At 36.5% G+C, this 288,358-nt stretch overlaps 4 protein-coding genes and 1 non-coding gene across 10 annotated transcripts; 3 read left to right on the top strand and 2 right to left on the bottom strand.

Annotated features, from left to right (window-relative positions):
• Window positions 1–5,550: 5,550 nt before the first annotated feature.
• On the bottom strand, window positions 5,551–23,491 carry Mlana (melan-A). Of its 2 annotated transcripts, XM_046445849.2 has the most exons (6): window positions 23,256–23,491; window positions 21,635–21,736; window positions 16,781–16,877; window positions 8,358–8,471; window positions 7,374–7,483; window positions 5,551–6,916 (listed from the first exon to the last, which is right to left on the bottom strand). In XM_046445849.2, exons 2-5 carry the CDS (start codon window positions 21,709–21,711, stop codon window positions 7,421–7,423), a joined length of 351 nt encoding a protein of 116 aa, XP_046301805.1. In that variant the 5' UTR covers window positions 21,712–21,736; window positions 23,256–23,491; the 3' UTR covers window positions 5,551–6,916; window positions 7,374–7,420. The 2 variants fall into 2 exon arrangements, with proteins under 2 accessions (XP_046301805.1, XP_046301804.1); XM_046445848.2 differs by lacking the exon at window positions 7,374–7,483 and having other exon boundaries at window positions 23,256–23,474.
• On the top strand, window positions 11,980–12,828 carry LOC124093430 (transcription initiation factor TFIID subunit 13-like). The gene has a single exon (XM_058579697.1). It carries the CDS (start codon window positions 12,301–12,303, stop codon window positions 12,709–12,711), a length of 411 nt encoding a protein of 136 aa, XP_058435680.1. The 5' UTR covers window positions 11,980–12,300; the 3' UTR covers window positions 12,712–12,828.
• A 56,724-nt stretch (window positions 23,492–80,215) lies between the features above and the next one.
• Window positions 80,216–136,365, top strand: Ermp1 (endoplasmic reticulum metallopeptidase 1). 2 transcript variants are annotated; one of them, XR_006851960.2, is made up of 16 exons: window positions 80,216–80,632; window positions 82,082–82,383; window positions 87,182–87,309; window positions 87,950–88,055; window positions 97,843–97,989; window positions 98,683–98,775; window positions 100,552–100,764; window positions 102,014–102,234; window positions 105,062–105,236; window positions 105,583–105,773; window positions 108,667–108,819; window positions 110,938–111,140; window positions 111,692–111,807; window positions 120,318–120,481; window positions 120,565–120,798; window positions 135,397–136,365. XR_006851960.2 is itself a non-coding variant. In XM_046445812.2 (15 exons), exons 1-15 carry the CDS (start codon window positions 80,298–80,300, stop codon window positions 120,727–120,729), a joined length of 2,712 nt encoding a protein of 903 aa, XP_046301768.1. In that variant the 5' UTR covers window positions 80,216–80,297; the 3' UTR covers window positions 120,730–123,175. The 2 variants fall into 2 exon arrangements, 1 of the variants encoding a protein (XP_046301768.1); XM_046445812.2 differs by lacking the exon at window positions 135,397–136,365 and having other exon boundaries at window positions 120,565–123,175.
• Window positions 126,254–252,214, bottom strand: Ric1 (RIC1 homolog, RAB6A GEF complex partner 1). Of its 4 annotated transcripts, none has more exons than XM_046445809.2 (26): window positions 251,852–252,214; window positions 217,179–217,286; window positions 206,608–206,687; window positions 180,591–180,698; window positions 177,553–177,695; window positions 177,198–177,334; window positions 173,552–173,640; window positions 169,341–169,429; window positions 163,589–163,733; window positions 162,811–162,859; window positions 160,777–160,929; window positions 158,681–158,881; window positions 153,328–153,366; window positions 152,906–153,016; window positions 151,785–151,874; window positions 150,336–150,496; window positions 149,219–149,357; window positions 139,048–139,164; window positions 137,852–138,580; window positions 135,608–135,766; window positions 135,387–135,523; window positions 133,313–133,599; window positions 132,319–132,510; window positions 130,311–130,488; window positions 129,972–130,160; window positions 126,254–128,854 (listed from the first exon to the last, which is right to left on the bottom strand). In XM_046445809.2, exons 1-26 carry the CDS (start codon window positions 251,993–251,995, stop codon window positions 128,566–128,568), a joined length of 4,263 nt encoding a protein of 1,420 aa, XP_046301765.1. In that variant the 5' UTR covers window positions 251,996–252,214; the 3' UTR covers window positions 126,254–128,565. The 4 variants fall into 4 exon arrangements, with proteins under 4 accessions (XP_046301765.1, XP_046301766.1, XP_046301764.1 ...); XM_046445810.2 differs by having other exon boundaries at window positions 173,552–173,643; window positions 177,198–177,331; XM_046445808.2 differs by having other exon boundaries at window positions 173,552–173,643; window positions 251,852–252,213.
• Window positions 237,920–238,026, top strand: LOC124093445 (U6 spliceosomal RNA). Its single transcript, XR_006851966.1, has one exon. It is a non-coding gene; the product is annotated as a U6 spliceosomal RNA (small nuclear RNA).
• Window positions 252,215–288,358: the final 36,144 nt, after the last annotated feature.

The raw sequence follows: 288,358 nt of genomic DNA, 5'->3' as shown, positions 1-288,358 counted from the left end.
CTGTGCCACTGAGCCATGACCTCAGCCCCAGAGAAAGGGACTTTTTAAAGGAAAACTTTTGACTGTATAAAATTTAGAAACATTTAGACAACAACAACAAAAAAAAGTCATGAGCAAAGTGTTACCTCCCCTAAATGTATAAATATCACTAAACTTATAAAAATATGAATAGATTTAGTTGATATTTGTTTGTTTTGGATGAGGTTACTGTTATTTAAACAAATTTACTGAGATAAATGGTAAGTTGACTTTACAGTGCTATAACAGTTATTTAACAGTTTATAGCTCATATAAATAAATGGTCTTTATTTTTTATTTACCTGTCTCTCCCTGATCATAAAAACAGTTGTAGTGTAAATAATAGGCAATTTAATTTTAAATATAATATTTATATGCATCTAATTCTGAGGGTCTAATGAAATGATCTAATAGCCATAAAAAGTATTATTAAAAGCATACAGAAGCTGGATGTAGTGGCACATGTCTGTAATACCAGCACCTCAGGAGGCTGAAATGAGGATAACAATTTCAAAGCCAGCCGCAGCAAATTAACTAGACCCTCTCCTAAAAATAAAAAGGGCTGAGAATGTAGCTTAATGGCAGAGCACCCTTAGTTCCAATCCCCAGTACTAAAGGTGAAGAGCCATTTTAGGAATTATAATTTTATCAGACTTTAAGTAAGTTTAGTAGCAATTAAGAAAAATAAACAGTTAAACCAAAAAGAGATTACATTATATTTAAAGAAGTGTCCTCCAGTGGATATTGGAAGTTGGTTGTAAATATCAAACCTGCAGTGACTCAGGCACCTGAGCCCTCACAGCTTAACTCTACACCTTCCTTGGAGAACTGATGATCTAAGGAATTCTCTAATGCTTCATATGGAACAGCAGGAACCACTTCATGAAACCTGAATTTAAAGTTTGTTTTGGTCGATTTTCTCTTGTGATCATTTGCTTTTCTTATGATTTGTCTCAATCAGTTAAGCTGCCAACCAACCAACTTTCTTGAGTTTTTTTTCCTCATTGCAAGATGACATTTGTATACATTTATGAGGTACAATGTGATGTTGTGATTCATGAATATACTGAGTAGTGATCAACATATCATCACATTAAAGTTTTATTATTGCCTTATAATGAGTACATTCAAAAATTCTTCTATCTTGAGATAGATAGTACATTATTGTTAATTCACCTTACTGTGTGTGCTATAGAATACCAGAGTTTAATATCCATACTATATAAGGAATTGAATAACAAATAAGCCAGTTTTTAAAAATGGGTTAAAAATCTGAATAGACATTTCAAAAAAGGCAAAATACAAATGGCAAACAGATAAAATGAAAATTGCTCAATATCATTAGTCAATAGAGAAATGCAAATCAAAATCACAGTGAGGTAGTGCCTCATCCCAGTCAGAATGCCTATTCTAAGAAAGCTGGTAAGGCTGTGGAGAAAGGGGAACACTTATACACTGTTGAGGGGAATGTAAAATAGTAAGTACAGGCATTATGGAAAAATAGTATGATGTTTTCTAAAAAAAATTTAAAAAATAACTAAAAGTGGAACTACCATAATGATCCAACAATCCCACTCTAGGAATATGCTCAAAGGAAATGAAATCAACATGTTGAAAAGAACTACTACCCTCCCATGTTTCTTGCAGGACTATGCACAATATCCAGGCTCTGGAATCAACCTAAATATCCATCCGCAGCAGATTAGATCAAGAAAATGTCGTACAGCCAGACACAGCAGCTCAGGAGACTGAGGCAAGAGGATTGAAGTTCAAAGCCAGCCTCAACAACTTAGTGATTCTGGCTCCCCAAAAAAGATCTAGAGATGTGGCTTAGTGGTTAAGTGCCCCTGGGTCCAATCCTTGGTACCAAAAATAATAAAGAAAATATGGTACATATACACAAAGGAATACTATTCAGCCATTAAAAAACCATGAAATCCTGTCATTGCAACAAAATTGATGGAACTGGAAGATGTTAAAGGAAGGTATATGTTTAATATGTTTTTCTCCCCCCAAAATTGTGAGGAATTCTTTTACATTTTTGCAAATCTCTTTAATGTTTGGTTTAATAGAAAAGAGTTAGATTCCCATATTCTTCATTCAATCTGTTATATGTTGTTTTGATTGAAGTACCATCATTCCTTGCTATCAAATTCCATGGATGCTCAAATACCTTATATAAAATGGTATAGTGTTTGCAGATAAAATATATACATCTTACATATACTTTAATTCATCTCTAGGTTATTTATGATACTTCATACAATGTGAATAATTGTTATACTGTATTACATAGGGAATAAATTTTTTAAATTTTTATTCTCTTTAGATAGTACAATCTATTTTGATATATTTATACAAACATAAATATAGCTTATTCTCATTAGGATCCCAGTCTTGTGGATGTACATGATGTGGAGATTCACTGTGGTGTATTCATATATGTACATAGGAAAGTTGTGTCAGATTCATTCCATTGTTTTCCTATTCCTAACCCCACTCCCTTCTCTTCTTTTTCTTTTGTCTAATCCAGTGAACTTCTATTCTTCCCCTCCTGCTGCCCTTTGTTATGGATTAGCATTTCAGAGAGAACATTTGTCTTTGCTTTTTTGGATTTGGCTAATTTCACTTAGCATGATAGTCTGCAGACTCATCCATTTACAGGCAAATGTCATGAAGTCGTTATTCTTTATGGCTGAGTAATATTCCATTGTGTGTGTGTGTGTGTGTGTGTGTGTGTATCACATTTTCTTTGTCCATTCATCTGTTGAAGGCCACCTAGGTTGGCTCCATAGCTTAACTATTAATGAATTGAGCTTTTATAAACATTGATGTGGTTGTGTCCCTGTAGTATGCTGATTTTAAGTCCTTTGAGTATATACCAAGGAGTGGGTTAACTGGGTTCAAATGATGGTTCCATTCCTAGTTTTTGTTTGTTTTTTGAGGAATCTCCATATAGTTTTCCAGAGTGGTCGTACCAATTTGCAGTCCTACCAGCAATGTATGAGTGTACCCTTTTCCCACATTCTCACCAACATTTATTGTTACTTGTATTCTTGATAATTACCATTCTGACTGAAGTGAAGAGAAATTCCAGTGTAGTTTTAATTTGCATTCTCTAATTGCTAGAGATATTGAAAATTTTTTCCATATGTATTTTTTACCATATTTCTTCTTTTGAGAAGTGTCTATTTAGTTCCTTTGCCCATTGATTAATTGGGTTATTTGTAATTCTTGGTGTTAAGCTTTTTGAGTTTTTTGTATATCCTGGAAATTAATGCCCTCTCTGAGGTGCAGGTAGCAAAGATTTTCTCCCATTCTGTAGGCTCCTTCTTCATGCTCTTGATTGTTTCCTTTGCTCGAGGAAGATTTTTAGTTTGATACCATCCATTTATTGAATCTCACTTTCAACCAAACTCTTCCGAGAAGCTAGGCTAATCTGAGTAATTTAGTGAGACCCTGTCTCAAAAAATAAACAAGAACTAGGGATACAATTTGGTGGTAAAATGCCTTGTTCAATTCCCCTTTACCAAATTAAAAAAAAAAAAAGACAAACTCCACTTTGCAGTCTACGATGATACTTATTTAGTTTGGAGATCATTCCTTTGAACTGTGATTCATTTGATTTTCTTAACTTTTTAAATAGTCCTTATTTTTCTCCCTCAATCCTTTTCAAGGAAATGTTTAACAGCATCAATGTATTTCTTCAAATTGACCTTTGTTTGGCAATCTAGAGGCTCTCAAATTTCTGGTTTTCTCTTGGTCTAATTGCAAGTTGCCACCAGCAGTGTAATCTTTTCTAGCGAGGGCAGGCAGGGATCATCTTTGGTATTTTTTCCCCAGTGGCTGTAAAGGGCACTATCATTTATAACCTCTTTAATTCATATTTTCAAGTTGTTGGACTTTTAAAAAAAATGTTCCCCAATTTTCCACATTCTTTCTTTATTCTCACAGCTTCTTGGGAGAGCAGTTTTAGATTTTTTAAAAAAAAAAAAATGAGTATTTTCATTTAAACCATCAATGGGGGAAATCCCTCTGAAGTTCTAAATTTTAAAATGCTTTTGTCATCACTTGAGATTGAGGAATTTTTGATGCCTCTTTGAGTGGCTGGGCCCTTGAAGTGAAGCCATGAAATGAAAGGGGACTATTTTCTGTTCTTTTTAGACAAAGTCTACAGTACTCTAAAGTGTCAAGTGGACCTGTCCAGATATTTACTAAATGCTGCCAAACTCAATGTTTGTAACTTCAGAAGAGGTAACTAATTAACTAGTCTAATCTCACTAACTTAATTTGGGCAGAAAGTCTTTTGGCTAGTTTTTCCCCTCCTTAAATTATGCCTGCTGTTTTCTATAATAACTACATCAGTATCTCCAAAAAAAAAAAAATCCAGAAAAGTTTGAACCTTGATTCTAGCATCAGACAACACCATTGAGGATGGTGGAGGAGGAGGCAGATGAGGTTCTATAAAACAATGCTAACTCTGTTCCACTCACTTCACAAATAGAAAGTGGGATTTATACAATGCATTTGGGTAAGTGGAAAACACCAATCATAGGTAGAGAAAGACCAGTCATGAGTTCTGACCAGGCTGGTCCCCACCTGGCCCTGCAGGAGGCCTTGAGTATTAAAGTATTGCCATGTTGTCCCTCATTCTCCGCCCCAAAGCATGTCAGGGCAGAAAGGTGGGGCATGCTGCAGTTGAGGATTCCTGTACCCATGTGCATAGGGAGGCTCATTCTGAGTTCAAGTTTCCTTCAACAGCAGGGAAACTTGATCCTAACCTACACAAAGGTCACAAGGATCCCCCTTCCATAGGACTCCCCTCCTTGTTTCTCTTTTCTGAGTTCAGTAGCAGGTGTAGGACACTGAAAGGCCTCAACAGATGTAGGAATAGCCATGGTTTTCCTTATTAGAATGTCAGTGGACATTTCATGAATTTTCTATGAGGCCAGTTAGTTTCTCCCTTCAATCTAAGCATTCCCAGTTTAGGAAGACTCTCCTTCAGTGGTCACTACCCAGGCTCCTTGCGTCATTTGACCTTTCCATCTTTAGCATGTGCCTCCCAGGATTGCCCTGAACCTGGTTCCCAGTCCAGGAAGTTATCTGCAGACGTGAGGCTGCCCCTGTGAGGAGAGCTGGTCTTTCTGAATCTTGCACTTCTTTTTCCTTCCAATAAAATCTCACTCTCACAGTTTTTCTCTGGCGGACTCAGCCCAGTCCCCCATGTCCATCACCTGGAACACTGTTTGAGGGACTCTGTGAGAACAGACCTTCAGCGTGCAAAGGAGTGGACCATCAGTGGGTGTCAGTCTGGGAGTCCTGGAGAGGTCTAGGACTCAAGCCACAGGTCCCTCTGTAGATGTGGAGGATTGAAGCTCAGGTGAGACCTTCCAATGAGGGAAGGAGATGGCCAGATGCCTAATGAAGTTTTCTCTATTTGGATTTTTTTTTTTTAAAGAGGGCAGGGAAGGGGAGTATTATCAAGTGGTAAGTCCTGAAAGAATCAGGAAAAGGCAGAAAAACATTTTCATATTTTGTTGAATGTCATTTTTTTATTATTTTCCTTCAGCCTAATTTCTTTGGTTAATGTTATGCTTATGTTTCCAGTGACACAAAATGATTTTAGGTGGTTTAGCAACTCAGCATTAAATAACAGTAGATCACACAGTGATAAAGCCATTGTTTTAAAACTTGCAAACCTTCTGATTATGTCAACAGCAGCCTGTAAGTTTTCTCTGACTCTTGGTAATCTCCCTCTTTAGCCAAGAAAGCAGGTCTCAGGTTCACAGCTTTCTACAACCATCAATGTCTTCCTAGGTTTTAATAAAAATAATCTGCTTTTATTATCTTCATTTTTATAGTTATCCTCTGTTTATGGAAAATGATGCTAGTTTTCCATTTAAGGTAGTGGGTATAAATTTTGACCAAATGTTTTATTTATTTTTTATTTTATTTTGGCCAAATGTTTTATTTAATGTGCTAACTAAAAAAACTAGATAATAAATAGTGTGATATGTGAACATGCAGAAAAGCAAATTGCACTGTTGCTATACAAATAATGATACAGCTCAATAATCTCTTATTCTTTATGGTTTCTTTTGTATGTTCTTGTTTGAGAGATTCTGGAACCTGAAAATAGCTAAACTGCCATGGGGACACTTAAGACTGTACACAGACAGAGTCAAACTTTAGTGACTTTTGCTTATTTAAATCCTTAAACCACTTTTTGGTTTAAGAGAAGATTCTTATCCTTAATTATGATAACATTGACCCTTAAAGTAAAATGTAATTATAACTTCATTATATATATTACTGAAGGTGGGGATCTTTTATTATATATGAAGCGGTGTGGCTGACATGGTCCAGATCAGATAAGTAGGTCCTTCAGTTCTTAGTTTTAAGCTTGTAAATGTCCTTTGTGAGCAGGCTATAACACCTGCCACAATTCTCTGTACATTTCATGTTGGTCAAGAGGTTGCTACTTTAAAAATCTGAATAAAAGTTTATAAGTTAGCCGAATTTCAATTTAAAAAAAATTTAGATAGTCCCAGAACATCCACTTGAGTTCTATTATTCATAAAATAATGGATTTAATAGCATTACTACTAGTACAGACAGTAGATATTGATGAAGCCTTTCCATTTTAATATTTTTCATCATTTCCTCACTTGATTAGTACTGCTAGTTGTCCTGTTAAGAATTTAACACTGGCCTATTAGATATGTACATTGTTGTTCATTTTAAAGTAGAACATTAGATGTCAAAAGTAAGTTAAAGCAAAAGTGTGAGGGAAAGCATTTCAGCACTTCTCAGATGGCTTTGCTGGCTCTCAGGGTGAGTAAGGTGGAGGTGACGGTCCTGTAGAAAGTTTCTCATAAGCAGGAGGAGCCTCAGAGACCTGTGAGAATGAGAAAGGGAGAACGTGGGCTTTGGCAACCATGTCTATTTCTGGGGAGGCATTAAGTCAAAAGAGCATCATGTTTATATTTCTGCTGCAGACTGAAACTTCTGAGTGTTCACATCTAATTTCCACCCAGTTACGTAAATATATACATTGAAACATTGTCAGAGAGAAGGATAAAAAAAAATAGGACTAAGGGGTTTCTCAAAACCTGAAAGTATACTTATACCTGGATAATTAATGTCAATAGAAGTCCCAAGTCCTAACTAATGAATACTTGAACTCTGTTTACAGATAATATACACTGAATCTTTACCACATAGATCTTTGTAGTTGTGTCCAAAGGTACATTTATACTACCAACTGAGCAAAAATGTGTCAGTCCTTCATTTCATGCTCAACATTCTAGGAAATGTTGCAGAGTGGAAAATTGAGGCACAGAGAAGTTACTCACCCAAGATCATACAACCAGTAAGACATGAAGCTAATTCTCAAATACAGTCATTTGGCTCCAGAGTCAGTGCTTTCAAGCATTATGTTCCATTGCTTCTCTACCAGTACCATCTAATAGAAATATAGTACCAGCCACATATGCCATTTAAAGATTTCTAGTAACTACATTTTTAAAGGCAGATAAAAATTAATCTTGATAAAATAGTTTATTTAACCTGCCATATTAAAACATAGTCATCTCAACATGTAATCAATAGTAAAATCATTAATGATTTTCATATACTCTGTCTTTGAAATAGGATGTGTATTATAGTATGTCTTAATTCAAATTACTTTTCCAAGTATCCATAAAAATGCATGACTAGTGGCTACTGCATCATTAAAGCACAGCTCTATGCAATTAATATTAGATACTTTTTTCCTCCTCTCTGTGTATCTACATTGATGAAAAGGGCAAATGTAACTAAAAACACAACCTACAACATAAGGATATTTTATCTAAAACCAATTTCTTCTTTGGGTCTTATGTGTAGGGCTCTCATTATTGACCCTGGAAAATCTGAGTATGAAAAAATACAATTTAGCTGGGCATGATGGAGCATGCCTGTAATCACAGTGGCTCAGGAGGCTGAGACAGAAGGATCGTGAGTTCAAATCCAGCCTCAGCAACCAAGTGAGACCCTAAACAACTTAGTGAGACTCTGTCTCTGGGAATGTGGCTCAGTGGTTAAGCACACCTGGGTTTAATCCCCAGTATCAAAATAAAACTTAAAAGATATAATTTGGTTTTTGATTTATGATAACTCATTTTTATTGTACTAAAATATGCATAACAAAATTTACCATTTTGATCATTTTTAGATCTACATTTTAATACCACTAAATATGTTCACTCTGTCCTTGCTTTTTCAATAGAAATAATTTTGTTCAATAGAGCTAAAAGCAATCATATGGAAAAATATCCAGATGCATGATCTCAGCCTACCTGAAGATCACAGTTTTGGTTTTGAAAAGACAGTTTGCTGTCCTGATGACCAAGCCCTTCATATGGGCATCTTTCTCTCAAGTTAGTTTGAATTCCAGCATGAAGACTTTTGTCCTGCAATAGAAATTCATAAAAGTGAATGCGCAAGAAATAACTGAGTCTGTTAAATAAAAGATGAGGCTAAGTCTTAAGAATAGGTTTTAATCGAGGTTCTGCAATTTATTTGCTCTGTATCCTCAAGCTAGTCACTTTACTTCTCTGAATTACAGTTTTTGCATCAGAAATAGGAAGATAATACCACCTATCTCTCAGAGTTGTGGGAATTAACTAAAGGAAAAGCATTGGTGAAATGCTTCACACCAGGTTGGTAACCTAAATATTTCTGAAGGGAAGGAGAAGATTGAATCTATAAAATGAACCTCTTATGAAATTGTCTTTAAAATGAAGGTAAAATAAAGACTCTCTCAGGCAAATAAAAGGTGAGGGAATGCATTGCCAGTATACCTGCCTTGCAAGAAATGTTGAGTTCTTTAGAAAGAAGGAAAATACAGACCAGAAACTCACATCTACATATAGAAAGGAAGAATATTGAAGAATAAATGAAGGTAAAGTGAAAACTTATTTTTTTATTCTTAATTGATCAAACATAGCAACTAGTTAGAATAATAACAATGTATTTAATTATGTATTCTTATATAAGTGAAATGATGCAACAAATGAGAAGGAAATACTAGATGATTTTGTTAGGATGAGGTATTCACATTACCTGTAAAGGGGACATGAATTAAAAATGTATATTTCAAACTATAGGGCGACCACTTAAAAATTTAATTTTAAAAGGTATATACTTAGAAAAAAAAGAATCATATATGAAATTCCATATATGCTATCATATAAAATGTTCATTTAAAACCACATAAGGCAGAAAAAGAATGGAAGACAAAAATAGGAACAAAGAACAAGGACAAAAAATATACAAAACAATAACATATATAGTAGATACTGATCCCAACTATTACCAATAATCACTTTGAATGTCAATGGTTTAAATGCATTAGTTAACAGATTAGATTGTCAATGTGAGTCAAAAACAAGATCCACTGTAAAAGTCACATGTATGTGGAAAGTAAATGGATGAAGAGAGATGATATATCATGCTAACACTAATCAAAAGGAAACAGGAAACTGAGAATAATGACAAATGCCTATAAGTCCAGCAAATTAGTAGGCCAAGGCAGGAAGATCAACAAGTTCAAGGCCAGCCTTAGCAACTAAGTGAGGCCCTAAGCAATTTAGTGAGACCCTGTCTCAAAAAATAAAAAAGGCTGGGGATGGGGCTCAGTGTTAAAGTGCCCCTGGGTTAAATCCCTAATATTGGAGTAGGGGGAATAATGGGCACACATATAATCCCAGCAACTCCGAAAGCTAAGGCAGGAAGATAGCAAGTTTGAAGCCAGCCTCAGCAACTTAACAAGACCCTGTTCAAAATTAAAAGTTCTGTGGATATAGTTCAGTGATAGAGCACTCTCACCTACATGCACGAGGTCCCGAGTTCAATCCCCAGTACCACAAAACAAGAAAAGAAAGTGGAAATTCCTATGTTAATTTCATAAAGAGCAGACTACACATAAAGTCATGGATAAAAAAGGCATTTCACAATGATAAATGGATTCATTCTCCAAGAAGACCTAAAACTTAACATGCAGACTTAATGACAGAGCAGCAAATATACAGACAAAAACTGATAGAACTTCAAGGAGATACCACTGAATCCACTATGTTTGTGGAGTTATATTTGGAGACTTTAACATCCCTCTTTCAGAAGTGAACAGGTCCAACAGGCAAAAAGTCACTAAGGACACAGTTAAACCCGTTAAAACTGTCAATCCACGTAGATATGATAGACCTAGAGTCTAGATGCTACTGGATGCTCTTGTCATCCAACACAGCAGAATATACATAGTCTCAAGGTCACATAGAATTCACCAACATCAACTACATTCTGGACCATAAAACATATCTTAACATATTTAAAATAATACAAATGAGGAACCATGCATAGCGGTACACACCTGCAATCCCAGTGATTCAGAATGCTGAAGTGTAGGATCTCAAATTCAAGGCTAGCCTGGGAAAGATTCTGTTAAAAGAGATGCTGTCTCAAAAAAAAAAAAAAAAAAAAAAACTAAAAGGGGCTTAGGATGCAGCTCAGTGGTAGAGCATCTCTAGGCTCAAACCTTAGTACCACACACAAAAAAAGATAGAAATCATGCAGTTCTCTGTTACATTTCAACAGGATTTATCTAGAAATCAGCAAGATAGATAATCTAGAAAAACAGAAAGATAACCAATATGATTCTGCAACCTGTACACTCAGAAAAATGAGAAATTATATCCCATCTGATTCAAATGTATGATATGTCAAGGTCATTGTACTGTCATGTGTAACTAATTAAAACAAAAAACTAATACAAAAAAAAAAAAAACATAAAGAGAGCTGAAAAATCCCCCACCCCTGCAAATACTTGAAGAATAACAACACACTTCTACAAGAGAAATTTTTAAGTACTTTGAACTAAATGAAATTGAAAACACAATTTATCAGTTTGTGGGATGCAGTGAAAGTACTTACCTGAAAATTTATAATATTAAATGCATACATTAGAAAAGAAAAAAAAGATCTAAAATCAATTGCCTAAATTTCTACCTTAGGAAACTAGAAGGAAACCAAATTAAATCCAAAACAAGCAGAAGAAAAAAAAAAGAAAAAGACCAGAAATCTATGAAATTGAAAACATGAAAAATATAGAAAAATTTTCTCCACCAAAAGCTGTTTCTTGGAAAAGGTCAATAAAGAAAGCCCTTGAGGCAGGGTAAGTAAGAGAGAAAAAGAAAACACAAAGAGGACATTACTAAATATCTCGTGGGCAGAAAAATGATAATCAAGAAATACTGTGAACGTCTTTATGCTCACAAATTTGAAAACCTAGACAAAATTCACTAATTCCTTGAAAGACACAATCTTTCAAAACTCACACAAGAAGAAATAAACCATGTTAGACCTATATTCATCATAAAAATTGAAAAAATAATTAGTAGCCTTCGATAACCGAAAGCACCTGGCCCAGGTGGGTTCACTGGTGAATTCTACCACACATTTAAGAAAGAAATTATTCCAATTCCCTATAATCTGTTTCATAAGAAAGAAGCAAAGGGGTACTTTCTAACTCATTCTCTGAGTGTGAGTCAAAAACAAGATCCACTGTATTAATATTATTGCCTTAATACCAAATAGTATTGCCTTAATACCAAAGCAGGACAAGAAAAGAAACTAGTTCTCATGAACATGGATTCAAAAGTCCTCAAGAAAATACTGGCAAATCACACTCAACAATGTGTTAAAAAAAAAAGTTAGACACCATAAACAAGTAGATTTACTCAGGTATACAAGCAACTTGGTTCATGTTAAATCAATTCATGTAATCCAGCACATTAAGAGGCTAAAGGAGAAAAATCACATGGTCATATCAATAGATGTTAGAAAGAGCATTTGACAAAATCCAATACCTATTCATGATTTAAATTCTAAGTAAACTAGGAACAGAGGGAAATTTTCTCAACTTTGCTAAGAACATGTACCAAAAAACATAGCTAACATTATACTTAATGATGAGAAACTTAAAATTTTCCCACTGATATCAGGAACAAAGTAAATATGTCCTTTCTCACCACTCCTTTTCCACATCGTACTGGAAGTTCTAGCTAATGCAACAAGAAAGGGAAATAAAAAGCATACCGAGAAGAAAAGAAGAAAACTGCCTTCATCAATTATTGATGTCTTTTCTTCTAAGTCTCTGAACTACCATAGAATAGGAGTGTGATTCACTTTCCCAGTTTACTACCCATTCTCTGCATTTCATTCAAACTCAATGTGCATGCTAAAATGCAGATTCTGGCTGTGGGCTGGCGGGCTAGTGGGATGGCAGATGAGGAAGAAGACCCGACCTTTGAGGAGGAAAATGAAGAAATTGGAGGAGGTGCAGAAGGTGGACAGGGTAAAAGAAAGAGACTTTTTTCTAAAGAATTACGATGTATGATGTATGGGTTTGGGGATGACCAGAATCCTTACACTGAGTCAGTGGATATTCTTGAAGATCTTGTCATAGAGTTCATCACTGAAATGACTCACAAGGCAATGTCAATTGGAAGACAAGGTCGAGTACAAGTTGAAGATATCGTCTTCTTGATTCGAAAGGACCCAAGGAAGTTTGCTAGGGTTAAAGACTTGCTTACCATGAATGAAGAATTGAAACGAGCTAGAAAAGCATTTGATGAAGCAAACTACGGATCTTGATAATTTTTGTACTTCATGAAATTTCATTATATTCTGTGGAAATCATATATAATAATTGTATACTTTGTTCAGTAATGTCCTAATATCTAGGCATGTAAATGAAAGATGGAGAAACAAAGTTTTCAGCTTTTATTTTCATGTCTTTGATTTTAGAGTGATCCTTGAGCCTTTAATTGCTTGCCTTTACATGACTATACTTGAATTACTTACTGAGTTTAATGACTACATGTAAGTTAAAGTACCTTACAAATTATGCAGTTCCTTCTGACTTTTGACTATCTAAAGGATGAAGTAGTATTTATGTGTTAGGTATATTTGTGCCATTATAAGCTATACTATAGCTGTTTAATATGTGAAATCTAAGTGTCATTTTGACTATGACAGCTGAGACATATGCCTTACATATTCTGAAGTTTTTAGACAACAGTAGTCTGAGATGTTATTAAAGAGTGAACTGGTTTTCTTTTAAGGAGATGATATTTGAAACTACAAGTTTTTGTAAGAATGTTTATGTGTCTTAAATGATAATTTGTTTTAATATTTTCTAAAGAGTGATTTTTTTATTTTTATTTTTTTAGAAACTTAAAAGTTTCATGTTGATGCTTCCATGTTGAAAGACTTTTTTGATTTAAAACCTTTTGGACTTAAGTTACTTTTTAAGTTTTAGAACTCATTTTCCCAATCATCTACTTTCAGGAGCAGGAATGGCGATGTTTAATGAGCTAATGGTAGGATAAGCATTTGGGGTAGTGTTTTTTTTAACATATTTGTAAGTACTTGTGGAAATGTGTAGTTGACTAAAACTGTATGTAGCTACAAAAACCACTTTTGTAGTTCACAGTATACAGGTTTTGTGTGAATTTAGCTTACTGCATTAAATTATTGCCCTTAGCTTAAAATAAGGATTAAAATTGCATTTAAAGAGATCACTGAATGTTACTGTTTGTAAAACTGAGCTTTTTGATTCTACTTATAAATAGTATCTATAAATCAGTACCTGGGAAAATTTTACTTTCTTAATCTATTGATACAAGGAATAAAGTATAAAAAATTAAACAGAAAAAAAAAATAAAATGCAGATTCCTGGATCCCACCACCACAGATGTTCCCCGATTTTGCATTTTAGTGAGAATTCCAGATGATTTCAGTGCAGGTGGCTCCTGACCATGCATTGAGAAACCTAATACCTTGAGACAGGAATGTAAATTGAGCTGTCAGCAAGGGCATTGAAATTCTAATCCACAATCCAAAAGTATTATGTACTAAATTTCCAAGTGAAGATGTAAAACAAGTATGTATAAAAACCAGGTCCAGGGGCTGGGGATGTGGCTCAAGTGGTAGCGCGCTTGCCTGGTGTGCGTGCGGCCCAGGTTAGATCCTCAGCACCACATACAAACAAAGATGTTGTGTCCGCCGATAACTAAAAAATAAATATAAAAAAAATAAAAATAAAAATAAAAAAAATAAAAACCAGGTCCAGTTCCTCAAAAATTATTTCCCACTCCCTGATGTGGAAACATGTTGCTGCCAGAAGCAGTCTTTCCTTTCGAAAGGTGATCTGCGGGGCTCAAGGGAATTGTTAACCAAAGGAGAAATTTTTGGTGATCTAAATTTTAACCAACCTTGCTACCATACTGTGGTCAATGGAAGTTGTAAATTACACATTTCAAAGCCAAGTAAAGATCACTGAAATCTCAGGTACCCAAAGCTTGTGTTTACTGTCATTTATGTTCTTCTGCTTTAAAATAGAAATAGAATCACTGAAGAGAAAAAGGGAGGTAATTATGTACTTAAATTGCAGTACTTACAGCACTATCTTTCATAATTTTGCCTAAATATCTTAGACTGCTGATTCCCAACCTCGCTCTCCTAGAGACATGAAAGTCTCAAAACAAGATTTTAATGTTAATTTTAAAAACAAGTATGACAGCAATTTTTTTAGGCACTGGAGAAATCATGGAATTCAAACACAACATTTTTTATCTCATGAAAATTCCAAGCCAGGCATGGTGGTGCCCACATGCAATCCCAGCTACTCAGGAAACTGAGGCAGGAAGTTGGCAAGTTTGAGGCCAGCCTAGGAAATGTAGCAAAACCTGTCTCAAAATAGATGTTTTTTAAAAAGGTCTGGAGCTCAGTGGTACAGCCCTTGCTAGCATGTGTGAGGCCCTGGATTCAATCCTTAGTACCACTCCCCCAACACCCCCCCACATACCAATTTTTTTTTTTTTCAGAAATTCTTTGAATCACTGATTTAATCCTAGAGGAATGGAAATTGGACTTGGACCTTACCAACCAAAAATGTTCACAGTGTCTGAGCACATGGCAATAAGATTCTCTGTTACTCTTCAAATTGAATGAATTTAAAATGAGTGTTGAAGCGGAAAGGAGAAAAATCATTCTTTGTGTTCAGTTACATCAAGCTAATAATTGCAGATGGTTAGGAAGTACGTACCAACATATTAAGTTTGTGTAGCTATACTCCTTGAAAGATTAAACCATTGTGGATTTTTAAATACAAATATATGATGAAGCAAAAACAGAAGAAATAAATATTAAATAAAAACTGATAAACTTTGTATTATATCACATATTTCTACCATGTCTAAGTGTAGAATAGAGCTAATGAAGCTTGGAGAAATTAAAATCTAAGGTTGCAAAGTAAGTCAAGGGTAGGCAATGAGACCAAATACTGATGCCACACAACTGTGTGACTGCTATGTGCCAAGCACTGGAGGTACAGTGTCCTGGTTCATAAATTGGGGGGAGAAGGTAGCTGTGAATGGGTGGAAGAGGCAAAAAGTAAATAACCAATTATAGGGTTATTGTCATTCACTCATGCTAGAGGTACAAATGAAGTTCTATGACAGAAAGCAAAGTCCCTCTATTAAACTGTAGTGCAGAGGCACTTGTCACACGAGCCCCAGTCCTGTCACTAACCTCCTGATCCAGTGTTGATTTGCAGTCCTCTTATTCAGACTCAGCACCTTCTCCTCTTTCCCACTGAATATGAACACAACTAGAGGGCTCTGCTTGTGATGTGTCAGACCCCAAATTTGCCCAGTTTTTCATGGTTTGTATTTGGAAAAACACTGGTAAGAAGGGCATTAGGGAAAAGAAGATACAAAACTGCCCAGTGGCTTGCCAAGGAAGGAAAGTGTTGGAAGGTGCATCTCTTGCTTTCTCCTCCTTTTCTTCATACTGCCAAGCTGTAGACCCACACGCACCAATCCTGCACTCGTTCACACAACCTTTGCTGAATAAAGAATGGGACTTTTCATCATCTTCTGTAAAGACAATACTTTCCCAAAGTTTCCAGGTGTATTAATAAGAGAGGCAGAATTACAATTATAGACTCAGTTGATGTTTCCCACTTGTGGGGAAGAAGCACCCAGTGCCAGAAGAGCAGATAGGGTTGTTGTATTAGCATCCTGTTTGTTGGGGTAACGAAGAAAAGGATAACTATTAAACCAAATTGATCACCTAAAAATGGAGCTTATTAAAAATAAATAAAAATAGGGATGCTTTGAACTGCTGAGAGGAGGATGGTCTTCTCATTGCACTGATGCCCAGAGGGGTTTTGGATACCCAGGCTATGTAGTAAGAAAGTTAAGAGAACCTGGAATTTCCTACGTTACCCAGGATGAAAGATGTAAAAGAGACAAGATAGGAGAAGCAGTCCACTACAGGGAGTAACAACCAGGGAGAATATCCCAAAGCACTGGTAAATCTGAGGAGTCTAATGTCCTGCTGTTCAGATGATCACAAGCCCCTTTCTATGTGCCCCCATTGAACACTATACTCAGCTATTCATGGCAGTCAAGTTCTCAAGTTTGCTTCAAGTACAACCAAAGAAATTGTGCAAGTTCCTGGTTGGAGTTCATGCCTGGGCAGAAGGAAAGGAAGAATTCCCAGAAGTATAAAGTATGGAAAGATTAATCAGATGCAGGAATCAAAGCTAGAGATGATCATGAGAATGTTTTATCCCTTTCCCCAAAAATTCAGAGAAAGGAGCAGAAAAGGAGTCCTTGATCTGAAAGGATCCCCCAGCAGTGGGAACTCTACCAACCGTCAAGTTTCTGTATCCACTTCGTCTTCTACAATACCAGCAGCCGATGAGCAGTGAAATTCCCAGGATCACTATCAGGAAGCCAATCCCTGCAGCCCTGGCCCAAGAGATAGACAAGTCCAACTTGGCACGGAAACATTATTTCAGATTGTAATAAAATATAAATCACTCTTCTCTCTTCATATGGGCTTTAATAGCCCAGAGAAGCACCTCTCAGTCCCCAGGCAGTTTGCCATCCCCAACACAGGGCACCCCCACCAGGCCTTCAGCTCCTGAATCAGAGACAGGTCCCAGTCTAGGAGCCTCTCAGGTGTGTACTCACAGGACCACTGCTAACTGCATGGCCCAAGCCCCCAAGTTCTAGGCACAGGAAGTGCCCTAGCAGTTGATCCTCATGTGGGTAATATGTCTATTGGAGCATAGTTATCTTTTCTTCTCATCAGGACTGGTTTAAAGCATTTTCCCCAACTCAGTCCAGAAAAAGGAAATATAAATTAGCACTAACTGAACATCTACAATAAGTCAGGTGCTGCACTGAACATTCTACATGCATTAGCTTTTTTAATTCTCATAATAACCCTGTAAAGGTGGATGCCACTTCTCATCCATGGTTATCCAGAGATAGCAAATGACAAAGCTACCCGAGGCCCCATACTCTCCCCGCATCCCCTGTGACCCTGGGGGAGAGGATTCTAAGCTAAACCTAGAACAGAGCTTAGTTTCTTAGGGAAGGATCTGATCCTAAGCATAGAATGCCAATCTGGGATTAAACCAGCCTAGGGGCCCTGAGTCCTGTGACCCCCAGGAAGCCTTACAGTTACCATGAAGGCACTGGAATCAGGGCCTGGGGCTGTCACTGCCTGCATAAGATTGTCAGTTAACTAGCATCTCCCTGATTTTCCACACAACAGCCCAATCAAAATTGAGAGTACTGTGTGTTATTTGTGGCTATAAACTTGCTAAAAAAGGCTCTTTGGATCTGGGTGATCTACAAGAGACTGAGCAGCTACAGGAGAAGCAAGATTAAACAGAGACTTCTGGAGAGAGTTCTGCCTAGTTCCTCCTGCCCCACCACCTTCAGCTCCAAGCTACTGAGGTATCAAACAAGTCCTGTCCATCTCCAAAAGGGATGCAGAGAACCAAACAATTGCAGAGCTTATGGAAGCTCTGACCCAATTATGGAGATCAATCTACCCATTTTCTAGATCATGAAGCTGAGACCTATCAAGATCTCTCAGCATCAGCATCACTACCACCCTAGTGACTCCTGTACCATCCATCCATTGAGTACTAATTTGTGTCTGGCTCCATGCTAAGCACCCTGCAAATGTGCTTTCATTTTATCCTCACAACAACCCTCTGAGGTAAATATGATGTTTGTTTTATGGCTGACATCAGGCTGGTACAATGCTCAAGGTTGCACAACCAGTAAGTGGCAGACTCAGCAATCATAGTAACTGGCACTAGTCACCCAAAGAAGGAACTTTAGAATTTAGGCCAGACCCAGGTTTGCAGTCTCCCAGGCCAGTGTTCTTCCTGCAGAAATCACTCTCTCCTAAAATGAAGCTGTCACAAGAGTGTACAAAGTGCTCTCATGACTGGAGGCAGCTGATCAAATTCCCAGCATGTCTGTGCTCTAACTTTACCCTGTGAGTTCCCCTAGAATGTTCCCTAGAACAGAGAGAACTCTGTTCTAGCTTTTTATGCACAGTCACACTGTATTCACAACATTCCCAGGTGACTGAGTGCATAAAACACAAAGGAACACCAGAAGAACCCACTGCCCATCTTAGCAGGGTTCCCAAGTGTCATCCAGATACCACCACCTGCAGCAGAATTAGCTGAGATTAATTTAAAAGCAAGCTCTGTAGACAATTTATGCCCACTCAGTGTGGGATCCCTTATCTACTGAGGTTTCAAAGCCATTTTGGGGGTTGCCTACTTCACATTGTTCTTCCTCAATCTATCTGGTGGTGGTAAGATTGTGAGAAGGATAAATATTCTCGGAGAATCTCAGAGACTTGTTGCTACAGTACAGCTGTCCGTGTTTCCCTATCTCCATCCACCTGTTTACAGGAGGTCAGCTGAGGGTAAGTCCTGACATTGGTGGCCTTATGCAGAAGTGATTAGTCTATAATGTCATTCTATGTACTCAATGGTTCCTGCCCACACAGACTGAGGTTAAGAAAGTCACTTTGTGGGAGCTTTGGTCATTTGACCTTCATACAGACAGCAAAATGTCAAAGGAAATGGCATTCTGCTTGTGCAAAGACCACTCCCACACGTACAGGTCAAATGGGGTTTTGTGGGTTTTGTTTGTTTGTTCACTTGTTTTTAGGGCTAGAGCCTGAGGCTCCCCTGTGTTCTCAGGGAAGCTACCAGAGAATCCACCTGACTCTGCATCAGTCCTTTGTTCAGGATGCAAGACAGAAAGCTTAGGCCTTCAGTTAGAGACTCCTTTATATGATGATGGTAATAAACTCCATATGACTTTTATTAAGCTGTTGTTCCCCAACTTCAAACCCACCTTTCTATGCTCTGCCTAAGGTGCTGGAGTCGAATTCTACAAACCCCACTTCTCTTTTGCTCACTGGCTCCCATTAGCACCTAGAGGGAGTCCACTAGACTGGAAGAGGAAGAAGGGGGTGTTCCCTCCAGTTAGCATAGCCCCAGAGGCAGTTCTTCTCACCATTAGTTCCACTCACCAGCTCTACTTCTGCCACTCCAGGACCAGGCCTTTTATGCTTCTCACTAGCTGATCAGTGCCCACCACAGAGGTCTGAGCATTTAATCCATAGGCCCTTCCTCTAAGTTCCTGAAGCCCCAGGACCAACTAAGCAGAAATCCTTCCTCAGAACTGTGGGTCCCATTTCTGTGGGGTCCCTTCTCTCTGTTCCAAGTTCCGACGGCCCCACACTTCTCGTTCTTTACCCAGCCCCAGGGGTGGAAGCAGCCTCTGCAGTTCCTGCCTTTGGGTCCTCTCTGGGTCTCCTTTGCTTCCTCAGGCCCAGCACCTGTTTAACCAGTTCCTTATACCAAGGTTGAAATGCCTGATTGGTTTCTGTCTTCCTGATTAGACCCTGAGAGCAATTCTGTTTGGGCTGTGGATGCCACCTGGCCACTAGCTTCCCCAGCTGGGAGAGACGACACTGTGAAGCAAAAAACGGCTCTTTTCCAGCCTACTGAGCTGACCATTTCCAGCCTCCAGCCTTTGGCTTCACGGTAGACATTCTGATCTCTGCCCTAGCCTCTTGTTGGATGGGACTGTGCAAATATTTGCCTCTGTTGGCCTGCAGCATAGTGCTTCATAGGCAAACAAACCTGGATTTAAATCCCAACATCATGGCCAGATACACATTTCCAGTTTTCTCTAAGACTCTCCTCACATACAGCACAACATAGGGTGAGCATCACCACATGGTGGGTGAGCAGAGGATGCCTGTCACTTGAAAGGAATGGCCCTAGCCTTCCCTTTATCTCCCCCTTTCTATTAATGAGACACAGAGATGATGACACACCGTTTCTTAGAAAAAGCAATGTCCAAGGGGAGTAATCAGAGAGAAGGAGGCTGGCCAGCTTGAATTTCATACACTTGGATTACTACATGGGAGATTAACAAAATTACATTTTATTTGTTTATTTTTATGTGGTGCTGAGGATTGAACCCAGTGCCTCACGCATGCTAGGCAAGCGCTCTGCCGCTGAGCTATAGCCCCAGTCAGAATTACATTTTAAAGAAGAGGTTGTCAAGTCATCTTACAGTAGCTGAAATAATATCCTAAATAATTCCATGTGCAATTTACCTTCTCCACCCTCCACTTCACTCTAAAATGAGCATATTTTTATTCTTGGGACAACTTGTTGAAAGATATTACCACCACCCCCTTCTTTAATTGACCATATAGGGAGTGAGAGACTCTCACTGGGGTCTTCAGAGGAAATGCTCCCAGCCTGAATTATTCCTTGGTATCTGATAGATTCTTCATCTTGCTTGTTCCTGATAATTGGGTCTGTTGAAGATTTTTCAACAGCTGTTTCTAAAAGTAGAGATTTCTAGGGAATTTTTAATAGACCACATAAAAAAATGGTCCAAATAAAAGTCTGGCTCCTTGTCCTGTTGGAGTCCCTGCTCAGAGGGTGGAGCCCGCCCTTCCACCTGGACACCCATTCCTTCAGGGGGTATGTCCTGCAGCCTCTGTGTTCCCCTAACAGCACTTACACTTGCTGAGATTAACTCTCAGTGGATTGTGAAAACTTTCAAAGGTAAGAACAGTGTTTTGGGCTGGTATACAATGCCTAGCACTTGGAAATGCTAATCATATAAATACTTATTTTTAATTAACTCATAATACCAAACACCCTTCTGTAGGATAAGGCTATGATGCAAAGGTCATGGACACAATCTTCATCCTGAAATCAGTCCACACACCTGCACCTCATCCTCATGGGCTCTTTGGCAAGTCAACTTTATTCTGTCTGCAAAGCACCTTCAGGAGCCTGAGTGGAGTTGAGAGAACAAGGTTTGGGGGAAAAAGCATCTTGATCCTGGGCAGGTGTTTTCCAGCTTGGGAACCTACAGCTAAGACCCCAGAATGTAGACAAGAATAGCAAGATGCCTGGGGGGTGGGGGGGGAGAACAGCAAGATCCAACTTTTAGTTATTCTTATCTCCCTTCCTGTTTGGCCCAAGAGAAGCTTGAGAGAGCCCCTTATAGGACCCTAAGGTCTCCTTTTATTGTCAGGGTTTTTACTGTCTGGGGAGATAAACACAGGGAAATGTGTACACAAACTTGTGTAGGTGGAAGTAAGCAGTCTGGCAAATTGAAAATCCTAGTGGGTCTTGTTTTGAACTTACTCTTCAGTTGTAATGTAAGAATAACTGTGCCCCTTCCTGAGGTTACCATAGATGAAGTGAGCCTCTTCTTGTGGCATCTTGTGGGGTCACGGCACAGGACACCTAACAGAGAGGCACATGGGCATCATTTAGTGTATCTAAAGTGTTTTTATGCAACATCTCATAAAGATCCACAAAGACATTGTTGCCAGGTGATGGGAATTGACAGGGGGACCTTCTGGTTTTTCTCTCTCTGAGAGGATTTGTATCTACTTCTTTCACTAACATTCAGGACTTTAGAAAGTCCCTTCCACTAATGGAAAATTAAGCTTGAAGAAGAAACTACACATGAAAGCCAAAAATATTTCAAACTAAGTTATTATGGGGGTGGTGCTCTTCATTTGTCTTCAATTTGACTCCATACATAAACTTACAGCAAAAAGAAACAAAACACATTTCTATTCATTCTCGACCTTCCCTGACCTAGGACACTAGTTAATAAAACAAGACTTTAGTAACTCTTAGTAACCCCTACATTACCCACCTGAGGTGATTAATGAGTTCAACCATAATTTTTTAACTATAATTTCTAGTAACTCTCCAGAGTTACTATTTTATATCATTTCCTGGACTGGACAGTGGCTAGGATGAGATAATGTGTATTTCTCAAAGCATCCCCTGCTCAAGCTGGGCCATGGGTGTGTAAAGCAGAGCAACCAAGCATAGTGTCTTCCAACTCCACCCCACACATGTCTTAGCTTGCCCTGTGCATATCACTCAAAATAAGCCAAGGAAGCTCAGGACTTGACTTTGTCTGACAATTTTTTTCCCTTTCACCTAAACTAATTTCTGCTTCCCTTTAGTTCACAACTCATGGATAGGGGTTAAAACAATTTTTTAAAAAATATTTTAATATATACAAAGAAAAATAAGAAGTTCATGAACTCATTAAAAACCAAGAATGGAAACTTCTCTCCTTACTATTGTGTATTTTTCTTCCCTTTCGCTGTTCTGTGAATTTCAAAGTCCTGATCCCTACAGAGTTATATTAATGGGCTCCAGTTTGAACATCAGAGAGAATGAAGAGCAGAGTGGGGGTTTTACCATATGACTCCTTTCCATTGGGGGCGTTTTATGTGTAATTTGCCTTTCCCAGTAGTAAAAAAGAAATTATAGTTGAACTCATTGATTACCTCAGGTGGATAATGTAGGGGTGAATGCTCTTCAAAATTATAGACAAGAAACCCAATTAATTCTGCTTAAATTTTTTTGTACATCTATACCTCAAGCTCAGAGCCTCAACAAACAGTACAGGGACAGCAAATGCACCTCATCCTACTCAAACATGAGATGTGGTCCTGCAAATGGCAGGAGAGTACATCCAGGCAGGGAGCTGCTAGTCACCAACAGACTGTCCTGCACTCCAGGAATAATCACTATTCTCAAAAGTTGCAGAGGACAGAGAGAGAATCTAGGAAGAGACTGTGAATACCCAGAAGTTGGAGAAGTACACATGTTGAGGAGAAATCCTGTTAATAATTAACCAGGTAGGCAATGAGGACAGCAGAGAGGTCCACCAGCATTTCCCAGGCCCTGTTCTGGAAGAATAGGACACAATGGCAGTGAAAAGGAATGTCCTTACCGTCCCTGATGAGCTAGTCCTTCGCTTGCTCGCTGGCTGTGTGTGTGAAGATTGCTTCTCTGGCTCTTAATCTTTTTAACATTTTTTTTTCTTTTGCCTTGGTCTTGAGTCCCATGATAGTCACGGGTTTGAATTCCTGACGGGTCGTCTGTAATTGCTTATTTGGCATGAAAGAAACAGACTTCATTACACCTTCAAAAAAACCACAGCTCACTGTGGCCTCTGTTTTTCCCAGTTTCAATGCTTCATCAAATGACTGGGGAAGTCATTTATTTTATTTTATTTTATTTTTTTTTGCGAGTGCTCTACCACTGAGCTGCATCCTAGCCCTTGTATAATCTAAAATATGTAAATGACTTTGTGTGTTGTAATCACTAAACATTAAGTTATGCATTGTCAGGTCCTGAAATATCTTAGAAGATTTATTGACTTAAATTTAAAAGTTACTTAATTACTTTCATATATAAGTTGGTTGGAAAAACTGCAAAGTAGAACATGACAGTGTGCCTGGGAGCTGGCTTCAAGGGGATGGAATAGCTATTATCTCAGACCCTTGGGTAATGATCTCATCTGGGAGGCAGAGTAATTAGAAAGGTATACTAAATACAATATCTCTATACAAGAGAAAATTATAGACAAAGGCCTATGGAATCAAGAATCTTATTCAAAAATATGAAGTCTTCTGTAATCAACTGCATTAATTCATACTGAGTGGATGTTGAATGGTTAAAGGCAGTAGTTCTTACAAAATTTTTTAAAATGATATCAATAATAAAATGATTAATAAAATCCTCATGGTTGAGGAAAATTTTTAAATATGACTTGTGCCATTAATCTTTTTTTATTTTTTATTTTTTATTTTTTTTTTAATTTTTTATTGTGGGTTGTTCAAAACATTACAAATTTCTTGACATATCATATTCCACACTTTGATTCAAGTGGGTTATGAACTCCCACCTTCACCCCATACACAGATTGCAGAATCACATCAGTTACACATCCATTGATTTACAAATTGCCATACTAGTGTCTGTTGTGCTCCGCTGCCTTTCCCATCCTCCACCCTCCCCCCTCCCCACCTCTCCCCTCCCCTCCCCTCCTCTCTCTCTACCCCCTCCACTGTATAACCCTGAGGGTCTCCTTCCATTACCGTGCAATTTCCCTTCTCTCTCCCTTTCCCTCCCACCTCTCATGCCTGTTAAATGTTAATCTTCTTCCCCTGCTCTTCGTCCCTACTCTGTTCTTAGTTACTTTCCTTATATCAAAGAAGACATTTGGCATTTGTTTTTTAGGGATTGCCTAGCTTCACTTAGCATAATCTGCTCTAATGCCATCCATTTCCCTGTAAATTCTATGATTTTGTCATTTTTTAATGCAGAGTAATACTCCATTGTGTATAAATGCCACATTTTTCTTATCCATTCATCCATTGAAGGGCATCTAGGTTGGTTCCACAGTCTAGCTATTGTGAATTGTGCTGCTATGAACATCGATGTAGCAGTGTCCCTGTAGCATGCTCTTTTTAGGTCTTTAGGGAATAGACCGAGAAGGGGAATAGCTGGGTCAAATGGAGGCTCCATTCCCAGCTTTCCAAGAAATCTCCATACTGCTTTCCAAATTGGCTGCACCAATTTGCAGTCCCACCAGCAATGTACAAGTGTACCCTTTTCCCCACATCCTCGCCAGCACTTGTTGTTGTTTGACTTCATAATGGCTGCCAATCTAACTGGAGTGAGATGGTATCTTAGGGTGGTTTTGATTTGCAATTCTCTGACTGCTAGAGATGTTGAGCATTTTTTCATGTACTTGTTGATTGACTGTATGTCCTCCTCTGAGAAGTGTCTGTTCAGGTCCTTGGCCCATTTGTTGATTGGGTTGTTTGTTCTCTTATTGTCTAATTTTTTGAGTTCTTTGTATACTCTGGATATTAGGGCTCTATCTGAAGTGTGAGGAGTAAAGATTTGTTCCCTGGATGTAGGCTCTCTAATTACCTCTCTTATTGTATCTTTTGCTGAGAAAAAACTTTTTAGTTTGAGTAAGTCCCATTTGTTGATTCTAGTTATTAACTTTTGTGCTATGGGTGTCCTATTGAGGAATTTGGAGCCCGAACCCACAGTATGTAGATCGTAGCCAACTTTTTCTTCTATCAGACGGCGTGTCTCTGGTTTGATATCAAGCTCCTTGATCCATTTTGAATTAACTTTTGTGCATGGCGAGAGAAAGGGATTCAGTTTCATTTTGTTGCATATGGATTTCCAGTTTTCCCAGCACCATTTGTTGAAGATGCTATCCTTCCTCCATTGCATGCTTTTAGCCCCTTTATCAAATATAAGGTAGTTGTAGTTTTGTGGATTGGTTTCTGTGTCCTCTATTCTGTACCATTGGTCCACCCGCCTGTTTTGGTACCAGTACCATGCTGTTTTTGTTACTATTGCTCTGTAGTATAGTTTGAAGTCTGGTATCGCTATACCGCCTGATTCACACTTCCTGCTTAGAGTTGTTTTTGCTATTCTGGGTCTTTTATTTTTCCATATGAATTTCATGATTGCTTTCTCTATTTCTACAAGAAATGCCCTTGGGATTTTGATTGGCATTGCATTAAACCTATAGAGAACTTTTGGTAATATCGCCATTTTGATGATGTTAGTTCTGCCTATCCATGAACAGGGTATATTTTTCCATCTTCTAAGATCTTCTTCTATTTCTCTCTTTAGGGTTCTGTAGTTTTCATTGTATACGTCTTTCACCTCTTTTGTTAGGTTGATTCCCAAGTATTTTATTTTTTTTGAAGATATTGTGAATGGAGTGGTTGTCCTCATTTCCATTTCAGAGGATTTGTCGCTGATATACAGGAATGCCTTTGATTTATGCGTGTTGATTTTATATCCTGCCACTTTGCTGAATTCATTTATTAGCTCTAATAGTTTCTTTGTAGAGCCTTTTGGGTCTGCTAGGTATAGAATCATGTCATCTGCAAATAGTAATAATTTAAGTTCTTCTTTTCCTATTTTGATGCCTTTAATTTCTTTCCTCTGTCTAATTTCTCTGGCCAGTGTTTCGAGAACTATGTTGAACAGAAGTGGTGAGAGAGGGCATCCCTGTCTTGTTCCATATTTCAGAGGGAATGCCTTCAATTTTTCTCCATTCAGAATGATGCTAGCCTGAGGCTTAGCATAGATTGCTTTTACAATATTGAGGTATGTTCCTGTTATCCCTAGTTTTTCTAGAGTTTTGAACATAAAGGGATGCTGTACTTTCTCGAATGCTTTTTCCGCATCTATCGAGATGATCATATGGTTCTTATTTTTAAGTCTATCGATGTGGTGAATAACATTTATTGATTTCCGTATATTGAACCAGCCTTGCATCCCAGGGATGAATCCTACTTGATCATGGTGTACAATTTTTTTGATATGTTTTTGTATCCGATTCGCCAGAATTTTATTGAGGATTTTTGCATCTAGGTTCATTAGAGATATTGGTCTGTAGTTTTCTTTCTTTGAAGTGTCTTTGTCTGGTTTAGGTATCAGGGTGATGTTGGCCTCATAGAATGAATTTGGAAGTTCTCCCTCTTTTTCTATTTCCTGAAGTAGCTTGAAAAGTATTGGTATTAGTTCCTCTTTAAAGGTTTTGTAAAACTCTGCTGTATACCCATCCGGTCCTGGGCTTTTCTTAGTTGGTAGTCTTTTGATGGTTTCTTCTATTTCCTCAATTGATATTGGTTTGTTTAGGTTGTCTATATTTCCTGACTCAATCTGGGCAGATCATATGACTTAAGAAATTTATCTATGCCTTCACTATCTTCTAATTTATTGGAGTATAAGGATTCAAAATAATTTTTGATTATCTTCTGTATTTCTGAAGTGTCTGTTGTGATATTGCCTTTTTCATCCCGTATGCTAGTAATTTGAGTTCTCTCTCTTCTTCTCTTTGCTAGCATGGCTAAGGGTCTGTCGATTTTGTTTATTTTTTCAAAGAACCAACTTTTAGTTTTGTCAATTTTTTCAATTGTTTCTTTTGTTTCGGTTTCATTAATTTCAGCTCTGATTTTAATGATTTCTTGCCTTCTACTTCTTTTGCTGTTGTTTTGCTCTTCTTTTTCTAGGATTTTGAGATGAAGTATGAGATCATTTATTTGTTGGTTTTTTCTTTTTTTAAGGAATGAACTCCATGCAATGAATTTTCCTCTTAGAACTGCTTTCAATGTGTCCCATAGATTCCGATATGTTGTGTCTGTGTTTTCATTCATCTCTAAGAATTTTTTAATTTCCTCCTTGATGTCTTCTATAACCCATTGATCATTCAGTAACCTATTGTTCATTCTCCAAGTGATGCATGATTTTTCCTTCCTTCTTTTATCGTTGATTTTCAGTTCCATTCCATTATGATCAGATAGGATGCATGGTATTATCTCTACTCCTTTATATTGTCTAAGAGTTTCCCTGTGACATAATATATGATCTATTTTTGAGAAGGATCCATGTGCTGCTGAGAAAAAAGTGTAACTTCTTGATGTTGGGTGGTATATTCTATATATGTCAATTAAGTCTAGGTTATTAATTGTGTTATTGAGTTCTATAGTTTCCTTATTCAACTTTTGTTTGGAAGATCTGTCCAGTGGTGAGAGAGGTGTGTTGAAGTCTCCCATGATTATTGTATGGTGGTCTATTAGACTCTTGAACTTGAGAAGAGTTTGTTTGATGAACATAGCTGCACCATTGTTTGGGGCATATATATTTATGATTGTTATGTCTTGTTGGTGTATGGTTCCCTTCAGCAGTATGTAGTGTCCCTCTTTATCCCTTTTGATTAACTTTGGCTTGAAATCTATTTTATTTGATATGAGTATGGATACTCCTGCTTGTTTCCGAAGTCCATATGAGTGATATGATTTTTCCCAACCTTTTACCTTCAGCCTATGTATGTCTTTTCCTATCAAATGCGTCTCCTGTAGGCAGCATATTGTTGGGTCTTGTTTTGTGATCCATTCTACTAGCCTGTGTCTCTTGATTGGTGAGTTTAAGCCATTAACATTTAGGGTTATTATTGAGATATGGGTTGTTCTTCCAGCCATATTTGTTTATTTATGTTACTAAACATGGTTTGTTTTCCTCTTTGGTTATTTTCCCCCCTTTAGTGTCCTACCTCCCACTGTTGGTTTTCATTGTTATTTTCCATTTCCTCGTCCTGCAATGTTTTGCCAAGGATGTTTTGAAGAGATGGTTTTCTAGCTGCAAATTCTTTTAACTTTTGTTTATTGTGGAAGGTTTTAATTTCATCTTCCATCCTGAAGCTTAATTTCGCTGGAAACACAATTCTTGGTTGGAACCCATTTTCTTTCAGTGTTTGAAATATGTTATTCCAGGATCTTCTAGCTTTCAGAGTCTGTGTTGAAAGATCAGCTGTTATCCTGATTGGCTTACCCCTAAATGTGATCTGCTTCCTTTCTCTTGTAGCTTTTAAAATTCTCTCCTTATTCTGTATGTTGGGCATCTTCATTATAATGTGTCTAGGTGTGGGTCTCTTATGATTTTGCACATTCGGCGTCCTGTAGGCTTCTAGGATTTGGGGTTCTGTCTCATTCTTCAAGTCTGGGAAGTTTTCTCGTATTATTTCATTGAATAGATTGCTCATTCCTTTGGTTTGAAACTCTGTCCCTTCCTGTATCCCAATGACTCTTAAATTTGGTCTCTTGATGTTATCCCATATTTCTTGGATGTTCTGCTCATGGTTTCTTAACAGTCTTGCTGAGCTGTCTATGTTCTTTTCAAGTTGAAATACTTTATCTTCATTGTCTGATGTTCTGTCTTCTAAGTGTTCTACTCTGCTGGTAGTATTCTCAATTGAGTTTTTAAGTTGGCTTATTGCTTCCTGCATTTCTAGGATTTCTGTTTGTTTGTTTTTTATAACCTCTATTTCCCTGTATAGTTGATCTTTTGCTTCTTGGATTTGTTTATGTAATTCATTGTTGAAGTGATCTTTCATTGTCTGATTTTGCTGTCTGATGTCTTCCTTGAGACTCCAGATCATCTGAAGCATGTATATCCTGAATTCTTTATCTGACATTCCATGTGCTGCAGCTATTACCTCTTCTAACGTTGAGTTGACCTGCAATGCTTGTGGTCCTTTCTTTCCTTGTCTCTTCATACTGTTCGCGTTCCTTTCTACTTGGTGAAACTGTTGTGCTATTGACTTTTCCCCCTATATATTTATATTGGTCTTGTATAGTTGCAAAGTCTCCCTCGCAGGCGCGGGCGGCGGCTCTGCCCCTCCTCCAATTGGGGCAATGTGCCTACCACGCTGGCAGGCCGCTGGGCCTGCTCTGCCGGTTGGTAGCAGGTCCGCCGACCTTGCAGGCGCGGGCGGCGGCTCTGTCCCTCTGCGGGCCGCTAGGCTTGTTCTGTCGGTGGTCGCAGTTCTGTCTACTTTGCAGGTGCAGGCAGCGGCACTGCCCCTCTGCAGGCCTCTGGGGCTGTACTGCCAGTGGGTCGCAGGTCCGCCTACCTTGCAGGCGCGGGGGGGGGGGGCGGCTCTACCCTTCCTCAGGCCACTGGGCCTGTTCTGTCTCTCGGTGCAGGTCTGGCCTGTTCTGATGGTGGTCACAGTTCCGTCCACCTTGCAGGCGCGGGGGGGAGGGGGTGGCTCTGCCTCTCAGCAGGCCACTGCTCCTCTTCTGCCGGTGGGTCGCAGGCCCGCCTACCTTGCAGGAGTGATTGGAAGGTCTGTCCCGCCGCGGGCCACTGGGCCTTTTCTGTCGGTGGTCACAGTTCCCCTACCTGGCAGGCGCAGGGGGTGTGGGGCGGCTCTGCCCCTCAGCAGGCCGCTGGGCCTGCTCTGTGCGTGGTCACAGTTCCCTCTACCTTGCCGGTGCAGGGGGAGGGGGCGGCTCTGCCTTTCAGCAGGCCGCTGCTCCTCTTCTGCCGGTGGGTCGCAGGCCCGCCTACCTTGCAGGAGTGATTGGAAGCTCTGTCCCACCGCGGGCCACTGGGCCTTTTCTGTAGGTGGTCACCGTTTGTAATTCTTTTAATATCTTTAATATGTTAATGTTCCTTATGAATCTTCAAGAGAAGACAATGGCCAGCAGAGTTTCTCAGACCATTTTATCAGGAATGAAGATTTTTCTGACCTCAGCTCTCCAAAGAAAACCCTTTATCCTATGTCACTATGAAGAGTCATCGTGGGTCCTACCACTTATGTGGTTGGCCTGTTCATTCAAGTATTCAACAAGGAGTCTAAAATACAGTCTCTTTCCATGAGAAATTCAGCCAATATACACACTAAATGTATCATTACCACATGCCAGAAACTAAGCAAAATGGTAATTAACATGGACTATTTAATTTCTTCCTTGAATCCCCATGGCAGCATTGTCAAGTGGGTATTATTGTTACCTCCACCTTTCAGAGGAGGAAACTGAGGCTCATGAAGTTTAGCTAAGCTAACTTAAGGTCACATGGACAGTAACTGGCAAACAGCGCAACTCCCATCCTTAAATACAGTGCCTCCTCTAGCGAGACACTTCTCAGGCATCTTAGGACTAGTTTCTCTTCCTCAGGGTCATTTATTATTTAGCAACATGTCCATTAGTCTTTGACCTTCTCAAGGGCAGGGACTGCCTTATTTGCCTTTGCATTATCGGTTGCTGGCACATAGGGCCCAACAGATATTTCTTGAATGAATTAATGAATAAAATAATAAATGATCTGGGCATGCTGGCACATGCCTGTAATCCCAGTGACTCTGGAGGCAGAGACAGGAGGATCTCAAGTTTAAGGCAACTTAGCAAGATCCTGTCTCAAAATAAAAAAAATAAAAAGGGCTCAGTGGTAGAGTGTCCCTGGGTCAATACTCAATATTGCAAAAGAAGAAGTAATAAAAATAATTATTATAATAAATTATTGAAGAAAGGGGTTTACAACTGTTCATCATGATAAGTAATCCTAACTGGGACATGGCCCAAATTCTTTCTCCTAGTCAATAAACATCTGGTTGAGCACCTACAGTATGCAAAAGACTTAATTCAGTCATCACCAAAACATTTTGAGTTACTTTTGCCCTTCCTATACCTCTAATGCTCCATGTTATGTGATAATATTTTGTCTCCTCGGATTATACATGAATAACTTTAGGCATATCTCCCTTTCCTTTGTGAAGTCCTCTATAGGAAATGTCATATCTGTTGCTTAGGGACAGGGATACTGCAGTAGTGGTTAAGGATTGGAAGGATAACTCTTCAAATTAATGAATTACATGAACCTAAGCTGGGGATGTGGCTCAATGTTAGAGCACTTGCCTGGCATGAGTGAGGTCCTGAGTTCAATCCCCAAATCAAAACAAAACAAAAAGTCATGAACCCACTAATCCACAAAGGCTATAAAACATGGAAGGTATTTAGTAAATATTAATGGGATAAATGCATGTAGAAATGCAAGAATGAAGTCAGTTCTGGGCCCCAAATTAAGAGAGGGAGCAATCACTTTTTTAGTGGCTTATCAAGATCACTACCTAATATATACCCTACTTGGGCCCGTGTGTGGCTATTTTGTACTCTTTAGGGGGCATGAACTGAAATATGGGATACTAATAACGAACCCCACCTCATCCCAAGAGTCTCTGCTTGGAAAAACCCAGATTAAACTCATAGGGATGATAGTTAATCTGAATATGGTGGTAAAATAGAAGCCACCAAGACCTATCTCTGCAGTTTATTAGCCACGTTACCCTGGGTAAATTACCTAACCTTTTGGAGCTTCAGTTTGTTCAACTGTGAAATGGAAATAGTAATTTTAAATTTTTTTAAATTTAGGATTATTCTTGTTTGTTCGGGTCCTTTCAGAGTGCAAAGGAAACAAGTGAGCAGTCTCAGGTGAGGTGGAGAGATGAGCTGTTAGGAGAAACAGCGTATTTCCAAAGCCCATCCTTGTTAAGCAAAGGACTGTGACTGAAGTGGCTTGTCAGGAAAGGGTGCCCTCCTCCTTCTGATACTTTCTGCTGCCTCCTCTTCACTTTCACACATGTAAAGAGCTGACTGGGCTGGTTTGTCACTATCCAGAATGGAGTGCCCCCGTTGGACAATATTTTTGCTCCCCGCCACCTCATGTCCATATTTGGCTCAGTTGGTGTCATGGCACTCCAGGGATAGCAAAGTCATCCATAGAGAGAACAGCCCAAGGTCAGTTTGACTTGGAGGGTATATTCCTTTTGTAGAGTTGCTATAAAAATGCCACAAACTGGGGTGGATGCAGGGGCTTAAAACAACAGAAATTTATTGTCTCACAGTTTCAGAGGCCGTAAGTCCAGAATCAATGCCTCAGTTGGGCCATGGTCCCTCTGAAACCTGAAGGGGAGAATCTTTTCATGCCTCTTCTAGCTTCTGGTGGTGGCTAGAGACCTTTGGCATTCTTTGGGTTATAGATCCATCACTCCCATGATGACCTCCAAAGGATGCCTCCTTCACCCCCTGGCTGTCTTCTTGCTGTGTACTTCTGTCTTTCTGGGTACCTCTGTCTTCACTAAACATTTCCTCTCTGCGTCTTCTCATAGAGACACCAGTCATATCAAATTAAAGGCTAATCCCAAACTAACAGCTCATCTTAATTACATCTACAGCTACCCTATTTCAAAATACGGTCCCATTCTGAGGTACTGGGGATTAGAACATCAATATATTTTGGGGTAAGGGAGGGGACATAATTCATCCCATAACAGAGCTTCACAAACTATCCAGCATCTACCCAGCCAGAGCTGTGGTGAGCATTACATGAGATGATACATATACAGTGCTACCATGGTGTCACATTAAATTGTCTTTCATAATTCAGTGGTTTGGAAAGTGTAGTCCTCAAAATAAGTAGTAGCAACAGCTTCTGCAGACTTTTTAGAAAAACACATTCCTAGCCCCATGCACAACCTACTAAGTCAGAAATGCTGGAGATGGGGACACGGACATCTGTTTTAACCAAGCTCTACCGGTAGTTACAACATGAGCCGAAGATCAAGAACCACTGGCTTTATTCATGCTCTGGCCTAGACAGAAGTGCAAGCTGAAGGAGAAAAGCCCCGGCTGATAAAAGCCCACCAGCATCTTCCCAGTTGAGCTGCCTTCAAGATCTCATGCCTAGACCTCTGTTTCTCAGTCCCCACCAGGTATCTAGATAGCCACTGGCTCGCTGACTCCCTCAGTGTTGGTGCGTCCTGTGGCTGCACTGCCTCCCTCAGGCCTCTGGCAGGGTGAGATGTCCTTTCTTGGGCTTTTTCTCATCACAGACCTGGCAAGCAGGTCCCACCTTCCTCTATTTTCTCCCCACCCAGAAGAGTGCCAGGCCCCACCCAAATAGAGGCAGCCACTCTTTATCCAGGGTTGGCCAAGTCATGTGCCCTTCTCTTAGCCCCAGGAGACTCCCAACATCCCTTGGGAGAGCAGTGTCCTTGCCCCAGAGAGTCCATCCAGCTCATCTTTCCTCTTCCAGCCACATGTGCTCAGTCTAAGAGCAAAAGATTTGGGGGTTTTACTTATTTATTTTTCTTGCTTTACTGAAGGAATGTGAAGTTTTTCCTTCACTTGTGCTTTCTCTACTGCTCTTTCTTTCTTTATGTAGATCTGCCTATCTTGTCTCTTTTCCCTTCTTTCTAAAGAATGTTTTAAAACATTTTTTTTGTGCTGGGCATGCTAGTGCACACCTGTAATCCCAGAAACTCAGGAGGCTGAGGCCAAAAGATCACAAGTTCAAAACCAACCTCAGCAACTTAACAATACCGTAGGCAACTTAGTGAGACCCTGTCTCAAATAATAATAATAATAATTATTATTATTATTATTATTATTACATAAACCTTTATGTAATAAAGGTTGGATATGAACCTGGGTTCAGTCCCTGTACAAATAAAATATTTCTTGTAAGATAGTTCTACTGATAAAAAATTTCTTCAATTTTTGTTTGAGAAAGTCTTTATTTCTCTTTTTCTTCTTCTTTTATTTTTTTGGCACTGGGGATTAAACCCAGGTGTGCTTTACCACAGAGCTATATCTCCAACCCCCTTTAAAATTTTTAATTTATTTTTATTGGTTCTTTTTATTATGTATAACATTGGGATTCACTGTGACATAATTATAAAAGCATAGAATATAATTTATTCTAATTCAGTCCTTAGTACTTCCCCTTTCCCTCCCCTCTGTCTGCCCCCATCCCCTTCCCTCTATTCTATTAAGCTTTATATATATATATATATATATATATATATATATATATATATATATATTTCTTAAGTTAATGTCTTAGGGATGTATGTGATGAGATTCACTGTGGCATATTCATGTATGTACCTAGGCAGGTTCCTTCCATTGTTATTCCCTAATCTTGCCTCTCCTCTTTCCCTTAAACCCCATCCTCAACTCCACTGATCTTTCTTCTATTTTGATAAAATCTCCCCCTTCCCTTGCTTCTCTTTTTCCTGATTTTGGACTAGCTTCTGCATATCAGAAAAAAATATTCAACCTTTGATTTTCTGGATCTGACTAATTTCATTTAGCAGGATGGTCTTCAGTTGCATCCATTTACTGGAAAATGCCATAATTCAATTCTTCCTTATGGCTGAATAAAACTCCATTGTGAATATATACCACATTTTCTTTATCCATTCATCTGTTGAAGGGCACCTAGGTTAGTTTCATAGTTTGGCTATTGTGAATTGTGCTGCTATAAACATTGATGTAGCTGTGTCACTATAGTATGCTGATTTTGAATCTTTTGATACATACCAAGGAGTGGGATACCTAGGTCATATGGTAGTTCCATTCCTAGTTGTTTTTGTTTTGTTTTGTTTTTTGTACAAGGGCTTGAATGCAAGGTAAGCTTTTGGAGCCACATCCACAGTCCTTTTTATTTTTTATTTTGAGACAGGGTCTGGCTGAATTGCTTAGGGCCTTGCTAAGTTCCTGAGCCTGGCTTTGAACTCACAATCCTCCTGCCTCAGCCTCCCAAACTGCTGGGATTACAGGCATGCAGCACATTGCCCAACCCATTCCTAGTTTTTTGAGGAATCTCCATATTGCTTTCAGAATGGCTGCACTAATTTGTGGTCCCATCACCAATGTATAAGTGTACCTTTCCCCCAACATCCTCTCCAACATGTATTGTTATTTGTATTCTTGATCATTGTCATTCTGATAGGAGTGAGATGAAATTTCAATGTAGTTCTAATTTGTATTTCCCTAATTTCTAGAGATGTTTAACTTTTTTCATGTATTTTGTTGGTCATTTTTTTCTTTTTTACTAAAAATTGTTAAATTCTAATTTGTTATTTATGACAGCAGAATACATTACAATTCATATTACACATATAGAGCACACTTTTTCATATCTCTGGTTGTATACAGAGTATATTCACACCATTCGTGTCTTTATACATGTACTTAGGGTAATGATGTCCATCTCATTCCACCATCTTTTTTACCCCCATGTCCCCTCCCTTCCCTTTGCCCTATCTAGAGTTCATCTAATCTTCCCATCTTCCCTCTCTCAATCCCATTATGAATCATCCTCTTTATATCAGAGAAACATTTGGCATTTAGTTTTTTAGGATTTGCTAACTCCACTTAGCATTATATTCTCCAACTTCATCCATTTACCTGCAAATGCATTTTTATTTCTTCTTTTGAGAAGAGTCTGTTTAGTTCTTTTGCCCATTTATTAATTGTGTTATTTGGCTTTTTGATTTAAGCTTTTTAAGTTTTTTATATATTCTGGATATTTATGATCTATCTGAGGAGCAGATGGCAAGGATCTTCTTCCATTCTGTGGGTTCTGTCTTCATGCTCTTGTTTTCTTTGTTGTTCAAAAGCCTTTTAATCTGATGCCATTCCACTTAATGATTTTTGGTTTTATTTCTTGTGCTTTAGGAGTCTTGTTAAGGAAGCCGGGTCTTGTGCCAACCTGTTGGCATGTTGGGCCTACATTTTCTTCCAGCAGTTGCAAAGTTTATAATTCACGGGTCATTGACCCACGTTGGGTTAATTTTGTGCAGAGTGAGAGATAGGGAACAAGTTTCACTTTTCTATATGTGGATTTCCAGTTTCCCCAGTTCCCAGTTACAAAGCTTATTTTTTCTCCAACATATGTTTTAGGCACTTTTGTCTACTATCAGATAACTGTATTTATGTGGGTTTGTCCTTGTGTCTTCTATTCTGTTCTCTTGGTCTTCATGTCTGTTTTGGTGCCAATGCCATGCTGTAACAACAGCTCTGTAGTATAATTTGTGATCAGGTATTGTGATGTCTCCAACATGGCTCTTCTTGCTCATTGGCTATTTGGTCTTTTTTTCTTCCAAATTAATTTAAATATTTTTTTTCTAGTTCTGTGAAGAATGTCATCAGTATTTTGATAAGGATTGTACTGAATCTGTGTAACATTTTTGGTAATATGGCCATTTTGACAATTTTAATTCTGGCTATCCAAGAACATGGGAGGTTTCTCCATCTTTGAAGGTCTTCTTCAATTTCTTTCTTCAATTTCTATAGTTTTATTATAAATGTCCTTTTATCTCCTTCGTTGGATTAATTAAAAGTATTTTTTTATTTTTTTAAAGTTATTTTGAATGGGATCATTTTCCTAATTTCTTTTTCAGAAGATTCATTATTGGAGTATAGGAAAGTGATTTATTTGTGTGTATTGATCTTGAATCCTGGTACTTTACAAAATTTGTTAATCAGCTTTAGAAGTCTGGTGGCATTTTGGGGGTCTTCTAAATATAGGATAATGTCATCAGTAAATAGAAAATTTGATCTCTTCTTTTCCTATTTGTTTTCCTTGAATTTCCTTCTCTTGCCTGATCACTCTGGCTAGAGTTTCAAGGACTATGTTGGCTAGGAGTAGTGAGGGTAGATATCCTTGACTTGTTCCTATTTTTAGAGAAAATGTTTTCAGTTTTTCTCCTTTCACTATAATGTTGGCCTTGGGTTTGTCACATATAGTCTTTACAATATTCTATCCCTACTTTCTCTAGAGTTTTAAATATGAATGAAGTACTGCCAAATGTTTTTTTCTGCATCTATTGAGACAGTCATGTGACTATTTTAAGGAAAATATTCATATGGTGAATTATATTTATTGATTTCTGTATGTATTTCTGTATTGCATCCCTGGGATGAAACCCACTTGATTGATCATGGTGCACTCTCTTTTAAATATGTTTTTGTATGTGGTTTGCCAATATTTTATTAAGAATTTTTGCATCTATATTCATCAAGGATATTGGCTTGAAGTTTTCTTTCCTTGATGTATCTTTCTCTAGTTTTGGTATTAAGGTGATACTGATTTCATAGAATGAATTTGACAGCATTGACTCCTTTCCTATTCCCTGGAATAATTTTGAGGAGGAATGGTATTAGTTCTTCTTTAAAGGTTGTAGAATTCTGATGAGAATCTTCTATGTTTGAAGGCTTTTGACAGCAGTATCAATTTCATTATTTTAAGTTTTCTGAATTCTCATGGTTCCATTTGGGTAGGTCATATTTCTGTAGGATTTTGCTAGCATCTTCAAGACTTTCTAGATTATTAGACTACAAATTTACAAAATAGTTTCTAATGAAATTCTGGATTTCTATAGTGTCTCTGGTGATATTTCCTTTTTTAACCTTTGAGGCTTCCATCTCTTTCTTTTGGTTAGTTTGGCTAAGGGTTTATCAGTTTATTTTCAAAAAAACAACTCTTAATTTCATTAATCCTTTGTATTTTTTTTATTCTCAATTTCACTGAATTTTGGCTTTGATTTTAATTTTTTCTTCTACTGATTTTGGTGTTGATTTATTCTCGTTTTGCTAGTTATTGAGATATACTGTTAGATTACTTGTTATCTTTTTATTTATTTTTTTAATGTATGAACTCAGTGCTACAAATTTTCCTCTTAGAACTGCCTTCATACTGTCCCAGAGATTTTTGTTATATCAATATTAACATTTGTTTTTAAGATTTCTTTTTATTTCTTCTGCTACTCATTCATCTTTCAAAAATGTATTATTTAATCTCTGAGTGTTAGAATGGTTTCTTTTTTATCTTGTCATTGATTTCCAATTTAATTCAATTATATTTATAGGAGGCAAAGAATTATCTCTATTTTTTTGTATTTGATAAGATTTGCTTTATGACCTAAAATATGGTCTATTTTAGAAAATATTTGATATGTTGCTGAAAAGAAAGTAAATTCAGTCATCAATGGAAGAAATATGCTACAGATGTCTGTTAGGTCCATATTATTAATTATATTTTTTAGATTTGTAGAATCTTTACTTAGTTTATATCTGGATAATCTATCTCGTGGTGAAAGAACTGTGTTGAAGTCACCCAGTGTTATGGTTTAGAAATGAGATATCTCCAAAAACTCATGTGAGACAATGCAAGAAGGTTTGGAGGTGAGATGATTAGGTAATGAGAGCCTTAACTCAGTCAGTGAATTAATTTCCTGATAGGGATTAACTGTGAGGTAACTGTAAGCTGGTAAGATATGGTTGGAGGAGGCGGGTCATTGGAGGCATGCCTTTGGGGTATATATTTTGTCTGTGGTGATGGAGTTTCTCTCTTTTGCTGCTTCCTGGCACAATATCCTGAGCTACTGTCCTCTACTACATTCTTCTGCCATGAAGTCCTCCTTCAGTTCAAGCCCTAAGAAATGGAATCAGCTATCTATGGACTGAGGCCTCTGAAACTGCAAGCCCCCAAATAAATGTTTCCTCCTCTAAAATTGTTCATCAGGTCTTTTGGTCACAGTAGTGAAATGACTAAAACAGAAATTAGTACCAAGAAGTGAGGTTGTTGCTGTGACTAAGCTGACCATGTGGTTCAGAAACTTTTGAAGTTTTTTGGAATTTGTGGGAGGAATTTTGTAAAGTTTAATGATGCAAGCTGCAAAAGCTTTAGAATGTTGTAAGTGGAGCTTAATGGGTAATTCTGGTGGGAGCTAAGAAACCATGGTGTTGATAGGACTATGGAGGTTTCAAAGCTACAGGAGGACTCTATTGGAAGTTGACTAGAGGCCATTCATGTTATGTTCTGGAAGAGACGCTGTCTGAGTTTTGATCATGTACTGAAACTTTCTGTGAGGCTAAATTTAAAGGTGATGGACTAAATAATCTGGCAGAATTTTTTAGAGAGAATAGCCTTCAGGCAATGGCATGAAAGTTTGTTGTTGTTGTTCTTGTTTGTTTGGTACTGGGTATTGAACCCAGGGGCAGTTAACCACTGAACCACATCCCCAGCCCTTTTTTATATTTTATTTAGAGACAGGATCTTGCAGAGTTGCTCAGGGTCTCACTAAGTTGCTGAGGCTGGCTTTGAACTCATGATCCTTCTGCCTCAGCTTCCTGAGGGATTTTACAGGTGTGCACCACCACGCCTGGCTGGTGGCATGGTTTTGATGACAGCTTTTAGCCAACTTTATTATCATAATCAGAAACAGAAAGCAGAGCTGAAAGATTTTTTAAATCTTTCCGTTTGGCCAGAAAATTGGGTGTAAAATTAGTAATAAGAAAGTTGTGATAATTAAAGAGATTATAGACACTAAAGGGAGGCTGCCCAGAAGCAATAGGAAAGACAGCTTGAGGGTACCTTAGCAGTTGGCAAGACTACACTCACCTGGGGCTCAAGGGTATAAAAAGTGAAAATTATTTTGAGAAGAGACCAGTGAGGCACCCTGCTTGCACAGGGGTCCTGGAAAATGGTTTTACTGTGCTTAGCCACCCAGGCACTCAGAGATTGCTGCAGTCATCATCCCTGAAGGCATGGCTACTGCTTCAGATGGCAGCAGACCTCATTCCTGCTGCTGGTTCTGCAGGAATGCAGGATGTTAGAGGGTGATAAAGGCTTCCACTAAGATTTCAAAGGAAAGCCTGGGGAGTCAGGCAAAGTGCAGCAGGGTTGGAATCCCTGAGGGCAGCCCCTGAGAGAGTGATGCATGGAGATGTGAGAAGAAAGCTGAAACTGCAGTGGAGGGCCCTGAGATTATGAAATGTCAGAACCATGGAATGTCTGCTGAGGAATGCTGAAGGAATAAAGCAAAGAGCAGCCAAGAGATGTCATATGGGCTGCAACCAGAAAAGCCATAGGGGCAGAACTACACAGCCCTTTGGTGGGAACATCACGATGTCAGGTGCCCCAGATGCTGGATGTGAAGATACAGGACTTGTTTTCGCATCTGGACTTCAGTCTTTCTTTGGTCCCATACCTTCTATGTCCCTATTCCTCCTTTGTAGAATGGAAATGTTTACTCTGTGCTGTTTATATATTGGATATATGTAACTTGCTTTTGAGTTTTACAAGGGCTCGTGCTGAGAGTTTGCCTTGAGTTTCTGAGGAGATTTTGAAATTGTATTTTTGGAAAAACCTGAAACTGTTGAGAATACGGGGACTCTTGAAAATGGACTAAATGTATTTTGCACTGTGAGATAAGCATGAGCTTTTTGGGACCGAAGGCAAAATCTTATCATTTAGATATGAAGTGTCCCCTGAAAGATCATGTAAGACAATGCAAGAAAGTTTAGAGGTGAGATGATTGGGTTATGAGAGCATTAACCCAATCAGTGAATTAATTTCCTGACAGGGATTAAAGCAACTAACTGTAGGCTGGTAGGGTGTAGCTGGAGAATGGTTTCGGGGGGGAGGAGGTGAGTGCCTCTCAATACTTTAAATATTTCACCTTTTCTTCTTGATTGCATGGTTTCTGAAGAGAAGTTAGATGTAATTCTCATTTTTTTTTCTCCTCTCTGTGGTTTTCCCCCTCTGACTTCTTTTAGGATTTTTTCTTTATCTTGGATTTTCTGCAGTTTAAATATTAAATGCCTAGATGTGAATGAGTTTGTTTTGTTTTGTTTTGTTTTGTTTGTTTTGGCATTTATACTGCTTGGCATTCCTTAAGCTTCCTGTATTTGTGGTTTGTTGTCTGATATTAGTTTGGGTAAATTCTTGGTTATTATTGTTTTAAATATCTCTTATGTTCCTTTATCTTTTTCCTTCTGATACTCCATAGTTCAGTGGTTCACAAACTGTAGTTCCCCAATAAACAGCAGCAACAGCTCCTGGGGACTGGTTAAGAAAACACTAGTCTGTTTGGTTTCTTCAGTCCTTTTTTCTTTGCTGTTTAGCTTTGGAAATTTCTATTGACACATCTTCAAGCTCAGAGATTTCTTCCCTTAGCCGTGTCCATTCCATTAAAGACATTATTCATTTCTATATTATGTTTTGATCTCTAGCATTTATCTTTTATTCTTCCTTAGAATTTCCACCTCTTTGTTTACAGTACCCATCTGATCTTGCATGATGTATACTGAGAGTCCTTAGAATATTGGTCATAGGGGTTAGGGGCATACCTCAGTGGAAGGCCTAATGTGAGCAAGGTCCTGGGTTCAATCTCCAAAAATAAATAAATAAATAAATAAATAGTCATCGTTGTTTTCTGACCTGGCATTGTAGTCTGACCTGGCACAATGGTGCACACCTATAATCCCAGTTACTTGGGAGACTGAGGCAGGAAGATCACAAGTTTGAGGTCAACCCAGACAACTTAGTGAGGCCTTGTTTCAAAATAAAAAATAAAAAATGTTGAGATGTAAATCAGTGGTAGAACACCCTGGGTCCAAGTAACTTGTACTGCAAAAAAATAAAATAAATTCTGGTCTGATATTGAACATTCTTGCTAAATCTGAATTTGGTTCTGATGTTTGTTCTGTCTCTTCAAATGATGATTTTTCTCTTTCTTTTCTTTGTCTTTTTTTCTTTTTCTGCCTTTTAATTTGCCCTGTAATTTTTTGTTGTAAGACAGATATAATGTACTGAGTGAGATGAACTACAGTAAGTAGGCTCCTTTGGTGAGGTCTCAGTGTTTTAGTGAGCCTGTGCCTTGGGGCTGTGACATCACAAGGGCTTTCAGTTTCCTGCCCTGCTATTGTGAGACAAGATGTTAAAAGGAGCCAGTTGAATATTTTCTTTCTCCCAAGGTAGTTAGGCTCTGATAAAATAGTTTGTCTTGAGGTCAGCCCTTGTTATAAGGAACAGAATACTTTGGCATATTTTAAAACAGTTTCCTTCCCTTCTACCTCCAGAAGCTTAAGGGAATGCCCTTCTCCCCCAGTTTTCATTATAAGAATTTGTTAAAGCTCTTGTTAAGTAAAACTCACAAATTGTGTGGCCTCTTGGTGTTTTTAACTCAAACTGTCAACATTGAGCCTCCAGCAGTTTGTCATTATAGTTCAGGCTTTTCCTATGCCAACACTGATTCCTGCAGACATTTTTGCTTCTGGAATTCTGTTCCAGTAAATTGTGAGTCTTTGCATCTGCCTGTCTGATAATTTTGGGGAAAGCAGTTTACACTATACCTTACTGCTCTGATGGATCTAGGAAGAACAGTTGAATTTTCTGTTTAGCTTTTTACTTCTCATTAGGATAGAGTGATGATTTTTAAACTCTTTACAAGGTGGACTGAAAATGGAAGTCTCTTCTTCACTTTTGAAGGATAATTTTATTAGGTACATGATTCTAGGTTGATGGTTCTTACTTTTTAACAGTAAATAGTTCACCTTATCCTCGTCTCTGCTTAATTCTCTATGTGTAACTATGGACAACTGATTTCCTCTCTCTGGTCTCAGTTTCTTCATCTATAAAGTGAGTAGATTCTGGTGGAGAGGGTTGGAATAGATGAGCTGTGAGGGTCCTTCTAGCTCTAATATTCCTTGATTCAGTCATGCAGCTACACAGCATCAGGGCTAGATGTGCCAGCTGTACTAGTTTGTGGTTAGTGGTGTTAGCCCTTCACATGGGCTCACTTCCAATCACACCATGTTTTGCTTAAAGAAGTCATGGTAGGCAGCACTTGAGATATGCGCATCCACATTTGGCCATGCTTCAAAAAATAGATCCCAAGCCCTAAAAATCCAAACAACAACAGAAGTCAGAATGCCTACAATCCAAATGCTTTGCCTATATTCAGGAAGGAAATATAAAAAGAAAAGAAACTTAAGCTGGGCTCATTGGTATATGCCTGTAATCCCAGTGATTTGAGAGGCTGAGACAAGAGGATCAATAAGTTCAAGGCCAGTCTGAACAACTTAGTAAAATTCTGTCTCTAAAAACAGGGGAGGGGGATGTAGCTCAGTAGTAAAGTGCCCCTTGGTTCAATCCCAAGTACCAAAAAAGAATGAAAAAAAAGAAAAAAAAAAAAAGAAGAAGGACATACCACCCTATACTATAAGCAGAAACAAATTAGAAAAGACAACCCAAAAGAAAAATATTTTTTCCCTAAGGCCTCAAGCAAAACTGAGACTAAGTGCCTGACTCCCAGACTCTTCCAGTGCATGGGTAAATAGCATCACAAGTGGGAGGCAGCCCCAGGTTCCTTTTGCAACCTTAACCCTTTAGAAAAAAAGAGGCTAAGTTAGGCACAGTGGTGCACAATTATAATCCCCCTCAGGAGGCTGAGGCAAGAGGATGGCAAGTTTGAGGCCAGCCTAGGCAATTTAGGGGACCCAATCTCAGAATAAAAAAATAAAAGGACCGGGGATGTTGCTTAGTGGAAATGCACTTGCCCAGCATATGCAAGGCCCATCCCCAGCACTGCAAAGGGAAAAACCAAGAGTCCATTACCATTTCATTTCTCCAGGGGATAGTACCTCCTTCTTCTGAAAACCCCTCCTCACTCCTCGGGGGAGATATGGGGGTTTATATTTGTGTAGAACCTGCCATCCATCTGTGTTGGTTAGTTGGGTGTACCTGATGGGAAGTTCTGACATCACTTTCCCCCTACTTCCTATTTCCCTTGAAGCCCACCTACATCTCTGCCCTATTGTGGTTTGGTTACAAGCCCTTCTTTTGTCTACAGAATATATTTCAGAATCCTCCTAAATGACTCCTCCTTTTGCTTAAGGATGGTTGAGATAAGTTTCTAAATGGCAGGCCAGGAGCCCAGAGAAGAGAATCTCCAAAAGTGGCAATACACAGAAAGGCCCCAGTTGAGCAGCTGAGATTTCAACCTATCTTCACTGAAAGCCTCAACTTTCAGCATTGTGTCCTGACAATGATTTGCCTGGATCTGTTCAACTATTCCCATCTTTCTCCTCCTAAATTCCAGGTCCCTGGGAGGGGAGCTTTGAGTTCTTGATAATGGAGGAGAATGTAGAATCTCAGTAACTAGTGCATTAAAGGCTTTTGACCTTAATATGTAATCAGAAGTGTGCACATTAGGTCTGGGGTTGTTCCATTACAGCTGTAAAATGCCAAACTTTGTAGTTGTTTGTATAACTTAAATATCTAATGATAGTTCAGATATTTATGGCCCAGCCATCAATAGGATGCATTATGGCTATTAAATGTGATATACTAAGGATTATTTAATGACATGAAAGAGTGCCATGATATGTGAAAGCCAAGATATATAATCGAATACACTTTAGAACCTTAATTGTGTCAAGTTCAAAAATATTATGTATACATTATCAGATGACCAAAAAGAACCACAGAAAATTTTATTTTCTTCACTCTATTTTCTTGTAGCCTAAATTGTTTATAATGAACTTTTTTTTTTCTTTTTTTCTTGTGCCAGGGATCAAATCCAGGGCCTCTCACGTGCCAGGCAAGTACTTTGCCACCGTACTACATCCCAGTCTCTATGACAAGCACATTTGGTTTCTTAAATTTTGGTACATTTGGGCATAATCTTTTATATTAAATGATATGTAAAAGATCAGTACTTTATTCATAGAGTATATTTTGCTATTTAAAAAAATCAGATTTCTTTCTCTGCTGTTAGTTCTCAGACTTTATCAGTTACATGACTAGGAGGAATGGTGAGGCCCCATTTCCTGTCATGTTCCTCCATCTAGAACATGTGTTCTCAGGCTGCCTGCATCTCTGGAATGCTCCGCCTGGCTGGCTCAGGAGGCTGCTGTTTCAAACCCCAAGGCAGAGTTGTTTTTTTAGTTGACTGTTGACTTTTAGCATCAAACTAGTATCCATCCTTTCACATGAACTAATTTACAGTCTCCAAACCACCTGAGGTAACTGCAGGTCCTGTTTCTTGTTTTTTTCCAGGAGAGGTAGGGAGCTAGAGATAGATCGTGGGGTCCCCCAGCTGTGAGATAGCAATTAGGGAGCTGATGTCTGACAACCAGGATAGACCTTTGCCTGAATTCATGAATGTAGCTACACAGGGGTGCCAAGCACCCGGGGGAGGCGCCAAGGTCCCCAAGCTCACAATGTACAATCTCAAACACCTTTTCTGACCCAAACAGTAGGTTCTTTCCATAAAAGAGCAAACCTGTGCCTGGTGCCACAGTTCTTAATGCTTCCTCTCTATTAACTCATTTAATCTTCAGAACAACCCTGGAAATAGGTACTATTATCATCATCATCCCTCTTTCGAAGATGAGGAAACTGAAGTACAAGGAGGCTAAGTAACTTACCCAAGTGCAGACAACTGGGATGTGAAGGGACAGAGACATAAACCCTGCTTAACTGGCTGTTGAATCTAGGCCATCAACCACCCCATTCCCTTGCTTCTCAGTGCAGTGGGTTTCAGCTCTCTTCATTCCAAACCTAGTCAGAGGTGGTCAGTTGACTGTAGTGACTCATTGGCAAAATGCCCTGTCCTCTAGGTGCCCAAAGTCAGCCCCTGGGACCCCTGCTCTATACTTCTTCTTCTCCCTTCTCAACTACCAAGAGTGATTCAGGCCCTCCTGCCAGCCAGACTCTCTAAGATGTCAGTGGGCTATGGGGCTCCCCAACCCCCCACTGCTGTTGGCTCTATATTCTGAAGTAAGAAAATGTGGTTTTCTTGGTTTTTAAGAAAATAAGAAATAAGGCTGGGTGTGGTAATGCACAAGTTTGTAATACCAATGACTTAGAAAGCTGAGACAAGAGGATAGCAAGTTCAAGGTTAGCCTGGGCAATTTAGCAAGACTGTCTCAGAATAAAAAAGAAAAAAGGGCTATGAATATAGTTCAGTAGTAGAGTTCCCCAGGGCTCAATCCCAGTGTCATAAAAAAGAAAAAAGGAAAGAAGGCAAAGAAAGATGACAACCATCACTTTAATAGGACACTCTGCACATGTATACATATGTTATCTCTTCAAACAACCCACTTTTATTACTAGGCCCATTTTACAAAGGAGGCCAATGAGGCCGAGTGAGCTTATAAAACTAAAGTTCCTGCAGCTAGAAAAGGCATAGAAAGCACAGCAGGAACATATTCACCTTGCCCTCCTATCTCCACCCTCTATTCACACATCTAGATGGTCATCTCATTCCTAGACCCCTCATCGACTAGGCACATTTGTGGAAAACATTTTAATAATGTTATCAACTCAAATCAAGTATTTTTGGGTTTGAATAGTTTTTCAAATTTGATTTCTTTGATCTTGTGGTGGAGTTTGAAGCGCCAGGAGGTGGACATTGAAGTGAAGTACTCGCGGTAAACTCTTCCGGACCTGAGGAACCTCATTGTGTAAGGGTAAAAGAAAATGAAGTTAAAGCGTAAAAGTTAAAGGGTAAAAGACCGGTGTTGTAAAGTTTCTAAGCTTCAAGGTCTGAGTTAAAATGTAAAGGATTAGGTATTGTTAGGTTTCTATGCTACCTGCAAAACCTGAAATTTCTGTAGCTGTTGAGACAATGCTTGGAACTGCCCAGTAAATATTTCCCCTGACTATTTGGTTGTTTAATAAGGGCTCTGTGTGGTCGCACGTAGGCATTGCAGGGCCTGGACCAATCAGTTTAAATGTAACCCTCTCCTTAGGAATGACCTATCACTCCAGCCTGATCTGTTCCCGCCAATGAATGAACCAATCATGTTTAGGAGTTGTTATTCAATTTTCCCGCGCCTGATGATGATTTGTTCTGATGTATACAAAGCCCTCCGCCCTCCCCAAAAAGTGTACTTAAGCAGTGCTCAGCCCCTGCTCGGGGCTCTGGGCTGCTTTCCCTTCTTGAGTGGGCACAGAGCCCCAGCATACTGGTTCAATAAAGCCCCTTTTGCCAATTGCATGAGTGGTCACTTGGTGGTCTCTTTCTCTGACGTTTCGCGGGACCCTTACAACTGAACTGCTGAGGAGACTGGCCTTGAACTTGTGATTCTCCTGTTTCTCCCAAACTGCTAGGATTACAGGTCATTTGTGAACCTCTACTGATCCCAGTCAAGGTGGAAATCTGGCTCTGGGCTGTGGACTGGATCTTGGGTGGCCTCCATGTATCTCTCATTCCTCCTTGGACCAGCCAGTGTACATTCTGCTTATGAACATAACAAAAATATAAGAGGGGAGTGGAAACATGGTAGCTTCTGATGTCCTAGTCTCAAAAGCAGCATCCCATCATTTCTATCTCATTAACTAAATCAAGTGGCAGAATCTTATCTTCAATATAAAGAAATACAAGCTTCCAGACAATCATTTTGAGGATATTAGTAAATATGAGAGAATGAACAATGAGAAGAGACAGCCTGAGGAAGACAGACAAGAGAGTCTGAGAGGAATCTGGTGTGGGGCAATCTCATTGATGATCACCACTCTTTTTTTCTTGAAGTTCCTTCAATTATTCAGATGGGTGATTCTGTAATTCAGCTACAGAATTTGTGGCACTCTGTCAATATAGCTGTGTGGAAACTTCCCTTGAATTTTTCTCCTACACAGCTCAGGGTTATGAATGACTTCAAGTGAGCTCTGCAGAGGAAATGAAGAGGAAGCCATGTTCAGCTAGGGAGAACAAGAAGCTTCCCTGTCCCAGGCCTGAAGCCTCTCTAGCACCTGCCAGATATCTGTCTTATGTGACCCAGGCATAGGGCAGGGGCTGGATTTTGGAAGTCCCATGTTTCACTAAAGGTGGAGACCTAGAGGTGGATTTCCAGTACCTTTTCTTGTGTTCTGGTTTGTCTTTGCTTTCTCCTCCTTCTTGCCTGTTTCCTCCTTCACTTCATGATTGGCAGACTTCAGTCCAACACTGAAGTAACAGCCTCATACGGACTATTTAGCCAACTCCCATATGAGTGTGCTCAAATTCTATAAATAATCACTTATTCTCTATCATTCTTAGTATTTTTGTTTCTGAAGGAAAACTCTTCAGTGATGCAGGATTAGTTCCAAATTTTCTTTTCTTTCTAAGGACAAATATATGAAGAGCACATGACTTGGCATAGAAAACTATACCTTATCTCTAAGAACCAAAAAATCACGTAGTTATTTATTTGAAAAGGCAAATTGGTGAAGGGAAGAAAAAGCAGACTATCTACAACAGGACTTGACAAAGGAAAGTCTACAAGTCTGACCCACTGTCTTTTAAATAAAGTTTTATTGGGACACAGACATACCCTTTGTTCACCTATTTTCTATGACTGATTTCATGCTCTAATGGCAGAGTTGTATAGTGCAAGAGAAACTGGATAACCCACAAAGTCTAAAATATATTATCTGGCTCTTTACAGAGATATTTTTTTTTCCTATTCCTATTATAGACCTTAAAGAGAGAATTTTTACCAGGTTTTATATTAAAATATTATTAGTTTCTATTTTAAGAAGTCTCATATTTTTAGAATTTCTCATGAAAAGTGTTTCAATAAAATGTTATGAAAAATTTGAGCCTTTATAAAATCTACTGATCTAGTTATAATGTAAGTTACCATATATTAATCATCTACTTTGTGCTAAACATGGTAAAATATAAATTATTTAAACTGCTCTATACTATAATTTTTTATAGATTAATAATCAAACACTTAAAAATCTATTAAACTTCCTAGTATAACACAAATAAAGTGACAGAAACAATCTCAAAATCCAAACTCTATTCTAAACTTTAACCTGACAGTCATCCCTATCAATACTTCCCTAATAACTAAAGTTCACCAGGCTAATACTTCAAACAAAAAAAAAATAATTAGTATTTGATATAATGATATGCCCAAATTAAAAATGTGTCTTTTCATAGATATGAAATTACAAATGTCTTTGAAATGTTTTTACAGAGAAAATAAAAATATAATCAACAACCAGCTTTTGCAAAATGCAAGTTTAATAACAGCATCTTGAGTAAGACTCTTATTTAGCTGAATTCAACCTTTCCTGTTCATATATAATTTGAACAAGCTATAATTCTTTCAAGCTATTCAGACTTGTTACATGATTGTCCATTTTAGATATATTTGACACCTCATTTTTTAAAATGTTCTTGTAGCTATATAGCTGTATTTTAGTTTTTTAAATCTCATAACAACCCCTTTAAATCCATTTTCAAACATTCTAATTAAAGGTACAATAAAAGAGTCAATCTGAATCTATGCTGCCAGATGACATAATAGCTTAAGCAATGATATGATGTATTTTGTACAATCCATCTCTGCCCTTCCCCAAGGTTAGAAAACGCTCAGTGTTGTGATGCGAAAGATTGACCTATTCTGCTGTAATCATTATTTGAGTTTCTAAAATGTACTCTGTAAAATAAAATGTATTTCTCTTTTGTCCTTTTAAAAAAAAAAATTTGATTTCTTATACTTCCAGTTCTATGAAATCACAAGTTCAACCATCCCTGACTCGAATTAGCCTTTTAGAGTGGTTGAGAGAGAGAGAGGTGAGATCATCTATGGGCAAAATATTTTGAAAGCATCAAGCAATCTGCCATTCTGTGCTATCATTTTGTCATCATCTCTATTGAGAGTGTTCTCTCATACCCTCTGGGCTGTGTGAGGAACTATTCTGTGAAGCCCTGGAACAGAACCATATCATACAACATGTTTGGTGCAGTTTAAAAGTCAAAAAAGGTACCTGGGAAAAGTTCAACAAACAACATAGTCCCAACACTAATGAAAACCCATGTGAAAGAAAGACTCACCCAATATGAAGGACTCTCATTTCTATGAGCTCCCTCTGAGTCTTTTCCACCGCAACTTAGTGAGACCCTGTTTCTAAATAAACTACAAAATAGGGCTGGGGATGTGGCTCAGTGGTTGAGAACCCCTGAGTTCAATCCCTGGTACCAAAAAAACAAAAACAAAAACAAACAAACAAAAAACTTCAAAACACAAAAAAGAATAAGGAAGAGTATTTGAATCCCTGTTAATATCAGGACCTCTCAAAACAAACCTCATCATAACACACATAGGACATCAATAGTTACAGTGAAATTTGTAGGATACCTTCCAACTAAAATTCAGAACAGAGGTAAAGAGGGTTCTGGAACACAGGCCTCCTGTCCAGTGATCACCTCCTTCAGGCTGGCCAGCCACCTCCTGGTAAGGAGGGTGCATAGAATTCTCAAAGGTTGGGCCTAGTAATAAAAGTGGGTTGTTCAGAGATAACATATGTATACATGTGCAGAGTGTGCTATTTAAGTGATGTTGTCATCTTTCTTTGCCTTCTTTCCTTTTTTCTTTTTTATGGCACTGGAGATTTAGCCCTGGGGTACTCTACTACTATGTATATGTGTGTAGCATCCTTACATTTCTGAAATCTGCTCTTATTCACTCATAACGTCTTTGATTAAAAATTATCCTAAAAGTAATGCACGCTTATTGTTCAAAGCTTAAAAAATGCAGCCGGGCGCAGTGTTGCACGCTTGTAATCCCAGCGGCTTGGGAAGTTGAGACAGAAGAATTGCGAGTTCAAAGCCAGCTTCAGCAAATGTGAGACCCAGTCTCTAAATAAACTACAAAATAGGGCTGGGGATGTGGCTCAGTGGTTGAGTACCCCTAGATTCAACCCTTAGTACCAAAAAAAAAAAAAAAAGGGCATACATACAGAAAGGTATTTTACAAGGATGGCCATTACAGTGTCCTTCATAGAAGAAAAAAATCAGGAGGCTGAAGATGTAGCTCAGTAGGAAAGCACTTTACCTAGCCTGGATTCTGCAGAAACTGAAGGGAAAAAAGTTGGAAAACAATCTAAATACCTGATAAAGATTTCAAATGAAGTACAACAGATCTAAACTACTGGACCAAGTAACTACTCAGTCCACCAAAAATAGGTAAAAGACAGTAGAATGATTCTGACATAACTTTCCTATGAATACACCACAGTGAATCTCTGCATCATGTACAACCACAAGACTGGGATCCTAATTAGAATAAGATGTATTCCATGTTTGTATAAGTGTGTTCAAAAGATACTCTACTGTCATGTGTATTAAAAAGAACAAATTAAATAAATATTTAAAAAATGATATAGGTAAATATTTGTTAAGAGCAATAAAAAATCCATACTATATTAAGTAAAAGAACCAAGTTATAAAATAGAATGATCACATTTTTATAAAAACAATAAAAAGAAAATATGTTTGGAAAGATATAATTATTATAAGTTTCAATGATGAAAAAGTATGGCTTCTATGATTAAAAAAATATTTTAGTTTCTGAAGGCTCCAAGAAGCTTCCCACTGCCAGGCATGCCCTTGACCTTCCCTCCAGTTTGAACAGTGAAGCTAGTGGGTTTATAGCTGCACTTAGCCAAATCAGAGCACAGCACCAGCCCTGAGGCAGGTCACGTGGGTGCTCTACTTTCTCCTCAGCTAGACCCTCCCTCATTGTTATCATTGCTGGGTGGGGCAGGTTTTTGCTCCTTGCTTTTTATCACTTTCATTTTCTGACCTTATCAGAACCGTGGTCTTCTTGAGGCAAGAAGTGAAAATGGGAAACTGATGTTTCTAGGGCTTATCATAAAAATGTGGTGGTTATGGAAAGGCAATTCTTAGAATCTGCCAGATCCCAGTTTATGCTACAGTGTGTTTTAAAGTCATTGGCATTTGCAGAGACTCGTATTGCTTTTAAATTCCCCTGCGACAGCCTGCAGTGAAGTGCAAAGTCACTGAGCTGCCTGGTGCCAGAAAGGTGACATTTCTACCATTCCATTTCTACTAAGACCTTTAAACTGGTATTAGTCTAAGACAATGGGGTGGTGGCTCTCTCACTGAGGACTGAGTTTCTCACTACCATAAGGATACTTCCACTGTCCCAGGATCTGGGATTTTTTAACTCAGAGCAAAAATTGGCTCAAAAGAAGTTTTCTCAGAATCGCTGTGCTACCAGAAACAGATGTTTGAGTCTCTTTCTCTTCTAGACAAAACTCTTCTTTACTGACTCATATTTAAGAAAGCTAATCAGATTTTGGCTTTCCCCTACTGCATTTCATTGAATTGTCACACAATATCTTGGGGAAGGGAGGGATGAGGCCCTGGAATGTCACACTTTAGAGGGCTTGAGCCCCTCCCATGGCCCCAAATAAGGAAACACCCTTAATAATGAGAACTTGCTTTGGTCAGTCTGTGCCCTGAAAAAGTTAAAGATGTGGGCCCTAATGATTAATCACTCCTTGATTATAATACAAGAAGTTGGCTTTAGGTGTCAAAGTATGAAATAAAAAGTCTGTTTTTTGTTTGTTTGTTTGTTTTTTTGTTTTTTAACTAACTCTACATTTTTAAAGGATTGGTGATTGGCCTGTGTCTCTGTGGGCAATCCCTGAACATTTGGTCACTTCTGATAAGGGGAAGAATGACATCCAACCCATAAAAAAGAGAGGTACCAGGGTCTTTCTCCCCAGAATGGCCACAGAGTAGAAGATGCAGTGTTCCTCCCCTGCCACTGCTATTGCTCCTACTGAGATCCTTTGACCTGGGCTGCTTTTCTGCTAGGCAGACCAGGAAGGACCTTCATCCTTTCTCCAAGGTCAGCATGAGCTCTGTGGCTTTGGGGAGAGGAGAATGGTTGGCTGCTCACTGGCTCAGCACCTCCCCCCACCTTCTCTCATAAGGTCTCAGAGCCTGTTCTATGTGCTTGAGGCTCCCAACTGTCCACTTCCGTGGGGAAAGAACTTGTTTTTAGTGCCCTCTCAGGAACTAGACAAATAGACTTTTAATCAAACTGACATAAGTGGCTCCCGCTTCCTCCTCATTAAAAGTTATTCTGAAAATAAGGAGTGAAAATGGAAAACGGATTTTACCGAAAGTAAAAATCAGCAAGTATGATTTTGAAAACTCCACCATATACCTTGAGTAGAAAAATGCTAGAATCTGTTTCCCCAAAGCAGAACCCAAGCACCTGAGCAGCAATTGGCAAAGACATGGGGCAGGGCCTGAGCCCCTGTTTAATAAGGTTTATTCCCAGTACCCCTGGGAACTGGGCATTTGAAATAGAAATTGAATTGAGAAACTAAAAAATTACATTTCTTGCTTCTTAAGTTGGTGCCTGACACAGCCTTCATATATTCCACCATATATTTTGAGTAGAAAAATGCTAGAATCTGTTTCCCCAAATCCAGCACAGCCTAAGGACAACGATGACATCCTGGGAAAACGCTATTAAGTTATTAACCCATTTTTTCCTTCCCCAATGCTTTGCTTTTTGGATTTTACACACACACACACACACACACACAGCCATTGTGTATTTGTTGCCTCGCAGGAAATGCAAAATCATATTGACAGAAAGCACAGCTTTTTACTAAGCCAGGGTTTTGGTTTGGTTTGTGCTGCTATCATAGGATACCACAGACTATAATTATGGTGGCCATAAATTTATTGGCTCACAGTTCTGAGCTTAAGTCCATTACTGAGGTGCTGCCATCTGGTGAGGGCCTTCTTGCTCTGTCATCAGGGTGGCAGAATACTAGGGGTAAGAGAGGGTGTGAAAACAAGTGGGGGGAGAGAGAAGGCACCAAATTCTCCCTCTGACAAAGAACTCACTCCTGTGGTAAAGGCATTAATTCATTCATGAGAGTGAAGCCTTAAATGATTAAATACCGCTTAACAGTTCTACCTCTTAATACTATTATAATAACAATTAAATTCCAGCTGAAGTTTTGTTGTTGTTTCTTTGAGATAGGATCTCATTTTGTTGCCCAGGCTAGTCTCCAACTCCTGGGCTCAAGAGATCCTCCTGCTTCAGTCTTCAAAGTAACTGGGACTACAGAAGTGTACCACCTCAACTGGCTTTAATGTAAGTTTAGAAAGGGACAAACATTCAACCATAGCAGGAGCCAACTAGAAAAAGATTCCCTGACCCAAAACAGGTGTGAGTGCGAGGAGGGGAGTGTGAATGACAGAAGGGAAGTGGGTTGATTCTAGACAGGGACCTGGGCAAAACCTCTAAGAGGGGACCACCATGGAGGTAGTTCAGGTGCATTCAATAATTCCCCAGAGGCACAAGAAAGCAGGACTCCTGGGTCCCACTGCATGGCAGACAAGGAGTAGAAATACTGAAGGTGTCAGGAAGGCAAGAACCCAAGCACCTGAGCAGCAATTGGCAAAGACATGGTGGCAGGGCCTGAGCCCCTGTTTAATAAGGTTTATTCCCAGTACCTCTGGGAACTGGGCATTTGAGATAGAAATTGAATTGAGAAACTAAAAAATGATATTTCTTGCTTCTTAAGTTGGTGCCTGACATGGCCTTCATCACACTGTCTGTCTTCTCTGCATGATTCCATCCTAGGATTGCTCACAGCCCTGCATAAGGAGGGAATGCAATACCGTTCAGTGTTATGTGGGATTCCCATGTCCTGATATTAGGATGTTCCCTTCCTGTTGCATGTGCCAAGCAAAACTCATGTTTTGAAATCAGTGCCTCAGGTAAACTGGTTTTCTATTCCTCTTACCTAACATCTCAAGTTTAGAGCCCCTCATTCTCCTTCCCCTAGGGCAGAGGCTAGTGCCACACATATAACAGCCTTGAATCGGAACATGAAGAAGACCTTCACTTTGGGGACATTGCTCATGGCTCTTTGCTCATGGACATTTGCCTGCATCCATGCACACAGAAAGCTACCACCATTAATATTATCCCAGAAGTCGAAAGTGTCTATATTAACATCTTTTTTTTAATTGTGGACCAGCTGGGTGCAGTGGCTCATGCCTATAATCCCAGTGACTCAGAAGGCTGAGGCAGGAGGATCATAGCTTTGAGGCCGTCCTGGGCAACTTAGTGAGATCCTGTCTCAAAACAAAAAAATTAAAAAAGGCCAGGGCTATGGTAGAGTACCTCTGAGTTTAAACCCAGGTATAACCAAGAAAAGAAAGAAAGAAAGAGAGAGAGAGAGAGAGAGAGAGAGAGAGAGAGAAATGAACGAACAGATGAATGGACAAACTATCTTTGCCAAGGAGAGAATTCTATTTAGTCCTCTTCAGGACAGAAAATAATCCTATTTCAAAGGCACTTCCATTTGACTAGTAAGGAAAAGGAAAGGAAGAAGCAAAATGGAAAAAGCACAGAGAGAAGATATGGCTGAGAGTCAGAGGTAGTAGATTTAAGTTTCAGTTGTGCTTTTTTGCCAGATTCTATATTTTCCAGGAGCTCTAGAATATCCTATCTGGATCCTCTCTCTCTCTCTGCATGGCCAAATCTTGCTCATCTATATATGGTTGGTTCAATATAATCTAACCATCCTGTGAGCTCCTAAAGTGCTCTATCTGTCCTTCTCTTTGGTACTTTTCAGCATTGGGACTTTTAATATAATCACATTTGTGCCTAGATGGGACCTCATCTCTCACCATTCTTCCCCTAATCTGAGCTGCAGGCACTGGCTTTGAATACACACTTTCTTGCCTCCAGGATATACTCATTGAACAACCCAAAGTCACCTTCTATGCTAAAATTATTCTGACAAGTAGATGCTCCAATGAGAGCACTTATCCTGCAGTGAACTCTTTACACATCACTTCTCCTCTGGGCTGTACCTGCTGCCACAGCAAAGCTTTATGTTGGGTCCTGCTGTATCCTGGGCACCCAAAACAGTCCAGGATGTAGGAGGTGCTAAACATCTGTCTGTTGACTATTAGCTGTCCTTTCTGGACCCTGAGTTCCTAGAAAATAGGGACTGTGTCTTCTAGCCTTTTTAGACCTTTCTTACCACATACATCATGGTACATGCTCTAGGCCTAGGTGCTCAGTAAATGCTGGTAAATGAATGAATGTCTTTTAAAATGGGCAGATCCCTTAGGCATCTCAGTCTATTCTACAAATAACAGGGGAGGATATGCCAAATGCCAAATATTTTCTAGATCTCCACTCTACTCTTGACCATCTGCTCAGTGCTCAGGAAGTTGACCTTTATCAGTCTGCACCAACAGGCTCTTATGCTCTCTGGTTGGATTCAGTCAATAGGAGGCACCAGTAGATTACCAGGGAGGGAGAAGAGTGAAGTCTAGGAATAGTTGATCTTCATCATTTGTGGATTCTGTATTTGTGAATTTGCCCCCTTATTAAAATTTTAGTAATCCTAAAATCAGTGCTACTCAGGGTGCTTTGCGGATGGACATGCACATAGCCCTGAAAAATTGGAGTCATCTAATGGGCATGTTCCCAGCTGAGACTGAACAGCCAACACTCTGCTTTCTTGTTTAAGCTCTCATTTTGCAAAGAATTACTCTAAGATCTACTTACTGCCACATTTTGTGCTTTTCATTGGTGATTTTAACGTTTAAAATGGCCCCCAAGGGTAGTACTGGTTTCTGAAGTGCTGTCCAGAGTTTCTAAATCCAAGAGGGCCATGGTGTGCCCACATAGAAGATATGTGTGTTAGATAAACTACATTTAGGCATGCATTATAGTGTGGGGGACAGGAACTCAAAGTTAGTTACTTGATAATATATATCAAAGAATCTTAAAGCATAAAAACATATGAAACAAAAGTTATATATTGATAGGTTATATATCAATGAGGCCAGAAAATCACAGGAACCTAATCATGTGTTTCCCATAAGAACAATGTTTCAGTATTCAATAATTCAGTGTTTACAATGACTTGATAAAACACAACTACTGTAAAGAATGAGAATTAACTGTACTTATTGCCCAGGAATATTCTATATAATAAGTCGACATGAGCTTACCTCCATCCAGCCACCAAAAGCCATCAACTCCTATTGTGCTGCTTCTCTGGAACTACAGCTATCATCTTGGTATTCTTGTAATCTGCCCCATCTTGAGTCCCTGTAGGCCCAGAGGTGATAATAGGCTCCTACTGTTGCTAGCCCCAAATGATTCATCATCTCTTGCTGGTTTCCCTGCATTCTGCCCACACCTTTGTAAACAGTCCCTTTATTGAGACTCCTTTCTTACCCCCTCTAAAAAGGCACCATCTGTTTCCAGCCAGAATCCTAACTAACATAGTTTATGGAAAACTTCAGCTGTGTTCTTTCTAGCACCTACACAACAGACATAAGCATGGTCTCCTCTCTTCCCACCCATTCCCAGTGAAACTTCATCACTACAGCTCCTTGCTCCCATCACTACACTCCTGCTCCCCTGGAGGATGAACAGTGGTAACCCTAGGATTGAGCTTCTTGATTAGGGCCCCTGATCAGCAGTAGGGTCACCTCTTAAGAGCCTATTAAAATGCAAATTGCTGGTCATCCTAGATTTACTAAATCTGAATCTCTGAATTGTCTCTTTCATAAGCTTTTCTAGTGATTCCTATGCACCCTCAGGTTTGAGGCCACTTTTTGAAGTACTGGTGGGTATGGGATTGGGAAGGTGGGCATGGGGCAGTGTTCAGGACCCTTTCCAAGGCCTCTAACTCCCACCTGCTGAATTCCCATTTTAATTCTCCTGGCCTTTGTTCCTCTAGGCTGAGCCACACCTGGGAACACATACAATGTGGAGCACAGAATCCTTTGCACCCAATCTAGGTGAAGCGTTTCTTAACCAGTGGAGCATGGTACCTTCTAGAATACACATAGCTATTCTGGAAGCTCAACACTAAAATGCCAGGCTTCTGTAAGCTCAGCCACAGGGCAAGAGGAAATCTAACAGCCCCCAAATCTAACTGCTTCCTTGGGTTTTCACTTCTCTGTGGAACTGCCATGTATGTAATGATATTAACATCCATATGGATGCCTTTTCCCCTGTTAATTTGTCTTCTATCAGTTTAATTGTTAGGTCCCAGTCCAGTGAACCTGAGAGAGTAGAGAAAAAGGATATTTTCTCCCTACCGCAGTGGGAAGAACTGTTATAGACCTGGGGTCTTCCCAGAAACCAAAGCAGCATGAAAACCATTCATTCTTCAAATCCTAATTCTTGTGATCAAGTCAGAAAGACTTTAGACATGTTGCTTAGAGTAACAGGCATGAGTTTACTGAAGGGATAGGACAGGGAAAGGGGATACTCTCAAGGGAGAGAGTGAGTCCTTTCAGAGAGAAGAGGGATGGCATGCCCTTCCTGCATTCCAGTTTTATCGGGGATACCAGAGAAGTTTCCCACCCAAGTTTACCTCTTGACTTTTAATTGACAGAAGGATGACATCAGACTTTCAAGTCCCTACTGCGTTCTAGTTAGATTATTAACTATAAATTCTTACAAATTTTGTGGTTAGGAGGAATTATCCTTTTCTCCATAAATAAATGGGTCTGGTCTGTGAAAAAGGGATTTGGGATTTGGTTTGTGAAAAAGTTCACAAAAGTCTCCCCCTTCAGGATAAATTGGTTTCCTCTTATTGACATTATTTTGGACCTATATTTCTCCTGCAGATAACAGGTGGTTTGCTGAGGAATGTGACATATCCTGTCTACTTAAGCCAGGCAGGGCTGCAGGTAAATTGCTTCTTGAACATTAGCACAGTGGGTCCATTAGATAGAATTATTCCCTTAAGCTTGGGTTCCCACCATTTGCATCTATCTGTCCCCTATCAGAACCAACAGTTGAGATGGCCCTGTAGATTTGAAAAAGAAAGAATTTTCATCCACTTACAAAAACCTGTCTTAGGGTTCTGAATGGAATCGCTTATTACTTTATTAATGTTTCTTTCTATATCTTCCCTGATTTCAAAAAGCAAATTTGAGGGCTGGGGCTGTAGCTCAGTGGCAGAGTGCTTGCCTAGCATGTGTGAAGCACTGGGTTCATCCTTAGCACCGCATAAAAATAAACAAATAAAAGAATTCTGCCATACACAACTACCAAAAAAAGTTTTAAAAAGCAAATTTCTTATTAATATACATATAAACAAAGCTAAAAAATTAATAGCTGCCCCTGGGATTTGCAAGTTCTTTGTTTAAAACATTTTTAAAATGATTAGCTTCTTGCTGATATGGTAGCAAGTGAACATTCCAGTGTTTGAGCACATGAAAGACCTTGCAGTTTTATCGGGGATACCAGAGAAGTTTCCCACCCAAGTTTACCACTTGACTTTTAATTGACAGAAGGATGTACCAGGAATAACAACATCTAAAGTGAAGACTTAAGAAAAACTTAATAATGACTAGATTATCCTTAGGATTCTGCATTTTCTATGCATTTTTGTATTTTTTAAAAAATAGCATATCAATCACAGAAATTTAGTTAGCATCTTGAAATTGAACACGGCTGTGAGTGTGAGAGAGAGCGAGAGGAGAAAAGGATTTTTTCTCCCAGTGCTGGGGATGGAACCCAGGGCTTCAGACATTGGAGGCAAGTGCTCTACCACTGAGCTCTGTTCCCAGCTTTTTTTTTTCTGTTTTTGATGAGTCATAGTCACCATACCTAGTATTGCAGCTGCCAGGCTTTGATATTGTAACTCCTACTGCCACAAACTTAACAGCCTGTCTGGTTTAATGAAAACATTAAAGGGCTTGACTATAAAAGGAGGTTCCGTAAAATCCTTGGGAAATAGCTAGAAGCAGATGGATTCCCCTTCAGAGACCATAATTCCACAGGCTGTGTAAAGGTCACATGATCTCCAACGCATTCGTCCCTGCCTATTTCTGAAGATTGTGCCTATGGGCTTCCTCTCTCAATCTTATTTGTGAGCTCTTTTTCATCCTCTGACCCAAGAAGGAAAAAAAAAAAAAGCATATTACTGATGTCTTTTACTTATTCTATTATAGTATGTCAGAATAAATGAAAAGAACATTTGTCTGGCAAAAAAAAAAAGAGGTAAACAGAAAAAAAATGAAAGAAAAACTATGGAAGGAAAATAAGATGTGGCCCAGATATACAGTCATATAAAATGTATACCATGCCATAAGGCACTGTGTAGCTCTAAAAGCAAGCCTCAGATTTGGCTCTGAGCTTTACCCTACACAGCTAAGAACAAATCAATGACAGGATTCACTTGTCCACAATTTAGGCTTTGCTCAGCAGAGAGATGTGAAGACAAGTCCTTAGGGACCTAAAGAGTTGGAACACATTCAGGGAGGCCTTTGGGGTTTGGGTGCTTTTTCCCCAGTTGATTTGAGGAAGAAGTCGCTGATCCAATGCTCTGGGGTTCTAGGGGGACCCAGCCTTGCTCCTCCTCATTTTCCCCTCTCCTGAGCCCTGCACTACCTTCTCATAGACAGAAGGTTGGGTTGATTTACTTAGGGGTTACCCTGTTTGGGGGGTATAGTATTTGTTCCTATTCACATTGGCCATGGATTTCCAATTTTGACTGCACATTAGAATTATTTGGGGGAACTTCTCAACTTATGTAACTATCTGGGTACCACCCAGATTAATGGAATACAGACCAGTGGGAATGGGCCCAGGGATTCTTTATTTTGTCTTAATGCTCCATCGAATTGTATGTACAATGGGAGTAGAGAATGAGCAACAGCTGGGCATACTCTATGATCTACAGAGCTTGACTGTTGATCAGAGTCACTTGAGCAACTTGTTTAATGTTCCCATTCCTCAGCACTCCACCTCCTAGTCTCTCCAGCTACCTGGAGCCAGGAATTCCATATTTTAAACAAGAACTCCAGGAAATTCTGACGCAGCTGACCCACAGACACAAGAGTCCACAAAGTGTAAAGGAGACTGGGCACCAGTCTGATCTGACCACAGTGGGCCATGGTGCCGCGTCCGGCTAACGGAGCCGCGTCCGGCTAACGGAGCCGAGTCCCGCGAGGGACGGCGGGGTTAAAAATACACAGGACACCAAGGTTCTTCATCCAGGAGGGAGCATGTGCGCGCTTTATTGCCAAATTTGTTCCCCTTATATATCTTTTTAACAGCTGCGGGAAATCACTCAAAAGTGAGGAGGGAAGAGTAATAACTGCGTCCTTGGGTTACCTTCACGTCACCGTCCCCTATCAGGAGGCTCGAACAGGTCAAGATGTTCCTGAGAGACACATATGTTCTAGGCAGATAAACAGGGAACCGCAAGCCCGAGTCACCGGCCTTGTGAGCAGGCCACATTGACATGCATAACAAAGAACTGGGGGTTGAGTCCCCAGGGGCCAGGGTGGGCCTGTTACCAGCACCATGGGACCTTTTGGCCTGTTAAGTACTTTGATTTTGTTTCCTTGCTGGTAAAATGGTTGGAGAAATATTCTGCTGTACTCTACATCCTAGATGGTTGTAAAGATTTCTGGTTGATTCCTAACTAGAATGGGGGCAGGGCTGGGGATGTAGCTCAGTGGTAGACCAGTTGCTTAACATGTAGGAGACCCTGGGTTTGATCCCCATGACAAAAAAATACAACTCAAATGGTAGTTCCAAGGGGATGGGGGCCTGTTAATTTTTGTATCCCTGGCATGTAGGTCAGTGCTTTGTACACAATAGGCACCTAACTAGATTAAAAATGAACTCATATTTGGGAAATCAGATTAGAAAGGATTAAATATGTTTGTGGCACCAGATATGCATTCTTACTTGAGGTGTGTGCACATGTGTATGTGTGCTCAGGGAGAAGGACTGAAATCCACAGACCTATTTTGGATATCCTGGATTTCTAGGTTCATTAATTTCAAGTCTATTTGCTGAGAGCAGTGATGTATGTGAGTTTGGGGCCTGGCACAAGAGTGCCCTTTGGCCTAGTTTCTCTCGTGTCAAAATGTGGGTAGATTTATGTGATCCAACCGGAAGATGGTGAAATTTACCACTGCCAGCATAAACACTTCTATAAGAGCCCAACATGCTAAAACAGTGCTGCAAGAGAACAATACTCTTATGGCATGTGTAGCTCTGAAATAAACTTATTATAACAGCATGGGTTTTCTTAACGAAGGAAGGGCAATTTACTGAAGTCTGGATATCACTTTGGTGATATGAGAGATTATCTACAAATAGCACCTTCTGAATAGTAACCAAACCATGACCTTGCTTATGTGAAATGTCCAATTAGAGTACACAAAACAGCACCAAGTACTGAGATAAGGGAAGTGGGCAGAGCAAGGACTGGGCCGGGTTAGGTTGGGTGCATTGTGTGCCTTAGCCAAGTCAGTTCCCCACCCAAGACCAGGTTCCTCAGCCGTAAAATGACAGACTGAATGATTATCTCTAAGGTTCTTTATCTCTCCAATAGGCTGTGAAGCTCTGATTGTAAAACTGTTAAACCAGAATTCTGGCTACGAACAACCTTTAAACAAGAGGCCTTTTGTAGGGTGGAAGTGGAGAGAGGTCATTCAGCTCAGTGGTTGAGTTCAGGTACTGAACACTAAAAAATAATTACACTTCCCTAAATCCACATGGAAAATCAGAAATGTCTAAAAGCAACATAGAAATGAATCACTGAGACAACTACTGATGCTTTTTTCTTCCTGTTACTACTTATATCAGGATGCATATTAGTTTCCCATGACTGTGCAAAGAAATCACCACAAGCTTGGTGGTTTAAAACAACATAGATCTATCATCTTGCAGTTCTGGAGGTCAGAAGTCTAAAATGCCTTGACAGAGCTTATTTCTTTCTGGAGGTCCTAGGAAATCCCTTTGCTTCTCTTTCCAGCTCCAAGAGGCAGTCTGACCTGTGGTCCTACATCACCCAGCCTCTGCTTCCATCATCTCCGGCTCCCTTACCTCCTGCTTTCCCTTAGGAGAATCCTTTGTTCATATTAGACCCCCTTAGATATAATCCAGGATAATATCTCCATCTTACGGACCATAAATTAATCATGTCTGAAAGTTCCTTTGGCTGACATCCTAGCGTCCTTGTGTTAAGTGTAAAGGTTCAGGATGATAACTCAGACGTTGCAAAACCCTAATCTTCAAAAAACAATGTTGCAAAACCCTAATCCTCAAAAGACATTAAGTAATTGTTCACAGAAGTCCTCTAATTAAGGTAGTACATTGAAGAGTGATGTTTTATAGAGATCTTCTAGTTATAAGAATTGGAAAGAGAGTGAAACTCAGTGGTAGAGCACTTTCTTGCCTAGCATGCATCAGGCCTAGGTTTTAATCCCAGCACTACCAACAAAGCCAAACAAATGATCACAAACCCCTTCAAAACAAAAACAAACATTTTTCCAGATGTAATACGAATTAAACAGCAAATTCCACATCTCAGAGTTCCTTCCCTCCATTCCTGGACTTCTTGGTAGCTGAGGGCTGCCAGTGAGATGTCTTTGTGTTCTGTTGAGCAGATGCAGATGAGAATATGCTGAGTCTGCTGGGAGAGAGGCTGTCATGCCCCTTGAAGCAAATAAAAATACAGGAGGCTGTATCTACAGTGCATCTTCGAAGCCTTTCATTTAGAGTTTCCCAAATAATGGGCCTCTCACTCCATGTCAAACAGGAAAACCAACTATTCTGCCCAAGGATATAGGTGAAATGTGAGTTAATCCAAATGGGAGGAATAGTCATCCTATAAAACAAGTGAAATGACTGATGTTGAACCAGAAGATTGGCAAAATCTCAGGAATATGGACCAGTCATAAAGCTTTGAAAGATAAGGAAATAAATATAGGTTCTTCTTCTTACCTGCTCACCCAGTTCCTTGGGAAATGTAGTTACATGTAACTATTACTCATATGCAGGTGAAACTTTGCACTGTTACCCACAAGGAAATATCTGATATACCATTGATTAAATTTGCTAAGTTCTTTGGTGACTTTAAAGAGCATCTCTCTATATATTTTATTTAATTCTCACAATAATCCTTTGAAATGGTTGATAGGCTTTTTAAAACTGTGTTTACAGATAAGGAAACTAGCTCAGAGGGATGCAATGACTTTCTGAAGGTCACACAGAAAATTAATGACACAGGTAGGATTTGAACCCAGATCCTGTTCTGCTTTTGACTGTCTCCCTATAAGACAGTCCATCTGTTGCCTTAATGCCTCCTTCCTCACTTTTGAACTATTCCTAGTTTCTCCCAAACTCTACCATCTTACTTCACAAAGTGTGGCTAGCTAGTATGTAAAGAAGAGCATGAGTGTCCTCAGGGAGTCTGTCAGAAATGCCACATTTTTTTCCACCTCTTCTCCAGCCTCAGATCTCAGGTAGTTCCTGTGTACAACCAAGTTTAACAAGTACAGTTTGGTCAAATTTGATCATCCAGGCCTGACTGATACTCTCAAGTGGCTCCTTCACTTCCCTTCTCCCTGTAAAACATGGTCAGGGCCCAAGCAACAGAGTTCCACTCATTTCCTCTCTCCTTTCAGAACTTCCCCCTACAGGTCACTGGTTTTATAGGTTCAGAACTCCTCAGTCCTCTTCATTTTCCCTTGAAGGTTCTCATGCTGGTATCTGGTCACTTTAGCAAAGACTCTACTTCAGGAAGTTTCCTCACAAAAGTCCGTAGCAGAGCATGTTTTCCTAAGAAGTTGGATCTGACTTCATTGTTTTCTTTAGGAGAGCCTGCAACTTCTCTTTGGGATAATCAAAGAGAAGCAATTTGTTCTTCCTTCCCCTCAATTATGAGAATCTGTGGCAGCAATAGCAAGACATATTGGCAGCAAAGGGAGGGAAGGAAGATAAGGAGTCAAAATAGCCCAGATAATCAATCAATTGGGGTTAGTTTGGGGAGAGAAAAGAGAACAGATAATTAACTTGGAAAAGTTATTCTCTCACTTTCTTGCTTTCTCTACATTCTCATCTCCACCCCTTAAACATTAAGAAACATCATTTTTAAAAGCACAAAAATTGTCAAAATCTTTCAGGCTCCCAGGTCAGAGGCATTAAAAATTCAAAAATAAACAATGATTAAAAAACAATTAAAACCACCACAACAAAAAAGAACCCTGAAATTTGCCTGATGAAAACAGAAACTAGGAAAACACCAAGCCAAAGTTTTAAGACCTAGCAAGTACAAGTTTAAATTTCAAAGAAAGGGGTGGCAGGGGAGGGCATCCCTGGTCTTGTTGGCAGGAAACATACCTATACCCCCAGCAGGGGCCAGAATATGTTTTACACTCCAGAGGAGATTGAAAGGCCAACATACTCAAACCGGCCCTAATTTATGATAGGCCAGTTGGGAAGAATGTGGTATTTGTTGATTGTTATCTCTGTAAAGAATGGTGTCTTTGGAAGAGCTGGGTCGATCCCACCGGAAGTCTTGAGTGTAAACTTGGAATATATTCATGGTTTTCTGCAAGTCTGATAAAGTTGAAAAATCCACCCATTCTGGGGCTGGGGATGTGGCTCAAGCGGTAGCGCGCTCGCCTGGCATGCGTGCGGCCCGGGTTCGATCCTCAGCACCACATACAAACAAAGATGTTGTGTCCGCTGATAACTAAAAAATAAATATTAAAATTCTCTCTCCCTCTCTCCCTCCCTCTCCTCCCTCTCTCTTAAAAAAAAAAAAAAAAAAAAAAATCCACCCATTCTTAGAAGGGGATGGGACTGTAGATTGTATGCCCAGGCTTGTTCTAGGAGAGTCCTTCTAGACTGATCCAGTGGCTCTTTGACAAGTCTCAGAAGGTTGGCCATAGAGATTGCTCTTTAGCTCTCTCAGCTGAGTTTTATTTCCCCTGCTGGGAATCCTGTGACTACTTGGCCACTTATATCTGAGACTGGGCAGAAAGGGCTGGAAGAATTCAGGAAGGAAACCTCAGGATTTAGGATGCCAATGTCTTGTAAGATAGGAAGTCTAATCTTAAGAAGTCTAATCGTCCTTCCTAAGAAGGAAGGTTTTTTCTTAAGACAGGAACTGATGTGTAGGTCTGATTGAGTTTCACTTCACGGCAATGCCTTCAGAGTTTACAGATTACACCTCAAATTGAGAGTCTTTGCTACCAGGATTGTCCCCTGGGTAGAGAAGTGCTCCTTGGTCTCCATAGTTGCTGGCTTTTTTCTAGGCCCCTGCACTCTTCTCCTGTTCCCTTCCTTCCTCCCCACAGGACACACAAGAAGAGTAAATACAGCTGCTTATTTCAGGCTTAGCCCCAAGTCTAGGGGGATGGGATGGAGCTGTAACTCTGTGCTTCAATTTCAGGGACCCAGTGTGTTCTATCCTGTCAGTGTTTAGGGATGGGGATGAGAGGGAATAATCCATTTCAGAACATTCATTGCACATGGAAATCTTTAGCTCTGCATCAGCACAAGTGTCAGAAAGGGCCGTCCTACTCAATCATTGTTCATTTAAAATACACCAAACAGTGCCACAGATGGGGGAGGGGAATGAGGCATTTGGCAAGACTCACCTTCATACCTACCTGGAGAGGAAGAGAAAGAGACCTGGCTAACTGTATCTGATAAATTCTAGCCGGTAAACTTTCCCCCAAATCCAGCGATAAGAATCCCGCCTATAACCTGATTCTCATACAGGGAAATATTTTCTCTTTAGCAAGTGTGTCCTTGAGGGCTTAAAGATGAGGGCTCAGAGGTTTCAAACTGGCTGCTGGTGGGGGGGGATCCAGTTTGCAGATCTGTTTTATTTGGCACTTGCAATGGTTTTCTCTTTTAAAATTAGTTTCCAACACTAACAGAGCAAAAGGTTTCAAATACATATCTATATTACTGTCATTTCTTGGAAAAAAAAAATAGAAGTTCTGGTTCCTTTAAGTCCCAAATTCCACAAAGTTCACACACACACAGTCAACCCACCTGTCCTCACCACCCTAAACTGACCTGCTTTATTCTCTTACCTCTTCTGTCCATTTCAGGAAATGATTGGTAAATGCTTTGTTCGGTTTCCCGACTACTTTGCTGACACAACACCATTTTGGAATAACAGAAAAACTTGGACTTTTGTTTCTGAATCTCTCAATTCAGTCTCCCAACCTTGCAGGATCTCACAGATTCACTTTTCTTCTGGTTAGGATGCTGGAACCGTGGAGGAGTCAGGGGGAAAATGGTTCAAAAACTTCAGGCTATGAAGTAAGCCATTTTCTTTGACTTTTCTAAGACTCAGAATACCTGCCACAGATCTGTTTTTTGATTTTTTTTCTTTAAAAAACTAAGGGTGAAAATTCTAATTTAGTAAGTACTTTGAATTGTTTGACAGTAGGAGGCTACTGAAGCCCAAAGCATTTATTATCATTACAGTTTATGACAATAGCAACAGAGTAGCAAATTGCTTTATTGACACTGAACTTGGGTAAGTATCTATCTCTGAAACTAAGAATTATTTCAAAATTCTACCTACTACAGTCAGCTATGCACACTATATAGTGAATAAAGTTTTTAAGGTGAAATTTACCTAGTATAAAAATTTAAAAGTAAACGATTTAGAAGTATTTAGTACATTTCAGTGCTACGCAGACCACTAACTTTATCTAGTTCCAAAATCTTTTCATTACTCCCAAAGGAGTCCTCATACTATGTTAAGCAATTGATTCTTTTTCTCCTTCCTCCCTGTCCCTGGTAACTACCATCTCTGTGGATTTACTTGGATATTTCATATGAATAGAATCAGACAATATGTAACCTTTCTTGTCTAGTTTCTTTTACTCTTTTTAATGTTTTCAAAGTTCATCCCCCTTATAGCATGTATCAGAACTTCATCCATTCTAATGGCTGAATGATATTGTGAATAAGTTTTAATTAAAAAACAGAGAATCTATTCTTGGTACTTCTGGCTTTTTGCTCATTGATTGCTAATATACCAAAGGGAATTAAGACTTGAAATGACAGAGGAAAGCAGGTTCTCTATTTACAAGGCCTCTTACCAAGAAAGTGGTTTTAAAGAGATATACACAGGTAGGGACATAAAACTATTTCCAGGAGTGGAGAGAATAGAGTAGGAAGAAACACTTAACAATTAAGTGTTTGCCTTACTTAAAGTAAATATGCAAGTTAAATTTCCCTCAAGTTTATGCTGCAAGTTGCCTTTTGGCAACTTTAAATTAGATTGGTGTGCATGGTGTAGTGGTGCACACCTATATTCCCAGCAGCTTGGAGGCTGAGGCAGGAGGATAACAAGTTCAAAGCCAGCCTCAGCAATTTAGAGAGGACCTAAGCACTTAGCAAGACCCTGCCTCAAAATAAAAAATAAAAAAGGGTTAGGGATGTGGCTCAGGATTAAGCGCCTCTGGGTTCAATCCCTGGTGCCAAAAAAAAAAAAAAATAGGTGGGTGTAAGAGGACTATTTCTTTATACCTATACCAAGCCAACTGTGGAGGGGTTGGAGCGTTGGAAGATGGTATATTCCCTAAAGCCATTCAGTTTCCTAACTGCCATGCAGATGAAGATGCCAACCACAGAATAACAGAATAATAGCAATGAACAAACACATCCTGAGCTTTACCCAGGTCTCCTGTATAGGGCCTAGTAGCCCCACTCTCAGATAGGGAAACTGAAGCACAGCACAGTTAAATAATTTACCAGTGGTTACACAGCAGGTTAGTCATAAAGCAAAACATACTAAAGTAGTTTGAGGGCGGAGCCTATCCTGTGAACCACTGTATGATATATCTGTTTTACAACACGTGTGACAAGGTACTACATGGTTCTGGCCATTGGGGATGGGAATGGGGGATGCACAGGAAGGGAGAAGATGGGAAGATGGCAATGCAGACCTGCCATTCATAAAGTTGAAGGAAGGATCTGGCCCAGGTTCCACCATAGTTGCCTCTGTGCCCTCTTAGACATGTGGAACAGATGTGGAAGAAGACCTTTGATGACACCATGGTTTGCCATTTTAGCCTGCATAAGAATCACAAGTTATAGGACCCTACCTGCAGAGAGTCTGCTGCAGTAGGTCGAGCACAGGAAGGTGATTTTCTTCAGGTTCCCAGGTGTTTCTCATGTTATGTGGTCCTCAGACTGCAGTTATTTACTTATTTACATTACATGTTATGTGGTCCTCAGACTGCAGTTATTTACTTATCTACATTAAAAGGACTTATGATAAGTCCTGGGGTAATTGATCCTGATTATGTAGGTGAAATAAAAATTATAGCTAGTTCTCCAAGAGGTATATCAGTAATTTCACCTGGAGATAGAATAGCACAGTTGTTAATAATACCCAGCCTACATAATAAATTTCCTAGTCATAGTGTAGAAAGAGGTTCCAGGGGATTAGGCTCCACAGGTGTAGATTGGGCTATGTTGTCTTTAAATTTAGATTCTCGCCCAATGCTAAAACTAAATATTCAAGGTCATGAGTTTAATGGGCTACTGGACACAGGAGCTGACCTTAGCATCATATCTCGTCAAGAATGGCCAAAACATTGGCCATTACAACAAGCCACTCAAACGCTTCGAGGCCTAGGAGTGGCGACTAATCCCCATAGAAGTGCAATGGTATTAGATTGGAAGGATCCTGAAGGATGTGAAGGAACTATACAGCCATATGTATTGGATCATCTTCCTATAAATTTGTGGGGACGAGATGTCCTAGATCAATTAGGTTTGACGTTAACAAATAACATCAATCCTAATGCGCCCACTACTAGGGCTAGACAAGGCTTTAGGAAAGAAAAAAGATTAGGAAAACAAGGGCAAGGTATAGCAGCACCAGTACAAATAGATCAAGGAACAGACAGACATGGGTTGGATTTTCAGAAAGGGCCACTGAGACAATCAAAATTACTTGGAAATCAGAAAGACCAGTGTGGGTTCCTCAGTGGCCCCTGACTAAAGAAAAGATACAAGTAGCCCATGATCTGGTCAAACAACAATTAACGGAAGGACATATACAACCTTCCATATCTCCCCATAATACTCCCATTTTTGTCATCAAAAAGAAATCTGGTAAATGGAGATTGTTGCAAGATTTAAGAGCCATTAATAATGAGATGGTTATTATGGGACCTGCTCAATCAGGGATTCCTCAATTGTCTGCTTTGCCAAAAACCTGGCATGTTTTAGCTATAGATATTAAAGATTGTTTTTTTTCAATTCCAATTCATCCCGAGGATAGTCCACGTTTTGCATTTACTATCCCTGCATTAAATCATGAAGGTCCTGATCAGAGATATGAATGGAAAGTACTCCCTCAAGGGATGGCTAACAGTCCAACTATGTGTCAAATATATGTTAACAAAGCAATCCAGCCACTTAGAAATCAAAATCCTGAACTACAAATATTTCACTATATGGATGATGTATTATTGGCACATAAAGATAAAAACATATTGCTGGAATGTTATGCCACACTTACAAACTTATTAAAAAATTATAATCTAGAGATAGCAATAGATAAAGTACAATTAAATTTTCCAATTAATTATTTAGGAGTTCTATTATCCTCAACCATGGTCCGTCCACCAAAAATTCAAATACGAGTAGATCAACTCAAATCACTTAACGACTTTCAAAAGTTATTGGGAGACATAAATTGGATAAGGCCTTATCTAGGTATACCAACAGGAGAATTGGGACCTTTATTTGATATTCTAAAAGGTCCATCAGATCCAAATTCACCCCGCATGTTAACTCCTAAAGCAAGAAAGGCATTAAAAATTATTGAAACATATATGGAAAACATACATTTGGATAGAATTGATATAAGTTTGCCTTTATTATTTATTGTACTACCAACAAAAAATATTCCTACAGGAGTATTTTGGCAAGAAGGTCCATTATTGTGGATACATTTATCTTATTCTCCTAACACTATTCTTACTAGGTATCCTGAGGCTGTAGGACAATTAATACTCAAAGGAATAAAAGCAGCGAAGGGAGTGTTTGGAATTTCTCCCAATAAAATTATTACTCCATATACTATGGATCAAATTGATGAGTTAGCTAATGAGTTAAATACTTGGGCAATAATCATGTGTAAATCTAATGTTTCATTTGATAATCATTTACCATCTAATCCTTTGTTGTCTTTTTGGTCTAAGCATCCTGTAGTTTTTCCTAAAATGACAAGAAAAACACCTATCATGAATGCTCCAAATATATTCACTGATGGGTCAAATAATGGTACAGCAGCAGTAGTTACCCCTGATCAAACTTTTACATTTTTAGTACCCAAACAATCAGCTCAAAAGGTAGAGCTTAATGCAGTTTTACAAGCTTTTGTGATGTTTAAAGATTCTGTATTTAATTTATTTTCTGATAGTCAGTATGTAGTTAATGCTATAGTATCTCTTGAAGATGCTGGTAGGATTTCCCCTTCTTCTACTGTTTTCTCTTTGTTTTCCACTATACAAAGTCTAATCTGGGACAGAAAAGATCCATTCTTTATAGGACATATTAGGGCACATACAGGATTGCCTGGAGCCCTTAGTTTAGGCAATGATTTAGCAGATAAAACTACACATGACATACATATTTTCTCTACATTTGAAGAAGCTACAAATTTTCATAAAAGGTTTCATGTTAATGCTAATACTTTACAAAAGCGTTTTAAAATAACTAAGGAACAAGCCAGACATATAATAAAACAATGTCAAAATTGTGTGACATTTTTACCACAAGTTAATCTTGGAGTCAATCCTAGAGGACTGATACCTAACCATATTTGGCAGATGGACGTCACACACTTGCCAGAATTTGGAAAATTAAAATATTTACATGTTACAGTCGATACTTCTTCTGGATTTTTGATGGGCTCCCTTCATGCCGGAGAAAAAACTAAAGATGTTATAGCTCATTGCTTACAAAATTTTGCCACTGTGGGCGTTCCTAAACAGTTAAAAACCGATAATGGTCCTGGCTATACCTCTACCTCTTTTAAACAATTTTGCTCATCATTTGGTATTACTCATATAACAGGAATCCCATACAATCCACAGGGACAAGGCATAGTTGAAAGAGCTCATCAAACTATTAAAACATACTTATTAAAGCAAAAAGAGGGAATTGGAAGGGGGTATATATCCCCCAAAGATAAACTTAAAATAACGCTTTTTACTCTAAACTTTTTAAATTTGGATTCATCAGGACTTAGTGCTGCGGAAAGGCATATGTATCCAAAAAATGTACATAAGCCTAAAGTACTTTGGAAAGATATTCTAACAGGACAATGGAAAGGTCCTGACCCAGTGATTGTCTGGAGTCGGGGGTCTGTTTGTGTTTTTCCACAGGGAGAACAGCAGCCCATTTGGATTCCAGAGAGATTAACTAAAACAGTTTCTACAGATCGAAAAGAAGATGATTTGACTCAAATCCATAACAGTTGATATCCAGAACTCCAGCTTGGCCATTCTTACATCTGCGACAGTGATTAACCAGGATGCTTTTTTCAATAGCTATTTTATTATTGCATTTTTCCACATCATAAGGTTCTATTTTTATTTATTGAGCTCATACAAACCTAGGTTAATGTTTTTCTGATCAGTTTTATTTTTTGACTGTGGAGTTTTTAAACATTGCAATGGAGATTTCACCTAGGTAAAGCTACAAGGCCTTTACTATTTTCTTATGTGTTGTACGTTTGTGTACACTCTTGTGTTTTGTGTTGTATGTCTGTATGTGCGTATGTCCATATTTCTTGTATGAGGAGCGCTCATGAAAAAATGGATCCGAATTATTATTATTTTTTTTATTCACGTGATTTAAATGGTTTAATTTAAATTAGGTAAACAGCTGTTAAGGATTGTTTTTAAAGGTGGTTAACAGATCTGTTTACTAATTTAAATTAGGTAAAAAGCTGTTAAGGATTGTTTTTAAAGTAGGTTAACAGATCTGTTTGTTTACTTTCACCTTTCCTTTTCATTATATTTAATAATTCTTTTCAGGATAATGTCTCTTTAGCATCATTGCCAGAATTCCTATCTCCATCCCAGTGCCGGTGAAGAACTCAACAAGTAATGCTCAAAGAGTCAACTTACTTTGGGAGGAAACGGATTTTGGGAGGAAATGGACATATTGATAGATTCCTCTGCTTTGAACTGCTTGCAGAACTTGCCTGGACTATGTAACTATCGTTTGATGGTGTCACTAGTGATGCAATTTTTATTTCCTTGCCAGCGCACCCCATGTTAATTGTGGTAGTGCTGACATATCTTTGCTGATGGTGTCACCAGTGATGCAATTTTTCCCAAGGAGCCGTCAATTGGCTTGGTGTCGTGGCATTTCTGTATCCTCCTCCCTTCTGCTAGTGATGGTCTAAAATTTGGGGGCCAATGGCTTATGCTGGACCGGTAGTCAGTGACGGGTATGATCCAATTGCAGTGGTATCAACCTAAGACAGGAGGCTGACGCCTAAAGGTCAGTTTTCCGATGACGGGTAAGAACCATATGTTGAATTGGACAACCTACCAGGCACGGTCCATAAGCCACATTAACCTCACTCCCCCACTGGCACCAAGGCCAAATTTGGGGGCCAACAGAGGTGAGGCAAAGAACCTCACCCCCCCACTGGTGCATAGACCTATCCACAACTATGGCTGTATGCTGGACCGGTAGTCAGTGACGGGTATGATTCAATTGCAGTGGTATCAACCTAAGACAGGAGGCTGACGCCTAAAGGTCAGTTTTCCGATGACGGGTAAGAACCATATGTTGAATTGGACAACCTACCAGGCACGGTCCTTAAGCCACATTGCTTGTTGTTTAATTAATCAGAAGGGGGGAGATGCTGGGAGCCATTAGCCAAGTAAGTATGACAATTTCCTTGCCAGCGTACCCCATGTTGCAGTGACATTGAATGTACTTAACCTTGCTCAAGGACCAAGGCAGATTAGGGTGTTCCCGGTTTTAAGATAATCTTGTTTAGGGCGTTCCCAGTTTAGGTTCCAGGTTTAAGGTTTAAGATTATTCCTGCTGGGAATAGGGCGTATCCTGCTGCCTGAGTTCCCCTTGAGTTCTCACGGGATTCAGACAGTATATTTTTTGGAGATAGAAGCCCAGTGGAGGTGGATTTGGGCAGAGAACGTGGATTTGGGCAGAGAACGTGGATTTCCCCAGAACTGATTGTAGATGGCTGGTGTGAGTTCGGGAATAAAGAGTTGCTGTTTGAATCTACAAGCTGTGTGGTGGCTCGTGATTGTGTGCCCAGCCAGACTGTGGCAATTTTCATACTTGGAATTGAATCCGGAGGTACTTTATCAATGAGCTACTTTGCTAATTTTTTAAATTTTTTATTTAGAGAGAGGTTCTTCCTAAATTGATGAGGGTCTCTTCCTAAATTGAGGAGGGTCTCTTCCTAAATTGATGAGGGTCTTGCTAAATTGCTGAGGCTGTCCTTGAGCTTTGGATCCTCCTGCCCCAGCCTCTGGAGTTCCTGGGATTATAGGTGTACATTGCCACATCTGGCCTCAAACCACATTTTGAAAGACATTTGTCAGTTTCATACAAGATCCACTGTTGTTTCTTTCCTCTTTGGAAAAGCAACAGCTGCAGAGGCTATTTTGGGCCAGCAAGGACCCAAAGAAGGTCACAGCTCAAAGGCCAAGTGAAACCAGTCCTGGGTAGAGCCTAGGAATGGGGTTCCTTAGAATGGGGGTGGGGAAGAGATGGGGCTGGATCTGCACTCCTAAATGCTTTGAGCTCTGGCAATGCATACCCTCATGAATGTTTTAATAGACTGAAACAGCCAGTTTCAGCATGGAGCAAATTCGCATGAGTCAGCTTCCCCAGCCCCCAAACAGCTGAGTCATACCCTTTTGTCCTAAGTCACCTGGTCCTGCAGCCCAGTGGAGAAAGCAAACAAAGCCCTCAGTGTGTGGCCTTGAAATAAGTCCCCAGAAACCTTCATGTCCTGGGTTCTATGAAGGAGAAAAAGAAAATTCAGAATCTAAAGCCATTCAAAAGCATGTGCACTGACTCTTCTCCCATGTCACAGGCTGAGTTTAAGAAATGATAATTAAGTGAAAACTCTTTCAAAAATTTGTTGGTTCAGCAATCGATTAATTACTGAATCTTTCCCCCTAAGCTTTTTAGTCGAAATATGCTTGGAGCTGAGATGTAGTTTGGCAGTAGAGTATTTACTTAGCATGTACCAGGGTCTGGGTTTGATTCCCAACCCCAGAAAGAAAAAAAAAAAAAAGAGTTCTTTGAGAAAAACCAAAACCAGAGATTAACTTTTTGACACTTTGTTCCCCTGTCGTATCACATCCATGTAGGGCCTAATTTATAAACTGTCTAAAGATTAAAATGACAGTGCTCAATAGACAAGTGCTTTCCTAGGCACAAAACTGCTGGAGCCTGAATCAAACACAGGTCCCTGGCTTCTAAAGGAAATGCTGAACTCATAGTAGGAAAGGTGGAAAAGAGAGAAATGAATAAAGAGGAGGAAAAATCCTACAGAGATAACCACTGGCATTGTCCAGTGAATTACCTTCTACATATTTACTATTTATATAGTATACCCTTATCTATTCAATTTTGTACCAGACTTTGGTAATACGGCATTTAATTCTACATGATATTCCAAACTCTGAATGTACTATAATTTGACCTTTTCTTTCTCCTTCTATGCTAAAGTCATTTCCATATATTTGACTTTTATAGATGAACATCCTTTTGCATTTTTCCTCTCTAGCTTCCACATGTGAGAGAATATATGGCCTTTGACTTTCTGAGTTTGGCTTATTTCACTTAACAAAATGTTCTCCAGTTCCATCCATTTACGGGCAAATGCCATAATTTCATTCTTCTTTAAGGCTGAGTAATATTCCATTGTGTATATACACCACATTTTTTTTTTAAATCCATTCATTTGTTGAGGGGCATCTAGGTTGGTTCCATAGCTTGGCTATTATGAGTTGAGTTGCCATAAACATTGATGTGGCTGTGTCACTTAGTATGCTGATTTTAAAATCAATATACTAGAGAATATCTTTTCTAATTGACCATGGAAAGAGAAAACTGGCTGTGACAGGTTCAGTGAGACTCAGCTGGACTTGCTTCCTAACTCCTCTTGCCTCCCTAGATACAGGGAACTGGACAGCAGGGGTCCAACTCAGGTTTGCAGGGGAGGTGAGGGTGTGTGTGATGTCTTAGACCCCATGGACAGCTCAGCTCATGGGGGGCAGGTAGCAAACTTCTAAAGAGAAGTCAGATTTGCACATCTGGCTTCTGTGCCGTTTGAAATACCCTTTCCTGATGGTTCCTAGGCAGTCTGACCTATTGGGGTATGCCCTGTAGTTGACCATTTTCACCAGATATTAAAAATTTAGAGATTCATAGTTTAGGAATATTAATTGTCTAGAAGCATTCTGAGGCCTCAGCTTTAGCATTAATGGATCTAAACCAACCAACCAACCAACCAACCAAAAATCTAATGGTGTTCCCTGAACCTCAGCTCCATCCCTGGTCCTTTAAACCAAACTGGCCCACCCTTATTCTACCTAAGTGAGCACATTAAACCCAGCTATGGGCAACAGAACCTCTCTACAATATTTATACAAGATCTTATTTGCATTTGTAATCCTTGCTCTTCTTGTTTTTTTAATCTTTTGACTCACTGTCTTTCAGGTTTTGACATCTGCTTCTGTCTTTTGCATTTAGTTTTGACTCTCTTCTCACCTTTGTCTTGGAACCTCACTTAATTTCAATATCAATGTACATCAGGTAAAAGGCCTCAGTCCCAGGGAACTTCACCCCTGCCCTGATAGGCCCTCTTCCAAGAAAGGAGAAACTGTGGTTTCCTTCTAAGGCACATCTGCTTTGGAATGGCCTGTGTGGGAGCCAGAGGCTGGCAATTCATCTGAATCCTGACAGGTCACATGCCCTTCCACTCATTTTGGCTAATTTACTAGGAAATATCCAAGAAATGGTGAGAGAGAAGGGTCATGGGGCATCTCTATGCCTGTTGGTCACTCTAGCTCTCACTTTGTCATGAAGGGACACACAAGAAAAACATACTTGTCTGACAAACTAATTGAATGGATTTAGCCCCAGTGATCAATAGCTTACCTTATGGGGCATCCATCTTGTCTTTATCAGCAATTTGATACATGGGAACTAGAGCCTGCATTTCAATACACTGTGGTCATCTTTCCGCACATAAATCGAAGTGGCCTCAAAAGCTTCAAAGGCCAGACATTATCAAGGTCTGTTAGCCTTTGTGATCTAGGTGTGATCATTCCTACTCTGCCTGGGGTTGAGACTGAGCGATCTTAGGAAACATCACTCAGAGCACAAACTTTCACTGCTCAAAATCATGCCAAAGTCCTTGCTGTGACCAGGAGCTCTCCTTGCTCTGGTCCCTGTCTGCTTCTCTGACCTCTCTTTTCCACTCGCCCCATGGCTTGGTCTGTTTTTGTTATAGGCCTTTCCCAGTATTGCTTCTGAACATACCCTCTCAGTTTCCTCTGCCTGGAACATTTTCTCTCAGACTTATATGGCCCTATTTCTCACTTCATTCAGGTTACCTCAAATGTCATCTACTCAGAAAGACCTTCCCTGATCACTGAAATACAACAGCAGCTTCTGTCATTCTCAATTTCCTGCTGTATTTTCCTCGTAGCACTTAGCCCTGACATTTTATTCACATACATGTACACTCCTTTTGTTAGAATGTAACCTCTGTGAAGGCAGGAACATTGATTTGTTCTTCTGTTTTCCCACCCTGATTAGTAACTGACAGAGTAGATATCTCACATATGATAGCTCAAAAATATTCAAATATGAATGCCATAGTATATATAAGTCTAAGAGAAAAACTGCCTTTTAAGAACTCAATTATAGCTTCATTTGCACTACCCAGGGCTCTATGATTATCATGATAGGAAAATCACTTCTAATCTATAAAGGACTATTTAAGGAAAATTCTCTAAAATAGCTTTTAATGAGAATTATGTGTGAGATTATTCATATATATGAATTATATATATATATATATATATATATAATTAATATTAATTAATATTAATTAATCCTCCTTGAATCCCATTAAGGCAGATATATCATTAGCACAGATAAGAACAACTGGTCTAGGTAAAATTATAACTTAAATAATTCCATGTGTATTGAAGGTACCAGATCCAGGAACTCAGATTCCTGAGTTCAATAGCCAGTTTTTTTTTCTATTATGACACACTGTCTCCCATAGGGTCTGGTCAGAGACATTTACCATGCAGTATTCATTCAGAAAGAGTAAGCTCATAGCTATTTTGTCCCTAGATTTCTGATACCAATCAGCCCAGCAAATGATGGCACAAAATAAGTAAAACATAAAAGACTTTGAGACATTTGTGACCTTCCCTTAAGCACCAGAAACCTCCACATCTTGTTATACAGTGGACACACTTGATTTTGAGGTCTTTCAAAGATGGTAGAAAGTCTAGGTTTCAGAGGAAGTAAATAGCAAAAACAGTTGGTTCTCATAGAAGGCAATATATACTCATTCTTTTATTTAATAATTACTTATTGAGTGATGACATGGGCTACGCACAGAGCTAAGCACTATGGATGTGGTGATGAATAAATAAGATGAACATTGTCTTTGGCTTCACAGAGCTTACAGACTAGAAAGAATCTCACAGAGCTAAAATTATGTTGTTTCCATAAAATTGTTATGTTTTCATTTATACATTTACTCAAGAATTATTTATTGTTGGGTGCAGTGACATACATCTATAATCCTGACAGCTCAGGAGGCTGAGGTAGGAGGATCATAAGTTAGAGGCCAGCCTCAGCAACTTAGGGAGACCCTAAGCAACTTAGTGAGACCCTATATTTAAAAAAAAAGAATTATTTATTGATTATATACTACATGCCAATTTTGTGTTAAGAGCAGACAACAGTGAGCAAAACCAGATATGATTCCTGCCCTCATGGAACCTACAGTCTAATGAGGGAAACATTAAATAATCCTGTGCATATCTGGTCAAATAAGGGAAACAAGACAGGCTTAATTTTCTTAAGTGATTCTTGTTTGAGGAAGTACCATTTACACATTCTCTCCCAGGCTTATGTGGCCTTGTTTCTCACTTACACTGAAATTTGAAGGACTGAGTTAGAAATTAACTAGGCAATGGGGGAAAGGAAAACATTCTAGGTAATCCAAATAGCATATGAGAAGATCATGTTGTAGAAGAAAAGATGGTAAGCAGGAAGTCTGAAAGAGGCTAGTGTGGCTGGAGAGCTGGGAACAAGAAGCATTCTGATGGCAGAGGAGCCTGAGAAGTAGCTGGAGGAAAACCATAGTGCATTGTATCTGACAAATGTATTAAGTCAAAATTGTGCAGTGTGCTTTTCCAGTTGATTTCCAGATAAGGCTCATGGTACTGTATCAACTGCATGCCCGGGAAACACAAATGAAGCAGAGAGGCTCACTGCACAAGCAAGAGGGAAGAAGACTAATGGCTAGGATTCACACTAAAACCAAGACTATGCTTCTTACCACGGAGGGTGACACTGAAAAACGAATAACTTTTTTGGATCTTCTTCTCCAGAGTGTCGCATGTCGTAGAGGAACAAAATGCTGTTTTGGAAGCCCACGGAGTTAGATTTCAATTCTTCATCTGCTACCTCTAAGTTTCTCGGGTATTAAATAGAAATAGAAATATTTCCTTTTCCGGGTTCTTAGGATTAAATAAGACACTGTTAAAGTACTTGGCACAGTGTTTGATTCTTAGCATGAACTCCTAAAAGACACGAGGTTATAAAGATCTGATTAGATTGTTCATGTGAAAGCAAAATGAGCCCTATTACTCATGTTAAGAGTCAGGAACCTACTTTTTCTGAGCCTGTTCTAATGTTCTTTTCGAAAGTCGGGCCATTGTTTCCCTCATCCACCAGGTGCACCATAAAAGCCACCGTCATTCTTTTTTAAGCTCTCTCTCTCTCTCTCTCTCCTCTCTCTCTCTCTCTCCTCTTTCTCTCTCTCACTTTTCTCTTGTTTGAGGTTGTTCGTTTCTAGACTTATGGGTGTTCTTCCATTTGGAAATCTCTGTTCCCCATCAGGCTGGGAAACCATACAGGAGAAGAAATACCTACCACGCTCAGTCTGGGCCTGCCCTACCGTGGTCAGAGGTCTGCCCAAAGTAGCTGGTCGCGACGCGGCCGGACGGCCAATCAGAAGAAGTTTGGCCCTCTGCAGTTTCCGTCCGCTCACTAGGAGGCGCTGCGGTGGCGGCGGCGGCGGCGGCAGCGGCGGCTGCCGGGGCCGTCGCGGGCTGGGTCTGTTGGGCTGGCGGCTAAGGCTGGTGGCCATGGAGTGGGGCTCTGAGCCGGCTGCTGTGAGGCGGCATCGCGTCGGAGCCGAGCGTCGGGAAGGACTGGAGGCTCCATCGCAATCGGAGAGGGAGGCCTCGGCTCAGGAGCCCTTGGTAGACGCGGCCAGAGGCCCGAGGACGCGGAAGAGGAGCCCGGGGAGTAGCGGCGGCGCTAGCCGGGGCGCGTGGACTGGGCTGTGCGAGGCACGCGCAGTGGTGGCGATCGCTGTCTACCTGCTCTCTCTCCGGTTTCTGGTACAGCTCTCGCTGCAGCAGCTCGTGCTGCGGGGGACCTCTGGGCACCCCGGCGAGTTCGACGCGCGCCATGCCAGGTACCGGCAGCTCTCGCCCGGCACTGCCCGCGCGTCCCTCTGCGTTCCCTTCCCGGGCGCCAGGGCACGGTACCTGCGTGCACCTGCCGGTGCGGGACGCGTAGGTTTAATCCCCGCATCGCAGGTGCACGTGCGGTGGGGTTGCCTTAGGTGCCCTTCTTCTGGGGTCCGAACTGCCGGGATGGGGACTTGTCTGGTCTCCTGTTTATCTCGTGGTACGTAGGGTGGCCGGGTGGATTGAGCCTCCTTTTTCACTTACACGTGGAGCTGCCTTTTTCACTTACTCATGTGCTCTCCCTGTACATGATTGGTTGTTAGTGGTATCCACATCTTCTGGAGCAACTTTCACTTTTTGCCTTGATTAGCTTTCTTACTTTTAAAATGAAATGAATGAGAAAGAAATAATATGTGTCCAGACTGTACTATAAATTCGGTTTTGTGTGTGTGTGTGTGTTGGGGGGGCACTGTTGAAAGGGTCTAGTGTAGTGTTCTTTCTGAGATTTACAGCCCCCAAATCTGAAGGCTATGGAGTCTCAATGGAAAACCCATTCGAAACTTTGCACACAATTTCAGAAGTTCTCAAATTGTCTTTGGGGGTGCCCTAGGTTAGTGACTGTAAGGTTTAAGCTTTTGTTTTTAAAAAGACCTTTAGGTGTGTTAGGAAAGGTGATTAAGTTGGGGGTATTGTAATAAGTGTCTGAAAGTTAATAAAATCATAAGTCAGCAGTTTTCAACATTGTGTTTTAAAAACTTTTTCTTTGATTGCAAAGTGCTGAAAGCTTTTTAAGGACTTTCTGGAACACCCCTAACCCTCTCTTTTTCCTTATTTGTAATGCATTGAAACTTTTTTTTTTTTTGCTTTGGGATAGAGTTGTTGTGGCCTGAATTGAAGTTTTTAGGTCCTGTGTGCACAGAAGGAAGGCTGAGTCCATTCCTCACCAAATGTTTTTCTTTGCTCATTTACCCTCTTGACTTGATTGTTTTTGCTTATTGATTTCTGCCACTTAGAATTGGAAACCCAGAATTAATAACCTTCAGGAGTGGTGGCACCATGAAGTTGTATTCTCTCCTATCCAGCCTTCAGTGTTCACACATTTTGAATATGATCCTGTCTTTCTATTGATTTGTTATGGAGATTGAGAGAAACTGGAAGCCGGATGGGTAGATAAAACTGAAGGCATTAACTCTTGGGAGGCAAAATAAAATGATGGAATTTTACAAATGATTGTTCTATAGGGTTGGGGATGTAGCTCAGTGGTAGAGTGCTTGCAAATAAGTGTTTGATTTAATAACAAGGCAGTATTTTTTTTTTTAATAGGAGAAACCAAAGAACTACGCTTTTGGGGGCGGGGGGGAAGAAGTGGCATGTAATAGAAAAGTTGCTCTGTTCTAAGTGTTAGTTTTAAGCCTACAAGTGTTTGTCATCATCATTCTTTTGGCTGCTTCCAGGGATTATCTTGAACATATAACATCCATTGGCCCCAGGACTACAGGAAGTCCAGAAAATGAAATCCTGACTGTGCACTACCTTTTGGAACAGATTAAATTGATTGAAGTTCAAAGTAATAGACTTCACAAGATTTCAGTGGATGTACAACGGCCTACAGGCTCCTTTAGCATTGACTTCTTGGGAGGCTTTACAAGCTACTATGACAACATCACCAATGTCGTGGTAAAGCTGGAACCCAGAGATGGAGCCCAGCATGCTGTCCTGGCTAACTGTCATTTTGACTCAGTGGCAAATTCACCAGGTATGTACCTGTTTTGCAGACATTTTAAGACTTAACAGCTAAGAAAGTTTATTAACAACCTGAAGATGTTTGGGCAGTTTTAGGGGGCCATTTTCTTGGACAAGTCTTTTTGTTGTTGTTGTGATGAAAGGTATCAGTTTTAAGATCTAACCATTCAGTTTTCTCTTATGTGCTTCATTATTATTACTTTTTAAAATATTAATGCTGGTAGCCCAATCATGAAATGTTTTTGGTAGACTGAAGCAGCCTAATCAGTGTTACCAGTCTGTGTCCTGTGTCCTAGAGTCAGGTCTGTCACTTCAAGTGTTTATTTAGTTAGGTATTGTAAAAGTAGTGGGGATACTTGGTAAAGAACAGTCTTTGCCTTTAAGGGATACATGATTTGGAGGATACCACTTCTGGCAGTTTCTGTTGACTTGTAAAGGGAGAATTTTGTGTGCCATTGCAGTTAGAGTACACAATTAATTTAAAATCTTGCTCTGAAATATCTGGAAAAATAGGATACTTGATATTTAGGACAGTGCCTGATATAATGTATATTTTCCAAATGATTGAAAATCTCCTAAATAGAACTTTCATTTTGTAAAATAAGATTCCTCAGAAAATTGTTTTCAATAGTTAAAGTAGGAAAAGTGGATAGATACAAATAGAAAATAGCATTTTACAATGTTATCATTTAGAATGTACTTGGCTTTTTCAGAAATCAGTATGCACATATTTGTTATGTAAAAGCTGGAGTACTTTCCTCCATGTTGGAAAAACCAGTGTCTTTTATGTCAGAACAAAAGCACTAATAAAACAAGCATCATCCTCTATTATACATCAGTTCTGGGAAGGGGCAAATAAGTATCATAATTGTTTAAAGGATATTATATAAGAAAGATTTGTATATAAGTAAATGTAGAGGAAGAAAAAATAATTTTCCCTCTGTCCTTCATAGTTCTTAGATGGATTGAATTCCTGTAATAACAAAAAGATTGTTTTTTTTGGTTGGGAGGCAGTGCTGGGGATCTAACCCAGGACCTTGTGAATGCTAGGCAAACACTTTACCACCGAACCATATCCCTAGCCTGAGAAGATAGATTGAAAAGTGAAAAATCAAAGTTTATTACCATGTATTGCAAGGAAGGTATCCAGGGAAAATGAGTAAATATCAAAGAGGTGGCTTAGAACTCTGGCTTATATAGCATCTTCAACAAAAAACACAGTGCCTTTTGAATTGACAAGACAAAGGAAAAGGACTCCGAGTCTCCATGGCCAGTACATTGTTTGAATATAAATATATTGTAGATAAAACTAGTTAGTAAAGTTTGTTATTTAGATTTCTCCGCTGCAGTTTCTAGGTTAATAAGGGTCTAAAATTGTCTTTGGTGATCAGCCTTTGACCTTCTTGGTAGAGAGGGAAGGTAGAATACCTCCATAAATTTATATCCTATTGCCTATTTTAGGCAAATAGGAGGAAGGCAAGAGCATTTATCCACTTCTCAGTTGCTTTCAGCTCAAAATAATCCTTATGCCAAAGTGGCATATATTGGAGTAGGAGGAAGGCAAGAGCATTTATCCACTTCTCAGTTGCTTTCAGCTCAAAATAATCCTTATGCCAAAGTGGCATATATTGGAGTGGCATATTCTGTTACTCTTGGGGCCAAGTGTTATAAATTGCATATGTAATGTGCTAATTAAAGAATGGTATTTTTGTGAGCCATTAGAATCCATTTTTACCTAAATTTTTATAAGAATACCTATACCAATAGTCTCAAGGAAATTTCTGTCAAAAAGTTGTTAAAAATAATAAAATAAGGTTTTGCACATTCATCAAATAGACTATTACCTAAATTATTCTTGTGGGATAGAAATTGAAGTATGAGTTGTTTTTTTTTTTTTTGTACTGAGGATTGAGGGGTACCTGACCACATCCCCAGCCCTATTGTTTTTGAAACTCAGGAACTAGTACCAATTAGGAGTAATCTTATTCACACAAAAGCCTTAATTATCTTTTTGAGTCTGCTGTGAGGTTCTCAGTCATTGGTAGAAGAGTTATTGAGTTATTTGGGGGGTGGCTTCAATTTTGGGGTTAATTCTAAACAGAAAGGTATGTTGGTCAACTACTCCCCTTTCTCTCTCTTCTAAGATACCAGAACCATTAAAATAAGGGAAGATAAATGGATGGCATAATTTATTAATCAACCCTATAATGATAAATATGTTTTAATTTCCCTTTTACTTTTAATAAAGAAAAATTTTATTGTTTGCTTTTTATTATAAAATGATTCTCAGCCTCAAAGTAAAAGTAAATGTTTTGGGGCTGGGGTTATAGCTTAGCCATAGAGCGCTTGCCTCACGCATGTTAGGCACTGGGTTCTATCCTCAGCACCATATAAAAATAAGTAAAAATATTATGTCTATCTTTGAAAAAAAAAAAAAAAAGTAAATGTTTAAAAAAATGTTTTTATTTCTGGACGGCACTTTTTTTAAAAAAATTTTTTGTAGTTGTAGATGGACAGAATGCCAGAATGCCTTTATTTTATTTGTTTATTTTTATGTGGTGCTGAGGACTTAACCTAGTTCCTCACGCGTGCTAGGCAAGCGCTCTGCCACTGAGTTATAGCCCCAGCCCTTTTTTGTTGTTGTTGGTAATTAGATTGAACCCCGGGGACACTCTACCACTGAGCTACATTCCCAACCCTTAGTTTTTATTTTTAGACAGGGTCTTGCTGCGTTGCCCAGGCTAGCCTCCAACTTACCATCATCCTCCTGTCTCACCCTCTTGATTCCAGGTTCATGCCACCATACCTAGCCAAAGGTGGCACTTTTTATTTTTTTTATTTTTAGAGAGAGAGAGAGAGAGAGAGGTTTATTTATTTATTTATTTTTTAGTTCTCGGTGGACACAACATCTTTGTTTGTATGCGGTGCTGAGGATCAAACCTGGGCCGCACGCGTGCCAGGAGAGCGCGCTACCGCTTGAGCCACATCCCCAGCCCAAGGTGGCACTTTTTAGTAATGGCAACATATTCTTGCAGAATAGTAATTAGATAACTATTACTTTGTTTCATTTTGATTAATACCACAATTCAGTAATCACTACCAAGACAAGAATTGTTAATAGTGTTTCTTCTTCAGTAGGAATTGGATCTAGAATTTAACAAAGCCCAAACAAGCATTTTTATTTTAGCTGGCGTCCTTAACCCCTTTTGTCTCATTGTGTCAGATGTGGAACAGCCATAAAAACTTAAATTGAGCAATAAATATACTAATTATGTCCACTTTGAAATGATATTTGAACATTATGTTCCCAGAATTGAAAACTTGGAACTTCATGGAATAAGTTTACTGAGAGGAGAAGGAAAAATTAACATGGAATGCCTCCCAGGTTTTAGGTACCAGGTTTGTCTTGTATAATCCTCACAACAACCCTGGGAGGTGGCTGTCATTATTCTGCTTCCTAGACTGGAAAATAGTGGAGTAAAGCAAGGGCTAAAATTTATTTCCTAATCTTTCCTTTTCTAAAATAGCCATTAAACTGGAGCACACTGCCTCCCAGTGCGTAGATCCAGAAATGCTCTTGCTTGGGTTATGATAGTTTATTTACTTGGAATACTCTTTAAACTTATTGTTTTAAATTTTTTGTTTATTTTTGGTACCAGGGATTGAACCCAGGGATGCTTAACCATTGAGCCACGTCTTCAGCCCTTTTTATTTTTTATTTAGAGACAGGGTCTTGCTAAGGCTGACTTTGAACTCAAAATGCTCCTGCCTCAACCTCCCAAGCTGGGATTTCAGGTGTGAGTTACTACCCCTGGCTCTTTAAACTTTTTATTATGGAAAATCTCAAATACATAAAAAGAGAATGTTTAATGAACCCCAATGTACCTATCATTCAACTTCAGTGATCCAGTCTTAATTTTCTGCTTCTACCCCTCTGTTCTTTGATGATTTTGAAGCAGATCTTAGCTATATTGGTTTCTCTGTTTTTCATTCTATATTATTTGACATGATCATAATACTAGTTACTTCACCTATAAAACCTAACAATAATTCCTGAATACCATCAAATATCCAGTCAGTTCCTTTAACTACCTCTTACAGTGCTTTAAAAAAAATAAGGCACCAGAGTCCTTTTTATAATCTCCTTTAATCAACATATAAAATTTCTGAGTTAAGAGGTTAGGAGATTTGACTAAATCCTCTGCTTTGTCAGTGGTGGGACCAGATATATGACTTAGTTAGGCTACTGTATCTACCAGACAAATGTTTTCATTGTGCTTTTCCATCATATGATTGATCTGCTTGGAAGAACCTTAAAAAGTACTGTACCATCCAAACCATCCCCTCTGTTGATGTGGAATGATTTGTAGCTTTTATGATCTTGGTAGGAAAATAAGCAAGAAGGGAGTGGATGGCAATGGGAGATGATGAAGGAAGCAGTAGGTACCAGAAATGAGAATATTAGAGGATGCAGAATAAGGAAAAAAAATGATAAATAGCATTCAGTTGCTGAGAATACCAGTTTCCAGTATAACTTTAGGTCTCATCTGTTTGCTTTATTCAATAGATACAGTCTGCTGTGAGCCTGGATTGGTTCCAGTCTCTGATTGTAAGTCAGTGAGCAAACCAAAGATCCTCATGAGGTTTATCTGTGGTAGGGATAGTGGTCACCTGACAATGACAGAGTTATGCTTCTGATCATGCAGCTTTTGTGATTCTTCTCTGAGGGAAAAAATTCCATTCTAAGGCATTACAATTATAATGTAAAAGTTCTAAAATCTGAGAAGCAAATCTGTTTTTCTGGTTTGAAGGTGCCAGTGATGATGCAGTTAGTTGTTCAGTAATGTTGGAAGTCCTTCGTGTCTTATCAACATCTTCAGAATCCTTACGGCATGCTGTGGTGTTTCTCTTCAATGGTGCTGAAGAAAATGTCTTGCAGGTGAGAACTGTTTTAAATACCAGGCTTGAGTAATAATGAGAATAATAACAATAACTAACACTTATGCATTTTTATTATTCATATGAATAGTATTATAAAATGGTATGCAAAAGACATATTGTACCTGCCAGTACTTTAGAAAATCCACTGATGTTAACATGTTCAGTATATGAAGAACTCAACTCAGAACAGTTCATCTTGGCAGTGTTTGATTCTTTTGAGAGCTCTTTGATGGCATAATAACTCATATTTAGTTTTCTTTGGAGTTACAGAGATGTTTTCAGACAGGCATATAGAATGAATGCCCTGCCATGCGAATTATCTCTTCCTTACTCTTGTTCTTTTTGTCTTTCTTTTGCCCAGCCTCACATTTACCAAGGATGTTGTTTGGCACCACTCATGGCACCACTCAGGCTGCCTCTCTGATAAATGACTTTCTAAAACTCAATAGACTGCACACAGCCATTAGATGTAAAGAGAAACAGAGGATGTCTTCAGCGACTGCCTTTGAGAAATGATTCTTTTGTTCTTATATTCTTTACCTCATGAAGATAGCCAATCTGTCCTTTTAAATAAGTACAGTAAAAAATTTAGGTTCTGATCATTTACCCTGTATTTATTTTCTTTCCTTCTCATTAAGGCCAGTCATGGTTTCATTACTCAGCACCCCTGGGCCAGCCTGATTCGTGCATTTATTAACCTGGAAGCAGCTGGTGTAGGAGGGAAAGAACTTGTGTTCCAAACAGGTATGCAACACCATGCTCTGTGTATTTTAAGGCAATTCTGATTTTTTTTAAAGTGGAAAGTTTTTTAACTTAAGTAATTCCTTAAACAATCTCTTTGTTTTTTGTTTTTGCTCAGCAAGTGCTCTTTTCACTGAGGAACATACCCACTGTCTTTAATGAAGTATGTCTTGAATGAGCATTCTTTGTAGAATATAAAAAAGTATAAATTTACCTAAGTTTTCAGAGTTGGTAAATGGCAGAGCAGGATTTGAATCTAGGCAGTTCAAGTTTAGAATGTCATGTAGGTAGTGAACATTTTATTCATTATGGGTGATCCTGATATAAATAACTTTAAATGAGAATCATTTCATGAATTAAAATGAGAAAATTTATGTGTAGTTTAAGGTATTTAAATTTATCATTGAATTAATTTGAATGTAAAAAGAAATCCAATAATATTTAATCCACCAGAGAAATGTTTAAAAAAAATTTTTTAGTTGATTTTTTGATACTGGGGATTGAACCCAGAGGTACTTTACTACTGAGCCATATCCCCAGCCCTTTTAATTTTTTTTTTTTTTTTTTTTTTTGAGACCCTTCTCACTGAGTCGCCTAGGGCCTTGCCAAGTTGCTGAGGCTAGCCACCTTGAACTTGTGTTCCTCCTGCCTTATACTCCTGAGTTGCTGATATTATAGGTGTGTGTCACCATTCCCAGTGAAATATTTTAAATTTTATGATTAAGCTTTTTAATGATAAAAAGTTACAGTTGATAAATATGTAATTATCATCTTTCTTAATTCAAAACTCATAGATTTATTTAGTCAGGGTCTACTAAAATCTGACAATGGAAGTTCCATGCCTTTTCCCTGCTCTGTTAGAAATTTGGGTTATGTATTTTATCCAGACATAAACATTTGCCAGAAATTTTTAATATTGAGTAGTGTGTTGGGTGAGATTGGTGAGGGAAGTGAATAAGGTGATAATGGGAACTTGTTTTATAGCACCCATGAAAGACATGGTATTGTTTAAGTTATGAAGTTATGCTAAATGCTAAGTGTGTTTTTGTAACATGAGCAGTACCATACTTACTATCCATCCAACTTAAGTTTTCATGCTTCAAAATGGATGTGTGCTTTACTTCAGCTAAGTCTCTGAGAATCTCAAGGTCATAAGATTAAAAGCAGCGAGGTTTTTACTTTCTTTTCAGCTCTCAAACCTCATTGCTTCCTCTTCATCTAACTAATGAGAAGAAGCTGGACTCTAACATAGGAGTAAGTAGCTGCTACATTTTATTCACACCTCTGGGATGTCATTCAGGGTAGGAAGAACACATTCAACAATGACCAAATAAAAAAGTGGTAGCAGAAAATTTGTAAGGAAAGAGGACTTTAAGTCACTCTTTCCTTTTTTAAAAAAGGAAAAAAAAAGGAAAAAATCTCAGGGCTTCACATGAACAGTAGCATGTCTGTATGTTTTCCTTGTCATAAGTATACTGTATGCTAAGTGCTTATATTATATTCATGCTTTTAGTTATTGTCATAGCACCCTATCCCCATGTTCTTCCTATCCAGGTATAATCCAGTGTTATATGCTAGTCTGTAGCTTTCCTGAATTTTTTTCTGTGTGCATATATATTAGCATACTTTACATATGTATAGCCCAAACAGTTGAAAGCACATTTACCTAGGGTTAGTCAGGTTGAGTCCCAAGTCAGTTTCTTTATTTATTTATATTTATTCAGTACTCACTGTTGTTAGGTCTGACTAGCCCAAAGTCCTTATTCTTCACTTAATGTATGTATTTTATTTAAAAATTCTATAGCTACATAAATTTTAGAAATAATTGCATTATCTAGAAGGCTATAAATAAATTTAATAATAGTCACAGTTAAATAGTGGGTATTTATTAGTGGAACTAGGGGGGTTGTGCCTGGAGCTGAGATGGGGCAAAATGTAAAAAAGCAGTTTGAGCTCTACACTACTTCATGAAATAAGGCCAGAATTGTCACTACTATTTTACTTTCTGAATTGTTTAAAATTTTGCAGTGCATATGTTACTTTAATAATAAAGCAAAACAGTGACTTAGGACTCAATAGCAGAATGTTTATATATAATTTAAATGTTTTACTCATTCTAAAACCCTCATATTTCGAAAGTAATGTATTTCTGAAGGATCATCAACAAAAGATTTGGATGAAATTTTATACTGTTCCCCCCCCCCCTCCTAATTTTGGAGCTTATTCTTGTGGCTAAACTGCATACTTGAAAGCTTCCTCTGAGTACTTTCTGAAATTCTTGTACCTTTCCCAGTATTGCTTTCACTTTTGATCCCATTGCCTACAAAGACTAGCTTTTGTGGGTACGTTTTTCTGAAAGTTAGTATTGTTTCCATGTTTAACTAAAAGAGGATAAATCCAGATTGGGGTTGTGGCTCAGCGGTAGAGTGCTTGCCTGTCATGTGTGAGGTACCGGGTTCGATTCTTAGCACCACATAGAAATGCATAAATAAAATAAAAGTCCATCGACAATTAAAAAAAAATAAAAATAAAAACGGACAAATCCTCCCCCCGCCCGCCCCTTGACATTTGGAATTGTGCTTGAAAGCATAAGGCAGATGGCTCTGTCCTTTGCGTTTTAAATAAGCCCTTTTTCTGTGTGGTAATAATTTACTTGTCCTGTCCTAGAAACTTTTCAGTTAAAACAGTCTATACTCTAGTTTTGTTGTCACTTCTGAGAGATGTTGATTTGGGAGGGTTTTTTTAAAATATTTTTTTAGGTGTTAATAGACCTTTATTTTATTTATTTATATGCAGTGCTGAGAAATGAACCCAGTGCCTCACACATGCCAGGCAAGTGTGCTACTGCTGAGCCCCAGCCCCAGCCTCTATTTGAGTTTTTAGTGACTAGAATAATCATTACTATTAATTTTTTAAAGAAGGGCCAGAAAGACTGATTTATCAGCTCAATGATTTAATGAGTTGGGAAGGCTTGATTTAATAATAGTGAAGTTGTTTTAAAATCCATCCTTTTAAAATTTAGATAAATTAGATCAGTAATATAAGTTCCTCGTTAAAAAAAGAATTTCAGATACTACCAACTTTGAGTGCAAAAAAGCCCATAAACAAAAAGGATCACAGAATCTTTTATTTTCTCTTGTGAAAATATTCATGTTTCTGTTCCTACCACCTAGAGCAAACCAGTGCAGTTTAGTCTACATCCTTTTGGAATATGTTTTTTTTCTGTGTGTGTATGCGTGTATATAAATAAAACAGGATTATACTCTGCTTTATATTTTTCTTTAGAATGCATTCTTTTTATTTAAATTATAGCTTTATTGATATATAATTTAGAGAAAAGTGTAAAATTAAGTGGTTTTTAGATATATCCACAAGAGTCGAGTGATCATCATCATAATTATAAAATGTATTTATTACCCTGAAAAAAACCCCTATACTCAATATGCATTCATTCCCATTTTGTCCCAAACGCAGGCAACCACCTGCCAATTTTCTATTTCTACAGATTTGTCTATTCTAGATATTTCATATTAATGGAAACAAATAACATGGCATCTTGTATGTGGCTTCTTTTCCTTAGTATGTTTTTGAGGTTCTACCATGTTCTAGTATGTATCAGTACTTCATTTCTTTTAAATGGATGAATAGCCCATTGTATATGGATCTATCACATTTTGTTTATTAATTTCATTAACTGATGGACATTTGGAGTATTAGAGAAACAGGCATCTTTTATACACTATTTATTGGTAGAAATGTAGAATGATGTATTTTGTCAATATGAATTATATATTTTTTGGTACTGAGTATTGAACCCAGGGATGCTTAACCACTGAGCCATATCCCTAGACCTTTTTATTTTTTATTTAGAGACAGGATCTTGCTAAATTGCTTAGAGCCTTGCTAAGTTTCTGAGGCTGGCATTGAACTTGTGATCTCCTGCCTTAGTCTCTAGAGTTGCTAGAATTATAGTCAGGCCACCATGCCTGACTATGTATTACTTTTTTTTTGTTGTTGTTGTTTTTAGATATACATGACAGTACGGTATATGTATTACTTTTTGAAATGTAGATTCTTCTGTCTAGCTGGTTCAATTCTGGGAATTTATTTTGTAGAAATAGTTGACTTGGACATATAGGGCTAAGTGTTACATAGTCTTCTTGACTTTTTTGAGATGGGGTCTTACTATGTTGCCCAGGCTAGCCTGGAACTATCCTCCTGCCTCAGTCTCCCAAGTTGGGGATTATAAGTGTGCACCGCCACACCTGGCTTGGCTTTTTTATGAGTGAAACATTTAAATTAACTTTAAGGTTCATGAGTAGGAGACTGGTTATATAGATGGTGACTTAAATTCTTTTCTCTTAAGTTCTTTTTTGTTTTTCCATCATTCATTTTTTCTTCTCTACAGAAATGAACTCTTTCTCTCATCTTAAAGAAAACCACTTTTTCTCCCAACCCAACTCTACTGCCTTATTTCTCTGACCATCTACTGCAAAATTCTTTTGAGACTGATCTATGGTTGTTTTCTCCAAGTGACTTGTTTCTGCTTTTGGACCAGTTCTATAAGCTTTAACCTTCTCACCAAAACTACTCTTGTTAATAAAGTTGCTGTGGCAAATTCAGTGTCCAGTTTTCAGGCCTTATCTTTCTTGGCTTCATTAATAATATTTACCATTTTTTCTCCTTTATTGAGTTTCCTTTTTTTGTTTCTCTGGGTGCCAGTGCCACCACCCAAATGTGAAGAGGTAGAGCTATGACAATGACGATGTAGCTCTGTTTTCACTTCGATTCAGGGAGCTTTGACTTTTCATTCTTTCACTGAATTCTAGTTCCCTTCAACAACACGTATGCCTAAACTCTTTGCATGAAAAAAGTGACTCATTCTTTTTTCTGGTACTGGGGATTGAACCCAGGGGTGCTTTACTATTGAGCTACATACCCAGTCCTATTTAAAATTTTTTTGAGACAGGGTCTCCCTAAGTTGCTGAGGGTCTCTATCCTTCTGCCTCAGTCTCCTGAGTTACTGGGATTATAGGTATGGGCTTATTCTTTAAGAAGTAATTTATAGATACACACAACCTGGAAGCATGAAGGATTTTGATGATGGCAAGAGATAGAATGCAAATTGAAAATGTTTCTAAATGTGTCTGATACCTTTCTCTTTTAGGATAACTAAGATAAAAGCTTTTGGGAGAAGGTGAGATACGGGAGTGATGAAGAGTCCAGGGTCTGTAATTAAATGACATAAGCTCAAACCTCACAACCTTAGTGGCAGTATGCTGTAAGCACTGAACATTGGACAAATTTTATAACTGTTTCAAGCTATAGTTTCTCCTCTGTAAAAATGGGATACTATTTGTATCTACCTCTTTTTTTTTATATTTATTTATTTTTATGTGGTGCTGAGGATTGAACCCAGTGCCTCATGTGTGCGAGGCAAGCGCTCTGCTGCTGAGCTATACCTGTACCTACCTCTTATGATTAATAACAATGTAGTATAAAATATTTAGGTATATATCTGGGTGGTAAGAACCACTCAGATCAAGGCAGGGAATTTCTCATTTAAAGGGCTCTCTTTTGTTTATACCATGGGGATTATCTTACTCAGGAGCTGATCTATCTTCCCCTTCCAGTCTCCCTACCCTCCCTTTTTATACCCAAAGTTGACCTGTCCACAACCTGTAGATTGCAGTGGATGATCCATGAGAGGCTGGAGTAGGGCTAGAGCACTTTGATGTTTCAGTGGAATCTATACTGGGTTAGAGACCAGGTAGTAGATCTTTAAAACTGTAAATCCCTTTCCTACTAATGGGCCTTGTGTTTTTCTCAAGTAGTTTTTATGGTACAGAGCATAAAATGGTATCTTTATTTCATCTCTAATTATAATGTAAGAAAAGTTCGCAGCTCTTAATGTTCAGCTTAGTGAATTTAACAAATGCAGTATAATCATGTAAGTACCACCTAGATCAAGGCAGAAAATGATAGGTACCTTATGGCCTTCTCAGTCATTCCTGCCCCCAAAGGTTATCAATATATCAACATATCTTGATTTAATTTTGCTTGTATTTGAACTTTGTATAAATCAAATCATACATTATATTTTCTTTGTGTGTATGAATTTTTCATTCAACCTTCTGGCTGTAAGATTCATCTTTTGTTTAGCAGTAGTTCATTGTTTTCCATTGCTGAATAATATTTCATTGTACAACTATATTTATTATTCTGATGACGTTAGTTTGTTTTCAGTCTTTGCCTCTTATGAATGGGCCTGCTGTAAGTGTGTTTGTAGGTATCTTGTGGTACACATGTATGTGTATGTTCATTTCTGAGTACAATTGCTGAGTTATAAGGTATGCATGTGTTTGACTTTGGAGATTTTTGGTGTATAACATCAATCTTTGATGCACATGTCCTAAATAAAGTATTAATGATTGAATCCAGTAGTTTATACATACAAAACAGGTACTTTTCAGCCAAGTTAAGCAACAAGATGATTTATATTTGAAATATTTGAAAATCTATATAATTCACTGCATTATCAGAATAAAGGAGAAAAATCATGTCAGTTGGTAATCTCAGTATCATATCAGTAAGTAAAGAATATGGATATCCTCTGTGATAATACATTTATCATACTTAAGAAATTTAACATTATAATATAAAAACTATTATCTAGTGAAAATTTATTTTAAGATTTTTTTCAGGCATTCTAATACTGTCTTAACAGTTTTTGTTGTTTTAATCTGGATTCCAATCTAATATCAAGCATAGCATTTAAATTATCATGTGTTAGTAAATATATCACAGCCATTGTATAATTTATACAAAGTATAAAACTTTATTATAAGGTGAACACCCTTCTGTCTTCACCTCATGACCAAGTGTAGACTCTTGCCATTCTTCCTCCCAAATTTTTCCACCTCTGCCTCTTCAAATACAGTTCCTTTCTTCCTTCCTTTCATGCTGAGGATCAAACACAGGGCTTGCCTCATGCTAAGCAGGTATTCTACACTGAACTATTTCCTTCCCATCTAAGAATGTTATTCTGATTTTAGTGATAATCACTTTTTATAGTTGAGCTTTACCTGTTTTTCAGTATGATTTTAATTATCAATATCTAATTATAATACTAATAATGGTTTAATTATAATAATGTAGGGTTAATTATATTAATGTAGGGTCTCATATGTTTCCCCACTACTGCTTTTCTTTTTCCATTTGTATTTTTGTCCTTAGTGCATCACATCAAGAGGCCTGTAGTATCTTTTTGTCTTTATTATTGATAATATTAACTTATTCTCATTTGATTAAGGTATTTTCCAGGGTTTTCAACTGTTTCTCTTTGTACAAATTACTGTTTTTCCCCTTCATAGTAACTACTTTGAGGTTACTTACCAAATTTTGATCCTAGTTTTAGCAATCACATAATTCTTGACCTAAGAAATTTTTACTACTTATACTATTTACTGAGGTTTTTTTCTCTTCATCGTTCTAATTGTATTAAATAGTTGGAATTATACTAGAAGGAAGGCTTTCCTTTCTTTCTCTCTCTTTTGGTGTATGTTTATTTCCGTATTTCATGTATTTTTATTTTGTTTTGTATACTACATGTTTTGTTACTGACATTACTTTTTTATTTTATTTTTTTTAATGTATGGGGGACTGAATCCAGGGGTACTCTACCACTGAACTACATACTTAGTTCTTTTTCTTTATTTTTTGAAATTTTGAGACAGAGTTTCCCTAAGTTGTCCAGACAGGCTTTGAACTTGCAGTCCTCCTGCCTTGGTCTCCCGAGTAGCTGGGATTATATGTGTGTACCACTGCATCTAGCATTGCTTCTGCTCCATTTTGTCTCCTGTTCTCCTAGGACTGCAGTTAATCATGCATTGGATAGACTTTTCAATGATCTCATATGTTTCTTGTACACATTTCTGTATATTCCATTCCTTTTTCTTTTTGTTCTTTTTAGCATATTAAACATAATTATTTAAAAATCTATGTGTGATAACTCCAGTATGAATCTTTTCTAGGTGTTTATAGTGCCTTCCCCCTTTTTGTTCAGTCATCTTTTTATTGTAGGATAATCTGTTTATAAAGTTATGAAAACAATATTCCCAGATGCTCTGAAATAGTTATTTTATCTGTTAAATCAATGTATTGCCAAGTTTTGTTATCAGAAGCCTAAAATTTCAGTGATTTACAATAACAAAGGCTTAGTTTTTGTTCATGTCATGTTTTCAGTTTTGGGTATCTGTAGTCATTCCAAGATTATTATGTTTCATGTGTCTTATTCATTCTGGGATTTAGAGTAAAGGAGAAGCCACCATCAGAGATGTAGTGACCTCATGGCTAAAGTTAAAGAGAGGGATGGAATGGCTTTTAGATTTCCTGCTATGTTGAGGGTTACATCATTCCTACTCACACTCTGTTGGTCAGAGCAAATCATGTGGCCAAGCATGCAGTTGATCATGTGAAGAGGCATTATGTGCTAAGGTTAGAAATATAGAATTCTTTTTCAGAGAGAGAGGAAAGAGTGAATAATTTGGAACAGTAATGTACTTTATCCCATAATTCTAAAGGAAGAACTCCCAATTTAGAAAAAGGTATTTAAGAATGATGATGGGGGCTGGGGATGTGGCTCAAGTGGTAGTGCGCTCGCCTGGCATGCGTGTGGCCTGGGTTCGATCCTCAGCACCACATACAAAATAAAGATGTTGTTTCTGCTGAAAACTAAAAAATAAATTTGAAAAAAAAAAAAAGAATGATGATGGGAATGCAGAATTATTAATTGTGATAAATTATAAGCAGTAGTAAGGTACTTTATGGTATAATCAGTATAATGTTATAGGAATTATTAAAATGAACGTTGTAATATCTAGCAACATAGGAAATTTCATAATATAATGTTAAGTGACACAACAATGTATAAAGTGTACCCTTTGACTTTGTACATTGTTGCTATTTATACACATTCATACATTAGAAAATTGAAGATACATGGACTGGAGTTGTGGCTCAGTGGTAGAGCACTTGCTTATCATGTGTGAGGCACTGTGTTTGATTCCTGGCACCACATAAAAATAAACAAATAAAATAAAGATAGTGTGTCCATCTACAACTAAAAAAAATTTAAAAAAAAAGAAAATTGAAGATATAAAATTGATAGTAGTTATCTTAGGATGATAGACTTATGAATGATTTTTTCCATTTATAGACTTAAACTTTTTCTTTTACTTTTCTTCTCAGTACTGGGGACTGAATCCAGGGATGCTCTACCACTGAACCATATCCCTACCCCAATTATTTTTTGAGACAAAGTCTTGGCTAAGTTGCCTAGGCTGGCCTTGAACTTGCAGTCCTTCTACCTTAGCCTTCTGAGTAGCTGGGATTATAGGTGTGTACCAAAACCCAGATTCAGACTTAAACTTTGTGTACTGTTGTTATTTTATATTTAAATTGTTTATAAAATTGTTTATTTTTTCATTTTAAAACTCATAAACACACACATATTAAACATTTGAAAATATAGAAAAGGGATTAAAAATAATACATTTAAAAAGCCACTACGTTCCTTTTTTGGGTATGTTAAAAATATTATTTCTAGATCAGGGATGTAGCTCAGTGGTTGAGTGCCTACTTAGATTGCCCCTACGCCCTGGGTTTTATCCCTAGCACCACTCCCTGCTCCTGTTCCACCCCCATCCCTCAAGAAAAGAATATTAGTATTCTATGTTTAAAAAAAAATTACTAGGTTAACCTTGTATTATATTGTCATGTTTCATTTCAGGTCCTGAAAATCCTTGGTTGGTTCAAGCTTATGTAACAGCAGCTAAACACCCTTTTGCATCTGTGGTGGGTCAGGAGGTTTTTCAGAGTGGAATCATTCCTTCAGATACTGACTTCCGTATCTTCAGGGATTTTGGGAACATTCCAGGTATTTTGTCAATGGTTATAGGCTATTGTGCAACATTGATTTTTCAAAAGCAAGCTTTACCTCTTGAAAGTTATGAGTAAGCAGCATTTTTTGAGAGTATATTCTGTATGAGAGTTGTGCATTCTGACTCATTAAGTAGAGTTCTTAATGTTTTCCTTTTAAAACTTCATACTAATTTAAATGTTTGCCTCCTTTAGAATATATCATCTTGCCCCACAATGTGACAGAAGAAACAGGGGAGAACTGTTTAGCACTTCATTCCCAAAAGATGGTAATAGATCCTTCAGGGGTCTTTGACTTTCATTGTTGTTGTCTTGCTTTGCCAACTCCCTTGGGGACTTATAGAGCTATTTGAAATTAAAATTTGGCTTTGGCCCAGCAAGGATATAGATGGCAAAGTTTTGATGACTGCCCAAACTTAGCATCCCTACCTCCTGCTGTGTGACTTATAATGCCTTCCTATGAAGTAGTATACTTCCTCAGTCGTTATATATTGAATCATGTACCATATGTACAGAGTTTGTAAGAATGTAGAAGAGAATTTATATCATTCACTAATAAATATGACAGAGCAATCATCCCACCCCTTTGATATTTTGTCTTTTAGGAATTTAATATGTTAAACAAGTCTAAAACAAATTTGATATTTAAAACAAAATGACTTTTTTTTTGTTGTTTTTCTATATGTCTTAGGAATAGACTTAGCTTTTATTGAAAATGGATATATTTATCACACCAAGTATGACACAGCAGACAGAATTCTAACAGACTCCATTCAGAGAGCAGGTTGGTATTCCAAATTCTACTTTTAATGTACAATAAGGTGAAATTTTAGTAATGACCTGCAAAAATCTATAAATATTCTGTGGCTTGAGCTTTAGAGAGGCAGTATGTGGTAGAATGAGGTAGGGATTTGGAATTGGAGAGATAAGGGCTTAAATTTTAGTCTTGCTGTCTGTTTAGCCATTAAGAACATAGAAATATTCATTACAAGGATTTGCAAAGGGAGTTGGGTTACAGTAGGATTGTTGAGCAGTAAATCTGTAGCTAGAGTGGGTAAAAAGCCATACATTGGAGGTGGCATTATGACACAGCTGTGGGCAGCTTACCCAGTGTAGAAAATAGTTAACTTGGATCCCTGATTGGGTGGGTGGTGCATGTAGGTGAGAGGCTTAATAGTCAGGGAATTAAAGTGCTTTCTGTAAAGGTCCAGAATGAGAGGATACAAATTTGAGGCTGAGCCATAGAGTTGGTAGAATTTAGTCTGCAGAGAAAAGAGGATGTTCCAAGTAAGCATAATATGAGTAGAGTATGTTTGTGTGTAGGAGGCTATTGGTGAGTAGGTGGTCAGACTGGAGTAGAAGAAATATTTTCAGAAATAGGGAGATGAGGTAAAAGTATATGAGGGAGAGAAAAATTGTAGGCTTTTTAAAAATCAGTAAGAAGATGCCAAAAGGATGAGGAATCATTGAAGGTCTGAGTTCAGGCATGAACTCATTAAGACAGTTTTAAATGTTGTTGATCTGGTAATGTATTGTGGATGGTGTGGAGACGGGTTGTTCTGACAGTGATTTTCATGTGGAATAAGGGGGACATAGACTATGGTGGTGTTGACAAAAGATAGAAACCAAAGGGGAGGGATGGAGAATTAGATGCATTTAAAATGTAAATTCAGCAAGACTTGACAAGTTGGAAGGGATAAATCAGATGGACAGCAGTAAAGATGACAAAGTATAAAGCTTAGCTGACTAGGGAAATGGAATGCCATTGGCCATGGTGGAAAGTGGGAAGGTGATTCTTATTTATATTGGCAGTGGACAGGGGAAGCAGAACTTGAATTCTGAGAGGTAAGTAAGATATAGGGGTCTCTGAACTAGCCTGATGAAACAGATGTGGTATTAGAGCTCTTTGCAAAAATGAATAGTTCTAGTAGAAGACAAAGTCTGCTTCCAAATTGAGAGGCAGTAAAATAGGGAATATGGGCCTTATTTGAGAAACTTAAGAAAAATGGGAGAGCAGTAGGAGGTAGGAAGCTTTGTCTATTCACATTCAGCCCCTTCCTCCTTCCTTCCTTCCCTCCTTTTCTCAGAGCTTGGGATGGAACCCAGGGCCTCATGCATGCTAGGCAAGCCTCCTACCACTGCACCACATGTACCATTAGTCCTCTTATAGATTTTATTTTGAGACAGGGTCTTGCTAAATTGCTGAGGCTGTCCTCAAACTTGTGGTTCTCCAGCTTCAAACTCTTGAGCTGAGATTACAGGTGTGTGCCTAGCCTTTTTGTTGTTGTTTATGGAGGTACTGGGGATTGAATCCAGGTCTGCTGATGACCTACATCCCAGCCCTTTTTTTATTTTTTGAGACAGGGTTTTTCTAAGTTAGTGAGTATGATCTCAAAGTCTTGTTTGTTCCATCTCAGCCTCCATGTTGCTGGGATTAGGGTGTGTGTCATTGTGCCTGGCTCCCAGTTAATTTCTTATTCAAATAATAATTTATTTCTGTTTTACATATAAATTTCTTTCAAATAGTTGATTCAACCTTGTTATTTCTCTTTACTAATAGGTGATAACATTTTAGCAGTTCTTAAATATCTAGCTACATCTGATATGCTGGCTACTTCTTCAGAGTATCAACATGGAAACATGGTTTTCTTTGATGTACTTGGCCTATTCGTCATTGCCTACCCATCTCGTGTTGGCTCAATAATAAACTACATGGTGGCAATGGCTGTTGTTTTGTACCTGGGCAAAAAATTTTGGCAACCCAAACATAACAGTAAGTATTTTCCTCTAAAATTGCAAACACTGTTGTAGGATTTGCTAAAAAGTTACTGTGCTTATATCTTTCCAGAACATTAAAATATCTTAAGAAAATAATGCTTGATTTTATATTATAAGAGATTTCTAAATAAATGTTAAATTGATATGCTTATTATACATTTAAGTCTTGGTGAAGTACATTTTTACTCCATAAAAGTACTCTATTTAAGTGCCACATAGGAACTATTGAAAAATGATTTCTTGAGATTGATTTTTTTTTTCCTGTATTGGGGATTAAACCCAGGTCCTCATGCATGCTAGGAAAGTGTTCTACCATTGAGCTACACTCCCTCCCCCTTTTTTTAAATTTTGAGACAGTATCTTGGTAATTTGCCCAGGCTGGCTTCCAGTTGCATTCCTCTTGTTTCAGCCTCTGAAACAAGCTGAGATTATAGGTGTATGCCTCCAGGCCCTATTTATAGATTTATTTTTAATGAAAAGTCCCATTATATAAAAAAGTCTTGTTCACACTGTAGACTAATAGCATACTGTTGTGAAGTATGAACAAATTGTCTTTGTTTAAATTGGTCCCTTCTGTTTGAAATGTTTCTGAGACTAAGGTGTTATGTGCTGTTACAAAATAAAATATTTAGCAACAAATTAAAATAATTTTTTATTACTAGCTATTTTCCCATGCTATTTCGCCTTCCTATGTCAGTTTCTTTTAGGAAAATTTTATATGGAACTTTATCTTCTTTCCTGGTTAATATTTTGGTACATACAGCATCCCTAAGGTTTTAAAGATTAAAATAAACCTCCAGGCACAGTGGTGCACATCTTAATCCCAGCAACTTGGGAGGCCGAGGCAGGAGGATCACAAATTCAAAATCTGCCTCAGCAACTTAGTGAGACTCTGAGCAATTTAGTGAGACCCTATTTCAAAATAAAAAATCAAAAGGGCTGGGGATGTGGCTCAGTAGTTAAGTGTCCCAGAGTTTAAAATCCAGTTAAAAAAAAAAAAGATTAAAATGACCAACTTCCCTAGTAACGGTATACCTGAATTTAGAAGACATCTGATTTATTGATAACATTCTTCTATCTTTTTCCAGTTCCAACATTTAATTAATAGTCCTCAACATTAGGACATTTCAGTAATCTTCAGTTATGGTGGTGGATTTTTAAACATTTGTCTTTTTAGCTTGCTAACTGGTTATGTAATTGATTTGAGAAGATAGTGACTTCAACTTTTTGTTTCTCTTTCTTAGCTGTTAACTACACGAAAGATTTCTTGTGTGGACTTGGCATCACTCTCATTAGCTGGTTCACTAGCCTTGTTATGGTTCTCATTATAGCAGTGTTCATCTCTCTTATTGGACAGTCTCTCTCATGGTATAACCACTTCTATGTCTCCGTTTGTCTGTATGGAACTGCAGCAGTAGCCAAAATAATCTTCATACATACCCTTGCAAAAAGATTTTATTATGTGGTAAGTATTAGGCATATTTACTATTTCTTTTTTGCTGCTTTCAGGAAAAGAAAACAAACTCAGGTGGGATTCATTGTGTTTGGTCTTTCAGGCTATTATCAGAAATTGTTCAGCATGGTTATAGAAAATGCTTCCACAACTGTGTTAATTTGCTAGGTTTTTTATTCTAAGTTGTGTTACAGAATTAAAATAAAAGCTATTCCATAAATAGTATTTAGGATGGTAGTGACAACAAGACTTGTTTGCACAGCCCTCTGCCTCTGTTGCATTTGCTGTAGTTTTTGTAACTGTGCTCTCACATCTACCAACCTATCCTGAGTTCACCCAGTTATGTTTGTTGTTTGGATATCCTTGATTTCCCGTGGGATATAAGCTTCATGAGGGTGGAAATTGTTTTATTCATTGCTGTATTCTCTGTGTCTGGCATATAGCATGAACCTCACAGCAAGTACTGTTGCTTAAAAGAATATTGCACCTAAAGTTTTCTCAGTTTTTCCTTCACCTTTTTTTCTTTTACCTGAATGATGTTGATGCAAATTATACATGTGTGTTATCAGAGTTAAGACACATTACTAATGGAAAAAGTGGAAAGGGAAATAGGGTTCCAAATGATAAACTGAGTTTTAGAGAATGTTGTCATATTGTTATGGTTTCAACTGTGTAAATTTGGTAAAATGGGAATTGGGGTTATGAAATAAAATAACTAAAAATGAAGTACAGTGAATTCATGGTTTCTGATTTTCTAAGTGTATTAAAGGGAAAAATCTTCTTAGTTTCTTTATTTTCAAAACAACAAGTAGATATCTGTGTTATTATTATTGTTGTTGCTGCTGCTTGTTTTTTTCTTCAGTTTGTCTTTGTAGGGGATTAGAATGGAGATATGTAAGACTACAATCCAGCGTCCTTCCACTAGGATGTCTATTTGCTGAACCTTGACTGAGTTTTAGTAAATGTTGTGAGATGGTCTGAGGAACTCTTCCATGTTAGCAGGGCCTATTGAAAAAAGGTTCTTTGAGGTTAAACTTATGTTTTTACAGTTGAACTTATGTTTTTATCTTAGTGGCTTTGTTTTCCAAAAGAATCATTCCTGGGGCTTAGTTTCACATGCCTATTCTCAGTGCAGGTGTATATAACCAGAGTATGGTTGAATATTATTGATTGGGGTAGGAGTGAGATAGAAATAAGAGTCTATTTACTTTCACTAATTTCAGTGGTCTGATCATAATATTTGAGGCTGAAAACACATTGGAAGGGGTAATGTGTTTTATTTTCACTTCACAAATATTCTTCAAGCACTCAATGCATGGTGATGTGGAGATTTGTGAGAATGTGATATTTTTCTTTGAGGAGCTCAGTTTTATTTGGGAATAGGTAGGGACTACAATGATTGCAGTACATTGTGGGACAATGTGAAATAGATTGACACATACAAAGTGCAATAGGAATACAGGGGCAGGAGAGATGAGTTTTGCTTGTGGAAGTCAGGAAAAATTGACGAAGGAGGTCATAATATTCAAATGAGGTTTTTGAGGCATGAGTTGAAGTTTACTAGAGAGCGAATAGGTTGATAAGGGTACAAAGTTGGGAATGTACCTGATAATTTGGGTCACAGTAAAAAATACAGTGTGGTGAAGAGAAGGTTGTAGCACAATAACTGAAAAGTTGACCAGTGTGAAGTTGGAGCATGACCCTAAAAATCAATGTGACCACCATTAAAATTTTCTTAGCAGGACAGATTTTTTTTTTTATTGTAATGGATTGGAATAAGGCAGGAGTGGGATCGACAAATAGAGGTGATGATGAAAGTAAATTTAAGGATGTTTGTTTATTTCTGGAACAGTTTAGGCACTTATTATAAAATATTTTCACAGAACCATTTTCTTCTTTTTAAGTACTAAGTCTCTTGATCAATATTGTTGAACACATAAGTATTCAACAGTTGTAGCCTGTCTTTTCTTTTTTTTTTTTTTTTTTGCAAGAGGGAGTTGTCAAATGAACCTTAATTTCTTTGGAAAATATATGACAGGAAATCTTGAGCTCTTGAAATAGGGTCCCTTAAAACAAACATGTTCTAGGATGAGCAGAAATGAGAAACTTAAAGATAGGTATATTCATTTTGTTATTTATGCATTGGAATTATAACTTTGATATTTGTGTTGATAGAATCCCTCTTGCACTCATTTTTAAGTATTAAGTTCATAAGGCTGCCTCTTCTGAAGAGTGCAAGGTGCTGCACAGGAGTCCTGGGGATTTAAGTCTCAAAAAATGTAGTTCAGATTTTATTATATGAATACAAGAGGAATACAACAGGAATACAAGAAGGGGCAAAGGTGACAAGTTGGAGATAGAAAAGACTCCAGAAAATCAAGGCAAACCCAACACAGCTGTTACTTCAAAGGGCATGCAGTTTTCCAGGTGTGCTGTTGGTGGTGCTGCAGCAGTTGATAATGTTCCTTGGTAGGTCATTTCTCTAGTTTGTCTGAAACACTCTAAGCTTAGAAAAATGGATGTTTGTAGGAGGGTACTTGTTTAAATTCTGGAACATTTCCAAAGGTTTTATTTACCTGGTGGAAGAAAAGCACAGATTAGATACAAGGAATAGTGCTTTCACTTCATCTTGTTAAATTGTGCTTTCCTATGCAGCAGTAATTTATTACTTCTGATAGGATTGACCTTTTTCAGTTTTAAAGGGTAGACCTGCTTTAAAACAAAATGTAGTTCTCCTAAGCAGTGGAAGTTGTTTTATAATAAGAGATCTTTATGAATGACCCATGAATGAGACTACTTGTTTATTATTATTATTATTATTATTATTATTTTCTTTCAGAATGCCAGTGACCAGTATCTGGGAGAAATGTTTTTTGACATCTCATTGTTTGTGCATTGTGGTTTTCTCGTAATGCTCACTTATCAAGGACTTTGCTCCGCATTCATTAGTGCAGTCTGGGTAGCATTTCCGTTGCTCACAAAGTTTTTCGTGCACAAGGACTTTCAACAACATGGTAGGGTATTTTTAGTTTTAATACAAGTGGGAAAATACCTTAAAATATATAAAGCTTCCAGAGACTATTTTTCCCTTTTCCTTATACCGAAACCCATTCTTGTGTTTGTGAACACATACTGATATATTACTTGTAAGTAATTAAATTAAGTATTTAAATATTTAAAAGTATTTTATCTTGAGTGAAAGTGTAGATAATATGTAGCTGAAGTAGATAATATGTACCTAAAGGGTAAGATTCATAGCTAATCTAATTTCTGTTAGGTGCCAAGATGTGCAGTACTATAAAATCTGCAACTCACTTTAGAATTCCATAGATAAGTGTTTTGTATCTCTTTTTCTCCTAGGTGCCCAAGGAAAATTTATTGCCTTTTACCTTTTGGGGATGTTTATTCCTTATCTTTATGCACTATACCTCATCTGGGCAGTATTTGAGATGTTTACCCCTATCCTTGGGAGAAGTGGTTCGGAAATCCCACCTGATGTTGTGCTGGCATCCATTTTGGCTGGTTGTACCATGATTCTCTCTTCCTATTTTGTAAGAAAAAAAATTGTTTCTTTTTTTCCTTTATTTTTTTATGTGAGAATATGTAATGAGTTTAGCCATATTAGATAACTAAAACAATGTTATTTAGTATGGCTAAACTCATTACATATTCTTTGAAAAAGTCTTAGGTAAACTAAATGGGGAATGGCTGTGCATTTTATGGAAGGAAAATGTAGAATGGGCTAGGCATGATGGTATGTACCTGTAATCTCAGTGACTCAGGAGGCTGAGGTAAGATGATTGCTAAGTTTGAGGCCAGCTTTGACAATTTAGTGAGACCTTGTCTTTAAAATAAAAAGGGTTGAGGGTATAGCTTAGCAGTGGAGTGCCCCTGGGTTCAATTCCTAATACCACTACCACCACCACCACCCTGCTGATCGTTGATGCCACGGGATATCATTCTCTTCATTTTCTTGTGTATGTGCAGCAATATTACTAATAGTCACTTTTTTTTTTTTCCTTCTGGTAGTGGGGATTGAACCCAGGAGTGCTTTACCACTGAATCATGCCCCCAGTCCTTTTTATATTTTATTTTTATTTTGAGACAGGGCCTTGCTAAGTTGCAGAAGTTGGCCTCAAACTTTCCCTCCCAAGTTGCCTAGGATCATGTTGTTTGATACCATGCCCTACTGTGTTTTTTTTTTTTTTTTTTTTCCATAGTGGCTTATTAATAGAGAAATTATTCTTGAGTAATGGAGAAGTAAACCATAGTGCTTACTTCAGATAACTTTTCCTTCAGTCCTTGGGGATTTATTAAATATATTTTGGAAAGCATTTAATTCCTGTCAAGTGATCAGTTAACAGGTTTCCTTAGGTTACACTTTGCTGTTCCACTATAGTTATATTGATTGGGTGAGAGTTGAAATGGGACTATCTCTAGGAATGGGATCAGAAGGAGTCTTACAAACAGCTCAGTCATTGGCACACACTGGATGTTTCAGAGTCCTTCTAATGCTCCTTTTTAGTTTATTTTGTAAACATTTAAGAACCTAAGTGACATAGGATATGCAATGTTTAAGATAGAACTTTTAAGTTGATTAACCATGAAATCCAAACACATTGTTAATTTATGTATTTCCTCCTGTTCTTTGTTTGGTGATTGCCATTCCATTTATTGTCATGACCAAACCTCTTCTAGAAGTTGGGGAATAGTCACAAGATGAACCTTGTGATTTGGGCAAGAGGGAACTTGAATGTGGAAATGATAGCTTAAGTAAGGTTTTAGGGCAACTTTGGTAGTAGCTGACCTGAGAATGCAGAAAACACAGTATTATATAACAGGGAGGGTTTCCATGGCTAAACTTACCAGCCTTCCAATAGAGGGGAAACTCATTACTTGGCAGTATATTTGAAACTTTCTAAGGAACTGCATTTTACATATTGTGACTCGGTGGTAGAAGAGCAAACAGAGTTACAAATTGTGTTTAGCTAGCTTACTGCTTTAAATCCAGGGTGCTTTGTCTTATTTCTGTACTCACAGTATATAAACATAATTCCCTTCACCTAGGAATGGAGCTGTTTTGTTGGAAATTACCTTGAATGGGATATTGAAATACTTCAGAGATGAAAATTCTTTAACTCTGCCTAGTAGATTATGAATATTTGTTTAATTTTCTTGATTTTTTAAATATATATATTTTTTTTCTTTAAATGATAGGAGATCAAATCCAGATCCTCATGCATGCTGGGCAAGTACTATAATACCACTAGCCCCAAATACTTGAATTATATTAATCACAAAGTTGCCCCTCTCTTCAACCCGTACCCCCAGTACTGGGCATGGGACCCAAGGCGTGTTCTATCAAGCTATATCCTGAGCCCTTTTGTTTTAATTTTGAATTTTGAGACAGGGTCTAAGTTACGAGGCTGGCTTCAAACTTATGCTCCTCCTGCCTCATCCTCTTGAGTCACTGGGATTATAGGCATGCTCCACCTTGCCTGGCCTTACATTTTCATTTTCATCTCAACAAAAATATTTTTGCATTCATGTTTTTCTCTACTTACTGAACCTGGAGGTGGGCAATTAGATGAAAAGGGCAAAAGTGGCAGCTGGGTTTAGGTCATTGTTTCTCCAAGTGACTTTCAGACCACCTCAAACCTTAGGGAACTGGGACCTATCTGAGTTTTTGTTTTCTGTAGTTTTTAATTCAACGACTTGATTATAATGAAAAAAGCTGTTATTTAGTATTTTATGGATGTCAACCTTGAGGCTGAGCCATTCCCTTTTATTGCCCAAGTTTAGATTTGTTTTGTTTGTGTTGAAATACACAAAGGGACAGACTTTGTAATGCATTTTTTTTTTCCCCCTCAAATGCAGGTCCACAGGCAAAGCCCTGAAGGTACATCTAAATACTAGTTTAGTTTACTCTTTGCTACATTGCAAAAGGATTATGGGTGGAATTTGAGTTTTATTGAAACATAACTACTTAAGCTTAAAAAGCTTGTCTTTGGTACTTTAGTGAAAGCCTGTGATACCATAACGTTTGGTGCAGTTCAGTGGTGTTCTGCAGTGCAGTGTGAACTATTAAAGGCCATTAATTAGAATCAGAAGTAATATAAGGTATGGCTTGGTGAGTGTCAGATCTACATTCTCTTTGCTTAATCGAGCATAGGAACACTGCTTAATCTTTTTCCCATTGCTTTCTGGTTACCTGTCAAAAGGTACCATCTTGGCTAGTTGGAAGCATCTGTCATTTTCTAGGTGCTGACTTGTGATGGACTTTTCAATTCCCTAGAATTAGTGCTTTATTTTATTGTGTGTTGGAATATGTTATCACAGGCTGATAAATTTTCTGCATTGTCTTAGATAATACCTGTTACAAAATACAGTTAAAAAACCTTGTCACTGATATGAATTTTTAATTTTTCTATTTTTGTGTTTCAGATTAACTTCATTTACCTTGCCAGAAGCACAAAAAAAACTATGCTAACTTTAACTTTGGTGTGTACAGTTACATTCCTCCTTGTTTGCAGTGGAACTTTTTTTCCGTACAGCTCCAATCCTGCTAATCCAAAGCCAAAAAGAGTTTTTCTTCAGGTAAGAGCAATTTTGCATGGGTGATGTGAGATTCAGGAGAGGAAATTCAGGTTGTATGTTTTGAGCTTCACTAGGGAACAGGAAACTCAACTGAACTTTTTGCTGTTGACCTAATTAGTTGGTCTTGATATTTTTGTGTATATGGCAGTGAGGAAAAGACTGACAATCAAGGGGCATTCTTATTAGCTAGATGTACTTCTCCCAAGAGGTGGAATTGTAAATGCTTGCCTGTTGTTTTTATTACTATTCAAATTGTAAAACTACTCAAAAACAGGCAAATATAGATCAGAATAATGAACTTTTAGAAAAACAGATTGCAAAACTGTCTGCAGGTTGAGTAAAACTAAACTCTAAACTAGCAAAATAAAATAGATATTTATAAATTGCTAGTAAAATTGAGGTTAAATAACATTCAAAGTAATATGTAATGATGAATATATAATAACTTAAGAGATTATGAAATTGAGATTTAGAATGTTCTTTAGATTTCAGGTTTTTTCTCTATACTTTTAGAGCCAGTAGTATAAAGATATAGCTTCATTTATGTGTTCTCTACCTTAGGGGTTGTGGAGTAATCCAACAGAATGCCCAAGCATTCACAACCTGGATAATTATTCAAGGACTAGAAAAATTAAAAATACTAGAAGTTAGAGAGGAGATTTTAAAAAGGGGTCAAATATTCTTTTTTTAAATAGTCCTGAAGGACACACTGATACATTTTATATGAGTTGTACAATTTGCACAACCTTTAGTGAAGAATAAATAATTTTTAGGAGGTTCATTGTGATTTTCAGTGACATGCTTATTTTTATGTCAGTAGTATTTACTTAGAATAAACTAGATTTTTATTTTTAAAAAGTCCAGAGGATTCTCTTTTCCCCTCTGCACCAGAAATTGGCAGACTTTTCCTGTGAGTGGCAAGTAATAAATATCTTAGGCCTTGTCAGCTACACAGTCTCTGTAGCTCATCTGTTTCATAGAACAAAAGTAGCTGTAGACTATACCTAAGCTCGTGAGTTTGACTGTGTTTCAGTAGAACCTTATTTATAATTAGTGGGTAATTTGACCCATCAGCTGCAGTTTTCACCTTTTGCCCTATGCAACCCTTTTTCTTTCCTGTTTCATATTCTTCAGGCTGGTTACTGCTGTTAATAGAGCTATTCCAATTGGAGAATGGTGCCTTTTCATAGAATTCTATTAGGTACAAGCTTGTCATGTAGTGTTGAGCTACGATTCTTGTTTTTCTCTGCGCATGAATTAGCTTCATGTAACACACTGAAGGGGAAATGAGTGTGGATATATACGTGCTTAGGATGTATTTGTTTTAAATCCTTCTCTAAAAGGAGTTCTAGCTAATTCAAGTCTTTTAAATCTGAAATAGGCTAAAAAATTTTTTTTTTTTTTTTTTGGTACCCAGGATTGAACTCAGGGGCACTCCATCACTGAGCCACATCTCCAGATCTATTTTGTATTTTATTTAGAGAAAGGGTCTCACTGAGTTACTTAATTAGCGCCTCATCTTTGCTGAGGCTGGCTTTGAACTTGGGATCCTCCTGCCTCAGCCTCCCGAGCCTCTAGGATTATGGGTATTAGGCTTTTTCTTTCTTTTTTTTTTTTAAGACTGGATCTCTCTATATGGCCCAGACTGGTCTTGAACTCCTGGGCTGAAGTGATCCTCCCACCTCAGTCTCCTTAGTAGCTAGAACTATAGGCACACACACTGTGCCCAGCCAAAACATTTTTATGTAAAATTTAAATAGATAAATGTATTTGTAAGATACAATAAAAATCATGTAACTATCCATTATCCTGTTTTAAAAAAAAATCATAGGGGCTGGGATTGTGGCTCAGCGGAGAGGGCTCACCTAGCATGGGTGGGACCTGGGTTCGATCCTCATCACCACATAAAAATAAAGGCATTGTGTTAAAAAAAAAATTGAGCTAAAAAAAAAAATCATAGCAGTAACTTAGTAACCCTGAGTGCCTTCCCCTTGTATTTTTGCTCTTTATCTACATACATTGCTTGGTATGGTCATACTTAACTATTCTTTATTAATTTGGGGTGGGAATGTGGGTGAACTAGTTGAAAGAATTTTCTCATAAGTCTTGTTCTTTCAGCATATGACTAGAACATTTCATGACTTGGAAGGAAACATAGTTAAAAGAGACTCTGGAATATGGATTAATGGGTTTGATTATACTGGAATGTCTCACATAACACCTCATGTTCCTGAGATCAATGACACCATCCGGGCTCACTGTGAGGAGAATGCCCCCCTTTGTGGGTTTCCGTGGTATCTTCCAGTACACTTTTTGATCAGGTTGGTTCATTACTTTCCTGTTTAAGTAGGGGTTAGTTTGCTCTCAAGTTCTGTCAGTACCCTGTTACTTAAACTTTTATCCTTAACCCACAAGTCAAATGCTGATTATACTGTTTTTCTATTAGTATAAATTTCCTGTTCTTTAGTGGGATTAAGCACTCAGAAAAGTACTTTTGTTTTTTCAAATTTAAAAAGTCTGTAGAATTGTGAGTAGTTAGAAAGGGTGACCCTCCTAGTTATTAAAATAGATAGCAGTTAAGCATCAATCTCAGATTTTATTTCTAGTTTTTATGATTTGGTAGTAAAGGATTAGATGAGAAGAAATAGGATGCATCATGGACTCACGATCAGCTAGGTAACTCCTCTTTTCTTAAATTTGGGAGAGTTTTATTATACAATAACCTGGGTTTCAGAGGAGTTGGTGTTATAATATTATTCAGTTTTTTTTTTTCATATCTAAGGATGTGTTCATGTATTATGAATACTTCATGAATTATAGAAGCTGTCAACTAGTAAGATATGCCAAACATTGAAGCTACCTTTCCAAATAGGAAAAACTGGTATCTTCCTGCCCCCGAAGTTTCTCCAAGAAATCCTGCTTATTTCAGACTTATATCCAAAGAACAGACACCTTGGGATTCTGTAAGGTTAACATTTGAAGCAACGGGTAAGTCAGATAACAGGTTTTTTTCTTCTGTCCTTATTTCTTAAATTTTTAAATAAGTTGCATATATATTTTCCCCTAAAACCCAGTGGTGCTGTACCACTGAGCTACACCCCAGCCCTTGAGATGACTTTTGTTGACCTGTTTATTACCTAGAAATATGTTATTTCCAAATAATTCAAGATTTTCCAGTTGTTTTTCTGATATTGATTTCTAGTTTAATCTCATTGTGATCTGAGAGCATACTTTGCATAATTTCTGTTCTGAATTTGCTGAGGTGTGCTGTACAGTGAGGATATGGTCTTTTATGGAATGCTCCATGTGTGCTTAGAAAGAAATGTATGCTACTGCTATTGGGTGAAGATTCTATGAATGTCACTTAGATCTGTGTGATTGCTGATATTGTTCAGTTCAACTATATCCTTATTAATTTTGAGTTTTTGTCCCACCTATTTTGATGCTTTGTTGTTAGATACATATACATTAAAAATTATGTCATCTTATAGAACTGACCCTTTATTATTATGTAATGCCCATTTATACCTGATAATTTTCCATGCTCTGAAGTCTGCATTGTCTATAATTAATATAGCTCTCCAGTTTTTTTTTTTGATTAATAATAGTATTGCATATTTTTGCTACTCATTTACTTTTAATATATTTGTCTTCATATTTTAAGTATGTTTCTTGTTTGGTCTTGTTTTTCGATCCAGTCAGAAAATCTATTAATTGGTACATTTAGACTATTGATATTCAAATGATTATTGATATTTGGATTAGAATATACCATATTTGTTACTGTTTTATATTTATTGCCCTTGTGTTTTGTTTCTATTTATGCCTTCCATTTCTTTAAAATTTTTTGCTCCATATAGTTTTAATTGAGCATTTTATATGATTTCATTTTCTTTACTTTTTTAGCAGTCAGTAATACTTCTTTTTAAACTTTTTTTTTGGTGGTTGCCTTAGTGTTTGCTATGTATGTTTACAGCTAATCCAAGCCCACTTTCAAATAACACTCTGCATATCATGAGTAGTATGAGTATTTTATAATAATGAAAGAATCCTAATTTTTCTTGTTTTCCCTGTATCATTTTTGTCATTCAAATGTAATCATGTAAGCATACATAATAAAATATATTGTTGCCACTGTTATCTTGAGCAAACTATTATCTGTTAGATCCGTTAAAATAAGAAAAATGAGAAAATTTTTATCTTCACTTGTTTCCTCTCCAGTGCTCTTCCTTTCTTCATTTAACTCCAAGTTACTCCTATATTACACAGTTTTAATTGAGGATTTTGTATTTTCTGTTTTTATTTATTCTCTTAGAATATCAATTATCTTCATTTTAATTAATGGTTGCTTTAGAGCTTGTAATAAGTCCACCTTCAAATAACACTGGACTGTTTGGCTAGTACCGATGCTTTGTAACATAGCATTCTTGATTCCTCTGTCCCTGGAGTTTTATGTACTTGATCTCTGAAGCAACTGGTAGGTCATATGACACTTTTTTCTTTGACCCATCACTTAAACTTTACAATAAGTTGCATGTGGTTTTCCTCATCAAATTTATTACAATAACTAGCAATTTAGGAGCTTATCGTGTCTCTAAAAGAAAATGAGGTTGGTTATGACTTTTAGGGAACTCTGCTGAAGAACTTTGTAGTGTCAGATATTGGTTCATTGTTAGATCCATAATAGCACTTGAACTGGCATAGGTAGATATTATGACTTTGTTTACCTTTCTTAGTACATTTTCTTCCCATCTCCATGTTTAAAACTAGTAGTTAGAATTATATGCAAAAAAAAAAAAATGAGAGCTCATATATAATGGAATAATTTGGCATGAACATACTTTATATACAGAGTTATGAAAAATTGTGCTGTGAATGGATAATTATAAATGTAATGCACTCCACTATTGTCATGTATGTAAGAAATAATAAAAAAAAAAAACTGGTAGTTAGCTCTTCTACCTTCTCTGTTGATGTTTTGGCCTATAAGTTTTCTTGCTAGGATATCCTTTATGGTGCTGCCAGTTTATCCTTTCAAAAATAAATTTGATAATGTTGCTTCTTTATGTAAAAAACTTGAAGTTCCATGCTTGCTGAATAGGTTCAAACTCTCTGACAGTTCATATCTTCAGGAGTCTAGCCACTGTGTATGTTTGAAGTTTTTTTTTTTTTTTTAAGCACCCCACTGAGACTTTCTTGGTAGTACCTTCTATCCCAATTCTACCCTTCTCTGCTTTGTAAAATACGAAGACTTCTCTGGTCTTCCTCTCCATCAAAGTGAGCAAGTGCCATCCTTCCACTTTTTCTTTCCTTTGTACAGCTCTGTGGTAGCACTAATTATTTAGTTCATGCTTTTGTTTCCATTAGAATTCAAGGGAGGCAGATGTGGATGGTTTCTCTATTCTTGGCATCCAGTACTTTTAAAGAGTACTCCAGATACATTGAATTATTTAGTTTGGCAGTTTTATTCTCTTAAGCAAGCAGCCTGCTTGAACATTTTCCTCTTAGTAGGGAGACAGATGCTTGAGAAAGAAGAGAAATATATGACATAGGAAATTTGTCTCATCTTCAGTAGCTGACAGAGTTTGCATGATTACTAGCTATTTTTTTAAGAATAAGAAAACGATAAAAAAAAAAGAATAATCAAATGATGGGCTGGGGTTGTGGCTCAGTGGTAGAGTGCTTGCCTAGCACGTTCGAGGCACTGGGTTCAATCCTCATCAACACATAATACATAAGTAAATAAAATAAAGGTACTGTGTCCAACTAAAACTAAAAAATAAATATTAAAAAACAAGAATAAGCAAATGAGGATTGTTTGTTTCCCTTTCTAGTAACTTGTCTTTGGGAAGTGTGATAGTTAACTTTATGTGTCAGTTTGGGCTAGGCCACAGAACCCTGAGATTTGGACAAAGCTGTTCTAGATATTTCTGTAAAATAAATATTTGTGATAAGATTAACATGTAGATCAGTGGACTTTGAGTCAAGCAGATTGACTGACTTTCAGGACCTCATCCAGTCAGTGAAATCCTTAAGGAAATCACTACCAGGGAATTCACTACCTAGGATTTTTTTCCCAGGTTTTGAGCCTGCTGGCCTACCCTGCAAATTTTGGACTTGCCTGCCTCCACAATCATGTCAGAAAAATTTAAAAAATAAATACTCACCATACATTCAGTTGGTTCTGTTTTTCTAGGATCACTTGTATAGTTGTTTACTCTGTACCTTCTTTTAAGTTTTGCAGTGCTGGTGATTGATCCCAGGGCCTCATTTATGCTACTCAAGCACTCTACCACTCGACTACATCCCTTTTAAAAAAATTTTTCTAATTTGTTATATATGATAGCAGAATGCATTTCAATTAATAGTACACATGTAGAGCACAATTTTCCATGTCTCTGGTTGTACACAAAGTAGAGTCACACCATTCATGTCTTCATACATGTACTTAGGGTAATGATGTCCATCTCATTCCGTCTTTCCTACCCGCCTGCCCTCTCCTCTTTGCCCTATCTAAAGTTTCTCCATTCCTCCCATGCTCCCCACCATCTCCATTATGGATCAGCATCCTTATATCAGAGAAAACATTTGGAATTTGGTTTTTGGGATTGGCTTACTTCACTTAGCATAATATCCTCCAACTCCATCCATTTGCCTGCAAATGCCATGATTAGATTTTTAATGCTGAATAATATTCCATTGTGTATATGTACCAGAGTTTCTTTATCCATTCATCTACTGAAGGGCATCTGGGTTGGTTCCACAATTTCTGCTCTGTACTTTCTTTATTGAGTACCACTCACATGGTAGAAAGTTGCCTAGTTATGTATAACTAAAAAGCACCAATTAAAAAAAAGATGCCTAGAATATTCATGATTGAAAAGTATTTTCAAATATGACTTTCCCCTTCATTTTGTTTGTATTTTTAAGACCTAATTTACATACAGTGAAATATGAAGATCTTATTTCGTTTCATTAGTTTTGGTAAAAGCATATATTTACTCATGAAACCTTCATCCCCATGAAGACACAGAAATTTCCATTGCCCAGAATGTTTCTTTTATGCATGTTTCCAGTCTCTCTGAACTTCACTAATGCATATTTTGATTTTTACATTCACAGGTTATTTGGCTTGTTCTTGAACTTTAAATAAATGGAATCATCCAGTATGTAATTATCTAGGTCATTAAGCAAAGGCTTTTGAGGTTCAGCTATGTTATTTGAGTATCAGTATTTTTTTCCTTTCTGTTGCTGAATAGTAGTCATACAAAGATCTCATAGTTTATTATTCTCCTGTTGATAGATACTTGAATTAATTCGTTTCTAGTTTGGGGTTGATGTAAATAAGGCTATTATGAACATTCTTGTATAAAGCGTTTTTTGGGGGGGTGGGAAATAGGTGTTCCATTTCTTTTGGACAAATATATATTAGAATTGCTGAGTTCATAAGGTAGACATGTTTAGTTTTTTAAGATTGTTCTACATTTCACTCCCAACTTGTAATATATGAAATTTCTAGTCTTCCCATGGTCTTTTTCATTTTATCATTTCTAGTGGGGGGTGTGTCTTGCATTTTTCTGATAATAGTGTAGCACATGTTTTCAAGTACTATTGGCCACTCACATATCTTGCTTTGTTTCTTTATATCTTTTCCCATTTTTGTAAAATTGTGTTGCTATTGACTTGTAAGACTGTATTTTCTAGATAAAGTCCTTCATGAGATACACATTGTGAAGATTTTCTTACTCATTCTCTTAATTTTGTCTTTTGGTGTATAGAAATTTTAAATTTTTATGAAGCCTAATTTATCAGGATTTTCTGTGTTAAAAAAAAAAAAATCTATGCCTACCCAGAAGTCATGAAAATAGACTGTTTCTCCTAGAAGCTATGGCTTTAGCTTTTATAGGCCTCTGACCCACTTTTAATTTTCATGTATGGTGTGAGGTGTAGGTTCAAGGCTTTTTTTCTCTGTAGATATTCAGTTGTCCTAGCACCATTTGTTGAACACACTTTCCCCATTGAGTTCCTTTGGTGCCTTTGCCAACAATTATCTGTGTTTGCATGGATCTATTTGTGTACCATTTATCACACTTTTAATTATAGAAGCTTTATAAAGTTTAAATTTGTGATTTGAAGAGTTAAATTTGTAATCCCCCCATTATTTTTCATGCTATTTATATTTTCCCACATGAGCTTTAGTAATAATTTGTCTAACTCCTTATTGCTTATTGGTATTTCTTGGAGTACCATGATAAATTCATAAATTAACTATAGGATAACTGTTATTGAATCACCCTGTCCATTGACTGGGAGTGACTTGTCTTTTGTTCAGATCTGTTTTTATGTCTTTCAGGAATGTTTTAAAATTTTCCTCATCTAGATTTTATTGGTATTGTAATTGGGGACTGTCTCTATCATTATATCCTCTTACGTTGTTTTTTTGTAGGTACGAAGGCAGTTTATTTCTGTCAGTTTTATATCCTACTACGTATTTTTATGCTAGTTTTATCCTTAATACTCTCAGATTCTTCAGTTGTACCAGGGATTATTCAACTTTGTTCTCTAAAGGGCCACATAGTAAATATTTAAGGCTTTGCCATATATATCTGTCACAGATTTTTTTTTTTTTTTAATTCTTTGGTTAACTGCTTTTTTTTTTTTTAATATCTTTATTTTTGTTTTTATTTTTGTATGTGGTGCCAAGGATTGAACCCAGTACCTCCTGCTTGCTTGCAAGGCAAGCACTCTACTGCTGAGGTAGAACCCCAGCCCTGGTTAACTGCTTTTTAAAAATGTAAAAACCATTCTTAGCCTGAGGCCCATTAAAAAAATAGACCTCAGGTGGGATTTATTGACTACTGCATATCACCTGCAAATATAGTTCTGTTTCTTCTATACCAGTTTTTCTGCCTCTAGCTGATTGATGCATTGGTTTCTACTGTCATGATTTCATGGAATTATGTTATTTTATTTGCCATGTACCTGTTTCTATGATGTCTTCTTTGCTTATTAAAAACTTGGCATTTATAAAATTTTTTTGTTTTAAGCCCCTATTTGACCTTTTACTATCTGTTGGTTTTTAAATGATGTATTATTTTAACTCCTACCAAATTTGCTTATTCCATTTTTCTCTTTGCCTCTTCAGTTTTCTTCTGATTTGTGTTACATGTAATATCTGTCTTGTCCAACTTCACTTGAGTATGTTTTAGCAATGCATTCAGAAATATTAAAACACCCACTCTAAGTTCTTTTGTTGCAGTTTTTGCAGTTCTTTCTTTGTTGGATGAATCTTATCCTCTTGCCTTCTCAACTAGGGGCTCTTAAGTGCTGTGTTTATGTTTATGTGTGTTTGTTTAAAACTGGTGATGTTATATATAGCATGATACTTGAAGGACAAGTGGTGGACATAAAAATTTTGCTCATACTCTAAAATATTGTTTAAAAAATTCTTCTCATTGTTGCTTTGTATATTGTTTTTGCAGTTTGATGACAGTCTAATTCTCTTAGCCCTATAAAGTATTTGATGCTTTTGTTAATGGGTATTTAACCCAGGGGCACTTTACCACTGAGTCACATCCTCAATCCTTTCTTTTTTATTTTGAGACAGAGTCTCATTAAGTTGTTGAGGCTGGTCTTGAACTTGCAATCTTGTCTCAAGTCTCTGGAGTTCCTGGGGGTTGCTTTGCTATTTTTTTCTTTTTAGGTTTTTCATTCTAGGTTGATATTATAAGGTTACCAGTAAGACTTTGTAATGTGTAGATTCAGGTCTTTTACTTCTGGGAAGTTTCCTTGGATTACCGATTTGAATATTGACCATGTTCCATTGTTTTGTTTTTCTTCTTTAGTGATATACATTGAATGTTGCTTCCTTTTGACCTACCTTCCATCTTTACCTCTCTTGACCTTTCTTTCTTTTCCTTTTTTTAGTACTTTGCTACCTTTCTTTAGATCTGGAGTCTCTTTTGCCTTGGGCATGTTATAATTTAGTCTACCTTTTCTTCCATTTCTTTTTCTAGACCTTAGAAAAGAAATGGAAGTTCTATCAATTCTTTTAATTTTTCCTTGTAGTATATGCATATATGCACTTCTAAGGTTTAGAATTTCTGATTCGTGGTACTGTTTTCCCCATAGATCCAAAATGTTCTTGTTACCACATTTAGTTGAGAATGTTGGCTTAGTTTTCTTTTACTTAATGGTTGTTTTGAGGTGTGTTCTCATTTTGTTTTCTAATAGCTATATAGTCCTGTTTATCCTTTTCTTCCTCACTTTTGTGGTTATTGGGTGTTTGTAAGACTCCTAGCCAATGGGTTGCTCTTCTGTCAGTATAACAAAGTTTAGATTTTTAAATAAATTTTTAAATTCGTTTTGGTGTGGATAGGTTTTATGTCTTCCAGTTTCTATTTTGCTTTGGTCTTGCTGGACCATAAATCTGCCCTTTTTGTTTCTTTACACCTCCACCCTCCCACCCCTGGTTTCTTTTTCCTTTCTTTCTTTTTTTCTTTGCTTTATTTCTCCCTTAGAAGCTTCGCTTTTGAAAACTGATAGGTCAAATAGTGTGTCCTTTAAGTAGCTTCCCCATAAACTTTGCTTTAACTGGACATGTGCTATTCTCAGATTTAGGGTGGACTTGCTTGGTCTGCCTTTGTTTGCCACAAAACTTGTAGCAGGAACAAGTCAGGCAGGAGCATGTGAATTTGTTTATTTATTTATTCTTCTCAAATTTGAGTTAAAAAAAAAAACCACCCCCTCAGTCAAATTTGAAAATAAAGTTAAAATTTGGCTGAGGGGGTGGTTTTTTTAAGTTTTATTTTTAGTTTGACAACCACTGTTGTTAGTTTCTTGGAAGTATCTGGTGCTAATTAAATTATCAAAATTTAACTGTTTCATTGTACTGCAAAAAGGGAAAAATTAGTGTCAACTATTTTAAAGTGTTAATATCAACTCTCTGAAATTACAACTCGATTCATAATTGTCTCAGTACTTTTATAATACTTTGAAGTCTTCCCAACTTCCCCATGCTTTTTCTTTTTTTATATGTATTTATTTTTTAGTTGTAGTTGGACACAATACATTTATTAATTTATTTTTATGTGGTGCTGAGGGTTGAATCCAGGGCTGCACACATGCAAGGCGAGTGCTCTCTTGCTGAGGCACAACCCCAGCCCTCCCATGCTTTTTCTAATATAATCCTCTCAAAAAAATTCATAGATGAAGAGATTAAATGAATTCCTAATATCATATAGCACTTGACAGTATCAATACTTAACATAGGCTTTCTTGTTTAGATTTTTTGCTCTTTCTGCTGTGCTTCATTGCTTAACCTTGTTGGATAATGCATCAAATATCCAAACTGGTAGGCCTCCATTAGGTCTGTAGTGAATACATTTAAAGTGATACAAGGCACGTACCTTCATAGTATAGTTTGGGAGGTGGGTTTATTGCCTTTTCTTGATGTTTTTTTAAAGATGTAACTGTTCTTTCTTCCTCTTCTCTTATAGGACCAAGCCATATGTCATTCTACGTTCGACCCCACAAAGGGTCAACACTTTTCCAGTGGTCTCTTGGTAATGGTACCCCAGTCACAAGCAAAGGAGGTGACTATTTTGTATTTTATTCCCATGGACTCCAAGCCTCTGCATGGCAGTTCTGGATAGAAGTGCAGGTGGGAATTTTCCATGTGATATTTAACAAAAACCTTGAATTCAGTTATCTGGCTTCAGAGAACTAACTGATTATCTCCGGCAGGTCATAGAAGAACAGCCTGAAGGAATGGTTACTGTAGCCATTGCTGCCCACTATTTATCTGGGGAAGACAAGAGATCCTCTCAGTTAGATACTCTGAAGGAGAAATTCCCAGATTGGACATTTCCCTCTGCTTGGGTGTGCACCTACAGTCTCTTTGTGTTTTAATCTTGTGGATAAGCTCTTAAGTACGTGCCCAAGGGATACTCATGTGACAGTTACATGGATATTTGTAACGTAAGTCAATGAATTTTAATGAGCATATGTTCAAAAAGCTTTTTGGGTTAACACTCTTGAGGGCCAGCCACTGTATGGGTTAAATTGGGATTGTGAAGTGTGACCTTTTTGACACTCGAAAATGCCATTTTCTGGTACTTAATCACATGTGGGTATTGCCATTACACACATAATGTCATTTTTTATGACCTTAAGGACAAGAGCCAACAAACCAGTTCCAATAGCTGCCTCTCTAGGATCAACAAAATTTAGACTGTCAGACCATTAACAAGATAAAAGTCATTTCTACTTAAAACCCAAGATCATTTTTTTTATTAGTAGAGGTGGGTAAAAATACCGTTCACTATGGTAATGACTCCCATAAGGACTGTGGAAGAAGGGTGGGACTCTGGAAGCCCTAAGTATTGTATTTCTTCAGACAGCCTCTAGAGTGTGCTTTGTGTAAATGTGGAGCCCTGTGCAGAGTTGGCCAAATAGTCAGAGCTGTTGCCATGCTACTTTCCTGAGGTGGTTTCCTATTGTCCTCTGAAACGTGTTCTCTGCCTCCATCTTAGCAGATTGAGAAGGGGAACATTTGCTCAGCTGTATTTCCCTCTGGGTTTTTATGGTTCTTTTGGTTCAGAAAAATTGTGGAAGTATACAGCCTGAATATCCTTCCTCAGAGCACCGAGTTGCCAATGTGGCTATTCTGGGGTGCAAGCTGTGGGGAGGATAGGGAATGGTGGGTATTTTACAAATATTCTGTTTTGTAGGAGTCTTTTGTTATACAAGGTTAATCCTTTAGGATGATTTTATCGATACACTGGGTCCTTTTTTGTTTTCTATCCAGTTGCATAATTTCCTGATAACTTACTGTCCTGTGAGACTGGCTTTCCTGAGACTTGAAGTTGTGGCTTACATGGGACTGAGACTACTAGAACTGTTAGTGTTCAAATCCTGTATCACGGCAGCACTAGGCCTTAAAGGTGCTTTTCATTTTGAAGATGGATGGGGGGTGTCTAGCTTGTGAGGTATAACAAAGCAGCAATAGAGTGTGGTGAGATCATTGGTAAACAGCACTAAAGTTTTTTTTTTTTTTTTCATTAAGACGTAATAAGTTAGACAAATTCTGTGTTAGTAAGCACAGGCCAAAACCAGTTGAAAACCATAGGAAAAAAAAATTCTCAGGTGATGCAGGAACAAGAGGAATGCTTCTTGAAAAGTGGCCCTGAGATCTGTCTGCATAGCAAGAACATACTAAGTGTGCATCACAAGAGATAACTTTCTTGAAATTGCTTGTGTGATGTGTACAATGTGCTCTCTTAAATCATGCTCCTCATATTGCCTAATTTATGACTTCCTAAAAACCGTGCCCATGTAGGTAGCAGGGCTTTGGCCAGAGCTTTCACATGCATTAACACTGGAGTCACTGCTTTTCCTGGAGTTAGTAAAAATCATTTTATCAGACTCAAGTGCTTGAAGTGTCTGGCTCCTGCTGCGTATGCCTAGTAGTACATAAGGTTTGCAGGACTTACAGCTTGTATAGAATCATCGTTCAGAGAAAAAGTAACACAATGATAGTTTCTCTATGAATTTCAAAATTAAGCATATATTCTGACCCTGTGGTTAATCTGAAATAGATTATTAGAGATTATTTATAGAAAAAAGTAAAACACCATGTTGAGAACACTATGAAAAATCTGTTCTCTGTGATTCCCCCGCCCCCACTATGGGGAAGGCTACTGTTTCTCCTTTCAGTAATAATCATGGTTTGCCTTGGGGTTGTTTCTCTAGGCAAACAATTGTTTTATTTAGCATTATGAAGCTTTTATATTGTGCAAAGCCCATAACAAGATGCTCACTTACTCTTACTGCCTGCTTAATAATCTGGGAGGTTGTTTAAATGCCAGAAATGGTCAAGTAATTCGTGTTCAGTCCTGTTAGTAAACATAATGTATCATGTTAGCAACTTCTGGGACTAATAAACCTGTTAGTTCCACCCCTGCTTTTATCTGATCATTTGAATAACATTTCTAAAAGGGTTTTTTAAACTCTAACTGAAGCATTTTCTACAGAACTTAAAAGTAGCATAGTATTGTAACATTCAGGGAAAGTGTGAAGAATTGATTTCAAAGTAGTTCTTATGTGACCTAAGAATGATTGTTGCATGGTATTTGTTTCCCCAGTTTAGCAGATGAAATTAAACAAGGTAGGATACTTTAAGATGTTACCACCAAGGGTTGGGTTGGGGTGGGGTAGGGTGGGGTGCACAAGCTAGCCTGCTGACTCAGGAAGCTTTTGGAAGAGTGATTGTTTCTGTCTATTTCTTTTTGCTGGTTTGCTGACTTGAGGATTAATTGTTGCCTTACAATGTTACTGAAATAAACTTTTTAACATACTGGTTAGTATCTTCTTAATAGAAAAAACTTTGTTAATTGCTTACTTTATCCCCATATTTTGGTTATTTCATGTTTTATGTAGCTTTTAATTAATGCTAAAGACATATATGGCTTATATGGGTATAATTGCTATTTCAATGAATGAAATGAGCAAATAACTCAGATTATTTCAGGTGAAATCTTTATACCTTGGAATGAAGTTCATGCATCTGAATTTTATAGAACTTAAATGAAACTGTTTAGTAAATGTTGAATTGTAGTATATTTAGGAGTTTTAAATCATCAAAGGGCTAATAATGAATGATGATGGGGAGGTAGGGCTAGGAGAGAGGGAAGAAATTACTTCTCAGTGACAGTAGTAACACACCGTTTAATCTCCAGCCAAGGGAAGGGCAGCACCATTCACCAAAACAGAGCACATACTTCTGATTCAAAGATCTCTATTCAGGTTTTCTGAGTGAATTCTTTCAAGGTGAAATGGCCAGACAATATACTTCCCTTTCTTTTAGGGCAAATAAACTCAAGATGTACTTGTGCCTTGTATCTGTTTAGTTGAAATATTTATGGAATTTTGAAGTACATCAATTTTTTTTTGAAATTACTACTTCCATATTTGATTTGCAAAAAATTTCTTTTTATCTAATTTGGCTCTATACCATGACCAAGTAGGAATGCAAGGTTGGATTAACGTTCAAAAATCAAATCTAAAAAAGGGCAAAACACACATGATCATCTCAGTAGATGCAAAAGTGTTTATAAATACAAAATCCTGCCAGTGATAAAAAAATTCCCAACAAACTTAGGAGGCAACTCAACCTGGTAAAGTCAGCTATAAAAAACCTGCAGCTAACATGATAGTTAATGATGAGAGACTGAAATCTTTCCTGTGAGATCAGGAGGAAGACAAGATTTCCATTGTTGCCATTGTTATTCACTGTTGTCCTGATGGCTTTAACTATGGCTATTTGGCAAGGGAAAGAAAGGCATCCAGATTGAAAAGGTCCAGTTCAAACTAGCTGCAAATGACACAATCTATATAGAAATCTATCTAAGGAATCTACATACATACACACACTAGTGGAACAACAACCTTACAGTTATTGGATAATACACCATTACTGACCTCAATATCAATTTCTATACAAACAAAACAAAAATGAATTTCATTTACAAGAATATGAAGAACAAAATCCTTAGGAATATGTTAACAAAAGCACAAACCCTTTAAACTGAAAACTACAAAGAGCATTGCTAAAAGAAATTAAAGACCAGCATTCCTAAAACTGATTTGTAGATTGAATATAACACCTATCATCAATCAGCTGACTTTTTGTTTAGTGCAGAAATAACAAGTTGATCCTAAAATTCATATGGGACTTCAAAGGACCCAGAATAGCTGAAATGGCTTTAAAAAAAAAAAAAAAATGAAGTTAGGACTCACACTTTCAAAATTTCCTAGAAAGCAAGAACAGTCAAGAAAGACAGCACGTTACTGTAAACACTGAGATCATTGTAACATACAGATGACTGTTGAGAGTCTAGAAATAAACCTAGACATTTAGAGTCAATTGATTTTTGGCAATTCACTGAGAAAAAAAAATCTCTTCAATAAATGATGCTCAACTGAATATCCATTTGCAATAGTTAACTAAAAATGGTTCAGAAATCTAACTGTATAAGCTAAAATTATAAAATTTTTATAGATAGGAAAACATAAATGTAATTTGAATTAGGGAAATTGTTTCCACTGTGAATGGAAAAAAGACAGAATTAGGAAATTCTTGCAAATCACTTATCAGGTAAGGGCCTAGTATTCAAAATATAGAAAAAACTCTTGCTCTTGCAATTCAATAATATATGAAAAGATGTAATCAATAAATAGTAAGTTAAAATATAAATTATACTGACATACCCATTTCATTTACAACTTCAATGGCTTTGACCAAAAAGGTAGACGACAAGTTTTTGTTGTAGAGACTGGGACCTCCATCCACTGGTAGTGGGAATGTTAGTGCAGGTACTCCAAAAACAACAAAAAATTAAACAATTATCATATGACCCACAGTTCCACTGTCAGTCCCTTGTTATCCATGGGAATACCTTCCAAGATCCCTACGCAGTGGATTCCTGAAATTATAATGGTACCTGATTTATATCATGTTTTTTCTATACATACACACCCATGACTAATTTTAATTTATAAATTAGGCACAGTAAGATATTAATAACTACCAGAACAATTATAATAATATGTTATTTAAAACTATTTCTTTTAATTTTTCATTTAATATTTTTGGACCTCAGTCTAGTTGACTGATGGTAACTGAAGACTCAGTAAAACAGTTAAGGGGGGGAATTTACAGTATCTGAATGTTCATATTTATAATAGCCCCAAAGAAGAAAAAAAACCCAAATAAACCCTCAACTGCTGAATTGATGAATTAATTACATTGATACAATGAAATAGTACCTTAGTAAAGGATACACAAGTAAAGGATGTCAGATATAAAAGTCCATGTTTTATATGATCATGAAATGTCCAGAATAAACAAATTCATAGCAACAGCAGATTTAGGAATGCAGAAAAATGGGAAAGTCAAAATAATTTTTAATCCCCCATATTAGAGAAAGATGCTCAGTCTCCTGTACACTTCAATATAAAATTGCTTGCTTGATGGAGGTCATATGGCATAATTTTCTATCATTTATTATATTTTGAACATTTTCCATGTTATATTAACTGTTGTTCTAACATTCTGTTGTCTGGCATTTAGGATGCTGCCAGCTCTACATCTACATATGAATATTCTAAATATATCTGCCTGAATTTATAGGTATTTCATAAGGAAAAACTCCAGGTAAAATTGTAAAAATGAGAAGTTTTTTTGAGACAGGGTATTGGTATGTTGCCAAGGCTGATCTTGAACACCTGGGCTCAAGTGACTGTCCCATCTTAATCTGCCCAGTAGTTGGGACTACAGATTTGTGCCACCACACCTGGATCAAAAGAATATTTTTGTTGTTTTAATGTATATATATACTTTTTGCTGTAACCTGAGATGATAAATAAACAGAAGTTTGTGTAATAGTTTTATTGCCCTTTGCCAAGTAAAAAATACACATTACAGAAGTAGCAGCTTTAATTACAAGCAAAGGTTGACTCTGTCCCCCAATGAGTTCTTGTTTTGGTATCAGCAAATAACTTAATTGTATCCAGTAACCTTTCAAATCATTATACCAAATATTTAAATTCACTGGTTAAAACTATGGCTTAAACAGTTGATATACATAAATCAAACAATACAGCAAAATAAAATAAGAGTTTTTAAAAAGAATTAAGTGGTTATACACCAAACAGAAAATTTCGATAAACTTGCCAATTTTTTTTTTTTTGCCCTTGGGCTTCCTATTTGTATTAACTGAAAAGTGAATATTTTATATTAGAAAAGACTCATTTACAGTCTCAACTATGGAAATAACATTAACAGATTGGTGCTCTGCTTTCCAGAATGAGATGAACTCAGCACAGTTTTATTTAGAATATTTGAAAAGATCACAGCTGTTCATAATGGTAAATCATTTTTATTGATTGACTATTCACACCAAACACAAAAGATGCTGGTTCTTCTCCCTAATGGAATAGGACTGAAGAAATTTCAGTTTAGTTTCCTGGTGTGCTGCATGTACTCACACAAAAACATATTCTATCAAAAGGTTCAGAGGAAAGACGGTTTGAAACAAAGACTTAAATAAAAATAGCACCAGAAGGACCAGGTACCAATTGTCACACACTCCACCTATTCAGGAATTTTATTATGTGAAATTATTGCACTTGTAAAAAGTAAATGATAGTAAATTACCAAACAATAATTTTAAATGGTTGGTGAATTTTGAAATAAGCAATTTTAAAATGATTTTGAGTTTCCCTTAAAAGGAAATTCAGCTAAGATAACTATTTACTTTTTAAAAACAAGGACAGAGGACCAAGTTTTATTTCTAAATTATAACTGTACTGTGAGAAAAGAGGTTTTTTTTACATAGTGGTACGAATTTGGTCCACATCAAATACATTGTTATTATAAAAATAAACAAGTTTTCATAAAAAATAACATTGCATTCCTTGTTCAAATTGCACAGTACAAACAAGCTATCTAAATTAATACTGTTATTAAGTAATTACAATTACAGTGGATATGTGTTTAGTCTGAAGCAGCTAAGGAGTATGCAGTTTTGTTTTCATAATGTAAAAAAACGTAAAATTTAAGTCATATCTAGAAACACATAAAATCTTTTTAAAGTTTACAATGAAGAATGCATTATTTACATACTAATTTTTAGTAGCCGTGATAATACAGGATTCAGCAATCTATTTACATAAAAGCCTATTTTTATTCAATTTACAAAAAAGCAATAAATAAGAAACTACACGAAACCTGTTATACTTCATGATCAATGGGACCATTGCTGTTACTTGATGACTGAGCCAATAAATCTGTATTCCTTTATGAAGACTGCTTATTTCTTGGAAGAAGAGCAAGCCCAGTTTTTGTTCCAAGAGTATCTACCTATAGTCATGCAGAATCCAGCATAAAACCTTACAAATTATGATACAAGCCTTAAAAAATATGAATAGTGCCTTTGAGTATATTTACATAAGAATATTCACAAAAAAAGATACAGTTCTTTGATACAAAATAGTTTAGTGGTATCAGCATAATTGATAAGAACCCCTCACACCTCTGCCCACATTATCTAGTAGGAATCAAGCTTGCTGAAGCAGGCACATTAACTCCCAGATAAATATCTTCCACCAATTCGAGGATGCGATTTAACAGGCTAGTAAAGCCAAAGAATGTTTCCATCACACTGGCACATATTGTGCAAGGGGAGGCCCTCTACTCAAAAGGACCAATTAGGGAGTCCAGCAGGCTGTACTCAAGGAAGCAAACAGGCAGCTCAAGAACCCAATGAGCTACAGCAAGCACCTCAGCATTTATTTTTTTAAAAAGCATTCTACACACGCAGAACCAGAAAACATAGAGGCTGTAAGTACTGAAAAAGTATGCTTATCTGGAGCAAAACAATCCCATAGTTTAAGAGGCCCCAACCTTTGAATAAAATCAAAATATTCTCATGTACATCTGTACAATACTCTTTTATTACTCTCCACTGCAGCTTAAAAATTTTTATGAAAGATACTTTATTTGATATCACATTTTTATGGAGTCAAAGATATTTCTTAGAGAAAGAGTTCATTAAAATCTGATAATACTTAACCATAGTCTCTGAGCTCTTTCCCCTGTTAAATAATTCAACTAGGTCACAATGTACTCATGGTTGCACACTGCTGCTAATTAATACTGCCTGTCATGATGTTACCTCTATGTTGTTAGGACACAGAACAGTCATAAGTCCCATCCTGAAATGGTTCTTCCTCCTGTGCTCGGGTTGTGTCCTCTTCTTTCCTGCTGACCATACTACTAACACCAACTTCACTTTGGGGGATGATTCCATGGCTGGAGGAGGCTCTGCTCTCCTCTGCCCGGGGACTGGTCTGTTCAGGAGTCTTACCCACAGCAATTGGCTGGAAGGCATCAGGCTGGATTTGCTCTTCTGTTATCTCACTGAGCTTCTGCAGTTGCGGCTTAATGATGTTTAAAAATGGCTTATATCCAGGGCTAAGTAGAGAGAAAAAAACTATTTCTCATCTGCCATATTTCAAAAGACTTGGTAAATCGTTATGGGTGAACTATTAAATATTGATACAATAAGGAAAATAAAAGATTATGAGGGAAAAGAAGGCTTCTTGAGTGCCTTGCCTAGCAGCACAGAGGGAGCTGTACATAGCATAGGCTGAGTCTTACATTCCTGAGCAGTAGGAGCAAGGACTGACATTTAAGGCCATTTTACAACTAAAAATACTTTTATAGTTGAAGGACCATACTACCACTTTAGATTAAAAAAATTACCTTTAGAGAACATAGTGTTTGGCAAATAGGAAAACTGGATCTAAATAAGGGAAATAAATAGAACCAAATTCATATATAACTGGTGGCAAAGTTCAAGGTTCTGAACTCTGATCTACTCCTATTAGTTTAAAAATCAACACAACTGTAAGTTTTTGTCTTTTAATCCAACCATTACATTAACAAAATGGTTGGGTATAGAATGATTATTAAAGAGAGTATCCTTAAAAACGAACATGAGAGGGGCTGGGGTTGTGGGTTAGTGGTAGAGCACTTGCCTCGCACGTGCAAGGCCCTGGGATTGCTCCTCAGTACCACCTAAAAATAAATAAATAAAATAAAGGTATTGTGTTCAACTATAATTTAAAAATAAATATTTAAAAAAAGTGAACATGAGAGATGGGGCTGGGGTTGTGGCTCAGCGGTTGAGCGCTTGCCTCCCATGTGCAAGGCCCTGGGTTCGCTCCTCAGCACCACATAAAAATAAATGTAAGTAAATGATAGCATACACCTGCAATCCCAGCAACTCAGGAGACTGAGGCAGGAGGGCTGCAAGTACAAAGCAACTTAGGGGGGCCCTAAGCAACTCAGCAAGGCCCTGTCTCAAAGTAAAAAATAAAAAGAGCTGGGGATGTGGCTTAGTGGTAAAGCACCTTTGGGTTCAACATCCAGTACAATAAACAACAATGAAAACAAAAATATATAAGCATTTTTATCCTACTAGCCTGAAAAAATAAATGTTCAAACTACAACTAAACCTTAATGTGAAAGAACACATTACCAAAGGTCACCAAAGGAATACAAGAAGCCTATGGACACCAGCACTTACCAATCTGTAGAGGCCCATCGGTCCACCGCATGCAGCCCTGTCTTTATGTTCTGTAACATTTCTCCATCTACCTCTGAAGACTGTGCAATAACTAAAATCTGATTGATTATTGAGGATTCTCTAAGAATCAAGCCTATTACAATGCACCAGTCCAGACATCCTGCCTCCATGAAAATGTGTAGCAAATACCTATAAATGAAGCAGAAGCAAAATATTTATGCTAAAAAGGATCTTCAACTGTAGAGAAGGCAATGATTATTAGAAAAATGGCTTCAGTACTCCATTTATACAAATACCCCGAGTAAGCTTTCTGTACTTTCAAATAGCTGAGAAACTCACCTAAGCTGGACTTGGGATTTGTGAGGGCCTTTACTTGCCAGCTCCATGGAGATATGTTCTAGCTCAGATTGAGTCAAACTGAGTGTAGAGAAATTTTCATCCACCATTGTCCAGTCCCCATCCACCATGGAGCTACTTTCAGTTAAGTCTGTGGCTGAACCAATGCTGCATTCATCACCTGATGGAGAATTTCCCAAAGTTATAAATCAGTTTAGTTTAGAAAATGTTTTCCTTTAAATATTAGCTGTTTCTCAGATGTTGATTTCTCCCTTAAGATTTTGAAACCAAAACATGAAATCTACTACTAAAATAGCCATGTCATATGAACAATAATAAATATTAAAAAAAATCAGTGGAGCAATAAAGCTTGAAACAGAAAGACATACTACCACTAGGAAGTAGTCTTCCTTGTTCCCCAAAAGCCTCTAGCTCAAATTTGATCAAGTCTTTAGGTTCAACTATTTATTTACAGGAAATAGCGGAAACTATTTTGGTTTAAACCAAACCATGACGATGCAATCAGCAAAATTCATTTCATGAATAAATCCACAGAAGCAACATTCCTCAATGAATAAATTGCAAGAGGTGGGGGATAACCACTTAAAAATTAAAAACAATCACAGTGTTTGAATCTTATTTGGATCTTCATTAAAAACTAAAAATTTGTAACATTTTGTAACAGCTGCGAATCATAATACTTAAAAAACAAAACAACAAAAACCTCAGAAAATAAGTGTTGGTGAGGATGTGGACAAATTGGAACTCTTAATGCTTGGTGGGAATGTAAAAAGGTCTAGTTGCTATGGAAAACTATAGTGATTCCTTAAAAAGTTACAAATAGCATTACTGTTTCAGTCATCCCATTTCTGAGTATTTACTCCAAAGACTTGAAAGCCAAATCTCGAAGAGAGATTTGTACACCTACATTCACAGCAGCATTATTCACAATAGCCAAAAGGGGGAAGCAATCAATCCAAGTGTCCCTCCATAGATGAATGGACAAACAAAATGGTTCATACATACAGTGGGATATTATTTAGATTTTAAAAGAAAGGAAATTCTGATACATGCTACAGCATATATAAAGTACCCAGAGTAGTCAAATTCATAGAAACTAAATAGAATTAGGTTGCCAGTGGCTATCACTGGAGGGAGGAATTGGGAGTTAATATTAAGAGTTTACAATTTTGCAAGACAAAAAGTACTATGGAGAGTGACTGCACAACAGTGTGGATAGAAGTAATCAACACTACTGAACTGTATGCTTAAAAATGGTTAAGATGATAAATTTTATGTGTATTTTACAATTTTAATTAATGGTTGTTATAAGCCTCCTCATGTGGCAGCTCAGGTATCCAAACATTAGGTGAATGCCTAGTCATCAAAATGATTGTAAAAAGAAAACAAGAAATATCAAACCAATTACTGTTTAAACTCCTGTATTTTATAACCCTTTGCCAAAATAAATTGCTTAAAAACCTCTGTATTTTACTCATTACTGCAGAGCAGAGGTTGGTGTATGTTTTTGTTAAATATCCAGCCAGTAAACAAATGTTCTGAAGGCTAAGAGGCAAAATCAAGGATATTATGAGGAACTTACATACAGAACAAATTCCCACAGGAGTTTGTTGATGAAATTAAAAAAAAAAAAAAGATAATAGTTTTTTTTTTTTTTTTTTTGCCTGTGTGACACAAGTCTACTTATAATAAAAATGGAATTCTTATGGAGATAACATTTTGCTTACTTGGGGTTAAAAGTAAATGTTTCTTTATCTTATTGCAAAGATTCATCTATTAGTGCTGATCTGTACTGAGATTTTTACCTACTTACATTTATCTAAAATAAGGCAAAATACAATCAAGTTCCTGTCCACTTCTCCAGCAGACACTACTGACTACTCCTTTAGGATACTGAAAAAAGAGTGACGGTATCTCTCTGAAATGCTACAGCACACATACTTCTTTCCAAAGAAACTGAAGAAGAAGTAGGACTTAAAATGACATTTACCTTTATTAGATAAAGGTAACAAGAAAGCATCTTGCATTTGTGGTCCATGGGATGAAGCTGCGTCTATCTCATGATGGGTGGGGCCAATGTTGCTGAGCCAGCTCTGACTTCGTTGAATATTAGAGATACCAGCATCCATCTCAAGGTTCATAAAAGGGTCAGCTGATTGAGACTTTAACAGCTGCTCTCCCACTGCGGGGTAGGTACAAAAACAAAGAGATGGAGGTGGGGAGAATCCTCAAAGATTTACCCACTGTCATTTCCAATTCAGTTCTTCTACCTTCCCCCACCTGCTCCTCAATATTAAGCAATGCAAAGTCAATTACTATCCTACATTGTTTCATTCATTCAACTAAAAATATGGAATTATAACAAAAGAGAGTGACCATATAAAACATTTAAGTCATATCTATGGTATGTTCTAAGGTCTATGAGAAAGTTCTAAGGTTCTTGCCTTGGTTCGTAAGGTGACACGAAGTTTCCAAATACCATAAAAGTTTTTGTTTAACAGTCCTCCTAAAATGACTTAAACTAAAAAAAATTATATTTAAATTTTTATTTCACTCAAATATATAGTTTTACTTAGTCTTCTAGTGCAGAATGTGACCCAAGATGTCAAAGATGCATTTTTACTATTTTTCTGGAATGAGTTCCATGAGGTAAATCACAAATTACCTTATCTTGAGGTCCATGACTAATCAGTTCCAAAATTCCTTCCCACAATAAGGTAAGTGTGGTAGCTTTTACATTCAGCCAGTTCTCAACTTGTTTATAGTTTAAGATAATGGTTAGATTTATGAATTAGACTTAAAGGTCAAAAGACACAGAGATATAGATTCTCCTTTATTTATATCCTTGGCCAAATGGTGAATGTTAACTCAAAATGAAAGTTGGCTTTTATTTGCTTGAGGGTGAAATGAAGACTTCCATGAATGTCAGCTACTTAGAGTAAAATAAAATTCTCCTTATAAAAGTGGCAAGAAGTCTACATTACCTGTACGATATTTTCCATTTTTGAAAGGAGAACTGATATAAGAGGCAGGGATGATGGGAAGTGGCCACAGGAAATCTTTGTGGAGTCTCTTGAGGGCTATCACAAAGTTGTCTACCCGGGCAGCTCGGGTACGTTCTTTGCAGAGCCAGCTAATTAGTTCAAAGCCTAGCTGGGCAGCAAAGCAGCCAAGGTCCTTTAACCGAACATCTTCTAAGAGACGCCGAGCATGTCTCCAGAGCATCATGTCAATATACATGTTCTCAGCACATTCACTGTCTTTGCTCCATCTATAAGTGGTAACAGAAGAAAGCTATAAAACAATCTTTATTGGAGGACTTCACATAATTTTATGCAGTAGCATTGATAAAACTGACAAGAAGGTTAGTGATCTATTTATTATTTGACTGAAGAGGAAGAAGATGTGATGATATACCATGACCTGTTGAAAACTTGGAGCACTGTAGGTTCTTAAGACTGATATGTGGAATGAATATATGGACTAGAAGAAACAGAACCAGGAAGCAATAGTGAGTGGTTGAAGGAAAAAAGCAATAAATAAATGCTGTCACTCAGAAGCAGTACAGTGGATCAGTAAAGAACCCAGTCTCTGCAGTAGGACTGTCTGGATTCAGATCTTCACTCTGATTTGTTATGTGTTATAATTACATAGCAAATCAACACACTGATTTGTTATGTGATTATAACTATGTTTTTTTTTTTTTTTGAGCCTCTTTCTTCATCTGTACAGTGAGTACCAACCCTTATGGAGCTGTTTTAAGGATTAAGATTGATGTATGTAAATGTTTAGAACAGCACATAATGAGCACTTGATGTTATTAACCAATATTTAAATTCAGGGTTCGGCTGAAAAGATACTATTTTCCTGCCAATTGTTTATAGCCCTCCATGGCTACATTTTACTTGTATATAGTCCACAATTGTGTGTGCTGGTGGGGAGATTTATGGCCAGTGATAAAAGAGCAATAAAATGCCATGATCAAAGTGTTCAATTTTTCTGTTTAAATAACAACGGAATTGGCATAATTGGGAATGATAAAACTTGGAACCAAGATGAAGAAGATAGAATGTATAAAGAAGGGCTTTCAAAAATGTAAAAGTTGGCTATATTATTTGTGGAGACTCAGACTTGTGAAGTTTAAATATTATAATTTTTCCATTTGTTCTGTATTTTGATTGTGGGGAAAAATCCAGCTTTATTCATTTCTTATTAAAAAACTTGTAAAAAATGTTCGATAAGTTCTTACTACATTGAAGACAGGTATTGTAGTAAGAATACAAACTACATAAAAGAAAGGATTAGGGAAGAGATAAACAAAAGAACATGTATCAACACAAGAAGGATTACAAAAGACCTTACATACCAGAGGAAATTCTAATGATTTTATAAGGTTCAGTGTAAGTTCACAGTCACCCTTCTGGAGAACAATAACCTAACTCTGGGTGATGCAGATGTTGGTCTGCAGAACACAATTCCGTTGGCTGTTTAATGACTTCTCTAATCAAAAAGTTACATGAACGTTAAATACATGGGCACAAAATTTTTATTTTTTTGTCAAGAACTATGTAGTTGAAAAGAAGGGTAAAACTACTGATGTTCTGCTTTTGGATTATCTGTGGACTGTCTGGTCCTCTGTCATCAGAGGTAAAGTCAGTAGTATTCAGAACAGATATATCAAGTCCTACTCTAGTACAAAGGCACAGAAATTATACAAAAGCACAAAAATTAACTCTGGAGGAAGGACAAATGGAAGCTTTTTGTGGGGTCTCTATTACTTTTGGGAATGAAAAAAGGATTTGCACTCGAATTAAGTAGTTGTTTCCGTAAGATATATAATTTATATAATGATATGTTAATTAACTTACATAATAGTTAATTTAAAAACAGGGGGTATTGGAGACACAATCTCACTAAGTTGCCTAGGCTGGCCTCAAACTTATGATCCTCCTACTACAAACTCCAAGTCCCTAGGATTATAGACTTAATTCTATAAATGCCTTGAAATGCAATGTGTCACAGATACCCTAAATCAGTAATGGCTATTTATTCTTTTACCTTTTTCCAGAAGGACCAGATGGCATACTTAGTGTTTTCTGTAAGTTGAATTTACTAGGAGGAACATTTTCAGCTGACTGGGATAAACTGATGCTTCGATTCCTGAAGAAATCGAATCCACCACTTGAACTGGGTTCCTATGATTACAAAGTGCAATAAAGTTACACAAAGATGCCTTGTAGGTACATGGCATAAAGAAGTTATACAATTTTGCAACTAACCTGAGCTGTAGGTGTGGATGGAGGTGTCTCAGATTCTCCAGAGCCAATGGCTTTAAGAAATCGAATCATGTGTCGACATAGGTCCCACTTGCCTTGTTCCAATGCTGTGTTGAACAGAAGGGTGGCATGTTGCCTACTTACTGCTGGAACTTCCATATTCTACAGAAACAAGCAAGGAAGATAGCATCACTTTCATACATGATTTCGGAACGTTTGAGCACTTCTTTTCTTCACATTAACTTAAACCTGAGGAATGTACCTACAGTACTGTGGGGTACTGTGGGCTTATTTTAACAATAAGATTTAAAGAAGCATTGAAAAGTACCATACAAGGAAAAGTAAAGCAGGTCTCTGCTGCTATAACATAAACTATGATTTCCTAAACTCCCATGACATGCAGATATCTTACATACATTATTTCATTTAGGAATTATTCTGGAGAAAAAATTTCCAATTTCATTACAGAGATTGCTGCAGGTTTAAGGAGTGACCTAGAACAAAATGCCAGCAGCATTTATATATGTATATATTTATATTTAGGCATTACATCAAATTTTATTCAGATTAATGGATCATTCCATTTCAGTGATATCATAGAATTAACAATTAGGTGTGTTTTGCATGGCATTTAAAAATAATATAAACATTGATCAATGTAATATTACAAATGTTTCTCAAACTGTACTTACTGGAGATACAGTAATTGGAAAACTGAAGTCTACTTATTATAATCAAGAGATTCAATTTCAAGAAGTAAACCTACACCACCACCACCACCACCACCACCACCACACACACACACACACACACACACACACACACACCCTTGCTTTATCCCTGGGTACAGTTTCTTTTTTCTTTGTTCTTTTTAGATATACATGACAGTAGGGTATATTTTGACATATTATATATACACGGAGTATAACTTATTCTAAATAGGATCTCATTCTTGTGATTGTACATGATATGGAATTTCACTGGTCATATATTCATGTAAACATTGGAATGTCTTATTCATTCTACTGTCTTTCCTAATCGAATCCCTCCTCCCTTCCCTTCATTCCCCTTTTCTAATCTAATGAACTACTCCCTCCCCCGCTTATTGTGTGTTGTTTATTTTGATCAGTTTCTATAATTCCCCCATGTTCTTTAGGGCTAGCCAAGGAACCATAGAATCTCACGGCCACTAATCTCTGCTTGACTGTATTCGCTGGTTTTAATCAGCTGTCAAAAAGCAAATAAGCTGATGTAAAATCTGCAGTTCAAATCAAGTTTATGGTTAGCTTGTTATCAATGAAAACAACTTTGCTGTAATTTAAATAACCTTAAGTGTAGACTATAAAATACATACAAGATTTATGTGAACAACAAACTATGAAGCCTATCTGTCAAATATGTAATGAAACAAATTTTCAGAAGTCTCAAAGAATGCATTATTTTGAGAAAAATCATGTGTGATGAGGGTCATTACTGTGGCAGGCCTGAGTCTCTCCAGCTTGCTATGTGGAGCCAAAAATAGGTGTTGTGTTATAAATGAGGTACAATCAGAATTCCCTTAGCAATTCCACACTATAAGAAAACAAATCTATTATTTGTGGGGAGTTCAGACACATATGTTAATGTCCAAAACAAAGTTTCTTCACAATGTAGTAGTATTCATTATTATGTAGTATTTTAGTAATCAAATGTTATATTTCCTATGTAATATGTACATAGCAATGTTTTACATACAATAAAACATTTCTTCAATCTTATTTAAAATAATACTTGGAATTGATTTGTTTTAGGCTTATATATGAAAACAAAACAAAACAGGATAAAATACCCTTACAATGCTCCTTAATAATACTACAAAAGCTGGGCATGGTGGTGCATGCCTGTAATCCCTGTGGCTCAGGAGGCTGAGGCAGGAGGATTTCGAGTTCAAAGCCAGTTTCAGCAATAGGGAGGTGCTAAGCAACTCGGTAAGACCCTGTCTCTAAATAAAATACAAAATAGGGCGGGGGATGTGGCTCAGTGGTTGAGTGGCCCTGAGTTCAATCCCTGGTACCAAAAAAACAAAAAACAACAACAAAAACAATTAAGAAAAATCTGGCAAGATTGAGTTCTTCAAAATGAAAAATATAAACTGTAAAGAAAATCTGACTATTCCTTAAACATAATCACAGTACCAAAACAGAACGTTTCTTTTATTCTAAGTTTAAGCTCATTATTCTTGTATCTTTATAAGAATAGAATTGTTACCTGTAAGATAATAAGGTAAGAGGCAGCTGTGTCCAAATCCTGAGCCATCAAACATTCTTCAAACAAGTCCTTGGGGTTTCCAACAGCTGCAAAAAGGTAATTCCACAGGGCATATTCAGTCTTCCTAGCACAATGCACAACTGTCTGCAGGAAGAGGGGGAACTCGGTGATAAATTTTGCCACAGTGGGAAGTAGTGGGTCGGGAATGGGTTCCCGTGAGGTAGCTTCTTCTTCCAGCACTTCATGGAGCATGAGCTCCAGCACATGAGGGAAGTAAGGTAATGCGGCACAGGACTGAGCCAAGAGCAAGGCTTGTTCCCCGAGGTTCCTGACCAGAAGTTGACGTAGAATGTGGTGGAGGTAGATCTGAGAGGTTCTCTCCACAACACAGAAAGGGAAGAGCACCTCCAGCTGCTCCCTAGCAGTGTTCCGAGTATACAAAGAATCATAGAGTAAAGTGTCATTGACAGCACCAAGGACCAATGCATCTTCAAACAGAACCGCCAATGGATAAATATTGATATGGAAAGGCAGCATGATCCGCTGGGACAAGAAGGAATGGGGCTTGCGGTGATCCCTAGGGAAGAGGGGGAGCCAAACTTTCATCCCTGCACCACCACAGCTCAGCCAGAGGGCTTCCAGAAGGTGACGTTTTTGTTTATTTGCTCTACACGTAGTCCAGACATTTTCAACAGACTGGGCTAGTACAACAGGAGGACAGAACGGCAGCTGGAGAAGGAGACACAAGAATCAGGGTATTTTCCTGTTAAATCTGCAGGTCCATTTGTAGGTACTAGTCCCCCCCACCACACACACACACACAATGAGAGTACAATAACTTTGAGAAAACCAAAGCAATATAACCAACAACCAAAACAGAGTTAGTAATAGTACCCTGCCTTTTAAAGTATATAACTGTAAATCTAAAAAGCAAAAAACCCATAAATTCCACCAAACTATCACTAATTTCCCATTAGTTTTGCAACTAACAATACCTAGGTAATGTCTTGCCTGGAGTTCAGGGCATCTTATTGTCATTTGGGGACTTATTCTTCACAAACAGCCTTATTCCCAGAGACTTAAATTTTATATACTTTCTCAGTTTCTAAATCACAATACTCTCTTTTAATTCTTTTATTCCTTCACCCTAATCTCATACCTTTCTCAAGATTTGAAATGACCTTCCCTTTACTCACAAGTTTCCTTTGGTTCGGATTACTATCCTTCTCCCGGATCTGAGGACCTGACCTGTCCCTCTGCATCATGATGAGCTGCCCTGCAAGGTTCAGCATAATGCTCTCTGCATCACGTGCCTGAAATTTTAGAAAAGAAAAATGGGTTCATACCAATTTATAGGTTTTTTTTGGTGTCCCCTCAATCCATAAGTTATGTAGATGAAACAACCAACAGTATTGATTGAGGTTGTACTAATAAGCTCTGTGGGAATACAAGCAGCTTTCTGGCTAGAGTGGAACAAGGCTAATTAATGAGCCATACCAGTGAACATAAAATTGAAAGTAGAGCTGAATCTTGGAAAATCTAAAAAAACTTAAGTAGTTCATAAAAAATGAGAGATCATTTTATTATTCTAGCTGGCACTGCTTAAGAAGGCATAAAGGATGAGGTGGGAAAGATTAGAAAACATACACGGGTAGAAGAGAAAGGGTTGGTACTCTGGTTAAAGCATGAAATGTAAATGAAGACATGGAGCTAGGATAGAACAGCTCTAATGGTAAAGTGAAACAATTGTGCAAGACTAGGGATATTATGAAATTAAAGCTGGAGAGCCACAGATCTTCAAGGGCTTAGAAATCCAGGTAAAAAAGTAACAGGAAAGAACTCACTATGTATGGTTCTCAAATAAGGGAATTAATGAAAAATCTGAGTTAATAAGGATGGATTACTGGGGAGAAGCAGACACATGAGTGTTGACAGGGATTTCTCTTTGTCTCTTTTATGGACAGCTTAATTTTAGAGAGCCTAGCATAATGATTTTCTCTTGAAACTTATGACCCAGTCTAAACAATTATGAATATTAAAGTTTGAGAAGCATTGTTTCAAAGCAAATCTCAGATGAAATAATTTTCACTTCTAAAGAGGAAAAGCATTTTGATTTAAAAACAAAAAACAAAAATTTACTACTATACTAGGCATGAAAGGTAGAAAAAGAGTATTGCACCAAACATTATTTCAAGTTACTGAATCTAGGTGAGGTACCACAGAAATTCAGGTTATCACCAACACAAGTTAGAAAAGACAAGTCAGGGGAGTGAAAAAGTATGTTCCTTCACATTCCATTAAACTGAAAGAACTTTGCAACTTTCACGTAGAACTATTGTGAGTGACAACTGGATCAGAGTTGAACATGCCACCATAATAAGCATAAGGGTAAGTTTGGTAAACTGAAGGAAACAGATGAGGCAAAGTATATGGAGGTGAGAGGTAGAGAGACCATTGTCTGAGCTTTTTAAGGCAAGAAGAAAAATAGGGAAGCACAATAGCACACAAACCAAAACAAGAAAGAATTTCAGGAAGGAAAGAGTGACTATTCACAAGATGTAGGATTATTTCCCAGGCTCTAATGTTTGCTGGCTGGATGAATTTAAGTTGCCAGTATTACCTAGGGTTCAGTAAAGGAAAAAAGTAGAGTACCTCTAAGAGTTAGGCACTTAGTAAAAAGTACCTAGATGATAGAGGAAAAACATAAATACAAACATGAATCAAGATAATATGACTGTCGGAACTGGCATATAGTCATATCCCTCAAATACTTCAAAAAGACCCTGAAAACGTTTTACTGAAATGCACTACAATAATGACTAATATTCATAATGACCATCTTAAAATTTAAGATGATAGATTTTACCCTACATTTGACATATTTAATTAAAAAAAAGAATATACTTCTCTCCTCTTTACAAAGTAGACTTTTTGGGGGGGCGGGGGGTCCTGGGGATTGAACTCAGGGGCATTTGCTACTGGGCCACATCCTTAGCCCTATTTTTTAAAAAATATATTTTTGGTTGTACGTAGACACAATACTTCTATTTCATTTATTTATTTTTACGAGGTGCTGAGGATTGAACCCAGTGCTTCACACGTGCGAGGTGTTCTACCGCTGAGCCACAACCCCAGCCCCCTATTTTATATTTTATCTGGAAACTGGGTCTCACTGAGTTGCTTTGCTGATAGCAGGCCCGCCCTGGCCCCTGGGGACTCAACCCCCAGTTCTTTGTTACGCATGTCAATGTGGCCAGCTCACAAGGCCATGACGCAGGCTTGCGGTTCCCTGTTTATCTGCCTCACACATATGTGTCTCTGGGGAACATCTTGACCTGTTCGAGCCTCCTGATAGGGGACGGTGACGTGACGGTAACCCAAGGACGCAGTTACTACTCTCCCCTCCTCACTTTTGAGTAATTTCCCGCAGCTGTTAAAAAGATATATAAGGGGAACAAATTTGGCAATAAAGCGCGCACACGCTCCCTCCTGGATGAAGAACCTTGGTGTCCTGTGTATTTTTTAACCCCGGGCTCGGCTCCGTTAGCCGGACGCGGCATCTGGAGGCTCCCACCGAGATCCGGAAAGTAGGGGTAAGCGTACGGGGCTCACTTTCTAAAGGTAGAAGGGGGAGGATTGGTTTAAAGGTAATTTAAAGAGACAGGGTACGTACCATGGGTAACTCAACAGCGAAGGTTCGTCTGGCCAACGAACTAAAAGAGCTGTTAAATACACAAGGAACAGGAATAAAAACTAAGACTGCAACCGAATTCATTGAAGTTATCGCCCAGGCTTGTCCTTGGTTTCTGACAGGAGGCTTTCTCAATAACAATGATTGGGATTTAGTTTGGCAACAGCTTCCCAGGGCTGTGTTGTCCGGAGGGGATTTTTTGTTGTGGAAAAGTGAAAATCAAGAGAGGTGTCACGAGCTAGCCCGAGTCAATCAGGACGCCGGCTTCCCACGGCGTAACCTCGAAATGTTAACAGGCTCAGGACAATATGCTGTCATAAATCAGCAAATTAATTATGATCCTGGGGGTCTATGCTCAGATAGCCTCAGCTGCGGTCCATGCCTGGAAAGCCTTGCCCGTTTCTAAGACTGAAGCAAAAATTTCCAAGATCTCTTAAGGGCCCTCTGAACCTTATTCGGACTTTATAGCCCGCCTAATGCAGGCGGCTGGAAAAATATTCCCTAATCTGGAACAGGCTATGCCACTTATTAGACAACTGGCATATGAAAACGCTAACACTTACTGCCAAAATGCTATTAAGTCCTCCCGGGCCAAAAGTATAGATGACATGATTCGAGCATGCAAAGATATAGATGGGCCTCATATTACTGGTCAGGTTTTGGCTGCTACCCTTAAGACTGGAATGCAAACATCTGATAACAGGGGAACCCACTCTAAGGGGTGTTTTAAGTGTGGGAAAGAGGGACATATAAGGAGAAACTGCCCGGAAAGGAGCGAGGGTGCTGGCAGAGGGATGCTTGGAATTTGTCCTCGATGTCATAAAGGAAATCATTGGAGTAGTGAGTGCAGGTCAAAATTTGACATCCAGGGTAACCCGATACCGTCGGGAAACGGGAGCAGGGGCCAGCCCCGGGCCCCGGAAGCCAAAGTGTACGGGGCAGTGCAGGGACGAAACAGTGCCCCCCTGACCAACCCCTTTCTATCCAGGAACTCCCCAGGGGAACACCGGGAAGTGCAGGATTGGACCTCAGTACTGACTCCGCAGATGGGTCCCCAGACCCTGCCAACTGGAGTCTTTGGCCCTTTGCCGGAGGGAATTGTGGGACTGATACTGGGAAGAGGCAGCACTCTGCATAAAGGGCTCAGAATTCTTACAGGTGTGGTTGATGCTGATTACCACGGGGAGTTAAAAATTGTTGCCGAGGCTACCCAAGGGATCGTTATTATTCCTCCCGGAGAACGCATAGCACAATTATTGCTGCTGTCGGCGGCGTCTACAGCCGCCCTACAGGCAGCCCGGGGTAATGGCAGTTTTGGTTCCACCGGCTCCCCTCAAACCTTTTGGGTAGCACACTTGGACTCCCGACCACAGTTAACCATTAAAATACAGGATAAAATCTTCAAGGGGATATTAGATTCAGGAGCTGATGTCTCTGTTATCTCTAAGAAACAATGGCCATCTGCTTGGCCTCTCCAAGATCCCTCAGCTGTATTACAGGGGATTGGGCAGACGAGACCAGAAAAAAAGTGCCTCCTTTCTAAAATGGAGAGATGAGGAAGGACACAGTGGTTATTTTCAGCCTTACGTAGTGGCTGGACTCCCCACAAACCTTTGGGGAAGGGACCTACTTCAACAAATGGGAGCTATCCTCACCACTCAGACCCTAAAAGGGAGTAATAAATTTGTTAATGACATGATGTTAGATATGGGATGGCTTCCCGGAAAAGGACTGGGGAAAAGACATGAGGGAAGGGCAACGCCTGTGGACCCTACAGAAGAAATTACCAGAAGTGGAGGAGATCGGAGGGGGCTAGGAAATTTATCCTAGGGGCCACTGAAATGCGGCCACGTCCTCTATCTATTACTTGGTTATCAGATGACCCTGTGTGGATAGAACAGTGGCCCCTAACTAAGGACAAATTGCAGGCTGCGACCCTTCTGGTTCAGGAACAGCTTAGGGTGGGGCATATAGTGCCTTCCACTTCCCCCTGGAACACTCCTATTTTTGTCATAAGAAAGGGGTCTGGAAAATGGAGGCTTCTCCAAGACCTGCGGGCTATTAATAATACCATGCAGCCCATGGGAACTTTACAGCCAGGACTACCCTTCCCCACGGCTATCCCTAAAGATTGGCATCTTATTATTTTGGACCTAAAAGATTGCTTCTTTTCTATTCCCCTGGCCCCCCAGGATTGTAAACGTTTTGCTTTCTCTTTACCTTCAATAAATTTTAGGGAACCCTATCAGCGGTTTGAATGGACTGTCTTACCTCAAGGAATGGCCAATAGCCCTACTATGTGTCAGTACTTTATAGCAAAAATTCTGCAACCCTTTAGGCAACAATTCCCAAACTTTTACCTCGTCCATTACATGGATGATATATTGTTGGCAGGCCCTGATAGGAAAGCACTTTTCCAGTCTTATGAAGTCCTCCAGTCCCTGTTAAAGGGGGCCGGACTGATTATAGCCCCAGAGAAGGTGCAGATTCAGTATCCTTATAACTACCTAGGATATACTATTAACAAGGTAGGGATCACTCCCCAGAGGCCTCAATTTCAGGTGAACCAGTTCAAAACCCTGCACCAATGGCAGACATTTCTGGGGGAAATCCAATGGCTGCGGCCTTCCCTCCATGTCCCTACTGGTGAACTTAAACCCCTGTATGACCTTTTGAGAGGAGACCCCTCACCCACCTCCCAGCGAAAACCTACTCCAGAAGCCTTGAAGGCGCTTAGATTGATAGAGACAGCCTTACAAGAGATGCAGGTGATGCAGGTGGACTACTCCCAGTCCTTGTTATTCATTGTTCTGCCATCAAAACTCACCCCGACTGGAGTCTTTTGGCAGACTGGTCCTATTTATTGGGTTCACTTACCTGCATCCCCCTCCCGGGTCTTGATACCTTTCCATGATCTGGTAATACAATTAGTTTGGAAAGCAAAATATCTAGGAGATGCCTTGTTTGGGAAAACCTTTGATGTTCTCATATTACCATATAATCAAGACATTCTTTCTAAATTAAGACAGGAACATGATCTCTGGTGTCTTTTCTTCTGTAGTTTCATGGGACAGGTTGACAATCACTACCCTAAAAGCAGGCTCCTTGAAAGTCTAAAGACATGTCCAATAATTTTCCCAAAGATCCTAAAAAAGGATCCTCTCCCGGGGGCACAAACCGTCTTCACTGACGGGGCCAAAAATGGGTTTGCTGTCGTTTCAGATGGGACCCAAGTCATCCGCAAGAGAGTGGCCGATTGTTCGGCCCAAAAAACGGAGGTTGCAGCCTTAATATTGGCCTTACAGACCTATAGCTCGGTGCCCCTTAATGTTTTCACAGACAATCTCTATATCGCCAGGCTCGCCTCCGCGATTGAGACGGCACCTTATATTGGAAAACAATCCACTATCATGGATCAACTACAAACAGTGCAGCTTCTTATATGGGCTAGGGCAGACCCCCTCTTCATAGGTCACATTAGAAGTCATTCCGGACTTCCAGGTCCTCTGGCAGCGGGCAACGCCATGGCAGACGCTGCCACACATGCCACTAATTTTATATATACAATAACTGAGTATGATAAGGCCCTACAACTTCATAATAAATTTCACCTAAACGCACAAACTTTGCGCTTCCGCTCAGGATGTTCCCGGGATCAAGCTTTAAAAATTGTCTCCCTATGTCCTACTTGTGCACCTTTTATCCATTCCCCTTCTCTGGGAGTCAACCCAAGGGGCCTTCAGCCAAACGACATCTGGCAAACTGATGTAACTCATATTCCTAGTTTTGGAAAGCTGTCTTTTGTGCATGTCAGTATAGACACGTTCTCTGGTTTTATCTCCGCTACTTTACATTCAGGAAAAAAGGCTAAGGACGTGATACAGCACTATGTTAAAACCTTTTCCTTTATGGGAACCCCTCGATGTATAAAAACAGATAATGGCCCAGCTTATATTAGTCAAACCTCCCAAAAATTTTGCTCACAGTGGGATATTATACACAAAACAGGAATCCCATATAACCCCCAAGGACAGGCCATTGTTGAACGGGCCCATCAACATCTTAAAACCTATTTGCAAAAAAAAACAAAAGAGGGGGAGATATACCAGAATTGTCAGGGACCACAAGCACTCCTAAGCATAACTCTATTCACTTTAAATTTTTTGCTCACTGACGCCAAAGGCCTTACAGCGGCGCAGCGTCACTTTTCCCCTCCCACCATACAAAAAGCACAGATAAGATGGAAGGATCTGGCTACAGGGAAGTGGCAACCCCCTGCTCCACTCTTGGCTAGAGTGAGAGGAGCTGTATGTGTCTTCTCTCCAGGGACGGAAAAACCCATTTGGTTCCCGGAACGCTGCACGAGACCAGTAGACGCAGACTCGGGAAGGAGAAACGACCCTGGGACTTCAGGGGGAAATTGACTCCTATCTTCAGTTGGCTGGGTGCCAGGGTCAAGTCGGTAAGCCCTCCTGTTGGCCCACTGAAGCCCCCACAGGGATCTCTGAGGGGGGGGGGCACGGATTCTGTTAAACATCTTCAAATCATCAGGCTTTTGAAACCACAGGTCCCTGACCTCATATACCACCCCTTGGTGCTGCCTAAGTCTCAGCTCCCAGATCTGGATGCCAATACATTGGATATCTTAAAAACCACCCTTTTCTTACTTAACAACTCTGATCCTACTCTTGCTGGTGATTGCTGGCTCTGCATGACGGCAGGTGCAGTCATGCCACTGGCGGTCCCCATTAATTATACCATTAATGATGACAACACATGTCAATCTGGGCTACCCTTTAAGGTGCAGCCTCTAGGTGGTTTTATGTCTTGCCTTCTGGGCATGATGCAAAATAATACCTATGATGTTGATGTTGGAGTCTCTTCCTTTGGGAACTGCTCATTAGTAAAGAATTATTCTTCACCTACTCCGCCCATTTGTCCCCCTAATGGTACAGTTTTTATGTGTGGTGGAAATTTAGCTTTTCCCAGGCTCCCAATAAATTGGACTGGCGGTTGCGTTCTGGCATTACTGCTTCCTGATATCATGATTATTTCAGGAGATGAACCCCTACCCATTCCTAGCCTAGACACCCTAGTTAGAAGACACAAGAGAGCTGTTCAGGCCTTACCACTCCTTGTTGGCCTTGGAATAACCGCTGCTGTGGGCACAGGCACAGCTGGACTAGGTACGGCTATACATTCTTATCGCCGTCTATCTCAGCAGCTTATAGATGATGTGCAGACCCTATCTGGCACTATTAGGGACCTACAAGACCAAATTGACTCTTTGGCAGAAGTGGTCCTCCAAAATAGGCGAGGCCTAGACTTACTGACTGCCAATCAGGGGGGAATCTGTTTAGCCTTAGGAGAAAGGTGCTGCTTCTATGCCAATAAATCAGGCATAGTTCGCACTAAAATCAAGGAGCTTCAAGAAGACCTAGAGAAAAGGAGAAAAGAATTATTCGAGAACCCTCTTTGGACTGGGATGAATGGGTTCCTGCCCTACCTTCTTCCCCTCCTGGGGCCCTTACTGGGTCTTCTTTTGATTGCAACCTTGGGACCTTTTGTTGCAAATAGGATAACTCAATTCATTAAGGACCAGATTAACATTTTAACTTCCACACTTGCACTGCAACCTAAGCCAGGGGAATGGGGCCTCCCCAGAGATGGGTAAGCAGTGCAGGGGCGGTGGATGACCTAAGACAGGGGCTACTTGATTCCCATTGACATGCAAAAAACAAAAAAGGGGGACTTGCTGATAGCAGGCCCGCCCTAGCCCCTGGGGACTCAACCCCCAGTTCTTTGTTACGCATGTCAATGTGGCCAGCTCACAAGGCCATGACGCAGGCTTGCGGTTCCCTGTTTATCTGCCTCGCACATATGTGTCTCTCGGGAACATCTTGACCTGTTCGAGCCTCCTTATAGGGGACGGTGACGTGACGGTAACCCAAGGACGCAGTTATTACTCTCCCCTCCTCACTTTTGAGTAATTTCCCGCAGCTGTTAAAAAGATATATAAGGGGAACAAATTTGGCAATAAAGCGCGCACACGCTCCCTCCTGGATGAAGAACCTTGGTGTCCTGTGTATTTTTTAACCCCGTGGTCCCTCGCCGGACTCGGCTCCGTTAGCTGGACGCGGCATTGCTTAATGCCTCGCTTTTGCTGAGGCTGGCTTTGAACTCATGATGCTCCTTCCTCACAGAGTAGATATTATTAGTATTTACTCAATCAGTACTTTCTATTGAAAATATTATAGGTATATGCAATAGTACTCCCAGGAAACCTTAATGAACTTATAGAACAAGCAGGGGTATCTGTATGCTCAAAATCCTAAATCTGAAGGAACTCAAAACACCATTTCTTAGCCTAAAAACTTCCAGGTGGATGGTTCTCTGTGGGAGTTTCAGGAGCTCAAGAAGGAGCTCACTCTCTCATAAGAGGCTATTTGACTATTGAACAGTTCTCACTGTTATTACTTTTTTAAAATCTTTACTACTAAATCAAGACTTTCTTTGCTGTAGTATTCTTGGTCTTCCTCCCACACCAGATATAATCAGTTTCACTTCTGTTATATTTCAACTTACTACTTAATCTGCTCTTCATAAGTTAAGCATCTTCTCTTCAAGAAAGGCCTCTTTTAAGAGGTTAAAATGGTGTATCCAGTACTACTGATACCACTGATTGCCTTCTATATCTGCAATATACAAAGTTCCTGGTTTTTGGCAATACTGAGGATTGAATGTTTTTTTGTACTGGGGATTGAATCGAAGGGTGCTTTGCCAGAATTATATTCCCAGCCCTTTTAATTTTAAGACAGAGTCTTGCTAAGTGGCTTAGAGCCTCACTAAACTGCTGAGGCTGGCCCTGAACGTGTGATCCTCCTGCCTCAGCCTCCTACTACCATTAACCTAGATCATTATAATGGTCTCCCAACTGCTCTTCCTTCATGCAGTTTTGCCCAGTTCATTTCTTTACAGTTAGAGCAAACATTATAAAACTTTAAAACACTTTAAACTTGAAGATGAAGTCTAAAGTTATCAATATTATCTATAAGACTCACATTCTCTCGCATACCCTATGTCCCAGAAATTTTAACTTCCAGAATGTGTAATGTTCTCTTGTATATAAGCCTTTGCATTACTGTTCCTTCTGCCTGAAATTCTTCCTCTTTGCTTAAACAATCTCTACTCATTCTCTAGGTTTCAATTTACATTTTCTTTGTTTGTTTTTTTTGGTGGTGCTAGGGATTGAACCAAGGGCCTCTGCATGCATGGCAAGTACTCAGTTACCTCTGAGTTATACTTCCAGCTGAGGTTTCAATTTAAATGGTACAGAAATCCTGATTGTTTAGACTATATCACGTTTTTGGTTTATTCTCTCACAGTAAACTATATTTTACTTTTTGATATATATATAATACACACATATACACAAACATCATAAGACATATATACATAGATATATATATTACAAGAACAATTAATTATTCATGTAATTTAATATTGAGCAGAAATCAGGTCTGTTTAATTTGCTACTGTAACCTGGCATATTCATACAAGATACATTCTAAATATTTAATATTTATTTGTTGAACAAATAAATAGTTTCTATGATCAACTTAAAATACTAAAGACGGAGATGTAAACTTCAAGGAGTTTTGATAATGGGATGGTACCTGCTGTGGCATTTTCAAGGTGATTCCATTCTCTGTACTCACTGATGTCAGAGTGACAGATACTACCAGAAAAGGGTGAGGAATGTAGCGTGACATGGAGACTTCCTGAAGAACTTGAATACCAGCCATAGTATTTGAACTGTAAAAACAAAAAGAAACTCTGGTAGCTCAACAATGCTAACAATGTTTGTTTGTTTGTTTTCCTTTCTGCTACTATATAGTAGTAGAATTCATGTTTAGAAAGACCCCAAAGTTCCTATTGTCCTCTCCTCCCTAAATGTCCTTCAAAAATGATTAACAATATTGTCCTTCAATAATGAAAGACCCAAAGAACACATATGGGGATAAGAGAGGGGGGGAAAAAAGGGACAAGACTTTGGAGTAAAGGAAAAAATAAAACAAAACAACAACTGAGGAAGAATCTGTAAAAATAGAAATATTTAAGGGATAAAAACTGAATGGTTGAGGAAGGATAAAGGCTGAATTACTGAGGTTAATAATATATCTTAATTTTTATGTGTGCATTACCAATCACTGGGCTACTTCAGCAAATACATCCTTCACAGCTATGTAAACAAATAAGCATACCTCCGAGAACAAAATAAAACTCAAGAGATGTTGTCTGAATGCTGCAAGTTGGACCAGATGCCAAGAACAATATGAGGCCATTTGTAATAGCAGCAGGACTTTTGCTTTATCCTGTTCTAGACTATTATCATCTAGCACAGTGGAAATGAAACTGAGTATGCTAAGTATATGCTTCCTGAAGCTGTAAAACCATGGAATGCCTTCAAATTTCCCAAGTGTCTGGAACTTATTTTCAAGGCTGTGAAAATTTTAGCATTTTAGGGTTTACCTCAGCTGAAACTAGATTTAAAAAAAATAAATCCAGGAAGATTAGCTGAAGATAGAGCAGGCTATGCTATTTCTTTTTCTTTTTTTTTTTTTCCACAGCTACTACATAAATATTACTAATTAAAACTCCTTGCATTTTTGACTTCTAAAAAAGGGAAACTAAATACAAAGATAGAAAAACTGTTTTGAGGGGAAAAAAAAACCTACAGAGGAAAAACAATAAATAGGAACAGAAAGTGACTTGTCGTATACTATAACTTACCCATCAGATTTTCTTTCAATACTGTAAAGGCATATTGAACAGTCTGCTCTAAATACTATTACCATGTCCCGGAAGACACTCAGCAGTAATGTTTCTGCTTGTGTCTTGGTGACATGAGCAAAGGCATTGTCCAGATTTGATGTTCGCAAGTATACTCTGAGCTGCAGAAGAAAATTATAAAAATGAAATGGCTAAATACTTTAGACAAACCGTTTTTTTTTTTTTTGGGGGGGGTGGTGCTGGAGATTGAACTTTGTGCATGTGAGGCAAGCACTCTACCAAATGAGCTATATCCCCAGCCCCCCAAGCTGCTTTTTATTTATTTACTTTTTTCAAGTAATAATTAAAAGACCTAAGAAAGCTTTAACAATAAATGAGTTCTGTATATATTTTGGCAAGCTAGGTTCATTTTACAGATAAAAGATAAAGAGATCAAAACTGTGAATGCAATATTTTGAGACATTCCTATTAGACTTGTATATTTAGATCTAATATAATGAGCCTAGCAGTTTCTCAAAACAATCATATAATCAATACATTAATAAAGCTATCTTTTATTTATTTATTTTTGGTACTGAAGATTTAACCCAGGGCACTTTACTGCTGAGCTACATCTCCAGGCCTTCTTCTTTTTTATTTTGAGACACGGTCTTGATAAGTTGCTGAGGGCTGGTCTCAAACTTGTGTTGCTTCTACCTCAGCCTCTTGAATCACTGGGATTACAGGTGTGTGTCTGATTAACAAACCTGTCTTTAAGAAATTGAAGAAATAGAAGAAGAAGAAATGAAGGAGGAGGAGGAGGAGGAGGAGGAGGAGGAGGAGGAGGAGGAGGAGGAGAAGGAGGAGAAGGAGAAGAAGGAGAAGGAGAGAGAAGGAGAAGGAGGAGAAGGAAGAGAAGGAGAAGGAGGAGAAGGAAGAGAAGGAGAAGGAGAAGAAGGAGAAGGAGGAGGAAGAGGAGGAGGAGAAGGAGAAGGAAGAAGAAGGCGGCGGTGGCCCTGGGTTCAATCCTCAGCACCACATAAAAATAAATAAATAAAATAAAGGTATTAAAAAAATCTTATAAGAGAGGGGCTGGGTTTTAGTTCAGTGGTAAGAACACTTGCCTAAAACACATAAAAATCATAAATAAAATAAAGGTATTGTGTCCATCTATAACTAAAAACAATTTTTAAAAAATCTTATAGGGGATGTCTATGAGATACATTCCTTAGAAAAGGCTATCTGAGAAATCCCATTTGTTACTTAAAAAATTTTAAAAATATAGTAACCTGAAAAATTTAAAATATATTACCTGAAAAAATAATCCCATTAGCTAAAATGTTAATTATTAATTAAAAAATAAAATATTTTGTTTAGTTTTCAATTGGTTATTTTCTATATAAAATTACACAGTGCTTATTAGGTCTAAAATATAAAGATCTATTATTTCTAAGAGAAAATAAAACCTACCTCTTCTTGATGGTCACTTATATTATAACATGCAAGTACCATAAAATCATTCCACCAGGCTAAACCACCAGTCACAATCATATTTTGCTCCTTAAAAGAAAAATTTAAAAAATATTTTTACTTTAAGTTACCAGAAATTACTATAAAGTAACAAAGTATTCTTAGGCAAAGAAAGCTCAAATTATTTCTGCTTTAATCTCTCCCTTGAATTATTACTCCAGGGACTTTAATAATAACGCTTCATATTCTAAGTTTAAAAATAAATACTTCTGTAAGGAAGCAAATACACTGATGTATCATTTAGCATCATTATTCCACATCCAAGAAACATGGATTAAAATTCTGGTTTTAACATTCATCAGATGAGCAACACCTGTTTCTCTTTTATCAAAATGGTGAATAAAAATAATGCCCTGTGTTGAGATAATATACAGAAAGGACCCTAAAATGACTGACACAAAAAAGCAACTATAAATGCCATTTCCCTTTTTTTGGGGGGTGGGGTGGGGTATTAGGTATTAAATTCAGGAACATTCAACCACATAGCCACATCCCCAGCCCTATTTTGTTTTTTATTTAGAGACAGGGTATCACTAAATTGCTTAGCACCGTGCCTTTGCTGAGGCTGGCTATGAACTGGCAATCCTCCTGCCTCAGCCTCCTGAGCTGCTGGGATTACAGGCATGTGCCATGCCCGGCCCATATTCTTCTCTTCTTCCAATTTGATTCTTGCAAAATCCAACTTCATGCACATATGTATGTGATATATATATGTTCTACAATTACATCACACAGCTAAGCAGAGAATGATCTCAAAATTTTGTGGAAATTTATTCTCATCACATTTGATGGACACAATATTGAGATTAAATTCTTAAACTAAATAATTATTGTTACTGATCTTAACAAGAATAAAAATTAAGCCATTTCAATACAAGTCCCATTATCAAATTATCAAATACTTTATTAAAATCAGCTCACAGATATTATCCAATATCAGTTTCTCATATATGACTTTCAGTTTTTATAAGTAAATAGTAGTTTACTGTACAGTATAATTATTTTATATTATAATTCTTCTATATTTTGGGAAATTGGTTTTTAATTTGAAAAAGACTAACCTGAGTAATGTTTCCAAAAAGTTTCCATTTTTTGGTGAGTAAAGAGTAATGTGCAAAACCAAACTTGCCAACCACAGCAATATTTTGTCCAAGTTTATCAATAGCTGAAAACTGTTAAAAAAAATTAAGAACTCTTTGCAAACTTACACACTTTAATAGACATACAGTGGTTAATACTATGTAAGGTAAACAGACTTAATAAGTGCTTGCTAAGTGAATTTTACATAAAATGTTAAATTAAAAATCCAAATATTTATAGTAATATATGACAAAATTAGATGTTAATACCCTAGCAATGTATAAAGGATCAGGTATAAAAATTTTACTCTTATCAATATACCCACTGAAGGGCTCAATTCCCAGAAAGCCTCTTGCAACAAATGCTATTCAACAAAGTTAACACCAACAAAATAACAACTCACCCGTATAGGCCAATTGCTTTCTAGATAGGTACTGGAAATCTACAGAAAACAACACATCAGTTTGGTAAGATTTAGGAATTATATTTAAAATTTAAAGCATTAATTTATCACAATATGAGATTCGGCTTCCTGAGAGTGGCTATTAGTAGCAGAGCACTTGGAATTTACCATTTATATATGAGTCAATATTTCTCATCTCATGTCTTAAACAGCTCCAAATTCTAGACATCAGGTTTTCATCTTTCCCCTTCACACTGCTTTTTTTGGGGGTAGTACTAAACTCAATAAACATAGACCAATGAGTTATTTAGAGAAGCATTCCTGAGAGTAGCCATGAACTGCACAGATGAGCAGTTTTGGTTTGCTAACGTGAATAATTTCCACAACCTCATCAAATAAAATTGCAGCCTCAGCAAGAGTTTTGATTTTTAATGGAAATACTTTGATTACATTTATGTTTTTCTGATTAATAAATAATACAAAAATGTACAAAGTACAAAATAAAATTGTTGCTTAGGGACAACTAGTAGTTAGTTTTTAATCTATCCTCTAAACAAACATCTGTAAAAAGGTAAGAGTATGTTTAAGCTACTATTAATTTCTTGGAATGTTCAACTTAAACTATAAGAACTCTTAATATATATTACAGATACTAAGTTTTTACTTTCAGCATCATTGGTAAATATATTTTCCATGTTATCTGTTTTCCATCTTCGTACATGGTGGTATCCTTGTATCATTGTAACAAAACTATCTGTGGGACATAAATGTGGATTAAGTAAATTCTAGTTCTACTGAGACTCCTATCTTTCTACTGGCCCACTAATTCCATAGTTTTCATGAGCACTTGTGAGAGTGGAGTGTAAATTAACAGAAAAATAGAACAAAGGGAAGAATCTTCAGCTCCTGTAAAAAAAAAAAAAAGCTTCAATTCATTCATATTTAATTTTACTCAGGAAAAAAATGATCATAAATTTTAAAAAGAACTCAAAATTAGAAAGCCATGTTTACATGAATCAAATCTAAGAAAACTGTGTAATGTGAAGACAAAATAAAAATCAAGTAAAAACAATGCTGAAACTGTATTTAACCTTGATAAAATTTATTCATAAAACTATTTGTTAAACTTCTCTTGGCTACTAAATTAACTAAATTAAATAGCTGTTAATACATTAGGAAGTTCTTAAACCCCAGTACTGTGTGTGCAAGCCTACTTATAGAATTAAAGATAATTGTGTCATTGATATATGCTAGAAGAATGCGTCACTTGAATCTTAACAAATATGCTACACTGTTCAGTGTAAAATTCACTATGATGGGAAAAATTAGTGCAGAATAATGGTAAACTTGAGGTAATAACATGGTGGTAAAATAAAAGTTAAAAGCAATTTTCTTTTTTGCAGAGCTGGGGATTGAATCTAGGGCCTTACACATGTAGGCAAGTAAAAAAGTACTGAGCTTCATCCTCAGCCCCAGTTGAGAGCACTTTTTATTAGCCTGTAAGTAAAACTCCCTTTTCCCCCTTACAATTAAGAAAAGAACAATAGTTACATGAAGAAAGATGTAATAGATGTACTTGAGTACAATTGCCCCTGTTACCCAAGATGCTAAAAAAAAAAATCCTGTAACTACCCAAACTTTGATGTATTACTAGTACTTATGAAACATGTGTTAGAGGGTAATGAGGAGCTGGAATCTCATTGCAAAAGTGGTGTATAACATAAAGTTTCTAATTATGGGAAGTCAAAGTTAAACCTTACCAAATGATTGCACTCCAATGAATATTTTATACATGAAAACAATTTATTATTTTAATTTGAAAAAGTCTAAGAAGTATTGGGCACAGTGGTGTACACCTGTAATCCTTGGGAGGCTGAGGCAGGAGGATCACAAGTTCAAAGCCAGCTTTAGCAATTGAGTGAGGCCCTAAGCAACTCAGCAAGATCCTGTCTGTAAATAAACTATAAAAAGGGCTGGAGATGTGGCTCAGTGGTTAAGCACTCCTGGGTTCAATCCCTGATACAAAAAAAAAGTCTAAGAAGTACCAAAAATTACAAATGGTTTATTTTTAAAACTCAAGATATATAAGTTTAAAATGAATGCAGGTATTTGTCTAAAGATATTATAAAATACACTGGAACAAAAACTTGTATTTTCCCTAGTAGGTCACCTTTATTGATCTACGTGTCATCTGAATTCTGAACTCTATACCTAACATGGAGAATAGGAAATGGTAGAAATAAGACGTAGCTAATGAATAATGAAGAAACGGAGGTCAAGAACACATACTCAGAGCTCAAAAGTCATGCCACATCATTGGGAAACTGTGTGCTAAGGTACAGAAAGAATCTTTACCCTTACTGTATGATTTTCCAATCTCTTTTTTATAGTGGGGTGGGGGGTAGTTATTGGACATTTAACGTAGGGCTTCATGCATGCTAGACAAGCACTCTACCACTGAGCGACATATCCCCAGCCTCCAGTCTCTCTCTCTCTCTCTTTAAAGCCATTCTCTAAAATCCTATGCCTGCCTAGACTAGTTTTATAACTGGTGAGACATGGAACCCAGCCTTTTAGCAAATTTGATCTGTGACAAATACCACACCTATTATACTTGATACATATTGCAGGATAGCTAATCATTTGTAAGTAAAACAGCCTTTAAGATCCACAGCTGACATTCCTAACATGGTGTCTGATATACCATTGGTACTACCCACATTTTGTGAAGGTTATTCTTTCCAGGTATTAGAGCCAGTTAACAAAAACCGATAACCACAGAATACTGGATAATAATTAATGCATCTTTCAGAAATCATACAAAATACTGAGCATTAAAATAAATGGCATCTGAGAAGAAACATAGCTTAAAACTAGAAGGTTTTCTCCAGGCACAGTGGTGCTCGCTTGTAATCCCAGCAGCTCGGGACATTGAGGCAGGAGGATGGAAAATTCAAAGCCAGCCTCAGCAAAACTGAGGTGCTAAGCAACTCAGTGAGACCTTGTCTCTAAATAAAATACAAAATAGGGTTGAGAATGTGGCTCAGTGGTTCAGTGGCCCTGACTTCAATCCTTGGTACCCCCTCCCCCTCAAAAAAACCACAAAAACCAGGTTTTCATTTTTAAAACTTTTCATATTGTGCTCTCATTACTTTCTAAAATTTTAACCATGAAAAATCAGGTCAAATAAGTAAACAAATAAATAAAAGCATGCTTCGCTGCCAGCTATGAACACTGCTTCTGACAAGGGTGTATTTTTTGTTTTATCTTTAAAGGAAAACAATGAACATAGAGTCTTCTACTAAGGAAGTTATGAAGTACAAGATAGGGCTTTAATAAGAAAAAATCCCCAGTGTTCTAAGTAAGGAACAGAAACAGCAGTAGAATTAGTTGGGGCTCATTAGATGAACTCTAGCTATTCAAGAAGCATATAAAGTACAAATCACACAAACAAATCAATTTTGATGGAGAATGTGGTCTTATCCTGGAAAAGATATATTGAAAGGGGAATCAAACCAGGCACTCATGTTTCCTCAGAGTCATCAGTACTGGCTTTAAAGCCTAGAAAGTAAAGATTTAGCATTATGCAGACACTGTAAAGCACCCTACTGAAAGATCACCATTAACTCTGCATTGAATCACTGTGTTAGCAAAGTATAGGGCAACTCCAAATAAACATATTGCCTTTTAGGCAAATTCTAAGTTTTAGCCCAAGGTTAATAGTATATGATTCAACATTTTTAGTACCTACATTTGAATATAGATTAGACTTGCTAGGTCACAGTAAAGATAGGTCTGCCATTACTCTGCTGTGTGACCTTGGTAAGTCACATAACTTCCCTGAGCTTTGGTTTCCTCATGTATAAAATCCAGTCGGACTATGATTTCTAAGGTCCTTCCAGCTCTAAAAATTCTATGAATCTATTATAATTTAATTGTTTTGGAAGTACAACTGTAGCAATGTTTTCAAGGAAACTGGAAAACCGAGTTAAAACTCAGGTTTATAAAGTTTATCTTTCTAGATGTCTTCCCCTAACAAACAGAATGATAGAAGAAATCTTGTTAGTATCTAAAGTCCTCAAAAATCAGTGTCATATGCTTTTCTTATTGGATGACTCACAGATGGCTAGAATCACTGAATTTTTGAGCTGGAAGGAAATTCAAATTTGTTATTGCCTCATGGATTTTGCGTTCCAGACCTACCTTCTTTGATCCTCTGCTCTACTTGGCTCTCTGGTAACACAGACCTGGCTAGGCAGAACTGGCATTGATGCTAGGTCAGTGTAGAATGAATAGTTCAAAGTATGGGGAAATGAAAATAGCAGAGAAATGGCTATAGGAGAGAAGGGAGCAGTGGAAAATTTTAGTCAAGGAAGCAGCCGACGCAGTTCTATTTAAAAATTGTTACTAATTATAAAATGGTATGTACATTGTTTGAGTCTGTTTATTAATGTAAATTAAATACATTTTCTTCTAGTGTATACCACATGTCAATGTAGGAGATATTTCTCCTTTGACCTTTCACATAATGACCATTTTTCTGTCTCTTATTATCTCCAAAGTCAACTGAAAATAATATGAAAGCTGAAGTAAGCTAGTTAGGTACAGGTATAGAGAGCGGAAGGCAAAGAATTGTGGAAATAGAAAGTAACTGAAGTAAATTCATCCAAGAGTAGGCTCTGAGGCATTGTGGTATAAAAGGAGAAAAGAAAACATTCAGGACTTTGAAATTGTATATGCAAGTTTCTCTTAAAAAACTTCAATTTATTGAATTCCCAATTTAATTTTAATTGTCATCAAAATTCAGAATTAATCTTCATGTTAAAGGCCAATTTATCAGAATTATTAAAAGAAACTGCTAAAAGTGATCAGAATGAGTGAATAATTTGGAACAAGATTAAATATTAGTAAAATTATCAAAAATAAAGTTCTAGAATTATCATAATTTTTACAATTTGGGTCCACTGTCAGGTGATTAACCTCAATTTGGCCCCATCAGGATTATAAGGTCAGCTGTAGAGGGTCAACATTGCCACTTTCACAGTGACTACACTTTTGCCTCTGTAAATCCACAGAGTTATCTTATGTAAAACAGGTCCTGAAAATAAAATAGTTATCTTCAATGAGAGGGCAAAATAATGAACTTAAAAGCAGGTGAGGAAACAATTTGTATCAAGTGGAAAGAGAAGACAACAGGACAAGAACACAGAAAAGCATTAGAGTGATGTGATAGTCAAAAAGGTTAAAAATATTTAGTTTTCTAAAATTAAAACAAATGAAATACTTAAAAATCTGTTCCAAGTGATATCTTACTAAGGACTGAATCACTAGTAATTAGTAAATGAACACTTACCTGTACAACATGCCAATGTCGATGTCCAAGTAAAGTGCTTAAACCCTGGGACTCTAAACCTCCATCTGCAAATGGGCTATTTTCCAGCCTCGGCTTATGCTGAGTGTGTGAAGAACTTCTGGGATTCTGGGTCTGAGAGGGCTCTCCACAGTTCAAGTACAAGCGATCCTCTCCCTGAAGCAATACCTGCTCTTGGTTACTCTAGATAAGGAAAGAGGAAGAAGAAGAGCAAAGAAGAAAAGCAAATAAAAATAACCCAATATTTGGAATGGAAAATTAAGTAATGCATAGATTCACTTTTATTATAGAAAACATATTATGTACCTCAATGTTAATTTTCTTCACAGAGGACAAAGACTACATAATGATCTCAGCACAGTTATATTTAGAGAGAATAGGCAATGTTTTAATTTTATTTAATTTTATTTTCCAGTGTAAATAAAATCTTTGTTAAGGTCTGCTTTATTGTATAGTTGTAAACATGCCTAAGTTTATAACTGCTATAGTAGTACCTTTCATTACTATTTGAAAATGGCAATGATAAGAGAGATTTTTACATCTGAAAAATTGAATATGACTACTCATTATTTAGTTTACAAATTAGTTTTACAGAAAGTATGCTTTTAAGAAACTGTCTGATCAAAGACGTGTTTCTTTTTGTATTCTTATCCATGTGCTTACATGTAACAAAGGGGATAGGTCAGGGATAATTGGATGCTGGAGGATCTTCTAAACCATTCGGAAGAGGAAAAGCCTAAGCCTATAGTTTGGGATCAGAAAAATTCAAATATCAGTGAATGTTTAGTTAGTGTTAAGGACACTTTACAGGTCTAAGAATAGCCAGACAAATAAAGGAGTTTTACTTTTTAATATGTTCTGGTTTTCAATTAAAGGGCCAGTGTATTCACAAGTGGGTAGATTCTTGGCACCCTATCCCTTCACCTTTCCATTATAGTCCAAATATTATACTGACATAAAACTCAAGGTTGCTATAAAATTACTGTTAAGGAGGGAAAATACTCTGTTCTTATTTTCCTGGGGTTTCTTAATTTTCAACTTCAGTAATGGGATCTGATATTCAGACTATTTTTTTATAATATTTTTCAATGTATTATAAATGCAAATTCAATTCAATTGTTTTACTAAACATCTTTAAACAGCCCTTAATACTAAGGTACTAAGATTTGCATTCCCAAAATGTAACCTATATTATCATTATATATCAGCAATATATAATATTACTATATATTATTTCAGATTGACAAGCATGGGGAGTTTATAATTTGGGACAATGTTTCCTGAAGCAGTATCTTAGATATACTTTCTTCCAAGTGTTCATTAAGAATTGATGGTTGATTAGGCATGGGGAACACTGTCTTTTATTTATTTTTAAGTATTGGGGATTAAACTCAGAGGTAGTGACACTACCTTAACTTTTTGCTTTTTATTTTGAGAAAGGATTTCATTGAACTGCCCAGATTGGTCTCAAACTTGTGATCTCCAACCTCAGCCTCCCAAGTCACTGGGATTGCAGGCATGCATGACTGGGCCTGATGTAACTGTGCTTTTTTTATTTCAACTCCTAGGTTTTCATGATGCATATGAGCATATTTGAAACTCTTGATCCCTTCAATAAATACATTTCTACAGCTTTGTCTTAAGGCCTTTATTTCATACTTAGGTAAAAATGGAACTTTTTTTTTTTTTTAAATCCCATGGAACTGCTAATATTTCTCATGAGTAGTGTGGTGAAATTCTTTGGGAAATTCTATTCAGATTAAGACTAAATTATTAAAGTTATTCAACATACAAACATTGTTTTCCCATTTGTTACCCTATTTAAAAAACAAAATGCCTTAAAAACAACAACCCCCCCCCCCACCTAAAACCCTACAAACAAAAAACCAAAACTCTAAAGTATGTTCAGAAATGATTTTGGTATAAATTTATTATAAAGTGTAAGAATCACAAGAATATGCACAAAGGAAGGTAATATGCCAATTTTAGGTATATACTTGCTGTCCATGGTTTATGAAGAAAGGTCTGAATTCTGATTTGAAAGGCACTAAAGAAATCAGAGTTTTAAATACACTTACCATACAAGGGTTTACAGTGAGGACACTCTTGATAAACTGAAATAGCAGAATGCTGGGCTGTTTAACTATATTTCTGAGGTCAGATTCAATTTCAATGTGTTGAGAACCAAATCCACTGATTACCCATAGGTGATAGCCTTCTGCACCCCAGCTCTTAGAGGGAGGAAGGGGGAGAAAAAAAGCAAAAGCATTAAAAGGGTCTTGTTATCCTTCCCTAACTTCAGTCAATATCTGAAATACCCAATGAGGCACTGACTTCTGAAAGTTGCAGAACCCATGACAGATAAGAATGATATCTTCTAGTACACCTTAGCTATCTTCAGAGAAATCATTACCACTGTCCTCTACCTAGAATGGTCAAACCACTAAATACCATTCTTAGCTTCAATTTCAGTATCACAATCCTAAGGAATACCTATTGCTTTCTGTAACTTCTCCATTAATTGAATTTAGTTAACCTCTTAAATACAGAAGATGTATTTTATTTTTTTTGGTACTGGGAATTGAACTCAGGAGAACGCGACCACTGAGCTACATCCCCAGTCCTATTTTGTATTCTATTTACAGTCAGGGTTTCATTGAGTTGTTTAGTGTGCCTGTCTTTTGCTGAGGCTGGCTTTGAACTCACGATCTTCCTGTCTCAGCCTCCCTAGCTGCTGGGATAATAGGTGTGCGCCCATAGTTTTATATAGAGCAAAAAACAGTGGAGTGGAAGCTGAGACTACAGTTTTCATTTTAGATGGGCTTTTGTTATATTATCATAGCCAGGCTATCTGGTTTATCAAAGTGTTTCTTCCTCTGTAAAATGAGAAGTTTCAAATAAAATTCTCTAGGCATATTCAGTTTTAATATTCTATAACTAAATTTCATGACATAATTTTTAAAAGATTAGTTATTTTCGATCTGTAAGAAAATGGTAAGGGTGGAGGCAGGAGGGAGTCTTGCAAAATTTCAAGAGCTTAACAGAATTTTTATGTTTTCCCACGATAAACTTGTACAAGCTAATTAAAATGTTCAGATTCTTAGTTTGTGGCTGAAATATCAACTCAGCAAGGCTGATAACACTACCATATGCCATTCAGAAGCACTGACTAGCAGTCACAGAAATTCTCTCTGGTAGAAAACTTATTTTAAATATGGAGATGGGCTATAATCCCAGCAACTCAGGAGGCTGAGGCAGGAGGATCAGAAGTTCAAAACCAGCTTCAGCAACTTAGTGAGACACTGTCTTAACAAAAATCGAATGGGCTGGGGATGTGGCTCAATGGTTGAATGCCCCTGGGTTCAATCCCTGGTAGTAAATAAACAAACAAACAAACAAATAAAAATAAAATAAGGAGGCAAGGTGAAACAGCAAAAGGGCTTGTTGGTGGTGAATGGCAACCATAGTGATTTTAACTCTTGGAGAAATCCAAGATCAGAAAATGCCTTCCTCTGTATAATAAAATAGAAGGTTAATGATAAGTCTCATAGCCACTGATTTCATAAGGATGATACCAAGAGATGCTATGCAGCAAGAAAATAGTTTTATGTAAAGACAGGGGTTATATATCATTATTTTTTCAGAAATTTGAAAATAAGTAATAAATTAATTATTAACAATAGTGACTATAATTCTCTTGACAAACATCTATGAAAAGTTTTAAGAATGTGTTTAAGTAATGCACAGGTACATGTCTTCCAGGAAATATGCTCAAAGTACATTTTACTATATTTTAAAAGAAAGGAAGCCGTAAGAATGAGTGCCTGTGAGTCACACAAGAATGCGAAGTATGCTTTGAAAAAAGAAGAGCCTTGTTTGAACAGTCATCTTCGTAAAGGTACTTAGTGAACACTTCTAAACAAAATTGAAAAATCAGGCAGCTACCAATTTAAAAAAAAAAAAAAAACACCTTTCATTAAAGCAAGAGCTGTAAGGAATAATCTGCTAAGATTAAAATAACTTTGTGATTTCTATCAGACCAATATGAGAGGAAAAGAAGGGAAAGAAATCTACATTCTTTATACTATGCCAATTAAATAGAAAGTACTTACCATAGAGTTGATCTTAAGGGGATCTTTTTTAGTACCATCAGACCTATACCTAAAACAGAATAGAAACTTAATTTGAAAGGGTCTTAACAATTATCTATAATACACACAATAGCTTTAGTTTTTTAGAAACCACATTAATTTTGCTCTTTCAAAACAGAAATACATAACAATGCATGAAATAAAAAGTTGTAGGATAATATACATAGGCACATCACTCAGCCATATTTTCTAGGTTCAACTGACTTCTTATAGCATCACGAAGTTTGGGAAGGCGTATTTCACTTCATCAGGACTGTAGCTAAAGGTAATATAATATATAAAGATAGCAGACATATCAATCAACCCGTTACTATTAACCCACTGCGTTAAACTACATTAACTCAATGAGATAATGTAACTTTCTACTTCCTATTTAGTTACTTATGTATGTGGCTTATCACTCATACTGTATAAGCAGCTACTTGAAGGCAGGACCTTGTCTGATTCAGCCTTAAATCTGACATAAGGTCAGATACACAACAGGGCTCAGTAAATAAGTGAATTTTTTTTCAGTGTTGGGGATCGTTAAGTAAGTTTTACTGACTGAACTGTCAGTTTTAAGAGTGTGATGTTTGGAGAACTAATACATTCTGAACAAACTAATTCTGAATCTCACAATTATTTTGGGGTAAGTGTCAAATAAGGCAAAAGGGTAATTACATGATCCAAGGTTTCTGTATACATATACTATCTGGAATATAATGAAGTTATTTTATTTAAATTTGTTTTTTTGACTCACGCAAAATCTCCTCCCAGTGTACAAATCAGCTGGGCTCCAAACACACTCCATAAAGAAAGTCCTCCATATTCCCATGTCACTATTACAACACTATTATCAGGAGACCATCTGATCAATTTAACAGCTCCTGTTTTGTTCCAAATGTCTGTAAAGAAATAGTGAGAAGGGTTAAAAAACAAACAATTGCATCAAAAATACTAAGTACTTTTTATAGTCCATATCTTCAAATATAAACAAGCAGAAGCATCACTGCTTCACACAATGAGATGAATCCGCCCATGTAAGGTTATTTAAAACAAGGACCACCAGTCCTGGCCTGATCTAATCAGAACGAACTCAGTGCACAGGTGATTGCAAGAAGTGAAAGATGTTTCTGGCCGCTATTAGCTTGAGTAATCTTTGGTCTTTGGTTTGTGCTAATCAGCTTGTGTAGAACAGGGATAAGGTTAAAGCAAACACTGTATTTAGAGAAAAATATATGCTGGCCTTTGAAAAGGCTATACAATTAGAATGGCAAATTTCTATTTCTGGCAGTAGAGTAAATGATGCCCCAAAACTCTACAATGAAACAACTAAGATGTCGAATAAAATATTTAAATATCTCCAAACAACCAAAAATATTGGGACAAAATGTTTTTTGTTTTTCTTTTACCTGAATTTATCTGCTAAGCCCCGAGAAGCTTGACTACCACCTCTGATGACTCAGGTGTGCAAGGGATAGGAGAGAAACTCAGAGCTTGCCCCAGCAGGGAGTTTAATAAAAGATACCTATGTAAAGTTAGACTGTAAAGAACAATATCCAGTGTACAAAGGCAATTGAAAAAAAAAAACAAAAAAACAAAAAACTGCCAAGGAGAAGAGAAAGAAATAGCAAGAAACATTTCCATGTTTCACCTATGGTACTGAATAAAAACTAAAGCTCCCTGATGATCTGCAGCCACAAGTCAGCCTTCACCCTGATTTGCAATTTGTGCCATTAGTGTGGTTAAAAAACAAAACAAACAAACAAAAAAACCTCAAACTACAAAATGCAAAGTGTTCCAGATTGTTGTAGTACCCTCAAATGACCAGCAGAAATACAAACAAAGTAATTGGCTCTTAGTCAAAAATCCTAAAATAATAAAGAAACGAGTGAGAACCTAAAGAACCAAGTATAAGAAACAGACTTAGGAAGATTTCAGATATTAAAATTAAAGGACACAATATAAGCATGTCTTTTAAAGAAACACAAGATTGAAAGTTGGAGCAGGAAGCCTAGATAGGAAAAAAACTTAATTTTCTGAGATAAAAATGATTAAAAACTCAACGGACAGATCTAGCCACATATTAGATAAAAATGAAGACAGAATTGGTGAAACAAAGATTGACAGGGAAATTTTTTCTAAAATGCAGTTCAGAGAAATAAAAGAAATTTAAAAATTCAAAAGCCAGGTTAAGAAACATGGAAAAAAATTGGGTATAGTGGTGAACACCTGTAATCCCAGTAGTTCGGGAGAAGACTGAGGCAGAAGAATCAAGGTTTGAAGCCAGCTTCAGCAACTTTAGTGAGGCCCTAAGCAACGTAGTAAGATCCTATCTTAAAATAAAAAAATAAAAAGAACTGGGGTGTAGCTCAAAGTGCCAAAGGGCTCAATCTCCAGTATAAAAAACAAACAAACAAACAAACATACATACACACAAACCCACACACTAAATAAATAAATAAATACATAAAAATTCATAACATGTATTAGAGTTCCAGAAAAAGAAACTGCAGGAGAGGCAATAAATAAGGATAATGATGGAGAATTTTTCTAGAACATATGAAAGATATGAATCCTCAGATCCAGCAAATCTGAATTGCAAACAGGATTAAAAAACAAAATCCTTCACCATTCACATCATAGTCAAATCACAGAACACAAAAGACAAAGAAAAACTCTTACAAGTAGCTAGACAAAAAACAACAAATCTGAAAAGAGAATATAACTTGACTGAAGACTTCTAAGTAAGCAGAACTGAAAACCCAATGACAATGGAATTTCAGTGAATATAAAAGAAATAATTATCAATCTAAAACTGTATAACAAGCTAAGCTATAATTAAGTCACAGGGTGCAATAAGCCATTAAGACCAAATGAACAAAAACTTCACTGAAAGAAATTCTGATGGATGTATTTCAGGCAGAAAATGATCTAAGAAGGTAAGAAAGAGAGGTGACAAAAATATTGGTATACATATGTGAGGTAGAACTAAGTCAACAAGAAAAGTTAAGTATTCTAATATTTAACTGAAATTTTAATGTAAGATATCTCAGTTTCTTCCTTGAAACTAATACGATTTTTTTATTAATAAGTTTGATTAGATTTACATGGGTACGCTCAACCTCTTTCTGATCCCAAACATCTCAAGGCTCCCAATTACTAATATGGATACAGGCATAATACATTACAAAATTCAGAAGACATATAGCAATGAGATTATACTGCTGTTATATACAATTCTGCAAAGGTAACTGGCCTTGACTTAAAAATAGATTCATTCATCACATGTCAATTATGTGTTTCTCACTAAACTGAATTAAATTGGTGTAAAAAAATAAGAACCAAACTATACTCAAGCTTGTAGTCGAGGAGGGGGAAATATCTGTAAGCAATTAAGTTTCAGTAAAGCATTATAGATGTTAAGAAAGACTTAATGTGCAAAGTATAATGAAACAAAGGAGGGAATAGTATTCTAACTAGTTAACAAAAAGATATTTCATTTAAACTATGTCAGGAAATATGATGAGATGTCTGCCATGTAGAAATATGAAACATTTTACATTTTAGACAAGAGAACAGTGTGAGAGTCAAAGGTATAAAACAGTATGGAGATATCAAGGTATCAAAGATCTGTAGACAGTTTGGTCACCTAAGTAAAGTGTAAGACTATAGTTCCCAGCCTGTGTGCCAATGTATACCAGAAAAGGGCAAAAGACTTACAGAGATGCTATAAGATAATTTTCAAAAGAAACATAGTGATATACAGCATGTGTTGGACACAATGTAAATACCTAGCTGCAGTAGTTTACAACTGCAATTCATTTTGATGTTATCTCTTCATGAAGAAGGGTTTTCAGGAGCTGCTGTAATACAAAGTAAGTATTCTGTGAAAATCAATGTGAAACCAGAAATGTGGATGGTTGAGACTGTGCAGTCTCCAAAAGGCATACACACTCCATTAGTTAAACAAACAAATAAACAAACAAAACCTATGTTTAAGAATGTTTCCATTTATAATATATATATATACACACACACACACACCCCCCACACACATATATATATAAATTATATATATATATTTATTTAGTGATACTGATTGGCACCAGGGCCTGGTGTATGCCAGGCAAGTGCTCTACCACTAAGCTAACATTTTCAGCCCAGCTGCTCAGTTAACCCAATACCTATATCTACCTTCTCCACTTCTGCTAATAAAGGCTTAGAAAAAGCTATCATTTCCAAGTTTTCTCTGAAGCCTGAAGTAGCCAGGCTTTATGGCCATAAAGGAGATGAAAGTAGAAGACAGTTGAAGTAAGTAGGAGGCAGGGATACATCTGGGAAAGCTTTTGCTTTTCTCATTAAAAAGAAAAAAAAATCAGATGTTTTGCATCTTTTCTGCTTGACTCAAATGCATTATGCTGGAGATTTGGAGCTACCTTGTGACCACCAAAAAGTTCAAATGAAGGTCAGTAGAAGCTTGCCTTTGGATTTTATGCTCTTTGAAAAAATAAATTCTATTTGTTTAAGCCACGGTAATTTGGGTTTTCTGCTAATTTAGTCAAAAGAATCTTCAATGATGCAAAGTTTAGGCTTAATTTTGTGAATAGCAGGGAATAAAGGGTTCAAAAAGAAATTCTTATTTATTGCTATGTATCCAGCAGTTAGAAGTGTCTAACGTGTATTTGTTTAAAACTGAATTGGAAGACATACAGTGGGAATGAAATCAGGGAAGAGATTATGGCAAAATCCAGATAAAGAATACAGGGGTTAAAACTAAGGATAGAAAGAACTAAATGAAGGAATAAAAAAATATCTTAGCAGTCTATCCTGTTACACAGAAATCTTTGGGTTACATAAAACCTTGTTACATGTTCTAATAATATTTACATATAGCAGGTATCATTTAATTTAAAGCCAGTATTTGTTAGACACAGTATTACTACTATGTGTTACCTTCCTTTATCTGAGATTTTACTGTCCATATTTTCAGTTACCCAAGGTCAACTATGGTCTGAATATATTAAATGGAAAATTAAAGAAATAAATAATTTATAAACTTAAAAATGCATACCATTCTGAGTAGCATGATAAAATTTCACTCTGTCCTGCTTAGGGTATAAATCATCATTTTGTCCATTATGTCCACATTGTATACACTATTTACTCATTGTCACCTAGTAGAATCTCAATTATTTGACTGACTGTTGTGGTATCACAGTGCTTGTGTTTAATAATCCTTATTTTACTTAATAATGACCCCAAAGCACAAAAGCAGTTATGTTTGCAATTCAGATATTCCAAAGAAAAGCTGGAAAATATTTCCTCTAATGGAAAGGTCAAAGTTCTCAGGAAAGGAAAAAATTATATGCTGAGGTCGCTAAGATCTGTGAAAGTAATCAATATTCTATCTGTGGAACAGTAATGAAAAACTCTGTGTTAATTTTGCTGTTGCACCTCAAACTACAAAAGTTATTTTTGGAATGTGTAATATATGCACTACAAAGATGGAAAACATATTAAATCTGTGAAATACATGAACAGAAAATTAACAGCAACATGTTGCCCCAGAAAGCATTGAGGCCTATGTGAAGAATTCAGAAGTGATCCTCTTTCTGAAGAGATAATGATCCATTTACTACAAGTAAGAGATGGTTACACAGATTTGTGAAGAAGTTTGGACTGAAAAATAATAAACATTACTGGAGCTGCTGCATCTGCCAATGAAGAAGCTGCTGCTGCATTATTCAGAAGTGAATAAATTGATAAAGGAGAGAGAATACCATTCAAAGCAAATCTTTTTTTTTTTTTTTTAGAGAGAGAGAGAGAGAGAGAGAGAATTTTAATATTTATTTTTAGTTCTCGGCAGACACAACATCTTTGTTTGTATGTGGTGCTGAGGATCGAACCCGGGCCGCATGCATGCCAGGCGAGCGCGCTACCACTTGAGCCACATCCCCAGCCCCCCAAAGCAAATCTTCAGTTGAGAAGAAACTGGGCTTAAGATGCCCAAAAGAACTTATATTCATAAAAGTAAAAAGGAGGTACCAGGGCAGAAAACACAGAAAGGCAGAATAACTCTGGTACTAAGTGGCAATATCTTAGGGCATATATTTAAAGCCAAGCATAATGTCTAGAGCACTAAACCTCACATTCAAAAACAAAAATTATACTTTGAAAGAGAGGAAAGAGAAAGGCCACTTGCACATAACTTTTATTTCAGTATATAATTGTTCCAGTTTAGTATTTTTTAAAAAATATTTTATTAATTTTAAATTTTATATATTTATGGAGTAGACAATTCAATACATTTAATCAATGTATAATTATCAAATCTGGCTATCTTTTACTATACTTGATTAATAAGTAAAACTTTATCATATAGGAAGAAAACACATGTAGTACTATTCATGGTTTTAGGCATGCATTGGAAGGGTGAGGAGGGGTGTTGGGATGTATTCCTTATAGACAGAGGAGGACTAAACTAAAAACGCTCTTAAAAAAATACTCACCAGGATATTGTTTTGCTGTTAGCTCTAATTTATGAGACAGCAGCATGGCTCCAGTGGTGTTATCTATTGTATAAACCTGTACAGAACCACTGTGAAAACAAACAAACAAAAAAACTTTTTGTGAAAAAAAGACAAATATAAATAGAGCATTTTATGAGAACTCTTATGTTCTGCTAATTCGAATAAAAAGTAGAACAAAATTGTTTTGTAAATAATTTCAAGTCGCCTCATGACTTTACACAGTTGCATATTCTGTATTCTAGCAATTTTGTTTCTAGATATACCCCAGAAATTCTTGTCTAATGTTTATTACAAGACGTGAACAATGTCCACTTTACTAGGTGTAATTGTAAAAGAAAAAAAAAACTGACTATAAAACAACATGAGTAAGGGAAAATAAACTGGCATATTTATATAGTGCTAATACCAGAGAGCATTGGAAAAAAAAAATGAATGAACTTTAGTCACATGCAAGGCAAGGAGCTAACAAACATAAATTTCAGATAAGTGATTGCCCAGATGGAGAAAGGGGAATATTAAAGAAAGCCAAAAAGAAGGCTTTGTTAGTACTAGCAATGTGCTGTTTCTTATGCTGGGTAATACAGATTCTTATTGTTATATGTGTTATTCTGTATATATGATATATATAAATAGTTCATTTAAAAATATTTATACGTTTCAAACTTACAAAGGGCCTAAAACCAAAACTAAAATCTCTATATTACTTCTAAAAAGGGGTGCATCATTTTGTGTTTATAGGATTATTCTCACTTCAAAAGTTCAACACACACTCATTTTGGAAAGTGAGTTGGCTAATTCAGTTACATTACTTATACAATGAAATTAAAATGAAAAAGAGAAACAAGTTTGTTTTCAAAATACTTTTTAGTACAAGTCTGCTTTTGCAGATGAGTGCCAGAATGAAGAATTAAGAGAGCTTGAAGACGCCAAACACAGAAATGATAAGGAAATGGAAATGTTAATATCCCGATTTGATTAGTACACATAAACCTCTATTGTAATATCATGCTGCACCTCATATTTACTTATGATTATTATACCAAAAAGACTACTGCTCCTAAAGCAACTGAACAAAACATCTCTATGATAGAAATATGGCTATTGTTAACAAAAATGATCAAACTTAGCATCATTAATATTGGGACAACTTGACATTATTGCTGAATGATGCCACAGAAAGTACATATCATCAACCAGGACAAAAATGTTTACCCAGAAACATTTTTACCATTTATTTAAACATTTTTTACCATTTACTTAAATGGTTAAGACATTAAATATAAAGGTGAAGAACTAGGTTGTCCAAGACTGACCTATTGCAAAATGGTATTTTAAAAGAAAGCTGGCTTCTACAGAACTCTAAACACATCAGCTATAGCCTACAGCTCCAGAGCTCTGGATCCTACATCTGGGTCTGCTAGACCCCTGGGTACCAGACCTGAATACAGGTAATAGAAGAACTGCACACTTACCACTACTCCTGTCTCTGTCAGTTTTCTCTAAATGCTGTTCCAAACTTGTTGTGTGAGCTTCCCAGTCATTTAACTGTATTTGCTCAACAAAACCAGTTTTCAGGTTAGTCATTATAGGTGTTAGAGAAACTAATTAAATACCATCATGAGGAAACAATGAAGCAAATTTTAGAGTGTAGAACATTCTGTAAAGAACTGATCTGGACTTAAAAAAGTCAATGCCATGAAAATAAGAAAAAAGGCATAAGGATTGTTGTAGGAAAAAGATAACTAAAGAGAAATAACAACTGAATATAATTCATGAATTTTGACTGATTCTGGTTTAGAACAAAGGAGTATAAAAGAAATTCAGGTAACACCTGAGTTAATTTGAACATGATATTAGATATTATTAGGGTATTGGTTTTTAGGTACTTATCATTAATCACTTGCATGTGATAAAGATAGTGGGTTCATGTTAGAAAAATGTCTCTCTTTTTTTGAAACCAAGACGTAATATAAAGGTCAACCAACAGAAAAGCTGATGAATATGATACATTATTCATAAATCAACTAAAAATGGTTATAGCTATTGGCAAATACTATGGATGAATTCACAATGTTGACTGATACAAACAACATAAAGAATGTAAAATGTGATTCTCTAAAGTTCATAAACAGGTAAAACTAAATTATGGTCTTTAGGAATGTATACATGGGTAACTAAACCATAATGAAAAATAAATGATTATCAAAAAAGCCAAAATACCATTACTAAGTTAGGGAAGGAGTAGAGTTACAATTAGAAGCAATCTAGTTGTGAACAGATAGATGGTTGTTTATATTAAAATTACGTTTTCATTTTTTTGGTACTGGAGATTGAACCCACTGAGCTATATCCCCAACCATTTTTATTTTTTCTTTTGAGACAGTCTCACGAAGTTGTTTAGGGCCTCACTAATTTGCTGAGGCTGGCCTCAAATTTGCAATCCTCCTGCCTCAGCCTCCTAAGCCGCTGGGATTATAGGTATGTGCCAGCACATCTGCTACAATTACCTTTTAAAGTGTGAATATTTAGGTTACATACCATTCTGTATGTATGTTTTTAATTTATAATATGAAAGTGAAAAGGAATGTTATAAACTTTATGTCAATAAATTTGACATTATATGAAAGAAACCAACTCATAGAAAAACATACCTTACCAAAATTAGAAATTGAAATTGAAATCCTCTTAAATATATTTTAAAAACTGAATTGAATCAGGCAACCAAAAATTACCCCAAAAAGAAAATTAAGGCCTAGCTGGCTTCATTAGCAAATTCTGCCACATATTCAAAGATGAACAGAGAAAAATTAGAAACGCTTCTTCAACTTATTTTATAACCTTGCTTGACTAGGAGTATTAGATGAAGGAAATGTACTCATGAACATAGGTTTTAAAATTCTCAAAAAAATGTGAATAAACTGAATCTACAACTATAAAAAAATGCTTGTATATCTACATTTAACTCAATGAGAAGCAATGTGTTCAGAACAAGTTCAAATAAAAATAAAATGAAGAGCCTTCACTCTACAAAGGTTACTGAAAGTGTAACCAAGGTAGTGATTTGTAATAAAAACATCTTTGATATTTATTTGGGTGGAAATGATGTGGCTGGAGACCAGACTAGACGCACATGCTATAAAATAATTAAGTCTCATTTTGAGAGCAAAAAGGAATTTCATATATAACAAAGTTTTTAAAAAGCACTATACACATTGCAATGTAGTCTTACAACTGACTGAATTAAATTTTTAAAAAAATTATGTTAAATATTTCAATTTAAGCTAATGTATAAGCTCAAAGTCAGGAATCCTTGTTTTTTTAAGGTATTCTAGGTGTTTAGACCCATGTCCAATACATGATAAGCACATAAGACATTGTTTAACTGAATAATTTTATTCCATTTTATTTTTAAAACCTCTATTACATTAAAGTTAAACTAAGAAATTGATTTTGCGTCTAAGCTTTAAATACACTTCTTAACTAAGGCACATCTACTAATTTAAAAAGGCAATAGCAACACTGATGTGTTAAAAGGGATTATTAAGAAAAAATAAACATCTTCTAGTTTTATTTATTTTTGCTGTACTGGAGATTGAACCCAGGGGTGCTTTATCACTGAATTACAAACCCAGTCTTTTTTATTTTGAGACAGGCTCTTGCTAAGTTGTCAGGGCTGGTCTCAAACTTGAAATCCTCCTGCATTTGTTTCCTGAGTTGCAAGGATTATAGGAATAAACCATTGTATCAGGTTCAGATCCTCTTTTTAACAATAAAGAACCTAAATTTTAACTGATTTATTCTTTTTAACTTGTAATTCAATTTTCTACAATTAAAGAAAAGCTTGCTTTTACAAATTAAAATGTCCAACCTCTCAAATCTGCCCCTTTATCTTTGTTTCAATCTAATACCTTTAGACTTTATGATAAATTATAATAGGCATGATAAAGTTTCCAAGTGTGGAAAGACATCTTTTAAAATATTTTGTTCTTTTTAGTTATACATTACAATAGAATGTATTTTGATATATCATACATACGTGGAGTTGTGGTCTACATATGTGGAGTTACACTGGTCATGTATTCATACATGAATATGGGAAAGTTATATTTAATTCATTCATGGAAAGAAACTTTAAGTCTAAAAAATTATTTCTGATAATAACTTAAAAATTCAGAAATCTATATAAATACCTTGCACAACCAAATGCCATTAGTCGATATTTGTTATTTACTGCTACACATGTTCCATCAACAACATCCTGTGGCCAAACTCCATGAAGCTGCTATAACAAAGAAAAACGGTTAAAGCTTAAAAAGTATTTCCTCAAATTTACTGTAGCCATTATAATTCTTCTCCAATAAACATGAAATTTCCTAAAACTTTATTTGGTTTCATAGCATAGGAAATATCCCATCAGACCTACCATCTGAATATTCTCCCTTAAAAAAGTCAAATCTTTCATCAATTGTTCAATAAATATTCCCAAGTGAACTCAATCCAATAAGAGTCAATCTAAAACACTAAAAAATTAATATCCAATCTCAAAACTTAAACTAAATGAAGAATGACCTGTTTATTTTAATGTAAAGCTTTTGATAACAAAAACTGCATCTCTCTTGTTCAATATTAAAATTTTCATTACCTAGCGGAATGTTTAACTTCCCAGGCAGTGGAAAGTAGTGAATATTACTTGGCTTATTAGAAGCAATTCATTATCTGTCAATTGCTTACTATTCTTTACTATTTCTTTACTATGTAGTAAGGCTAATGGCATTATATCCAGCAGCCTGATAGAAAAGCGCAAATCTATTTCAGGTGATTCTCTCAAATGACCTTTCCAAGCTTTAATTTTCTTATCTCTAAATTTCTTACCTCACAGTGTGGCTCAAAGATTAAATGAGAATGTCCATATACACTACTTAGTACAATGCATACAATTCAATAATTTAAGTACTCCATAAATGAATGAAATTATTATTAATCTCATACGCTATTTAATTCTGTATATACAGAATAGATTTTGCCCATAGTTGTTAGTTCTTATTTGCCAAAACAAGGATATTTAGCTTATAAATTGTAAAGGAAAGGTCATGACATTAGTTTAGAAGCACAAAGTAGAGCTATAATAAAGCACTTTATTTATTTATTTTTTATTTGTGCACTTTGTTTTTTAATGATCCCCAAAGTAAATGTTAGAAGATGCATACAATATAATCACAACTGTTTGAACTTTACTATTACAGATTTTATTCAATTCCAAATGAACTGCATAATCTAGTTCTCAACAGAGAATAGTCATGTGTGAATGACAAATGATCAGACAAATTTGTTGTTCCACAATTTTATCACCAAGCAAATATCAGTGTATATCTTCACAATCTAAGGAGGCTATGACATCACTAGGTGATATAATATTATGGGACCATATATTCCACATATATGTGGAATATCATTGAGCAAAATGTAATTATGTAGCACATGACTGTATTTGCTCTTTTGTAGAGATTTTACTTATTTTTCTTTTCTTTTAATATTTTTTTAGATGTTGATGGATCTTTATTTTATTCATTTATATATATGTGGTGCTGAGAATCTAACCTAGGCAAGTGCTCTATCACTGAGCCACAACCCTTTTCCTTTAGACTGTTGCCACTTAAACATATTTCCATGTACTCTCTAATTTAAAACTGCTTATATTTTTACTTTCCTTTTACTTTTGTGTAAAATAAAATCACAGGTCTGTTTTTATTCAACATGCTTGTGAGATCTATTTTGTTGCACACAGCATTGTTTGTTCAAGTTTACTATACACTTAAACACTGGGTTTAGCTCACTGGGTCTCTGGCCTCCCCTAACCAGGAAATTCTTTATTATTATGTTACCTTTTGAAAGTCTTCATGTATATTTTTTAAAGTTTTAATCCAACTTTTTGGATCCTCAGCAGGATTTTTTGCCCTAATTTTCTAGCTCTATTGAACAGAGAAATGGTATAATGTATGCATTTTAACACATTTATTAAATGTCATTTTGTGTATTTCCCAATTATCAGTAATCCATATGTATTATACTCTTATAATTTATATTTTCCAGTTATAACATTTAATAATGTTCTTCTGCTTTTATTTTTTAAATCCTTATTGGAAATTTCTTTAACCATATAACCAATAAATGATGAGAATAACTGAACTAATTTTAAATACTCAGAAAAATATTAACTACCATTTCAGCTCAAATATTTTTGTTTTCAGTACAAACATTTAAGTTCTAAATATAAATATATATACATCTTGTAGAAAAGATTTTTATTTTTATTTGTATGTTGACATTAAGCTACCAAAAATTCATTATTTGAAGAATAATTTATTTGAAGAAGAGCAACAACAAAATTCCCCTTAAAAACTTGAAATTCTTTCCCATTAGAGAGCAGACTGAAAATGAATATTTAGTGTCCATAACTCCTAAAGCCCACACTTTCATACAAGATTTTTTTCAAAAGCATAAACTGACAAAGACAAAGAATGGGAGAGAAGGTAGAATTTTTAGACAACTTTGAAAGCTGGGAAGCATATGGATAAGTAGAGCCCTTCACTGGCAGTAAAGAATACTGAGAAATGGCTAACTTTACATTGTAGTATACACGAAAGGCTTGGAAACTAAATTAGAACTGGCTTAAAGCCCATTTAAGAAGCACCTGGTTTTCTCAATGCTGTGCAGCCAAGAAATACATAATCTATACTCCAACAGAAAACTGGACATTTTTCATTCGAGAAAAACAGGAATGTCAAAGATAAAATTCACACCTTGAAATTGGACCCTTTAGCCTAACTCTTTCATAACTCAAATTCTAACACTACAGGAGCCAGGTATACATCCACTGGAAAGAACTAAGACTCTTTTCCAAGGAATAGTGGAGAAAGAAAGATGATGGGATTGAAGAGGAGGGGAAGAGAAAGAAGGGGAGAGGAAAAAGTAATGAACATAAAGATAGGGGGCTCCCCAAGTAAATAACTAAATAAGATTATCCCATAGTGAAGATCATATAACCAAATTCACCAAAACTCAGTTTTCAATAAATCCAATTTTATTTTGGGTCTCTATGACAGCAGCAAAATCCATATAATAATAACCATTAGCAATCCAAGGATCTCATATAAATAAAAGAGTAATGGGAACCCTCAGGGTGATGATGATGAAAAATAAAAAAAAAATGCAGCTATGTTAAAGGAATAAACGAGTTAAGCGGTAAATACATATAATGTAAAAAACACTTATTAATTCCTAGAGGGACAGAAAATCTGCAGAAAATGAAAAGAAACCATACATGAAAACTAAACATACAACAGGGCTCAGGAACTAATAGGGTCTACATACTGATAAAAATACAAAAAATAAATGAATAACTTCATTGAATAAAATAAAAGTCCTTCAACATATTAAAAAAAAAAACACAAAACTTCATTGAGAATATGGAAAGAATATGAGTATGTTGGGAGTAGGGAAGCGGGAAGTGAATGGCCATTTTCCATAGGAGAAAGTCAATAACACAAACTAAAAACTAAAATTAAAGACAATGCTCAGAGCAGTAGAGGAAATATCCAAATAACTAGTACAAGAATTAAAAGGCATATGCCTCTGGACAGAAACCATTGATTTTCTTCAATATGTCTAATATAATTTTGTCTATACACATTGTTTATACATACATATGTATATAGTTAAAAAATTAATAACTCCTAAAATCTTAAATGAAAATAGAAAATGGGGAAGGATTTAATAACAAAGATTAACATTATTAAATGCAAAATAAAATAAATATTCAAAGTAAATAAGCCATACCTCTGCAGTAAATCTACTTGACACTGGTGTAATAAATCCAACTTTACCATCATTAAACACAACAGCAAATCCATCAAGTGTGGCACAATATTCCATGTCTCTGATGTGCACATCGGCAAAGCCCAGAAATGAACCTACTGAGGAATAAAAAAGTGCACAAAATAGGTTTATGAGTATAATAAAACTATCACACGTTTGCTTGCAAACCCTCTAAGAATAGTTAAAATGACAAAAATTATAACCTAATGACCCTAAACAATTAAACTAAAATCAATGCTCATCCAAAGAAAATACCTAACTAGGTTATGTCAAATATTAAACAACTGGTTCTACTTTCTGTAGAAAGTGTAATTACCTCTAGATGATTGCAGATCTACTGAAAAGGGTACTGTGCAAAGATTAATGGCTTTCCTTCCATTTGTCATTCCTTCCCAGTGAATAAGATGAAGAAGTCCATCAGAAGTAGCAACCAGAAGATCTTCCAGTACAGACTGCAAACTGTAGGGAAATAAGCAACTTAAATCACTTTTAAAAACATGCTAGGAAAGTAATGACTATGAATATAATTACTCTGGAAAAGGCTAATGCAAAAGAATCATGACATCTCCATTTATATGCAATTTAGCTATGACTTTTACCTATGTATAATTCAATCTAGATTCAGAAATTCAGGGAAAAATGATGGACTATGTGTAGCCACAGTTACAAACTTGATGAATTGGGTTAAAAACTAGAAATGCTGAAACAGCAAATTAGTAAAGAGAAGCACAAGTGATAAATGACATGAAAGGAAAAGAGGAGGGGAAACCATAAAAAGAACAGACATTAACAACAGGATGACAATCTAGAGCCATGGACTGTGGAGGTAATAATACTCAAGCATTGTCCAAAAGAATTTTCAATAATGATGGAAATGTTCTATATTGGTACTATCTTATAAAAGTAGCTAATAGCCTTATGTAGTGAATGTACACTTGAAAATTAATAGCATATATAATCTCTACATTAAAATTAACAATGGCGCAACAAAACATGACCAGACATATGAACAGGAAAATGCGACCCAAATTTCAAAAGAAAAATCCATCAATAGAAATAAATGACCAATAGAATTAGCAGATAATGATTTTAAAGATGATAAAGAATCTATATGAAAAGACAGATACATCATATACCTTGTTTAATTAAAAGTAAACAAAATTGTTAAAATAAAGGCTGATGTCAGTTGTTAAAGTAATGAATATTTCCATAAATGATGGCAAATATAGGGCTTGCCCTAAGCCATCCAAGTGCTACTAACGATTCCTTCCCTCATGAAGATCTAGTATATTAAAGGATTAATTCTTGGCATACATGCCAGGACCCTGTACCAATAACCCACAACTTTTCATGCTATATGGGTTCTCAAATATTCTGAATATCATCCTTGGTTTTAAGTACATACAAGATACATTTAAATACACTTAAGTTATGTCCTCAGAAAACCTCTTCAATCACTGGCTGCATGGGCATTATAACAACTATCTGGTATCCCAAATATGTGTATGTATTTTTAAATTTAGGATCTTATTGAGTTATAAATAATTTAATATGGTTAGAGAGCAATATAATACATATATGCTTCCATGTGTACCTTGAAGTAGAAGAGTGTTTCTGATAAATCAAAATTATTTTAAACATTATATGAATTATATAATTCACATGTTAAAAACTCTAAAAATGTTATTATTAGAGACAGGGTCTCACTGAGTTGCTTAGCACTTCACCCTTGCTGAGGCTGACTTTGAACTCATGATCCTCTTGTCTCAGCCTTCCGAGTTTCTGGGATTACAGGTGTGTGCCACTGTGCTGGGCCTCTTTTTTTTTATAGGTTCTTTTTCTATCCTGTTTCCATACACCAAACAGGTTTTACCACCAAGTGGACGTAAAAAGCCAAGTTTGTAGTTTTCACCTCGCATGGTACCCATACGTTCAAAATTCCTTCTACATAATAATCTATCCTGAAAAGAGATATTGCTTCCAAATTTTATGATGATCATTGTCAAAGCAAACTACACTGTAACTGTTTTACAGCACCACTTTTCTTTTTTGTAAACTGTACTGAAATAAATTAGTCATCATTGCTAATGTTTTTTCTAATGCAATAAAACAGTAATCATCCCGACCCTCAAAAAAATCTGTTCTGCATCAAGTTACATTCTTAAAAAGGATTTCAATGCTGAAATATATAAAGTCTTAAGCGATGAGTAACCTTTTGACGAACGTGATGATTATCCTGAATTCTAATATTTTGTGACACTTCCACATTTAAGAAAATAACAGCATTCTTTTCTATGAGAATATAAAAAAGATGGAATAAGCAAGGCGGACAATAGCTAACAACTTGCACATGATTTTTCTGTAATATGTTCCAGTGCCATTCTATTCTAATAAGAGAAATGGTGAAAGAAGCCATTTCATTAAAATTGTAAATCAAGAGGATCTTTCAAAAAATAGGTATTACATTTATATAGTTCAATACATTCATATTATATTCATATGGCTCAATATTTTTACAAAGTAAACAGTAAAAATATCTTCCCAAACCTGTCTTGAGGCTACTTGGTTCTCATCCCCAGTTTCTTATGTATTCTTCTAGAACAATAAATATTCTAATACTACCATCTTCTCTTATATATATCATAATATTAATATTAAAAGTATATATTATAATATTCACATTGTTTTTTGTCACTCACTAATATAGTTAGAAAGTTTTTTTCAGTAAAGAATATCCTCATTGTTTTCACAGCTGCACATTATTTAAAAACAGTTTCTTACATTTACACAATGGCAACAATATGCAGTTAAACTAAGTGGCAGCTAAAATGTCAACCATGAAGCACTTTAAGAAATAATGTCAAATTATAAATAAGACCACTTATTTCATCAATAGATGTAAAAATAGATTTTTGGTGTAAAAACAGATTTTTGGTATTTTGGCTGCCTTGTCATAGAATCTTTATTCTTACTTGGATCAGAAAGCTTAATTTTCTTCTAAATTTCCTAGAAATATATGAAGGCTTTGAAAACAAAGGCACTTTCTCTTTACCTTAAATTATGATTACGTAATGATTTTTATCACTATCTTTTAGAGGGACATGGATAATATTATTTAGTCAAACAATTCTAGACCTTATCAAAAAATGTAAATTCCAAAGTAAAATTACCCAATTTATGAGCTTTATTATCACAAGTAAAATAATGTACTATTTGTAAAACTTCAAATGTCTTAATCAAGCATTTCCATTTGAATTATAAGAAATGCAAGCAATTTTCCTGTTGATCATGTTATTAACCAACTACATTGTCTACTATCATTACAAAATGCCAAATTTAACCAAAGCACTGTACCTCATGATGGGTGCTTGTAAATCCAATATTTTCCTCATCTCTAAATTTAATGCTGGAGCACAGTGTTCTTCCTTAAAATGGGGTGTCCCCTTCATTTGTGGACTTCCTCTAAAAGAAACAGCACAGGGTTAAAGAGAAATATTGTGGCTAATTTACACCCAATTAAATAAACATAACTAAACTTAAAAGTCAGATGTTTATCCTTTAGATTCTCAAATGAAAAACAGATAAATTCTATTGTAATAGACATATCTATTTGTTAATTGGAAAAAAGTAAGTTTGATCAATGTAACTTATATTGGAGAACTGAAAGTTGAGATTCTATGTGTGGGGGGCATTTAAAATAAAAATGAAGTCTCAAGAGAACCAACAGACATTTTGTTTAAAATGACTAAGGAAACTCTGTGGATTGGAAAACAATGGAAGAAATGTATTATTCCATATATAGTAAATGTTCCAAGAGGTCCACATTGTTACTTCATCTAATCTTACTCCACACTTCATTTTTCATTCCTGTTCTTTGGTTATATTAGAACTAAGTCAGATTCAGGAATATAATTAGATGTTTCAAAAATTATTTGGTAATAATAAAAAGCAAAATATCTAAACTTTAAAAAAATCCATGGGTGTTAAATGGCTGCACTATAGTGGCTAGGTCAACACCAACATAATTGAGCTGCCACATAACCCCCCTCAAAAGGACTACATGAGTTGATTTGGATTCTTTATTTCCATGTGGCATAAGAGCAGGCTATTATTCACTACACTACTTTTCTTCCTCAATGCCTGAGTTAGGATTTAATATAATCTGTCCCTTTTCCTACTGTTGGCTATCAATTTGGGCAATAATTAGCCTGCTGACATCACCTCTCTTCCTTTCCACTCACCTACAATCCTGGTACTATTTAAAATTACATGCAAAAGTTGAACAGACCCAATGGCTTTTAAGGTTCCTGGCTTTGTGAAAATTCTGTTGCTCAGAAACTTTGCTTGCTTACTTTTTATTTCTGGACTATTTTTCACATGTTTGGTGGTGGCTTTTTGCCATCTTGTCCTGCTACTGCAACAACATGGAATATTTGTTTCTATATCTGAATGGCTGAGCCAATTAAGTTAGCTACACGAGTTCATGTTCAACTAATATTTGATCAACATGAAAGTCTGTAAAATATACATGGGTAACATTTAAACTGCTAATCATATACTCTGGTAAATCTCCTGAGACATTCTCTAAGTATAACTGGTTATGGAGTTAATTTGTATTTTTCAAAGTAGTACAGAGACAGTACTTAAAATTCAAATATTGCTAGAAGGCTTGTGAAAAAGAAAAAAAAAAATATATATATATATACATACACATAGTGGTAGTCTTTTCAGTGGAAATTTAAGATATATCTACTAAATGCAGGAGATTCTTATTAGAATAAGCCAACTCCTAAAGACAGCTTTGAGTTAAAATGGAGAAAACAAAACAAAAACTAAATATTTGATATTAATAAATTCCTATATTTTTAGATTAGTAACAGTGTGATTTTGTTTCTTTAAAATATCTGTTACAGATAAAATTAAGTAGTAAGTATTGAATGATAAAGTATCTGGAATTTGCTTTAAAACTTTTTAAGTATGCTTAGAGGAAAGGGTAAGGCTAATGACTCTGGGAGATGAATATATGGGTTTTCATTATATTTTTCTTTCTGGTGCATATTTTTACAAATTTTGTAACAATATATTTCCCTCCTCATTTAAAAGGTTTTGTTGCAGTGTCTTATATTCTCATGAGTGGATATGGGATTCAATCTCACACACACCCATCTTTTTATAGTGTTAGGGATCCACCCTAGCCCTCAATGATATTCATATTCATAGACTTCACCCTTTTTCCCCCTCTTCCTATCTCAAAGTTCTTACAATCGTTTTATTATCCGTTCTGAATTTTCAGAATGATGTACTTTACACAAGTATGTGAATTTATATCACTGTGCTGGGCACTTGACCTGTTCAAACCAATGATGTCTTTAGGTCTACAAAATTTACATATTTTGTTTCCTTAATATATTAATAGGGTTCTTTGTTTCCTGTTATCTCTTTCTGGAACTCTTGTTCAATTAGATACTGAGCCTCTTATCAACCTCTTTCTCTATTTTGTTCTATATTCTATGTCCAGAGATAGCCTTTCAACTGTGTCATGCTTTTCTTTTCATCCCACAAACTTTCTTAGTTGCTCTCTCCTTTTTCTTCTTAGGGCATCATGTTTTGTTTCATGAAGCAATACTGTCTGAGGTAATTGATTTTCATTTCCTTTAAGTATTTTTGTTTCCTGCATTGTGTGCTCCTTTAAAATGCCCCAACCCCCAGCTTTCTGTTATGTATCCTTCTTCTATATTAGAAAATTTCCTAAGATAGCTAACAATTTTTGGTTGGTTGCTCCTATTTAAAGGGTCAACATTAAAAAGCTAACAATAATGCTGTATATATATGTATAGGCCGGGCTTGCCAACTATGGGCTTCAGGGTAATGTCCAGCTGGCTTTTTTGCTGATGTCTTCAAATACTAGTTAGTTGTTAAGTAGCTTTTCTGGAGTAGTTCAATTTGTATAGGAAAGAGCTCTCAATTGTGCCTAAGATATTTAGGCATGAAAGACAGACATCTGGAGCCAAGCAGGGAAGGGAGGCTTAATGAACTACTATTCAGTATGACAAGTTTCACTTAATCCTGATCTTTAGTTCAGTGCCTCACAGTTACCCCACTCTGTTTGGAATTCCTCTGGTTCAACCAGACAATGTACTTCCTGTCACCACGAGATGAAAACAAAGGGTCCTTATCCATATCTGGATTTTAAAAGCAATATGTCTGTGGTACTTACTAGTCCATCTAACTCCTGAGCTTTTTTGAGTATATGAATGAATCAAAGTGATTTTTGTATCCTACAGGTTTAAGCCCTCAGGTTTAATTAACTCTTCCTAAGTCATTTACTCTTTTTTTTCCAATTTTTAGGTCAATGACTACCTTTAATGACCTCTAAATGTTGTTAAAGATAAAAATATTTCAAATTTTTGTTCTGTTGATTTTCAAGAGGAAATTACCTCACTACCTATCTTAAAATAGGAAAGCCTATTTTTCTTTATATAAATACTTTCCTCTATTATAGTGAAGTATTATAAGAATTCTGAAAAAATTTTAAATAAATCCTGATTTCTCATAAAATCAGTGGGAAATTTCACAGAAAAAATTCCATTCTCTCTTCTAAACAAATTAAAATACAGCAAAATCAAAAACAACATTAACAGGAATTGGGGTTGTGGCTCAGTGATAGAGGGCACACCTGGCACTTATGAGGCACTGGGTTCGATTCTCAGCACCATATAAAAATGAATAAAATAAAGGTATTGTGTTCAACTACAACTAAATAATAACAACAACATTAGCATCTGGGTGCAGTGGTGTGAGCCTATAATACCAGCAGCTTGGGAAGCTGAAGCAGGAGAATCATAAGTTCAAAGCCAGCTTCAGCAACTTAGCAAGGAAGGCCCTAAGGAACGTTGAGACTCTTGTCTCAAAATAAAAATAATAAAAGAGCTGAGAATATGGTTCAGTGGTTAAATGCCTCCGGGGTTCAATCCCTGATACCAAAAAAAAAAAAAAAAAAAAAATTATAAACAAAAACACACACAATAAAAATACTATTACTTATAGTTTATCAATAATTTGATAAAGTATAGCCATCAAATGGTTATAAGAGAGCCAAAGAAGATGAAGACAAAACTGAAGATGAAAGGATAAGTTGAAGCCAGATTATGAAAGGCACTAAAGGCTAGGAAAATAGTAATAACTGAAGCATTTACTATGCATGAAACAGTGTACAAAATGTTCTAGACACATTATCTCAACCATTTATAATCTTTTGAGATAAGCTTTATTATTCTAATATTTGAATTTTTTTTTTCTAACAAGAGAAAAAACTAAAACTTAAAAACACTGAGAACTTTATAGTCACAGAGCTGACAATTGAGCTTTTGGGTTCAGTACTAGGTTCTAAGCAAATGAAAATTATAGTTAAGGAAAGAAATGTGATAACCTTTGTTTACACAAATAAATAATGAGATAAATGCTGAAGAATAGATGGGGATGAAATAGGAGAGGGAGTGGAGATTGTAGACTAATTAGAAGACAGTTATGTTTCTACATTTGGGCACAAACAAATATGGTGGTTACTTGCCTACTTAAAATTAGGGATGGCCCCATAACTTACTTTGGTCAAAATATAAGAATAAAGGATTTGTATTCCTTATGGGTAGAAGATTTAAGATCTGCTATTCTGTACACCATGTTGTTTTTAAACTCTGTGATAGGGATTTAGTTTAGGCTGAATGACACAGCATACTAAATCAAATAACTGAACATTGTTGTTGTTAGACTTTTGTCCAGTAAAACTCAACAAATTGCACTGGAAAACAAACTGCTCTGTAATCCCAGTCACTGAGGAGGCTGGAGGAGGATTACAAATTGTCAGTCTGAGCAACTTAGTGAGACTGTCTCAAAATAAAATTAAAAGGGCTGGGAATATAGCTCATTGGTAGAGTGTTTGCCTATTGCTTAGTATGCGTGAGGCCCTGGGTTCAATCCCCAGTGCTGCAAACAAAACAAAACACCAAGTTAATAGTTTGTAACTATTCTACATGAGTGTTTTTTTTTTTTAAAGAAAGAGAGAGAGAGAGAGAGAGAGAGAGAAAGAGAATTTTTTAATATTTATTTCTTAGTTTTCGGAGGACATAACATCTTTGTTTGTGCTGAGGATCGAACCCGGGCCGCACGCACGCATGCTAGGCGAGCGCGCTATCGCTTGAGCCACATCCCCAGCCCTACATGAGTGGTTTTATAAACTATGTAGTCTGAGATATAGAAAAATTAGATATACAATAAATTTGAAAAGATCCGCAGTGAGACACATTATATTTGACTGTCAAAAGATAAAAACGGGCTGGGGCTGTGGGTCAGCGGCAGTGCACTTGCCTGGCATATGTGAGGCACTGCATAAAAATAAATAAAATAAAGGTCTATCAACAACAGCAGCAACAGAGGTAACTCTTCACATAGAAGGGATTCTCCTTTAGACTACCAGCCAATTTTTCATCAAGTACTTGGGAGACCAGAAGCAAAGAAAGAAAAAAATGACGAAGAATTGTATTCTTCAAAAATAAAGACGAAACTAAGAGATTCCAGATAAAAAAGTTTATTTCCAGATAAAAAAGTTGAGGGAATTTGACAAAAGTAGACTTGAACAACAGGAAATGCTGAAGAAAGTCCTTCAGACTAAAGTGAAAGGACAAGAGACAATAACTGAAAAGCCATGTGAAAATATAAGACTACTGAAAAATGTTAACTACAAAGACCACTATAAAAGCTGGTAGTATTATATATTTGGTCCTCTATGACCCTTTTTCCCTATGTGATTTAACAAATGCATAAAACAAAAATTATAAATCTGTTAATAATCACACAATGCAAAAGATGAAATTTGACAATAACAATCAAAAAGAGGAGGCATGGAGGTATACCAGGAACGTAGTTTTGCTATACTATTAAAGATAAATTGATATTAACTCAAACTAGGCTTGGGTAGATGTAAGATGTTAATTGTAATACCCAAGGTAATAAAAACAAACAAAAAAACAAACACTGTAAAGGATACGAGAAAGGACAAAACATGTAGTACTGCAAAAAAATCAAAAAGAAAGCAGCCATGGAGGAACCCAGAACAAAAACAATAGATAATAAGGAAAACAAATAGAAGAGTGGCTGACATCTTTCCCTATCAGTAGTAACTTTATATTTAAATGGATTAAAGGTTCCAATTAAAAGACAAAGACTGTCAGAATATGTTTTTTTAAAAAAATGATTACAAATATAAGTTGTCTAAAAGAACTCACTTTAGATCCAAAGACATAAATAGTCAAAGGATAGAAAAAGATATTCCGTGAAGATAGTAACCAATGGATTGAAGAAGAAACTAAAAGGGAAATTAGAAAATACTCTGTAATTAATGAAAATAAAACTGAACATTGTAGGATGCCATTTACAGTGTTCTTTCTTTCTTATATGGGTAAATAAACATGGTCTTGGATTTGGCAATTGCTTGTAACACCAAAAGCATAAGAAACAAAAAGAAAATAGATATAATTGGACTTCATCAAAATTAAATGTGTGTACAAAATATACTATCAAGAAAGAGAAGAAAGGAAAAAGATAAACATTCCAATTAAACATGAAGAGATGACTTCCCTAGAAGTCTAGGGAACATATCAAATGGCCAATAAGCAAAGGAAAATATAATCAACGTCACTGGGTAAATATAAATCAAAATCCTACTGAGATACTACTTCACATCCATTGGGATGGCCATAAAAAGAAACGGAAAATGGCAAGAAGTAGTAATGGTTTAGAGAAACTGGAACCCTCTTACAATGCTTGTGGGAAAACAGTCTGTTGGTTCCTCAAAATGGGAAGGGGAGAGAGAGGTCTGAACTAGAACATGATATATTCCATGCTTTTATTATTATGTCAAAATGGATTCTACTGTCACATATAACTAAAAAAAACAATAAAAATGTTGACTTTAAACTTGCCATATGGTCTAGCAATTCTACTCAGGTATATGCCCAAGGGTCAAAACAAAATGTTCAAATAAAAACTGTACAGTAACATTCATAGCAGCACTATTCATAATAGCCAAAAGACGGAAACATCCTCAATGTCCACCAACAGAAAAATAAATAAACATAATGGATAAATACAAGGTGGTATATCCACACAAAAGATTACTGCCATGAGGGAATGAATTATTGATACATGCAAAAACATGAATGTACCCTGAAAACATTATGCTAAATTAAAGAAACAAGAAACAAAAGGCTATATAGTGTGTGATTCTATTTACTTGTTATAACCAGAATAGGTAAATTCATAAAGACAGAAAATAGATTCATGCTCACAAACACTCAAAGTAGAAATAGGGAGTAATTCCTCAATAGGTCCATGGTTTCTGTTTAGAGTAATGCAGAAGTTCTTGAACTAGATAATGATTGCATAAAACACTGCAAATGTACTTGATGTCAGTGAACCACATGCTTTAAAAAGGATAAACTTTATGTCATGTATATTTCATTACAAAGGAGAAAAGAAACCCATACAATTCTGCCACCTCACTATGAAAACTTGACCTCCACCCAAACCATATTTCCCTGTATTCTACAGCATTTTGTTTAATCTTATTATTACATCTGTTAAATTATGCCAGTACTGTAACTATTGGTATAAATTTCTGACTTACCTGCTGCATGTTCCTCCAGAGGAGGAATCATATCTAATTACATTTGATGCTGTCTGTAACAAGAGTAAAAGTGTGCAGGGTGAGAGGTAGGGGCCTAATTTCATTTTATTACATATGAATTTCCAGTTTTCCCATTTGTTGAAGAGACTCTCTTTTCTCCAATGCATGTTTGTGGAGCCTTTGTCAAGTATAACTGTATTTATGTGGGTTTGTCTCTGTGTTTTTTATTCCATACCATTATTCTCCAAGACTTTTTTGGTGCCAATACCATGCTGTTTTTGTACTATAGCTCTGTAGTATAATTTAAGGTCTGGTATTGTGATGCCTCCTGCTTCACTTTTCTTGCTGAGGATTTCTTTGGATATTCTGGGTCTCTTATTTTTCCAAATGAATTTCATGGCTGCCTTTTTTATTTCTGTGAAGAATGTCATTGGATGGAACCTTAATAGGAATTGCATTAAATCTGTATAACACTTTTGGTAATATGTCCATTTTGACAAAATTAACTCTGCTTTTTAGGTCTTCTTCAATTTCTTTCTTTAGTATTCTGTAATTCTCATTGTAGAGGTCTTTTACCACTTTTGTTAGCTTGACTCCTAAGTATTTTATTTTATATATATATTTTTTGAGGCTATTGCGAATGGGACCATTTCCCCTAATTTCTCTTTCAGTTGATTCATCACTGATATATAGGAACACAATTGATTTATGGGTGTTAATTTTATATCCTGCTACTTTGCTGAACTCATTTATGAGTTCTAGAAGTTTTCTGGTGGAGTTTTGTTTGTATTTTGACTTCTAAATATAGAATCATGTCATTAGCAAACAGGGATAGTTTGAGTTCTTCTTTTCCTGTTCATATCCCTTTAATTTCTTTCTCCTAATTTCTCTGGCTAGTTTCCAGGACTATGTTCAATACAAGTCATGAATGAGGGCATCTCTGTCTTGTTCCAGTTTTTAGAGGGAATGCTTACTATTTTTCTCCATTCAGAATGATGCTGGCCTTAGCTTTAGCATATATAGTTTTTAAAATGTTGAGGTATGTTCCTATTATCCCTAGTTTTTCTGGTGTTTTGAACATGAATGGATGCTGTATTTTGTCCAATGCCTTTTCTGCATCTATTGAGATAATAATGTGATTCTTGTCTTTAAGTCTATTGATGTGAAGAACTGTTTGTAGATTTTTGTCTGGTGAACCAACCTTGCATCTCTGAGATGAACTGCACTCGATCATGGTGCACTATCTTTTACATATGTTTTTATATGCGATTTGCCAGAATTTTTACTAAGAAATTTTGTACCTATGTTCATCAGGGGTATTGGTCTGAAAATTTTCTGGATGTCTTCGTCTGGTTTTGGAATCAGGATACTAGCTTCATAGAATGAGTTTGAAAGGATTCCTGCCTTTTCTATTTCATATAATAATTTGAGGAGGATTGCTGTGAATTCTTCTTGAAGGTCTGGTAGAACTCAGCTGAGAATCCATCTGGTCCTGGGCTTTCCTTTGAAGATAGGCCTTTTTTTTTTTTTTTTTAAGTAGTTGTTATCTTTACTCTGTTATATTTTTACAGGATATGGTTTGTTCCTTCTGATGGCTGTGAAAGAGAATCTATTTTATGCCTTTTCCCCAATTTCTTGCAGCCTGATGACAATATTGACTTGTAAAAGCAACACTCCAATCTCTTGTTGGTAGGCCTTTGATGACATCTTCAACTCCATTGCTTGAAATTGATCTGCTTGAATTTTCTATGTCCTCCTGATTCAATTCGGGAAGGTCAATGTCTTCAAGACTTTCTATTTTATTAGAGTATAAATTTTCAAAATAGTTTGATTTTCACCTGTATTTCAGTAGTGACCATCACGATGTTTCCTTTTTCATGATTTAGTAATCTGTGTTTTCTCCCTCCTTCTGTTATCAATTTTATGTTTTCAAAGAACCAACTTTTTGATTTGTTGACTTTTTGCATTGTTTCTTTTGTTTCAATTTCATTGATTTTAATTATTTTCTGTCTTCTACTGCTTTTGGTGTTGATTTTTTGTTTTTTTCTAGGGCTTTGGGATGTAATGTTAGGTTATTTACTTGTTGATTTTCTATTCTTTTAATGAATGATCTCAATGCAATGTACTTCCCCTAGAACCACCTTCATAGCGTCCCAGAGGTTTTGATATGTTGTATTACTACTCTAACATACTTGTAAGTATTTTTAAATTTCATCCTTGATTTCTTCTGCTATCTGTTCTTCATTAAATAACATATTAGTCTCCAGGTGTTAGAGTAGATTCTATTTTTTATTTTATCATTGATTTCTAATTTTATTCCATTCTGATATGACAGAATGCAAGGAATTATCTTTATTTTTTTGTATTTGCGAGGAGTTGCTTTGTGGCCTAAGATATGGTCTATTTTACAAAAGGATCCATGTGCTGCTGAAAAAAAAGGTGTATTCAGTCCTTGATAGATGAAATATTCTATATATGTCTATTAAGTCTAAAGTATTAATTGTATTTTCTAGTTCCATAACTTCTTTATTTAGTTTTTGTTTGGAGGAACTATGCAGTGGTGAGACATGTATTAAAGTCATTCAGTATTACTGTGATGCTTTATTGTTTGGGGCATATTTATGACTGTTATGTCTTATTGATGTATAAATCCCTTAAGCAGTATGAAATGTCCTTCTTTGTCCCTTTTGACTTTGGCTTAAAGTCCACTTTATCTGATATGAGGATAGAAATCCCTAGCTTGTTTATGTGGTCCATGTGAATGCGATGTTTTTTTTCCCCATCTTGTTACCTTCAATCTATGAAGTTCTAGCATAGTAAGGAGTCTCTTGGAGACAGCATATTGTTGGGTCTTGTTTTTTAATCCTATCTGCTAGTCTATGTCTTTTGATGAATGAGGTCAGGCCATTTACACTTGATATTATTATTATTTTTATTTAATTGTGGGTTTTTAATTTGAATTAGTTTCTTCGTTAAGTCACTCATTGTTCTTTTAGTTTAGTTCCCCACTTCACTGCATTTTATTTTTAATTTATTCTTTTTGAAATATAGTTTTATAGTGCAGGCTTTCTAGTCTTGAATTCTTCTACCTTTTGTTTATCAAGGAAGGTTTTTATTTCTTTGTCAATTCTGAAGTTTAATTTTGCCATGTATAGTATTCTTGACCATCATCCATTTTCTTTCAGAGCTTGGTAAATGTTATTCCAAGACCTCCTAGTTTTGAGGGTCTGAGTTGAGAAATCAGCCAAGATCCAGAATGGTTTGCCTCTAAATGTTACCTGTTGTTTTTCTCTGGCAGACTTTAAAATTCTATCCTTATTTGTATTTAGGCATTTTCATTATAATGTGCCTTTGGTTAAGTCTGTTGTAATTTTGTGTATTTGGTATCTCATAAGACTCCTGGATTTGATTTTCCATTTTATTCTTTAGGTTTGGGAAATTTTATTATTTCATTGAAAAAAGTTGTGCATTTGTTTGGTTTGTATCTCTGAGCTTTCATCTACCTAATAAATCTTAAATTTGTTTTTTTTTTTTTTTCAGGTTAATCTGTATTTCTCAGAAGTTCTGTTCATAGTTTCTTCACATCTTTTCTCCATGGTCAACTTTATTTTCAATATTTTATATATATATATTTTTTTCATGTGTATTTCTTTATTTTGCTATGAACATGTTTGTGGCATATATATTTTTTCTTTCTTTATTCTCTTATCATGTGACATGATTTATTTCCATGTCATGGCATTTAAGTATTACTAAGTTTTTAGGAAAAATGAAGGAGAGGAATAAACATCATTAGGGACTTTCTTTCGAAAAAGAGATAAAGCATGTTTTTGGTTATAGGCAGAATAGTTGTTTCACAGAAGGACCTTGTTATTGTAATTATTTGGGGATCAGTATGGCTTAAAGAGATGTGCATGGGTGCATAGTTGACAAATTAATTTTATGTGTCAATTTGGCCATAGAGTGCTCAGATTAAACCTTATTTATGGACATGTGTCTGTGAGGGTGTATCTGGATGAGATTAGCATTCAAATTGTTGGACTCAGTTAATCAACTCTCCTCCCAGAAAGTGGGTGGCATCAAGGATTAAATATTTATAGTCTTCATTGTCTAAAACTCTTGTCTTCCAAGTATAGTCTGTGTTGATGCTTTCAACTAAATTTTTAATTTAATTTTTCTTCATTTTGAGTATTTCTTTTTTCTTCAGAATCTCTTTATTAAAGTGATATTTCACTTCCTGTATTGTCTCTCTGATTTCACTCCTTATATAATCCTTTACCTCACAGATATACATTTCTAACTCTGTCTCTGATATTTCTTCCACTGTGGTGTTGATGGATTCAATTATTGGAGTACCTTCATTTGTTTGAGGCTATTTGCTCCCTTGCTTTTTCATGCTGTTTGTGTGTTTACCCATCTAACAGTATGGATGTGAGGCAGTAGAGTTTTTATCTTGTGGACTTACAGTGTCCTTGAAAGTTTCTAGTACCTTACTTTCTGAGAAGCTGCATCTCTTCTTTCTTGCTTTCATGCCATAGAGCAGCCAGGAAAGCAACCTCCTCTACCCCACCATATTGAAATCCTGGTATGTATGTTTCTTAAAGTCATGTTCTTGACTCCATTTTATTTTGTCACCCTTGTATTTTTTTTTCCCATATTTTTTATTGTTCCATTATAATTATACATTGTGGTGGGATTCATTGCTACAGATTTGTATATGCACATGATTCAACGACATAATTTGGTCAATAGTGTTTACCAGTTTCCCCCCATCCCTCCCCTCCACCTTCCTCCTGGTAACTTTCTGTATTCCACTGGTCTCTCTTCAATTTTGAAGAGAACCTTGCTTATACATATGAGAGAAAACTTACAAACTTTGACTTTGTGAGTATGGCTTGTTTCACTGAACATAATGTTCTCAAGATCCATCCATTTTCCTGCAAATGATATAATTTCATTCCTTCTCTTTATGACTGAATAAAACTCTATTGTGTACATATACCACATTTTCTTTATCCATTCATTCACTGACAGACACTGAGGTTGGTTCTATAGTTTGGCTATTGTGAATTATGCTGTTCTAAACACAGGTATGCATGTATCACTATAGTATGATAACTATTTCTTTAGGATACATACTGAGGAGTGGTAAAGGAATGGTGGTTCCATTCCTAGTCTTTTGGGGAAACTCTATACTATTTCCACATGGCTTGAACTAATTCACAATCTTAACAGTGTAAAAGTGTTCCTTTTTCTCCAGCATTTATTATTCTTGTATTTTGATGGCTGCCATTCTAATTGGAGTGAGATGAAATCTTAGTATAGTTTTAATTTGCATTTCCCTGACTACTAAAGATGTTGAAAAATTTTTTCATATTTGTTGGACATTTGCTATTTCTTCTTTTGAGAAGTGTCTGTTTAAACTGCTCACTTGTTAATTAGAATATTCAGTTTTTGTATGTTGTTTTTTGAATTCTTTATATATTCTGGATATTAATCTTGTCAGAAGAATAGCTAACAAATATTTTCCTTCATTCTGTAGATTCTCTCTACACATTCTTAAATGTTTCCTTTTCTGTGCAGGTGGTTTTAAACTTTATGTTATTCTATTCAATAATTCTTGTTATCATTTACTGAGATTTAGAAATCCTATTGAGGAAGTTGTTGACTGTGCCTCTTATGTTAGAATGTTGAATCTACATTTTCTTCTAGGAGTTGCATAGTTTCAGTTCTAATTCCTAGGTCTTTAATCCAATTTGAGTTGATTTTTGTGCAGGATGAGAGAGAAGGATCTAGTCTCATTCTTCTACATGTGGATAACCAGTTTCCAGCTCCATTGGTTGAAACTGTCATCCTGGTTTTTTCTTCTTGCTACAAAGTCATGGCTGTGTCCTTGCAAAGTATCTTAAAACCCTTCTGATACAATCAATATACAAAATCATCTCTGTATGCTACACAATTCCCAGCATAAAAGTCACTTAATCAAGGAGTGAAGCACACAAACATGAAGGGTATGAAGATAGTGAAAACAGACTGGCTGTCTCCACGAGACAGAGGAATTATTAGAGTGGGAATTTTAGAGCAAATGAAATGTTTAAAATATATATAATTAGAGCTAATGTTGTTGAGGGGGATAAGGTCAAACTATGTAATCAAGGGAACAAATAGCTAAAGTGAAATGGATGACCCTTTTTGCGGGGAGGGGACAGTGCTGGGAATCAAACCCAGGGCCTACCACATACTAGGCAAGTATTCTACCACTAAGTTACACCTCATTTGTTGTTCTCATCATATTTATAGTATACTTGATATTATCTGAATTTTTTTTTCCCTTAACAAACTATGAATTGCACACTGGAAAAATATAATCCATGCTATCTGCAGTGCAAATGATGAGGAGCACCTCATTTATGGGATAAATATATTTATTCTGCTGCTTCGTGTCCTCTTTGAGGCCTCATTTCTTGGGTCTTAGCTATTCCAGATTACTGATGAATGCTGAGTGTATGACCCTTCTATAAGCGGAATGAGAATGTTTTGTGACATTTTGGTTTATTAAATATTAATAATTATTCATTTTATTTTTTATTCCAATCATGCACTTTAAAAACTAAAAAGCTTTGATATTCTTAGTTACCTTAGCTTTTATCACTAAAAATTATAAATTGTCTGGTGAAACCAAAAAAAATTTGATATCTGATAACTACCACATCCACAATCAACATTATGGTGTAAATTCTGCAGAGCTAAAATTTAAAGGAAAGGAAGATGGATATCAAAACAAAAACCTAAACTTTCAAAAGAAAATTTAGTTCTAAGTTACACTTTGTATTTAAACTATTATGAGAGGATTAAATATATCTGCCCATTAAAAAGAGACAAATACATTACGAGTGCTATGTACACATCCTTTGATGAATAGAATAAAACAATTCAAAATATTCCTACAAGTCCCAAAGGAATAGCCAGCTAGTGACTTTTTGAATGTGTTATAACAAAATTTTTGCTAATTTGTATTAATGAAACAGAACCCAGTCAACAAGTCTTACAGTAGACAAATTTAGAGGGAAAAAAAATGAAACACAACACTTGACTCTACAATTCTGAGTTGAATCTGAATTGAAAAGCTAAACTGGGGAAAAAGAATATGATGAACAGAAAAACAGTAGCAGGAAATCAATTTCTATCTATTTAAATAAAAAAATGAAATTTCTAAGTGTCTTGTTAAAACTACATGGAAAAGAAAAATCCTATAAGACATCTAAATATATTAGATGAATCCTCTCATCTAAATCTGCAAAGTTTCACTACCAATTTCACAGACTTCCTTAAGAGAGTTTCTCCTATCTTGCTAATGCTTTGCACCACCAACTAAAAGCAAAATACACCGAGAAACAAAAGATGCAAGTGAACTTAGTACTCTCTTCCTCTTAGCTCAAATGTTTATATTTGTACATTTTGCCATTATCACTATAATTTAATAGCTCAATTCTTTCCTTAAATTTCTTTACTCATAAAGTGTTCTTTGCTCTTTTAAGTCCTATATTTAAAACACTATCTTTGAATGTTTATTAGGATTGTTATTGTGAATATTCTAATTCAGTTTTAAAATGTTTTCAGTAATCTCCAGTTATTTTCCCACAAACTGGTTTTAACATGCAATTTTGCAGAATGAAACTTTTTACCTAATGCATTCCATGCTTTAGCAAAAAAAAAAAACTACAAATGAAAAGTTAAAAAGCTTGCTAGTCAGACAATGAAGGACTATAAAGAAATACAATAAATAAAATTTGTACAGCATAGCTTAACATACTTAAGAGAATTTAAGTTGTAAAAGTTCTCTCTAAAAGTAATTATTAAAATTTGATAGATTTATAAATATAATAATTTTACATAGAACTTGAAAGTTTAAGAGCTATGTTTATATTGAAACTAATAAATTGTCTATTTTTTAAATCAAAATTCTGAATTAATGTGCAGATTCTTGACCTTGAAACACAATCACATATTAACAAAAAGAGAAAAACAGCTGAATGAATTAAGGGATAGGAAAAAGGGCTTAATTTCAATATAATGACTCAACAATGTCCTAAAGTTCTATCCACTGAAGACTGAATAGGGCCAACAAAACTAAAAATCTGTGTAACTAGCTGAAGAGCTCAATCATTCCCAGTTCAGTACTGGATAGTTCAATCAGGTGCTTTCCCCCTGCAAATTATGGTGGAACTTGTGATACAAGAGACAGAAATTTCAAAGGAAACCAAATGAACTTCTTGCAAATGGGTCGTGGGGGTGGCAATCCAGGAGAGCTGGTAACCTGAGGATCAAGAAACTAATAATAGGAAAAAAAAAAAAAGTTGAAAGGATTGTTCATTGCATACAAAAGAATATCCATTCTAAATTTTAACTGGAGTAAGCCTTAGCCTCTTCCTCGAGTTTTGTTTTTTTTGTTTGTTTGTTTGTTTTTGTTTTTTGTTTTAGAGAGAGAGAGAGAATTTTAATATTTATTTTTTTAGTTTTCGGCGGACACAACATTTTTGTATGTGGTGCTGAGGATCGAACCCGGGTTGCACGCATGCCAGGCGAGCGCGCTGCCGCTTGAGCCACATCCCCAGCCCTTCCTTGAGTTTTTGATAAATAGTTCTTCAAATAAAATAGCCAATGAATAAAGGAAATGATGAGAAGTTACCATTTAAGCATTTTTGATTTTTTTTTCTCTCAATGTAACGTCAGATCAACTATGTGACTGTTTCCTTAACATTTTAAATTGTGGAAGTTCATAAAGCCTCTGCAGACAATTAGGTTATTCATAAAAATAAACAAAGAAATTTTTGAATATACTTTAAAGTTTAATCATGGAAAACTGCCATTAATTTTGATACATGAAATATAATAATGTTAATTTAGTTTCAGTTAATTAAAGTGGGCGAATATCAGAAACTGTTGAGTGTCAGATTTCTGCAAAAGTCCAACAATCTTAATTCAAAAAACATGATTTATCCAAGATTTGTTAAAATTCAGTTTATGAAGTAAAACATATCTAGAGACTAGGTTGCCCTTACCACTTGGCATAGAAGTCTCTCCAGAGAATATTTCATAAAATTCCACTTTTATATTTAACATACAGTAAATAAGCTTTAATGTTATAATATTAACTTTATTTAAATGAACAACTATTAATACAAATAAGCAAGTTATTGTAATATAAGTACACTGCTGTTGGTAATAAGAGTTTATCCCTATTAAAGAAGCTATCTTTGTCAACACTTTACATTTTCAAGTATTTGTAAACAAATACTCTTAATAAAGTTGTCAGGAAGAGTCAAGTTTGTGATTGCTTACATTTAATACATGACTCAATCTGAGACTTGCTTTTGATCAAGAACACTTGTTTGAGAGATTTATTTTACTAATATATTTTATATAAATTAAAAGTAGCATTTTCCACCTTTCTATTCTAATGAATGACACAAGACATTCATGTCAATAAAGGGCAATAAAAACTGAAATGCTTTAATGGGATATCAATTACTATTCAAATTTACTATCATATCCTTGGAAAAGGGAATAAGTTCCCATTAAACTGATTTAAAAAAAAAAAAAAAAAAAACTGCAAACCAAACCACAGTTCTCTCAAATGTTAAATATGCTTTGGGAATTACACTAGATGATACAGAAAATTGTTACTATACAATTCAACAAGTTCTTTTTTGTAAAAGATCTCAAATACTCTAAGTACAAGATAAAGAAAATAATGTGGCAAATAAACTGATGGATTTTGGGTGCAGGGATACAGGAACTTCAAGAATATAGTTAATTATTCATTGTTTAACGTAACTTATCTATGGCCTATCTTTTCCTTTAGGCATATAGTTTAAATAAAGTTTAAAGAAAGCTTCCCCTAATAAGTGAGCACTTTCCCCTGAACTACTATTATAACTTTTCATAATATTCATTCACTTGTCATTTGTCACTTTACATTGCCATTAACTTTAAATATTTATTTTCATTAGTTATTTCATCTCTCTTAAGCCTGAGTATGTAGCTAATGTCTACAAATGATAGTAGGCATAAGTTTAAATATAGCAATGAGGATGAATCCCATTGTAGGTTTTCATTCTAGAATGTGCTTGATATAGGGGGTTCTGGCAATCCTCGGTGAACTCTGGGACTAAGAGGCTTTGCTTCTCTAACCATAGTTCTAGAAAGGCTCAGAATTATCTCTTTTCCCATATCTTACATTCATAGTTGCAGACAATGCAACTGGAGAAGCAAGGGGTTCCTAGAGGTTGAATTCAGAGTTTCACACATATTAAGCATGTGCTCTATCACTGAGCCACACCACTGCAATATTTTTACTGATATGCCCATAATAATGAGAGCATTCTGGGTGAAATAAAATAATGATTTCTTGGATGTTCATAAATATACTCTAATGGAAAAAGACCAAAAACTGTTGAAGCTGACTGATGAGCATGTAAGTACTCATTTCATTATTCCACTAATAGAATAATTAGTTTCTAGCCCCCTAGAAACAAACCTGGACAAAATATATGAAACAACTATATTTAGAAAGTAAATAACAGGTAGCACAAAATTGTTATCATGAGCAAAGGTAAGCAAATAAGGTTTTCTAGCAGAAGTCACTTTCAGACTATCATCTAGGGTGAGAGAATCCAACATAGGATGGCAATAAAAGTTGAGGAGAGCAAGATTAAAATTCAGGGAAGCAGAAGAAGCAATTTATGGAGCAGAATACCAGGAAGGTATTATATAAAGGGCTCTAGAAATCCACATTCCCCCGAGTCTTACCGAATACTAAATTATGAAAATATTTTGTGACACCCCACAAGGCTTGGCAACTGCTAAGGTTTTTGGCTGTCCAGCTCATATAAGGCTGAAAGAATTTCAATTCCAACTGGCTCAAGTGGAGAGACCTTATTAAAGACCTCAGGGGGATAAATTAGCCCAAGTGAATTTTAAATCCACCCTTAAAAAGGACACACACACCTCAAAAGAATCAAGAACGCCAATCAACTGCCATCCAAAACAAGTTTCAACACTCTCTAAAGGAAAAACACAAAAATCAGACTATTAATAATAATGTCTAGCATACAATCTACAATCACTAGGCATATGATATGTTCCAGTAATTCTACTCCTAATTATTTACCCAAGAGATTTAAGACAACTGGACAGTGAAACAAGATTACAATCTGAAAAAGCAGGCAATTTGTCCATATTTTCTCTTTATATAACTGTTTGATTTTTTTTTTTTAAATGAGATTCAGGGATTACCAGTTAAAAAGTTAGAAAGTTCTGGGTTGGGACTGTGGCTCAGTGGTAGAGCGCTCACCCAGCACACGTGAGGCACTGGGTTCGATCCTCAGAACCACATAAAAATAAAATAAAGGTATTATGTCCACCTACGACTAAAAAAATATATATTTAAAAAAAAAAAGAAAGTTCTATGGGAGTATACTAACATACATTATTCTGTGTTCAGTTCATGAACTTGATAATGTACACTAGCGATCTCAATATTTTTTATTCCCTTTGCGCCTACTGAAACATCATTTTGAATCTGATTTCATTATGTGTATATTCTGTAGATGTATATGCTATGATCTTTAGCTGCAGAACTTTGCATATTTCATGCTTCCCTTAACTGACATCATAAATGCATGAGCACTTATATGTTTTATTTATTTAATGTCTTCAAGGGAATTTATTCACAATGTTTTCTTATGAATTTTCTTACCTGGTAAATCTCGCCAACTCAGAATTACTCTTTTCCTAGGTTTGTTTTGTTCTCTCAAAACTCTTTAAGATTCTTCTACATGTTATCTTCTCAGTGAAAATTACTGAAGACCCTATATCAAATTATGATCCAACTTCATATTCCCTTATCTGGCTTTATATTTTTGCCTAAAATGTATTTTCTAATTTGTGAAATATTATTTATCATCCTTTACACTAGGGGAATACAATTTCTATAGAGAGGATTTTTTGTTCCATTTCTTAACCGATGCATCTTTAGCATAAACAATATTTCTTAAAGCCTGACAAAACTGAATACTTCTTAAATGCATGAAAATAATTTTTGGAAGAGTTTTCTTAAAGAGGTATTACTCTGACTACTGGATATTTTATAAACTACCCCCGCCCCAATCCAAAAAAATTGCAAATGAACACATCAAATGGCCTTCAGTCTGATAATAACAATGTGCAGGGCTCTTTGAATTGTATTGAATACTACTCAGCTTAAAAGAAGAGTAAAATTATGGCATTTGCCAGTAAATGGTTGGAGCTGGAGAATATCATGCTAAGCAAAATAAGCCAATCTCACAAAACCAAAGGCTGAATGTTTTCTCTAATATGCGGATACTAATTCACAATAAAGTGGGGGGCACTAGGAAAGAATAGTGTTACCTTAGATTAGGTACAGGGAAGTGTTGGGAGGGAAGAGGAGGGGATATGGGGTTAGGAAAGATAGTAGAATGAAACAGACATTATTACTGTATGTTTACATATGACTCCATGACCAATATGATTCTGCAACATGTGCACTCAGAAAAATGAGAAATCATATTCCATCTATGTATGATGTATCAAAGTGCATAAATGTATTCTACTGTCATTTAAAACAAATTTTAAAAATCAAAAAATAGACTACAAAAGTTTAAACAAGTGAATTATACAGATCGTTAGATTTTATCCTCTGAGTTCAGGTGCCATACTCAAAGTGTGGCTAATAAAGGAATAGACTGCACTACCCAGAATCTAAACATAAATATTCTTACCAATCCTATTAACAAGTGCTCATATCATTATGCTGTCAGAGAGTCATGCAACACACAACATTTCAATCAAAGGTGGTGTTTTAGTCAGCTTTGCACAGTAGTGACCAAAAGAACTGACAAGAACAATGTAAAGGAGGAAAAGTTTATTTTGGCCCATGATTTCAGAGGTTCAGTCCCTGATTAGCCAACTCAATAGCTCTGGGCCCAAGGTGAGTCAGAACATCATGGTGCACAGGTATGGCAGAAAAAAAGAGTTCAGAACATCGTAACAAGGAAGCAAAGAGAGACAGACAGCACTCCACTCACCAGGGGCAAAATATAAACCCAAAAGACATGCCGTCAGTGATCTTCGTGCTGCAACTACAACCTACCTGGCTACAGTTCCCACCCAGTTAATCCATATCAGTGGATTAATCCACTGATTAGGTTAAAGTCTCAAGTCTAACCATTTCACCTCTGAACAGCCTTGCATTGTCTCAGACATGAGCCTTTGGGAGACACCTTATATTTAAACTGTAATAGGTAGACTCCACAGAGCAGTGGTCCCATAAATTATAATGGAGCTAAAAAATGCCTATCAACCAGTGGCATTACAGCTACTGTAATGTCACAGGAGACAAAACATTCATTACCCATGTTTGTAGTGATGCTGGTATAAACAAATCTATTGAGGTGCCAGTTATAGGAAAGTGTATTCACAGCTTCTGGTGTTGGAAATCTGAAGATATCAAAACCGCTTGTATAAGAATATAAAGGAAAAAAAAAAAAAAGTCCAACCACTATACCTTTTCCATTTTTAGATGTTTAGATAAACAAATAACTTATAATTGTATAACAGCTTATAGTATTCAGTACAGTTACATGCTATACAGGTTTGTAGCCTGGAATACAAAAGCTCTAAACATCTATAATAGGCTATAACATCTAGATCTGTATAAGTACACTCTATGATGTTCACACAAGGATGAAATCACCTAAGGATGCATTTCTCAGAACTATCCTGTTCTTAAGCAATGCACAACTAAATATATGTTGAGGGAAACGTTCATTCTATGACTAATTCAGACGTCTTTTCTCCTATACATTTGATGTGATTCAGCAGATGCTTATGACCTATGATATAGGATTTTCCTAAAAAAAAAAAAGTGGATTTTTGGAGATAAACTATTGAAATCAGAAATTATAGCCTCAGTCAGTCTCTTCTTCCTTTCTAGTCAGTACTAATTCATTAACAGAGAGCTTGTAAGATAAACTATGTTGGGGAGGAAAGGAGTAAAGGAGAGGGAGATTTGTTCTTTTGTTTGGAGGGATTATTTTTTTTCTATGAAGAAGATGATGATCTATAACTTAGATATTTGAAATTAAGTACACTCAATTTTTGTAATTTTTTTTCTTTTCAGTGGTGCTGGGGATTGAAGCTAGAGCCTAACTGATGCTAGACAAGCACTCTACCACTGAACTACAACACCAGCTCCTGTAATTGGGCCTCAATAAGACTTGTCTCTTAACAAAAAAAAAAAAAAAAGAAGAGAGAGAGAGCTTAATGGTACTGGTGGAGAGACAGAAGTGAGAGAAGTGTGGAGGTTCTCTGCTCTCAACAAAATATACATTATAATATATTTGCTGAAATTTTTTTCTTTTTTCTAAAAAATACGTTTTTATTTTTTAAGTTCAGATGAACACAACACAATACCTTTATTTTTATGTGGTGTTGAGGATCAAACCCAGGTCCCGCCCATGCTAGGCGAGCGCTCTACTGCTGAGCCACAATCCCAAGCCCTGAAATTATTTTCATCATGAAGAAATATAATTAGCAATTTCAAGATTGACTGAACTCATTTAAATACAAGTACGTGAACACATTCCCATCTAAAAACATTTTTTTTTCTGATTTATCCCTGGCAGTTTCTTTCATTAATTTCACTACATATTCTAAAACATGAAATTAAAAAAAAAAAGACAAGCTTCAACCAGCCTGCACACTGGTTTGTAGTATGAAGACATATTTTATACAGAATGCAATCTGTCAAGATACGAAAGACAAAGAAATAGAAAATGTTATTATAAATGAGTGATCTTTGAGGTAGAGTCATTTAATAAAACTGCCATCACTTTTAAAGATTGACTCCCTGTATCTACAAGGATGCTAGCAACTACTATAGGTGGAAACTATGAAAGATCAAAGAGGTATTTGACCTGTGTTCTCAGATGGAACACAATGAGAATAATATGCAGCCTGAGGTTAAGATGCTCTCATATAATACAGGAAAGCTGAGATCCTCTAGAAAAAAATCATGTGATATACTGCTAAGATTTAGAGAAGTGAAATAAGAGATAACAGCATTTCTATAATTGAGAAGACAATTAACTATTGGTCTTAACTATGCTACCTCTGTTCTTCAGGACCATTATAAAGCACTCCAGATCATTTTTCCTTTTTTCTATCCCTATTCCCCCAGTAAGTCCTAGTAGATGGCTAGATAGGGCACAACAAGGTTGGGGCAGTATAGTAGTAATGATTAAAAGCACAAACTCTGGAGCTATAACACTTATATCTGATTTGGCTGTGCCACTTAAGAATACAACTATGATGAGTCACCTGGCCTCTCTGTGTAATAGTTTGTATACTAGTTGTACCTAATTACTTCTCTGGGTTACTACAGAAATTAAATGAGTAGTGAAAGTACTTACAACAGTGTCTGTGAACTACATAATTGTTTACAATGGTACAAGTGATATTGTCAAAATCAAACTTTTTTTTTTACTTATATAACCACTATTTTTCAGGTTTTAAATATATGAACATCTAACAATTTAAGATATTTTTATTTCCATTTTACAAATGACTTCTGTGGGGGCGGGGGGGACCTTATTAAACTAACCTAACCTAAAAGTAGTTCAATGCACAAATCTGTAACAGACTGACTATCCTACAAAATTGTTTTGTATATGAGATATTATTTGATTTTATGTAGCAGTTACTAGAAGTTATATGTTGGCAGAGAGGCACAGCATCAACAAATTACTTATATGTATATATATTTTAATCACTTAAAATCTTAAAAATGAAGTAAAAATTTTGTGAAAGAAAAATACATTAGTGATTACAGCAGTTGTCCGTTGTTAATTTTCTCCTAAGCCAGGTATTTATCAAAGCATTAAATATAAATGATCTCATTTAATTCTATGAAATGGTTTGTACTGTTATCCCATTCTACAAATGAAACCGTTTGGGGCAGTATTAAAAACTTGAAAAAAATCATACATCAGGTATGGTAAAGCTGATGTTCAATTCCAGGTCTATCTGCCACCAAAGCTTATCTCTTAAACCAAGATTCGTGCTGTTCTAAGAACATTTTATTGAGCCCAGGTATTAAAACTCCAAATATTCAATATAAGGAAATAATGTCCAAACTGAAAACAGAATAATATTCTTTATTTAATTCTCTACCCCAACACACATAGTCAAGCACAGCAAAGATTATGCATTGTCAGGATTCAGTTAAGAGGCATCTTGTGTAGTTTTGGAATCAAAAGGTAAGACACTATTTTTTAAAATTCTGTGATACAAAAAGTGGGTCTCAAAAGTACTATTCTGATAAAGAAAAGAGTCTTTTTACTATCTCAAGAGAAGTTATTTCTGTACTCTGCCCACAGTTGTATAGACTGATCAAGTTAAATTCAGTTGACTGTGATTATTGCTTTTTATTTACAGGAACACGTCTGAATCAAGCCCAAAAAAGAAGTCAGACACAATAGTTCAAAATACACAATAAAATTTTAGACATTGATTACAAGAGTATTTCACAAATTTATCACTTAGAATAAAAAAATTTAGTTTTATTAATATTCACAAAACTGAATATAAGGGCTGGGGTTGTAGCTCAGCAGTAGAGCACTTGCCTAGCATGTGCAAAGCCCTGGGTTCGATCCTCAGTACCACATAAAAATTAAATAAAGATATTGTGTCCAATTGCAGCTAAAAAATAAATATTTTTTTAAAAGAATATAAAAGTTATAAATATACCATAATGCCCATTATGGTATATAAGTATACCATAAGCAATATTGAAAGGGTTTCTTCATTTAAAGTTTTATATTGAAAAACAACCAAATCATTAAAATTTTCCTGTACTTAACAAAAGTTTTCCAAAACTCAGCTAATACTTTAACACTATATTTGTCACAAAAAGAAGTGGCTCTTCCATTAGGCAAGTCTAGATAGTTCTCTAGAATCTATGATAAAAGAATCTGACCTATATTCTAAATGACCTAGTTTAAGAAACAAAGGTTTCTTAAACAGAAATTAAAAACTTCCATGGTACCATTTTCTTGGGAAATCATGGGTTTCTTTTCCTTTGGGATTTTGCAAATCCAATTTAACAAAATTAAATACAATTTCCATATTTTAAAAATGTTAAAAAAAATTTAGAATTGAAAGCAGAAAAATCATTCTGGTTCTACCATTTAGGAGCAAAATACTATAAAGAGCTGTATTACAGGGCTAGAAATATAGCTCAGTTGGTAGAGTGTGTTTTGCCTCACATGCACAAGGCCCTGGTTTCAATGCCCAAAACCATTAAAAAAAAAAAAAAAAGAGAAAGATTTATATTACAGTTCTATCACTTAGGGGCAAAATACTATAAAAATTTGTATTATATTGTTCTGGATTTTTTATATGATTCTTATTGTTTTGTTTTAAATAGCTATGGTAATATTATACATGTAATTTTGTGTATGCTTTATTTATTTTAATATGATCAGGTTTTTGAGTACACAAAATTTTCTGAGACTTTATATTTAATGACTACATCATTGAGAAGGATGTACTACAGTTAACCTGCTATTATCACACTTTGGTATATAACATCTATCAAAAGTGAGCAACACAACATTTACTATACCTCTGCTAGTGGAACAATAATTCAGCAAACATTTTTTTTATATTAAAATTTGAGTTTCTTTTTAAAAAATTGTTGAAATTGATATTTTATTTGAATAATCTTAAGCTTGAACAGTTTCTCTTCTGTTTATAGTAACTGCATTTCCTCTTTTTGAGACTGTTTTATCAATTATAGACTGTATTTATTGACAATTTATATGATTCCTTTATTAAAAGTAATAAGCTGAGGCCCTATTTACTAAAAATATTTTCCCCAAGTTTGTTATTTGATTTTTAATGTTTTAATTTTGTTGTTAATTTTCAGAAATTTAAACTTTTCAAATAGTAAAATCTATTTTTCTCATTAATTCCTTACATACCTATTAAATTTTGGATGTTTTCTATTATCTAGAAACATGATAAATAATATTTTATATTTAGCTCCAAAACTTGATCTTTTAAAAACGATGTCAAGCTTTAAACCTATACATCCTTTTATTTTGAAAATAAGGCATGCTATGGAGGAAAAAACACAAAATATACATAACTACACAAAGAGCAAAAGTTCATGTTCCCTCAAATTTTAATCAAGAGTTAAAAAAGAACCCTAGACATTTGTTTTTTCTTCTTTTTTTTTAAATCTATGCATATACAAAAATACAGGCAAAAGTACTTATAACATAGTCATATTTCACCTCTTCCACTCAGGATTTCTTAGCTCCTCTCTAATAAAGACTGCAGAATGTCAGATCTGGAGTATATTAATAGTAATTATGAATGGCTATAAAGGATACAATACATTCCTAATGATTCCCAAACTTATTTAATTACAGAATTCTTTAATCAAGAAATTATGGTTCAAAGACCTGGTAATTTCTGAAATGCTATTTTGGAAATGCTGGCTTATCTTTATTTTAATAACTTCAGACAATCCAAAACTTTAATGTTTCTGTGAATATAAAGTATGCAGATTTATATTAAAAAAATAAAAGCCAACAAACTTACTTGGGATATACTGGTTCATAAAGGTACTTGTCGCCTCTTGAAGATATAACATGAAAAAATAAGATGTAGCCATTTGCTGTCTGAAAGAGAAATTTTATTAAGCATGAATTAAAGAATAAGGCTATGACTGGTCCACTAAATTTTAATTTTATATCTTCTTACTATGAAACAAAAAATCTCATTCTTAGGAAACTTCCTTTGAATAATTTTAGCCTAAATATGTAAATAAAACAACTTGTTTTAATATAACCCATTGTGAAAAAAAGGTTTTACAAATATTTCAGAAACATATAACTGAAATCAGTTGTTCATTAAATATTAATTTTAAATGTGAATATTTTCCAATGATTACATTTATTGAATGGGTAAATTATTATTCTGCAATAATATAGCATATAATTATTCCAAGCTTTAAAGCAAGTAACAGTATGTAAAATGCTTCTGGCCAAATAAACTTTATATAACACTAATCTCAAAATAGCCTATCTACATACTTCAAAATCAATCGATTTACATAAAATACAGTCTAAATCAAAGAAAAGCAGTGCTAAACTTTAATTTCCAAAAATGTGAACATTTGAACATTAAACTGAACATCATTTTTCTTTTTTTAAATTGGTATACTGTATTTATACATAATAGTGGGATTCATTATGTCACGTTTGTATATGCACTAATTTGATCAATCTCATTCTTCAGTACCTTTCCTTTCTCTCCCAATCTTTTCTCCCCAGATCTACTTCCTCTACTCTACTGATCTCCTTTCTATCATTGTTTTTTAATTAGTGTGTTAAATTTTATATATGCAGGTTTTCACATTGGGTAAATTTGTACTTGGACACAGCATAGTCTGAATAACATTTTTTTCCTAAGTTAACAAAATAGTTTTAAGACAGAAGCTATATTAAAAACAAACAATGCCATTATATGATCAAAGCATACATCTGTGACTTGTGAAACTCAAGCAACCATTTTACATTTATACATGAAATACTATATACAGCTTTTTTTCTAACCAAACATTTTCAAACAGAACAGAACAAAGTGGCAAATGTTTTCCCCAAACTTTTTTATACTAACACTGAATTCCTATCATTTTAGAGGCAAGTGAGCATTTACCCAAAGTAGAACCAAAGAAAAGATCAACGTTTCAAATTTCTTTCCAGTACTAACTTCCTGTTTTTCATTTACAGAAAGGACAAAGAAAAAAAATACTCAGTTTCTTCAGCAAGGCCAGGTCTGTTTTTTAACTATAAATTTAACTATTTTTTAATGTGCTCTCAAAAACTAGAGTTCAATTTATCAGAATACAAAAGAAAAAGGTTGAAGATTGTTCAGATAAGATCACCTTTCTAAATCTTCACAAGCAGTTTTATGTTCTTACCATATGGAAAACAAGAAAACAAAAGGAAAATGGCTTTAAATCAAACTATACAAAAGTTACAAACATATCATTGTTCCTTTACAGAAAAAAATGACTGTTCAAAAACTTTAATCTGTACTGTTACCTTAGTAACATACAGTAACATAACAAGAGTAACATAGTATGATATCATGGATAACATTGACATACAAATACTGTCCCAACTATCAGTCACTGAAGGCCAAAAGTTTGACATTTCAGAGTATCAAATGCTAATATTATAAATCAAATTAAGTGCTTAAAAGGCTACAAGGTCAGGAAGAACATAGCATTTTGCACTAGCATTTGGAAATTTTATATACATAGAATACTAGGTAAAATTACAAATAATATCTTGATTTACTGTTTTGATATTTTATATCAATCAACTTAATATGTAAACCAAATGCCAAATAATTCTGGATCTCATGACCATCTATCACCAATCTTTTATTAAACAGTCTTGATTTTGAACAAATTAAAAAGTCGATAGTAAACTATCCTTAAAAAGCAGTCTCTTAATTTGCACTGAATCTTGTCACGATATAGGGTTATAATGACCTTCTCTTTCTTTCTCTTCATGCTCCCAAAATAATGCAAATAAAGCATGACTATTACTTAATCTATAGGAAACAATCCCACCATCCTCTTCTTACATACATACATATTGTCACCCAAAACTAAACTAATTTTTAAGTAAATGAAAAAAATAATCTTGAAGTTCTTTTTTCTGTTATCATGACTTGTTTTAAATACACTTTCCTTCTTTCCGTAGGACACATTTAAGGATCTAGCTTCAATGACCTGAATGATGTATCACAAAGATACAATTAAGAGATAAAGGGTTTGAAGACTTAGATATATATATATCTTCTATTCCAACATATTGTTATGTCAGTCTTCAAATAAGGATGGAATAAGAGACTAGCACTCAAATTCTTTACACTGGTCTATAAATGATATTTTGTTTTTATTTATGACACATGTTCAAATGAGAAAAAACAAAATTAGTTACCCTAAATCATACCACCCTCCCAAGATAATAATTTAATATTTTTGTATAAACTTCTAGACTTTGTACATACATACAATGATTATACTTAAAGGGTAAATGATTACAGATTATAAATCACAAGCACTCTTAAATGTAGGTAGAGTGTTTTTTGACATACCTTTCAAAATTATTTTTCCTAATATTACCACATTGTTTTATGTTCTATATCAGAGCATTAATTTGAAGGGGGGGGGAAATCCCCAAAACAAACAACAAAAACAGCAAGACTCCAACCAAAATGTATTAAACTGAAGTTGATTTATGCTGCATTGAAACAACAACAAAAAAAATCAGACAATATATTGAACAATGATTTTCAAAACATGCATCAAGCAATGAAAGCTGGTCATCCTTAACAGAGGGGAAATGAAGGTGAGCCCTACTCCTCTTGCCCAGTTTATTGCCTTGTTGATAATTTACAGGTTACAGCACTGAGAATGGAAGCTGAAACAGAGTCTAATAGACTCTCTGGCTTCAGAAGTTAAAGCTCGGTGTTCTAGAAGAATAAGGCAACTCAAATTCATGTGACAAAGTACCATAATAGAGAGAAAAGAATTACATACAGAAGTAACTCAAGAATACCAACAAGGACATATATGTGAGGAAACTACTCATGGTAGAAGAAAGAACAATTTGAAAGAATTGGTAAACAGTGCATAAGCAGGACTAAAGAAAGTCATAATTTACAGCGCACTAGATAGAATACTCGGGAAAGCAGTTCTTAGGTCTTCCTGTGGTAATTCTAGAAAGGTATTGCCTTAGTAGTGGGCAAGAACTAGCTCAGGATTGAGCTCTAAATCCAGCCCCCCCCCCACACACACACAAAGAAAAGCTTAAAATGAGACATGAACACATCAAATTATTTCCAAGTAACTTAACTGCATTCCAGGAAGATTTATAGGATCGCAAAAGTACCCAGTATATAACAAAGTAAAGTCACAACTTCTGATATCTAATTAAAAGATACAGGGAGGCTGGAAATCAAAGACACAATGAAAAGAAAAATCAACCAATTTTAACAATCCATAATGCAATAAGATTGTTGAAATTAGCACAAAAGAGCATTAAAACAGATACTATATTCCTTATCTTCAAAAGGTTACAAAAATATAGAAGACCCAACAGAACTCGAGATAAAAGCTAAAATATGAGAGTCAAAAAACATATTGGATTGGATGAATAAGTTGGACACTGCAGGAAAAAAGTTTACTGATTATAAAAGTATAGCAATAAAAATTTTTCACAATGAAACAGAAAAAAAGTAATAAAACAGAAAGAGATCAACAAACTGTGGAACTTTATATGGCCCAATAGGCATATACACAAAAAGTCCCCAAATGATAATATTTATATTTCCATTGAATTTAATTAAAATTCACTTCCTTCACTTAAATTTCTTTAAAATGTCAATTTTCTTTTAAATAATAATAGAAATGTATACTGGAGCTTATACCATAGGTAAAATAAAATGTGTACATTCCCTAATCCCAACAGAATTAAATTAGAGACCAATAAAATAAGATTCTGGAAAACCTTCAGTGTTTTGAAACTAAAATACATAGTTCTAACTAATTCATGGATCAAAGACGGAATCAAACGGGAAATTAAAAAATTTACAAATCGTACCAAAATTTGTGGGATTCTGCTAAAGCAGTACTTAGGGGGAAATTTATAGTTTTAAATACCTGTTTAGAAATAAAGACTGCATACAAACAACAATAAGTGTTGGCGAGGATGTGGGGAAAAAGGCACACTCATACATTGCTGGTGGGACTGCAAATTGGTGCAGCCAATATGGAAAGCAGTATGGAAATGTTTCAGAAAATTGGGAATGGAACCACCATTTGACCCAGCTATCCCTCTCATCAGACTATACCCAAAGGACTTAAAAACAGCATACTACAGGGACACAGCCACATCAATGGTTATTGTAGCACAATTCACAATAGCTAAACTGTGGAACCAACCTAGATGCCCTTCAATAGATGAATGGATTAAAAAATGTGTCATATATACACAATGGAATATTACTCAGCAATAAAAGAGAACAAAATCATGGCATTTGAAGGTAAATGAATGGAGTTAGAGAAGTTAATGCTTATTCCCCCAAAACCAAATGCCAAATATCTTCTTTGATATAAGGAGGCTAATTAATAGTGGGATAGAGAGCAAGAGCATGGGAGAAATAGACAAACTCTAGATAGGGCAGAGGGGTTGGAGGGGAAGAGAGGGGGCATGGGGTTATTAATGATGGTGGAATGTGAAGATCATTATTATCCAAAGTACATGTATGAAGACATGAATTGTTGTGAATATACTATGTATAAAACAGAGATATGAAAAATTGTGCTCTACATGTGTAATAAGAATTGTAATGCATTCCACTGTCATATATAAATAAAAAGAAAGAAAGAAAAATCAAACCAATGATCTCAGTTTCTATTTTACACTAGTAACAAAATACCAAATGAAATCTCAACTAAGCAGGAGGGAAAAAAATAATGAGATCAGAGTGGAAATGGAATAGAACAGAGAAAAGTAAAATCAATGAAAGAAATTACGAGTTTTTAAAGAAAATCACAAGAAAAAAAGAAAAGAAAATCACTAAAATTGACATGCCTCTACTCAAACTGATCAGGAAAAAAAAAACTAAATACAAAAGAGAGAATAGTAACAGGATTATAGATTCTAGAGACACTAAAATAATAAGGAGGTCAGGGAAGGATACAGAAAGGTTGATGAAAGAGTACTAAATTACAGTTAGACAGGAGTAAGTAGTTCTGTTATACTACAGCCCAATAGGGTGACTATAGATAAGAACTATGCAAAAACAATCCAATTTAAAAAGTGTTAAAAAAAATGAATAGAAATTTCTCTAAATATGTAAGAATAGATGAAAAAATAGTCAACATCATCAGTCATTAGAGAAATACAAATCAAAACTACTATGAGATACACCTTCAAACTCTTCAAAACTCAAAAGAACAAACAATGGAAATAAATGCTAAGGATGATAAGAAGAAATCAGAACTTTTATACTGCCAAAGGGAATGAGACAGTGCAACTCCTGTGAAATTGATCCAGCAATTCTGCATTTGAGTGTGCAACCAAAAGAACTGGAAATAAGGATTCCAACAAATACTTCTATGATAATGTTCAATTGCATATTATTCACAATAGTCATAAGTTGGAAACAACACAAATGCCCATCAATAGATCAATGGATAAACAAATATGCTACATACATATTATAAAATATAATTCTGACATAAAAAAAATGAAGTTCTGACACATACCATAATGTGGAGGAGCCCTGAAAACATTTCCCTAAGTGAAATAAGTTAGGCACAAGAGGACACAAATATATTATGATTCCACTTACAAGAGGTATCTGGTATGAGAAATTCATAGATACAGAAAGTTGATTAGAAGTTATCAGGGGCAGGAGGGAATTAGGAATGCTTACTTAAGCTTAATGATTACAAAGTTTCTGTTTGGGGTGATGATAAAGAAAACAGTGGTGATAGTGTGTAATGCAGTGAATGTGACTAATAACACTGAATTGCACACTTAAAATGGCAACTTTATGCTATATACACCTTACAATTTTAAAAAATTTATCATGCAATATACCGAAAATGAGACCAAGTACAGAATATCATATTTTCTTTCATGAAATTGCTTTTCTTCTTACATTTTTTCACTAATTGCCATGAACATTCTCCTAACACTCATCTAAGCTTGAAACCACAGTCATCTTCAACTACTCATATTCATTTATTCCCTACAATTAGCAAATATTTTTTCCCTTGGATATTCCTATGAATAATAAAGAAGCCAGGTTGGCTAAAGGAAAGTCCCTGAAGAAGAAAAATGAAAAAATAACATGGGAAAAGTAATAATGAAGTAGGATTTTAGGGATTAAAGGACCTTAAATGCAATGCTAAGAAGCCTGGACTTTATTATGTGGAACACAGAACTGCAAACTTTAGCTGTGAAGGGCTAGATAGTATATATTTTTAGGATCTCTGAGCAAGAAAGGAAAACCAAGGATATTAGATAGGTACTTATATAACATGACAGCTTTTTTTTTTTTGGTTTGGACTCAGGGGCACTCAACCACTGAGCTACATCCCCAGCCCTATTTTGTATTTTATTTAGAGACGGGGTCTCACTGAGTTGCTTAGCACCTCACTTTTGCTGAGGCTGGCTTTGAACTTGCAATCCTCCTGCGTCAGTCTCCCAAGTTGCTGGGATTACAGGCATACACATCACAACCAGCTTTTTAAAAATATTTTTAGTGTAGACGGATACAATACCTTCATTTTACTTATTTACACATGGTGCTGAGGATCAAACCCAGTGTCTCACATGCTAGGCAAGCCCTCCACCATTAAGCCGCAACCCCAGCTTACCACGACAGTATTTTAAAAGGTAAGTTTTATTATTGTGCAGGTATGATGAGGCCAACAGGTCAGAAGGCAAATACCACTGAAGAATTTTATTCAGTTCCAGGAGGAGGAAGAATGACAAATTACATAAAAGGCTACATGGGAAGTACCAGGGTCAGCAAGGAAGCAACAGGAGCAAAGGGAAAACGTGTTAAGAGCCTTTACTGTGATTTCCATTAGAAGGAATGAGTAAAACAGGTAAAGAGAGTTAGTATTGGTGAGTCTGAATAATTTCAGTGAGCTCTAAACTGTAGTAGTGGTCTTTAGTTACATAGTACCTGTCCCTGCAGTTAGTAGGAGAGGGGAATAGTGGCCCAGAGTGTCAGAGATGGTAAGGATGATAAAAGTGGCTGGAGCATGGGCTTTGGATAGACTGGTCTGCATACTAAGGTACAGCTGTAGGCAAGTCCTTTACTATCTCTAGAAATAGGCTACTCCTAGGAGGGTGCAATTTGTCCAAACACAAGTGAGCCCTAAGATGTCAAAATGAAATACAGAAAAATAAAAAGTAAAAATAAAAAATAAATACAAAGAAAAGAACCAAAATTTTATAAGTTTTAGTAATGATTGTCTAAATAAAATTATAATGACAACCGTGTGTGTGTGTGTTTGTGTGAGAGAGAGAGAGAGAAAGAGAGAGAGAGAGAGTGTGTGTGTGTGTGTGTGTATTTTGGTAGTACACATCCACTAATGAGAGAGAATGGAATTCTTTTTATGAGGATAACATTTTTAACTAATTAGTGATTAAAGTGACCTTTTCCTATCATTCCTATCATCAAAACTTACTGTAAAGTTTTATCTATTAATACAGGTCAGTAATGAGAACTTATAGGTTTCATATCTGAAAATTTTTTTCATACAAGTACAGCCAAATATGGATATCAATCTATGAGTATATAATTTTAACTGAATATATGTCACCTTGTAGGGTATTCTGGAATTCTTCTCCTGGTTTTTTACTTTAACACTGCAGATTAATCATTTCTAATTGAAGGTTATGAGGAAGTTTCTCTTTTGCACAACTGGATTTTATACACAAAAATTTAAAATGCTATTACAACTGTGGCTTGAGCTCATAAAATATATCTACTGCTAATGTGTGTGGGTTAGAGATCTTCTCTAAATTTGTAAGTATAAAAAAACAGCCTGACAGGCTGAGGTTGCAGCTCAGTGTTAGTGTCCTTGCCTAGCACATGTGAGGCACTGGGATCAATTCTCAGCACCACATTAAAAACAAAACAAAACAAAACACATAAATAAAATAAGGGTATTGTGTCCATTTATAACTAAAACTATTAAAAAAGAAAGAAAAGAAAAAACACCCTGACATTACCTGTAATTCAAACAATTTTATTAGTTGTTAACTGAAATGAGTTTACTACAAATAAGTTTCACAGATAAAACTGTCTGCTTTATAGCTTTAGATTAAATTCATTAGGAAATTCTGTCAAGTCTGCAGCAAAAACTATTTTCTGGGCTGGGGATACAGTTTAGTATTAGAATGCTTGCTCTGCATATATGAGTCACTCCCTAAGTTCTACCCCCAGCTCTAGGGTAAAAAAGCCATTATTAAGTGTCTGTTAAGTAGTGAAGGGTGATTCTTTTCTTTTGGTACCAGGGATTGAATCCAGGGGTGCTTAACCACTGAGTCACATCCCTAGTCCTTTTTTAAATTATTTATTTATTTTGAGATAGGGGCCTGCTAAGTTGCTGAGGTTGGTTTTGAACTCATGATCTTCCTGTCTCAGCCTCCAGAGCCACTGGGATTGCAGGTGTGCATCACCAAACCCAGCTGGGTGATTCTTTCAAGTTCAGAAAAATCTCATTTTCAGTCATAAGCTAAAAATGTTTCAATAATCCTTTATTCCTTCTTGGCCATCTAGCAGGTAGCTGTGGGGTGGGGCAAGGCAGGGTACTCACCTTGGATCTCTGACAAAAGCTTACAATAACCACAGGCTTTAAAAAGCCTTACATTTTCACAAGCTTTGTAAGTCTGCCCAACTAAGTCTTTTTCTGTTACATGTATTTTTACCAACATCAATTAAGGCACACTTTAGTGGATTCCTCTTCAGATTGTACTGAATTAGAGTTTTCTCAACTTCTTTGAGAATTTTTCATCTGAAGTTGTTCCACATAGGATATTTATTCAGAGTAATTCTCAGTTACTTCACACTCAGCATTGATCATTCAAATAAACTAGAAGCAATTCTAACATTTATTAACTCACCAAGAATCAAGCTTATATTGAGTGCACTTTTTATATTTCATTTTTTGTGAATAAATTCTGTGACTGTTATTTTAAATATCTTAATTTTGTGGCTATTACTTTGAACAGTAAATACTATGATGAGTGCTTAGTCTGGTAATATCGACTTTTATTCTTTAGGCATAACTATAGTGTAATTCATTGCATAATAAGCAAAATACTTTGCCACCTAATTCATAATGTATAATTATAATTTATAATACACCAAATAGAAGAGTAAAGCATTGAGAGCCTCACATATGGTTGCTGTCCACACTATTCAACTCAATCTGCTATCATAGTTCAAAGAAGCCACAAACAATACATAAATATATGAGCATTTCTGTGCTTCAATAAAGCTTTATTTATGGACACCGAAATTAAAATATCATATAATTTTCAAGTATAAAATTGATTTATTTTGACTGATTTATTTTGATCATTTAAATAGGTAATAACTATTCTTAGTTGATGGAATACACACAAACAGGCAGCAGGATAGATTTGGTAATATGTGGTGGTTGTCGGCCAACTCCTGCTATAAGCAGTACAGAACTACTTAATATTTTTGTCTATTTGGGGCATTTTCTGATAATTAATATAGTCAGCATAATGTAGCACAGACTAAAAAGACTGAAAACAGAGAGAGAGAGATTAGTCTAGTCGTAGTCTAGTACATAAAATCTGTGTTCCTAAGTTTATATCTTATTTCTCTGGTACACACTATCTGTATAATCTTGGATAGGACTTATTAGTTTTTCAAATTACTCATTTATTATAAAGGATACCAGTACATACTTCAAAGCATTGACCTAAAGATTAAATGAGATGATCCATGTAAACTTATTACAATATAGTACTTACATAGACTCAGTAAATGTTAACCATACATATTATTACTATGGAAAATTAGATGATAATGACATCCCTAAAGATGATACTGAAAAAATAAAAATGGAAAAGATAAAATGAAGCACTTCTAGGCACATCTAATGGAAATGCAGAAATAGATTCCAATAGATATGAGAAACAAAGCTTATTATTTTATAGGATATCCTCCAAAACTGGAAGGCAGAACTTAAAACATAAATTCAGAAGTACCATGTGAATATGGACAAATCTTTTAAAAGCTGGATTAGATGTCAAGGACAAAACAGGAAAGTAAGATGATTACATAGAAAAGGATACAGGTGCTATATTTAAGGATGACAGGAAGTGGTAAAGTCAACAAAGATATATTAGGTGGAAGAATAGAGAACACAGTAGTAGTACAGAAGAATCAATACAGCAATTCCTATTATTAAAAGATAAATACTTAGATGTGTGGAAAATTGAAAGAAGTCATTTAAGACAATCAAGTGTAGATGCAATATAATGATTTTATAAGAAAACACTATTTAAATTAAAAAATCTACTTACTGACACAGCTATCATGGTACTATCTGGTCTCCATTCAGCTTGTCTGTAGGATCCGAACTGAGTAGATGATTTTGTAGGTTCCTTGTAGGTTACAATTAACACACTAGGCTGGAAGAAAATAGTTGTATTTTTATTAATCTCATAAAACACATACAAACAAAATAACAGAACACGATGAAGTATTTGAGAAATAAACAATTTAATATTAAACTATCAGCTTTCAACATTCTAAGCAAATCAACCAAAAAGAAAAATAATGTGTTAGGCCTCTATTTATTAAAGAAAAGGAATCAATAATTAATAAAATTACATTACAAAATAGAAAAAAAAAAAACCGGCCCAGATATGTTCACAGGTGAATTCAACAAAATATTTAAAGAAGGAATTATACTAGTTTTCTACAAGGTCTTCCAGAAAACAGAAATGGGGGAAAATACCTCCTAACACATTTTGTGAGGCCACTGTTATCCTAATAATAAAACCACAAAAAGACATTACATGAAAAGTAAACTACACACCAAAATCCCTTAGGAATATAGATACATAAACTCTTAAAAAATATTAACAAATCAAATTCAACAATTTATAAAAAGAATTATGTACCATGACCAAGTGGGCTGGATCCCAGGCACACAAGCCTGGCCAAACATTAGAAAATAAATTAATAAATCACATCAACAGGCTAAAGAAGTAAAACTCATGATTATAACAATAAATGCAGAAAAAGCATTTAATATATCTAACACTCATTTATGATAAAAACAAACAAACATAAACCTTTCACCAAACTAGGAATAGGTGGGAACTTCCTCAATCTGAACACCTACCAAAAAATCCACACCTAATATTATACTTTGTAGTAAGAAATTCCAAGAACAGGAACAAAGGCAAGAATGTTCCTGCTATCCACTGCTTTTCAACATAATAGCACAAGTCCTAGCTAATTTAATAAGACAAGAAAATAAAATAAAGCATATACATACTGGGAAGGAAGAAATAAAATTACCTTTATTCATAAGATAATATGATCATTTATGTAGAAATTCCAAAAGAACATCAAAACCTCTGGAAATGATATGCAATGATAACAAAGTTGCAGAATACAAAGATAATATAAAAAAGCCAATCACTTTCATATATTCCAGCAAAGAAAAAGTGGAATTTGTAATAAAAAATATTTTCCCATTATATTAGCTTTTTAAAAATGAAATATTCATTATATAAATCTAACAGACTTTATATAACATTTACATGAGGAATATCATAAAACTCTGAGAATAAAAGATATCCTACTTTAATGAACAAAAGAGTCAATACTATTAACATGTCAGTTCTTCCCAATTTAATCTATGGATTAAATGTAATCTCAGTCAAAATCCCAGCAAGTTATTTTGTAGATATCAACAAATGCACTCTAAATTTTATATGAAAAGGCAATAGATGAAGAAGAGCCAACTCAATACTGAGTAAGAACATGTTGGAGAACATGATATTATAACCTAACTTCAAAACTTACTGGTTAAAGAAGAAACAAATCAATCAAAGAAAAAGAACACAGAGTCTAGGAATAGACCCATACAAATACACTCAACTGATCTTTGACAAAGCAGCAAAGGCTATATAAGAAAGAAAAGATAGTCTTGTCAACAAATAGTGCTAGAATTAATGAACATCAACATTCATGAAAATAAATCTAGATGTACAGCTTACACCCTTCATAAAAATTAATTTAAAATAAATCTGACCTAAATGTAAAATATAAAACCCCTGGAAGAAAACAGTAGAAAAATCTAAACAGCTTTAGGTATGGCAAAGGCTTTTTGTAAATGACACCAAAAGCACAATGTTGAAAGAAATGATTGATAAACTGGACTTTAAAGCAAAGAGTATTATCTAAATAAAACATACTTAACTAATAATCTGCACTATAAAAGTGGAAAAGAATCTAGAGGGCTGGGGTTGTGGCTCAATGGTAGAGTGCTTGACTAGCACATGTGAGGCACTGGGTTCGATTCTCAGCATCACATAAAAAAATCAATAAATAAAATAAAGGTATAAAAAGTTATATAAATCTTTATATATGTGTAAAGAATCTAGAAAAGGAAATTCAAAAGCTGTTTTTTTAGAAGTGGCTTCAGGCAATGCCAGAGAAACTTGGTTGAACTAACCCTCCTGGAGATATGGACAAGAATCTAGAAAATGAAGTATTTCAAGGCATTGGAAATCAAAGTAAAATAGGCAAAAACTGGAAGGTAGCTATCCTGAAAGACATGACATGCCACAGGTAAAATTTGTAAATCTGGCAGGCACAATGTCACATGCCTGTAATCCCAGGGACTCAGGAGGCTGAGGCAGAAGGATCCCAAGTGCAAAGTCAGCTTTAGCAACTTAGGGAGGAGCTAAGAAGGTTAGTGAGGCGACCATTATCCTAATACCAAAACCAGAAAAAGATATTACATGAAAAGTAAACTACATATCAAAATCCTTCAGGAATATAGTTACATAAACTCTCAAAAAATATTAACAGGGCTGGGGCTGTAGCTCAGTGGCAGAGCACTTGCCTAGCATGAGTGAGGCAGTGGGTTCGATCTTCAGCACCACATAAAAATAAATAAAATAAAGGCATTCTGTCCATTGACAACTACAAATTTTTTTTTAAATATTAGCAAATCAAATTCAACAATGTATAAAAAGAATTAAGCACCATGACCAAGTGGCGGGGAATATAACTCAGTGAATAAGCGTCCCTGGGTTCAATCTGTGTTACCAATATATACATATATAAACATATTATATATATTTTATAAATCTTGCTTTTTGCCTAAATTTGCAATCCAATCTGTATCTGATTCAGGGGTAAAAAAGTGGCAGATTTACTTACTTGAGGCAAAAAAACAGAAAATAAAGCTCAGACCTGCTACTCTTGCTGGAAAGCTATGGAGGAAATTCTAAAAGAACGGGTGCCTCAGGGAAGATCAATCTCACAAATCACACTTAAACTACTCTAAACTACATGGGAAAGACTTTCCCCTTCATGGGAAAGACTAAACTGCATCTGATGAAAAAGCAACAGGTGGCAGTTGAGAGAAATGAAGAAAGATACTAGATATTGCCTACCATAAGAGAAATAGATAATTGAATTGAGATAAAAGTTACAGCCTTCATGAACATAACACTCTTTGGAGGAACACAACAAAATCTGGTTTCTATAATTTATAGAGAATGTCAAGAATTAATAAGCATGTGAAGGAGCAAGAAAGGATAACTCATATTTAAAAGAAAAAACTGTTAAGAGAAACTGATAAAGAGGTATGGCCCAGAAGTTGAACTTAACATAAATTTTAAATCAAGGTATTATAAATATGTTCAAGGAAAAATACTCATAATGAGTGAAGACAAAGGGAGAAATCTCAAAACAGAAAAAGAAACCATACAAAAGAAATTGGCTCTCCCTCCTCATCTGCTCCTCCCCTCATAAACAACTTTTCATACCTCCCCCCATAAGAACCTAATGGAAATTCTTTTTTTTTTTTTTTTTTCAAGTTCTTTTTTTTTTTTTTTTTTTTTAATTTTTTATTGTGGGTTGTTCAAAACATTACAAATTTCTTGACATATCATATTCCACACTTTGATTCTAGTGGGTTATGAACTCCCACCTTCACCCCATACACAGATTGCAGATTCACATCAGTTACACATCCATTGATTTACAAATTGCCATACTAGTGTCTGTTGTGCTCCGCTGCCTTTCCCATCATCCACCCTCCCCCCTCCCCACCTCTCCCCTCCCCTCCCCTCCTCTCTCTCTACCCCCTCCACTGTATAACCCTGAGGGTCTCCTTCCATTACCGTGCAATTTACCTTCTCTCTCCCTTTCCCTCCCACCTCTCATCCCTGTTAAATGTTAATCTTCTTCTCCTGTTCTTCGTCCCTACTCTGTTCTTAGTTACTTTCCTTATATCAAAGAAGACATTTGGCATTTGTTTTTTAGGGATTGGCTAGCTTCACTTAGCATAATCTGCTCTAATGCCATCCATTTCCCTGTAAATTCTATGATTTTGTCATTTTTTAATGCAGAGTAATACTCCATTGTGTATAAATGCCACATTCTTTTTATCCATTCGTCTATTGAAGGGCATCTAGGTTGGTTCCACAGTCTTGCTATTGTGAACTGTGCTGCTATGAACATCGATGTAGCAGTGTCCCTGTAGCATGCTCTTTTTAGGTCTTTAGGGAATAGACCAAGAAGGGGAATAGCTGGGTCAAATGGTGGCTCCATTCCCAGCTTTCCAAGAAATCTCCATACTGCTTTCCAAATTGGCTGCACCAATCTGCAGTCCCACCAGCAATGTACAAGTGTACCCTTTTCCCCACATCCTCGCCAGCACTTGTTGTTGTTTGACTTCCTAATGGCTGCCAATCTTACTGGAGTGAGATGGTATCTTAGGGTGGTTTTGATTTGCATTTCTCTGACAGCTAGAGATGTTGAGCATTTTTTCATGTACTTGTTGATTGACTGTATGTCCTCCTCTGTGAAGTGTCTGTTCAGGTCCTTGGCCCATTTGTTGATTGGGTTGTTTGTTCTCTTATTGTCTAACTTTTTGAGTTCTTTGTATACTCTGGATATTAGGGCTCTATCTGAAGTGTGAGGAGTAAAGATTTGTTCCCAGGATGTAGGCTCCCTATTTACCTCTCTTATTGTTTCTTTTGCTGAGAAAAAACTTCTTAGTTTGAGTAAGTCCCATTTGTTGATTCTAGTTATTAACTTTTGTGCTATGGGTGTCCTATTGAGGAATTTGGAGCCCGACCCCACCGAATGCAGATCGTAGCCAACTTTTTCTTCTATCAGACGGCGCGTCTCTGATTTGATATCAAGTTCCTTGATCCATTTTGAATTCACTTTTGTGCATGTCGAGAGAAAGGGATTCAGTTCCATTTTGTTGCATTTGTATTTCCAGTTTTCCCAGCACCATTTGTTGAAGATGCTATCCTTCCTCCATTGCATGCTTTTAGCCCCTTTATCAAATATAAGATAGTTGTAGTTTTGTGGATTGGTTTCTGTGTCCTCTATTCTGTACCATTGGTCCACACGCCTGTTTTGGTACCAGTACCATGCTGTTTTTGTTACTATTGCTCTGTAGTATAGTTTGAAGTCTGGTATCGCTATACCGCCTGATTCACACTTCTTGCTTAGCATTGTTTTTGCTATTCTGGGTCTTTTATTTTTCCATATGAATTTCATGATTGCTTTCTCTATTTCTACAAGAAATGCCATTGGGATTTTGATTGGCATTGCATTAAACCTATAGAGAACTTTTGGTAATATTGCCATTTTGATGATGTTAGTTCTGCCTATCCATGAACAGGGTATATTTTTCCATCTTCTAAGATCTTCTTCTATTTCTCTCTTTAGGGTTCTGTAGTTTTCATTGTATAAGTCTTTCACCTCTTTTGTTAGGTTGATTCCCAAGTATTTTATTTTTTTTGAAGATATTTTGAATGGAGTGGTTGTCCTCATTTCCATTTCAGAGGATTTGTCGCTGATATACAGGAATGCCTTTGATTTATGCGTGTTGATTTTAAATCCTGCCACTTTGCTGACTTCATTTATTAGCTCTAATAGTTTCTTTGTAGAGTCTTTTGGGTCTGCTAGGTATAGAATCATATCATCTGCAAATAGTGATAATTTAAGTTCTTCTTTTCCTATTTTTATGCCTTTAATTTCTTTCGTCTGTCTAATTGCTCTGGCCAGTGTTTCGAGAACTATGTTGAAGAGAAGTGGAGAGAGAGGGCATCCCTGTCTTGTTCCAGATTTTAGAGGGAATGCCTTCAGTTTTTCTCCATTCAGAATAATGCTAGCCTGAGGCTTAGCATAGATTGCTTTTACAATATTGAGGTATGTTCCTGTTATCCCTAGTTTTTCTAGAGTTTTGAACATAAAGGGATGCTGTACTTTGTCAAATGCTTTTTCCGCATCTATCGAGATGATCATATGGTTCTTATTTTTAAGTCTATTGATGTGGTGAATAACATTTATTGATTTCCGTATATTGAACCAGCCTTGCATCCCAGGGATGAATCCTACTTGATCATGGTGTACAATTTTTTTGATATGTTTTTGTATCCGATTCGCCAGAATTTTATTGAGGATTTTTGCATCTAGGTTCATTAGAGATATTGGTCTGTAGTTTTCTTTCTTTGAAGTGTCTTTGTCTGGTTTAGGTATCAGGGTGATGTTGGCCTCATAGAATGAATTTGGAAGTTCTCCCTCCTTTTCTATTTCCTGAAGTAGCTTGAAAAGTATTGGTATTAGTTCTTCTTTAAAGGTTTTGTAAAATTCTGCTGTATACCCATCGGGACCTGGGCTTTTCTTAGTTGGTAGTCTTTTTATGGTTTCTTCTATCTCCTCAATTGATATTGGTCTGTTTAGGTTTTCTATATCCTCCTGACTCAATCTGGGCAGATCATATGACTTAAGAAATTTATCTATGCCTTCACTATCTTCTAATTTATTGGAGTATAAGGATTCAAAATAGTTTTTGATTATCTTCTGTATTTCTGAAGTGTCTGTTGTGATATTGCCTTTTTCATCCCGTATGCTAGTAATTTGAGTTCTCTCTCTTCTTCTCTTCACTAGCATCGCTAAGGGTCTGTCGATTTTGTTTATTTTTTCAAAGAACCAACTTTTTTGTCAATTTTTTCAATTGTTTCTTTTGTTTCGATTTCATTAATTTCAGCTCTGATTTTAATTATTTCTTGCCTTCTACTTCTTTTGCTGTTGTTTTGCTCTTCTTTTTCTAGGATTTTGAGATGAAGCATGAGATCATTTATTTGTTGTTTTTTTCTTTTTTTAAGGAATGAACTCCAAGCAATGAATTTTCCTCTTAGAACTGCTTTCAATGTGTCCCATAGATTCCGATATGTTGTGTCTGTGTTTTCATTTATCTCTAAGAATTTTTTAATTTCCTCCTTGATGTCTTCTATAACCCATTGATCATTCAGTAACCTATTGTTCATTCTCCAATTGATGTATGCTTTTTCCTTCCTTCTTTTATCGTTGATTTTCAGTTTCATTCCATTATGATCAGATAAGCTGCATGGTAATATCTCTACTCCTTTATATTGTCTAAGAGTTGCCCTGTGACATAATATATGATCTATTTTTGAGAAGGATCCATGTGCTGCTGAGAAAAAAGTGTAACTGCTTGATGTTGGGTGGTATACTCTATATATGTCAATTAGGTCTAGGTTATTAATAGTGTTATTGAGTTCTATAGTTTCCTTATTCAACTTTTGTTTGGAAGATCTGTCCAGTGGCGAGAGAGGTGTGTTGAAGTCTCCCATGATTATGGTGTGGTGGTCTATTAGACTCTTGAACTTGAGAAGAGTTTGTTTGACGAACATAGCTGCACCATTGTTTGGGGCATAAATATTTATGATTGTTATGTCTTGTTGGTGTATGGTTCCCTTAAGCAGTATGTAGTGTCCCTCTTTATCTCTTTTGATTAACTTTGGCTTGAAATCTATTTTATTTGATATGAGTATGGACACGCCTGCTTGTTTCCGAAGTCCATATGAGTGATATGATTTTTCCCAACCTTTCACCTTCAGCCTATGTATGTCTTTTCCTATCAAATGCGTCTCCTGTAGGCAGCATATTGTTGGGTCTTGTTTTGTGATCCATTCTACTAGCCTGTGTCTCTTAATTGGTGAGTTTAAGCCATTAACATTTAGGGTTATTATTGAGATATGGGTTGTTCTTCCAGCCATATTTGTTTATTTCTGTTACTAAACATTGTTTGTTTTCCTCTTTGATTGTTTCCCCCCCCCTTTACTGTCCTACCTCCCACTGTTGGTTTTCATTGTTATTTTCCATTTCCTCTTCCTGTAATACTTTGGCTAGGATGTTTTGAAGAGATGGTTTTCTAGCTGCGAATTCTTTAAACTTTTGTTTATCGTGGAAGGTTTTAATTTCATTCTCCATCCTGAAGCTTAATTTCGCTGGATACACCATTCTTGGTTGGAACCCATTATCTTTCAGTGTTTGAAATATGTTATTCCAGGATCTTCTAGCTTTCAGAGTCTGTGTTGAAAGATCAGCTGTTATCCTGATTGGCTTGCCCCTAAATGTAATCTGCTTCCTTTCTCTTGTAGCTTTTAAAATTCTCTCCTTATTCTGTATGTTGGGCATCTTCATTATAATGTGTCTAGGTGTGGATCTCTTATGATTTTGCACATTCGGCGTCCTGTAGGCTTCTAGGATTTGGGATTCTGTCTCATTCTTCAAGTCTGGGAAGTTTTCTTGTATTATTTCATGGAATAGACTGCTCATTCCTTTGGTTTGGAGCTCTGTACCTTCCTGTATCCCAATGACTCTTAAGTTTGGTCTCTTAATGTTATCCCATATTTCTTGGATGTTCTGCTCATGGTTTCTTAACAGTCTTGCTGAGCTGTCTATGTTCTTTTCCAGTTGAAATACTTTGTCTTCATTGTCTGATGTTCTATCTTCTAAGTGTTCTACTCTGTTGGTAGTATTCTCCATTGAGTTTTTAAGTTGGTTTATTGCTTCCTGCATTTCTAGGATTTCTGTTTGTTTGTTTTTTATAACCTCTATCTCCCTGTATAGTTGATCCTTTGCTTCCTGGATTTGTTTGCGTAATTCGTTGTCGAAGTGATCTTTCATTGTCTGATTTTGCTGTTTAATGTCTTCCTTGATACTCCAGATCATCTGAAGCATGTATATCCTGAATTCTTTATCTGACATTCCATCTGCTGCAGCTGTTACCTCTTCTAAAGTTGCGTTGACCTGCATTGCTTGTGGTCCTTTCTTTCCTTGTCTTTTCATACTGCTTGCGTATCTTTCCTGCAGTTGCGGGCGGCGGCTCTGCTCTCTCCTTATTCCAATTGGGGTGTCGTGGCTACCACGCCGGCAGGTCACTGGGCCTGTTCTGGGAGCTGGTGGCGGCTCTGTTCTGCCCCTACTCCAATTGGGGTGACGTGTCTGTCGTACCAGCAGGCCACTGGGCCTGTCCCGCTGGTCGGTCGCAGATCTGCCCACCTTTCGGGCACGGGTGGAGGCTCTGCTTTGCCCCTACTCCAATTGGGGTGTCGTGACTACCCCGCCTGCAGGATGCTGGGTCTGTTCCTGGCAAGGGAGGCGACTCTGCTCTGTCACTACTCCAATTAGGGTGGTGTTTGTACCCCGCCGGCAGGCTCCTGGGCCTGATCCGCCGGTCTGTTGTAGGTCTGCCTACCTTGAAGGCGCGGGCGGCGGATCTGCCCTGCCCCTCCTACCACGCCTGCGGACCCCTGGGCCTGATCTGCAGGTTGATCACTGGTCTGCTCACCCTGCGGGCACGGGTGGCGGTTCCGCTCCACCCCCACTCCAATTGGGGTCACGTGACCACCACACCGGCAGGGCCTGATCCGGGCGTGGGATAAGGATCTGCTCTGCCCCTACTCGAGTTGGGGTGACGTGTGTACCACACTGGCAGGCCACTGGGCCTGACCTGGCGGGTGTGGGTGGCGGCTCCGCTCCGCCCCGCTCCGCCCCCCTCCTACCACGCCCATGTACTACTGGGTCGTGGGTCTGCCCACCTGGCGGGTGTGGGTGGCGGCTCCGCTCCGCCCCCTCTCCAATTGGGGTCACGCGGTCACCACGCTGGCGAGCCGCTGGGCCTGCTCCGGGGGCTGGCGGCGGCCCGGCTCCTTCCCTCTGGCTCGAGGACAAATTGAGGAGACTCGGGTGACTGAGCCTCACCCCCCTTACCAGGAGACCAACTGCTTATGTCACCGCTGGTATTGATGAAGATCTCTCCTCCACCGCTTTCTGCTGACATCAGATCTCTGCCATGTTGGTATCCTATGCGAATGGCAGCATTTCGTTCCCCTTGCCAGGCAACCCAAGCAATGGGTGAGTCCTGACCTGCCCTCAGCAGGACCCGGACCGAGACACAGTTTCCGCGGGCTCCTAGCCCCGGTCCAGGGACGTTCCGGGAGCCGGAACTCGGCCGCTCCGTGCTCGGTGTAAGCTCCTATAAGTGTAAGCTCCAAGAAGCAGCCCCCGCGGGCTCAGTTCCGGGAGCCGGAATTCGGCCGCTTAGTGCTTGGTGTATGCTCTGATAGTAGCAGGGTCCAAGAAGCAGCCTCCGCGGGCTCCGCAGCCCTGAGCCAGGGCGGTTCCGGGACGGTTCCGGGAGCCGGAACTCGGCCGCTCTGTGCTCGGTGTAAGCTCCTATAAGTGTAAGCTCCAAGAAGCAGTCCCCGCGGGCTCAGTTCCGGGAGCTGGAATTCGGCTTCTTGGTGCTTCGTGTTTGCTCTGATATTAGCAGGGTCCAAGAAGCAGCCTCCGCAGGCTCCGCAGCCCTGAGCCAGGGCGGTTCCGGGACGGTTCCGGGAGCCGGAACTTGGCCGCCCCGCGCTCCGTGTTCACTCCGATAAGATCAGATTTTAAGAAGCCCCCAGGCGCTGAACCCTAGCAATCTGTCTGCAAGCCGCAGGCGAATTGCAGCCTGAAATTACCTGTTCTATGGCTGAATGAGCTGCGGTCAGTCAAAAACAGGTGTGGTGACGTCAGTTTACCAACATGGTGGCTGCTGGCCTCCTCTGTGGTCTGACCGGTGTGGAGAACCGAGATGGACCGCTTCCTTCCCCGTCTCGAACCCAGAATTCAGCCCTGAGTGCGGTGCTTGCGCGTCTGGCAGAAACTGCAGCGCTGTAACCCTGCGTCTCTATCCCAGCGCACGTTGCAGACTCTAGCCGCGGGGCGATTTGCTTAATAAGCAGTGTTACCCTCCATGCGACAAACCTCTCGCGTTTGAGTCCCCGTAGCCGATCCTCGTGCGATGGAAATCCTTCCTCCAGGTTCCGGCGCACCCCACTATTGCTGGAAATTCCTAACAAGATATCCTTTAGCCGTCCTGACTTGTCATACTCCCACACAGTGAAGCAGCACACGGGGGTAATGCACTCCCCTCGCCGCCATCTTCCCTCCTCCTAATGGAAATTCTAGAGCTGAAAAACATACACAGGGAAACTCACAATTTAATGAATTCTATGGACTGAATCTGTAATAAAATTAGTAGGAATTATCTGATCTGAAACTCAGAGAAAAAAAAGACTAGATGAAAGAAAGCATTGTTAAAAACAAGAGGGATCATATCAAGCAATATTAATAAAAGGAGTCCAAGAAGAAAAAAGAGAGTGGGGCAGAAATATGATTTTTCAGATCCTCAAGAAGAAACAGAGTACCAGAAATGATTAATATGGGTGAACAGAAAAAACTGCATGTATCTTTTCTTTTTCTCTTATTTCTTTAAAGGCCATGATTATTTAAAGCAAAAATTATAACAATATTATAGGATTGATAAAAAATTGAAGAGATATAATTATATATATATATATATATATATGTATATGTACTACACATATACATACAAAAGAGTGGTAAATGGAACTATACTAATGCAAAGTTCCTATATTTTATGTTAAAAAGTAAAAAACGTTATTTCTAAATACAGGGTGATAATGAACTATACTGTAATCACAACCATCACCACCTCTCTTCCCAAGGCAAAGAAGTACAGATTTAACAGCCAACCAAGAAACTTAAAGTAGAATTCTAAGATAATATTCTGGCAATCCAAAGCAATCAGGGGGGAAAAAAAAAAGGAAGAGATAATTAGAAAATAAATAGCAAATTGGTAGACTGTTATGGTTTGGATCTGAAAAGTCTCCCAGAGGCTCATATGTTGAAAATTTGGTCCACGGCTAGTAGTGTTATTGAGAGATGGTGGAAATGTTAGGATGTACGGACTAGCTGGAAGTAGTAATCCATTGAGGGCATGTCCTTGAAGGGTTTATTTGTCCGCAGTGCCTACTACCCTCCCTCTTTCCCACTGCTTCCTAGCCATCATGAGGTGAGCAGCTTTGTTTCACCATGTTCTCCCTGCCATGATGTTCTATCTCACCACTGGCCTAAAAGCAGCAGAGTCAGCTGACCATGTACTGAAACTTCTGAAACCATGAAGAAAAGCAAATCTTTCCTCCTTTTAAGCTGTTCATGTCAGGTATTTTGTCACAGCAACAGAAAGCTACAGTTAACCATAACAATATTTATGATAAATATAATTAAAAAAACTAAGACTCATCTACATGTTATCTATAAGAAATGGCCTTTGAATACAACAATACAAAAGGATCAAAAATAAAAGAATAGAAAAATATGTACCACGTAAACAGTAAACCATAAAAAGCTGGAATGTTTAAACTCAGAAAAAATAGTGCTTAATTTAAGAAACATCATTACATATAAGGAAAAATTTCCTATTAAAATGGTAAATTCATTAGGAAGGCAAACAATTACACATGTCTATTAATAAAGTTTCAAAATATATAAAAGAATATAACATCATTAAAAGGAAACAATATATACAATTATAATCAAGGACCCCTCTCCCAGTAATTTTATAAAATTGGAGAAGAATTACAATCATGTTCATTCATTCTTCTGTGTCAAAGGCCTACAAACTTTCTGAAAAGAATCAAAGAGCAAACAATTCAGACTCTGTGAGACACATACAGACTCTGCCACATATTCTTTTCTTTTCCTTCTTCAAATAATATAAAACATAAAACTATTCTTTGCTTCCAGACTATACAAAAACAGGCCACCAAAGCCACAGCTTGTCAACCCTTCACTATTTTGTCATTCATTCCCTTATTATTACTCCCTGCTAAGATTCCTTCTCTCTGCTGCCCTACTGAACCAAATGTTTAGTTTTTTAGGACCTTCCTAGCTCAAGAAGAATATAAGATGTTCTTAGTCATTTAAATCCTGACATCACTTATGGTTTTCACTAATTAAGATCAAATTTGTTATAGGTTCATAGTCTTTCACTTTTGCCACTTTTAAAGAGTATAGTTCTGGCAATTTTTTTTTTTCTTTTTAAAGAATGCCCCTCAGCCTATGCAAATATCCCATTTTCCCTATAAATTCACAGACATTAATTTTAGAATTCATTAATAGATCTTCTCTGTAGCAATTATTATACTTCAGGCTGACTCCTGGGTTCCTTAGGCATACCCTCATTTTCTAAGGTTCTGGAACCATAATGTGCTCTAAGGTCATCTTGTACTTTCCCTGCCTTAGCCCTTCAGTCAGCCATTTTTCCAGGGAGTCCTCTTTTGAACCTAGAGGTACTCAACTCTGAGCTACACCTCTAGCCCTTCATATTTTTTATTTTGAGATGCCCACATTGCCATCCTCCTGCCTCAGCCACCCAAGTCATTGGGATTATAGGTATATACCAATGTGCCCAGTTTCCTTTTTCTTTTTATTAAATACCTTTTAGAAATGATCTGAAGCCAGGCATAGTGCTTACACCTATAATCACAGCAACTCAGTAGGCTGAGGCAGGAGGATTGTAAGTTTGAGATCAGCCCCAGCAACTTAGCAAGGCCCTAAGTAACTTAGTGAGATCCTGTCTCAAAATTCCAAAAATAATAAATAAAAAGGATTGGAGATGTAGCACAGTGGTGAAAATATTCCAATGCATGATCTATTAATTTTTCTATATGCAAATATATTATTCATGTGTATGTGTATATATATATATATATATGTATATGTATGTGTGTGTATATGTATGTGTGTGTATCTCACAGGAATTCCTACTATCATCTCTGACTATAATCCAGAATATTTAGCATTCATTCTAGAATGTCCCCTTGATTATTTGTAGTTTCTGGCAGTGAGAAACCCTGCTCTAATTTCACACAATTTATTTACTTTATTCAAGCCTAGTATATACATCAAGTAGTTTTGAATGGCTAACTGCATCCTTGTGGGAAATCTGCCTACTAGAATGTGGTGTTTGTGTATTTCTTTTATTTTAGCCTTACAATAAGCAGTTGAAATACTGTTTTCCATGTTTCACAGGTCATCCTTTAAAGGCTTTTTGTTAATCTCTGCAAGTGAAATATATAAGTTCCTAAGAAGCCATCAAGTAAAGGTTAAAAATAAGTACTTTGGGTGTCATTTGCATTAGATGAAAATAAGAACATAGTTTGGGATAGAAATCAGGATTTATTGTAACTATCTAGAAAAGAAACTTGACTCTGCAACAGAAGTTAAAATAACAAAGCAGCTTTTAAAAAGGATGTACTTAAAGCCAGGCATGGTGGCCCAAGCCTGTAATCTCAGTGATTTGGGAGGACAAAGCAGGAAGATCACAAGTTCAAAGCCAGTTTTAGCAACTCAGCAAGGCCTCAAGCAACTCATCGAGACCCTGTTTCAATTTAAAAAAAAAAAAAAATTTTTTTAAAGGGTGGGGGCTTAATTTAATCACCAGTACCCCCCCCCCAAAAAAAAGTACTTATAAGACTTACACTTCCTGGCTAGACCCTTAATAAAGCTAGAGTGATCAAGAATGTGTGGTGTTGGCAATCAAGGGAGACAAACAGAACAATGAAACAGAATAGTTTAAAAAATAGAAAAATCAATAGAAAGATGCAAAGCTAATTCAATGGTCATAAGAACATCTTTTCAACAAATGATGCTGGAACAATAAGACATCTATATACTATATTTTGTAACAGTTAATATATATATTTAAATATATTTCACGTAATGTATTTTCTAAAAATGAACTTCAATCCATACTTTGTTCTATGCACCTATCAATTTATAGATTATTATAGATTTATATGTAAAACCTAATCCATAGGAATTCAGAAATACAGGTGAAAATCCTCTATGGCCTTGGGTTAGGCAAAGATTTCTTACATAAGACACAAAAGACCTGGTTCAAAAGTGAGAACTGACAAAATGATCTTCATAAAAAATACTTCTCCTGCTGGGCAACAAACATGCCTGTAATCCCAGAGATCAGCAGGCTGAGGCAGGAGAATGTGAGTACAAAGCCAGCCTCAGCAACTTAACGAGGTACTTAGCAACTCAGCAAGATCCCATCTCTAAATGAAATATAAAAAAGAACTGGGAGGTGGCGCAGTGGTTAGCACTTCTGTGTTTAATCCTCAGTACCACAACAAGCAAAACTTCTCCTCAAAACACATTATTGACAGAGATACGTCACAGACTGGAAAAAATATTTGCAAACCACATATTTACATCAAGGACTTGTACCCAGAATATATAAAAGACTCTTGTAAAAAAAATAATAATTTTTTTTAGTTGTAGTTGGACCCAATAACTTTTTTTCATTCGTTTATTTTTATGTGGTGCTAGGATCGAACCCAGGGCCTCAAACGTGCTAGGTGAGCACTCTACTGCTGAGCCACAACCCCAGCCCAAAAGACTCTTAAAACACAAAAATAAAATGAAAAATCTAATTAAAAAATAGAGGTAAAAGATTTAAACAAAATAATTACAGTATCAGATTCTGCCCAGGTAGAATAAATATGTATATAGCCATACTGACATAAGTAAATGAATAAATTATCTATGAAGCCATATTGATATAACTAATGGAATAACTGAAAGAGAAGGGACAGCATATCCTCACATTAGAATTCCAATTAGTAAACGTAGTAGGAAAGAGGAAGGCGAGAATCATAATTAGGTGGCAGATATGACCCAGTGATGCTAAAATTAATAAGAAAAAGTTCCAGGAAGCCAGGCATTGGCATTAACTTCAAGGTTAGCCTGGCAACTTAGTGAGATCCTATCTCAAAATAAAAAATAAAAACAGCTGGGGATGAGGCTCAGTGGTAGAGAGTTTCGCTGGGTTCAATGGAAAGAAGTGGGGGAGGGGAGGAGAGGGGAAAGAAAAGGAAGAGAGGGGAAAGAAAAGGAAAAGGAAAGGAAGGGGTTTCAGAAAGGAAAGAAAAGTAAAGGAAGGGGTTCCAAGGAAGAAAGGAAAGGAAGGAAGGAAGGCGTTCCAGGAGAAATAAGATTTGCCTATTATCTCCCCCCAAGTTACTTTTTCAAAAATTTTAACTACAAAAGGAAAGACAGTAACTTCACGGTAGAGAAATCTGGCAGACACCAACTTAACCAAGTGATCAAGGTAAACATCACCTACCAGTAAGAATATCATAAGCTCTGAGAAGGAATAACATTTTTGTGGTCTTCTTGTCAACAATTACATAAACTCAGTCCATTCAAGAGAAAATCAAACAGACCCAAGATGACAAACATTCTACAAAATAATCAGTACTCTTCAAAAAGGCTCAAAATGATAAAAAGGAGAATAAGAGAAACAAGGGCTGAAAGAGACAAAGAAGAAATAACTAAATGCAATGTGAGATCATGGATAGAATTCTAAAATATAAAAAGAATAACCAATTTGAAAAATAAGGGGAAATTTCAATCAGATCTATAGTTTAGTTAATAATAGTATACCAATGTTTATGTTTTGTTAAGTGAAAGATGCACCAAAAAACAAGTATACACTATATGATTCCATTTAAATAAAAATTCAATAAAATGCAAACTAATTTATATAGAGAAAAAGCTAGCAGAGGAGTGATTACCTGGGGGAAGGAGGGCAGTAAGAAACAACTACAAAGGGGCATGAGGAAACATTTAGGGGTAATACTCACTATTATGATAATGGGAATGGTTTGATATATGTATACATGTCAAAACTGTTAAAATTTATACTGGAAACATGCACAACTTATGTCAATTATATCTCAAGAAAGGTATTAAAAGTTAAAAACAAGATATTACGGATGGCCTTTTGGAAAACTCAATATAGAAGAAAACACTGCTTGGGAGACCAATTTAGAATCTATTAGAAAAGTCTAGAAAAGAAACCTGAACTAGTACATAAGGAGGAGAGGGCAGAAAGGAGAAGATGGAAATTTTAAAAAAGAAGATATAATTTGTGTATTAACTTCAATAAATATATATAAGATACAATCAGTAGTACACTATTCACAACTCTAAAGTTCCCTGAGTGCTCTTAAATATATGTACCTGTAGCTATCAGAGAACTAACCCACTATTTTCAATTCTGAAATTATATACATATGCTTCTATAATTTACTCACTATTCTGTTGATATGTATTCTGAAAGAAATTTACAAATTAAATTTTCTTTTTCTTCTTTTTTTTGGGCGGGGGAGGGGTGTGGAGGGGAGTACCAGGGATTGAACTCAGGGACACTCAACCACTGAGCCACATCCCCAGCCTATTTTGTATTTTATTTAGAGACAGGGTCTCACTGAATTGCATAGTGCCTTGCCATTGCGGAAGCTGGCTTTGAACTCCCAATCTTCCCAAGCTGCTGGAATTACAGGCATGTGCCACCATGACCAGCTACAAATTAAATTTTCTGATAAAGAAAATTAATTTCTAAATGAGTAATGTTGTGGTTAGGGGTCTCCAATCATACGTGGTCCAATTCAATGTACTGTATAAACTGTAAAACGGGATGATTACAAATGACCCTACAGTTATTCATGATATTTACATGCCTACTAGTATTTTTTGTTAATGTTTTAAGATTTAAGGTTATGGCTGTATTTGGAGAATATCTGCAAAAGAGATTCAGCTTGATCTTTTAAATCTTAATAACAAACTTCATTTTCAAAATTAGTTCACTCAAGGGCTGGGGATGTAGGTCAGTAAGAGGAGTTGCCCGGCATGCCTAAGGCACTCAGTTCAATCCCTAGCACTCCCCTCCCCCCAAAAAAAAAGTTCACTCAAGATTATATAACTGTTGAGTATGTTCTCTGTAGAAGTTTCCTAAGCCTGCTGTTCAAGTACCAAAAACTGGGTGGCTTACATCAAAAATTTGCATTCTCTCAACATCTGGAGCTCAAACTCTGAAATCAAAGTGTCAGCAAAATCATGCTTCCTGACAGTTCTAAAGGAGGATACTTTCTTCCTTTTTAGTTTTTGGTGTTTACTGGCTATCTTTAGTGTTCCTGGCTTGAAAATGTATCACTCCTACCTCCTAGCTGTCACCACTGCAAGCACTAGGAATTTTCCTTTTCATTTCCAGACATTTGGCAGGCTACAAGGTCCACATACAAAACAGCTGGCATACTCAGTCCCAAAAATCCTGATGGGGACTGAGCTTTGCTGCTTGGACTTGGAGAGGTGAGATGTGGTGAGCCACTAGCTCAGAAATTTACCTCCAGTCCTGCTCTGCTTCCTTTATCTGAGAGATCTAATATATTCACATAGTCTTTCTTCTATGTATATGTGTGTTTGTGCCCAAATTTCCCCTTTTTACAAGGACATCAGTTATGTAGAATTAAGGCCCACCCTAATGATGTCATTTTAACTTGATTTCCTGTGTAAACACCTTATTTCCAAATAAGGTCATATTCTGAAATAACAGGTTAGGATATCAACATTCTCTTTTAGGGAGTGATCATGATTCTGCTCATAACATTTTCTGTAAATGATCCATAATAACTGGGAACTGGGGTATTAAGAGCAAATAAAAACATCCTAGTGTGTATGTTAAACTGCATGTCTTTACTAACACTGTCCAATAAAACCTTACTGCAATAACAGAAATGTCTTACCTCTGTACACTCCAATATAACAGATATGTCACATGTGACTACTGGACACTTGAAATGTGGCTAGTTCAAGTAAGAAAATATTTTTATTACCCCCTTCAACGAAACTCTGTATCCATTAGCAGTCACTCCCCATTCCCTCCTTCTCCTGACCCACAGCAACTAATAATTTTTCTAATAATCTTTCTTTCTGAGACTATGAATTTGTCAATTCTGGACATTTTATATAAATAAAATTATAAAATATATGGCCTTTTGTGTCTGTCTTCTTGCATTTAGCATAATGTTTTAAGGTTCTATCCATGTTGTACCACATATTAATATTTAATTTCTTTTATGATTGAATAATATTCCCCTTTATAGCTATACCATTTTGTGGTTATCCATTCACTTGTTCATGGACATTTGGGTTGTTTCCACCTTTGGCTATTATTAATAGTGTACTATGAAAGTTCATGTACAAGTTTTTGTTTGAATACCTTCTATCAGTTCTTTAGGATATATACCTAGGAATGGAATTGCTAGGCCATATGATAACTCTATGTTTAACTTTTTGTAAAACTGTTTCCACGATACACAGGATTTCAACTTCTCCACATCTTTATAAACCCTTGTTATTATCTTTTTTTTTTTTTCCTTTGGTAGCCATTCTAGTGAATGTGAAGTTTAGATTTACACATCTCTAAAAATGAATGCTATTGGAAATCTTTTATGTTCAATATAAACATATTGAACTACTTGTGTGTCTTCTTTAAAGATGCCTATTCAAGTTAATTGTCCATTTTAAAATTGGGTTAACCAACTTTTCAAGAGAGGTTATGTTCTAGTAACTGAATCTGTAAGTTGATTGCTGGACTTCTTTAAGATAATTTCTTCTACAAGAAAATTCCTTATATGTGGTGATTAGATTCCCTGGCCAGCTCACAAAAGTTTATTCATACCACAAACACTTCCACAGTCAGGCTGCAGCAAAATAACCAGGGGGTGACGAACAACTTGTGTACATTGATACAGCAGGAGTGGGAGCCGTTTATTGTAGGACCGGAGGGGTATATATACATTACACACAGCTTATCTTAATTAACATAAACTAGATACAGCAGTCAACCAATAAGGAATCTCCACACTTAATGGCTCGCTGGGTTACTTCACAAACCACTCCCTCTGGCAAAATGCCAGGTGCCATCCAGACTTGTTTACAGACCCTAACAAAACACCATTGGAGAATATAATATTAGGGTTAAGAATACAGACCAAAGTTTGAATGCAAGGTTGAAGTACTGGATCTGACATTTGTTTACTAGCTTTTTGACTGGACAAACTCTCCGGTTGTACAGGGCTGGGACCAAGGCAAACTACCATTCGCATGGAGGAAGGGGCAGCAGACTGACCTGAAGTGGGTACAGAGAACCTTCTGGAATGTTGAAAATGTTTTGAATCTTGATTGAAATAGTGGTTACATAAGTATATACACTTGTCAAACTTTACTTAAATTCAACACTTCACATATTACATAAGATTTACCTTAAGAAGATATGTCCCCCCCCAAAAAAAATAAGCCATTATTCAACTATACTGAATGCTATTTCTAAAGACAGGAAAGATTTCTAATATACTTTAGAGGATTTCCCAAAAAGATTTTCTGGTTAATTGTTGATGATCCATTACTTATTGCTTTCAAAACAGACACAAGGCACTTAGAATCAGTAATGCGCAGTTTCTTCTACTGTCACTTCATCAGTAATGACAAGTAACTAACTTCATACTTCAAACATTCCTTGATCTTCAAAAGGCCCTTTCTTTAAGGGAAACAGCCAATGGCAACTGTGACTAATTTCTCAATGTAAACACTAATGCTCTTGGCATTAAACTGAGATGACCAACTTCATTTATAAGAAGCAGCTTACCAATATCTTTGGTAACTTTTTTCTTTCCTACAAGAAATGAATAATTTTCAAAGAATATCTAAAGCTCATTTTCAACCTGTTTTATGTCTACCTTGCTGTTATTAAAATCAGGCTGTTTTCTCACCCACCTTGTTACACTATTCTTTATCCTGTGAAATACTACTTATCCATTAACAAATATTTTTGAATATAAACTCCTTAAAATAAATTTATACAACATCATCTATGAAGTATTCACATAAGATATGTTTAACTTTAGTCTTTAACTTAGTTTACAACAGGAAAAAGATACAAGAAAACTTTAGCAATTAGCTAAATCAAGATTGTGGGATGGTGCCCACTTTGGCAGCACATACACTAAAACTGGAGTGATACAGAGAAGATTAACGTGGCCCCTGCACAAGGATGACATGCAAATTTGTGAAGCGTTCCAAGAATGTGGAGAGCACGCCTACAGAATGGAAGAAAATCTTTGCCTCATACAGGGTGTTAATTTCCAGGATATATAAAGAACTCAAAAACTTAACACCAATCATCATCATCATCATCATCATCATCATCATTCAATTAATAAATGGGTAAAGAAACTGAACAGACACTTCTCAGAAAAGGAAATATGAATGGTCAACATATGCATGAAAAAAATATTCAGCATCTCTAACAAATTAAAACTACATGCAAATTAAAACTACACTGAAATTTCACCTCACTCTAGTCAGAATGGCAATTATGAGAATACAAGTAATAATAAATGTTGGCAAGGATGTGGGGAAAATGGTTTTTCATACATTGCTGGTGGGAATGCAAATTGGTTCAACCCCTCTGGAGCAGTATGAATATTCCTCAAAACTAGGAATGGAACCACCATTTGACACAATTATCCTATTCCTTGGTATATATCCAAAGAAGTTAAAATCAACATATTACAGTGACATGGCCACATCAATGTTTACAGCAGCTCCATTCACAATAGCTACACTATGGAGCCAACCTATGTGCCCTTAAACAGATGAATGGATAAAGAAAATGTGGTATACATACACAATGGAGTATTTACTACTCAGTCATTAAAAAGAATAACTTTATGACCTTTGCTGGTAAATGTATGGAACCGGGAAATCTCATGCTAAGTGAAATAAGCCAGTCCCCAAAAGCCAAAGGTTGAATGTTTTTGCTGATAATAAGAGGGAAGATATTCAATAGATATTCAGGGGAATTAGGGGAAGAGAGGGGTGATAGGAAAAGAAAAGACAGTGGAATGAATGCCAAATCATTTTCCTATGTACATATATGAATACACCATAGTGAATCCCACCGTTTTGTACCTCCACAAGAATGGGGTACTAATTAGCATAAGATATATTCCATGCTTGTATAATCAAATTCTGTCAAAGTAAATTCTGTCATGTATAACTAAAAAGAATAAACCAAAAAAAAAAAAAAAAAAAAAAGAATGTGGGGTGGTCTTCATGTAAAGTGGCCTAATTTAACAAAAATCAATTTTTGTAACAAAGTGAGAAAGAAGGAAAGACTACCTTTTTAGGTTGAGAGTTTAAAAAAAATATATAACAATGCAATGGATCTTGTATATACCTTAGTTTTTAGAAAAAGACTATACAAGTAATATGTGGAATATCTTGGGAAATTTCAAATTAAACTACATATTAGCAGAAATTAAAGAATGATGAATTTTCTTTTTTTTTTACTTTTTAAATTTATTTATTTATTTATTTCCTTTAATTTTTATTGTTGGTTGTTCAAAACATTACATAGTTCTTGACATATCATATTTCACACTTTGATTCAAGTGGGTTATGAACTCCCATTTTTACGCCGTATACAGATTGCAGCATCACATCGGTTACACATCCACTGTTTTACATATTGCTATACTAGTGTCTGTTGTATTCTGCTGCCTTTCCTATCCTCTACTATCCCCCATCCCCTCCCCTCCCATCTTCTCTCTCTACCCCATCTACTGTAATTAATTTCTCTCCTTGTTTATTTTCCCATTCCCCTCACAACCTCTTATATGTAATTTTGTATAACAATGAGGGTCTCCCTCCATTTCCATGCAATTTCCCTTTTCTCTCCCTTTCCCTCCCACCTCATGTCTCTGTTTAATGTTAATCTTTTCTTCCTGCTCTTCCTCCCTGCTCTGTTCTTAGTTGCTCTCATTATATCAAAGAAGACATTTGGTATTTGTTTTTTAGGGATTGGCTAGCTTCACTAAGCATAATCTGCTCTAGTGCCATCCATTTCCCTGCAAATTCCATGATTTTGTCATTTTTTAGTGCTGCGTAATACTCCATGGTGTATAAATGCCACATTTTTTTTTATCCATTCATCTATTGAAGGGCATCTGGGTTGGTTCCACAGTCTAGCTATTGTGAATTGTGCTGCTATGAACATCGATGTGGCAGTATCCCTGTAGTACGCTCTTTTAAGGTCTTCAGGGAATAGTCCGAGAAGGGCAATAGCTGGGTCAAATGGTGGTTCCATTCCCAGCTTTCCCAGGAATCTCCATACTGCTTTCCAAATTGGCTGCACCAGTTTGCAGTCCCACCAGCAATGTACAAGAGTACCCTTTTCCCCACATCCTCGCCAGCACTTGTTGTTGTTTGACTTCATAATGGCTGCCAATCTTACTGGAGTGAGATGGTATCTTAGGGTGGTTTTGATTTGCATTTCTCTGACTGCTAGAGATGTTGAGCATTTTTTCATGTACTTATTGATTGATTGTATGTCCTCCTCTGAGAAGTGTCTGTTCAGGTCCTTGGCCCATTTGTTGATTGGGTTATTCGTTTTTGAGTTCTTTGTATACTCTGGATATTAGGGCTCTATCTGAAGTGTGAGGAGTAAAGATTTGTTCCCAGGATATAGGCTCCCTATTTACCTCTCTTATTGTTTCTTTTGCTGAGAAAAAACTTTTTAGTTTGAGTGAGTCCCATTTGTTGATTCTAGTTATTAACTCTTGTGCTATGGGTGTCCTATTGAGGAATTTGGAGCCTGACCCCACAGTATGTAGATCGTAGCCAACTTTTTCTTGTAAGAATGATGAATTTTCTGATAACTATATCATGGTTACATATTATTGTCATTTTTAGAAGATGGACATATTTAGGTACTAGTGAAACATCCTGATATCTGCAACTTCTAAATAGTTCTACAAATATACAGACATAAACACAAATACAAGCAAATAATAAGGCAGAATGTGGACAACTGTTTGGGATCTAGGTGATAACTAGGTGTTCTGAAAGTTTTAAAATTTGTATAAAATTTTATAGGAAAATAATGGGGACAGGTTGTATTTTCTTAAACAAACAATAATACTTAGAATAATATTTTAAAGATTAAAGAAATCATTTATATTATCCAAAATGGGCAAAATCCTTTTCACCAAATAAAGTATACAATTAATAAGTGTATAATAACATGCTAAATACTATTAGTTGTATTTATACAAAATAAAGCCACAAATGAGACACCATTACAAATCCACTAAAATGAGTGTGTAGAAACAGAAACTTTCCTATATTACTGATGAAGATGTAAACTGCTACAGCAACTCTGGCTCACAGTTTGACACTTTTCCTAAGAAGTTAAACATAAACTTATGGCAATTCTACTCCTAGGTGTCCCACCAGAAGAAATGATAGTATATGTCCACACAAAGGTGTGTACACAAATGTTTACAGCAGCATTATTCAAAATGACAAAAAACTAGAAACATCCCACATACCATTACCTGGTGAACGAATTTTTAAAAATGTGACACATCCTTACAATGGAATAATATTCAGTAATGAAAATGAGCCTTACACTTGTACATACCTCAAAAACATTATATTAAATAAAAGTCAGACACATCATGTAATATGACTACAAAAATGGGAAGTTATATTCCATGTATGTATGAAATGTCAAAATACTTCTCCTGTCATAGATAACTAAAAAAGAACACATAAAAAATTTAAATATATATAAATAAATAAAAGTCAGGCATTTCACTGAGATGAAATTTCCAGAAAAGCCAGATGGAAAGGAACAGACACAAACCAATAGTTTCCTGAGGCTGGAGTGAAAGCAGAGGTTGATTATAAATGGGCAGAATGGGATTGATATAAATGTTCTAAAACTAGACTGTGGTGATAGTTGCACAACTCTAAAAATTACTAAAAGTCACTGAGCACTTATAGTACATGCATTTTATATACCTCAAATCTGTTTTAAAAAAATGAAACTACAGTGAATTCTACTATATCTGGATATTCATATGCAAATTTATGTATGATTTATGACTGAAATTAAAGCAAATCCCTTGCAGAAACAAACAGCAACTCCAAGTAAAGCAAGTATAATAAACTTAAAAGAAACTTCCATGATTTCAACCAACTGACATCTACTGTTCAATAAGAAATTTGAATTAAGGAACTGTCTCATTTTGTGGCAAGTGTGAACTAAACATTTTTAAATATTTTTAAGTTGTACACTTATTTATTGTAATTAAATTGCCTAATAAACTAATATAGGTAAATTTTTTATTGTTTTGTTTTTGTTAGGTAAAATGTTTTAATGCAGTTCCTATATCACTATTTTAGGTGACATAAAAGCACTATTATTAGATACATAATAATGAGAATTTTTGTTTTCAATCCTTCAATCCTGTTGATTTAGGAGGAAATCTGTACAAGGTGATAGTTCACTCATAAACACCTTACATTTATCTGCTAATTCCCCTTTTTAACAAAGAGGAAAGAGCCTCTATTAGAAACTGTATTTTTATAACATTGTTTTCACTGCGCTGCTTCATATGGTAATCTTTATTCCTGTAAACTGTCCCAGCATTCCATTTATGACAAAAGTATAAATTATTTTGTGGGAGTTCCCCACAGGATTCGTGATTTGTCCCAACTCATGAGCTCAAGTGATTCTCCTGTCTCAGCCTCCCTAGTGCTGGGAATACAGGAGTGTGGAGGAAACCTGGCTTAATGAGAATTCTATATTTAAAAGTTAAAATGAATAGGTTGTATGAGAATAGAACAAAAATCATGAATGAGGCATGTGGAAAAACTAAGTTTGGTTCTAGTCAACAGTAAACTCCAGATGAGTGCTCAACCATAATATGGACCATGTCAATGATTCATGAGTACCTGAAGATGGCTGAAATATCCTCTTTAAATGTTTATAATACTTCTTTCTCTTTTTCCATAAATCAGGTCAATAAAAATACATTCTTGGAACCAGAAATTTGATTCTATATGAATGACTGTATACTAGTTTAAACTCTGATAGACTACAGATTACCTAATAATTAAAGTAGAATCTTTTACCACTTAACACTTTTCTAATATAATTTGAACTGCATGAAACAAAACTGCACTTAATTCACCATCACTTCCTATAAACTCTAATTTTAGGTTTTCTGAACTTAAGTTGTAAGTTAGTACTACTGTTTTTGTTACTACATCATATTTTTAAAAATCTTCCAATTATTAAATCTTTTGAAAATTCTGTGCTACACAAAAGGTGATATATTTTGAATTAATTTCTAAAAAGCTACTCAGCATTTGCTTTGTGGGAGGCACTAGGAATAACAGGAAATAAGGTAATTTCTATCCTTCAGAAATTTATAATATAGTTGGATAAACAAAGCATGAGTGTGAAAGACAAAGCAAAAGTTCAAAGTAGAAAGTAAAATTGTCTCTAGATATAAGAACATAGATGACATGCTCTTTAGAAAACTCTAAAGACCATACAAAAATCTGTTAAAATAAATGAATACATGAAATTTTCAGAATGCAAAATCATTATAAAAAATCTACAATCCTCTATATACTATATAATTCTATAATCTATATACTAACAACAAACTGAAAAAGAAGTTAAGAAAACAGGGCTGAGGTGTAGTTCAGTGGTAAAGTGCCTAGCATGTACAACACTATGGGTGTGATTCCCATCACTGTTCCACCCCTCTCCCAAAAAAGAATGAGGGAAAGAAAACAATACTATTTATATTAGTCCTCAAAAATAAAATGCTTAAAATAAATAAACCAGGGAGGTGACTCTAAAATACTGATGAAAGAAACTGAATATATGAATAAATGGAAAGGTATGCCATGTTCATGGGTTGAAACAATTAATATTGCTAAAACATCCATACTACCCAAAGTGATCTACAAATTCAATACAATCTCTATCAAAATCTCAATGACATAGAAATTTTAAAACAATCTTAAAATTCAGAGAACTCAAAAAAGAATTACAAATAGCCAAAGCAATCTTGAGAAAGAAAAAAATGGAATCATCACATTACCTAATTTCAAAGTATATTATAAAGCTACAATAATCAAAATAGTGTGATATTGACATGAAAACCACACACACAGCCCAATGAACAGGACATTCCAGAAATAAGCCTATACATGCATATATGGTCAACTAACCTTCAACAAAGGTTATCAAGATTACACATCAAAGGCTGGGGCTGTGGCTCAGCGGTAGCGCACTTGCCTGGCACGTGTGAGGCACTGGGTTCGATTCTCAGCACCACATATAAATAAATAAAGGTCTATCAACAACTAAAAAGATATTCAAAAAAAGAAAAAGATTACACATCAGGGTTAGGGTTGTGGCTAAGTGGTAGAGCACTTGCCTAGCATGCGTGAGGCACTGGGTTCAATCCCCAGCACCACATAAAAAAAGCTAAATAAACAAAATAAAGGTATTGTGTCAATCTACAACTAAAAAAAAAAAAAATTACACATCAGGGAAACTAGTCTTTTCAATAAATGATTTTGGTAAAAATGGAAAATTATATGAAAAAGAAGATTACCCTCATATTACACCATATACAACTTAAGATAAGAACTTAAGACCTGAAACCACTAAAATTTTGGAAGAAAACAAGAAAAACTCCTTCATATTGACCTTGGTAATAATTTTTAGATGACACCTAAAGCACAGGCCAAGAAAAGCATAAATAAATGAAACTGCATAAAACTAAAGAATGAGTGCACAGCAAAGGAAACAACCAACAAAACGAAGAGAGAACCTATGGAATGCGAGAAAATATTTGTAAACCATATATCTGATAGGGAGCATTAGCTCCCAAGACACTTAAAGAATTCATACAACTCAATAGGGGGAAAAATAAAATAAAATTTAAAAAACGCAAAAGACCTGAAACATAAAAATGGCCAGTGGGGTTCAAAATCACTAATGATCAGGGAAATACAAACACAAATAAAAATGAGATGTTGTCTCGTAACTGTTAGAATGGATTTTGTCAAAAGTGAAATGATAAAAAAAAAAAAAACTGGTAAAGATGGAGGAAAAGGGAACTCCTGCACATTGTTGGTGACACTGTAAATTGGTATAGCCATATGAAAAACATTACAGAGGTATCTTAAAAAATTAAAAATAGCACTATTACATGCTCTAGCAATTCCACACACACATACACTAGCGCGCATGCACACAGATAGATCTACATATGTACTCCAAAAGAACTGCAATCAGTATCTCAAACAGCTGTACTCCCATATTTACTGTAGCATTATTCAAATATGGAAATATTTCCATACAGAATAGGAAACAAGCTAAGAACTATAAACAAATGAATAAAGAAAATGTGGTGTACATCAAGATACACAAAACCCTGTAAGTTGTTATTCTTAGTATCCACATTTTGCCACAGTATATGCACAATGGAATATTACTTGGCCTTAAAAAGATAAGGAAATCCTGGCATTTGCTACGTGGGTGAACCATAATGACATTAATGGAAGCCAAGCACAGAACAGATTGCATCATCACACAAGTTGCATGATCTCATATGTGAACACATATAAAGAGACAACAGACAGCAGTTGCCAGAAACTAGAGGGTGGGGAAATGGGGCAGGGTGGGTGTTTAGTGAAAGTACAAACCTTCAGTTTCAAAGTAAATAAATTCTGAAGGTTTAATATACAAGATGGTGAGGCTGGGGCTTGCCTCCCACGTGTGATGGACTGGGTTTGATCCTCAGCACCACATACAAATAAGTAAAAAAATACAGATCCATTGACAACTAAAAAAATATTAAATATATATTTATACACACACACACAAGATGGTGACTACAGTTAATAACAATATGTTATATACATATTTGCTAAGAGAATAGATTTTTTTATAGAACTATTTTGTTTGTTTGTTTTTATACCTCTATTTTTTTTATTTGTTTATTTTTACGTGGTGCTAAGGAGCGAACCCAGTGCCTCGCACGTGCTAGGTGAGCGCTCTATCACTGACCCACAACCCCAGCCCAAGAGAATAGATCTTAAGTGTTATAGACATGAGAGTAACTATGTCAAGTGAAGTAGTGAAGTATATACAGTGAAGTATACATATATTAGCTTGATTATGGTTATCACTTCACAATGTATATATATATCAAAATATCACATAGTATACCTTAAGTATATACAATTTTTGTCAATTATACCTCAAAAAGCTGGGGGAAAAACAAAACAGTAGTCATCAACATATGGTTATAAGAAGAAGGACTCATAGAGAAAGAAGGGTTTCAACAAAAGCCAAGTATAGATAACATTCTAATGGTAAAGATGGAGCAAGAGAACAGCCCAGGAGGGGTGTATCTCTGGTATCAAACTTACAAGTTTGAGCTTTAATTCTTTAATAAAAAGTGAACCCTGGAAGGCTTTCAGGGCAGTAAATTTATAAACAAGATCTCTGGAGGCAGTAACAGAATAGAGCTGAAAGAGCAAGAAATGGGGATATTGAGAAAATGTGGATATAAATTAAATGGCCTCCTGAGAGTGCACTGTTAATCATATATCTGATCCTATAGCTTGGTTCTTTAGATATCTAACTCTTGTTTTTGCCATTATTACAACATATCAAAAGGAATGTAAGTTTCTGTTAAGGGTTACTCAAAGACATACAATTTATTTATAAGCCTAGTGATCATGTGCACATTTCAACTTTTTATCAGCAACCAACAAAACAGTCACTCACAAGAACTTGATTTATCACATTAATACACTAACATCTCTGAATATAATGTTTTCTACATATAATAGGCCTCTTCATCCCTTTCGTATACTGCCTGTTTATGCTGTTTCTCACAACTGATGTTCAGATATACTTCTGAGGGTATGATAAATATTTGAAATCATCTGTGACCTGAAAACTGAGATATGCCTATCTATCTAATTTAGAATGACAACACTCTAGGGTATCACTTTGTGGTTCATATATGTAGACCTTCACATTCACTGGTAAGCAGTATATTAAAGGAATAATCCTAAGGCCCCTAGAGTCAACACCCTGTCAATCATAAACCATATCCCATTTTACAGAGCAGCTTAATCCTCAAAGTTGAATCCTTTTACAATACTTTAAGAGTAAAAAAAGTTCTTATAGCATCAAGGTAATTAAAGACATTGTGAGGACAGTATCAATTGAGGGTTATTTGCATATATGACTAATCCATTAAAAACAAAACCCAGTCTTAAAAACACAATTTCAGAAAAAGTGTAGTTATGCCAAGTAAGAAAGTACAAGGACCTCACAGATCACAAGTTACTAAACACATGAAAAGCAAAATTGATTTTATACTGCAGGTCTATACACATAAAATCCTATCTTTTTTTCTTGTACATATGCTTAAATTTCTTACACAAATAACAAAATGCTTCATTTCATTCACTTCAATAGAATGAACTCCTTAGAAAAAGACTGAAAAGAGTTGATAATCAACTTCAAAGTTTTATGCTTACTTTTTTCTATTTCTATAACTTTCCTGACATATTTAATGTAGTCAAGAAAATCTTTTCAGTAAATTGAGCACATGAGTCTAACAAGCATCTTGAAGAACTCTTGACAAATTACATATATCCCATGTTGCTTTTGGCTTTTCATCTCTTCATTGCTTCAAACCTCAACGTTAAGTTCCTTTTTTTTGAGTAGCCTGTGACCTTCCAGCCTCCTTTTTGGCTTTTACAAACTTGTGGCAAACATTTGCTTCGGCAATTTTCACACCAAGCTCCCAAGTAGCAAGCCGCTTGCTGAACTCTTCAGGCTTCTCAACATTTTACTCCTCCACAGCCTGGACTATCTTCTTTTCAAGGCCTGACTTGTCAATCTTTTTCTTTTTAACAGGGGGCTCAAACCTATCACTACATCCAAAGACTAAGTAATAAGTAAGCTCCGTCCATTGGATTTCATTTAGGATTGTTCATTATCTGGCACGTTTTCTCTTTTTCCCTCTGAAGTTTGAGGTTTTCTGTTCAGAATATCTTTATGCAACTCTTGAAATTTGTTTCACAAATTTAAGGAAATTCCAGATGGGCGCTCTCCATATGCATTTGCATTGGCCTCTGCTTCAATTTTCGGTCCATCTGCAGAGAAATTTGAGATTTCTGTTTCTCGAAGAGTCCCATCCTCTTTATCTTCCTGTAAGTTCAGTTCAGACTTCTCTAGTGTGGCTTCATCTTCAGAATTCAATTCAATATCACCTTCATTTAGGCCAGGAGGCAGCAGTCTATGTCTTTTCTCTGGTCAGAAAGCACCCCTGCTGTATCCATCTTAAGACCCCTTTTATAATACCCTTGACAGAAATACATCAATTGTTCCATCAATAAAGTTCTACTTCTACCACCTCAAACTAACATATACATACTATACCTGTTTTTAACACCCTTTTTTGGGCTTCAAAATATATGGATGATTACTTTTTTAGACTCTAGAGGTTTTTGTTTTTTTTTTTTTTAAATTACAATGTAGAGAAAATAAACTTACATTAACACGTCCTACCAAAAATGAAGCAATAAAAACTTCAAACAATAAAATATGCTATTTTAAGATCTCTATCAAAAAGTCAAGTGACTATCTATAGAAACTCTTCTGGTTCATAAACAATCTAATAGCACCATGGTATATTTCTCATATTTGGGATAGAAAAATAAGTCTGGAAAGGTATGACTCCATAACATGAGTTCCAATAGCTATTTAGTATATATAATAGTAGCTATAAGAGGTACATAAAAGTTCAAAGACTCAAAATGTTTAGAAGTTACTCTTAGAGACTAAATTTAATGTTTCCATAGTCTCATGGGTAACTAACATTTCTCACATAGCAATTTTTTTGGACATTAAAAAAATGGCCTAGATTATTTACTGTTTGCTCCTTCCACAAAACTAGTTTTCTCTTTTTAAAAACGCATTCCTCCTTAGCAAGTTTAATTTACTAAGTGAGCTCTAATAAAATTTTAAGCAAGCAAATCTTATATACTCTCATCTCTTTGAACATGTTTCTCCCTGTCTCCAAAGCAGCTGTAAGATTTCAACTACCTAAAGCCCTTTAGATCTTCAAAATTCACTTGATACCATAAAATTACTTGCATCTACAACCTTTCTAAAACTCAAAAGCTTTCATGTTCTTAGTGCAAACATTTTAAACCAATTCACTCTAAATTATATAACTAATAGTTCCTTAATTTACCTAGAGGTAGTTTACTTTTAATTTCTTGCTAACCTAAATTTATTTTAACTTACATCGTTTCAGGAAGTTTAGAAATTATCTAGAAAATAAAAGTGGAGCTTTCACAGTGAGAGAAAAGACATCCCAGAAAGGCACTTGTTCCTCGCGAACCCAGTCAGATAATCACAGACTTTAGAATCATCTGGTTCACACCATGTGACCCAGCAGCTATACCCCTCCTCTGAATTTATCCTAAAGAATTAAAGTCATCATACCATATTGATACATGCATACCCACGATAGACAAACTATGGAACCAGCCTAGGTATTCACTGATAGATGAATAAAGAAAATGTGATACACACACAATGAAGTTTTATTCAGCCATAAAGAAAAATGCAATTTTGTCATTTGCAGGAAAACAGACAGAACTTGAGAGATTATGTTAAGTGAAGTAAGCCAAACTCAGAAAGCCAAGGGTCACATGGTTTTTCTCAGATGTGGAAGCTAGAGGGAAAAAGGAAAAGGTGGTGGAATGAAGGCCTCATAAAAATCAAAGGGAGATCAGTTGAGCAGAGGAAAGGGTCCAGGAGGAGGGAAGAGGTGAGGGAAAGAGTAAATAGGGAGAGAGAGAGACAGTGAGAGAGAGAGAATATGTAACAACAAATGCTACCATTATGTACAATAATAACACACCAATTAAAAAAATGGAAAAAAGATTTTAAAATAATCTTGGAGTTCTCTGATTTAAAAGCAAAAAAAAAAAAAAACCCAAAAAACAAAAAAACATCTGACTCAATATCTGATCTTTCTAAGTGAAAAAGCTTATGCCCCTGGGCTGGGCTATAGCTCAGTGGTAAAGTGCTTGCCTCCCATGTGTAAGGCACTGGATTCAATCCTCAGCATCACATAAAAATAAATAAAAGATACTCTGTGTTCATCTACAAGGAAAAAAAAAAAAAAGCTTATGCCCCAGAGATCAGGGTTAACTATCATGTAAACCCGCAGTACCATGTAGCCACCGCCTAAAGTATTCCTGTATTTCATTTTACTTCTTACCTCTGAACCCAGAGATTACCTGAATTTTTTTATATACTAGATCTTAATAATAGTGGCCCCCTAGATTTCCACAAATAGGAGTTGTATATAGAATGGGAGTTTAAAGAAAAGGAGTATGAATACTTTTAAATTGGTATTGTATCTAAATACCAAATAGTAGATACTTTTAGTATTCATAACATCATTAAGAAAGTGGAGGCCCACTTTTATATTCCTTTTGTGGGAGACAAAGTGGCTTAGTCTTCTGGTTTATTCATCCCTCATATTAAATTCTCTTTTATCTAAAATTATGACAGGTCTGCCTTTGTAGAGATAAGAAAAATTTTAGAGTTTGCAAATAATGTTACAGTCAAGTGAAATTACATACTAAATTCAAAAAACAATTTAAAATTCATGTAATCATTTTTTTCTGCATGCACTTTTAAAACTAATAGCTGCATACACCTAAAAAAATTAAAAATTATTTAACTGGCATATACATTGTAAATGAATATCTCATTTAAGAACCAAATGAAGTACAATGTACACATTTGAAAATGTAATTAAGCACTGGACAGACTATCTTATTGCTGGTATTAAGACTTTATAACATTCTCTTTTGTTCTGATATACACTTAAAAACTAATAAGGCAAAACTTTATGGCAAATAGTCTGATTTACAGTCCAACTATGATAGTCAAAGGAGATAACAAGAATTACCTAAATCCTATCACCAGTTTTACTAAGGCTGTGAGGACAGTCAAGGACATTAAGGAATTCCAAAGGTAATAAAGATTTTTTTTTTTTTTGGGGGGGGGGGGTTAACCAAACTAAATCAGTATTTCACACAGTTCTAATATTTTTATATGGTCAAATTAACTTTGAAGAGAACTTCATTCTAACATCGATTAGTACTGTCTTCTTTGGAGGAAAAAGAAAAGTATTTTATACTCTTAATTCTGTAGTCTTTACAGACAGACCTATAGCAGCATTTGCAGAGTAGGGAGTATCCCATCCATCACTTATTTTTCAAGTTATTTCTCTTACCTACTCGGTAATTAGATACAAGAAGGAAAAAGATGACCAAGATCCAAAGCAAAAACAGCACTCTGTCCCATGCCCTCTCCAAGTCTTATTATTTCCAGGTGTTGTAAGTAGCGCGGACAGAAATGAGTTCTACTTCCGCTCCTCCTAACCACTTTCCAATTCTCTGAAGAGTGCAAAAGCAGTTTAAAAAGGGGGGGGGGGGGAACCTGGCCTGAAAGTGGGTAAGGGATGTTAGGAGCAAAGCAGGGAGTCGAAAAACCAGACCTTTGGTTAAAAATAACTCCAGCTGCAAATTCCTAGAATTAAGTTATCAAGGCCTGCAAAGTCTGACACTGGGAAAGCCCAACAGGCTTTCCCTAACTCCAAAACAACGACCTTTAAAGCAAGGAAGACCACAGTCTCCGGATTTCTAATTGAGGAAAGTTTAAACACATTTGCTCCTCAGGAATGAGGGAAGGGAAGTGAGGGCAAGTCTGGGCTCGGCTAAGGGAGCGCGCAGGGTCTGCACGGTGCGCGGCTGTCGGTCCAACGCGGGGAGGCGCAGGGATTTACGGCAGCAGCGATTTCATCCACCTGGGAGAGCGGACCAAGAGCTAGAGAGTCTGGCGCGAAGCGGCCGGGGTCCCGGGCTCAGGTCTGTGCCAGGGCGCCAGGGATGGAGTGCGAAGCACGGCGGGGGCTCTACTTACTCGGCTGTACCAGATGCTGAGGCGGGCCGGGGCCAGCACGGCGAAGAAAGCCCTCTGAGGGTCGGACTGAACGTGGAAAGGAGCCTCGGCCGGACTCCCTGGAGGGCAAAGCAGCCTCTTGGGCCAGCCGCTCAGGAAATACATGGTCCGAGAGAAGGCACAGACGCCGGAGCCCTGGCGGCCCCCGGCCCGGTCTGTCACACTCAGCGGCCGCGGGCCGGTCGCCCGCCTCCCACACCGCCACCGGCCGAGACGGCGGTGGCGACGGCGGCAGCTCGGGGCATCTGCCCGCTGGCCTGGCCGGGCCAGGCCGACTCGATGCTACGAGACTAAGGCACCCCCGCGCTGACGGGGCCGAAGACCGGGGAGGGATGGGGAGGGAGAGTCGGGACCCAGAGAGGGCGGGAGGAGCGTAGAGGCCCGCCCCGGCCCCGCCCCTTCCTCGGGCCGCGCGGGCGTCACCACGCCGCGCCGCGTGGGTCGGCGGGGAGGGCCGCTGCGCGCGCGCGCGCGCGCGCGCGCTCTGGCGACTTCTCCCCTCCCCCTTGCTGGTTTCTGAAGCTCCGCCCCAACCTTCATGGGCGGCTGCCACGCTGCGTCCACACGCCTGTGATTTAACTTTGTTCTTGCTCCTCTGCACCTCCCACTTGCAATTTGGAGCTTATGGTCAGGGGCGGGGCTGCCGTGTAAGACTCAGGTGGACAGAGTTGAGAGAGAACGTGGGGACCGAGCACCTCGGCCCGCGGAACACGCCCTTCGCCTGGCCAAATTTGACTTCCTCTCTGGATTGGTGGGGCCTCCGGTTGGGGGCGGGCCCAACGCTGCACCGCCGTGGGTGGGGGTTGGGGGGTGACGGCACCCGCTCGGGTTCCCATCTTAAAGTCACGGCAGCCGCCTGGGAAAGGCTAGAGCTGAGTGAGCACGTTCTGCATACCGGGCAGGGTCAACGTAGAGAGCTGGTGATGAGGTTCCTGTCTTTATGGAGCTTACGTCCTAGACAGGACCTTTACTCAATTAGAAAATAAACCATCTTACCATGAAAGTACTTGAGTATGTCCTCTGCATTTCAGGAATTCAGTTTGCATTCTTTCCCTCTACCAACTCTGTGAGACAAAGACAAGACTGTCTCTTTTGCTCTCACAATAATGTTCTGCAAAAAACAGGAACTTAAATTTTAGAGCTGAAACGGACTAGAGATAATGTAGTTTGGTATTTAACTTGAGTCTGGAGAGGGTTGTGGAGTGGAGAAAGGGGGTTCTGGAATAGAAGACAGATTTGCTTCTCGTTGTGTTTTTTTGTTTGTTTGTTTTTTTGTTTTGTTTTGTTTTTGTAGTTTGAATTTGCCCGTGTTTATATTAGTTTTTCAATTAAAAAAGCCAAGGTTTTAAAAATATTAACCAACATTAACTATTAGCAAAATTAAGAGCAAACAAAGTAACAATCTGTATCAGATACAGCATTGAAACTGCTATAACGAAACACGAAATTTTTCATAATTTCTCTAAACGTTTGCTGCATTCCGTAAAAGTGATAAAAGAACTGTCTCACCACTCACCAGCCTCTTGTGGTCAGACTGTGTCTCTTTCCTTGTGCTCTCCCCGCCATCCCTGCCCCAACCACAGAGCATAAACTTTGAAAATATTTGATAAGTGAAACACTGTATGAAATGCTGACCCAGCTGGATTACACCATTAGGCAAATAAAGAGGCCCAGAGGAATTTTTTAACTTGCCAAAGTAAAATTGTAGAATAACAACAAAGTTGCATCATACTTTTCATCTTAGATTCCGTTGTGTCCTTGGTAGAAAAAGAGAGGAAATTAAGTGTTAAAGGTGCAGCAATTCCACTGGCAGTTTCACCAAGAAAGCATATTTGGCCCAGCACTTCTTCAGACAGTCTTTGTTCTCATGAGCTTCTTAAATGTGAATATCTTCCTGCACTCTTAAGCAACTTCTAAGTAATTTTTATTGTTCTCAATATTAACCTTACTTCCCAACTTTAATTCCCCTGCATCCTCCATTGTAACATTTAAAATTTACAAAATAATTTTATATGCATGATTTAACTCCATAGTAAACTTTCAAGATAGGTAAGGTTGCTGGGATGTTGATATTATTTTCTTAATAAGGAAATAGAAGCAGAGGGATGGATATGCCTATATTCACATGACCTGAAAAAGAAATTGATCTTCTACAGATCTAGTGTTCTTTTGACAGGATTGTTTTGAATTGTGGTGGTGTTTCTGGTCATTGAAAGAGAGGGATGGAGACCTAGACCTTTCTCTCTGGGAGCATATTCCTTCCTCCCTCCCTCTCTTCTTCCTTCCTTTCTCTTTTTCTTTCTTCCTTCTTTTCTCTTTTTCTTTCTTCCTTCCATTCCTCCCCCTCTTCTCCTTACCTTTTTGTCCTAAATTTACTGAAAATATCACAGCATAGCTTGAAATGACTCCATGTGATGTTTTAAAATTCAGTCTGAGTGACCTGCAGTTTAGACAGACAACAGAAGTCCAAAACCTTCAGTATTTCCTTAGTATGGGGATCTACTCCAATGATCTGATCCAGGGTGCATAATACAGGAGCATAATACAGTCTAATCAAACTTTTTGAATTCTACCACCAACACTGTCTAGTCAAACTTATTGGACGCTATTCTGAGCTAAGACTCAAGTTGATAAGCAAAAGTTAACAATGCATATTTATACCTGTCAAACTAAGACTTTTTATTACAAGAAATGATGTTTGTAAGTGTCCATGGAAACAGAATCATGCACCTTTACTACACTTGTTATCATGTGCAACTAATGCATTAAAATTATTTTGTAAATTTTAAATGTTACAAAGGGAGATGCAGGGGAATTAGATTGTAAAGTTGGGAAGTGAGGTCAAACTTGAGAACAATAAAAATTATTTAGAAGTTTCTTAAATTGCTTAAGAGTGAAGGAAGATATATACATGCATATATATTGTGGATGGGAGAATAATTTGGTGCAATTTTCCTAAAGGATTGTTGGTGTTCTGTATATAAAAAAGAAATCTTAAGGGGCTGGGGATGTGGCTCAGGTGGTAGTGCGCTTGCCTGGCATGCACGGGGCGCTGGGTTCAATCCTCAGCACCACATAAAAATAAAATAAAGATGTTGTGTCCACCGAAAACTAAAAAATAAATGTTAAAAAATTATCTCTCTCAAAAAATAAAATAAAAAAGAGATCTTAAAAATATGCATACATTTGGAACAAACTATTTCTTTCTTGTACTCATTTTCTAAGGAAATCAATCCTGATATGTATAGAGTTGTAGCTTTAAAACTGTACCCCACAAAGGTGTGAGAGAAAATATTTGGTCTTCCAAAAGACATCAAGTATTATCCTCTTACAATGATATGTTTTGCAAAAAAAATTAAAAGTGTGTAGGAAAGAATAATTTCATAGAAGTACATTTATTATATATTATAAAGTACTGAAAACAGAATAAAGACATAAAATATCCCCTGTTTGTGAAAAAAAATGCATTTATATGCCTACCAAAAGAAGACAATTCACTAAATATTGGTGTTTAAAAAGCTCTTTGACTTTGGGGTGCTTAGTATGTCCTTCCTGGGATTTTTAATATTTTCCAAATTATAATGAATTCATGTTACTTTTGTAATGAGAAAAAAAGTATTTAAAACAGTGAAGTTGTTCATGATTGATAATGTCCCACATGGCCTGCTTTAAATAGGCCTTGCAGTTCTGGCAAATCAAAGGGAGTAATGTGGAGTTTCAGGCATAGTCCCAAGAATAATGAGAGAAGGATTAGGAGAAAAAGGTCTCCTGAGTCACCAGACTAAAAGTAGGACCTGTGTACATTCATAGGCTTCTGATGACAGAACTGTGGCTGGATTTTGGTTCTGAGACTACCACTTCTAATATTTGGGGACCTTTATTTTTTTTTATTTTTTATTTTTTTTTAAATTTATTTTTTTTTTTAGTTTTAGTGGGACACAATACCTTTATTTATTTTTATGTGGTGCTGAGGATCGAACCCAGGGCCTTGTACGTGCTAGGCGAGTGCTACACCACTGAGCCACAACCCCAACCCATTTGGGGACCTTTATAATAGCCTATGATAATATGCACTGAAGATGATACTAATTTATTTTATGAATCTTTACCCCTGCGGCCTCCCCCTCCTCCTCCTCCTCCTCCTCCTCTCCTCCTCCTCCCCCCAAGGTTTTACTCTGTTGCCTAGGCTAATTTTGAGCTTGTAGGCGCAAGTGATCCTCTTGCTTCAGCCTCCTGAGTAGATAGGACTGCAAGCACCTGCCACCACACCTGGCTTTTAATGTACTTTCAGCGTTCAACTTTATTATACTTGTTATCAGGTGCAACTGATGCATTTGCTTCTGGGCTGGACTCTTGTTTGTATGTATCTTCTTAAGATTGGTAATGTAACTCAACTGAAATGATATAATGTCTGCATTTTGCTTTAAAATAATGTGGAGGTGAACAAAGTAGGTGGAGATATATATATATATATATATATATATATATGATTTGCCATAGGTTGATTTAGTATATGGTTGAAATTATCCCTCCCTCCTTCCTTCCTTCCTTTCTCTTTTTCTTTCTTCCTTCCATTCCTCCCCTCTTCTCCTTACCTTTTTGTCCTAAGTCTACTGAAAATGTCACAGCATAGCAAACAGATTGAAATGACTCCATGTGATGTTTTAAAATTCAGTCTGAATGACCTGCAGTTTGGACAGACAACAGAAGTCCAAACCTTCAGAATTTCCTTAGTACGGGGATTTACTTCAATGATCTGATCCAGGGTGGAGACTTCAGGAGCATAATTATCTCTCCTCCCACAGTTTGATAGAGATATGCCTTACCTGGCCTCTCTCAATCCACTTCATCAGATCTATGATGTAATCTGCTATATTGTTGTGGAACTTCTTGCTTAATAATGGTGATATCCTTACCCAAGTATGTGTTTGTGTAGAACAGTGCTTTGAGTAGTTCTCAGTGATGACCAGGGCCTCTTTCTTCATGGTACAAATACAGCGCAAGTTGGTTGGTCTTTGGTAAAAGCAAACTTTTCAATATTAAAAATGCAGACATTTAAATTTAAAGTGTATCTCAGTAACTGTGATTACATGTGACTAACCAATGTATCTTGTCCACAATTCTAGTCACAGATCAGAGTGTTAAGTATTACTTGGAATCACTTAATTAACCATAAAGGCAGCCTATTATTATTAAGCCTTAGTGGATGCAAATGGGATTTCTGGGCTGGAGCATTGGCCCAAACTAGAAAATAAAGTGAAGAGCTTATGGTTTCTAACCTAGAAAAATGGGGAAAGAATCACCATGTTTTCTTTTCACTTTGGTCTGTTTTCCTCATTCTTTGAGACAGGTGTCACTGTGTTGCCTGGGCTGGTGTCAAATTTTTGGACTTATCTTTCTGCTTTAGTCTCAGAATGCTGGCACCACAGCGCCTGACTTGGTCTTTTTAGAAATGAAAACTGGTTGGACACAGACTTAAATTAGCCAACAACAACAGTTGTTCTGTCTGACCATGTCTCAACCAGTTCCCCAGTATAATACATGAAAATTTTTTTTATTCTTTATTAAAATAGCTGAAAGAGTTGGAAAGAGAAAGTTTTTTTAACTCCATAACATGAGACGACAGAGAGTGCACAATAATTCCCATCAGACACCTCTCTCAATCTTCATTCCTACCCCTCTCTTTTCAGACAAATAAGTCTTCATTAATTTAGCCAAGATTTCATAGTCAGTGTGTTATCCCTCTATCTCCTGTATATATCAGTGAACTTAATGTCAAATTATTTTATTTGTTTGTTTTATTTTGATACCAAGGATTAAGCCCAGGGGTATATAACCACCGAGCCACATCCCCAGCCCTTTTTATTTATTATTTTGAGACAGGATCTTGCTAAGTTGCTTAAGGCCTTGCTAAATTGTTGAGGCTGGCTTTGAGCTTGTGATCGTCCTGCCTCAGCCTCCTAAACCACTGGGATTATAGGTGTGAGCCACTGTGGCTGGCAAATTCTGTGCATTTTTAACAACCATTCCAGAATTTAGTAGTTTTAGCCTCTGTCCTGTTCTTATCCATTATTTTGTGTTTTCTGCTAGGTTTAATCTGATTGCTCAAGAAGTATAAACCCCCATTGAATAAAACTCTAGAAATAAACAATTTCCATGACTTTTTTGCGGGGTACTGGGGATTGAACCCAGGAGTTCAATCATTGATTGAATCTACCATTGAGCTTCATTATTTTTTCTTTTGAGATGGATCTGGATAAGTCGCTAGGGCCTCGCCAAATTACTGAGGCTGGTTTTGAACTTGTGATCCTCTTGCCTCAGCCTCTGAGTTTCTGGGATTATAGTCATGTGCCACCATGGTACCTGGCTAAGATCATATATTTAGCAACATTAATTCAAATGTGTCATTTAATGTTTGATAAACCAAAGGAAGAGCCTTACCCTATCTTAAGACACTCACTAAATATATTCATTGACTCCTCCCCAGTTTCCTAGGAGTCCATTATATTTTTTGTCTTATGTTGCTACTGTTTATTGCTTCTCATTAGAGGGCAATCTTCTGTAGGACTCCAAGGAAGAACAGTGACCCAACTTCTACCCCTCACCTACACCTCTCCAACCCCAAGCAAACACAATCTTCTCAGAAATCTTATCAAGATTCATCTATAATAAAAACCAAAAGAATTGTCAAGGATGGGAAGACTCCTTCCATCCTTTTGTCTTGAACAGGTGAGGTAAACCACATGTTTAGATCTGCCATGTGTGGGTTAGAAAAAGAAGTTAGTCATTACCTATATATACTTTATCATTAAGCCCATGTCCTTCTATGTTCAAGCAGGTAAAAACAAGTTTATGTTAATGGTTGGAAACCAATGGAAGTCCAATTAATGAACAAAGGCCATAGAGTCACAAGCTGAGAAACAATCCTTTAAGTGTAGTAAAATTGGTATGAAAAACCTTCATTCAGTTTTCAGTTTGAATGAAACATATTAGATAGAACATATTCAGTTATAAATCCTCCAAAATTATATGTGTGTCCTTCGTTCATTTACTTATGCCCTCCTCAATGTTCTATTAGTAATATGTTGGCATTCCTATCTTGTTTTATTATCCCAGTTATTAATGGTTGCATTTCCCAGGTTCTCTTACTTCTTTTTGAACTTTGGACAACTATAAGTTAAAGACGTATAGAGCAACTTCTGAAAGAACCATACGTCCCCAGGCAAGAGTCAACAGTGTCTCCACATTCCATAATCCTCCAAAACCTTTCTTTTCTTCCTCACAAAGACACAGTCACCTTCTAGAACAGGGAACCATCCGTCAGCTGCTTCCTACTATTGCAACCCCATGCTCTCCTTCAAGAAACAGAGCACCGCCTCCACTTGGCTTCTCCTTCTTAGATCCATCTTTCCTTTACTTATGATCTTAGTTTTGGTTCCCCAGAAGCAGATCCCTAGGGGAGAATATACATAAGTTGATTTGGTGGTGATCCTAGGGAGTGCTGGCAAAGGGAAGGAAGACAAATAAAAAGGGCAACCAAAGAAGGGAGTGTTTTCCAGCCCTGTAGTACTATAGGAACTGAGGTTTAATCCCTCTGGGGAATTCTGAATACCAGTGTAGAACCCAGGCCTCTGACTAATCCACCAGAGAAGCAAAGAAGTTGGAAAATTTATATACCAACTTTTATCATTCATTAGTTAAGGGCTTTACCTCTTCACACACCCATGCCCACAGCTGAAGCTCTATTCAGCAGAGAAAGTCATTAAGCAAGGTAGTCTAGATGCCAGCAGTTGGTAAGGCCCAAGAGACATGGCAAGGGCACCAGTTATATCTGCTATACTAGTATCTGAGATCCCAATGTAGTATACTAAGATTCACTATCCAAAGCCAGGGATTATAAAATAGGGAAGAAGATCAAAGGCTCTGGAGACACACTGATTTTAAAACATTGGTTCTTGATCTCTCTAAATTTCAAAATTGCATGAAGGAGTTGGCCGTGGTAGCACATGGCTCAGAAGGCTGAGGCAGGAGGTTCAAAGTCTGCATCAGCAATTTAGCAAAACCCTTAGCAACTTAGCAAGACCCTGTCTATAAATAAAGTATAAAAAGGGCTGGGAATATTCAGTGGTTAAGCATCCCTGAGTTCAATCCCTGGTACACAAACAAAACCCCCACACATTTCAGGAAGGATTGTCTTAGAGGTTAAATGATGCAATTCATGTAAAAGTACCCAGTATTGTGATTGCAACCATAGCACATATTCCCCCAAATGCTAATTATTAATATTATTAATACCTGGTCATCTTGCAGAGACATAAAGTTGAAGAGGACCTAAGTGTGCTTTGCCTGACCAGGTTGCCCAGCAGGGTTCCAGAAGTTCCAATCTTGCTACTGGCACAGTACACTGGCATCAGTGAGCAGATCTGACAAAACATCTGGGTCTCACTTCAAGTAGTCTTAAAGGTAAGGCCAGATAGAGCCCTGCATTAAAATCAGTGGGGGAGAGGGTGGCCTCAAGCTGGATGGGGTTCTGTAAAGTAGATAGATCTTCCAAGGAAGAGTGGGCTAGCTCACCCTCTCCATGCTATTTTCCTACTCAGTCACTCAGTCTTTAATTTTGTTTTTTGTTTCTAAGGGAGGAAAGAACTAGTACTTACCCTTCTCCTTAACGAGTTCCAACACAAAAACATAACTGCCCTTTCAATAAGCAAATATTTTTGGAATTCCTTAGTTCAAATGAAATTACATGGTTCATATGCTCATGGCATTTCCTTCCCAGTCAGGGCAGACCAGACTTTTGGAAAAACTCAAGCTTTCATTAAAGCTCAGCCATGCAGGATATAAAAGCTGGGTGGGTCTGCTTAGATTTTGCTTTGTTGTTAAACATTTCTACTTTCAAAAGCAAGAACAAATTTGAAGAGGGGATACAAAGGCACAAAAGCCCTCATGGTGGCACATAAAAACTACAACAAAAGAAAACTTGGTGAAGAAAATTCATTATATTTTCTAAAGAGCAGAAAATACTAAATTTTTAATTCTTAAGATAGTGACTGAAATGAACATATAGCAAATTTATTTCAGTTCAATGTAGTATTTTTCTAAATCAATCACTGATCATTAAGACTGTAAATTAAATTCCAAATTTTAAAAAATTTTATCAGGAGTCTAATATTTACAAACCCCTATTTTATTTTATTTATTTTTTTGAGTTGGGTACCTAGCTGTGTTGCTCAGGCTAGGCTTGAACTCCTAGACCCAAGCAATTCTCCTGCCTCAGCCTCTTGAGTAGCTGGGACTATAGGTACATGCCACCATTTCTGGCTTGGTGCCTTTCTTAATAAAAATAAACACGTCTCCAAAATTGGCACTAGAAGGAGAATCTCTGCCTAGGAAGGAAGAGGTGGAACTTATATCCCTCTGAATTTGTCTTCCCGTGGTCCCGAGTGGAGGGAATGATTTCCCTTTTAATATTGATATATGGTCTGATCTCAGGAGCATTCCCTAGTAAAATTTTCTCACCTTAAACTCAGTATCAGATGCTGCTTCCCTGAGAACCCAATTTGTGGCAGCTACCCAGAGCCAACCTGCACGTACCACTCCTGAAGTCTAAGCCCCAAAGAGCAAGAGTAAGGAAAAGTCCTAGCAGACATTATAGAACCATGTCTCCATTGACTGCTGATATTAATGATCACTGCTTTGAGGGGGAAGTTTGCCTTTCTATCTTGTACATAGTAACCATACCAGTTTATAATCCACTAAGTACAATATTCATAAAAGTGGGGCCACATGGTTTTTTTTTCTGTAAACTATCTTAGGAATAGAGTAAAAATCACTTAGTAAAAAAGAAAAAGGATAGTGACTTCATAGTATTAGAAGTGAAAGACATACTGATACATTTCATTTTGTTAAAAAAAAACCACATTGCTGAAAGAGGTGGCTATGAACCATATTTTCATATTAAAATTTCTTTTAAAGCAGTAGTGAATCCCATCATTTAAAATTTCATAAGAGTTTTGTAGAAAAATGCAAATTAAATCATTACTTTCCAATTTGTTATTTTGTGAAACTAAATTCACTCACTGACATGATTTAAAGTATTATTGAAAATCTAAACATCACAGAAAAAACATCTCAGATGAAATTTCATTCAATTTCTGATTAATTACTCTTAATGTAATGTTTTTAGATAAAAAGTCACTTCAAGTTAATATTACTATGATGTTCTTCAGATTAACCAAATTTGTTATAATATCATTGCTCAAAGTAAGTGAATAGTTTACTTATTCTTAACATCAAGACTTATTCTCTTCTTAAACAAAAAAGTCTTAATTCTAAAGCTACATTTTGGTAATAGATTTAGCCCTTGTTGTAGATGAGTAGCCAACAACATGAAAATAAAATTTAAGTACTTTTTCTCTGCTGTCAGTGTTTTCTTTTAACCTGAGATTAGTAGTCACAGAGTAGCTATGGATTATGATTACCAAATTGGTGTCAAATTTATATAAAGAATAGTGAACTCAGCCTTAGCTCAAATCTAGCAATCCACATTTAAATAAAGTGGACATTTGGGTGCTCAAATTGAGGTATAAGATTAAATTGCAACGATTCTGGAGGAAATCAGTCCTAAGTTCACATCTATTTGCAATGGAATGAGGAATTTCCTTTGGAGAATAATAAGTAGAATTATTACTGCAAAGCTCCCTAATCCCTCTTATGTATTATTACTGAAGGCAACAGGCACAAGCACATGAGCCAGGAAGATCCCTTGGAAAGGAAGCATAGCTTGAACCCAGATCTGAAATTACTAACATGCATTCCTTTGAGAAGAATTTCAGTTGCATAAGAATAAATTTTAAAAATGTGCTTCCAGGTTACAAGTCCCTTCACTTCTCTGGGCCTGGAGACTTCTTGTGTGAAAATAGAACATTTGAACTGCTAGAGACATTTTGTGCCTAACATGGAAAGTGGAAATAAAAAATGACGATATTTCTTTATACTCAGGAGGTCTGTGCAGGGCCCATGACTCCGCTGACTCCTTCTGGATCTTCATCTTTTCCAACTCTTGGGTCAGGTGTGTGTTTAACTCCCTGATAAATGGTAATACAGGCTGGGGATGTGGCTTGGTGGTAGAGAACTTGCCTAGCATGTTCAAAATCCTGAGTTCAATCATCAGCACTGAAAAAAATGGCAATAGAGGTTTGGAGGAGGTTAGGGACTAAGTATTCCATCTATAATCAAGGGTTCTAGTCTGTCTTCGATTTTCCACTCCACATTCTTATTGCTTGTCCTGTGGATGTAAGCTCCAGTGGCAGACACAGAAACAACAGCCTCACATATGCAGTATAACCAGCTCCTATAATTGCATAAGCTAAATTGCTATAATAAAAACCCCTTATTATGCCCGTTTCTCTTAATGATTCTGTAATTCTGAACCAAACCACACTGATACATTTGGGATATTTTTTAACTATTACAGGAAGTGCTACTACAAATATTCTTGTGTGTTTTCCCATACAAGAATTCCTCTATAATACATGCCTGAGAGTATATATTGCTGGATTGTAAGATATGCAAATGTTCAATTTGGTAAGATACTGCCAAGTTATATTACAGGGTGATTGTGCCAATAGATACTCATACTAGCGTTGCTTAAGTTTTCCCCTTGATGGGTGTTTTTGCAGCTACTTAATATATTAAGCCATATATATATATATATATATATATAGAGAGAGAGAGAGAGAGAGAGAGAGAGAGAGAGAGAGAGAGAGAGAAACTAGGAATTGAACCCTGGGGTACTCTACCACTAAGCTACATCCTCCACCCTTTTTATTTTTCATTTTGAGGCAGGATCTGGCTAAATTGCCAGGCTGGCCTCAAACCTCAGCCAAATTGCTAGGATTACAGGTGTGTGCCTCCACAACCAGCACAATACCTCTTAATTTTCATCCATTTGAAGAGTATGATTTTTATTTTTAACATTAATTTACATTTATATGATGACCAATGAAATGAAGAAACTTTTAATATTTTCCTTATTAGTTCATATATTCTCTTCTGCAAAATAACTATTCATGCCCTTGATCCATTTTTCTGTGGCATTGTTGGCCATTTAATTATTGATATATAGAAACCATTCTTAATATATCCTGGAAACAAACCTTTTGGAATTTTGGGCCATGGTGTGTTGAGCTGGCTTGTAACAGTCTCCGCAGAGAGATTTTGTGTATCTCTTCCCAACTGTACCATCATGTTGGTGGCTTGGAATAAGTCTTTCCATTTTGGAAATCGTCAAATTCAGACAATAGCTCCCCACTCTGAAAAAGCTGTATTCTGTTTATATTTTTTATTTTTTAGTTTTAAATTATTTAATTATAAAGCATAGTACATGTCTATGTGTGTCATGCTGGACAGTGGCTAGAGGAGAAATGCAGATAGTATTTTTAATGTCTTATAGAAATTTTTAATACATATCTTTGAAATGATCTATACTTCCAATGAAAAACAAGAACAAAACCCAAACAAAAACAACAAAACACAACATTGCATTCTAGTAAGTTTCTTTCTTTCTTTTTTATTCTTCACATTTTTACACTTGATCTTAGCCAAAAGGCCGAGAAGCGATCTTCACATTTTTAAATTGGTACTTTATAGTTGTACATATGTTAGAATTTGTTGTTGCAGATTTGGACATGTACGCAAGGTAATAATATAATTTGGTCAACATCACTCCCCAGCACTCCGCCCCGCCCCCCGCCCCACCCCCTCCCCTGCTCCCACTCCCTGATTTCTTTCCACTATTCTACTGATCTGCCTTGGATTTTCATGAAACCCTTCCCCCACTAAACCCCGTTCTTGCCCCTCCCCCACCCCGCCACACACACACTTTCTTTTCCTTTTTCCTCTCTAGCAAAAGCTGAGTTGTAAACGTTTACCAGTGTACTGATAGTTACATAGGTTGCAAATATCTACTCCTGGTTTTTGGCATATCCACAAATTCTTTTTTGGATTCTCTTGAAGAACATAAACCCTTACTCTAGTCAAAATTGTCAATCTTCTGTTTTAGGTAAGTTGTGTACATATGTGCGTGTTTGTCTGTCGTCTTCTCTACCACAAGTCATAAAGGGATTGCTCTATATTTTCTTCTGGTTGTTTAAAATATCAGTTTTCACATCAAAGATTTGAATACATCTAGAAATGACTTTTTATGTAATTGTGTCAGCTAGGAGTTCATTTCCTTTTCCTGATGTTGTCTCAGCACCACTTACTAACTAATCCTTCTTTTCCACAACACAGACAATACCATCTCTGTTGCATATTATGTTCACATATGTGTGGGTTTGTTTCTCTCCCATTATCTATTAATGCACTTGTCTATTGCAGCATGAGTACCACATTCTCCTCATTATTATAAAGTCTTTAAGTAGCAAAAGGTAAATCTTCTTATTTTTCTCTAAAAGTCTTTGTTGTACTTTTTATCTTTGCTCATTCATACACGTTTTTGAATCAGCTTGTCAGTTTCTTAGGAAAAACATTCAGTGTGATGTGGAATTAAATTACATTCAATCTATTGAGCAAATAGGGAAGAACTTGTAACCTTACAATAGAAAGTCTTCCTATTGGACTGTCTTTTATTTATCTCTGGATTAGAACTTCTTTGATGTTTTAAATAGAGTTTTAGAATTTATTCCAAATAGGGCTTGTATAACTTCATTAGATTTGACTTGTACTTTTCTATTGTTATTATGAACTAAGAGCATTTTTTCCCAAAATCATAGTTTCTGATTATTTGTTGCAGATGCTTAGAAATATATTTGTGGGCTGGGGTTGTGGCTCAGCGTACAGTGCTTGTCTAGCACGTGGGAGGAACTGGGTTCCATCCTCAGCACCACATAATAAATAAATAAATAAAATAAAGGCATTGTGTCCATCTACAGCTAAAAAAAAATATTTTAAAAAAGAAATATATTTGTGTATTGGTTTTCTATTCAGACATTGATAAGCTCTCTTATTAATTTTATTAATTAATAATAAATTAAATTTCTTATTAATTAATTATTTTATTAATAATAATTTATCTGTTGACTCTTTGGGAATTTCTATGTAGACAATTATATTTTAAAAAGTAAAGATACTTGATAACTTCTATCTTTTACTTCTTTTACCAATCTTTGTTATTTTTCTTGCCTTAAGGCACTTTCTAGAAAATCCAGAATAATACTGAATAGAAGTAGAACTTCTTTGTCTTGTTACTGATTTTATACAGTCTGCTTCTATTTTTTGCATCTCTTGAGATTATCATGCTTTTTCCCCCTTTAGTCTGTTAATGTGATGAATTTTATTTTTTTATTTTCTAATGTTTAACTGCACTTGCATTTCTGGATAAATTCAACATGTGGTGTATTATCTATTTGAAATAAACTCTTGGATTTGTTGTATTGGTATTTTATTTGAATTTTGCAGTTATATATATGATAAAGATTGGCCCTTAATCTATCTTTCTTCTTTCTTTATTTATTTATTTTGCAGAACTGGGGACTGAACACAGAGCATCACACATGCTAGGCAAGCATTCTTCCACTAAGCTACACCCCAGTCCTTTTGTTATTAAATTTCTATTATGAAACACAGTCTCCCTATATTGCCCAGGCTGGCCTCCAATTTGTGATCCTCCTGCCCCAACCTCCCCAATAGCTGATACTATAGACATGAGCTACTGTACCTGGCCAAAATATTTCTTTATTACACAGTTCTTTGGTTTTGATATCAAGGATATGTTAATTTTATAGAATGAGTTATATCATAGTCCTTTCTTTCCCCTTTTTTCTGAGTTGGTTTTAAAGATTGGAACAATCTCTTTCTTGGAAGCCTGGTATAAGTCATTTTTAAAAATAGCTGAACTAAATGTTTTCTTTGTGGGAATATTTTAAAGTGTTGATAGCATATCTTTAGTAGTTACAAGACAATTCTGGCTTTTATTTTTTAGTAAGTATTCATAAGTTTTATCTTTTCAGAAATTTTTTTCATTTCACTCAAGTTTTCAAGTATTTGGTCTAATTTGATTAAAAGTAGTTGATTAAAAATAAATCTTTGGTTGGGTGCAGTGGCACAAGCCTGCAATTCCAACTACATGGGAGACTGAGTCAGGAGGATTGCAAATTTGAAGCCAGTCTGGGCAATAATAAGAGAGGAAGAAAAGAAAAAAAAATCTTTGACTTGCCTTTAATTATGTTTCTTCAAATCCTAATATTGTCTGTCTGTGCTTTCTCTTTATTCCCCCTTTGGTTAATTTCAGCAAAAATTTCTATATTTCCAAAAGAAAGCTTTTAATTTTTGTGGATTCTTTATTTACTTTGTGTGTGTGTGTGAATTTCTGTTTTTATCTTTTTTATCTATTTCTTTCTACTTTGATTTTCTGTTTTTATTCTATTGTTTCCACCCTAATTTCTTAAGTTGAACATAGCTTACTAAAATTTTCAACCTTTCTCCTTGTCTAAAATAAGCATTTAAATTAATAAATTTCCCTTAAAGAACCCCTCAACTGTATCTTACAGAACATGGTAGATAGTATTTGCATTAGCATTTGGTTTTTACTATTTTAAAATTTCCAGAATTATTTTTTGTCCCAAATTATATATTAAATAAGTTTGTTTCAATATTTTCAAATTATGGAGAAACTTACAAATATCTTTTATTATTGTTTTCTAACTTAATTGCTTTGTGAGCACAAAATGAGGTCTGTGTAATAATTTATTGAAACTTCCTATATGGAATGATAAATGAGCACTTTTTGTAATAGCTCAATGAATATTTGAGAAAATACGTGCATTTTTTAAGTATTAAATGTAGGATTTAAAAAAATCTATTCATTTAGTTGTGTTAATTGTTCCTTTTAAATCTTCTATATTTTTAATATTTTGCTTAGTATAATCACCAGTACTTGAGAAATATATTGGAATCTCTCATTTCAGTTTTTAGATTTTATAATTTCTCTTTGTAGTTCCATAAATTTTTCCTTCATATAACTGAAACCATTTTACTAGGGGTAAATTTAAAAATTATTTTGCTGTATCTCTCTGTTAAGTAGAACATTTTATTATTAAATGGTGGCTCCTCTTTAATGATACTTATTGTGCCAAACTCTATTTTTAAAATAAATTTGTTTATTTATTTTAATTAGATAATTATGACAGCAGAATGCATTTTGGTTCATTGTACACAATTGCAGCACAACTTTTCATTTCTCTAATTGTACATGATGTAGTGTCAGACTGTATGTGCAGCCATACATATACCTAGGGTAATGATGTTCATCATATTTCACTATCTTTCCTGCCCCCATAACTCCTTCCCTCCTTCCCTGCCCTTTGCCCAAAGTTTCTCCATTTTTCCCATGCCCCACCCCATGGGAAAAACCTACTTATCAGAGAGAATATCTGGCCTTTGGTGTTTTGGGATTGGCTTATTTCACTTAGCATGATATTCTCCAACTCTATCCATTTACCTGAAAATGCCATAGTTTTACTCTCTTTTAATACTAAGTAATATTCCATTGTGTGTATATGCTACAGTTTCTTTATCCATTCATCTATTGAAGGGTATCTAGATTTCTTCCACAGTTAAGCTACTGTGAATTGAGCTGCTATAAACATTGATGTGTCTGCATTACTATAGTATGTCCTTTGGGGATAGATGGAGAAGTGGGATAACTGGGTCAAATGGTGGTTCCATTCCAAGTTTTCAAGCAATCTCCATACTTCTTTCCAGAGTGGTTGCACCAATTTAAAGTCCCACCAGCAATGGATGAGTGTGCCTTTTGCCCCACATCCTTGCCAACACTTTTTGTTGTTTGTATTCTTGATAACTGCCATTCTGACTGGAGTGAGATGAAATCTTAGAGTAGTTTTGATTTGCATTGTTCTAATTACCAGAGATGTTGAAAATTTTTTATATATTTGTTGATCAGTTGTATATCTTCTCCTGAGAAGTGTTTGTTCAATTCCTTAACCCATTAATTGATTGGGTTGTTGGTTTTTTGGTGTTAAATTTTTTGAATTCTTTATATATTCTGTGCCGCAGTCTGGCTGGGCACAAAATAACCGAGCCACCACACAGCCTTGTAGATTCAAACAGCAACTCTTTATTCCCGAACTCTCACTGACACTCTACCCACACTTCCCGTGAACACCCTGCCTCCACCCGGCTCGAGCACCAATTCTCTCAGAACCCCTCGAGAACTCAATGGGAACTCCAAAGGAGCGGGCGCCTGAGGCAGCAGGATCCGCCCTAATCCTGGAGCCGCCCTAATCCCTGAGCAGGGTCACCTTACAACCCAAAATGCCATGCGTCATTCCTACTTGGCTATGGCTCTCAGCAATTCTGGAGATTAGTGCTCTATCTGATGTGTATATGGCAAAAATTTTCTCCCAAAATGTTGGCTCTCTCTTCACCTCATTGATTGTTTCTTTTGCTGAGAAGGAAGCTTTTTAGTTTGAATCCACCCCATTTATTGATTCTTGATTTTATTTTCTTATGCTTTAGGAGTCTTATTAAGGAAGTTGGGGCCTAATCTGATGTGATGAAGATTTGGGCCTACTTTTTTCTCTATTAGGTGCAGGATCCCTGGTCTAATTCCTAGGTCCTTGATCCACTTTCAGTTGAGTTTTGTGCATGGTGAAAGATAGGGGTTTAGTTTCATTTTGCTGTATATGGATTTTCAGTTCTCCCAGCACCATTTGTTGAAGAGGCTATCTTTTCTCCAGTGTATGTTTTTGGCTTCTTTGTCTATATAACTGTATTAATGTGGGTTTGTTTCTGTGTCTTCTATTCTGTACCAATGGTCTACATGTCTATTTGGTGCCAATACCATGCTGTTTTTGTTACTATAGCTTTGTAGTATAGTTTAAGGTCTGGTATTGTGATGCCTCCTGCTTCATTCTTCTTGCTAAGGATTGCTTTGGCTATTCTGGGTCTCTTATTTTTCCAGATGAATTTCATGATTGTCTTTTCTATTTCTATAAGGAATGATGTTGGTATTTTAATTGGAATCACATTGAATCTGTATAACACTTTGGGTAATATGGCCGTTTTGACAATATTAATTCTGCCTATCTCAGAACGGCAGAGATCTTTCCATCCTCTAAAGTCTTCTTCAATTTCTTTTTTTAGTGTTCTATAGTTTTCATTGTAGAGGTCTTTCACCTCTTTTGTTGATTCCCAAGTATTTTATTTTATTTTTTGAGGCTATTGTGAAAGAGTAATTTTCCTAATTTCTGTTTCAGTGGATTTATCACTGATGTACAGAAATGCATTTGATTTATGGGTATTTATATCCTGCTATTTTGCTGAATTCATTTATTAATTCTAGAAGTTTTCTGGTGGAGTTTTTTAGATCCTCTAAGTATAGAATTATGTTGTCAGCAAATAATGATAGTTTGAGTTCTTCTTTTCCTATCCATATCCCTTTAATTTCTTTCATCTGTCTAATTGCTCTGGCTAGTTTCAAGGACTATTTACTGCTTTTGGTGTTGGTTTCTTCCTCTTTTTCTAGGGCTTTGAGATGTAATGTCAGGTCGTTTATTTGTTGACTTTTACTTCTTTTAATGAATGAACTCCATGCAATGAACTTTTCTCTTAGCACTGCCTCCATCATGTCCCATAGATTTTGATAAGTTGTATCAAAGTTCTCATTTACTTCCAAGAATTTATCTCCTCCCTGATGTCTTCTGTTATCCATGCACCATTCAATAACATATTGTGTAGTCTCTAGGTGTTGGAGTAGCTTCTATTTTTTATTTTATCATTGATTTCTAATTTCATTCCATTATGGTCAGATAGAATGCAGGGTAGTAACTATTTTTTGTATTTACTAAGACTTGCTTTGTGGCATAACATATGGTCTATTTTGGAGAAGAATCCGTGTGCTACTGAGAAGAAAGTATATTTGCTCATTGCAGGATATATATATATATATATATATATATATATATATATATCTGTTAAGTCTAATTTATTGATTGTATTATTGAGTTCTATAATTTTTTGTTTAGTTTTTGTTTGGAAGATCTATCCAGTGGTAAGAGAGTTGTGTTAAAGTCACCCAGTATTATTGTGTTGTGGTCTATTTTGTTCTTATAGTTGAAAGGGCTGGTTTGACATACATAAATGCCCCATCATTTGGGGCATAGATATTTATAATTGTTATGTCTTGTTGATGTATAAATTCCATAAGAAGTATGAAATGTCCTTCTTTATCCCTTTTCACTACCTTTGGTTTGAAGTCCACTTTATCTGATATGAGGATGGAAACCCCTGCTTGGTCCATGTGATTGGCATATTTTTTCCCCACCATTTCACCTTCAGTTGTGGTTGTCTTTTCCTGTGAGATGAGTCTCTTGAAAGCAGCATATTGTTGGGTCTTTTTTTTTTTTAATCCAATCTGTCAATCTATGTCTTTTAATTGATGAGTTTATGCCATTCACATTCAGTGTTATTATTGAAATATGATTTGTATTCCTAGTCATTTTGGTTTATTTTTGGTTTTCAACTTGACTTGCTTTTTCCTTTGATTGGCCTTTCCTTTAGTGTAGTTCCTTGCTTTGCTGATTTTTGTTGTTGTTTTTCATTTCCTCCTCCTGGAATATTTTGCTGAGAATGCTCTGTGTTGTAGGCTTTCTTGCTGTGAATTCTTTTTAACTTTTTTTTTTATCATGAAATGTTTGTATTTTGTAATCAAATGTGTAGCTTAATTTTGCTGGATATAAGATTCTTGGTTGGCATCCATTTTCTTTCAGAGCTTCGTATGTGTTGTTCCATGATGTCCTGGCTTTGAGGGTCTGGATTGAAAAATCTTTTGAGATACAAATTGGTCTCCCCCTATATGTGATCTGATTTGACTCTCTTGTGGCCTTTAAGATTCTATCCTTATTCTGTATGCTAGGCATTTTTATTATAATATGCTTTGGTGTAGATCTGTTTTAATTTTGTACATTTGGTGTCCTACAAGCCTCCTGTATTTGATTTTCTAATTCATTCTTCATGTTTGGGAAATTTTCTAATATTATTTTATTGAAGAAATTGTGCATTCCTTTGGTTTGAATCTCTGTGCCTTCCTCTATCCCAATAAATCCTAATATTTGGTCTTTTGATGCTATCTCATAATTCTTGGTTATTCTTTCTTTCATGATTTATTATTATCTTCACTGTGTGGTCAACTTTATTTTCAAGATTGAATATTTTGTCTTCATTATCTGATGTTCTATTTTCCAGGTGATCTCTTCTGTTGGTGATGCTTTCTATTGAGTGTTTTATTTCATTTATTGTTTCCTTCATTTCAAAGATTTCTGATTTTTTTTCAGAATCCCTTTTTCTTGAAGTAATCTTTTGCTACCTATATTTGCTCCTTTACCTCTTTGTTGGTGTGATCAACAGCTGCCTGTATTTGCTCTCTTATCTCTTCATTGGAGTGATCAATTTTTGCCTGTATTTGCTTACTTAGGTCATTCTTTAATTAGCAGATCATTTTAATTATGTTAATTCTGAACTCCTTCTCTGACATTTCATCAACTGTGCTGTCCATGGATTCTATTATGGTTGTATCTTATTTTGTTTGGGGCATTTTCCTCCCTTGTTTTTTCATGTTTTCTATGTGTCTCCTCCCTTTCCTGTAGTGCGGATCTGAGGTATTACAGTTTCTACCCTATAATCTTGTAATGTCCCTGCAGATTACCTGCACCTCACCTTGATGTTGGGCTTGTAGTCCCTGGCTGGTATTCCAAGATAAATGGTACTGCAACTAAAGGTGGTGGAGGCAATAGCAAAGGTAACTCGATAGCAGTGGGAGTGTCCCAAGATGGCTGCAACCACTTTTAGAGATGAGGCTGAAAGAGTGGGTTGCCTGTTTGAAGATGCAATAGCTTCCAGGCCCTATCTGTTGTCCCAAGGTGAAAGCTACTTCGTGGGGAGGGCTATGGCAATGGCTGTAGTGTCCCAGATGGAGGTGGCTAGGCCTGGGCTCCGGTGTGAGTCTGCAGGTTGACAGGTTGGTCCTGGGCTGCAGGGTGGGTCTGCCAGTTGGCAGTGTGGTCCTGGGCCAAACCTTGGCCTTGGCTCCTGTGCAGGTCGGCCCCAAAGTCAATTGTGTGATTTTTAAGATATAATATTCCCCACCTTATTTTTTGGATAATATTTGCTTTTATAAAAAATATATTTCAGTTGTAGATGGACACATAACTTTATTTATTTTTATGTGGTGCTGAGGATGGAACTTAGTGCCTCACATGTGCTAGGCAAGAGCTCTACTACTGAGCCACAATCCCAGGCTTCCCCAGACCTTTTTTTTTCCCCCCCAACTTTTATCTTTTTTCTGTCTTAAGTTTTGGGTCTTTCTTTTGAAAGACTATGTATTTGGAGATTTTTTTTTTTAATTTGCTTTTTGGTCTAAGCTATATTATATCTTATCTTTATGGTTAAACCATAAAATTTAGTATTTTTTGCATTTTTATTATTTGCAATTATTAATATATTTATACTTTTTCTACTATTCCATTTTCAAGTTTCTATTTTATCTACTTTTATTTTGTTTCTTTTTCTCTTTTCTTGCTTTCTTTCTCACTGATAATGGTATTTTGCTTTTCCAGTTTTTTTTCTTTTCCAGTTTAGAAGTTATTTAAATTCTCTTTATCTGAAAATTCACTATAACACCTTAGAAAAAGCCTTACCCAAGTTTCCCTAGCCTAATAAAAAAAATGTGCTACAGTGAATTAAAATCTATGTTCAGCTTTGTGTAAATCCAAGCTTAGAACAGAGAGTCTGCTGTAGTCATATCTTGGCTCTTCTCTCAATAATCTCACATCTTGTGTGCTCCCATTATTTAAATATGTAGGTTATACAACTATAGTATTTCCTACATTACTAAAATAATTAACTGTCATAGAAAGCAGACATTTCCATAAAGAATGAAAATAAACCTGAAAGATTCAGGCAAGGATGAACACCAGATATTTACTATTATTATACTCACTTCTTTTCTAGCTCACTATGCCTTCATGTAACGCAACCATCCCTCATCAAATGAAAGCACGCCAACATTCTCTCTAATAGAAGATTCAAAGTTCCTGTCAGGTGTGGTAATCCCAGTGGCTCAGGAGGCTGAGGCAGGAGGATCACAAGTTCAAAGCCAGCCTCAGCAACTAAGTGAGGTGCTAAATAACTCAGTGAGACCCTATTTCTAAATAAAATACAAAAAAGGACTGAGGATGTGGCCCAGTGGTTAAGTGCCCCTGGGTTCAATCCCTGTTACCAAATAAATAAATATAATAATAATAAAAGTTTCAAAGTTCCTTTATCTGTTGGGTTAGGTCATATTCACTTTCCACTTAGCTTAGTCACATTCACCCTTTGCTATTCTGTAATTGAATTATGAAATATAAGATTAATTCTACTATATTAAAATAACCACACAAAGGAATATTGTACAGCAGTGACAATGAACATATTACATACAACAATATTGATGTATCTTATAGACATAATTTTCAGTAAAAAAAAAGATAAATTCCAGGAAAATATATGTGGTAAAATTTCATTACACACATTTAAAAGCACAAAACTGTGGAAGAAAGGCATGAAAGAAACCCCATGCTCTGTTTGCCAAGCAATAAGTCCTGGCTTAGGGTTGCATCCAACCCAAAGAAGAGGGGGAGGCTTTTTCCTAATTTTCGCAAAGGTTCTGGGTGGGCTAACTATGACTTTGGATAGATGTACAGGTGTTGGTAATGCTCTAATTCTTACATTTAGTGATGGGTTCATGGTTTTTATTTTAGAATTTTTCCACTTTCAACCTATCAATTGTAGTTTGATTCCCTAGAATCATCCTTTGTGAACTTGTGTATCCTTCCATATATTTGAAGACTTGTAAGTGTTGATAAATACACATTTATTCTTTTGTAAAAACCACAATGAAAACATTCTATAATGTTGCATTGGATCATTTGTCTGTTTAACAATATATCTTGGAATTATTCTGTATCTACATATATAGATATACTTCATTTTAAAAATGACTGCTCAACATTCCATTGTATGATATACCATTAGTTATTTAGGCAGTCCTCTGTTAATGAGACATTTTGGTTGTTTTCTATATCTTGCTTTTATGAAAAATGCTGCAATAATTATTCCTTTACAGGTGTTTTTGCCCACATGTATGATTATATGCGTAGGATAAATTCCTATGAGTGGAATTGCTGGGTCAAACAGTATGTACTTTGGCCGACATTGCTGGATTGTTTTTAAAAGCTATGGCACCAATCTATACTCTTATCAATACAGAAAGTGCTCATTTTCCTCACAGAAATATACTTTTTGATTGTTATAAAGTGATAAATTAAAAAGAAGATCATTGTTATATTGATTTTCTCTTAAGAAAAAGAGGTTATATCTTCAATGGAGCTGGGTGTGGTGGTACACGCCTGTAATCCCAGTGATTTGGGAGGCTGAGACAGGAGAATTGGAAGTTCAAGGCCAACCTCAACAACTCAGCAGGGCCCTAAGCAACTTAGTGAGACCCTGTCTCAAATTAAAAAATAAAAAGGGCTGGAGATGTGGTTCAGTGGTTAAGCACCTCTGAGTTCAATCCCTGGTACCAAAAATAAAGATAAAAACATCTGGGAATGCAGGGCAGAGAAATTCTCTTAGTGGGGAGTTCTTGAACAGGCCCTGTAATAATAGAATTATGACAGTTGAGACAGAGGCAAGGGAAGAAGCAGAGTATGGCAATGAGCAGGAGCGCAGAGGGTAGATGATTGCTCATAAGTAACCTAGTTTGTCTAAAGCAAAGTAAGCACAACCTGTATAGTGAGGGCAATAAGCCTTGCAGGCAGCAAGGAATCACTTAAGCCAGAAGTGCCAGACCCAGCTCTCCATCACAACCCCTATGGACTTTTAAAAAACATCAGTGCCAAGCCTCTCCTCAAACCAATTAAATTATAATCTCCAGTAGGAGCTTTCTTCACTGAGGATATTTTGTAGTCAGGTTTGAGAATCACTATATTAAGGACAAATGAAGAGGGGAGTGACAAGCTCAAAAGTGAAGTTGCAGAATATTTAGTCCTGCATTACATGTAGATTACCTTTAACAGTTTGAAATAGGTTGGGGAAAAAAAATCACAATTAGAAATTGTTGTTCGATTAATTTCCTCTGTCATTTTAAAAGAAAAAAACACCTATTCTACATCCAAAACAATATATATTTTTTCTTTTTAAGGGACAAGATCCCTCACCAACTGGGTGTAATTCACAGTGAAAACTACTCACATACCAAGTGATGTGAGGCAGAGACAGCCAGGCTGCCCCAGAATTCCCCTGCAAGAATGGGTCTCAGAGCTGGGTGAAGCATTGCCTTGACACTAGGTGGAGCCATGGATTGCAATTAGATGAAAAACTGGTGTTTCGAAGAAATATTGTTAGTATTTGAAAAAGGGAAAGAGAATTGGAAACCATATACTCTAATCCCTCGTATGTCTTTTAATTTTTGTGTGTGTACAAAAATCATCTACTTTCCTATAAGTTATGTATTCATAATAATTTGCAACTTACAAACTAATGAGGCAATACTGTCGGCATAGGGAATTCTCTGGATGCTTTCCACATCCACTCTACCCCACACATGAGAAGCTCATCTAAAAGGATGCACTGATGATCCCCTCTGCCCTTGAATTTAACAAATGTTTGTACACTGAGAAGCACTTAGCATGACAGCCAAGGGTTATAAATGCACAGGGACAGAGTATGTGGGTCAATAGTGGCTGGGTTCATCTAGGGGATCCTGTGGCTTCTATCCAGTAGCTTCTTCTACACCTAAAGTTCTTTCTAGATTCAGGTCTACTTATTCCTCTCATTCCCTAGGACCTAGGATGGCATTGATTTTTGTCCAGCTTGCTCAGTGGAGAGTGTGTGACCATCCTTTGTTGGGTGCCTTATCCCTGTCTACACCTTTGGAAATAATTCTGTAATTAAACCCTCCTCAGTTATGCTTTTGGAGTATGCCATGTTTTTCTTGTTGGGATCCTAACTGATGTAATCTCCTTCACTTCTCTCTTTCATACCTATCCAGTTGTCCTCCCAAAGCAACAAATTCTTTAGCTTTCCTATATTTGGGTACAGAAAAAGCAAAAAGGAATATATACATTCCTTTCACCCTTACTTACTCAATTATTAAATATCTTTCAGTTTCATTTTCCTCATACATGAACTAAGGAGAAATTATAGGATACTATACCCAGTTCTGTACCATAGTTTGGTTTCCACATAAAACATCCTATTAATCATTCTATGAGAAAATTTTCCTTATTTTTTTTATAGCTTCATTATATTCTATTTTACAGATATGCTCTCACTTTTTAGTCAGTCTCCTATCAATGGATATTTAGGTTATTTCCAGTTATTTGCTATTATAAACATTGTTATAAGGAATAACCTTATGCATAGGTAATTTTAAAAATACTCACTTTATGTCCCGAGCCGTATTCTCTGGGTCACTTCTAGAAGGACAGATAGGCTAGTTAATTTTTATTCTTTTTCTCTGTAAAATAAATTAAGCTAAAAGGAATAACTATTATGTTTTCAAGCTATAAGTTAGCTATCTGATCATGAACATTGCACATCAATTTTCCTTATTTGTAAAATCTAAAGGGATGATGTTAATTTCCATTCCAGCTCTATTATCCCAAGGTTTCATGTTGTCTCTTCCAAAGAACAGAATTTTTCATACAATGTCTTGAAGCTTTCTTTCTTTGCTTTAGTAATGTTGGTCACACGCCCAGCAGAGAAAATGCTAAGTCACGGAGTAGCAGTTTTTTTTTTAATAATTCAAGATCATTTTGGTGAATTCCTGTATATGAAACATGCTATTAGCTGTAAAGTACACGCAAGGAACTTCTATATTGGGAGCACATGACCTGTCTTTGTTTGAGGCAGATCATGTGAAATCAATACCCAGAAGACCTTCTTTCCTGGGCTGGCTACAGTAGAGAGCAGGGGAAGGAAATGCCACACCTAAGGGACTCTTCATGCAAAATGAAAAAGAAAACTCCCTTTCCTCCCTCTAGCAACAAGAATAAAGTATTAGTCTCCATCTCCTCAGATGGGGAGGAAACAAGGCTTCATGGGCAAAAAGCCAGTTTCTCCCATTGACCTCAGGAAAGGGAATTGTTAGTAGACTTTATTGAATTTAGCATTCAATGACTTAAGCAGCTGATTGGGGGAGGAGGGTGGGCAGAAGGAATCAATGTGATTTTTCAGTTGGGGAAATAGATTGCTAGAAGAGATGATCAAGTATGTTGGAGGTATGTTGGACTCTGTCTGGAGATAGACCTCCAGGTTCCAACTACAGCTTTGCTACTTGCTAGCTCTGTGACTTGGGGAAAAATTACTCTCCATGCTTCATATATAAAATGGGGACATAGTGGTTTCTAGCTCATAGGACAATTATGTTATGAAGATTAAATAAGCACATAGATTAGCACCTGACTTGCAGTAAGAACTTAATAAAAAATGTTTTTTTGCTACTATTTTTACATGTCAAGAATACAGAATACAGCTTCAAAGCAATTCCACGCCATACAGGAAGAAATTCAGCAGTCTATTATGTAGTCATCACTTCAGATTTCTTCTGAAAACTAGGTAAAGAAGCAAAAAAAGAGAAGCTACTTTATAAGGAAAATGTTACAACAATCAGAAGAAATATATCATAACTGGAATTATAAGTAATACATTTTCCACCCAATCTTCTTTGAAAGGATGAATCTGAATTACTTGTTAATAATGTTCTGGGGTTTCTTTAACTTTCCTTAATGGATGTGTGTGTGTGTGTGTGTGTGTGTGTGTGGTGTTTGCCCAATAGTATCTGAGAAGTTTCACTTGTCTCTTCTCCAAGATGTAGAAACAGCAAATAACTGTTAAACCTTTTTAATCTGCTAGAAAAAAATAAATCATATGACATAAGATTTGAACTCTCTTCCATTGTAAATAAATATAAATATTGGCATATTTTTAAATTGTTTATTTTGCTATGTAAGATTTCTGTATTATTTTATTTACGCCATTCCACTGATCCTCAGAGTGATGAGAGAATGGGCTGCATTTGGTTCACTTAGTGAATATGGAGCATGGCTTTTTGTGTGTTGATTTTCTTTGTTACTTGAAAAGCTACAGCAAGATATTGGTGAGTTTGTGCCTAGCTGGTGGCATTTCCAGGATTACTTGTCTTTTGAATCCTCCTATTCTTTCTAAATTTTTCTAAAATAAACAAGCATTTTTAAGAACTGAAAACTTTTAAAAATTAATATTTGCTATTTGGCTTATTTTCTTAAAAAAGAAGAAAGGAAATGAACTAACTTGACTGCCTTCTAGAAATGACACAGAAAATAAGTACACAAAGTCAGCATTTATCATTGCCTTAAAAACAGGAAATTTTGCAATTGTCCAGTTCTTGATACCAGTATAGGTAGGTTCTTGGGAGGTCATCAGTGTTGAATTTCATAATGCTAATATCTCAAAAATACCTAATCTCTATTCTTTTCAATAATTCATTCATATTACCCCTAGAAAAGGGGACTAGAAAGTCTTTTAGATGTAAGGATTGAAGAGATAATATGAAGTCCCAAATGCTAAATAGACTGCTACACTTGTTTTGAAGCTATGGACACCTGGGATTAAATGTTGAAAAGAGAAAAATGGAAATTTTGATATTTTACCCTATTTTATTTTCTGTGTGTGGGAACTATTTAACTTGGGTTTTGTTTTGAATATTATTTTATCTTGAAGTCACATGATAATATACAGTATTCAGGATTCTCGGTTCCTCTTACTGCAGAACCACAGTTGTATCTTTAGTAAACAGCCTGAAGGAGAATGAGGTGATATAAAAAAGTCAAGCCCAGGTTGGGGTTTTGCAAGATGTCAGTTTGTTTCTCAAAGGAATCTTTTTCAGAGTTGCAAAGTAAAGTTCTGGATATTTTGGCCAAGGAGTATTAACCTTTTGCACTTCCTTATTTTATCAACGTCATTGATAGCTGTAAACTACCTGCAAATCCAGTGCCTTCTGCATTTCACAGAGCACCACACAAGTCCCAGGTAGACACAAGATGACTAAGTCATGGTCCCAACTTCTGAGAGTCTACAGTCTTCTCGGAGAGACACTCACCTGGACACAACTGAGGAGCTCTTGCAAAACATATCAAATATAGACTATTTAAAGGTTGTATTAAGGTACTGATTCATCTGGGTTGTGCCTCAACAAAGCCAAGAACCTCAGCAGCTGGGGGAAACTCACTTATTATAATCTAACAAATTCTCAATTGTTGCCAAATTCAATCTAAAAGAAAAAGTATATAACACTATTGACAATAATTCTGATACCAAATGTGTCCAAATCTGTGGTTTTCTTTCCATGTCAACAACCAATTCCCCAACTCTGGGGACACAAACTGGGTATTCTACAGTTTAGTTCACTTCTTATATTACCTGAGATTAGTATCAGACCCCACAGGTTAAGAGTTCGGTCCTACAGGACTTCCCTCACTTCAAATGCCAATCCCAAGTCAGGCCTCCAATATTTCAGGCTAACTTCAGGCTACAAATCATGGGTCCCCATAACCCTCTCTTCAGGTTTAATTTCTTCCTATACTGGCTCCAAGAACCCAGGGAAAGAACTGCTTACATGTACTTGTTCACTATGAGGTATATGAGAAAGGATAGATAGAGATGAATCCCTAGATCAATAGATACATAGAGTAAGATCTCAAAGAATCCCAAGCATGGGAGTTTCTGCCCCGTAGAGTGGAGATGCAATATTCTCTCAGCTCATGGATGAGTTCACTAACTCAGAGCTCTTCAAATCCCACACTTAGGGATTTTTTATGATGTCGTCTTCACATAGTTATGATTGATTTTTTTGTGTGTGGGGGGAGGTACTGGGGATTTAACCCAGGGATGCTTTACCCCTGAGCCACATCCCCAGCTCTTTTTAAAAACTTGACACAGTTCTTGCTAAGTTGCTTAGAACTTCACTAAGTTGCTGAGGCTGGTCTCAAACTTGCAATGGGATTACAGGTATGTGCTACCATGCCCAGTTCATGGTTGATTATTAACTCTATTTCCAGCAGCTCTCCCTTCCTCAGAGGTGGGGTGGGGTTGAAAGTTCCAAGCTTCTAATTATGACTTGGTTTTTTTGGGAATCAGCCTCCATCCTGAAGCTACCTAGGTACCCACCAAGAGTCACTTCACAAGAACAAAAGATGCTCCTGGACTCAGGAAACTCTAAGGGACATAGGAGCACTATGTAAGATACTCCTGACACCTCCATCATTCAGAAAATTACAAGGGTTTTAGGAATTATGTATCAGGAACCTGGGGCAGAAACTAAATGTATATTTCTTGTGACATCACACAGCCCCTATAAATGAATAAAAATATAAATTTTCATTTCTAATGTAAAAAAGTCCATAGTTTTGTCATGATCACCTTTTCTAGTTCTGTGAATGCTTTACTGTAGAAAGTGCTTTCATTACACTCTAAATCCTATGACCAAAATAACATCCTCTGAATTTTTCATCTTTCCTTAGATCTGAAGAGATATGAAAATTTGGTGTCCATCCTGGGCAGCCTATTTCTATGCTGGTTCTGAGTCTTCTAGAGATTCTGACTTTGGTCTTTATACTTCTTTTTACTGATCTCCATGACAATCCTTTTCATAAAATGGAGCTTTGGTGACTTTGCCTTCTCGGTTGTACATTAGCATGTCCCTGACCTCTTACAATTTAGTTGGCATACCTTTAGGACCAAATGGAATTATTTTCTGAGAATTCTCTCAGTAGCTCTGTATTTCTTTAATCATTCATTCATTCAACAAATATTTCATTGAACGCTTCACTGTGACAGGCACTATGCTTGGAGATGGAAACATAAAGATGGATGAGACTTGATTGCTTCCTCAAGGATCTAACATCTTGTGAGGAAAAACAAGTGTGAATTAGACAAAGTCATCCCTTCTTCTTGGAGGCAGCTCTGTGACAGGGCTCAGGCTTGGCAGGTGAAAAACAGGATGGATTTTAGTCCCTTCTTTCCTCTTTGGCCTGGAGCCCTTGTGTAGGGCATAATCTGAACAACACCATGCTAAGGACTCAGACATGGAAACAGTGTATTATAGTGTGGTGTGAAGAGCTCAGAAGATAGGGTCTAACTGATAGGATGGAGAGCCAGGGGAGGTTTCATGGCAGAGGTTACATGTGAGCTGAGACACAAAGGAGCTCACCCAGTGAAGGGGAAGGGAGCGAAGTACAGAGGATGTACAAAGCCTCACAGGTGTGAAAGCATTTAAAGGACTCTTTAAGTCATTGATGATGGCTAGAATGCCATCCCCAGGGCAGAAGGATGAAGGTGGGAGAGAGATGGTTACCAAATGAAGCCGGAAGACATTATGGCGATGATCTAGGACACAGACTCTAGGTCCTTGCTATTCAAAGTGTGGCACAGGGCAACACCGACATCACCAGGAAACCTATTAGAAATGCAGAATCTTAAAAATAATGCAGAATCTGGGACCCTGCCCAAATCCTACTGAATTAGCTTCTATATATTGATAAGGTCTCTGGGTAATTCACGTGCACATTAAAGTCTGAGTAGCACTGGTTTAGGTGAGAGCTTATGTAAACCAGAGGTTTTCTCTGAAGCATATTCTGCAGGTATTGCCAAACACTGAATTTCCCTTATTCTTTCACATGTCTTCTGTCAGTAGATTTACCTTCAGGTTATCTCAGTGACATTAAGTGTAAGTCCCAGTTATGAAAGACAGAGACATGAAGAATTTAACTTGATTTTAACAGTGAACAAGCAAATTAAAATAAATGAAAGAGAACATAGAATTTTATGCTTCTTCTTTCCTTTTCTCTCCATCTTTTTTTCTTACTGCCCAGCCTTGTTTAACCTGAATCTCTTCCTGGGTAGAATAGTAATCCTAGTCTAGAAATCACTCTGGTTGGAAGGAGGAATGATCAAGAAGTCTTCAGCTGGAGGAGGCAGTATCTGAGCATACCTGGGGCAGCTGGGGACAAAAGAAAACAGAAACATCCCTAAAATATCCTAGGAAGAAGGAAAGGTGACTGTCATCTCTACTTAGCTCAGTTTCACTCTCATCTCTTCTGCTTTGTCCATTCATCCAGCCATTCATTATATAACATACGTATTGAACACCTCAGATTTTTCAGACAATGATACCTGCATTTTCCTAGTAAACACAGGACTTTCTACACTTTCAGATCTCCCAAGAGACCCTAGCCCTTCCTCAAAGCCCCTAAATGCACCTTTCACCCTGCCCTTCCTAGACCACACTTTTCTCCCTGGTTCCAGGTGGCTCATCAAAACACTAATCTAGAAAGATACAAGGTTTCTATTTTCTGCTAAATACTCTACCTGTGGACTTCCAGGATTCTTTTTCAACTGAAGTGGGAAAAAAAATTCAGGTTTAAGCAGAGCTTTAGACCTGTGGGAGATTATTATTAGAGTTGATTGAGTGAGAGAGTAGTGTGGTTTTGGTAGGACACTGAGGTCATAGCTTAGGTATGTTCTACAAACCATTGATTAATTTCCCTCAAAAGAAGGCTGGGTAATCCTAATGACTTGGGAGGCTGAGGCAGGAGGATTACAAGTTCTAGGCCAGCTTTAGCAATTTAGACACCTTCTTGTAATAAAAAAAGGGCTGGGGAAAGTGTAGCTCAGTGATAAAGTACCCCTGAGTTTAATACCCAGTAACTTCCCCACTGTCCTCCCGCCAAAGAAATTTAAGTAAGTTTGAGGTGCACAAAGAAAGAGCAAAAGAGAAATAACACTAATTCCCTCTAAACAATTTCTGGAATATCAGCATAGAAAACTCATAAGGTTTTAATAGTGTCATTAGTCTGATAGAAAATCACGTTACCACAAAACAGGAACAAAGGAAAAGTATAGAGGAGAGGGTACAGTGGTTTTTTTTTTTTTTTTTTTTTTTTGACTTTTTACATCAAGTTCTTTAATAAAACTACAAAAAAACTACTTTGAATGCTTACCAGAAATTTGTAGTTTTGCTATGTTTCTCTTTCTCTCTTTCCCTCTGATATCTGGCTTCTCTAAAAAGTATGTGTGCAGGGCCGGGGAGAGGGAAAAATTAGGGGGAGAACATGCAAATAACAAGGTTCTACCCTAGTGCCACCAGAGTCAATTTTAATTCTTAAGATTAAAAAAAACACTTACATAGCAATCATTAGACAGAAATATAATCTAGGCCTTCAAATCTCTCTTATTTCCCTTAGAATATTTTTTTTATTGGTTGTTCAAAACATTATAAAGCTCTTGACATATCATATTTCATACATTAGATTCAAGTGGGTTATGAACTCCCATTTTTACCCCAAATACAGATTGCAGAATCACATCAGTTACACATCCACAATTTTACATAATGCCCTATTAGTAACTGTTGTATTCTGCTACCTTTCCTATCCTCTACTATCCCCCCTCCCCTCCCCTCCCATCTTCTCTCTTTACCCCATCTACTGTAATTCATTTCTCTCCTTGTTTATTTTCCCATTCCCCTCACAACCTCTTATATGTAATTTTGTATAACAATGAGGGTCTCCCTCCATTTCCATGCAATTTCCCTTTTCTCTCCCTTTCCCTCCCACCTCATGTCTCTGTTTAATGTTAATCTTTTCTTCCTGCTCTTCCTCCCTGCTCTGTTCTTAGTTGCTCTCATTATATCAAAGAAGACATTTGGTATTTGTTTTTTAGGGATTGGCTAGCTTCACTAAGCATAATCTGCTCTAGTGCCATCCATTTCCCTGCAAATTCCATGATTTTGTCATTTTTTAGTGCTGCGTAATACTCCATGGTGTATAAATGCCACATTTTTTTTAATCCATTCATCTATTGAAGGGCACCTGGGTTGGTTCCACAGTCTAGCTATTGTGAATTGTGCTGCTATGAACATCGATGTGGCAGTATCCCTGTAGTACGCTCTTTTAAGGTCTTCAGGGAATAGTCCGAGAAGGGCAATAGCTGGGTCAAATGGTGGTTCCATTCCCAGCTTTCCCAGGAATCTCCATGCTGCTTTCCAAATTGGCCTCACCAATTTGCAGTCCCACCAGCAATGTATAAGAGTACCCTTTTCCCCACATCCTCGCCAGCACTTGTTGTTGTTTGACTTCATAATGGCTGCCAATCTTACTGGAGTGAGATGGTATCTTAGGGTGGTTTTGATTTGCATTTCTCTGACTGCTAGAAATGGTGAGCATTTTTTCATGTACTTGATGATTGATTGTATGTCCTCCTCTGAGAAGTGTCTGTTCAGGTCCTTGGCCCATTTGTTGATTGGGTTATTTGTTCTCTTATTGTCTAATTTTTTGAGTTCTTTGTATACTCTGGATATTAGGGCTCTATCTGAAGTGTGAGGAGTAAAGATTTGTTCCCAGGGTGTAGGCTCCATATTTACCTCTCTTATTGTTTCTTTAGCTGAGAAAAAACTTTTTAGTTTGAGTAAGTCCCATTTGTTGATTCTAGTTATTAACTTTTGTGCTATGGGTGTCCTATTGAGGAATTTGGAGCCCGACCCCACCGACTGTAGATCGTAGCCAACTTTTTCTTCTATCAGACGGCGCGTCTCTGATTTGATATCAAGCTCCTTGATCCATTTTGAATTCACTTTTGTGCATGGCGAGAGAAAGGGATTCAGTTTCATTTTGTTGCATATGGATTTCCAGTTTTCCCAGCACCATTTGTTGAAGATGCTATCCTTCCTCCATTGCATGCTTTTAGCCCCTTTGTCAAATATAAGATAGTTGTAGTTTTGTGGATTGGTTTCTGTGTCCTCTATTCTGTACCATTGGTCCACCCGCCTGTTTTGGTACCAGTACCATGCTGTTTTTGTTACTATTGCTCTGTAATATAGTTTGAAGTCTGGTATCGCTATACCGCTTGATTCACACTTCTTGCTTAGCATTGTTTTTGCTATTCTGGGTCTTTTATTTTTCCATATGAATTTCATGATTGCTTTCTCTATTTCTACAAGAAATGCCGTTGGGATTTTGATTGGCATTGCATTAAACCTATAGAGAACTTTTGGTAATATCGCCATTTTGATGATGTTAGTTCTGCCTATCCATGAACAGGGTATATTTTTCCATCTTCTAAGATCTTCTTCTACTTCTCTCTTTAGGGTTCTGTAGTTTTCATTGTATAAATCTTTCACGTCTTTTGTTAGGTTGATTCCCAAGTATTTTATTTTTTTTGAAGATATTGTGAATGGAGTGTTTTTCCTCATTTCCGTTTCAGAAGTTTTGCTGCTGATATACAGAAATGCCTTTGATTTATGCGTGTTGATTTTATATCCTGCCACTTTGCTGAATTCATTTATTAGTTCTAGTAATTTTTTTGTAGATCCTTTTGGGTCTTCTAGGTATAGAATCATGTCATCCGCAAATAGTTATAATTTAAGTTCTTCTTTTCCTATTTTTATGCCTTTAATTTCTTTCGTCTGTCTAATTGCTCTGGCCAGTGTTTCAAGAACTATATTGAATAGAAGTGGTGATAGAGGGCATCCCTGTCTTGTTCCAGATTTTAGAGGGAATGCCTTCAAGTTTTCTCCATTCAGAATGATGCTAGCCTGAGGCTTAGCATAGATAGCTTTTACAATGTCAAGGTAAGTTCCTGTTATCCCTAGTTTTTCTAATGTTTTGAACATAAAGGGATGCTGTACTTTGTCGAATGCTTTTTCTGCGTCTATCGAAATGATCATATGGTTCTTATCTTTAAGTCTATTGATGTGGTGAATAACATTTATTGATTTCCGTATATTGAACCATCCTTGCATCCCAGGGATGAATCCCACTTGATCATGGTGCACAATTTTTTGGATGTGCCTTTGTATCCGATTCGCCAGAATTTTATTGAGGATTTTTGCATCTAGGTACATCAGAGATATTGGCCTGTAGTTTTCTTTCTTTGAGGTGTCTTTGTCTGGTTTCGGAATCAGGGTGATGTTGGCCTCATAGAATGAATTTGTAAGAGCTCCCTCTTTTTCTATTTCCTGAAATAACTTGAAAAGTATTGGTATTAATTCTTCTTTATAGGTTTTGTAAAACTCCGCTCTATACCCATCCGGTCCTGGGCTTTTCTTGGTTGGTAGTCTTTTGATTGCTTCCTCTATTTCATCCATTGATATTGGTCTGTTCAAATTGTGTGTATCCTCCTGACTCAGTCTGGGCAAATCATATGACTTAAGAAATTTATCGATGTCTTCACTATCTTCTATTTTATTGGAATATAGGTTTTCAAAATAATTTCTAATTGTCTTCTGTATTTCTGTAGCATCTGTTGTGATATTGCCTTTTTCATCCCGTATGTTAGTAATTTGAGTTCTCTCTCTTCTTCTCTTCGTTAGCATGGCTAAGGGTCTGTCGATCTTATTTATTTTTTCAAAGAACCAACTTTTAGTTTTGTTAATTTTTTCAATAGTTTCTTTTGTTTCAATTTCGTTGATTTCCGCTCTGATTTTAATTATTTCTTGCCTCTGCTACATTTGCTGTTGTTTTGCTCTTCCTTTTCTAGGGCTTTGAGATGAAGTGTGAGCTCATTTATTTGTTGGTTTTTCCTTTTTTTGAGGAATGACCTCCAGGCGATGAATTTCCCTCTTAAAACTGCTTTCATTGTGTCCCATAGATTCCGATATGTTGTGTCTGTATTTTCATTTATCTCTAAGAATTTTTTGATTTCCTCCTTTATGTCTTCTGTAACCCATTGATCATTCAATAACATATTGTTCATTTTCCATGTGATGTAGGATTTTTCCTTTCTTCTTTTATCATTGATTTCCTGTTTCATTCCATTATGATCAGATAAAATGCATGGTATTATCTCCACTCCTTTATATTTACTGAGGGTTGCCCTATGGCATAATATATGGTCTATTTTTGAGAAGGATCCATGTGCTGCTGAGAAAAAAGTATATCCACTTGATGATGGTTGATATATTCTGTATATGTCAGTTAAGTCTAGGTTATTGATTGTGATATTGAGTTCTATAGTTTCTTTATTCAACTTTTTTTTTTAAATTTTTTATTGTTGGTTGTTCAAAACATTACAAATTTCTTGACATATCATATTCCACACTTTGATTCAAGTGGGTTATTAACTCCCACCTTCACCCCATACACAGATTGCAGAATCACATCAGTTACACATCCATTGATTTACAAATTGGCATACTAGTGTATGTTGTGCTCCGTTGCCTTTCCCATCCTCCACCCTCCCCCCTCCCCACCTCTCCCCTCCCCTCCCCTCCTCTCTCTCTACCTCCTCCACTGTATAACCCTGAGGGTCTCCTTCCATTACCATGCAATTTCCCTTCTCTCTCCCTTTCCCTCCCACCTCTCATCCCTGTTA

This window comes from Marmota monax, unplaced genomic scaffold, assembly GCF_021218885.2.
Source record: "Marmota monax isolate L192 unplaced genomic scaffold, Marmota_monax_Labrador192_F-V1.1 WCK01_AAM20220418_F8-fsc00124, whole genome shotgun sequence".
Taxonomy (NCBI): Eukaryota; Metazoa; Chordata; class Mammalia; order Rodentia; family Sciuridae; genus Marmota; species Marmota monax.
This window is presented reverse-complemented; position numbering and strand designations above follow the sequence as displayed.

Excerpts from the sequence above, each read along its gene's own strand:
- Ermp1 (XM_046445812.2), top strand. The coding sequence starts at position 80,298 with ATGGAGTGGGGCTCTGAGCCGGCTGCTGTGAGGCGGCATCGCGTCGGA. Across the intron at positions 111,141-111,691 it reads CCAGTACACTTTTTGATCAG|GAAAAACTGGTATCTTCCTG; the intron begins GTTGGTTCATTA and ends CTTTCCAAATAG. Across the intron at positions 111,808-120,317 it reads GTTAACATTTGAAGCAACGG|GACCAAGCCATATGTCATTC; the intron begins GTAAGTCAGATA and ends CTTCTCTTATAG.
- Mlana (XM_046445848.2), bottom strand. The coding sequence starts at position 21,711 with ATGCCACAAGAAGAGGCTCACTTCATCTATGGTAACCTCAGGAAGGGG. Across the intron at positions 8,472-16,780 it reads GTGGATACAGAAACTTGACG|GACAAAAGTCTTCATGCTGG; the intron begins GTTGGTAGAGTT and ends TTTCTATTGCAG. Across the intron at positions 6,917-8,357 it reads ACCAAAACTGTGATCTTCAG|GTCTCTGAGGCTCCTCCTGC; the intron begins GTAGGCTGAGAT and ends TCATTCTCACAG.
- LOC124093430 (XM_058579697.1), top strand. The coding sequence starts at position 12,301 with ATGCAGATTCTGGCTGTGGGCTGGCGGGCTAGTGGGATGGCAGATGAG.
- Ric1 (XM_046445808.2), bottom strand. The coding sequence starts at position 251,995 with ATGTATTTCCTGAGCGGCTGGCCCAAGAGGCTGCTTTGCCCTCCAGGG. Across the intron at positions 149,358-150,335 it reads ATTGAAAGAAAATCTGATGG|TTCAAATACTATGGCTGGTA; the intron begins GTAAGTTATAGT and ends TTGTTTTTACAG. Across the intron at positions 133,600-135,386 it reads TCTGGTCCTTCTGGAAAAAG|ATGGAGCAAAGACAGTGAAT; the intron begins GTAAAAGAATAA and ends TACCACTTATAG.